We start from the raw sequence: 257,549 nt of genomic DNA, 5'->3' as shown, positions 1-257,549 counted from the left end.
ACTTTCACATTTCTATCCTCCAAGGGCACAGAAGGTTCCTATGGTTTGTGGTAGCTGGTGGCCACTACCAGTTTTCAGCCCTGCCCTTTGGCCTTTCATCCACCCCCAGGGTATTTACAAAATGTATGGCGGTAGTAGCAACCCACCTGCGCCGCAGGGGAGTTCAGATATTCCCATACCTGGACGACTGGCTGATCCGGGGCAGGTCCAGGGCCCACGTCAGGAACAGCCTGGAGCTCACGTGCGCAGCATGCACCAATCTGGGGCTGCTCATCAACGAGCAGAAGTTCATTCTCACCCCGGTGCAGCGCATAGAGTTCATTGCGGCCACACTAGATGCCACCCAGGCCAGAGCCTTCCTCCCAAGGCCTCACTTCGAGCCGATGGCTGCCATAATAGACGACCTCTACAGGTCCCCCACGATGACAGCCAGGCGGTGCCTCCAGCTGTTGGGACACATGGCAGCCTGCACGTACATGGTAAGGTTAGCTCGCCTCAAACTCAGGCCTCTCCAGATGTGGCTAGCCTCAGTGTACACCCCAGTCAGACACCCTCTGAACAGGATGGTCACATTGCCCACCCAGATGTTGGCTTCCCTACTATGGTGGAAGGACCTGAGGGAGGTGTTGAAGGGAGTTCCCTTCAGGGAGGTAATACCATCGGTGACTTTGATCACGGACGCCTCAGATGTGGGGTGCTGGGCACATCACCGGCAACCTGAGCACCCAAGGGCACTGGTCACCAGGCAAGATGTCCCTCCACATCAATGTCAGTCTGATTGCGTCAAGTTTGCATATGAGTTCCAACTCTGCAGTTTCTCGCTGAAGTCTGTTTCTGAAGTTTTTTTGTAGAAGTATGGCAACTTTCAAGTCAGCTACAGAGTGTCCTGGGAGATTGAAGTGCTCTCCGACTGGTTTATGGATGTTACCATTTTTTATGTCTGATTTGTGTCCATTTATTCTTTTGTGTAGTGACAGTCCGGTTTGGCCAATGTACATGGCAGAGGGGCATTGTTCACAACTCCCTGAATCTTGGGGTTATTTTTAGGGGGAGTTTATTCCCTTCTTTATGTAAACATTATGTCTTTATGTTGAGAGGACATTGTTCTGAGTCAGGATGCATGTGGGGTACTCAGCAAGAAGGCTGAGCTCGGCCTGCTTGCCCCTCCTGCAGCATGAGTTATAAGTTGCTAGTTTTCCTGACAAGTGTTCACCCTTCCCCCAAGTTTGTATGATGCTTAATTAACACATGGTTCCTTTTCCTTTGCTTTTCCCTGACCAGTTGTCTTTTTCTTCCTGTCTTCCCCCTTTCATTCCTGATCCAAATCCTCTTCTTCCATTGGAGAGTGACATTTCAGTTTTCATCTGTCACAGCCCTGGAATCATGGAAGCTGTGTTTGGTAATTTCCTTATGGATGATGCCCTGATGGAGCCCGCCAATAACATCTACCAAGTGCCGGCTGCTATTCCTCCCACCTGTAAAAGGGCTGACAAAAATATTATGTCCCCACCAAGGACACAGAATACCTTTTCATTCACCCACTACCGAACTCCCTAGTTGTAGAAGCTGCCAAACAGAGGAATAAACAGCAATACCTCAAGTCCACATCTCAAGACAAGGACGATAAGAGACTTGACTTACTCAGAAGGAAGGTATATACTTCTGCAACCCTGCAATTGAGAGTTGCAAATTATGCAGTGTTGTTAGTGAATTACAACCACAATAACTATGGAAAATTATCTGAATTTATTGAACACATCCCAGACAACAAGAGGGAACAATTCCAGTCCACCATAAAGGCGGGGCAGTTGGTCACCAGGACAGCACTACAAGCCTCCTCGATGTAGCCAATACAGAGACAAGGACAGTTGCAACAGTGGTGGTCATGCATAGAGCTGCATGGTTACATTCAGCAACTCTGCCCAAACAACTCCAGACCACCATTGAGGACCTCCCTTTCGATAAGAAAATGTTGTTTGCAGAAAAGACTGATTATGTGATGCATACCGTAAAGGATTCTCATGCCACACGCCACATCCTCAGCATTTACACACCTGCCACGAGAAGAAAACCTTTTACATACCAACCGTACAATTCCAGGTACCAGTATCACCACAACACAGGAGAGATGACACGCCACATAACAGACAATGAACCCAATGATGCAGACAATCTAACCAGCAGCCATCAACATCCCAGGCTGCCCTCTAAATCTCAGTTTTGAGGTTTTGGTTGAGGGTCTGTCCGGTCTCCCCCAGCTTCCGGAACAACAGACAAACATCATTCTCTTCAACCATCAACTATGCCCTTTCTATCCATCTTGGGTGAACATCACAATGGATAAATGGGTCTTGGACATTGTCCAATCTGGATACATTATCCCTTTCATCTACGTGAACTCAGAGTGGCCTGAAAGGCCTTAGCTTTAGGATCACGGGTTTCCGGGAGCAGAGGAGTTGCCTCCACTGAGGCACGGGGGTGATCGAACAAGAATACAAAGAGGGCTTTAGCTGAAGCAATATGGCTCATTTATTTAGTCATTAATATTCAATAAAGTGCATAAACGTAACTAATACAAACATAAAACCAGAGAAAAATACAAAGGCCTAATATCTTCTATGCATGCAATCATTTCTCATAGTATACAATTCTACTATTGCTCGTTTCACGTTTACAGACAGCTGGTTGCTTGCAAACTCTCTCTTATAGTACACAATTCTATTACTTATTACCTCGTGCTTACAGACAGATGATCGCTTGTAAACTATGTTTACAGACAGATGGTCGTTTGTAAACTCCTTGTTACCTTATACAGACAGATAAACAGACAGATGGTCGTTTGTTATCTTAAAGCAAGTGTACTCTCATACATTACCCAGAACGCATTTTCTTCCATGCCCCTTGGGCTGAGTCGACTCTGATAAGTGTTAGCTGTCCCTCAGATGCTGCTGGTTCATAGAAGGGCTCGGTCAAGCTACCGAGGATCCCAGCGGGCTGCAGTCCAAAGTGCGACTGACTTCAGGGGGTTTAAATACCCTCAAACTGATCATCAAACTGATCAACTTGATCAGTGTGTAACCAACCAGTGAACAGTGTCACTTTTGCGGTCAGTGTGTAACCAACCAGTGAATAGTGTCACTTTTGTGGTCAGTGTGGTTATGTCATGTGACATGCTCACAGTGATCAGGTTGGCACTTCCTGTTTTTACCCAACCAGCTGTGGTCAGCTCAGTTGCTGGTCAGTTCAGTTGCGGTTAGCTCATCCTTTCTAATTTTTGCCCTCTATTTGTGCTGACCTAGAGTCCGGACTGCCCTTATCAGGTCCTTCCAACCCTTTTCCCAAGCTATATACTTTACTATTCTACCTTAAAGCACAAAACCCATTAACTATTCTTTTTATATTCTACGATCTCCACACCTACTACCCAAACCCCTTTCCTGTCCCTCTTCAGGGACCTATCTCATGAGTACCTATTGAGACAAGAAGTCAAACATCTACTACAAATAGGTGCTACAGAACACGTCCCCTCCCAACACAGGGACAGAGAGTTCTACTCCCTGTATTTCCTGACCAAAAGAATTTATTGGAGGTTGGAGGCCAATCCTGGACCTCAGAAAGCTGAACAAATGTATAAAGGTACAAAGATTCAGGATGGTCACTTTATCCACCATAATCCCGGCACTGGAACAGGGGGACTGGTTTGCAGCCTTTGACCTCCAAGATGCGTATTTCCATATTGCTATTCATCCTGCTCACAAGAGATTTCTCAGATTTACTCTAGGAAACAATCATTATCAATACACAGTGCTACCCTTCGACCTTTCCACCACCCCGAGTTTTTTCCAAGATATTCGTCGTCGTCGCGGCAGACAGCCTGGAGATGGAGAGCTTCAGGGAGTAGAATGGATCTTGCATTAGAGATGTGTTCAAGGCAAAGACCCAGAAGAGCTGAGGAAAAGTCTCTGGTAACTCTAACCCACGTTGGGCAGAGGAGCTAATCTTCGTTTGTAATGGAAGCATCGCCATCTGCAAGATAGTGTCTCCTGAAGACTTTCCAACTCTGCTGTGCTATGTGCAACAATATTGTTATGAGTTGATAACAGAGATATCAGTTGTGTGGCTAATAAACCTTCACCATCAGAGAGATTTTATTCTGTATGCTTTCAACTCCCCATTGTGTGTTCTTTGCATGTAACAGAAATCCAGTTAAAGCATTTCAAACTAAAGAAATTAACAGAGGCTTTTTCTCTCAGAATTAGCCTTATTCCCTTCCATTTACTTACTTAAAACATTTCATAGGTAACAATTTTGGCCTGAAAACCCATCTATTGAATTTTTTTAAGTTCACATTTAATTCTTCTGGTTCCTTTCCTCTGCGCTGCGCTAGTTGTCTTTCACGATTGACAATGAAGGCCCAACAGTGTCATAAATATTGCTTTGCCAGCAAAGGGTGATTGCAGCCATGACGGAGAAGGTCACACTTTCCAGTTCACCCAGCCTATCTATGCATTGTCCCTAAAATACTTTACAAACATCAGGGTTTTGCCTTGTCTGGAAAATGTTTCAGTTTTGTTAGTGCAGCTGTAGCCCACATGTTATCACTGTAGCATTCCATTTGTTTGCTTGCTTTTGGGAGCCCAAAGAAAGGGGGAAGAAGCAGTAGGGAGAAGACATGGGTTTGAGTTTGTCTTTCACCTTGGAGCATCTTTGCAGGAAACGAGGAGCAGTACAGCATCATCGAACTGATCTCACATCCTATTCTCCTAATTTTTTTTCATTCACCTTAAAATGATTTCACTTTAAACCTGCCATCTTTTGAAGAATTCTCATCTCTACTGCCTTCAGCTGTCTGTTTAATTTAATGCAGATGCTTCCAGAGCACACAGTAATACTGTTAGTACACTGGTTTGATAAATTTTCACTTTTGTGCCAATTATTGTCAATACTGGGAAAAATCACAATTAAAGTCATTATCAAAAAATTAAGGCCAGTTTTGAGGAAGAAGTGGGTGAGGAATAGTGTGGCTTTAGGCCAGACTGATGCTGAGTTATTAGATGTTCATGCTCCAACAGTTGAAAGAAAAAAGCAAATGTGAGCGATTGGGGAATTAAAGATGGTTGCTGTTTTCATTGACTTCATAAAGACATTTGATTTACTTTGGAGGGAAGCATTATGGAAAGTAGCAAAATACTATGGCGTTCCAGATAAAATCATGCCAGTTATAAAATCTATATACAAAAGACTCCTGCAATGCCATAAGAATTGGTGAAAAATTAAGCAACTGGTTTGAGTCAAAATATGGTGTAAAACAAGGGGCATTGGAATTACTGTCGTTTTTTTAAACTGGACATGAAGAATGTTAGATGATTTGGAGGGCGTGACATTGGACAATCTAAAGTTAAATCCCTTAGTTTATATAGATGACATTGTACAAACTGGCAAACATGTTTGAATTAATGATGATGCTCTTCACTACTTTGGGAAATTGGTATGGTTGAGCTGATTTATGATAAGTGCCAAGAAAACCAAGTGGTCTCATCTTGGGAAAGGGACAATGTGTCCCAGTGTTGAAATGTAGCAGTGGTGAAGTCACAAAACAAGTAGAATCTTATGGGTACTTAGGAAGCATGATCAACGCTGACGGTTCCATCAAGGGCAAGGTTGAACACTGTGTGCCTGCAGACATGGAGAGTGTAGAGTGCGAAACCTGTGGTGGAAGGACCCAGAATCCTCCCAGAAGTAGGGTATGGCAACTAATAGGCATCCTCAGTAGCTATATCTGAAGCTATGCAGAGGGGTTTTGTTGTGGGTAAGCTGCATGGCAAGTCACACACGTTTTGAATCTGAGAATTGAGCTGATGTGGTTATAAATACAGGAGTTTAAGACCAAGCCTATGGACTTGGTGGCTGGTTGGCACAGGATCAAGGTGTGTATTGGCTGTGAGGGTAGTGCAGGTATTGGGACACAACTGTGGTTAGTGGTGGGTGCTATTCCAGCTTTATTTACTAGGGAAGTTCTCCATTAGGATGAAGTTGGTCCACTGTATTGATTTATGGACCTAGAGGGAAAGCTGGGAGAGGAACATTTATCACCATTAGAGGCTACACAGTCTGTGGGACTTAGTTAGCTATTAAGTAACTGCTTTAAACTGAGATTCTGTTTCAGCTGAAGTTGGAACAGGGGCAGACCTCAGTAAAGAGAAGGAGTGCAAATTCTCACCTGACTTAGCTGGGCTTATGCGGGAAAGACAGACTGTTACTCTACTGGGGATTTGTGCAAATCCAGGCAATGGATATTTTGCATGCTGATTCCAAATGCCTGCATCATTTTTGGATACAGGCTACAGAATTTTTTCTATCAGCAACCGAGGAAGCCAGTTGACCATTAACCTAAAGTCTGTAATGCTCTGTCTGCAGAGATCTCAAACTTCTTTACAACTGACTCTGAAATGTTGGAAGGAGCTGAGAAGTTGCAATTTTTCTGAAGCTTTGAAGAAATCCAGGTGACACGCACTATTGAGACAGAGACATCATCTCTGAAAGGGGAATGTGTTTGTGTGATTTTACTGATTTACATCATACTCTGTGTTTTCAACAAGTGTTTTTGTTTTTTAAACGTTTTTTCACTGTCTTTATGCTGTTACATTTCATGCTCCCAGTAATGATTTGTACACTGGTAATTTCATATGTGAGATCTTTAATGCAAATAACACTTTAGCTTTTTTTAAAAACATAGCTCTAATTTCCCTGTGTTTGCAATGTCATGGCCTGTGAATACAGTATTGTGCCTTATTATGATCATGTCTGAAATGTATATATGATAAAGTGTGCTTACTAAGTGTAGAGGTATTCTATCTTTGCAGTTATCAAAATATGTCATTAATATGTGAACTATTATCTTTCGTGATAAAGAAAGAATTGTGCAGGCTTTGCAATACAAAAAGAATAACACACATCTTGAAATAATGAATAAAAAACAGAACCTTAGTTTACAGTGATATTCCACTAACTTTCATTGGAAGGCATGATATAATTTTTATTATTTCAGTTTCAAAATATAATGAAATCTTCAGCGTTTAGATGATGGGCCTGTTCATTAAGTTATTAGGAGTTGTAACTTCAATGGAATTAGGAACACAACCCACAGTAAGGTTTTTAGCCTTAATAATCAAGCCCTTAAGGCTTATATGGATATATAACATATTATATACATAATCTTTTAAAACTAAGTAATAATTTTTGTTGCAATAATGTATGTCCTCATTATGTCTTAATCTTTTGCATTAGCAGAAAGGGAACTTCTCTATTTTACATATGTTAGAAGGTTGAAAGTTATGTACACCAAAAAAGCAGACTTTAGAACTGATCCAAATGTACCATGACAGTTCAACAGGTATACATAGTAAAATATTCAAAACAAGACTGGCAAAACTTTTAAGTTATTGCTGGTTTGGAATGACAAATTACATCAAAGAGTGGGTATGATAACTAAAATAAAATTCTCAAATATTTAATTTTAATTAAAATTCTACCTTAAAATTAACTTAGAAAATAAATATGTGTATAAATTAGGTGTGAAAATGTAAGCTGTCCTTCCTTACCAAACATGTATGTTGATGTTGTTGCACATGCTTTTCAAAACCAGGCCAAAAGTTGTCTGCATGGTCAGAATGAAGGAAAATAATTTCATCTACATACCATCTTGTACTGCATTAAGGTGCATTTTAGACTCAGACATGTCTCCTACCTATGTTAATTAACATATGTGGTTATGATCTCGTTCTCAGAGCATAATGAATGTTTTGACTACAGACTACTTCTACATGATAAGAAGTATGAATTATTTCCTTAAAAACAACCCAAGGTAATTGCATATTGCCTATATTTATTATTGCAACACAATAATGCATCTAATTGGCAGTAACAAGTGAACATGCATGCTACTGAGACAACTCAGTGCCACGATGATTTCTATCACTCACTACACTTGCACAACACCTTTATTTAGAAAACAACAGAATCCATTATGGCATTGAGTTTTGTCAGTAACATGCATGTGCTCTTGTCAGTCCTGGATCCTGTACTATTCAATATTTTCATTAATGAGGTGGATAGTGGAGTGGAGAATATGCTTATAATATTTGCAGATGACACTAAACTGGAAAGGGGTGCAAACACTTTGGAGGACAGGATTAGAATTCAAAATGACCTTGACGAATTGGAGAATTGGTCAGAATGCAATGTGATATTCAATAATGATAAATGCAAAGTACTTCACTTAGGAAGGAAAAATCAAATGCACAACTACAAAATGGGGAATAACTGGCTATGTGGTAGTATTGCTGAAAGGATTTGGAGGCTATAGTGGATCACAAGTTGAATACAAGTCAACAATGTAATCCAGTTGCAAAAGTAAAAATTCTGGAACATATTAATGGGAGTGTTGTAAAAAAGATATGAGAGGTATCCATCCTGTTCTACTCTGCATTTATGAGGCATCAGCTGGAATTCTGTGTCCAATTCTGGGCACCACACTTCAGGAACAAATTGTGGACAAATTATCGAGAATCCAGAGAAAAGCAACAAAAATGATAAAAGGTTTAGAAAACCTGATCTATGAAGAAAGGTTAAAACACTGGGCATGTTTAGTTTTAGGAAAAGAAGATTGAGGGGGATCTGATAAGTCTTCAAATATGTTGAGGGCTGTTATGAAGAGCATGGTGATCAGTTGTTTGCCATGTCCATTGATGGTAGGACAAGAAATAACAGGCTTAACCTGCAACAAAGGAGATTTGGGTTAGATATTAGCAACAACTTTTTAACTATAAGGGTACTTAAGCTCTGGAATAGGCTTTGAAGGGAGGTTGTGGAATCCCCATCATTGGAGGTTTTAAAAATAGGTTGGACAAACCCCTGTCAGGTTTACTTGGTCCTGCCTCAGAGCAGGGGGCTGGATTTGATGATTTTTCAAGGTTCCTATGTTCAGGCCTATGTTTCTGTGAATCTATGGAAGTTGTAAATGGCATGGTTGTTGATTTGCCCTATACCTATGTTATGTACTTTTGAAAAAGGGCTAACTATTACAAAAATCACTTTGTTCTTGTTGCTTACTACATGTTACATTATGAAAAAGATCCTTGGAAGAATTCCAATTGTAATACTACTATATATTAATGCACATATGTCATTCAACCATGGGAATTGGTTGGAATGAGCTTAATCAGACCATTCAAAGCAAAAAAAAAAAAAAAAAAAAAGGGGTACTGGTATATATTGACAGCTACTGATTTTACAAGATGAGTGAAAGCATTTTCAATTAGAAATGAGACAGCCCATGAGGTGGCAAGGAAGGTCTGTGAAGTTATATATTGTACTACATGTCCAGACCGGATTTACATAGATCATGGTTATGATTTCAATAATTAGGTAATGATTCGCATTTCACAAATCATAGTAATGAAGCAGAACATAAATATATATATATTTGAAGGAAAGTTTATTGAAAATATTTTTCGTTTTCCATCTTTCCGTGTGTGAAGTGCTGAGGATACAACATAGCTTCATAACACCACACCAAAGGTAATTTTAGGGAGAAGACTTTAAAAGTACTCATGGTAAGTGTAGCTGAGTCCTGGTCTGACCTGAGCAATTAACACATGTGGAAAGGCCTTATATTTTGGAGGATAGGATTAGGGAGGTAATTGAATTACTAGGCTGAAAACAGGACATTTGTGCTAAATAAGTTAAGTAAATAGATCAGTAGGTTAAAAAGACAGTGTGTCTGAGCCAGCTAAGTTAAGAGGGAGAACACCCAGGGAATTATTTACTATGAACTAGAAAGAAGAGACAAAATAAATTATGAATATAAAGATGAGGTAAAGAGGAAGTCAAAACATGGACAGAAAAATATTTGCATGCTGCAAATTAACCAAACCAGTCCAAGAATGTATGATGCAATGCATAGTAAATGCAATGAGATGTGTAAATGTATATAAAGAGAGAATTTCTGTGTAACTTTACAGCTGTGAGGTACGCTGCATCCACCTTCCTGCGTTTGAGTCTGATCAACTCAGCGTAGCAGTGGTGTATGCTAAATAAATATATGAGTGACAAAGTCTGGAGTCGAACTGAGTTCTTGGGAAACCGAGTGGAAAGAGGTCTTGGAGGGAATCCCAACAGTAAGTAGAGGGGACTTGGTCATAAACTGAATATTGTGAGCAAATCTTCCAAACTGAATTATCACACTGAAAATGTTACTACCTTACAAAATCCAAAACAGAAATTAGCCATAGCAATATGCAATGTGCTAAGCTTCCTCTTTATATATTGCAGATACTCTATCAAGTAGGTAGCTCAGAACATTTGCTAACTTACTTGTTTTAACAAACCAAGTTATCCTTAAAAGTTTACAGAGCATTAAGGAAGATGATGAATGCTAACTAAGAGAACTAGGATGAATTTTTTGGATCAACTTTATTTTCTTTGTGACTGAAATGTCAGATATCAACAAATATAGCACCCATTGGTCTTATGTATGGCTGAGAAGCCACGTTTCCAGAGGAATTTTCATCCTATTGCTTGGTATGTGTCTTAAATTACTAGTAGCTTGAATATAAATGAATTTGTTATTATTCAATTACAGAACACAAACCATTTTCCATTTCTTCATGCAGCCAGAAATTTGATGGTGTCCAGATAACCAAACACACTATGAGTATTGTACTACACTGGAATAAAAAATTGACACTGTCCGTACAATGGCTGTACACTGCAACTCCAGAGCACAAGACAGCAAAAACAGCAAAAAGCTTATTGTCAAAGAAACATTTCTAGATATGGAAAAGTAAAATTCAACTCTGGGGATCATATTATGGTATTTGATTCAAGAACAAAAACAAGAAAGGGAAGACAGCTGCAACCCATTTATATAAGATAGACAGAATAACTAATATGGATTAAAAAAATTAAATGAGAAACCCTATTAGGGAAGTGATTGTGATCAATATACAGTATCTCCAAATTAAAACCCTTTAAAAAGCTACCAATAATATATACTGGAAATGACGCATCAGATGAAGACATTGAAACAGAAAGTGGTATGGGTGGTACTGAGACAACAATACTCCCAGAAGTTATAATAAAAAATATGCTCATGCACCTCTGAATGCTGATGAGAGCACTGGGTTAAATTTAGAGGTTGAAGAGATGGAATGTATGGTTGAGAAGTTAAAAGCAACAGCTCTGACAAAGGTGAAGATATGAAAGAGACGGTCTGGTATCAGAAAGGTAAGTTCTTGATATGTTGATGTAATGTCTTTATAAAAAATGTTACTTTCATCAGAATTATGTGGCATGCTATTTTTTCATTTACAAACAGCTAAACAGAAATATATTTTATTTCTTTTCTAGTGAAATTTGTACAGTCTCACCAAGTTAAAGGCAGACTGGAGGCAAAAGTGATTCAACTTGTATGAATCTTCATTTTGTGGGTCAACAGACTGGCTGGGTGATGAGATATATTATAATAACAGTAAACATGGATGGTGACTGAAATGATTAATTTCATAAATTTAAAATGTTTAATTTTAATAACTGGGGGTAACGGTGGATAAAAAGCTGGATATGAGTCAGCAGTGTGCCCTGGTTGTCATGAAGGCTAATAGCATATTGGGCTGCATTAGGAGGGGCATTGCCAGCAGGTCACGGGAAGTGATTATTCCCCTCTATTCGGCATTGGTGAGGCCGCATTTAGAATATTGTGTCCAGTTTTGGGCCCCCCACTACAAAAAGGATGTGGACAAGTTGGAGAGAGTCCAGCGGAGGGCAACAAAAATGATTAGGGGGCTGGAGCACAGGACTTATGAGGAGAGGCTGAGGGAACTGGGCTTGTTTAGTCTGCAAAAGAGAAGAATGAGGGGGGATTTGATTGCGGCCTTTAACTACCTGAAAGGGGGTTCCAGGGAGGATGGGGCTAGGCTGTTCTCGGTGGTGGCAGATGACAGAACAAGGAGCAACGGTCTCAAGTTGCAGGGCGGGAGGTCTAGGTTGGACATTAGGAAAAAGTTTTTCACTAGGAGGGTGGTGAAGCACTGGAATGGGTTACCTAGAGAGGTAGTGGAATCTCCATCTTTAGAGGTTTTTAAGGTGAGGCTTGACAAAGCCCTGGCTGGGATGATATAGCTGAAGTTAGTCCTGCTTTGATCAGGGGGTTGGACTAGATGACCTCCTGAGGTCCCTTCCAACTCTAATATTCTATGAATATTCTATGAATTGCTTTGGTTTTCATAATCTGATATAGGTAATTGATGCATACTTGAGTTGTATTGTCAGTACAGCAAAAAAGGAAGTTAAGCTGCTGCTAGGAATGCTACTTCACTACTGTTATCTGTATTTCTGAGGGCAGGTCTACACTACCGCTGATGTGGATCTAACTTGCATCACTCAGTGATGTGAAAAAAGATACCTCCCTGAGGGATGCAAGCTACAGCAACCTAAGTGCTATCCACACTGGTGCTATGTTGGCGGGAGACGCTCTTCCTCTTACATAGCTTCCACCTCTCACAGAGGTAGAGTAATTATGTCAATGGGAGAGCATTCTCCCATCGGCCTACGTCATCGTCACCAGTGCAGCTGCATCAGTGTATCATCAGCATCAGCTGCACCGCTGTAGCACTTCTAGTGTAGACTTGTCCATATTTAGAACAAGTATGAGAGAGCATTTGGTTTATTACATACAAAGAAATGTCTATAATTGGGGTTTATTAACTTTTCCTTACCAATCAATATTCCTTCTGTATTAATGCTTTAAAACTACATTATTTAACTTACATTTTAATATTGATTAATTTACCACATCTTTGTGTGTTAACAGGTACATGTGGTGGTCTCAATAATTACCAGACACATTCTGTCAGGCAGAGCAAGGAAAGTGAATTATGAGAAGGTAAGTGGTCCTGAAATTTGATTTGAATGCCTTGGGAGGGCATCAGGCTTCTGGTTTCTACCAGTGCAAGTGGTGCTCATTAGATAAGGGAGAAGAAAGGGACTTAACTGTGTAGAAGTTCTTTCCCAGTCGCAATGGCTACAAGGATAAAACCAGAACAAGAGAGATGATTTTAAAGTAAAACTCAGGCAGTGATTGACATTAGTAAGTGATATGCAACATATGGGGTCATCCCTCCACCAGGATCAATATCAAGTGCCTTCTCTGTCTTGCTACAGAGCAGGAATGGGCGAAGGATCCTTGACAGCTTCCATTGTTCTACACTGGAGCACAGGATACCTGTATGCCTGCCCACATATTCAGTTAATTCCACGTTGGGAAGGGAAAAGAAGATGGGGTCTCTGTTTCTTATCAGAACTGATCAATAGAAATGGCTGCAAAAGCCTGAGATTAAAAGTGCCTTTCTAGCAGAAGTTTAAATCTTAGAATGTTAAGGGTTAACAAGATAGTTATGGAACCTAGACACCAGCAGGGATGGAATGCAGAGAAAGACCTTGTAACTTGGATAAGGAAAGTTGAAAATACTGAGCTAAGAAAATTCCTAGATAAGTAGTTTTTTTAGTATGTGGAAACTGTGACATATAAAGACTTGTTTGTGTGAAGCTATAAAAGCTGTTAACATTTTATGTTAAGTTGTCACCCCTAACGTTGAAGGGACCAGCTTCTTTACGTAAAGAATAAATTTTGACTTTGCTAATCTGTTGTTTGGCTTATTCTGGACTATCCGCTAGGCAACGGACTTGTAAGTAAGGACCCCTGAGTTTGGGTTCTTCCACAACGTGCTCAACAAAATCACACAGCATGGCCAGAGTGATAGCATCAACAAAGGCCAGGCAATTCTGTTTCACAGAATTACTGGAACTGGCCAGCCAACCTCTTCTAACTTCATGTCAAGATCTGTTACAGAGGAATGGCTAGATCCCATATTCTTTGAATCTGGCTGCCTATGACGTGGATCTTACAAATGGCTTCTCCTGTTTTGCTGGACAAGAGCAAATCCCCTAAAAAGGAAATAGGACTTCATGAGGGGGCGGAATGGTCTGAGGAGCCTGGAGATGAAGGCTGTGAGATTCTAGCTTTAACTTAACTGTTGTCTTATGTTACTAAACCAGAACTCCAAGGGGAAAGTAATTCAAAAGAGCCATTTGTGGAGGTTTGTTTGATAGCAGAAAACCCTCTCAATTCACTTGATAAGACCCAGTTAGAGTCCACTTCATCTGAAACTTAATCGGTGTGTATTGTTGTGAATTGCTTTCAAAATGCATCATTTTAAAAAAATGTAATGTACAAAGGTCCTGAGGTGCTGGTTTCACAAAGAGAATGTCATCATGTAGTTTGAGATAAGAAAGTATATGGTTTTGTTTTTTTAAAAATCCATCAGTTGCAGGCTATGTGCAACTCAATCAAAAGTGCCAGACACCAATAGCAAAGTCACAAACAGTTAGAGAAATAAAGCTAAGGGAATGTGTAGATATAGGAGAGATTGGGAGGAAAAATATCCCTGGATTACTCTAACCCAAAATAAAAGCCTGATGACTTTCTGCACAGTATGTTCTACAGAATTCTCCAGTATTCACAGTGGCAAAATGTCAAACCTGTGATTCTGGTGTCACATATAAGAAAAACAAATAGGTAGGTTATTTTTTTAAAGAAAAAAACTAATTTTATTCTGAAGCCTGAAAGGAAGAGACAAATATTACAGTGGCAGAAATGACCACTGTGTACCATGCAGCAAGACATCATTTGAGCAATAATTTCTTTGATTGTGGTAATGAGCTCTCATCCCAACTATGTAATAATTTTCCAGTCACTCAGAACATGTAAAGTGCAGAAACAAAAGCAAAGTCACTGGAGAAGCATGTTCTGGCACCAAAATCTGTTCAGAGAATTATTCAATACCTGTATGGAGATTATATTATTTTTGTTTGATTTTAACAGATGTACTACACAAGGGCAATAAATTGTTTTTTCTGAACTACCTCCTTTAACCCTTGAACGTCACCATATTGATATGCACTCAGTTTTGTAGAGGAGTGCTATGAAACATATCAGCGCATTCCAGATACTGTCAACAATTCTTTAGTATTTCATCAAAAATGAAGCAGTATTTCTGCATATTCAGCAGTCAAAGTGAATAGTTCTTTCCACAATTGACAGTCTTCTTATCAGTGCTTCAAAGCAGAAAATGAACATATAGTTCAAGTAAATAGCCTTGTGTATATTATCCACAGTACACTTAGTTTGTACAGGGCATAGCTAATTGTGTACACTGAAAACCTGGTTATGAAAATCTGTAATCCTTTAGCATGTCATGTAAAATGCAAAGTGGCGTGAATTATTAAAGCGTGTGCCAACTCTGTTAGTTCTCTCTAAATGCTGTAGTAGTTAGACATCTACAAAATTTCCCAGCTATTATATTATACTTCAAACCACTTGCTGAAGGTTGTCCAAGGGTGATTTGAAATGCCATTGGTCTCAGAAAAAGAAGAAAATTGGTGCAACTGAAACTGTAAACATTTGAATGTCATAATTTTATATGTTTTTGGAAACTGAAGCTGAAGAGGCTAGAAAAATGTAACATCTGTGCTAAAAAACTAAATGATAGCACGGGTATTTCATAACAACCAGAATATACTAAGAAAGATTTCATTGTCTTCACAGTGACTAACAAATGCCTGCCCCCATTTCAAAGCAGGGTTAGGGGATGTTGATTGAATGGGCAGTAGGATGGACAGTCCGGAAGGAAAAAGGGGAGGGCATGCCTGAGAATGTGGGAGCTGGGTTCCTCCTTGAGCTCTCTGCCTCCCAATTGGCTCAGTCCTGGTGAGCCCTGGCACAAATTAAGCACTGACGCACCATAAGTGTGAGATCATGCCGCATAGAGGATGCCATTTAGTGCTACAAAATGCGTCCTCCACAGAGTGTGGCCTCATACATGCAAAGTCACACTGTGTGGTGGATGCCATTTTGTAGAGCAAAATGCATGCACCCAACATGCAAGGTCACACTGTGCACAGCAAAATGGCATGCTCTACACGCTAGGAATTGCTGCAACCCCATCTGCTCATGGTGCTACCCCAAACACTTTGGGAACCGCTGCTCTAAATGGTGCCTGAGTGGAGACTTGTTTAAGCCACTTTTCTTTGCTAGAGGACTCATAGAAAGGGTGAGTGGCTCCATGGACTGCGGAGTGCCATTTAAAGTGGATGGGACCATAGAATTGCCGCCTTTCCACCTGACCTTCCTTTTCCCCTCTTAGTTGTCCCTCACACCAGCAGTCAACCCCCACCCCCAGCCCACGAGCCCCACAGGCATCTATTCCCAGGAGTCTCAGCCCTTGAGGTAGCAATGTATCACCCCCTCCCAGAAGTCCCTGCCTCTCCGACCCTGCTCCATACTTTACCCCTCCCTGAGAGCAAGCCTTGCCCTCGGGTGATGTGGCTGCACTTGCATGAAGCAAAAAACTCGGCAAATTACATCTCTTGACAGGCAGCTGACGAAAGTAGAAAAACTGACTAGGCCAGTCAGATGACAACTCTGTTTTCCATGTATCTGCTGAAAAGTGGTCAGGTCATGGGCCCGGATGTGCTGCCATCCACCTTTCAGCCCTCCTGGCTCCACAGCCTATGGGTGGGTCAAGGAAGGACATGAGGCTATTCCTTTGTTTCCATTTTAAACAACTCTCTGGATTGGAAGATGTGGAGGGAAGCTGCTGAAAGGAAATCTGGGTAGAGAAGGTGCATTGGGCCCACACTCACACAACCGGGCCTTGCTGAGGCCCAGTATTGCATTGCATCTCAGTAATGCAGGGAGCTGGGCATAACAGCCAGAGTGGTTGTTCTAGTTTGTCTGTCATTTCATTGGTTCCATTTACTGTCTGTAACATATTCATCCTACTTATTTTATTCTCCCCACCCTTTTCTTAAATAAAGTGCCATCTTATTTAAAAAGAAAACTGCATATTGAGTTTTATCATGGTTTTGCTCCTGTTGTGGGTATCATTTGTTTCTTGGAATTTACAAGTGAAGGACACCACAAACCCAGGAACCAGCTACACAAAGGGTCCCCAACATCCTACTTCGTGTCTAGGGGATCACTACCATAGCAAATCTGCAAAAACGAACTATGGGCTAAGAACTTTAGCCAGTTAGAGGCCTTTATTTGACATTTGAATTTTGCCTGTTGTGCGGTGGCCCCTAGTCAGGGCCTTTGGTTTCCAGCTTGACACAGAGTAAGGCACCTGAACTGCTTCACTGGAGTCACTAAGAAAATGAGGAAGTACTTAGGAGCACAAAAACAGTTTATATAGGCTTAATAAGATATCTTCAGGAAGAAAAATTTAATGGACTTGTATGTTGAATTTCACAGTGAACAGTGCATGTAGTGATGGCACTTGGAGTGGGCTTTGCAAGGGTGGATAAAGGATATTGCATTCCTTAATTTTTCCCTATCCTTGTTGCAATCATAATCGCTGCCTGTGTCTTCCAGATTAGGTTCTTTTTTAGTGTAACAGTTGTTTTTGTCCACAATGGCAGCAGCCCAACAGTGATGTCCTATATAGTGATTCAGGTCATGGGCAGATTTCAAAGTTTAAAGCTTACTATTTATTTCTCTTTGAATGCTGTGTGCCAGGCCAGATGCTTGCCAGCACATGAAGACAATACAGACAACATTTTCAGATAAGTTATCGCTCCTGTATTTAATGGATTTGCCAGCTCACAAAGTTCCAGCGTTGCTGTCTCCCGAAGATGATCACTATTTTTGCTGGCTGATACAGAGATTGGAGAGAAGAGAAAAAGAAGGCTTGTGACTACAAAACTCCTTTTAAGACTAGACACCCTCAGGTTGCCTGTCTTCTCATTGGCTGGGCTGCCTGTTGAAAGACAGCATGTCTGACTCTCACAGAGGGAGCCACCCCCATTTGCCAGTGCAGGTGATACACTCCATCACATAGTTGTTGGGATTCCCTGTTGAGTCAAACAATCACAATCGGGGAACTCAGGACCCCTGATTGGGCAGAGCAACCACGCAGTCCATAGTCTCAGGGGTGGGGCAAAGCAAGGCAAACACTCAGTCTATGGCTCCTGAGCCTCCTGGCTGGGGCAGACAATAGCAGTTCGAGGGCTCTGCTCTTCTTGGCAGGATGGAGCAAATAATCAGTCTGTAGCCCCTGGGGCGGGACAAAGCAAATCAGTTTGGAGCCCCTGGTAGCCATTCCTAATGGCAAGTGTAGAGTGGGAAGGGGAACCCAGGCCCACCCTACTCCAAGTTCTGACCCAGGGCCCTATGGAGCCGATAAACTCCCTTGTTAAGGGTTCAAGCACTGGCTCCTAACACATCGCCTGGGTCATTTCCTACCAAAAAGTCCATCTCAGGCATCTCCTCGGCTGGCAGTCTCTGCGGTCAGCTGGTTGTTCACAGTGTAGTCAGGGTCCATGGTCCTTACAGCCTGGAGAGGTGACAGTTCCTCTGCAGAAGCCTGCAGCACACTTCCTCCTCCTCTGCCAGCCTGGACTGAGTGAGCTGCCTCCTTTTATCTGTCTCCTCCACTTGGACCATGCGCAGTGGGGGGTTGGGGGGTCTCCTGGGCCCACAATTTGCCCAATGCAAGATTGATCCACCCCCTCACAGCACTATCTGCCCAAATCTCCTTAACAACCTAAGAGTTTGGGCAGGAAGCAAGACAGGGCAGTATCCCCGCTGCCAGCACTCTGCTGAGCTAACTAGAGAGTGTGGGGAAAGCCTAGGTCCAATGAACCATCAGTAGGGATTCTCACCTCTCCTTGTGAACCAGGATGCTTTCCCTCAGAGGCTGAAGTGCCCATCCCCTTCCTCTGCAGCTCAGGAAGCCTCCAAGTGTCATTACTCTATGACAGTGGTTCTCAACCTTAATTACCATTGTGGGCCACATATGTAGCTCTCTCTGTGTAATGTGGGCTGCATCCACACAATATATATACACTCTACCTGTACATCTACCGCACAAATAAGGTTTAGTATTTGTTATCTGATAGTAAATCAAATAGATATTAGTATTTTAACATGTAGCTGTGACTGCCCCCACCCCCGCCTTCTCCAGATGCCTCTGGTATGGATGCCCAGAAGCAAGGAGGCATTGCTCTCCCTAGTGGCAGCACTCTGTCATCTCCTTCTCTTTCCCATCCCTTCCCACCCCATCCCTTTCCTCTCCACACTGTCCCCTGCCCCATCCCACTCCTCATCCCCCTCTCTCTGTCCCATCCCCTTCTTTTCCCCTGCCCCCTATCCCATTCCTCTTCCTTCCCCACTGCCTTTTCCCCCATCCCCCTGTCCCGCTCACCTTTGTACAGGAACAGGACCCAGCACACCTAGAAGAGGACAACGATGGGCACTAGTACCCAGGAGGCAGTGTCCTGGAATTGCCAGTCTCAGACAGGCAAAGGGGCCGAGTGACCCTTTCCCCCACCCCCACAGACTGAGCAGAGCAAGCCCTGCTTGGCACTCGAGTCTCAGGCCACTGGACTGTGGTAACTAGTTCCCTTTTCAACCGGACTCTTGGCAACCCTAAAACACAGTATGTCCCTGCTGCAGAGTGGGAAGGGAGGAAGCAGCAAGCTGCTGGCTCAGCTCCTCTCCTACCACAGGGGGTTGCTTTGCCTTCCCTGCTGTCAGGAACCGCTCTGGCAGGCCAGGCAGGGCAACATAGTGCCTTCTCCCACTCAGATGACCCCACCTCCTGCTGGGTGGCACACTTTGAATTTATTTTTAGCACACAGTTGGGATGCAGCTGTGTGCTAATTGGGCCATGGATTGGGAACCACTGCTCTATGATGTTCCCCCAATCTCCATCGGGCAAAGAGGCTTTCTTTAGCTCTTCTCCAGCTAGCTATTGCCACTACCACCACTCCAGTCCCCTGCCCCTACCAGTGTTCAGGGGTGGGGCACGACATTAACTTCGGGGCAATTTCAATTAGGGTTGGATGGGCAAAGTTAGAAGCAACAAATATCTACACACCACGCCTCGGCTGGGGGTACTCTTGTTCCCACCTACAGGTTTCTTTCTGGCTCTGACAGCTCCTCCCCACTACCTCTTGCCCTCCCCAGGATAGGTCACACCCTAGCTGGGAAATTCCTTCCCAACTCCTTTCCCTAGAAAGCTGGCAGATTAAAGGGGATACAGACCAACAAGCTCCATACTAATAGTTGCAAGAAGCCTAGCCAAGACTTGGGATTTTTTTTGGAGGTAAATGCTCCCTTCAAAGCCTTCAGACTAGAGGTGAACATGTTATGTGAACCATGCATGGGTAATAACTTTCTTGCATGAGTGCTAGTGAATGTAAAACATAGTCAAGGTGAATCATTCTATGTCACACTTTAATGTTGAAATCTAGTCTTGCAGTTTACCACTTACTTCCTCGGGCAATTGCATTTTCTATAATCTTCTCAGTGAAATATTTAATTTTGGCACAGGAAGCGTTTAATAATTCTCCCTTTTTGAAATTCCATCTGAAGTTGTTTCAGGTTTTTCTAGTTAAAGATCCATAGTAAGACTATAGTGCTTAGCACAGCTTTGGGGGAAGGCATGGTTGGTTGTGGGACAACTATGCAGGGGGCAAGACAAGGAAGCAAAGCAGGTTGTTAAGTCAAAGTAATTCGCAAGTCCCTCTGCCAAAGGAACATGTTTTGTAAGCAAGTCAGTTTGATTCATAAGTTAGTTAATACACAGAGAGAAAATATCTTAGTGTTAAACCTACCTAGTAAAACCTTGGGTTTGGCCGAGTGACAAGATGTTTTTTATGTAACAAAATAAAGGTTGGAATAATCAATTAAAAACAAGACATACAACAAGCATGTGCTTTTAAATGCTTAATGCATAGATAAGTCTAGGAGAAATACATAACCTAAAGTATAAACAGCACAACATAAACACTTTGGGCCAAAGTAATTCATTTCAGGGAGATTACAGTAGTCAAATAGAGCCAATTTTGTCTTTTCAATACTTTTACCATCAGTCAATTACATTAAATAGAGTGACTGACTTGGTATATTTTAATAAGCTATTTCTAAAGCACCTCTGTGTGCATTTGGTAATGACAGTGAAGCAAATGGGTATTTACAGATACACACAAAGCGTACATTGTGCAGTGAGAAACAGGTGATTTCTCTGCAGTAGGATGACTGCAGCATGTGACAGTGGGTGTTTGAGTTGTGTGGCTGTAGTAAGCAAAAGCTTAAGTATTTACTCTTTAAATCTATTTTACTAATGAGAATCGTCCACAACAATGACAAAACCCAACATGATATCAAAGCTAACTCAGTGTCTGCCACTGTAATTAAGTCCTGCCTCAGTCGATGAAAAAGTGAAAGTGAAAGTGACTACATTGAAACTATTAGGAATTTAAGCCCCACAGACAAGACAAAGCCTGAAGAAATACACATCCCTGTTTATAACTGGTGATTTAGGCTGGAAAATGGAGGTAATTGCACAGCAATGAAGGCAGATGGGAAACCAAATAAGGTACAAAACAGCCTCTGTTTTTATACTCTGTAAGGCGAGATATCAAAATTTGCAATCAGTTTTTTGTCTGATAATTCAGATTTGAATCTGGAAGACATAAAAAGGAAATGTGAAGCAGATACAGTACTATATTACTCAGGATGGGAGCAGAGCTAAAAATAAACCAGCCTCTGCAGCAGTTTAAGTATAAAGGACAGTTTTATATCTTTAAAAAGGAAACCATTTTAGTCTCAAATAATAAGAAACAAACTGGATAGCCTAAAGATGGAGTTTGGTGTTTGAAACTGCAGTCATTTGTCTGAACAAACTAAGATATTTTAGGAGGGATTAAACATACATAAATGTATTTATTTTGATGCTAAGACTTTTTTAATTCAAAACTTATTACAGGCTCAAAATAAGGAGCCAATAATGTGTACAAAATATTTTACTAAACATGCTTATCTGCCAGAATTTTGGATTTAAAGAGAGAGAAAGGGAAGTAGATGAGAAGTAATTAGGGAAGAGAATTTTGTAACTTTTTTTTTTTTTTTTGTATTTCCTTCTGAGATCTCTTCTTCCCTTTCAGTATGAATAAATGCTAAACATGGCTTTTAATTAGACTAGTTATAGTTTCTCTATCTCCTGCAAGTGATTGTGAGTCTGTTTGGGAGGGAGGCTGGAGATGAGTGATGCTGCTGTTGCTGTTTTCTCTGTTTTTCTTTGTTGGTATAAGGGTTGGGGTTTTTTATTTTTTTGGTTTGGTGTTGGTTGTGGGTATAGTTTTGGCCTTGCTGGCATTCCTTTGACTCCCCATCTGTGGGGAGCAGACACCACCCATTCTCATGGATTGTGAGGTTCTTGAGCTACAGTGATGATTTGCAGAACTCAGCTCCAAAACACTGCTTCTATGAAGGAATGTGTCCTGGCTAGGGGAAAGCAGCTCACATATAAGAATATAATGTATCCCTCTTGCATGAGCAAAGCTGTTTGTTAGAACACTCAATCTTGTTAATCTGATTGCTGTGAGATGGACATCTCTATGTGTTCTGCCTGCCTCTGCCTCAGCATCACCATTTCTCTTGTGCTCCCTTCTTAGGAAATTGAGCTGCTGTCCAGAAATTTTGCAAAATATGGTTCTTCTTTGAGTGCTTGCTCAGGTCCATTCTGTTACAGGTGTGTGCACGCCTCCATGCACAGTTACTGGAACTTTTTTCCTCTTAGTAGATCCCGTAGGGCTGGCTCCAGCACCCCCTGGAGCCCTGCGCACATGCTGCGGTATATGAGGTGCTGCCGGCCCTACGCCCCCTCAGTTCCTTCTTTCCACCTGTGACAGTTGCTGGAACTGCCTGTGCTTACTTCGCAAGTGCTTAATTCCCCTTGTTTTGAACTTTAAAGCATGATTGTTTGCATTAATTAGTTAGTTAGCTTAATAACTGTTATTAATGGTAGTTAGATACTTAGGGATAGTCCCGACTGGCACTTTACCGGGAGTGTGCCTTCTACTGGAGGGCTTTCCCGCTGTGACCCCCAAAGTGCTTGGGGGATGCCCATCATAAGGGGAAGTGCTGCAAGGCTTTCAGACCCCTGGAAAAATCCACCTTAAAGCTTTACTCATGGAGGAGACATTTTGAGTGGCTCCGAGCCAAACCGCTCTGCCTCGGTATCCAGAGTGGCATCGGTGCAGAGGGCACACTTGGCACCGACCCAGACTCGGCACCACGAAGAGACGGAAGCAACACTTGGACTACGGACACTTCCCTGCACTAAGCAGACAGGGTCGAGCACTGATCCGCACCAACGTCGTATCATGGAGACCCACTCGCAGGAACCAGCGTCTCCAGCCAGGGAGCCACCCCTGACTCTTGGGAGCGGGGGAGCTCCTTGGCATCTATCAGCGCCGTCCACACTCGGGGCCTTTCGGGCGGCATGAGCCTTGTTGGCCTTGCCCCGCTGCCTCCCCCACTACCTCCACGAGAGAGAAGGGGGTCATGTCACAGGGGGATGCCCCCGAATGGCTCAGGAGACCCCTGGTATGGGGAGGAAGATCTCCTGCGGGACGGTTACCTAGGGTGGAGCAGAGCCACTCCCCTAGAAATCGTTCCAGGTCGCGGTCACTGGACTGACCAGCATCGAGGCGGGGAGCGAAGTCACCCTCCCAACACTGGCCTCGATCCCTGGCACTGGGAGAGGTCCACCCCAGCAGGCGAACTGATTGCGGTTGCCTGCGCGGCATCGTTTCCCAAATGGAGCTCGCTGTTCCCACTCTCAGGCACTGAAGAGTTCGCCCGCACTGATGCGGTGCCAAACCTGGTCATTGGAGACAAACTCAGCACCCAGGAGTTTGCCCCACACCAAGATAGCGCCAAACCTGGTCACTGAAATTTGACTCTGTGCCGAGAAGCATGTGGCGCTGCAAAGTCCTCGGTACTGAGATGATGCTCTGGATGGCCCACGTTTCTGCGCGCCCACACCGGCTATGGCACCAACATCGAACCTTGTAGTCAAGGTTGTTGATGTTGAGAGGACGCTCTCCGGAGCGGCAGAGCACCCGTGGATCGGGGCATTGCTTCCCCCGGCTCAGTAATGCACAGTGGGAGCCTCCGAGACAGCTCCACCATGGCCTTTTGATAGTGCCTCAGTGTCCCTTTGGGGGGGGTAGTCGCCAGCTGAGTCACCATCAACAGAAGGTGCCAGAGCCCCCAGTGCAGGTAGCCCCCGGATGGCCTCAAGGGCAGTGGTCACCCCAATGGCTGTATTGGGGCCCCTGGGGTTTTCCTGGGGGGCGCCAGGTCCAGAGTCCATCAAGTCCTCAGATGTACACTCAGTGCCACCAGTACCAGTGAAGGCATGACGACTCGGTCCCACAGGAAGGGACTTCTGTGGGATCCACTTTTCGACGGGAAGAGATGCCCCCTCCTGCTGTGCCCCTCCAACCCCCTCCTCCTCACAGGATGAAGCACTTTCCCAGGGCCACTCAGCACCCTGAATGATTTCAGAGTACACCCAGGAGCTGCTCAAGAGGGTGGCCTCCAACTTGGGGCTGGAGGTGAAGGAACTAAAGGGGCATTGGACTCTTTAATGTACTAGCGGCGGGTCCCACAGAGTGGGTAGCCCTCCCCGTCTACAAAGGGGTGCTCAAGATAGTGAGGGTCTTATGGCAAACCCCCTCCTCTGTAGCCCTGATATCTAAAGGGGCCAAGAAAAAGTATTACGTCCCAGCCAAGGGGTTTGAATACTTGTCCACCCACCCCTCTTCCGGTCCCTGGTGGTGGATGCTGCCAACCACAGGGATAGGTAGGCTTTTTGGGAGAAAAATGTATTCAACAGCAAGCCTACAGTTTAGGATTGCCAACCAGCAGGTATAATTTGAGCCCTTGGGGACTTGCTGAAGTGCTTCACTGAGGCTCTGCCCCAGCATCAGACGCTGGACCTTTATACCATTGTGGGGCTAACGCAGTGCTCCAGGCATCCTCGGATGCTGCTGAGTCGGCAGGCAGAGCCATAGCCCCTGCCATCGGCATGCTCAGATGTTCGTGGCTTCAATCCTCCAGGCTGTTCCAAGAGGTCCAACTGTCAATCCTGGGTCTTCCCTTTGACAGGTCAGCCTTATCCTTGGATCAGACAAAGCCTTGTCCTTGGACCATGCTCCGCTCTCTACATGCCGCAGACCTCTAGGCGTCAGGCATGTCTCCAGGGACAGCAGCAGCAGAAGTATCAGCCACGGCTGTTCATGACCTATGGGACAGAAATAAGGGGTCTAGGAGACGCCACCCCCTCCTCGAGTTTCTCCGCAGCCCATCAGCAAGGGTCATCTCGGCGGTCAGGCAATCAAAGAGGCCCCTTTTGTTGGTGCACCTGAGGGCAGCGCTCCAGCCTGTATCCTGGATTCCTCCCACCCTTTTTAAACTGCTTAGTTTCCTTCCAGTCCGTGTGGGCCAAAATGACTTCAGACCGCTGGGTCCTTGGCATACTTTCGGTGGGCTATGCCCTCCAATTAGTTTCTTCCCCTCCCAACAACCGTCCCCCTCCGTCCCTCTTCAGGGACCCTTCTCAATGGCAACTCCAAATTCAAGAGGTAGAGGCCCGCCTCAGACTGGGAGCAGGGCATGGCGGGAAGAGGGTTCTACTCGACGTATTTCCTCATTCCCAAAGAAAAAGGGGGGTCTAAGGCCTATATTAGACCTGCGTTGTCTCAACAAATACCTCAAGAGTCTCAAGTTTTGCATGGTCTCCACAGCTTCCAAAATCCCATCCCTGGATGCAGGGGACTGGTTTGCCGCCCTTGATCTCAAGGATGCATATTTTCGTATCTCTATGCTACCCCAGCCACAGACATTTCCTTCGCTTCATAGTGGCTGGCTCCCACTAACAGTTTACGGCTTTACCCTTTGGCCTGTCCTCTGCCCCGAAGGTGTTTATCAAATGCGTGGAGGTAGTGGCTGTGAACCTGAGGTGAAAGGGGGTGCAAATTTTCCCCTACCTGGATGATTGAATAATCAGGGGCAGGTCCAGGTCCCAAGTCCAGAGCTGTGTGAACCAGACATGCGCCGCTTGCTGCTGGCTTGGCCTGCTGGTAAACAAACAAAAGTTCATGTTAACTCCAGTGCAGCGAATGGAATTCATCGGCGCGATCCTGGTTGCTTCTCAGTCCAGGCCTTCCTGCCCTAGCCGCACTGTGAGGCAATGTCCCCCATGATGGCCCGCCTGCACCAATGCCCTATGACAGCAGCCAAACATTACCTACAGCTGTTAGGTCACAAGGCAGCCTGCGAAGCTCAGGACACTTCAATCACGGCTGGCCTTGGTGTACAGTCCAAGCAGGCAACTTCTGGACTGGGTGGTCACGGTCCCCACCCTGCTCCCCCAAGCCCTAGCCTCCCTAGATTGGTGGAGGACTCCTCAGGCAGTGTTAGGGGGCATTCCTTTCGAGGAGCTGGCTCCCTTGGTTACCCTGATATCGGACACCTTGACATAAGGTGAAGTGCCATATCAGTGCCGACCTCGGCTCACAAGGGGTCTGGTCAAGGGAAGAGAGGTGCCAGCACACTAATGTGAAAGAACTGCGAGCCGTTCACAGGGCTTGCAGAGTGTTCCTCCGCTTTATTGCAGGCAAGGCGGTACAGTTACTGACAAACAATACAGAGGCCATATACTACATCGACAGGCACAGGGGAGCCCATTCGTCAGCTTTATGAAGCTATCTGTCCATGGGACCTTGCGGCGAGGCACGAATTTCACTTGATGGCCACTCACCTGCTGGGGGTGAGGAACAACGAGGTGGACTGTCTCAACAGGTCGTTCTTTCCCCAGGTGGACCTGTTCGCATCGGTGTGGAACAAGAAGTGTCCACAGTTCTGCCCTCTCTGTGATTGAGAGGCTGGCTCAGTCGCTGACGCCTTCCTCCTGCTGCAGTCAGGGAGCTTCATGTTCGCATTCCTGCCCATTCCCCTCCTACATAGAGTCCTGTAAAGATGAAGAGGGACAAGGCAGATGCTTTGTTCTGGCCTGGCCGTGCCAACGCAGGTTCAGCATGTTGCTGGACCTCTCAATCACCCCACCTCTGGAGCCTCTGAGATGGCGTGATCTCAGATCTCAGGATCACGATCGCCTGCAGAGCCCGGACCTGGGCTCTCTATACCTCACGGCATGGAGACTGGGTGGCTGAGCGACATTGAGCGAGCCTGTTCGGCGCAAGTCCAACGAGTCCTGTTGGATAGCAGGAAACCCTCCACGTAGGTCGCGTACAGGGCTAAGTGGAAGCAGTTTTGCCTGTTGAGCGGAGTCCCAGAGTATTCTGCCCAGTCTCTTGCCAATGCAGGCGATCCTGGAGTACTTGCTACAGCTAAAGCTCCAGGGACTGGCTGTAGCCTCCCTGAAGGCCCACCTAGCAGTCATATCGGTCTTCCATCAGCCGCTGGAAGGCAGATCGCTTTCTCCCATCTGATGATGATTAGGCTCCTGAAAGGGGTGGAGAGGCTCTATCCATAGGTCCGCGACCCTGTACCTCCCTTGGATCTTAACCTGGTCCTTTCACTGCTCACAGGGCCCCTTTGAACCCATGGCTTCGTGCCTTCTGCTTCCCTGGAAGGTGGCCTTCCTAGTGCCTATTACCTCGGCAAGGAGGGTCTCCGAGATTAGGGCGCTGACCTTGGAGCCCCCTATACTGTATTCTATAAAGATACGGTTCAGTTGAGGCTGCACCCGGCCTTCCTGCCTAAGGTGGTTTTCCAATTTCATTGTAATCAAGATATTTTTCTCCCCGTGTTTTTCCCAAACCTCACGGTTTGGAGGAGGAGAGAAGGTGGCACTTGCTAGACATTAGATGGGCCCTGGCCTTCTACATCGAGCACATGAGGCCGTTCCGGAGGTCGGAGCAGCTCTTTGTCGCACTGGCTGACCAGACAAAAGGCTCACCTGTCTCCGCCCAGTGCATCTCCTTGTGGATAACTTCCTACATCAAGTTCTGCTACAAGCAGATGAAGGTGCTGGTTCCAGGGACCATCACTGCACACTCAACCAGAGCTCAAGCTTCGTCTACGGCCTTCCTAGCGACAGTACAAATGCAGGACATCCGCAGAACAGCTGCCTGGTTGGCGGTACATACCTTCACATCTCACTATGCCATTGTCCAACAGGCGAGGGAAGACACAAGCTTCAGCAGAGCAATGCTGCAGGCAGCTCATCGCTAACACCTGCCACCTCCAAGATACTGCTTATTAGTCACCTATAATGGAATGGACATGAGCAAGCACTTGAAGAAGAAAACAAGGTTACTTACCTTGTAATTGCTGTTTATCGAGATGTGTTGCTCATGTCCATTTCATGACCCACCCCCTGTCCCCGCTGCCGAAGCTGGTGGAAAGAAGGGACTGTGGGGTCGTAGGGCCAGCAGTGCCTCATATACCCTGGCATGGGCGTGGGGCTCCAGCGGGCACTGGAGCCGGCCCTATGGGATCTGCTAAGGGGAAAAAGTTCCAGTAACTGTGCACAGAGGCATGCACACGCCGATAATGGCATGGACATGAGCAATACATCTCGAAGAACAGCAGTTACTGGTAAGTAACCTTGTTTTAGGTCACTAGTCCCATTAGAAGAATCTCTATGAAGCCCCAGCAGTTCAGCATGTGCTGTCCTTTCATAAGGAGATTATTGAATACTGCCTCTAAATCTTTGAAGGCTTTCCTGAATAAAAGAATTGCTGACTGATGATATTGTGTTTGTCGTTGAGGCTATGGCTTGCTTCTAAGTGGGAGCCTCACACATTTCATTAAGTCTGAAAAGAACCAAGCAGTCACTAGGAAGAGTGCATCTGGGACTTGAGCGGGTGATTATGAGCAAGACTCAGGGCACATCTGTGAGTCATCTGAATGAAGTCCCACAGTGACTAAAAATACTAAAGTCGTAGGGAATCCTGTGATCTGAGGGTGCTGCAAAGTGCTCAGTTTAGTCTCTGGAGTTGGGGAGCATATTGTTTTATGATCTAACCTATCACATTCAGAGGGCATTGCTGAGGGCAGCGTTTTGTCTGGAGGTGTGGGGATTTCCCAGCTGCCAGTATCATCCTCCCATTCTTTATGTAAGCGGGGGAATGGTCCTGCTATTGTGGGAAGCTCTCCTGACTTATACACTACCCCGGTGGAGTTGGCTGGCAAAAGGATCTGAGTTCTCGCTCCCACTCCGTTTACTCAGAGGCCTCACTGACCTCGAGGACTCCCCTTCCACTCTCCCATGTGGCAGAGTCCTTGTAATCCCGACAAGGCTGGGCCCAGGATTCCTGGGGGGGCTCGACCCCCCGATCTTGTCACTTAGGACAGGGGCTAGAATGTCCCCACTCTGGGGTACTCTCTCCTAACTGGATGTCTGACCCACTAATCATTGCATACAGTTCAAAGCAAATACAATTTATTAAACAGCAACCAATTAAAAAAAATAAGGGAAAAATGGGAAAGCTTAAAGGAAAACACCTAATGCCGCCTTGTGGGCATGGGGACACCACACACAGCGTCTCTGGGATGCAATCTGTTTCTCACGTGTCCCAGGCCACCTTCCCAGGCCATGGCTGTGCTGCAGGGATGCTGCAGGTCAGACACTGGCGGTGACCACACACCCTCAGGCTCTAGATGTTGGGGGTCAACGCTGTGAAGAAGGGTCCTCTGTCAGGGTCATGATCCCCCTCCAAGTCCGGCCTGCAAGACCTCTTGGCTGGTGGCATCTCCCTGCTCTGGATCCTCTGCTGGGTCCTCTGCCTCACTCTTCCTGCACTCGGCTCCGGATTGCTCCAGCTCCAGCCCCACTCTGCCTCAGTTCTGCTGCTGCTGTGCTCCCTGGCTGCTCCTCTGGTCCCTCTAGTTCTGGCTGGTGTGGCTCTGTTCGCAGCACATCTCTGCTCCCTGGACTGCTTCTCTGGTTCTCTCTGGCTACTGTGGCTCTGAGTGCGGCTCTCTCCTTCGCTTGGCCCTGCTCTGGCCTAGGCAGCTCCAGTTCACACGGAGGATGGGACTCTAACTGCCATTAACCTGCCAGCCCTGTCATTCAGGCTGACCTAGAGCGTTGGCCTCCCCCCTTCAACCCTGGGGACTGTCAGTCTCTGGGTCCTGATTTATCATCGGCACTTCCTCTTTCATTTGGTACTGGGAGATGGCCAACCAAAAAACCCTACTAAATTTCAGTAAGGGGCCAACAGAACCTTTACATTCCCCTCTGCTAAAATTCTGCCACAGCCAGAATGTTTACACCAGCACATCCAGGTCCCATATTAACAACATTTACCAGCATCATGTTTATATGTATTTATATATATGAAAATTAACAATTAATAAAAGAACATTAACATATTTAACATGCCATGTCCACTTCTTTATACTACACATGATATTATTCATTAAAACACTACATAAAACCAATAACATAATCATCTCTAAGTTTAACAGGTGGTACAACCTTAATAGTTCTCTGGGACCTTCTTAAGACTTATGGTTCATTATCCATATTTTCTATTCCCCTATCTCCAGGCCAATTTGAAGGATCTGGCCATTTTTATCAAGGTTTGGGTTTGCCCCATTGGTTTCAGTCTCCTCAGTCTATGCCTCTTATGGGCCCTGGTTGGACTAAAAGTCCAACGTTTTAGCTGGTTCCTATGTACTACTCTCTCAGAACCGCCTTGTTCAGACTGGATAGTTCAAACCAGCAGTTCAGGCTTGTTGTGAGTGACCACAACGTGAGGATTTGATTCCCACTTGGTACTGTATTTTATTATGTCCTCTGTGTTTATGGTTACAAACTAGTAACTGGTCACCAGGCCTCATAAGAGCCCATGGGATTTGCGATCATAAGTCCTTTTCCTACTTTGGGTTGTGTTTTTAGTTGTGCTGAGAACAACTTCACAGGCTGTCATGGACACCTTTGACTCCATCATCAACATTGGTCACCTCATCCTTGGAAAGGACTTCTTGATGCTTCTCCGGCAACACCCTTCAGTTAGCCACCTGGGTGCTGATCCACTGGACAATCTAACATGTGGGTCACTGAATGTTACTGGGTGTAGGGATGTTTAAATCCCATGGATTTTTTAAAAATATTTGTCCCAGAAGAGAGTTGACATTTCTTTTTTGCAGTAGATGCAAACAGATGGTGGCAACTGAATTAACTTGCCAACTGGAAGAGTATTCACTGTGAGTGCAGGCATTGTATTTCTTTTTAGTGCTCAATATTGGCTTGGAAACACAGTATTATCTTGTGAATTTTATCTTGAACGAAGCACAGATATTCATCCTGAAGCACAGAAAATGACAACTGGCTTGCTTCTTTATTAGTGATGCTCTTTGTTGTTTACTTTTTTAAATGTTTTTAAGACTTCCTGCATGATCTTGATGGACTAAGCTTTGGTCCATTGAAAATGAACCTTAACATGTTGTAGATGAGAGACTCATTTTGAATTTGGCATTACATCGTGTCTGTATTTTATGTTCTGACTTTATAAAGCAGTTTTTAAAAAGTCTCTATATATTAATCGAGTCATTTATATAAGTTGATTCAACATCTTGATAGTTATTTCTGTTTTGAACTGACACTTGAAATGTAATTATGGTTATAATCTTTTGTACAGGGAATTAACATTTTTTTTAAAATCAGTCATCCTTTTTCTTAACACCCCTCTTCACACTGTTACCTGAGAACCAACCCTTGTTACTGTTTGAAATGGGGCTGTCTGTCGCTATTTTTATATCTTAAACGTCATAATTTTTTTAAGTTAAAGAAAATAAAAATTTTAATTAATTTTAAAAATGGATTAAAGAAAGTTTGAGTGTTCCCAGCATCACGCAGTGTTTTAAATAATCAGTTATGTACTGGTAGTATTTATTTATCATTTAATGTCATTAGGTAATATCCCATACACTATGCAAGGAAGCAACAAAGAAAATGTCTCATCTATCACTAAATGGACACTTGACTTGTGTTTGAACTCTGATGCTTTTGTAAGTTTTATAAGAGAGAGGGATGGATGATAATGAGCTTTGTTAGTTCTAGATTGCTGCAGATTCAGTCGGATTGCCAGCTGTTTGATGACCCTGGTGTAAAATAAGTTTGGCGTTGTTACAGTTCTAGAAGACCAGCACCCCCATCACCAAAAACTACCACCACAGTTAGCAGTCTCAGCAGAGGCCAATGATTTAGTGGTAAAGAAGACTGAATTACCCCGTTCGCTTAGGGTGTCCCTCCATGTTACAGTTGAAACACAATGGTGCAGAAGTGTTCTGCCACTGCCTGTGTACATGTTCTATGGTTAGAAGACTTTTTACCAGGGCTGGAACTAAACGTACTAAGTGGTACAGACGTAGCTGACCCACTTTTCTCCTGGGCAAAATGTGAGCTCCTCAGGCTGACCTCAGGAAAACGATCAGGCATCTCATTTCTTTTCTTTGTGGTAGTGCAGTGAGTGCACATGTACCTACTGTGGACTGCTACTTAAGACAGACATTTTCTCATGGATTAATTCTTTTCTTAACCTCAATTCTAAACTCTCCCTATAGGCTACATGAAAAAACAACATTAAATCAGGTTAAAAACCAACCCTACTTCAGTGCCATGAATGGGGGCACCTGCTTGGTTATGTTCTCCCAGTTTCTATCTATTTTTATTTCCTCTCCCTCATTGTAGGAATTTCACATTTAATAGCAACAAATCTTCTATTTATTATTTCTTCTGACCTATTCTTGCTTCTCCTCCTGATTTTATGTTGCATGGCAATTTGTTGCGGTCCTCTGGGGGAGGCTTTTATTGTATTATGTTTAATACAGGGATAGGGAGGACTTGAACTAAAAGCTCCTGAAGAGAGAGGGAGGTGATAGTGTCTGGGGATCACTGGATAGCATGTTGTATTTCTGAGAATACGTCCCATGAGCAGAAGTGATCAGTTTTTCAGCTTTTCATTTTGTTTAGATTATAAACAGTAGTCTGTTTACTTGTCCAGTTTTTACCCTCTGCCTTCAGAGTACGAGGATCCTGGCTAGGTATGGTCTTCTCTGGGAATAAGATGTAAAGAGGCAGTTGGGAGAAAAAGACATTTCCTTCACCCTATTCTCTAACACAGTCCATAACTCATCTCAGAATGCAGCATGGATACTAGCTGCCGATAAGCCTGAAGGATGCCAGGGCCCTAAAAACATATGGCTATTAAACTGGGTGAAATATGCAATCCAGCTGCAATATAACACACAGCTACAGCAAGATAGCTCATTATGGTTGCACCAGCCATGGTTTGGGGATCATAGATATCACAAGCAGGACTAACCAGGGATTTTGAAGCCAAAATGAGGTGTTTTTTTTAGGAGGTTTGGTTTATGTAGGGAGATAGAAGACTAATTTTGTGTAGTCAGAGAAGGAATTATGTAAGATCTACCATATATAAAATAAATAATTACACATTTATAAGTGGTACAGCATCTTCCATACAAACTTTACCACAAAGCACTTTACAGAATTACCATAAATAATACCACTGTAGAATAATAAATAATAGCAGGGGAGAGAATTTACAGAATACGAAGGGAAAACAGGTAATTGTAGATAAGGTTTGAAATGACTGCAACTTGATGAAGGAGAGAGACACGGGAAGACCTTTTTGACAGCAGGAGCAGCAGTAGTGAAGTCACTTGCATTAAGAGAGGCAAAAATGGAGGGTGAGAGAAGTCTGGTAAACTACTGATGGGCATGATTTGAAAGGAACCATGCTAAGTGAAATCCTGAAAATGTACAGCCTGCCAGGGTAGATGCTAGCATCTGGCATGCAAAGAGAACTAAGGGTTTGTCAGATTACTCAGAGTTCCTAAAACTGCATTATCAAATTCCTACTACAAGCTTTTTGTTCCAACAATGGTTCTAGACATCTGTGAAAGTTTGATACAAAGTGTTCCTTATGTTGCAATCCCTGTTTTCATTAAATATGTGAACTGTACAACTCAGTAATTCTTGACCCTACTGGATTGATGACTCTCCTAGAAGAGCTATTATTCTCCTTTCTGAAGATTTTGACAGCCAGCACATAGGTAAGGTTATTTCTAAAACTACTCTAAGGATATTCAACAAATGGCAGATTCTAAATGCAGCTGCCATTTTATTTTCTGGAGCAGTATTTTCACTAACTGTTCAAAAGATTAAGATTATTTTTCTAAAAAAATGGATAATTTTGAAGAATATATGAAATAAATTAGACTTGCATTTAGATTGGAGAAATGTGAAGCGGCTTAATAAAGTGTTAAATGATGGAAAATTTGAAACATAATTGGAGGCTGCTGATGCACTTGCCTCGGATAATGTTAATTTAAAAGGAAAAGCCTAGCATGTGGACAAGGGTGATCCAGTAGATATATATAGTGTACTTAGATTTTCAGAAAGCTTTTGACAAGGTCCCTCACCAAAGGCTCATAGGCAAAGATAGCTGTCATGGGATAAGAAGGAAGGTCCTCTCCTGGATCAGTAACTGGTTAAAAGATAGGAAACAAAGGGTAGAAATAAATGGTCAGTTTTCAGAATGGAGAGAGGTAAACAGTGGTGTCCCTTAGGGGTCTATACTGGGACCAGTACTGTTCAACATATTCATCAATGATCTGGAAAATGGGTAAACAGTGAAGTGGTAAAATTAGCAGATGATACAAAACTACTCAAGATAGTTAAGTCAAAGGAGACTGCAAAGACTTACAAAGGGATCTCACAAAACTGGGTGACTGGGCAACAAAATGGTAGATGAAATTCAGTGCTGATAAATGCAAAGTAATGTACATTGGAAAACATAATCCCAACTATACATATAAAATGATGGGGTCTACACCAGCCATTACCATTCAAGAAAGAGATCTTGGAGTCATTGTGGATAATTCCCTAAAAACATCCACTCAATGTGCAGAGGCAGTCAAAAGAGCTAACAGAATGTTGGAAATCATTAGGAAAGGGATAGATTATCAGACAGGAAATATATTGCCTCTTTATAAATCCGTGGTATGTCCACATCTTGAATACTATGTGCAGATCTGGTTGCCCCATCTAAAAAAAGATATATTGGCATTGAAAAAGTTACAGAAAAGGACAACAAAAATGATTAGGGGTATGGAACAGCTTCCATATGAGAAAAAATTAATAAGACTGGGACTTTTCATCTTGGAAAAGAGACAACTAAGAGGGGATCTGATAGTGGTCTATAAAATCATGACTGGTGTGGAGAAAGTAAATAAGGAAGTGATATTCTCTCCCCCTCATAACACAAGAACTGGGGGTCACTATATGAAATTAGCAGGCAGCAGGTTTAAAACAAACAAAAGGAAGTATTTCATCACAATGCACAGTCAACCTGTGGAACTCTTTGCCAGAGGATGTTGTGAAAGTCAAGACTATATCAAGGTTCAAAAAAGAAGTACATAAGTTCAGATAAGTTCATGGAGAATAGGTCCATCAATAGCTATTAGCCAGGAAGGGTAGGGATGCAAAACCATGCTCTGAAGTGTCCCTAGTCTCTGTTTGTTTGCCAGAAGCTTGACATGGGTGACAGGGGATCGATCACTTGATGATTACCTGTTCTATTCATTCCCTCTGAAACACCTGGCATTGGTCACTGTCAGAAGACAGGATATTGGGCTAGATGAACCATTGGTCTGACCCAATATGGCCATGTTATGTTCTTATAAAAAGCAAAAATGTTGAGAACACTTTGAAACTTAATGTAAAGGATATTGTGTTTTCTTCAAACTGTGGGTCATGAGCCACAATCTTTGTTTAAAAATATCTTCAGGATATGCTAAAGATTTAAGATTTTTAGAAACAGGACACTTTTTACTAAATACACCCAAATTTGTTCCTTTTCTTTCTAATAAATTTCCTGTTCTCCAGGATTTTTTTCAGACAAACCTGGGGAATAGGTTTCTAGAGTGTTTTATTTTTTTCTTTCTGATAAAGATTGGTTATTGCAATTGTTTAAACTACTGCATGGTGAGAAATTTTACATGAGAAATGTCCACTATTTCACATTCCATTCTCCATCACTATTTTCCACCAAGGAAGTGCAGATTATATTGTTGTAGGGCTCTCTTTCTGCTTCTAGCCCTACATCTCTAGTGTGCACATTCTTCTTTAGGGATTACAGAATGTCTATATGGCAGACATGCTGAGATAGAACTATAGAAATTTAGTTACTATAAAATACACAATTTAAATATCATAACCTGCATCGATAAGAATACATTGTTTAAAAATTTCTTTTTGCATTGCACATCTTTTCACCTGTCCTTTTATACAGCATCTAGAACAGGTTTTGCCTGACTGTGAACAATTAAGTACTTTAAAAATCAGTGAATACATTAAATAGCAAATTGTGTAGAAAATACCATATATCTTTAGCACAAAAAGTGGAAGGCAAATCTTTCCGAAAACAGATCTGAAAAATCTGTCAAATTGAAAAATAAAAAGGAAAAAAAGTGTTGTATAAAGCACAAGAACATATAATGTATTTTGAATTGCACACTTCATAATGAGTTGATGGGTTTTCCCCATCTATTTTCTCTTAACGGCATTCCCCAGAAGTCATAAGCAGAATTACTCACTCCTAGCGCTTCAAACTGTGCTCCACAAGACTTTAGAGCAACTTTTAAGTAGTGTACAGGAGCCAATTTAATGAAGAAGAAAACACCTGGCAAGCCGTGAGATGGAATAAGGTAAAACTAAATAATCAGAACTACCAGTTTCTTTGCTGGATGTTATTTTAAGTGAAAGCTCAGGTGTGTCTCTCCTTTGAGCAGACACTGACAAGTACAGGATGCTGACTCACTAAAGCTACTGGGGTTTTATTTTGCTTATGAGATGCATCAGAGCTACAAAATTAGCCACAGTATTCTGCTGAATTTTGCCTTGTGTAGCATTGCATGTGTAAATTTCTTAAACTTTAAAATGCTGCTAAAGCCATTGGATGAGCATGTGAGGCAATCCCTCTCCCTTTATTAAGCTACTTGTAATATAAATTCTTTAACTCTTACTAAAATCAACTGAGACATTGCAACTAACACCCAATTTGTCCTCTCTGTTCTGCATAGATATTAAACCTTTCATGGAATTTTTTACAATTGAAATGGCTTGTCCAAAATTGAGTTCTCCCCACAAAAATGTCTAGTTCAGGTTGCTGCCTTTCACTCATCAGCTCTCTGTATGTCAGTGGCACTATATGTATATAATATTTTTAAAAATATGAGCTTTTCTCAGGTGGAAAGATTCTATTTTGCAAAAATATCAAATATGATATTGAAATATTATTTCAATGGCACCCATCACCATGGTTATCTCCAAAGCTTGAGTTGAGACTGTCAGAATCTCAGAGATGAAACATCATGCTTCCCTACAGCTTTACCAGTTAGCTAGGAAGATTTAAAAGCAGTTGTGAGCACTTGGGCAAAAACGTGTTATCACAATATTTATTTCAGTTCTTCTTCTTTCTCTCTTCCTCTTCCTAATTGTGTGTGGATTTTTTTTAAGTATGCTGTGGTGTGTATTTGTATTAGTGAAGGCAAGATCAAACAAGCATGCCTTGGTCTTGGAATGGAAGATAGTGAAGCTTAAAATAGTTCTTAGATCCTGCTAGAATTCATTCCAGTCTTGGATGGACCTCCAAGAAATCTGTTTCCTGCATAAATTAATTATTCTTCCAGTATACAATTCCACTGCACCAAAGGAGCAAAGTTATAATGGTCCTCTTCCTGGTGTTTCAGATGATCTTCTAGGTATTGTAGACCCAAATCCTTAAGCATTTTGAAGATAAAGGCTGAGATCTTAAACTAGATATGATATTCTTTGGGTAGTGTAGTGTAGTGAATTGAAGACATTTCTAAAGTTTGCACACAATATTAGTTGTAGTTTCCTGTGGGCTACTTTTTTATGCCAAAGTAGACCACATTGCTGTAGTCCAGTTGGGAGGTAACAAAGGCATATATTACTACCAAGGCCAAATCACCCATCAGTATGGGACACAGACTCCCAGTCAGCTGTAAATGGTGGAATCATAGAAACATAGGGCTGGAAGGGACTTCAAGAAGTCATCAAGCCAGTCCTCAAGGCTGAGGCAGGACCAAATAAACCTAGATCATCCCTGACAGGTGTTGTCTAACCTGTTCTTAAAAACCTCCAAAAATGGGGATTCTACAACCTCTCTTGGAAGCCTATCACAGAGCTTAATTACCCTTATCATTAGACAGTTTTCCTAATATGTGACCTACATCTCCCCAGCTGCAGATAAAGCCCATTGCTCCTTGTCCGACCTCCAATGGCATGGAAAACAATTGATCTTCATCCTCTTTACAGCAGCCCTTAACATATATGAAGACTGTTATCAAGTCCGCCTGTCAGTCTTCTTTTCTCAAGAATAAAAATACCCAGTTTTTTTAATTTTTCCTCCTTTGTCAGGTTTTCTAAACCATTTATCATTTTTGTTGCTCTCCTCTGAACTCTCTCCAGTTTGTCCTTCCTGTCCTAAATTATTATTTAATGTTGCTGGGTGCTCTTCAACAACTGCTCCATTCAAACCTTAAGGTACTGTTTCAGTGGCAGGCTAAACTGATCCCTTATATATTCCCTGTCCTACAGGAATGTGACTTATATTTTCAGTGAAAGGGTAGGAAAGGTGGGACGTACTGTAGACTATTGCAAACTACATGGTGATCGGCCACCCTTATTCTTGTGAAATGCCATGGGATTTCCAGTTACTTCCAGTAGTCATGACTTAGGGTTTATATCTCTTCTAAAAAGTGGCACCTCCAGCAATCCAGGGCAACATGTCATCACAATGGCATTGGACCAATAGTGATTTACCGCCAGAGAGAACAGTATCACCTACTGAATGACCATTACCATTTTCTCCCAATATCTAGTGTTTCCTAGACCCACCTTTGTTTAGTTTAAGATCTGATGAGATCATACCCATGGTGGAAAGATTATAACAATGACATACAGCACAATAGTCAGAAAACATTTGTAACTGAATTCTTTTCAAGGGGCCAGTCTTATAATAAAATCACACTAATATTATAACTGAAACTGCTGTAATTTTTGTAAAGCTCTATTGTGCGGCTCTTGCCTGTGAGAGTGATTTAAGGGGTGCTAGTTAGTTTTTTACTGAAGAATAAATTGAGTTCTCCTTAGCGGATACTTTGACAATTATGTTTAAAATTATTATTTTCACAGCTGTGTATATATCCTTAGAGAATGTGAGTTACCATTTTATAAATTCAAAATAAGTACAGAAAATATTATATAATATTTCTTGTAAATGGATTCAGTGATATTATACATTGCTTTTGAAGGTGCTTAAGCTTCAGAAACACAATTCATTTTTTATTATTCAGGTTGGAAATCCAAAGTGTACTGAAAACAGATAATTACAAGTACTTTGTTCTAGTGTGAAATAGATATAGTCTAAACATGTTTGAAATGTACTGTATGCAAACAGCATAATGCAATCTACTTTTTGGCAATTATTTATTTTACACAAACATTAGGTTGGCAAATAATGTGCTTAATTATTTATAGAGATGACATCTCCAACTGTGGAATTACATTTCCATACAGTTAGTTTTAACAGATTTTATTATTTCCTTTTTTATTTGTTCTGCATGGTTTGTTTAGGACTGTGTTTTGCATTTATTCATTCCATTTCAAAGGTCAATGGAATAGTATATTTGGCTTATTATTCAGTTATTGCAGATATGTTGAATTTGTACAAGAACAGTGCTATCTTAAGTATCTGTTCTAATAGTGATCTGTGAACAAACGCCAAATTGTCACACAGTGATTGTTCTGATCTTTGATATACTAGTTAATGAGAGAACTAGTAAATGAAAAAGATTACAGCATACATTGTGTATGTGGCACGTTCACGACAGCAGCACATGGCAGTCTAATGCAACCACTAACACGGCATTAGATTAATTTACATTTCAGAATTTTAGAGGAAGAACTGATTTGATTAAACACAATCAGTGCTTTGTGTAGCTTTTGTGTCATGTAGGGATAGTTCCACAAAGAACGAGAACAAACTTTGCAGATGCAATCTGTCATAGTAACCAGGTCTCAATATAGTAGATTCTAATAGCAACAATATAGCAGCATATCACTGGCAAGAAAAAATATATGTGTATAAAAATATTTAATTTTTTTATTTAAATAAAAAAATGTAAAAATAAGAATTATCTAGCTTGCACTCCTGCACATTATAAAGCCCTACTTAATGAGATACTTACTACTACTTTTGGACAACTATCAACAACTCATCCTAAACTCCTACATGTGTGTCACTGTTAAAATGCTGGATAGAATGGCAATAAAGACCACATTTTAAGAAAACAATTAAAATCTTAGAAGAAGTTGACTTTGATAATTCTAATGGCACTGAAATATACATGTTATTTATAGAAACATGGGAAACACATGGACACATTGGAATGGCTGCCGGAGGAATAACCCAGAAGTAGCTAATGTTGAACAGACAGCCATGTTAAAACAGAGGACTAGGTCAAACAGTTTGCCGAGCCAAGAAGTTCTACAGGAGAGAAATCTGCAATTATGTGAAGTGGAAGCCAACAGAGATTTAATCCAGGAAAAGCAAGATGGTAACACTTCTAAAGACTCTGGTGAATTAAGGTAATGTTTTGGGGTGTTTTTATATGTTTCTAATGGCATTGCCGTTTATTTGAATGTCTCAATATATTCAAAGAATTTTAAAAAATGATATTAAAAAATAACCCAGCACACTTTATTTGTCTAAACAGTACATTTACATAATGCCATTCCTGATCATTTTGACTTCAGATACCCTTACACAAGTGTCCTCTTCAAAAACTGTGCTCTATATATGTGCCAAATGCTACCGTGTGCTAGATGTTCAAAATATTTACTTGATGGATACCCATTCTCTAGTTATTTAAGTTCTTTTATCTTTTCCTATAGGAGAACATTTTCAAACCATTTTATAAGTATTTACTCCTGTTTTTATTGTCACCTATATTATCTGGAAATATCGTATCCCTGTGAGGGAAAACAATACTGCATGAAGGCAAAAGTCTTCATTCTTTCCTACTAATTTTCAACTTTGTGGGTGCTTGTGAATTTGATGCTTGTGAAAGATGCAGGATTTAAAATAGATCTATACACAGAACTCAAGAGCATGAATAATGGCTGTGCAAACCAGTGTTGCTCCCATTACACACTTCAATCCTAGTGAATTGTCCAGCTCTAGTACTGAGAAAGAATGACCCTTTGATCCTACGCCTCTCAGTTTAAGCGGCCAACAAGGATCCTAATTGTGATAGTTTTTTGTGATGCGAGCACCAGTTCATTACGAAATAGACTGAGTCCATTAACTCGCTTTATATAATGGTGCATTTAACATCTCTGAGTCAGCATTATAGTCAGTCTCACTGCTAAGAGCTTGTTCACACTTACCCGGAAATTCAGCAGCAGTCGACGGGAGTTACCTAAACTATGCAGAGTAGTTTACATAATTCCCGTTGACTGCTTCTGCGCGCTGTTCACATTGCGCTGAGATGACGGGAAAAACGTTATAACCGCTTAATCGATCACAAAAGATCGATTTTGCCGCTGCCAGTATAAACATAGCCTAAGAAAATGTGTTTTTATTGTGGGGTAACTAAAATGCATTAGCTTTCCCACTGTAAAAACATAGTGGAGATTAGGCACTTTAGTTTCACCAAAAGGCAAACTAGATAAGGTCAGCACTGTGCCCCTGCCAAACCAATGTAAAGGAGTAATAGAATAATTTTTTTTTTTTTTTTTTTTTAATTTCTGGCTTTGGCAATATAAAACAAACTTGTCAGAATAAAGACTGTCACTGAAATGTATCATAACAAAATATGCAGCATATATAAAAGTATAATACAGAATTAGAAATATAAACAATGAGTAAAAAAAAATCAACATCTATGTATGCAACAAATAAAGTGTTGTGTATTTCAGTGTTTGCAGGAGAGGGCATTACTTACAGACATAAGGATTTTTCATAAATGTTCAATTAAAAAAAGAGGGGGGCAGAGAAAATTACACGTTATTGGAAATCCAAAATGGCAATGAATGGAACGCGCAACCATTTTAGGTATATGTTTATCTGGGAGAAGGTAACAGCAAAAGTATGAAGCCAGCACACCCTAAAGGTTGAGAAACAGGCCCCCAAAAAAGTCAAAATGTATCTTTTTTTTTAAAATGATTTTTGGATGCATAACTCATTTCATGATTTTTAAATTTGTGGTTGGCAGTCTATCGTGGGGTTGTAGACTTAGGTTTAATAAAAACTACAGTAGAAAATTGCCTTTGAGAAAGATTTCATACACAATATGGCAACATTTGTAAAGTTAGTGAGGTGAATAATGTAATTTTCAAAAGCATTTAGGTGCTTTCACCCTTTAAAATGTTGGCCTTTAGTGAATCTTTAGGACTCAACTTCTAAACACAAGTGGTCACCTGAAAAAGCAGTAGGGTGCTGAATAGAGAGAAAAATAACAGTTGACGAAGGCAATCCCTAGAGGCAGATCAAAGGACACTGACGTTTTTGACACTAACTCAGAAAGTCAGTCAGCCTGGAATTCATGTGATCCCAACTAACTATCTTGTTATTAAACAAACAGAATTATAATGTGTAAAGTACAGAATCGCAACAGCCTCCGAAGAGGTATACCGAGTAGAACCAGGGAGAGGTGATTGCTAAAGCGCCTGGCACTATTTTCAGTGATTATTTGCTATTTAAAAACCAAAATCAAATAGCACTGGGCCCTCCATCCGTTTAACGGGCTCAACAAAGGGCAGTGACAAAGCGGGAAGAATAAAGAGTAATCACGTTTTTAAAAGTAAATAATTTAAAGGAGTTAAACACACATTTACAACGGCTTACCAAAAAATAAAGTCCAGCCCCGGCGCTCAGAACAGCAGCTCAGCTCTGAGGCGGGATGCAGACACGCAAACTGCTGATAAGGATCTTTTTAAATGCTACAACCCTCTGCGACCATTATGTGTGTGTGTGTGTGTGTGTGTGTGTGTGTGTGTGGGGGGGGGGCGCTGTATAAAATAGTTCACCCCAGCGCTCCAGCCGCCTGTTCAGCCCCAGGCGTTATTTCGGCTGCAGCAGCGCAGCACGGTCTAGGCTTGGCGCTGGGTCGCGCCTTTAACGAAGGAAGGTGCTGAGCTGTAGCCTCATGCGCGGGAGAGGGACCCCCCCCACTTTCCCCCCGTTTCGGTTGCCCCTGCAGAGCTACGCCCCACCCCAGCTGCTTGCCCCGCCTGTGCAGTCACTACGGCCCGCCCCGCCTGGCCAGGGCTGTGCAGAGCGAGCGACCGCGCGCGCGGCCTCACCCCGCCCTGTGCCCACGCGAGGGCAGGCACCGGGCAACTTCAGCGGCAGTTACCGAGCACGCGCCAACCGCAGAGCCGCGGGTTGTGACGTCACAGGGGCGGTTGGGGCCCTGGTGTTGGGGCCGCCTGTTGTTGCCGAAGAGCTTTCGGTTTGGAAGCCGCGTAAGACCAAAAAAGGACGCGCGCGGGGGAGGAGGAGGAGGAGAGGCGGCGCAATGCGTTTGCGCGTGGAGGGGGAGAGAGGCCTGCGGCTTAACCCGTTGGCCGCCGGCGGGCGGCTCGGCAAGTCTGTTCTTTGGCCGCTGGCCGGGCGGCGCGGGGCGGGGCGGCCGGTCTGAGCTGGGACGGCGGCGGCTCCCTGGCTCGAGAGGTCAGAGTGTGTCGGGGGGTTGCCATGGCGATTGGTGGAAGGGTTTGTAGCGCGAGGACCGCGGGCCTGGGCGACGAATCTCCCTCTTCCCCCACCCTCGATCTGCTGACGTGGGGGTGGGAGGCCGCCCGCCGCGCTCTGACTCCAGCCGGGGGCGGGGCCCGGGCCAGTCCCACGTGCGGGGTAGCGGGGGGGACGAGGGGAGGTTCAGCTGAGCTGAGCTGAGCTGGTCTGATCCGATCCTCTGCCGGGTCAGAGCCCGAGGTGGGCGAATGTGGCGGAGCCGGTTCCACGTCCCGGCTGGAGGCAAAGCCCCGAGACTGGGCTAGGCCCCAGCCCTGCCCCCTCCTCAGGGCGCCCGGGGCCGTTCGCCTGCCCTGGGTCTGGGCCCCCCCCCAGTGTCGCTCGCTGCCTCGGCCTCCTGGGCTGCGAGCCTGGCGGGGGTAGGAGGCGCCCCGGCTCTGTGGTTTCTAAGCGCCGTGGTCACTGCACCTTTGCACACGTGCAGGGCGTTGCGGTGGCGGGGGGAGGCAGGCAGGCAGGGCCAGGCAATGGTTATCTGGTGACCCTCTCTAGCAGGGTCTCGGGCCGTGTTTTTCAGACGTTGCTTGGCCCCATCTTTTCATTGTTATCCCCAGAAATGTTTTGCTGCGGGTGGGCATGGACGGCTGGAATGGGTGTTGACCGATAAAAATCAAATCCAAGCCTGACTTAACTGCCACTAATGTTCCTGTTTCGGTCGCCCTTGACGTGTTGCAGAACTTTCTCTGAGTCTGAGGATGCGAGCCCAAGCCACTCGCCTGTGGAAATGAGCAGCCGCTGGGGACAAGCTGAGGTGCAGCAGGCTCTGACTGATGTTGAGGAGGGTGAGCAAGAGCGAACAGCTGCTGCTGGCGACCACTTGCCGCATGAGGATAAGAAAGGTGTAATGGAGAAGAGGTCTGAAGCTGAGAGGTCATCTGGCAGCGAACCTAGCATAACTGCTCTAGTCAACACCAAGAGGTCCAGACTGAGTAACAAAGAGCAGGGGATCTTGGAAGGGTGAGTCCTTCGCTCACTGCACAGTTCAGTGGGGCAGCTTGATCACCTTGTGGAGCTGTTATTGCTGATACTGTGTCTTGAACTGGCTTCTGAATATTATTTCCTACATGTCACAGTGCTTTATAGATCCAAAAAAGGGAGGAATAAACTAGATTTTCTTAAAACAATTCTTGGGTTTTGTGCTCATATTTCCAGTTATACTGGAAGAATATTAGCTGAGACTATTTCACTTATTTAGTGTTCTTTTACATATGCTTATTCCTTTTCTATGTCCGGATTGAATATTATATAAATAAAGACTAGGTTTGCATGGATAACCAGATACACCTTTTTAAATCACCCAATTCTGTATAGTATTTTTCATTAACCTAGTTGGAAAGTTTTATAAATTATATAAAGATTTGTCTTTTATACTAAAAGTAGATTTATGACGGGGGTTCTCAAACATTTTTTGCTGGGGACCCCTTTGAAAATATTTTAGGCTGTGACAACCCTTCTCCCCCCATGCCATGCCATCCTTCTCGGCATGCGCGAGGGCTGACAGCTCGTGACCCACCCATAAAAACTTTGTGAGGGGTCATGGCTCCCAGTTTCAGAGCCCTTGATTTATAGTTTAAATCAACTAGAATATTGCATTCAGGGGTTTTAGTACCATTATAATTCTTGGCATTGAACGTTTACAGCTAGTTTACAAACATCAATTAATCAATTACAAACCCATTTTAATTACTTAACCTCAGTTTAATATTTGAAGCACAGAGCTGTCATGTGGCTTAGTCAAAGTATACAGTTAATAGGAACAGAGCATCTTACCCATGGATAGGTGTCTGAGGGGTAAAAATGAAATCATCCTTCTCTTGTTTTACCATTATCAAAGGAGTAAAAACACTTTTTTTTTAAATAGAGAGAAACTTAAACTTAGGTCTGTACATATTTTACCTACTGTTATTACAAGGTGCAAGTGATGCTGAAGATTACCGTAATTAAAATAATAAAATGGATACAATCTTTTTCCATCTAGATTAGTTGTTTTTAGTCAATTTCACTGTTACCCTATATTCAGTGTCCCTATTTGGGGTCTTCAAATAAAATTTGAGAGAGAAACATTTTTTAAAGATTGGGAGAACAAAAAATTGGCAGTGGAGTCCAGGGAAAATCTGGTATCTTAATTACATTTTTTAAAGCTGATCAGATTTCACAGTGTCCTTTTATGTAGAGCCAAAAAAGTAAATAGCACTTTAACAGGTATTGTAATCCATTCCCTCAAAGAGTTCACAATCTAAAGGTATGGAGAGGTAAAATACTTATCAGACTTAGCAGAATATGCAGATTTTCAGAAATATCTTGCAGGAGTTGGACTCAGGATTCATTAACTGAGAGACTGCCAAATGGTATGGGTGGTAAAGGGAACAATAGCAGAAGTGCAAAGGTGTATAAAGCAGGGAGAGATGCAGCAGGAAATAAGGACAGAAGTGTCAGGAAAGAGGTGCAGTTCAGAAAATACACTTTATGATAGTATACCTGATTTCTGGGTTTGTTTTCGATTTCAGATGCATATACATTTTTCTGTGACATCTATAAAGCACTAGAAGTCCCTTCTCCAGAGTAACTTAAAACTGTAATGGATAAAGCAATAGTATAATGGTTCTTAGATTTGTGCATCTCAGTGGCCTGTTAGAGGATACTTGGTATTTGAAAGGGCAGGTGTCTGAGAGGAATTTTAGCTTGAGGAGTAGTCTATAGAAATAAAAATAGATACTGTAGGTAAGAATCTTGCACTGACTAGATGATCTTCATATCCAAATTTTCTGATATATTGTTTTTGCTTTGTATGCCGAAAAATGGCCAATTAACCTTACATCGAGGACAGCTAGGAGATATTTTGTGTCAAATTATTGTAACTTTGGCAAAAATATCCTCATTCATCCACACAAATATACCTTATATATTTATGTATTTCAAAGCCAGAGTATTTTTCAGTGGAGGACAAGCAAGCCCACTGGCCCTTCTGCTAGTGCAGAAGAAACACAGAAGAAAGATACTGCGATGATAAATTTGACTAGACATGAAAAGGAAAAGTATATTCCTAGTGATGAACTTTCTTCAGCAAGTGCAGCTGGTGACCAGAAAGAGAAACCTGCATTAGAAACCAGAAAAGAATGTGCACGTACAAGTCATGGAAAAGCTAGTCAGGCACATGACCTGAAGGCATTCCTGATCAACCAAGATGCCCATAAAAACTGCCAAGTAAAGCTGTCCGTGTCAAGTAGCTCTTCAGCAATGGAGTTGTCTGCAGACAAGTGAGTTGTTATAATAAGTTTGCTGTAAAGTCAGACACTTTGATTTCTCTGTTTTTAATATTAATGTAAGTAAAGTAGGCATAAATGCCAAAGGAATTGCTAGTTGCATGTGAATAATTAGTGTTCATTACTGTTCATGAGACCTAGCTTGAATCTTTCACATCCTTAACTGGAGGGATGTGGTTGCATCTCAGTAACTTGTGGCTAGATGGACCTCATGGTACTTCATAGCAGTACCCTTTGGTCAGTCTAGAGGAAGTGCTGATGAGCTTTGAAGATCTTTTAGGCTGGATGTAGGGCCTTGAGAATTGTAGGAATACATAGGGGTATTGTAAACCAAGGGACCAATCTTATAAACACTTAATCATAGGGACAGGGCTAACTACTGGGAATAGGAATATATTTTATTATCTTAAAATGTTTAACTTCTGCTGTGAAAGAATGCTCTGTGCTCTGATATTTTGAACTCAGTGGAAGTTCTGCCTGCAAGAACCACAAGAGTAGGTGTGTTTAAACATAATCTGCAACCTTGTAAAGGAGAAATTAAGGAAAAAATGGGGAGGTGGGCAAATGGGGGGAGATGAACTAACCAATAATTTTGTGGACCTTCAGGATTAGTTTAATTAACTCATTTTAGCCTCAGAACTTTTCCAGTCCTTTGTATTTCTAGAGTTTTGATCTGTTGACCCTGACTTTTTAAAGGTTTGATTTAAATATAGCAGAATGCTGGTAGGTGAAGGTGGCACATTTTGCTTCCCTAAAGAACAAAGGCAAAACTCTAAGGCCTGGTGTACACTAGAAAATTAGATTGGCATAACTACATCGCTCAGGGGTGTGAAAAATCCATGCAATCCATGAAAAAATTGGTGTTAAGCCAAACTACGTCCCGGTGTAGAAAAAGCTAGGTTGATGGAAGAATACTTCCATTGACCTTGCTACCACCTCTCAGGGAGGTAGATTACCAATACGGATAAGAGGCTCCCTCTCGTTGATGTAGATAGTGTCTACAATGAAGTGAAACGGTGGCACAGCTGCTGTAGCATTTTGAGTGTACACAAGCCCTTACTATAGTGAGAGTGGGATCAGAAATAAACTCTCTCTGTGTTGTAGCTCTGTCTAAAATTTCAGGCCTAAATCTGTGATCTCTTACTTGCCTGAGAAGTAAGATTAAGATTAAGTTGGGGACTACTTGTGTGAGTGAGGATTTGCTGCAAAAACGCCATAAAGAGAAACACGTCTTCAAAGGGGGAGGGCCATGGGAAAATGAACAAGTTTTAAAAGTGTATTATAAACAGTGGAAAGTGAAAAGAAAATTAAATAAATATGAAAGTGATTGCTCTTTTTACTGTAGCATAGACGGATAAAATCTGGTAAAGCAATGTAGTGCTTTATCCTCATTATGCTATTAGTGACCTGCTGCCTTATTTAATAAACACCATCCAATGTGTACAACGAGTATAAAATTATTCATTTCCTCGTGGTGTTTTCTAAGGCGCACATCAAAGTGTTATTTTTTCTTAGTTGGAAAAAGTGACTAAGTATGAATATTGGCTTGAAAATGCTATTTATTTCATGTTTTCGCAAACTTGCTATTTAAGTAATTGATCCCCTTACATAAAATTGCAATATTTTCATGATTATTTGAAACTTCTGGCACATCAATAGTTTTTCTGGTATCTTGTAGTTAGATCTCATAGACTTCAGGAAGTCAGCCACCTCTTTTTTCATTTTATTTTAATTTTTGATGTTAGCTGCTCCTGTGTAATAAAGGCTTTTGTATTCCATTTAATTTATGCAGTTGAGTATCTGGATTTATCAATTTTATGAATAATACATCTGATCATTGCCAGCATTAAAAAGAATTAACATAATCCTCCCTTAATATGAGTTCATTTTAAAAAAAGTTGAAAAAAATTATAATTTACTGACTTGAAAAGCAATAAAACAGGAGATTAAAAAAAAAAAAATTCCTTTGATGCTTCATACATAAAGAGTATTTTGAATTCTGTGGTCTCAGTCCTGATGATCCTTGTTGAAGTCCTGTTGAAGTAAATGGAGACCAGTCAAATTAGTGAGTGTTTGCAGGACTGGGCCATTTGTAGTTTTTTGTTTGTTTTGTTTTTTGTTTGTTTTGTTTTTTTTGGGGGGGTGGGGTTTAATCATCATTTTTCTTTGCTAAATCATTTCTCTTTCTCTGATCACTTGGTCTGCTCTAGTTCGTGGTATTCTCATCCTTACAATTTTTCCTCTTTGCATTTTTTATATCATCCATTAAGATTCCCACAAATATCTGGTTTTTTTTAATCCTTGTGTGTACAACATGCAGCTCTCTCTCCCTTTTAAAATTCTTGAATATCATCTTTCTCACTTTTTAAAAAATTAAACTACATCTGGCTTAACTGTTAAGTGTTGTTGTTTAAGAACATATTAATGTTTCTTTGAACCCTTGTAGCCAGTTAGGGTTCTTGTTCTGTTCAGGTCATCTTCCTTTATGCCCTTTGTATTCTCAAGTTTCCTATTGGCACCTGTTTTGAGAAAAAATTTCAGACTCTTCCTTTGACCCAGAGTGTACACAGAAATTGAAGCAATTTAATTAATTTGGGTTCTAAATGGGTGCAACCTTTTTTGTGTACACTCAACTTCAGAGCATTTTCCACTAAAAATTGTCAAGCAAGTGCTTTTCACATCAATTTTGCTGACACCCAGCGAACAGAAAGTGGGGCAATATCCTAAAAGAATCTAACATTATCTTGCACTGAAGTAAATTAACTATTACATACAAAATACTTTCCCTGGTAAAAAATGTTATATAGACTGCTACATTCGAGCACTGGATATTTAGAAAGGTCAGAAGTTAGGTTGCCTATTTAACTTTAATTCACCTTCCTTGTGCTTTTATATGTGAGCAATTAATTAAAGCCTGTATTACAATGCCATTTTTTCCATAGGCCCCTCTGCTCATTCAGTGCACAGACTGGATAGTGTTAAGAGAATGAGGCAGCTGTTCAATATTTTTATTCTTATCTCTTAGTGATGCCCTATGTATCAACTGAACACCATCCAAAGGCTGCTGTGAATACAGAATTCTTTATTTCCTCCTGGTTTCTAGGGTACCCATTCCTATAATATTGAAGTACCTCACAAACATTAATGAATTTATCTCCACTGAGAGATAAGAGCGCATTATCCCCATTTTGCAGATGGAGAAACTGAGACAAAGATTTTGTCTGAGGCCACACAATGAATAAGTGGCAGAACCAAGATAAGTACTTGGGACTTCAAGACTCAGTGGTAGGAGTTGTGAGGAAAAACATCTTAAGAGAGAGCAGAACAAATTTACGAGGGTGATTGTATGACAGAATTGTTTGTGATGGTAGGGGCACGTTCAGCAGGCCTGGGGCTCACTTCCCATTTATGTGTTATGTTCCTAAAAGCTCAAGCTTCAGAGTTTCAGCTGGCCACTTGTAGGGATCCTCACTCCCAGCTCCCCAGTGTATTTATTTATTTATTTGTCTTTTGAAAGCATCAAAGATGGCCACGACTGGAGAGATGGAACACTGGGTAGGGTGGACCAGTACTCTGAGATGGCACAGAGCATTCTCTCTTATGCTTGGTTCTTGGTGGCTGGTTCTTGCTCACATTCTCAGGACCTAACTGATTGCCATATGTGAAGCTGGGAAGGAATTTTCCCCTATGTCAGATTGGGGGTGTCGTTAGTGTGTTTTCACTTTCTCCCCTGCAGCATGTGGGTGGGGTCACTCATCAGATTCATCTAAATATTTCAATTTAATTATTTCCCTGCCATTGCAAGGTGCCCTCATCTGTGGTGCACCTCGGCCCTTCCTATTCTCTGCCTGTGGCACGCAATAGTCTAGTCTCATGAGGGTGTAATACTTTGGGCTAATTTCAGTTGTTGGGTTTAGTGTGTGGACGCAGGGTGGCGTTGGTGGCCTGTGATATATAGGAGGCAGATGATTACAGCCCTGTGTGGATACACAAATGTGCATCTGCATCCGTCCCAATCAACTTACCTCTGACCACCATCTGCAGTCCAGGTCATCTGCACCAGCATGCACCCGCAGCTCTGGGGCCCCCAGTCAGCTATTTGGAGACTGGCCATGCTGCAGCCTCTGTCACTGATCAGCTGTTTGGGGGCCAGCACCTCCAGGCAGCTGTCAAACAGCTGATCTGCTGCAGGCAGGGGAGCCCCACAGAACAGCTGATCAGTGACCAGCTCCTACCCCAGTCTCAAAGGCGGGGAAACAGCCTCAAAGGCTATAAGCTGCAGGCAGTTGCATCCAATTCACCATCTGCAAAAAAAATGATCCACATATACCGTGGATTTGCAGGATTCTACAGATGATCCATTGGTTTCTTCTGGCCTTAAACTTTGTGTTCACTTTGCCAGACCACACTGCTTTACTGACAGTTGCTGAGCATCTGCAGCTCCCATTTACTTCATCTGCAGTTGTTTGTGAGTGCTTAGCACTTTTGCAAATCAGGCCCTGGATGATGCAAGTAGGGCACCAAGGACATTTTGGAACATAAAATTAACCTGGGAACACTTTGGTTTAAGTCACTTGTTCAGCATCACATAGGAACTCTGACAGAATCAAGGATACAAATAAGTTCTCCTGTGTGGTGTTCACCTGTTTTAATCATAAGACTATCTTTTCTCTTCCTTCAGTCCACTCTCTCATTTGCTGCACATCTCCCAACTTCTGCAGCAGATGAGTCACAAAAAATAGCATGTGATCATGTAATTGAGTAGTATCCTATAATGTGTATGAATAGGGAAGCAGAATTAAGGTTGTATAGCAATTGAAATTCTGACATTTCCAAACTTTCAAGTCAACTTTGTAATCTAAATAACATTCTTTTAACATACTTTCTTACAAGTAACTTATAAGGTTGTTTAAACAAAAAAGGTAAAACAAAGTTTATGATGTTCAGTGGTACCATGCCTTCCTCCCAAAAAAAAAAATGGTGACTCAAAGTTTATATGTCAGCCATACTGAACAGAACTTCCAAGGATTAAAAAAAAAAGGCACTTATCTGGCCTCAGAGCTTTCTCCCTGCTTCAGACTCTGGGAAAAAATCTTGCAAGTATCTCTTACAATGAAATGAGTTAGGTAACCTACATATATAGGTCAGTATCAGCCTCTCCTATAATAGAATAGATTTCCAAAGAGAACTTTCAGAAAATATATGTTTGAGCTTTACTATCATCACCTAAGATCAAAAGGTGGTGTGAAACTTTTTAATGTGTCTTGTTGCAAATATTTGATGAAATACTATTTAGAGCCATTGCACCTGTTAAATGTGGATTACTTTAGTGGAATTCATAGAGCTCTCTGAACACCTCTCAGCAAGTATACTGAAAAAGAGAGTCTGTCTGTGATATTTCTGTGAAAAATGTGTCCTCATGTCTTGGCATCCAGGCTCATATACAGGAATCTATTTTCAGGTTCCTAAGTGGCAGCTAGTGAAGAGTATAGTCCAAAATACGCAACATCTTTAATGAGAATCTGTTTTGTGTGATTGACTGACTGCTCTTTCCTTAAGACAACTTAGTCTTATCAAGTTTTGTCACTGAAGAACAAGTCTGTCTATTTATAATCTGTTAATGCTGTTGCTTGAGTCTCCAGGAGGGGTGATTTATGGCTTTCAATGTAAATAGTTAAGTAGGAGTATTTAAAAGCAATTAACATTCAGATAGTGTTGTGATGCTTACAGTTTGGCTTCCAAGATTAGTTCAGCCTCCTTGAAGACTCTTGGTTGAGTCCTTCTCTGTACGTAGTACAGATAATCAGTTCTATCACAGATGTGAGATTAAAATTCATAAGCATAGATGTGTCAACTTGGAAACCAAGTTGTATTTGACTATGCAATTCTAGTCATTCAAACACTTGGTGACAGTTTCTCCCTCAACAGATAAACTGCTTTTCTGAACAGATAAGCAGCTATTTTCAACAATCCCAAGGCTAGAGACATTCTCTTCCTTGTCACAGTATTCGTGGCTAAACACAGAAAAGTCTTTAAAGTCATGCCTTCCCCTTTCACTAATTTCCCTGTTGATTACAGGTAACACAGAAGCCTCACATTTATACTCTCTCGGGGATTGGGTTATGACATTAACCTGGTTACATGTATTTACCATATCATTATTAAACATACCAAAATTGTTATAAATTTGTTATACTGGACAGATTCTCTCCCAATTTTTGCTGTTGAGAGGAGCTGGACTCCCAGGATTATTCAGTTTCTGCTGTTCTTTTATTCCTTTGATTTGAAGTTTAAGTCTGGAAACTTGCCTCAGCTTCCAGTTCCAGTCTTCTGCATTCCTGGGCTCTCTTCAGCTCATTGGACTCTATTCTCAGCTTCTTTTTCCATCTCAGCTATCTTTTGCTTTTCTTACATTAAAAGTTCTGCCATTCTTCCCTCATTCTGAAGATGTAGGCTGTCTCTCAGGGCTTGCAGTTTGATTGCTTCATATGATTGTGGATCACTCATTGTGACTAACTTTAACCTTTAACACTCCCAGTGTCAAATTTTAAAATTTGGAGTAGTGTGGGATTCTGATCAAAACCCAAATGATCTGGTTCTGTGGATTCTGCTATGACTACCCCACCCTGACCTGTCCGTAGCTAAGGTAGCCCACCTGAAAATGCCAAGGTCAGGGCACGTTGCAAAAGGAGAGCAGATTCTCTCCCAAACTGGTGGCTAACATCAACCAGGTACAAACAGTGCCTCCGATTCCTTATGCTGGTTATCAAGAAGCTAAAACAAGAAGTTACATAGCTCTCTTTACTGCATTTCAGTCTCGGGCCCCCAATTAGCACTAGGTCCGGTAAAGAGAAGTTATTAAAACTCTATTCCCTTTACCAAAAATTTTCTCCTGATCCCCAAAGGGTCAGACACATTACCAAAGCATTATAAGTTTGGATCTTATCCAAAATACCATACTGCCAACCAATACTTTAGTAAGTAAAACTTGAGGTTTATTATAAAGGATAGAAACAAATGAGATGTTAAATGGTCAAAGCAATCAGATACAGACACATGACTTTAAAGTCCATATATATTAGATCTCAGTAGAACTGTGGCATTTGCAGGCTTGTACAGTTCCTCTGGAGTACATCCTATATCTGGATGGGTCTCAGTCCTTTGTTTCACAGCTTCAGTTGTAGATAAGTTGATCCAGAAAAAGAGGAAGCAGGAATGAAGATGATGGGGATGGTGCAGCTGCCTTTTATGTCCTTTTGTCATGTGGCTTGTTCCAAACACAGCCACACAGCACATGGCGTGGAAAAGCCTCAAAGTCAGAGTCCCCTGTCTCTAGGCATGTTCTTACAAGTCCTGGTGACTCATAAGGTATAGCCCCCAGATTCTTTCACTGGATTCATAGTACCTTTGAATTTCCTTGATGGGCCATTAAGCAGGCTAAGTGCTGCTGCCATCCTGTCTGGAGTGTCACCCAGAAACACAGCACAAGTTGAAATACAAATATGCCATACACATTTAGAATTTATAATACAAAATTGACACATACATATAAACATGCTTATCAATCTTAGTGAATTATAACCTTTCCCATGGTACCTGACATGGTATATCTCATACAAGTTATTGTAATTTTGCAATATTGATATCAATAATATTATAAATGGTCACCACTAATCCAGTGTCACAATTGTAGTTCAGTTTTGTAAGATAAGTAGGCATAGAGTTGAATAAAAATGAAATAAAAAATATAAATAACAATTTTATTAAGGCTATAAATGACAAAAACATGTTTTTCAAACTTTAACATATCCAATTACCACCTGACCAAATCAATCCATTTATTGTACCTTTGTCCCTCTACCATTCAGCTGTCTATCTTGTCTTCAAGGTGTAAGCTCTTTGGGGCAGAACACTACCTTTGTTTCTGCTTGAACAACACCGAGCATATTGTGGGCACTCTACTGGATGCTAATAAATAGAAGCATAGACTAGAATCATTGCTGGTAGTGACTAATATATAGCAGCCTTGTAATTTTTTTTCTTGTTCATGGAAAGCATGGGGTGGCAAGCTTTTGAAGTGTGAGTAAAAGCATTTTTTTTCCATTATAGTAAAAAGCAAATGAGTAGATAATATGCTTGATGGTAAATATTCATGAAGTTTTGTAAGGCTGAGATTGTTATAGTCAGATTACTATGTAATTATACGATGAATGCCTGGCAGAATCTGGGTTAGAGGAATACGCAGTATATCAATCATTTAAGACATGCTTTTGTCTTTCAAGTTCATGGCATCCAAACCAAACCTGTATTACTGGCTCCTACTGAGTATGCCACCTTAGCATGCTTTTTACTAGTTATGTTATGCCTGCCATTCAACCTCAGTGGAGCCTGTGCATAGGATTAAGGTAAGTATTTTTAATTTATTATATATTTTACAGTATTTGCTTTATCACACATGATGTATGATACAGTACTTAAGGCCTTTTAAACATAGCTAGAGTTGGCCAGTATTGTAAAAATAAAGAATTGAAAAATAATTACAAGATAAAAATGGGATTTATTTTACCATTCTATGCAGTCTCCAGCAGGGTTCACATCACCAGCAGAACACGTGGTAGGGCAGGAGGCAGTAATCTATTACTGGCATGGATGTCATGGAACTTGATCTATCCTAACTGTTTTCTTGGGGAGCGTTCGTTCACTACATAATTAAGATTTTATTTCCGTTAAAAATGCATAATATATGTAGATAATCTTAAAACATTAAATTTTCTGGTAATATTTTTTGTGCATGATTTAAGTAACTACATACAGTGGTAAATGAAGTAAATGTCAATGCTGACAAGACCTATGGTGTTATATGAAGTGTGTATCAATGTTATTTCAGTGAGGAGGACATGTACCGTGATGCAGAAGAAATAGAGAGAGAAAAAGTATTACCTGTTTGTGAGACAGGCTCCTCAGGTACATTTGAACTTTAGTATATGGCATTACACACACACACAGTAGAATAGCTTATTATAATATTAACACGTCTAGCTTTGTTGCCTTCATCTGCAAAGATCTTGTGCTCAACTATATCAGTGTGTAAATGTGATGGAGGCTACTGCTCACAGTTTGAACACAATGCACATTTTTATCCAGTGAAAACTATTTAGTATAAAATCATATGGGCCTCAATCAGATTATTACACACTACCTGTTCTTTATCTCTTTTTTTCAAAATTTCCACACACTCAATTGAAAGAGTTGGTGATGGATGATTTGTGTTGTGCTTGTATATGTGTAACAGGGCTTGAAAAATTTACCAAACACTTCTAGCTAATAGGCAATATGAAAGTTTCCACCACTAGGATCTGTGGTCGGTGTTCTTCACTGTTAGAGCACTACTACCAACTACTTGGAATGGAAGTTTGAGAGATTCCCAGGAAAAGTTGTGTTCCCAGAAAAAGTTGGGGAAACAAACCTCTCCTACCACACTTAGCTAGTAAATGTCTGATAAATGTGGGGTTCTTGCACCTCTGACTCTTTACTTTTGGAGTGAATGAAGGGACGCTCTCCTCTCATTCTATCTGGCTGTTGAGGGATGGAAAGTTTACCAGTCTCCTCTTTCTTTCATCTGATTTTTTGTGTTCGCGCGCGTGGTGTGGGGGAGTTGCTAGGATCTCTTCCTTGCTGGATCACACCATAATTTTTGTTTGCTCATAGCTTTCCTGAGCATTTCTTTCTTCTGATACTAACAAAAGATTTACTTTTTATCATTAGCTATGGGCTCTGCAACATGAAATTCTCTTTGATTAGCACTGGTTTTATTTTTTACTAAAATAGAGTATACTGATGAATAAAGTACAACTACTAAACAGTGTAGCTCTATTTTATATTTGTCCTTATTTTAACATTGTGTATTATATATGATCCATCTTGGCAGAAAATAAACTCAGTGTTGCACCTGAAATGGATATCATAGAGTACTGCCAAAAAGAATGGAGAGGAAGTACACCAATGGCAAAACTTATGAAAAAGGTATGAATACTTTTTTGTGCTTGAAAGTTTTTTTTTGTAACTTTTCGCCAGAATAATAAGTGTTTCCTGGATATGGGCCTAAATGCATGATTCTTTTATATGGAGGTGGTTGATAGGTATGAACTATGTGGTGTTCACAATAGTTCAATCATTATGTTTCTTTAACTGTTAAGGGCAGTGACTGATAGCAGAGAGTGTTGATAAAGACTTAATTTATTAAGGTTTTATATATACAAAGGCACTTTAATTGATACCATTTGTTATGAAAATGTTATTGGTACCAGGTCATTGAGATGGCTCTTGCCCATCAATTTAAAACCCTCTATCTGCGTATAATAAATGGCTGTCAACACTTTCTTTGCAGTTTGAAAGCAACTGATGCTGGGTGGATAACCAGAAATTATAACTTCAAAAAAGAAAAGATTTTTCTTTGAATTCGTTCAGGTGTTGAGACTTTAACCTGAGCCATTAATTCCTTTGAAAAACAGCTGGGTTTTTTGCATGTTCTCTTGCTTATATTACTCTCTTTTAAAGTGTACAGCATTACTTTCTGGTAGACCTAGAATAGTAGAATTTAAAAATAATAAATTTGTCTGAATTTTTTTAACTAACTAGCTCTTGGAATATCCATTTTTAATGGCTAAATTGTTTGAAAAATCATTAACAGAATATATAAGTAGATTTATAAAATACAATTTATTTTCTTTAAATGGGAAGAACTTTTTACTTAGGATCAAAATCTCACCTCCTTGTGCTGATGAGAGAAATAAAGGCCAAACTTTGCTTTAGCTATAAATGCCATTGACTGTAGTAGGGAGAACACAGAATCTAGAACTTTGGGTCCTATTAGATGAGCAAAGGAGGAACTGATCTTCAGCTTAATCTCATTTCTTCAGCCTTGGTTTCTCAATATGAACACATAGCATATACGTATTTTGGATGAGGAAAAATTTAGCAGAACACTTGAAATGCACACACTTCTTCGCCCAATGGAGAATAAGAGAGAATGAACCACATGTGAGAAATGTTGCTTAATGCACTGCTGGATGATGCTCATACTATGGTGATGAGGGTAGAATAAGAATTTAGAGAATAGAGCTCTTTTGTTTTAAACTCACTTTATTTTTTAATTCTTAAATCTAAACTTTTTGTTTATTTGGGGTCCTGAACAGTTTTTACTATTTTTAAAATAATTTTTAAAAAGCCTTTTTGTTTACTTTGAGTAGTAATTATTACTTTGCAATGGGCTTTAAGTGTCATTAGACTAAATTCTGTGAGAGCAGAATTTGACCCACTGAATGAAATTTACAGTGTTGCTGGACTTCAGTTCAGGCCTGACCAAGAAAACACAAAATGAGGCCAGAATTGATTGTAAGGTTTCACGTCTCAGGGTAACTTCCCTTAGTCTGCTGATGAATGCATGGGTGGTGTGCATTGCAACAGTGTGGATTGGCAATACTGGAATAGAAAAAACAACAACAACAACATAGTTTTTATCATTAAAATGGTCTTTCTCTTCAGCACATCCCAAAGCAAACACTTTGATACTGGAGCAGAAATACAAGCAGTCATGAGGCATTAAATAAAACAGGTGTGGTAAAGTGTGGTAGTCTTATGTGTAAACAAGACACAGCTCTATGGTAATATTGCTTAATAACAGCTGAATTAAAGCAAGTTTTTTGTCATACTTGTGCAATTGGGTGTCAGAACAACAGTCTACTGCTCTTACCAGAGGTTTGTATGATTTGTATGTATTGCCAGTTTCAACAGAAATAAAAAGCCTGCTTAGTGCCATTCAAGCTTTTCTCTTTTCACTCAGTCTATGTATAGTTCTAAAGCACCATTGCCATAGTCTCAGCACTATCGTGCACAGTGTCTTGTGCCAGTGGGACAACCATCCTGCATCCTATTTTTGGCTTGTGTTGTTTTCTGTCTTGGCAAGAACATTACTAGATTCTGTTCATAATCTGTCTTGCAATTCTCCCCTGATATAAAAGGTTATACTTTGAGGGGCAGGGAGGAGGTGGAGGAATCTAACAAAGTGGTTTTTGGGTGGAGTGAGAATAGCGGAGCAAATGGTATGATTAAAAAATGAGGAGGAAAATGAAGATACTTTATTTGCTTGATATCATTCATTACCTCTCTTTTTGGTATGAGTGTTGAAGAAAAATCTAATTTTTCAACACATAATATTAACAATTTTGTTAATTTAATGCTGTTGTAAAACTGGAGTCCTCTGTATTTTCACAGACATGTGCTTCAGGCAGTGTCAATGCACGCTTCTCTATGCTGACCTGCCAATAAGCCTCAACTCTGCAATGGTGAGAACACCTGCAGGATGTAAGAGGCTGGTTCAGGATCATTCTACATGTTTTAATTAATGTGCCAGTTCTGAGGCTAATATTTCACATGGTCCATCCAACATCTTTAGTAATTTCTTTTGGTCACTACCAATCTACAGAAGGCTGTGTTCAGACCAAGTAGTATTATAGGTTGAATTTTCAAAAGTGCCTAAGGGATTCAGGAGCACAGACCCCAGTGAAAGTCTGTGACTTGTGCTCCTTAACTCACTTAAGCACTGTAACCAATCCCCTGAACCTTCTAATAAGCCTTTACTTTTAGTGATGATTGGTTTGATTTCTCATTTCAGCTACTGTGGAGTGTTTTTTTTTTTTTTTTTCATAGCTTCTTCTCCTATTATACTTCTCAAACAAAAGCATTTTAATTTTCTTTGTGGAATATTGGGCCAAATGCTGTGACTGTTAAATAGATCTGTAATTTGGGCATTTAATTTGGGCATTTATGTCAGGACTAATGAAATGACGGTTGGATGGATTTTTTGCATAGTCATTGCAATTTATTTTGTATTCTTATACAGGGATATGAAGCAGTTTCTCAGAAATTTACCTCTATAAGGAGAGTGCGTGGTGATAACTATTGTGCTCTCAGAGCAACATTGTTCCAGGCCCTGAGCCAAGCTTCTGAGCTTCCTGACTGGCTTCAGAGTGAGGACTTAACATTGGTATGCTTCGAACGTATAATATATCTTATGATAGGGAGAAAATGTTGGTTACTTATTGGAGGCAGTTTTATGGCCTCATTGCTGTACTGCATGAGCACCGCAAAACACTGATGAATCTATTATCTCAACACTCCAGTGAAATTAGGATGTACTATTGTTACAGTTTCAGAGGTAACTGCATCTCTATTCCCCTGCTGTGGTCGATTCCAGGAGTGCTCAGGCAGGGCTCAGGTCTCCAGCCATCACATAGCTCTATGTGGGGAGTCGGGTCCTTGTCCTGCTTCCTTCTGATGGTGGTTTCTTAAGGTTGCACAACCCCCTGCCATACATGTGATAATCCCAGCCAGCCAGGGCTTTGCTTTCTCTCCAAGGACTACAAACAGTGAATTACCAGCATTTACAAATTACTGCACAGCTCTTTCTCAGCAGGCACATTTATTCTTGGGGTAAAAGCTTTAAACAGAATACATACATAAGTTCCTACATGCTTATCAATAAACATACCAAAAATAGCCCATCTATCCTATAGGCTTAGTAGGCCAGTGTCCTTCCATCCCTTCATAAGGATAACAGCCCACTGGGACAAAAGCACAAGTCTATTTGCTTGGTCAGAAGGAAGGCCCTGTGTCCATTCAAAACTCATCTTTTTTTATACCAAAGTCGCTTTCTTTGTTTGGTCTCTGGAAATCCAGTTTGAATCACCATATGCAAACCTCCCCAAGGAATGGTACATCTCTAGAGTTGTTCAGTGTCAGTATTGTGCCTTAATCACATCCACACACATTGGTTTTAGTTCCTAGAGGAGCTGTGGTAAGCCTCCCCCATGGATTAGAGCATAATCACATATAAATCATTCATACATTTGATACAGTGGTCCCCAAAGATACTGCATGGCACTGTAATATCTGTCACAGCTACTAATCCAGTTTTAAAGATGATGGAAAATTGAGGCAGAGAGAGATACGAAGTGATTCTTAGAGCTGGGAACTTAACCTAGGTCTCCTTAGTCACAGCCCAGTGATTTGACCACAAGACCATCCATCCTCTACTACTATTCTTAGTTCCTTTATTTTATGTAGTATGGAAGTCAGTATAAAGAATTTATTGAATTTGTGACACTATTCAAAAGAATTAATATGCCTTAATTTAAATTAAATATTTAAGATTTCTGTTGAATTAATTAATCTTCAGTGGAACTTCAACGTTTGTGAATAACTATCTTGAGATTAAATTTATTGCTCCTTTTGGAAACTGTAATTTTTTGCTATTAAGGGAAAGATATATTGAGTTCAGCAACTCCCTTGTCCATCTATAGTTCTATGTTTTCTTCCCTACCTCAAAACTGAAGGTGCATTGGTAGTAGTGGTCAAAAATGTTTCTGTTCTACTTCTGTGGATAACAAGAATGTTTTAGCTTTTGATACTTGCACTCTATTGCTTCACAAGCAATAAATTCACTTTTTAAAAAAGAAGAGTTTGCTACTGGAAGCTGTGGAGATTCTGTGGTCTAATACACAATGTTCAGAACCCATAACAGATACATTTTTCATTGTCTGCAGAGTTTGGTCAGAATGATCCTATGCTCTAATGTAAGCCTAGCCAAATTATTTGGCAGTTGAACAGTGCTCTTGTTACAATGTTATTGTAAAAATCCTGATTGCTTCAGATACTTCATTAATGAGTCAAATTGAAAATACACTTAAAGTGGCAATTGTTTTGAATTTCACTTATATTGTACCTTGAGTTTTTATTACAATGCATTTGGCATTACAAATAGGAAATGAATATTCCTTGTTTCCTTCGTTGCACAGTTCTAGATCTATATTTTAATTGCAGAACTGTTTTGGCATAAAAAGGCTTAGTGCCCCAATTCAGCACTATTTTTGAGATAATAAAGCTTAAGTCCCTTACTTAAATCCAGTTTTAAAACTTCCCAAATGTGATAGATATATCAGTGAACTTCTGCTGAAATGCTGTTTTTTAACTTCTGACAGCAGCACTGCTATGGATTACATCTGCACCAACAGTATAATACAAGGGACTTCTTCTTAAAAATAGTCTTTAGGGGTGACCCACTGCCAGCCTCCTGAAAATGAAACCTCCCAAAATACATTTGTGAGGGGTTGTGTCAAAGAGCATTAGCGCATGAGAGTTTTCTAGAGGTGTGTGATCCCTACTTTGTGGTTTTTTTAAATATATTCACTTCCTATTTTCTTAACTTTTTCTACCAATCAGACTGTAAAATACTGATATTGAAATTGTTGAAAATATTGTGAGTTTTTATTTTGTGCAATATTTAAAAGGTGGGTGAATTACCATAATATAGTAAGGTTTGTGTTGTGCTGAAATTCATTCAGCAGTGGATGTAAAGGGAGCAGCAGGGTGCACGCAGAGAAGTATATTAGTGGCAATTAGCAATACTTCAATCTTGAATTTAAAAAAAAAATGTTTTAAATTACAAATATACTGATTTTAGGATTCGGGTATTGCATGTTTTTGTCTTTAAATGGCTATTGAAGTAACTATGGCCCCAGAAAAGGAAAATAAAATTTTGGTTGTTCTTCGAGTGCTTGTCCCTTTATATAGTGGATTATAGTTACTTCAGGTTGCCCATTGCATCCAGGACAGAGATTTTTCCATAGCAGTGTCTGTGTGATTCGCATGTGTGCCCCTGCTCACCTGGTGCTCTATACCAAGGGAATAAAAGGGGTTGATAGTGGCAGTTCATCTTCATCCTAGATCCCAAGAGGAATGGAACTTAAGTGTTTGTGCTGTTTTTTTCAGCTTTTTCTGTGAATAGTTTTACAATTTTCATAGTTAGCTAGTTTACTATAATTGGTTACAATATAGCTTTAGAGGTCGTTCTCTATTTTGGAATACTCCTCCATGACAGGGAGCTGTTTCAATACTCCCCCACACTCTGAACTTCCAGCAATTGCAGGGGGGTATGCCCAGGATCCCCAGCTTCAAAAATTGCTATATTTGCCACAAGCCCTTCCCGGTCACACCCACTATCACAACACTTGTCTGTACCCTTTGGGGGAAGTACTCGTCCTGTCAAGGTACAGCATCTACATGTTGTTCCTAAATAGAAATAAGGAGTCCAGGGTATTTCTCCTCCAAAAAGTGCTCATGGAGGAGGCCATGAAGACAGGAACAGCATCTGACCAGGGACACCGCCCTGAAGAAGGTAGGAATGGCCCCTCTTCTACAGTCCTAGGCAATTCCAAGACCTCTGCTCCTGTTGGGCCCCTAGAGACTCTGGAGAGCAGAGCCAGGGCAGGGAAGGGAGACATAACTACTCCCACAAAAGCAAAAGATTGGGGGTGGATGGGGTGGAGTGTTATCTGTCCAAACCTTTTAAAAAGAGGCAGAAATTATCTGTATCAGGACGACCTAGTATCAGGAAGGACTGGACTGGGACTTCTTCGAAGGACAAAACTGCAGCACCCTCTGGTACTGGGATTATTTCTTCAGTGCAGAAACCCTCAGTGCCTTTGGATCCGGCACCCTCTCCTTCCATGACCTAAGCTGTGGAGACATCTCCACTGACTCCAGCTCACTTCCTGGCTCCAGAAGACAGTCTGCTTCTTCCGGAATCAGAATCACCTCTCCTTAATGCCTGGCACCAGGACTTCAGCCAGTATAAATATCGTTATGGTACCTCTCTCTGTCCCTGAGTAGGGATCAAGCCAGACTCTCTGGTACTATAAACAAGAAGAGGTCATCACTGCCTCCTCCAGTACTGAGGATTCCCCCTCTGGATCTCGGATCAGAGTCTTTTGAGTTGGCAGAGAACTATGAGAGACACTTGGTTCTGAATTATACCTGGGAAGGCCTCTTGAGAGGATTGAGCCCAGACAGAACACCAGGGGTCTTCACTGCATCTCACTCCTCTTGTACAAAAGAATAGCCCTCATAGTCAGTGGAATTTATCAGGGCAAGGTTGGACACTATTACAGGCAGTGCATATTTATCAGACAACTGCTTCCTGTCCATCACTGGGCTCATAGAGTGAATTTGTTTGAGTCCCAGAACATCTATGCAATCCTGCCTGGTGCTGTTTTATCACATGGTTGCAAGTATTTATTTGACTCCATTTGCAAAGCTTCACCACAGGTATATACAAGCCTGGTTGTGGTCTCTCACACTCCATGCAAGTACAGTCTTAACTTGCTCACTGTGGTTCCCCAGAGGGTCTTTAGCCTTCCTTAGCAGTTGGGTGGACAGAAGGAATGTATATGTTCGGGTACCATTCAGCTCCCCACTTCTGACAAAGACTAAGCACAGACACAGCTCTCTTAGGTTGGGGAGCACACAGGGAGAAACAGGTTGCTATGGGGACATAGTCCCCTCAGGATTCCATAGGTCTCTCCTCGCATTGACATATTGGAACTAACAGCAGTCAGATTAGCCTGTGAACAGTTCTTCCCTTGCAGCTGTGGACAGTCAGTCCAGGTGTTAGCAGACAATATGACAGTGGTCCAGCATCAAGTAGGGAGGAGCATGCTCTTAACAGCTTTCCATCACCCTCTGCAAACCATACAGTTTACCCTAACTGCTACCTCCTGCTAGGGATCCACAATGCGCTGTTGGATCCTCTGAGCAAACATTTTTTCACCAGGAAATGTTACAAGCAAATTGGACAAGATTTGCCTTTGGTATAACCAATAAGGAATTCCTCCTTTACATGCTAAGATTCCAGGCATACTGGATTACCTTTGTCTTTAAAATTTGCGGGCTATCTCAGAGTACACCTAGCAGCCATCAACATGTTTTGCCAACTGGTAGACACCTACTCTGTATTCTCCCACTCATGCGCTGCCCACTTTCTGAAGGCATGATTTAAGTATTTCCTCTGGTATCAACCTGAGACTTGAAACTTTGTTTTATCAACCCCGAAAGGGTGCCCGTATGAACCTGCGGCATCCAGCTGTCTGCTGCATCTTTCTAGTAAGATAGTGTTTGTGGTTGCTATCATGTCAGTTAGAAGAGGCTGGGAGCTAGGGGAACTAGTGGCTGAACCCCATATACGGTTTTCCACAAAGACGGGATATCTGAGATGTTATCCTAAGTTCGTCCCTAAGGTGGTGTTGGACTTTCACATTAACCAAAGTATCCACCTACTTGTGTTTTTACCCTAAACCTCATTCCAGCAGGAAAGAGGTGGCGTGGCAGTCGCATGTGCATAGAGCTCTTGTCTTCTAGCTGCTAAAAACAAAATAATTTTGAAAGTCCTCTAGACATTGTGTCATTTGCAGAACATATGAAAGAGAGGCCATCTCTTCCTAGAGGCTATCGAAATAGAACTCAGGGTACAGTCTATTCTGCTATGAAATGAACAGTGTCTCCCTTGAGGACAGTGTGTGAGAACTCACTCAGCTAGAGCTCATGCAGTATCAGTAGCTTCCCTTAGCGACATCTCTAGTGCTTATGTCTGCAAAGCAGCAACTTGTAGTTCTGTACACATTGCTTGAGACTATGCACTGGTGCAAGCAGCTGCTTCTGAAGCTTCTCTAGGCAGGCAGTTCTGCAATCTGTGGTGTCATAGGACTCTGGGCACCCATCTCCTTATAGAAACACTGCTTGTGAATCACTTGAAATGCACTTCACATAGGGACAATCACTTGAAGGAGGATGGGTTACTCACCTTGTAGTAACTTGAGTTCTTTGAGGTGTATTTATCCGTATGTGTAGTGTGCTAACCACCCTCCTTCCCCACTGCCTGGTTTCCCCCTATTGAAAGCTAGTGGTAGAGAAGAACTAAGAGGCGGCAGCCTGGCAGCCCCCTTTACTCCATTGGTGTGGAGCACAAGGAGAGCATGGGTGCATGCATGGACCACATGGACACTGTTAGAAGAAAATCATTGGTCCTGGGTGCATGGGCAACCTGAAGTAACTGAAGTGCACTATGCTTAGGGATAACACATCTTAAAGAACTCAAGTAACTACAAGGTAACTCATCCTTTCATGCTGTTGTGGTAAAATGTACATATTTAAGAAATAACAAGGATCTATGTGGATGCTAGCATCTTCTAAATTTCCTTTTCTTTCAAGGAAAATCTTAAACTAAACTTATGATCAAAGAAAGGCAGACTAACTGCTTCTAGAGTTCAGTTATGCCAGATGCTTTGGGTTGAATGTGTATTTCTTTGGACTATTAGTTTTCTCAGGCCACTTGAAACTGGTTTAGGATCAAGTTTTGAAAACAATATTTCAGCTCATTAGTATTTGACAATTTAATACACAAAACTGCAGATCTTGACTCTCATCTTACACTGAATAAGCTGTGCTGATATGGTTTAAAGAAACACCTTAAGTGCTGCTACGGCATGTAGACCAAAATAAAAAGGAGACAGGCAAGAGTTAATTACAATATTTTGCAATTTTCTAAAACTTTGTGCATTCTTTCAAGAATATTGAAGACTACAAAATATCCATAGTATGGGCAAAACCCTTGGCCTTACCTTAGCTTTTTTTTTTAGGTGGTCTAAGTGGTCTATTGTAAAGTGGTGGGTTTTATGCCACTAGCAGAGTCTTCATCCTCATTCAGTCCTTGGCCTGTCTATTAAGAATACCCTTTTTATGTGGAACTGAACCAATATTAATTTCACACAGTTCCTCAAACCACCAGCAGTTAGTGACTGTTATAACTGATGTGAACTTAAATTAAAATTGTGCTCTTGGAATGGATCTGTGGCTGGCTCTTGGCCAAGTAATGGTAATCTTTCAGGTGCTGATTTAATTCCAGCTATTATCCAACAAGCAATGCAACAAGCCCGTTCTTTTCTTTAAAAAGAAAAAAAATGGTGGTATGCTCTTCTGCACATGACAGCTTTTCTGAAGAATATATATGAGGGTACCATTTTAAACAGCAACATGTAGCAATATTTTCAGTCAAATATCACAGGTTAGGTTGAAAGTTTTACTTCAAGTTTTGTCTTAATAATTAATAAGTTGCTCGTTTTTCTTTCTCAACTTTGTAGCTTCCAGAAAAGCTGCTGAGCAAATACGACTGGATCAAACAGTGGCAGCTAAGACAGAAACTGGGCAGGAAGATGGGAGAATTAAGTAACGAAATTAAAGACTACTTAATACTTCTAAGGAAGAAGGTTGGATAAATTATATGTTTACTTTTCTTAGTGAGTTGCAAATAAGTATGTTTAGCTCTTCACCAATTCAACCTAAATTCTGGTAGAGTAAAATTATTATTCTAGGAAGGGTAACTGAAATTAGTTAACATATATCGAATTTATTACACTAATTAAAGCCAATAGAAAACTTCTAAGAATAGAAAATGGAATTTAGAATTCTTTAGTATTAGATTAATATTTAAATCTTAGATTTCACCCCGTCCACCTTAAGGCACTTACTTTGCCTAAGAGCACAAGAAAAGTGGGAAGACTTAACTTATTCCTGGAACAGTTTTGCGAAGAGATTCCTGCCATACAGTTAGGGAACTGATAAAACACATAACACAGACAACAAAATGATGAACATGATATACACAAATAATGAAGGAGGCAGCTTGAGACAGTGTGGAGTGTATTACTGCAACTCAGTAAATGTTGCACTAACTCGATGCCGCGACTCGTTATATGTCATTACCTGGTAGTGTAATACTCCTGCTAGGGTGACTTGGCCTTTCACCCTACTTCGGTAGATAATTGTGTTCCAAGTAAGAGTTCCAAGTAATTGTGTTCCAAGCTCATTTGGGGAAAGAGCTGTGTGCTTCCTGGATTAGACCTTACAAATTTAAGACATTTCTAGTCTTCATGGGCATTAAAAATCCCATGTTTCTAAAGAGTTGGAGATTTATCCTACTACAATATTTTTCATTCACCCCCACACTACTGCTGTTGGGCAGTCTACTGGCACTCCTCTAGCACTCCACCTTCCTGTTTTACTCGAGATTTCCTGCATTTATGTAGTACCACAAAGTGTTTTGGAAATCTTAGGGATGAAAGATGCTATATAAATGTAAGATACCAAAAGGGTGTGAGGAACTATATTTCACCATTACAGTGTAAAACTTTTAATGAATCTTCTTGCATTTCCTAATTTGTGGAAACTTTATCTTTCTTTCTTGAATTAACTGATACATAGACTAATCTGTTTAGTCTGCTGTCAATATAAAATTTTATTACTGTAAATACACAGCTATATGTTCACTCTCACTATTTCATTTCATGTGTACCATGCATCCTTAGTTGGAGCAGAGGCGTGTTCTATCTTGGACAAATGCTGTTAATACCTGAGAGGCAGTTGGGTGATGGATGGCTGGAAGCAGTGATAGAAGGACTGAATCTTTACTCCCCTTATCATTCGTGTGTGTGTGTGTGTGTGTGTGTGTACATATAGCCATTATAGCATTTATAATTTATCTAACTTTTCCCAAGTGCTATACTCTTTATAGATTAGCATTTGATTTGTTTTCTTATTGTAGTATAGAATCTGCTTAATAAAATGTTCTAACTGGTTCTATTATTCATGTGTTCTATGTGCATATGTTTATATTTTTATTTTAAATAAGCACAGATTTACTACTTCAAATGCTCATGTTTGTTATATGTATATTTTATGCAATTTCTGTGAGTACTAGGAGCAAAATAACTAAAGCACTGTGGGTATTTGAGATGCAGTGAGAATATGAAAATACAGTTTTTATGTAACAGCCAATGAAAAACTGCCTCTCTCTTATCAGACTCTCTCTCTCTAACCCATTCTGCCTTATTTTTCTCCCTTTTTCTTTTCTAATCTTGGCCTCCTTTCCTATCCCTTTCTGATACTTGTTGCTACAGGAAAAAGACAACAGCAGCAGCTACAGCTATGGGAGTGTTTAAAATAAAGGAAGTTTTAAAAAAGGGCACGAGAGAGCCTTTTGTAAGGCCAATTCAAAGAAGCTATGCTGAAAACGTGGCAATCTACTTTTGAAAAAGGTCCTTCTTTCCTTTGCAATTATGAATATCACTTATGTTGATAATCCTGTGTTTGCTTTTATAGTGGGAGATTATGAGTGAAATGAAAACTCCTGTAGAGAGACAAGCAGCTTGTGATGAATTGTTTACAAATGAAGAGGAGGAGTACAGCCTCTATGAAGCTGTGAAATTTTTGATGCTGAACACAGCCATTGAATTATATGATGATGATAAAAAAGGAAAGAAAGTACCCGTGTTCTCATGGCTACTCTTTGCCCGGGATACATCCAGCAACCCCAGTCAACTAATGAATAATCACTTGAATCAAATTGGTCACACTGGAGGCCTTGAGCAAGTAAGGAGAGCGATATATGCATTATAGTATAGATGGTAGTTTTCTAGCCTCTGAGGCTGTGTTGCTGTGGTAGGAGCAAAACTAACCAGAGCATGAAAACATTTTCTGAAATACTTTGAGAAATGAGCAAAGCTCTAGCAGCTTAAGTTTGTTGCGGTTTGATGCTTTTAAAAAGGTTACTGCTCAGTAAATGGCGTAAAGCAATACTTGTTAGTGATATAGTTAAGGGTCTGTGCTCATAACTGCAAATCCCTGTTTTCTGGAGCTTATAATTACTGGATAACAAATTTTGCTCATTTATATGTAAGGGATTTTTTAGTAAAGTAAACGAAGAATTAGATTAATGCCTTGCATGATTCTTATTGTACTAGAACAGGCCACTGCTCTTTAATTATTTAAAATTTTGATTGAAATGTTAAAATAAAGATAAAAGTATATATGAAAAGATAGCAGCACTGAATGCATTACATAAGACACATACATGTTTGAAACAAGAACTGCATAATAAATCCATTATCTGACTGATGGACATTTTTACTGCTCTTGATTACCTGTAAAATGACGTAATTCATCTTTGAGGAAATGTAGCTACCTAAATGAACCATGACTTAATGTGTATGTCACAAAAACTGGTTAATGAAGATGTTGGAGTGAAAGATAGTGCAAACATTTAAAAAAAAAAAAAAAAAAAAATCAGGAATCCTGATCTCAAAAGAGGACAGGATTCCTCAGATCAGTGGCACTGCCCTCGTAAGTGTAGCTGCAGGGTAAAAGCTCTAAGTGCAGTGCTCAACTGTGCATGTGTTAATCAATAATAGCTAAGGGCCAGATCCTGTTCCCATTTAGGTTTTGTATTAAACTCTAATTGACTTTTATGGAAAGAAGACTAGATGCTGCTACTTAGTTCCACCTTTTCAAGTTGGCTAATCATCAACTGCTTTTAAGATGTTGACTTTTCTTGGGGTCCAGCTTTGTCACCCTGGCTCGCATTGAGTTGTACTTTACTCTGTGACTAATCCTCTTGAAATCAATAAGACTATTCTCATAATAAGTTATGACTAGAACACTGTGCCTGGCTCTCTCTGCGTGCACAAGGCAGGGAGGAGGGAATGGGAAAACTCTTCCTCTGCTATCTCGCATCCATGCAGGCAACAGGCCTAATAAGGTTCTTGTATTTGCTGAACACAAGGACTACAGATGCTGATGCTACTGACAGCGCTAGTCTCTACAAAATGGAGTGGGGGTAATGGCCCTAACCTGCATGCATACATAAATTACCATCATCCTTGTTTCAACTGGCAGAATTGGCTGGGTGCAGACTTGAGTGGCTGCCCGCAATATCTTCAAGTGTGGTGGTGGCGCAACACTCATGTTCTTCCTGGCATTTCCTGGAGAAGCACCATGCCTTCCAGAACTTGTACTGAGCAACATATCTCTGTACTACTGCTGTTGGGGCTGAAGAGCTGTTCCTTAATGGCACAATAGAACTCTGTCACAGCAATTCGTGCAGTAGTGTTCTTGTTTAACTTTGTTGAGGGACATGAAACTATCTAAAGACAAGTTGGGACATATATTCTGAGTGCATAGATATTCTTATTCTTATTTTCAAATTTATATTTCCTTTATATAGAGAATTTCACTGCTTTTGACATGTGTAGCACCAGAAATTAAAGTCCTGAAATAATCTAATTTATACAGTGTGGATTGCGTCCAAGGTTCCCCTTCACTGTCTTACAATTCTCTTGTGTAAGTTTAATAAATAATACTAAGTGCTAAATGCTGATTTAGTTAAACAAAAGCAAATGTATATCAAAGTGCTTTAACAGTTTTTGGTTTTTAAATGTAAGAATTCAGGCTTTGTCTAGGGGGAGACACATCTATTGAAACGTGTCTTAGACTGAATTCTTAACATCTAGTGCACTTAGACTGATTCCTATCTCTCTCAGTGGAGTAAAGGAGCATTCAATGGCTGGTAGCCTCTATTTAGGAAATGATACAGGTATAAGTCCAAAATTTTAAATCATGAATGTTTAAAGATAGGTACCTTAAACACTTGTTTAAGTGGCCTTATTTCTTTCAAAAGCCTTGAACACTGTAGCTGTCATTTTGAAAGCAAGTGGCTTGATTTTTTAAAAAAAATATGGACAAACTATTTCAGTGCCTTAAGCATTTGAGTTTGAAAATTTTGACTATACTGTGTAACAAGCACATTATGTGGAATCATTGTGTACTTGAACCCTGAGAATGGCCTTCCCGAAGGATGGAATTTCAATGTATTTCCCTGTATAAGGGAATCTCAGTATCTCTTTGAGCATCATTCTCTGGTTTAAGGGTCCTTTGATACAGAATAACACTCCTCCAAAATACACATTAGTATTATGCATTACATTCTAATTGATTTTTTTTTTTTAACCTAGGTGGAAATGTTTCTTCTTGCATATGCTCTGCAGTATACCATCAGAGTTTATCGATTGTATAAATACAGCACTGATGAATTCATCACCCTTTATCCCAATGACCCAGAGGAGGACTGGCCTATGGTGACTCTTCTAACTGAAGACGACAGACATTATAATATTCCAGTCAGAATGTGTGAAGAGACTAGTTTGTAAACAAGAGATTTTGGCAGATTTATAAATTTTGATATGCAGTTCTGACCTGGATGTTAAATTTCCAACACTATTTTGAAATAAAGTCATGATGAGATTTACATGATAGAACCTACAATACTTTGGATCTCGAGTTACAGAAGTTTGAACTGAAATACCAAATAGGAACTTGGTAGCGGGCTGACTTGGGGACAGCAGGCCTCATGGACTGGGGACTATTGAGTCCTAGCATAAGTCCTGGGATGGCCTTGCTGGGTGGTCTGTGGGCCTGAGTGGCCGAGTTACAGTTCATCGTTCCCTAGTGCTCTCTGGGTTCTCCTGGCTGGACTGGGGATGAGGAGAAGGTAGGGAGACCTGGGCCCTCCCTCTTCACCTGTTCCCAGCCCCAGGGGAAAGTGGAGAGGAGTGTCTCCTGCTGATACACCAGACCAACTTCCCCTGGGCTACTTCTTACCTCTCTGTTCTCTCCTTTTTGGAGCATGATTGCAGCACTGTGCCCCCTCCCAGTGGAGCATTCCCAATCAGTCTCAGCAGTTCAGATAGTCAAATACTATCTCAGCTCACTTTTGTGTACAGTTATTCTCCTTTGTCAGGGAGCAGGGGAGGGAAAAGAATTAGGCCCCTAGCCTCGCAGTGAGGTCTTGCGTACAGTCCAGAATCTTGTGAATGAGGGATCAGGGCTGATGGAAATTAAGATTTTTTTTTTTTTTTTTGCTAAAAGGGCATGGCAGAGAGACTTTGTGTGTATGTCACCAGTTTGGATCCTACTCAGTTCTGTATTGTCTGAAAGTCAATAATGTGGTGGCATTTTGGCAGTGTATGTGAAATAAACTAGTGTCAGTCCAGTTCGTAGTAGGCTGACCAGACGTCCTGATTTTATAGGTACGGTCCCGATATTCAGGACTCTTTCTTATGTGGGTGTCTATTACCCCCCATGCTCTGTCCTGATTTTTTCACACTTGCTATCTGGTCACCTTAGTTCCTAGTGAACACAAGCCAATATGAAAAAAAGCTGTTACCTGGCATATTTGTTGGAAGACTCAGTGGAGAGGCTAAGGATTTGACTGGATCTGGAGATTGCACTAGAAACCCGGCTACGGTTGAGCCAAATGAGAACGCAGTGTGAATCTTGCCCTACTGCTGCCTATGTTTTTTCTGTGGGCCAGCCATTCTTCAGGGCTTTCAATCTCCTTTCACAAGTGTTTACTTAAAAAAAATAAATAAATAAAATAAAAACAGTGGAAGAATAATGCACCAGTGCCCTGCAATGTTGTCATAGTTACAGGGTTTTCTATCATAGCCATATGGATTTAGTTAAAGCTGAAATGTGGCATACAAATTATTGGAATAGGAGTAAAAGTTACTTTAAATGGAAAGCAAACCAGACTGTGGTAGCTGAGTATCTGTCCCCTTCCAGGAAACGCTTTTTACCCAATCAGATTGGACCCTTTAGGCTGATTTTTATTTAAAGGTATACTAAAAAAACAGCATTATAGAAAATTCTGTTGTGCTGTTCTATTGAATTATCTTAACTTTTAAATTTATCTTGCATGTTCAGTCCATAAAAAGAACTGCTTTTTGAGAATAGCCTGATATGAAGTCATCGTTTACGTGGGATTTAAGTTTTTCATTTTAAATGGTGAGGGCTAGCTTCTGCTGTCAGTTACTCCTGATTGTCACCAGCATAACGGGAGGCAGAATCTGGCCCCCAGTTCTTAACTAGAAAAGGGGATCGTATGTCTGTAGTATGTAAGGGCTTCTGGATATTCTGAGTGTAATGTGCTTATTATAATATACAGTATGTATTGACCACACTTTGATATCCCACAATGGCAATAAATAATGGCTCTATCTTTTGTTATATGTACCCTATTAAAAATCATTAGCATGGTGTTTTGTGTCAGAAGGTTCCTGGAAACTGCAAGGGAAGATTATATAACAATCATTGTGATAAAGAATATGTTGAAATCAAACGGGGTATAAGGGATGTTGCAGTTTCTATCAACTTACTGGTGGCATGTGAATAACCAAGAAATTGCCTCAGGACTTAGTGATAGCAAAGGAAAAGGGGAAGACACTTCTAATTTTAAGTTTACATTGGCTGTTACACTTCACCTGGACTTTGTAATGGGAAAATAGTATAGAAGTAATTTTTTCTGATCAATATTCTATCTTGAACATTGCTGTCTTTTTGTTTTTAAGAAGGGTTATTGTACTTGAGACTAAAATGAATGAGCCTAAACAAAACACTTCAAAAAACATCTTGCTTTAAATCATGGGTTTTTGAGTTGTGCAATGTGCAGGCATATATAGGGTGCAGACTTGCGGCCCTTACTTATGTGAGCAGTCCCAGTGCCTATAGGGCAACCTCTGAAAGGGAGGCTTGAAGCATCAAGCCTTCATAATTGATATCCATAGAATGTGGTGGAAGCCTGAATACTGCTAAACACTTGGGACTTGCTTCTCTATAGGTGAGTGGCAAAACTACCACTGACATCAGTGGGAACAGGGATACTTCAAGATATTCAGAGAATAGAATGCATGTTACACTTGTGAAAATATTTTAATGCAAAAAACTCAATTTTCAATTATGTTGTATACATACGTTAAACTAAACATCTATTTCACATACATTAAATTTAATATTGACTGCAGATGTTTTCCTTTATTGAGTGTTCCTGAGTGGACAGATATTTGCTTTCAGACTTATATTTTCTTCTATACTTAGCTGAACAAGCCTTCACTGTGGGGGATGCCACCTCAGTTGAAAAAATAAATGAAGAAACTAAAATGGTGGGTGAGGAAAGAGAGTGGTGGTGTGATCCAGCTACTCGTATTCCCCTGAGTATTACTCAGTGAGGGCTTACCCATGTCAGCAACAGCTGCTCTGAGTGAAGATTGCTGGGTTGGGCCCCTAACTTGTAACAGTTAAAACACTGAAATTGAAACATGTTGGATAAGTAGCTCAGGTATCTGCTGTTTTCCATCTACCTACCTATGTACTTACATGACCATCATTATTGTAGTATCTGAGCACCTAGGTAGTAGAGTTGAGAACTTCGCAGTGTGGTGTCTTTTTTTTTTTTTTTTAAACAGTTCCCACATAATCATTGTGCATTTCTCCCCTCTAGTCTTACTATTTATGTTCTGTCTTATGTCTAATTTATTAGTTGCAAGCTTTTCAGTGGTGGGACCATGTCTCTCTTATTTGAAGCAGCTAGCACACTTCTGGGTGTTGAATAAAAATACATATTGGCCTGATTCTGCTCCCATTTTAGTCAATGCCAGAGTACCCACTAACTTGTGTATTTATTCCTATTTGTTTTTTAAAACTCTTAAAATATATTTTTCAGTGGAGCACAAAGGGAATAGAGCAGCACTTTCCTGCACAGAAGTGCTTAATGAAAGAAAGAAAATGCAGGTGGATGATCTTTAAATTTTAGAATGCTATTAATTGTCTGACCTTCCCAGCATTCTAAAGTAGGTACTAGCTGTGTAGGCTTCATGAGATGGTATTTCTAGAGCTTAATTGAAATGTGTGTGGTGAATGAATTATTTCAGTTTTCGTCCTTGGTTGTATTAAGGAGGCTAAAACCCCCTCTAAATATATTGCATGAATGTGCCGGTTTCTTGTGATACCATACATAGGCTTAGATTGAGCATAATCTAGGAGTTTGTCATTAAATGAAGAAATATTCACTGACTTTGATTGTCCTCTAAATCTAATCAGTTTCAAGCAAGTTTCCATTAAGCATGGCTTCTCAGAGAGAGAGAGGAACCATAACTTGGGAAATTAAATAAGGGAATTTTTCTGACCCCCGCAGACCCCAGGCTAAGATGGAAAAGCTTTAGCTTTTCAGAGGCCTACTAGCAAGAGAGCGAGCTCAGGGCTTCCCTCCCCACATGATAGATGCCAAAGGGGCTCATTCCTACCTGTTTGCTCCTGTGTTATTTGTTGTCAGGGTATCTGGTGCCTGTGGATAGACTGAGCCCAGCCCCCCTGGACTGGAGCAGATGAGCCCAATCCAGTTAATTGAAGAGAGCTGGGCTACAGCTGGGCCTATGAAGGGTTGCTAGTAGGCAGCTGCAGGGAGGGAGGACTGAGACAGGCTGAGCCCTAAGGAGGGAAAGCTACAGTGGAGTGGAGCTAGTTCCAGGGGTGGGTCCCTAGAGCAAGGGGCTAGGGAAGCAACCCTGCAGCTGCTACTTCAGGAAGGGAACAAACAGAACTGGCTGAGGCTGCAGAGGCCCTTAAACCTGGGCCCAAGGATTGAGGTAAGACTGTTCTGTTTGTTAAGCTCTGTTCTGAAAATAAACTTTCTTGCTGAGACTGGGTGTGGTAGTGCATGTTTTGGAACCAAACACAAACGAAGGCCCTGGTGACATTTGTTGCTCCTGATCCAGTAAGGTAAAGTAAGGTGGTGGCATGGCAAGAAAGCCCAGGTACATTATGAGCTATTGAAGCTGTGAGGGGTACAGTTTGATGGGAACCTGGTCATGTTATTTTCAACACCTCCCACTCCTGAGTATTTGCTTCTTTTTGTGTCCTCCTTGTTTTTCTTTAAGTTTTATCGCTGTGGGCCAAATTCTAAAATGGAAGAAATCTTGAGGAAAAGGAAGAATGTAATGGAGCTATGTGCTCCAGAGCTTAGCCTTGTGGATTATCAGGGAGGGGAACAGGGGTTATGGTATGGAGCTCCCCCAAAAAGCTGGTTTGGTGTGTGTGTGTGAGAGAAACTCTATTGGCTGAGCCCCTGCTATGCCCACTTCCCTCTGCTTCTCTCAGAGGACCCCATTGTGTGCAGAGGGTGTTTAGTCTTTCTGTGCATGCTCTCTACTGCTTGGCCCACTAGTATGAGACAACTGCCTAGTTCCCAATCTGAGCCTAATCCTGGGCAGGTTTACCTGTCTGTCAGAGGCCCAATCACATACGTGGCTTGGGACATCTTGTCCTGTGCAAGTATGGTGCAAATTATACTATATTGGACAGATGAAGGGCATAAAAAATGACAATTTATAGATTGGGTTTTTTTTCTGTGGCACTCATAGAATATGAGCAGCTTGCAAATGTTAATGAAGTTATCTACACACACTTGTGAGGCATGTGAGTGTGTTTCCCCTTAGAGAGAGGGTGGCTTGCTAATTAATGAAGTATGTGGCAGTTGAGACCAGGACCTACATTTCTCAAGTCCCTATCCAGCCTTAAGATTCAGAGCATGAAGATGGGAGATACGATTTTTCTTTTAATATCATACCTGAGTCACCAATCTTCTTCATGTGAAATGTGTGATTACCCTATTGTAGGTGGCTATGTTCCATAAGCTGGGTACTAAGTGGCTGTTCTACCTAATTCTGAATGCCTATAAATATACTTGCTAGTATTATGGGCAGTTTCTTGTTGCTGAGCTTTTTAATGATGTTCTTGCATGAGATGGATGTACCTGCAAGATTGCAAGTACCTTTGGTGGTATATTGGTGCCTTTTCTTCATCTCTCTCCTAGATGAGATGGAAAATCTTAATCTTCTGAAAAATTGTTCCTGGCCCAGACAAAGACCTACTTGTTCAGTGTGAGTTCTAATCTATCATTGGCTTAGTTAATTCATTAAACCAATCTGTTACACTGAGCAAAATGTAGTAGTGTGTCATGGATCTTCCTTAACAATTTAACTGTTTTAGTAATACACATATTGAGTTACAGCACGTGTTGTAAGGGTTGCCTAAATGCCTGAGCTTCAATGTTCAAAACAGCTTCTTTTTTTGTACTTCATGTCCACTGAAAATGTTCACTTACGAATGACCTTTACTACTACTACTGAAACATTCAAATGTTGTAACTCCAGGATTTCTGGTTTTGTTTGCTTTGATTCTAATTGCTTTAAGGAGAAGAAAAGGGACTAAAACTGGCCAATTTAGGTTCCTTGTGGACTAGATCATTTTCACTCCTGTTTACATCAATGAGTGGTTTACGTCAAGATTTGAGTTACCAATGGCTAAGACAGTCCTGCTCCCTACACCTAAATACAGAGCAACTTTGTAGTTGTGCTACACATTGAAGCTCAAGGTGATACTGTACATGTATGCAGATCCTCTGTCCAAAATGAAGTGCTCTGAAAAAATGGTGGGAACTGGCATAATCTGGGAGCAGCACTTTGATAAAACAGTGTTTAAAGTGTCCTTCAGTGACCTGGTTCAATTTTTAAATGTTTTTTGGTGGGGGTGACGGGAGGGAGAGTGGGTTGCTGCATCATGAGACTTGCCCCCTCTCCTACAGACACTAAACTACCAAAAAAAACCCTCTGTTGCATTGAACAATAGTATAGACTGCAGTCAGCTACTGCACCTGTATTCTGCCCTGTAACTGGGGTGTTGGAGGATGACAAAAGATTGTTTCCCTCTACCTCCCATCCTCACTCTATGGAGATCTGTATAAACTCCTTCACTGTGGCTTTGCAAAGGAGACAAGGAATTATTATTAGGGACTGGAACATCAAGCTTGTCAGAAAGTTAGCTTTTTCTGGTTGCCAGCAGATGTCACTGAAGGCAAGAGAGAGAGTATGGAAAGTTTTAGAGCTTTATTTTGCCCAGTTCATTCATAGATTCCAATGTGATGCTGTGGCCAGAGGAGCTAATGTAAATGGGACTCTTGAGTCGGAGTAGTGAGGATATTTTACGTCTATCTTTGGCACTGGTGTAACTGCTGCTGGATGTTGGTAAAATGGAGAAGGTTCAGAGACGAGCCCTGAAAAGAATTAGAAAAATATGCCTTAGAGCCATAGTCCCCAAACTTTTTTGGTCATGCCCCCCTTACACAGTCTGCAGACGCTCAGGAGCCATGGCTGGGAGCCAGGAGCTGTGGTCGGGGAGGGGTAGGAGGTGGTCTGAGCAGGAGCTGTGGCTGAGGCTGGGGTGGGGTGCTGAGGCTGGACCTGCAGCTGTGGTTTGGGGCAAAGGTGTAGTTTGACTGCTGTATTGGGAGAGTGCAGTAAAGCATGCGTGTGCACACATTCATGCTGAAGGCAGTTACCTTGGCTCGTTGGCTCTCTTCCCCCCGCCTGGAGTGGTACCTGGGCTGCTGGTCTGGGGGGATGTTCCAGCTTAACGGGGGAGCCCCAGATGCTGCTGGTGGCCAATTCCACACCAGCTATTGCGGCGCTGCTGCTGCTCTGGTGGTGCTGGGGCCAAGGGGATGCCACATGCTGGGCTCCTGCTCCTCCCCCCCCCATTCCTGTCTCCCCTTCTCTTCCCCGTCCCCTGTCTCTTCCTCTCCCTGCTGTCCTTTGCCCCATTCCATCTCTTTCCCTTAGCCCACCTTCCACTCCCCTCTTGCCCTGCCCCCCACGGGCACTCACCATTGTACAGGAAGAGACTGGCACTAGACCCAGGTGGCGCAGTCCAGCTGCCCAGGAAGGAAGGGAGCCAGAGCGTAGGAAAACGGCTGCTCCGTCCCACACCATCACCACCACCACTCCCTGGGAGCTGAAATGTGCCGGTGGAGGCTGGGGGGTCCTTGGGGAGGTGCCAGACACATCCCCACAGGCCAAGCTGAGCAAGCTTTGCACGGCAGCTTGGCGCTTGCAGAAATTGAGGGAGGGGAATGGCACGTGACCCCCCACGTGACACTCCCACATGCCTCACTTTTGCTTGGGAGGCGATGCCCCCCTGCACCCTTCCAAACTATAGCCATGGCTTGGGGCAGGGCTGGAGCTGGGCTGGGTGGCGCTCCCTCCCCATAGGGGCTGGCCAGGCCCTACCGTGCTCCTCCAAATGTTCCTCTGTACCCCCTAGAAGGGCATGCCTCACAGTTTGTGGCCCACTGCGTTAGAGTGATAGACTCCAGGAGCACAATACATTGAGCTTAACAAAGAGAAGGTTAAGGGGTGACTTGATTACTGTCTTTACATAGCTACATGGGGAACAAATATTTAATTAATGGCCCCTTCAATCTGGCAGAGAAAAGTGTAACATGCTTCAATGGTTGGAAACCGAAGCTGAAGCTAAGTAAATTCAGATGAAATAAAGTATAAATTTTTAACAGTGAGGGTAATTAACCATCGGAACAATTTACCAAGGGTTGTGCTGGGTTCTTCATTAATCACTGACATTTTTTAAATTCAGATTGGCTGTTTTTTCTAAAAGATCTGTTCTAGGAATTATTTTGGGGAAGTTTATGGTCTGTGTTATACATAAGATCTCCCTGGATGATCACAATGATCCCTCCTTGTATGTTGTGTATGCTGCTGTTTCCAATGATGACAATATAAATCAATTGTAATTTAAAAGAACACTTTAAAATTAAATGTAAATAATACTTTTAGGTCCAATGCCGTAGCCTTTATTTGGTAAAATCCCCCTACTGACTACAGTGGGCAGGCTTGCCTGAGTAAGAACTGCCAGCCTTGGCCTTTCCTCTGTTTCTGAACATTCAACTATGCTTTATAGTAAAAAGGATAGTGAAGAAGGCTAAGAGAAATAGTTAAAACTCTGCAGCCAGTGTCTGCAATTTTAATAATATATTCAGTGTTGAGGGCCGTGTGGGAGCCTGAATTGTTTCCTCCTTTATTAAACTCTTTGTGGGATTTCCCTTCTGCAGTGGGTTCCACTTCCCAGCATTTGCATAACATTTAGGCCCTGATTCTGCAGTGCTAAATTTATGAGTGTTTACTCCAGTGAATGCTATTGAGCTGAAGGGGACTACTTGGATGAGAAATTACTCCTTGCTGGCTTTGTGGCGTGTTCACTCTGGAAGCTCTTCTGCTTCATGTCTCTGAGGCTAGGAGCTTGGGTCAGAAGTGGGTATGACTGGACCAAAGGAGCCTACTGTCTTTCTTTTTTTGTGGTGAATAGCCGAGCAGTAATGAATATAATAACTACTTCTGTCCAACTCTCACCTGAGCCAGTGCTTACAGTGGACACATTTTACGTAGTTGCGGGCAGCAGAGCTGGCAGTGAAATAGCTCGTAAGAGAACAATACTGCCCTGGTTAGCTGGTGGTGGTGAAAAGACGAATGGTAAGTTAAAGGGTTAATCCTTAATTTTTCTTTGTCTTATGCATGTTCCTACTTCTGGGATGGGCCAGCCGGTATTGTGCTGGCCATAGCGCCCAAGGAGTGGGCATATGTAGAGCCCAGCTTGAAGAATTCTAGTCACAGGTCATTTTCCCCTGCCCTCTCCTGTGTCTGCAGGGTTACAGGGCCTGCTGCCTGTAATGGTGCCCTCTTACATTCCACTCCCCTTCCCAGAAAACAGTGAGGTGGAGTTTCCTTGCTCTTCTCTTCCCTCCTGTGGTAAAACCTGCAGGATATGTAGGATATTATGCTTATGCATTTTGTAAGAAATACTTTTGACTAAAAAGGTTTTAAAATAAAAGAATATTGGATATGGGTAAAGAGTAAAATAAGAAAAGTATTTTTTATTTTTTTAACAGGTTTGCAAAGCTGGGCACAACTTTAGAAAAAAAATATTTGAAAGGAGCGCGCCCTCCTTTATTATTCAGCAGTATATATTTTTTATTTTGGCTGAAAGAATTTTTTTTTTTGTTTTTTATTGGCTGGGTACTAAAAGGTTTACACTTTTTTTGACTGCCTATTACATACATGGGTTTTTTTATATAAACATTTTTACATGTTTATGCTAATAAATTAATTTTTTATGCAGGGTGTGTGATAATATTTTAATACTTTATTACGCATGCATTTTTTAGGGTGCTTTTTTGATTTTTTTTTAATAGGATTGTTTAATTAGGAGTTTTTATTTTAGAAAGGCAATTTTTAATTACTGGGCCTGTTAATTAGCTAAGTTGGCACATAACTTTAGCAAAAGCAGGAAGGGGGTAGACCTTAGTTTTTTTATTTTATGGTTTGTTTTTTATTTGTATTTAGGCACTTGATGTTTGTTTGGCCTTTAACTTTTTTTTTTATTTATTAGTTTTTTTTGTTTTGTTTTTTTTAAGCATTTTTTAGGCTTGAAGCTGATTAAATAACTTTTTAAGTTAATATATGCATATAGCAAAAGTATTACTTTTTTATACCTACAACTATTTTATTTTTTTTAACACTTAACTTTTTTAGTTCTTTTTTTTTTTTTTATTCTAAAATAAAATATGTTGTTTTTTAATTTTTGAATTTATTGATTATTTGCTTTAGTTTTTTATTAATTTTATTTGAAAATACTACTGGGGTGGTGGGTTTTACTGACATTATTAATAAATTAGTGGTATTATATTTTTTAATGGTGGGAGTAGTTACTAAAGTTATTTTTTTATGCTTTATACTACTAATTTTTGTATGAGAGGTATTAAGCAAGGAATAAATAACAATTCCCCCCAAAGCCAAAAGTATTACAAAGAGTATTTTTTTTTAGTTTTTAAAAATGGATTTAAATTATTATTTTTTTTTTTTAAATGCTTTAGTTTATTTTTGCACTGGGACATGAGCAAGCTTAACCATTTTATTTGTAATTTTTTTAATTGTTTTTTTTTTATTATTAATTTGAATGCAGCAGTTGGTCAGATTAAACTTTTTACATATTTTTTTTTTTTGAGCTAATAAATAGTTTAATGCTAGGCGATTTTGATAAATTGTTGTTTGCATCTGAGTGTTTTGTTTGGCCATTAAGTTTAAAGCAATAGCTGTGTCATTTGTTAATAATTTTATTACAGCTTGTAATTGAATGAGCCTGTTTAACAAATATATTGGGGTTTTGTATTTATATATATTATTTTTGGCCCAAGTGGCAGGTTTATAATATTGGATTATTTGACTTGGAGGCCACTTATTATTTTTTTAATTTTTTATTTTAATGTTTGTAGTATTTATGAGAGCCCTTTTTTTTTGTGAATTGAGATTTTTATATACTAGAATATTTAGACGGTTACCCGTTTCTATGGGTAACAAGAAAAAACTTGGTTTTATATATTTTAATGCACAGGACCCTTTCCATTTTGGGGGTAACTTTGCATAAGCAAAAGTTCCACATAGCCAATACATATTTTTTGGGGCCTCCTAAGGAGAAGTGGTTTGAGTATTTAATTGAGAGATCCATTTCTCAAACTTAGTCTTAGTGAGATTAATTTGCTGCCTTAGCTTATTTGACCACTATTTAGTGCTATGGATAGTTTTATTATACTGATAGGCAGATTTATATTTTAGGTGTTTTACGTTTTTTGGAAAAGTTTTTCCTTCTTTAGACTAACAGAGTTTTGCCACTAAATTAGTGGACAATACTCATTTTCTTTCTATTCTGGTAGTCTAAGTTACATTGGCTACAGAATAATTTATTTTTTTAGTTTTTTAAGGCCATTGTTTTTTTATAGTGGTTTTTTTACATATATAACAATTTTGAACTTTTAAGGTTTGTGCCACTTTTTCAGCAAGATGTACAAACATATTTTTAACTACTATTGGGATTGGGATTTTTTTTTTTTTTTTTTTTTATAGTAGGAATGAAAAACATATTTGACTTCTGTTTTAGGCAGGGTTTGAGCAGTTATATGTATACGAAATGTATTTTTTATAGTTATTATTTTTGAGGTCTGCAACTCAGGGTTTAAAATCTGCATTCTAATAGAATAAGAGTGGGGAAATGTTTTTGTGTTAATTTTAATTTGTAGTTTTATGGGGTTACAGCTGCCACTTTGGCAGGTTGGCAATCCTCTTTTTTATGTATGGTTATTTTTGTACTGGGAGACTGGTTCTTCAAGTAGCAGAGGTAATAGACTGTTTATTTTAACAACGGGTTTTATTTAAGCATAGAATTTTGTGATATGATTTATATTGTTGCTTTTTTTTGAGTGAGCCACAATTTTGAAGTGCTTTACACATGTTAAATTTTAAAAGAACTACTTTTATTATGTCTAGGGTTGTTGTATTTTGAACTATTTGTTTGTTATTAGGTGACTTTTATAATGTTATTGTATATTTTATTTTAGGTGTGGTCTTTGGGTTAAAACATTTTTTTTTTTTTTTTTTTTTTTTTTACAATAGGAATATGTGGCACTGTTATTTGTGCAGCTAGTTATTATTTTTATACATGAATAAAATGTGTGATAGATAAGTGTGTGACTGATTTGTGCTCCTTGCCTGGTGATGACAATGCATGATTCACAATTCTGATTTTTTTGGGTTTGGTTTTTTTTACTCACCCCATTCAGCAGGGTTAAAAGGAGGATCCACTTTAACACTGGCCAGGTCCACCTCCCGTGTACCCTGACAATTGCCATAGACATAGTGGCAGGGGCTATGTATGGCCCCACAATCACAACAATGAGAACAACAACAGCATTCACACAGGCAGTTACAGAATTTACACGAGGCTTTTTTTTTTGCAAAATTAGTTTTAGATCTCCCTTTGATTTGGCAGTCCACTTTTCTTCAGGCTCCTCAGGTGCTGGAACACTTTTAATTCTGGTGTGGTGAGTCCACCCCTTCTCAGCTGTCCGGATGGAGCTTTCGGTGGTTAGTAATACTAGATAAGGCCCCTTTCAAGCTGGTTTTAGGGACTTTTTTTTTTATACTTTTATTAATACTTACTGTTTGGGTGCGAGTTTATGGACTGGAAATTCTAAGGGAGGAGTTTGTGGTATCAAGGCTTCCTGTCGGAGAGAAAACAACTGCGACAGTATTTGTATAACAAAACTTTTTGCAGCCTGGTCATTGATTAATTGAGTTTTTTTATTTTTTAAAAATTTATACATAGGCATTCTATATAACAACTCAAAAGGAGACAGCCCAATGTCCTGCCTGGGTGCTGTCCTGAGTCTCAGTAAGGCCAAGGGAAGGACCTTGGTCCATGGTAAATGGGTTTCCAAAATTAGTTTTTTTTTTTGTTTTTTTTTTAAGAGCAATTTTAAGTTTTTTGTTTGCTTTTTTTAACTTTTTTGAACTTTGGGGATGCTATGGAGTATGTAATTTCCATTCTATTTCCAGAGCTTGACTCACTCTCTGGAGTACTTGGCCAGTGAAATGTGTTTCACAGTCACTGTCTACTGCTTGGACCATTTTAAAACGGGGTACTATTTGTTCCAACAAGATTTTAGACACCGTTTTTGTTTTTGCAGACACGGTAGGGTGGGCCTCGATCCACCCCGTTAGGTGATTTACTAATACTAAGCAATACTTTATTTTTTTTGACTAGGGAAATTTTGTAAAATCTACTTGAACAAATTGAAACAGTCTTACTGCTAATTTTTTTTTACCCACAGTGTTTGTTATTTTTTGAGACTGATTTACTTTCTGGCAGGGTATACATCTCATTACTATATGCTTAGCAATGGCATAAATTCTAATAGTGCAATATTTATTTAAATGGGCTTGCACTATTTTTTTTATATTTCAATAACTTTTTTTATGTAAATAGGACAACACTTTTTTAGCTAGTCCTTTAGTTAGCCATACTGATTTACTTTTTTTTTTGATTAATTGTATTAGTTTTATTTTTACTTATTTTTGGACTTTTTTAATGGTTAAGCTCAGGGATCCAATTAAATCCCTGCCTAACAAATTTATATATTTTTTTATATATACAAAGTCACACTAAACTTTAGGGCCTCCTTCCTCTTTTATTTGCACTAAAATAGGTTTACAAATTGGGGATTGTATTACATGTTTTTTAATTTTTTGTGCTTGTATAGTTTTTTTTTTTAATTTTTACTTCTTGAGGTAAATAATTTAAAGTAGACTGCGTAGCCCCAGAATCAACTAAAAAATCCACCTTTTTTCCGTACGGACCAACCTTTAGGATTATTAAGGAAAGCTGGTCCAAAAAAAAACAAAAAACCCTGACTTTATAGAATCATAGAATATTAGAGTTGGAAGGGACCTCAGGAGGTCACCTAGTTTAACCCCTGCTTAAAGCAGGACTAACCTTAGCTATATTATTCTAAACAGGGCTTTGTCAAGCCTTAGCTTAAAAACCTCTAAGGATGGAGATTTTACTACTTTTTTAGGTAACTTATTTTAATGCTTTATTATTTTTTTAGTAAAAAAACTTTTTTTTAATGTTTAATTTAGACTTTACGCCCTGCAACTTGAGACTGTTGCTTCTTGTTCTGTTATTTGCTACCACCGAGAACAGTCTAGCCCCATCTTCTTTGGAACCCCCTTCCAGGTAGTTAAAAACCGCTATTAAATCTTCTCTCACTCTTCTCTTTTGCAGACTAAACAAGCCTAGTTCTTTCAGCCTCTCCTCATAAGTCTTGTGCTTTAGCCCCCTAATCATTTTGATAGCCCTTCGCTGCACTCTCTCCAAATTGTTTACATTTTTTTTGTAGTGGAGGGCCCAAAACTGGACACAATACTTTAAATGCAGCCTCACCAATGCCAAATAGAGGGGAATAATCACTTTCCGTGACCTGCTGGCAATGCCCCTCCTAATGCAGCCCAATATGCCATTAGCCTTCTTGACAACTAGGGCACACTGCTGACTTATAGCCACCGTTACCCGCAGGTCTTTTTTTGCAGAGCTGCTGCCCAGCTCGTTGGTCTTCAGTCTATAGCTGTGTTTTTTTATTTTTTAAACAGCATCAGGTTTTTTATTTTTTTTTCCCCCTTTTGTTTTGGACATTCCCTTTTTTAGTGTCCTTCCTCCTTGCACCAGGCACATTGATTTGGTCCAAGCCTGAACCTGTCCCGGTTAACTACTTGACTTTTTTTTTTTTTTCGGCTTTTATACTTTTTTTTACTTTTTTTTTTTATCCCTCTTCCTTTCATTGGCTGCTTAACTTTTTGAATGATTTGAACTATTAACTTAGCCTTTTGCTTTTGCTTATATTTTTTTATTTTTTTTGATATATTTTTTTTGAGCCTTTTTTACTTTGTTTAATTATTGTTTTAATTTTTTATTTATTTATTTATAATTTTATTTTATTTTTAATATTTATTATTTTTTTATACTTTGATTTAAACTAAATAATTTATATTTAAGTTACTTTAGTTAGGTTTATTTATAGACCATTCTTTTAGGAGAAGGGCCCTTTCTCCCTTAGAATGGCTGCAATGAAACCAAGAATTTACTTTTTTTTTTTTTTTTTTTTAATTAATTTTACAACTTTTAACTTTTATTTTTTTTAGCTTTTATAGGGTTAATTTTTTTTTTTTTTGTTTTTGTTTATAATTTTTTTTTTTTTGCAGCAGGCTTATTTTGTTTTATACACACATTTATTTTTAAAACATTAAGTTTGGGTTTTTGTTTTATATTTGAGAGATTTTTAATAAACCCCTTATTTCCTTTGTACTAAGAGGAGTATATTTATGAACATGCTGAGCTGTTTTTTATTTAAAATTAGTGTATTCCTCCCGTTGCATGATAGCAGTACTGTGATGTGCAGAGGAGTTACACTTTTTTAGTTTAACCCTTAAAGCACTATTTTTAATTTGGAGTTTTTTTTTAATTTAAATTTATAGTTCAAAATTGCCTTTTTTTTAAGCTTTTTTTTATTTTATTAGACTACTACAACAAACTGTCTTTTACACATACCCGTCCATTTATCTTTTACTATAGGTTCCTGAACCTTTACTTTGTCACTTGGCTTCTCAAACTTATTTAAATGTGACAACTATAGTGGTGCAGCCTATTTTTAAGGCTGCAAGAATACTTTGTTAATTGCACAGTGGATTTTTAATGTGCTTTTGGCTGAGACAGCCACCAAGCCTGATTTTAAGTTTTACACTAGGGAGGGGCAGGCTCCTGCATTGTTGAAATTTACAAGCAGGGGATTTAACAGGCAAGCACTTTTGCTTGCGCTGCTGAAACTGACAAACAGGGATTTCAACAGCCCCCCCCACAGACTTCTTGCATGTTGAAACTGACAAAGTTTCCTTGGGTGTGCACCCCCGATATTCACAACAACAATAGCATGCTTACTGTTATTCCCACACAATTTTACAAAGCAATAAATATTTTTCCAGGTTTCCTAACAGGAAAAATTGGGGTGTCACAGAGAATTCGAGTAGGCACAATAATTTCTTGTTCAAGGAGAGATATAATCACAGGACGTATTTTTTTTGTATGATGGATATTTTAGGATCCTGTCCTTGTTTAAGAAATACAGCCAAAACAGAATTTTCATTTTCACAAGGTAAACAACAAATTAATCCCAACTGGTAAACAATAAATAATACAATCAAATTTTATAGAATAAATCTTTTTTAAAGAAACAGATAGTGATTTAGACACCAGATGCGGCATTAATTGGTTTACATTCTTCCTTGATAAGGGAATAGAGAAAACTCCTAAACTTTTAAGGTGGATTTGCTGACTCCAGTGTCTGAGAAGTGTCTATAAAACATTTTACTGGTTTCCCATCAATAAGACAAGACACATAAAGACCTAATTAATCTATTAACAAAGAGGGTGCATTAATGAAGTTACTATTCCCCAGGCTGTCTTAATAATTTTCAATTTTTTTTTTTTGGATTTTTTTTTTTTTTACTTGGGATTCATGCAATCTTTCTTTAAAGTTTTCACCCTGTCTGCATTTTATTTTTAGCCCCCCTTTCTCCTTTTGGCCATAAACCATGTTGTTCGAACCAAAATGCTTAAGGGCCCGATCCTTATTTTTTACAATTTCCCATTATGTTTACCCACTCCCTCCCCCTTTCTCAAAGGTTTTTAAGAGAAACGGAGAGAGAGAGAGAAGGAGAGAGAAACAGAGAAAAAAAATCTCCTCTCTCTCTCCTGAAATACTTAAGGAAGCACCTAATTACAAACAGTCTTCAAGATCCTTTTTAACACACTTACTATACCACATAAGAGAAGTCTGACTGCCACTCAGAACTTCTTTAGAGAAACCTGCCACTCAGTATTTCTCTCCCTTCCCATGGTAGAGGTCTCTTTAGGAGTCTTATTTTCGTATGTGTAAGTATCTATCACACGCTTCGACCGTCACCGACCAATCTCCTCGCGGAGGTATGGAACTGCGGTTCAGGTCTCCACACTCACTTCGTCCCGCTGTGGACGTCTTACACAACACCTTTTTAGACCATCTACCTACTCGACTAACAAGGTAATACTCAAACGACAAACCCCTTTTTGTCTTTCTTACCTTGATCCGTGCACAGAGTTGCCTGGTCTTAGCGCGCTCCTTTTTCTTATGGCCCTCTACGGCCTTGTATCCTCTAGGCCCTCTACGGCCTTTTATCCTTTACAATTAGTCTTTACCCGACCCGGTTCTCATCGGATTCCTTCAGCCGTGGCAGAGGCGCCGTCCCCGAGATAAGCCTAGGACTGTTGAACTCAACAGGACGCGTCTTCCAAGACTATAGTCGGGTAACCGTCTCTGGAGGCTGGTTCGAATCCCCGGACGAGATCCCCAAAAACTGTAAGAAATACCTTTGACTAAAAAGGTTTTAAAATAAAAGAACATCGGATACGGGTAAAGAGTAAAACAAGAAAAGTACTTTTTATTTCTTTAACAGGTTTGCAAAGCTGGGCACAACTCCAGAAAAAAAATATCTGAAAGGAGTGCGCCCCTCCTTTATTATTCAGCAGTATATATTTTTTATCCTGGCTGAAAGAATCCCTCCCTTCGTTCCCCATTGGCTGGGTACTAAAAGGTTTACACTTTTTTTGACTGCCTACTACATACATGGGTTTTTTTATACAAACATCTTCACATGTTCATGCTAATAAACTAATTTTTTATGCAGGGTGTGTGATAATATTCTAATACTTTATTACGCATGCATCTTTTAGGGTGCCTTTTTGACCTCCTTTTAACAGGATTGTTTAATCAGGAGTTTTTATTTCAGAAAGGCAATTTTTAACTACTGGGCCCGTTAATTAGCTAAGTTGGCACATAACTTTAGCAAAAGCAGGAAGGGGGTAGACCTTAGTTTTTTTATTTTATGGTTTGCCCTTTATTTGTATTCAGGCACTTGATGTTTGCTTGGCCTTTAACTTTTTTTTTATTTATTAGTTCCCCCCTTCTCCCTTCTTTCTCAAGCATTTTTTAGGCTTGAAGCTGATTAAATAACTTTCTAAGTTAATATATGCATATAGCAAAAGTATTACTTTTCTATACTTACAACTATTTTATTTCTTTTAACACTTAACTCTTTCAATTTGGATTGGTATTTAATACAGCTGTTGGTTTTACTGCAAAGTGCCTGCATGGTGTTCACTTGATTTACTGATTAGTGCAGCTCTTTAGAGTTTCTCCTCACTTACACATACTGGGTTTTTATTTAACTAAATAAACTCCGTTGGGAAGCAAGAAGTTTTTCTGTGCTTATGCTTTTAAGACAACTAAAATCTCCTTTAGAAAGTGTAGGTAATCAGAAAAAGCCTAGGAGAAGTGGTAACCTTACTGGTGCCGCAGAGAAGGAAAAGGAAGTGCATGGTGAGCTTGTACAAATGTCCCCCCAGTGGTGGTTCAAGGAAAACTGCGGGCACCTACAAAGCCGTTTGATTGGAATCCACCTACATGAAAGGTCCAAATATCAGTGTGAGTTTCTTCCTCTCTGTTCCAACCATGTATCCTGTACTATGGCAGGTGATAGATCGAATAAGGTAATGGGTAAAATGTCCATTGCCAGAATTGAAGGGGGTATTCATGGAGAGTATTAGGGGAATGGTGAAGTAAGATCCCCTATTAGGAAAAAGGGGGAAAGGATAAACTTGTGGTATGCTCCAGGTGGAATTACAACCACAGCAAAGACAACCCAGTTTCCTAAAAGGCTCACGTTATTACTAATGGGCTCTGCCAACACAAAACATCATGTAAAACCAGACCAGAAGTGGTGAACATCTTGCTGGTTGCCCCTGTTGCTGAAGGTGCCTTTGTGGCTTTAGCTTAGCAACAATGGCAGTACCTATTCTGAAAATGCCCCACTCTTTATGAGATCCAGATTGGTCCCAAATGGCATCATTGGTTTATTACTACTATTGTTAAATATATGTATTTTTTTTTCACATCAGTAATGCTGACGATAGGCGGGCTACTTACTTCTAATAGTTTATTTTGTGTTAACATCTTCAACAGTCATTGTGGGGTTTGTTTTCTCAGTCTGGGTAGCTCAATCACTTTAGAGAGATGAGGTGGAAGATGCACCATTCACCTGGCAAAACCACCCAGAAATTCTCTCTCTGGCAGGCAAAGCAATCAGGTAGTTGGAGTTCTCCTATGATTTAATTTTTGTACTTTTTTATCTTCCAGGGATATTTAGCCTGGCAGTAGAGGTCCGTTTCCTCTGTCCCTCAAGGGACAATGCCCTGAAGCTTTCCCTCAGATGACATACTTGGAGACTTCTCTCAAAACAGGATTCTCCTTTGATCCACCCTTGTTAAGAGATCAGAATAGCTCCCTAAAGTCAATACAAATGCCAGAAGATACAGTCAGTGAAGCTGTGTTCTAGCCTGGCCTCAGAAGGTGAGCTCTGCTTTAACTGCACCAAGCCCACAAACCCTTGCTTGACCAGGGAAAGGGTCACAGATATAAATGTGCACAATCATTGTCGTCTTCCTCACCTCAGCCTGATTTATTTTATTTTTTTGTCATGGAAGACATGGGGAAGAAAGAAGGACCTAAGTCTAACTGAAGTTAAACATTCAAAATTCCCTCTTCTGTTTCTCAAGCATGTCACCTCCTGTTAGCCAGAGCACCTCTCTCCAAACAAAAGAGGGATGACAGCTTCCCATGCCTATGTGAAAATGGAACCATGACTCCCTGAGGAGAAGACTAGTAACTAACTCTTTGCTCCCACAGTGAGAGCATATGGAGGAGGATGAAAATGATTTTTGAAAAGGATCAGTTGTCTAATTTAGTTTGTTTCCGCTAAGGCAGAGAACGAAACCATTTCCCACCTATACTATACCTATTAAGGCGCAAAGGGCAGTGCTGATGTAAATGGAAGCTGCCTCAGCCAAAAGAGAAGAGGACCCATATGAGGGGAGAGGAAAAAAGAGCAGGAAAACACAATGTTTCTTCCCCTTCCTTTTCTAATGAGTGGGGGTGGACTGAAGGGAGGGTAGTTCTCAGACTATGAGAAATAGATTGAGCAAGACATACAGACTCTTTTTCCATGTGATAAGAGGTTGTCCATACCATTGGTAATCAATCTATTAAAACACCTTTCTTAAGTGAAACATGCTTCCCATATAGCTTCCATACTTACTTTTAAAGAATTAATTAGATAAAAGAGGCTGAGCAGGCAATCTGTAAAGTGCTGCACATTTCAGGATCCTAAAGATCAATTGGTGTTGGTTCCTAAAATTGTTGCTGAGGTGCTTCACTTGCCCAAAGCCTATAGTCCTTCCTTCCTTCAGAAGGGCCTCTTTGTCCCTGAAGATATGGTGGATGGAAAAGCTAAAGAGGCATTGAGAAGGACCTTAGCGCAATCTGCAGCAGCAATGTAGGCACTGTTCTTCCACTGTGTTTTTATCAGAGCTACTATTTCTTTGTCAATGACCTTAAAACACAAGATCCCAATAGGATGTTTTAAAAGTTGCGCGCACAAGAAAATATTACAAGTTTCCAGGCAGTGGTCTTGTGGTGGTTTTTTTTGTTTCTATGGTATCTAACTAAGACCTTTTCTACACTATGGGGGCTATCATGGCTTAGCTTCACTGCTGTAGCTATGCTTCTGCAAACCTATAGTGTAGACTCAGCTGATGGTGATGGAAGGTGTTTTTCTGTCACTGTACTGAGTGGGCGGTAGGTACATCAATGGAAGCAGTCTTCTGTTGACATAACTGGGTCTACACTGGGGGTTAGGTTAGCATAGCTACATCACTCAGATGTGACTTCTTCACAACCTTGAGTGACATAAATTTTAAGTGTAGACACAGCCCTTAGCTATCTAGCTGTGTCTGTGGTCTGCACATCATGCTCAGACAGCTACAGCATGCACCAAGATGACTAGTTCCAAATTATTTTGGGAAATGAGCAAATATGATTGCAAACAATCCCTTCTGCCAGACTTTGATGGAACTGGGAGGATCCGAGATAAAATATTAATCCTGAACAGCTCTTTCACTGACAAGTTCACCACAGGGGCAACCAACAAGAGTATGGAAAAAATTAATTCTCAAATAAAAACTAGTATGTTTCTCTAGAGATCAGGACCCAAAAGCTAGCAGAATAGATGAACTATCACACAGAGTGTGAGACAGCCCCTTTAAGGGAGCTGTTGCCACTCAGGTGTTACTGGGGCTCAGCTGTTTAACAAGAGCATGTTGAGAAATGTTGTCCTCAGGAAGGGTGGGTGAGCAAAAGGAGTCATGTTGCTAGCAGGATTATATAAGGGAAGCCAATAGCTCAGTTAAGAGATAAGGAAGTGACTCTAGAGAGAGGGAAGGTTTGGGGAGTTGCTCAGCACCAGTGTGCTAGGGAAATGAGGACTGGGAATGAGCTGTCTTTTTAGAGAACAGCTGAGAAAGGGCCAATGAGGAGGCTTGGCCTGGGATAGAGGTGAGGAGGTGCTTATGGACTGAGGAAGCTAGATAAAGTGGCATAGGAAATGGCCCCGGGAAACAAGGATGGGGCGAAGTGGGAAGTTAAGGATGTGCAATCCACCTATAACACAGGGTAGGTATTAGTCCCCCTATGCTATCGCCCTGGGAGATGGTGTGGTTACCTTGTTGGTGAGGGTGAGTGTTTAGCCCAGGAGGTCTGGAAGTTGAGTCCAACAGAAGGGCTAAAGACTCTACGGAAGAGAATAGACCCTTAGAGGCAGGGCTGTGCCCTGAAAAGAGTATGAGGTGAAAGAATGTTTGTTTAAATTGCTATTATTTTACTTTCTGGACAGGGTGAATTTCCACCTCAGTGCTGTGACTCACTGAAGACACCTACCTAAGAGCACCACAATGGCCTATCAGCGTGGGACAAAGGCCTAGACTGATGCAAAGCCGTAGGGAAACTGAAGCAGCAGAGTCCTGGAAGGCAAGAACTTGTGAATTCAAGGTACTGAAAAATGTTAAGGTAACAAATTATAAAGAACAAGAACACGCGAAAGCAGCATTATTCTTCATAGCATTTAATTTTCCCCATGGTTTCTCTGTCAAAGCAGAGATTGCAGTGCCCAAACCCATTTTTGAAACTCAGAGACTGAACTTATTTTTGTCATGTTACACCCCAGTCTTGACTTCTCAAATCTATCAGTGTAGAAACTCAGAGGCAAATCCTAACAGAATCTGGTCATTTAAAGTAAGTCACTAGATGATCAGTGTCTTCCAGAAATGATTCTACAGCACAATAATATGCAAGAGAAAATGATATATCATGGGACATAGGGATAAGAATAAGATAAGAAACAGGAATAAACCAGCCATGCTATAATTCCTCCAGGAGATCTTCCATTTAATTCAGGATTCAGTTCCTAGAAGATCATAGAGATGCAAGGTTGCGAAGGGACCTCAAGCTGAGAAGTCCTGCCCCTTGCAGTGAGGCAGGACCAAGTAAATCTAGACCATAGAATCATAGAGTTGGAAGGGATCTCAGGAGGTCATCTAGTCCAACCCCCTGCTCAAAGCAGGACTAACCTCAGCTAAATAATCCCAGCGAGGGTTTTGTCAAGCCACATCTTAAAAACCTCTAAAGATGGAGATTCCACCACCTCCCTAGGTAACCCATTCCAGTGCTTCACCACCCTCCTAGTGAAAATTTTTTTCCTAATGTCCAACCTAGACCTTCCACCCTGCAACTTGAGACCTTTGCTCCTTGGTCTGTCATCTGCCACCACTGAGAACAGCCTAGCTCCATCCTCCTTTCAGGTAGTTAAAGGCTGCTATCAAATCCCCTCTCATTCTTCTCTTCTGTAGACTGAACAAGCCTAGTTCCTTCAGCCTCTCCTCATAAGTCTTGTGCTCCAGCCCCCTAATAATTTTTGTTGCCCTCTGCTGGACTCTCCAACTTCTCCACATCCTTGTTGTAGTGGGGGGCCCAAAACTGGACACAATACTCCAAATGCAGCCTCATCAATGCCGAATAGAGGGGAATGATCACTTCCTGTGATTTGCTGTCAATGCTCCTACTAATGCAGCTCAATATGCTATTAGCCTTCTTGGCAACCAGGGCACACTGCTGACTCATATCCAGCTTTTTATCCACTGTTACCCCCAGGTCCTTTCCTGCAGAACTGCTGCCTAGCTCATCGGTCCCCAGTCTGTAGCTGTGCATGGGATTCTTCCTTCCTAAGTGGAGGACTCTGCACTTTTCTTTGTTGAACCTCATGAGATTTCTTTTGGCCCAATCCTCCAGTTTGTTTAGGTCCTTCTGTATCCTATCCCTATCTTCCAGGGTATCTGCCACTCCCCCCAGCTTAGTGTCATCTGTAAACTTGCTGAGCGTGCAATCTACCCCATCCTCCAGATCATTGATGAAGATATTGAACAAAACCAGCCCCAGGACCGACCCCTGGGGCACTCCGCTTGTGACCGGCTGCCAGCTAGACATGGAGCCATTGATCACTACTCGTTGAGCCCTATGCTCTAGCCAGTTCTCTATCCATTTTATAGTCCATTCATCCAAGCCATACTTCTTTTAACTTGCTGATAAGAATATTGTGAGAGACAGTATCAAAAGCTTTGCTAAAGTCAAGGTATATCACGTCCACCACTTTCCCCACATCCACAGAGCCAGTCACCTCTTCACAGAAAGCAATCAGGTTGGTCAGGCATGAATTTCCCTTAGTGAATCCGTGTTGACTGTTCCTGATCACCTTCCTTTCTTCCAAGTGCCTTAAAATGGATTCCTTGAGGACTTGCTCCATGATTTTTCCAGGGATTGAGGTGAGACTGACCGGTCTGTAGTTCCCCGGATCCTCTTTCCTTCCTTCCTTGAAGATGGGCACTATATTTGCCTTTTTTCCAGTCATCAGGGACCTCCCTCAATTGCCACGAGCTTTCAAAGATAATAGCCAATGGTTCTGAAATCACATCAGCCAACTCCTTCAGCACCCTTGGGTGCATTGCATCTGGCCCCATGGACTTGTGTATGTCCAATCTTTCTAAATAGTCTTGGACCTGTTCCTTTAGCACTGCGGGATGTTCACCTCCTTCCCATTCTGTGCCACCCAGTACAGCAGTCTGGGAGCGGACCTTGTCTGTGAAGACAGAGGCAAAAAAGGCATTGAGTACCTCAGCTTTCTCCACATCCTCTGTCACTAGGTTGCCTCCCCCATTCTGTAAGGGGCCCACACTTTCTCTAATCTTCCTCTTGTTGGTAACATACCTGTAGAAACCCTTCTTGTTCCCCTTTACGTCCCTTGCTAGCTGCAACTCTAATTGTGCTTTGGCCTTCCTGATTTCATTCCTGTATGTTTGAGCAGTATTTTTATAATCCTCCCGGGTCATCTGACCAAGCTTCCACTTCTTGTAAGCTGCTTTTTTGTGTTTAAGCTCACCAAAGACTTGTTAAGCCAACCTGGACTCCTACCATATTTGCTATTCTTTCTGCACATCGGGATGGTTTCTTTAAAATACAGCCAGCTCTCTTGGATTCCTTTCCCCCTCATATCAGCTCCCTGAGGGAGTCAGTCTGCTTTTTTAAAGTCCAGGGTCCATATCCTGCTGTTCTCCTTTCTTCCTTTTGTCAGGATCCTGAACTCGACCATCTCATGGTCACTGCTGCCTAGGTTGCCACCCACTTCTACTTCCCCTACCAAATCTTCCCTGTTTGTAAGCAGCAGGTCAAGAGAAGCATTGCCCCTAGTTGGTTGCTCCAGCACTTGCACCAGGAAATTGTCTGCAACACTTTCCAAAAACTTCCTGGATTGTTTGTGCTCTGCTGTATTGCTCTTCCAGCAGATGTCAGGGTGATTGAAGTCCCCCATGAGAATCAGGTCCTGTGAACTGGAAACTTTCCCTAGGTGACCGAAAAAAGCCTCATCTACCTTGTCCTCCTGGTCTGGTGGTCTATAACAGACACCCACCACGACATCACCCTTATTGTTCTTGCTTCTAAGCTTAACCCAGAGACTCCCAACTGGCTTATCTCCAGTTTCATACTGGAGCTCAGAGCAATCGTAGTGCTCTCTTACATACAGTGCAACTTGTCCACCTTTCGCCTCTGCCTGTCCTTCCTGAACAGTTTATATCCATCCATGACAGTGCTCCAGTTGTGTGAGTTACTCCACCAAGTCTGTTATTCCAATCATGTCATAGTCTCTTGACTGTGCCAGGACTTCCAATTCCTCCTGCTTGTTTCCCAGGCTTCTTGCATTTGTGTATAGGCACTTGAGATAACTAGCCGATTGCCCTACTTTCTCAGTGCAATTCAGGAGGCCTCCCTGTTGCTTCCTCCTCCTTTTGCTTCCTTGTGGTGTCCCACTTCCCCACTTACCTTCCTGAAGGCATTCTTAAAGACCTCCAGTTATGGGGATTCCACAATCTGTCTTGGTAGCCTGTTCCAGAACTTAATTACTCTTATAGTTAGAAAGTTTTTACTAATATCTTATTGAAATCTCCCTTACCGCAGATTGTCCAACCTTCATGGACATGGAAAACAATTGCCCACCACCCTCTTTATAACAGCCCTCAACATATTTGGAAACTGCTATCTGATCTCCCCCTCCTGCACCTACCCTCTCCATATCTTCTTTTCTCAAAACTAAACATGCCCAGTCTTTTTAACCTTTCTCCATAGATCAGGTTTTCTAAACCTTTTATTATTTTTGGTGCTCTCCTCTGGATTCTCCCCTATTTTTCCACACCTTTCCTAGTCTGGCAAGCAGAATTGGACACACTACTCCAGCTGAGGTCAGATCAGAGCTGACTAGAGGGGAGCAGTTACTTCCTATGTCTTGCTTGCAACCCCTCCGAGTTTTGTGTCATCTACAAATTTTATAAGCATATTCTCCACTCCTTTTTCCAAGTCATTAATGAAAATATTTAATAGCACCAGACCCAGGACTGACTCCTGTGGGACTCCACTAGATATGTCCTCCCTGTTTGATAATGAACCATTGATAACTAGTCTTTTTGAGTATGGTCTTTCAACCAGTTGTGCTCCCACCTTCTAGTAATTTCATTTAGACCACATTTTCCTAGTTTGCTTATGAGAATGTCATGGGGGACTTTTGACCAAAGCTATACTAAAATCAATGTATATCACGTCTACTGCTTTCCCTCTATCCACTAGGCCAGTAATCCTGTGAAAGACAGAAATTAAGTTGGTGTGGCATGATTTTTTCTTGATAAATCCATGCTGGCTATTTCTTATAATCCCATTACCCTCTAGGTGCTGACCAATTGTTTAATAATTAGTTCCGTTATATTTCCAGGTATAGAAGTTAGGCTGACTGGAATTCCCCAGGTTCTCTTTGTTCCCCTTTTTAAAGATCGGTACTATGTTTGCCCTTCTACAGTATTCTGGGACCTCTTCCATCCTCCACAAAGATAATTGATAATGGTTCTGAGATTGCTTCAGATTGTTCCTTAAGTACTCAGAGGTGAATTCCATCAGGCCCTGCTGATTTGAATACAGCTAACATATCTAAATATACTTTCATGTGTTCTTTTCCATTTTGGCTTGCATTCCCCCCCGTTGTTAATATTAATTGTGTTGAGTATCTGGTCATCCATTAACCTTTTTAGTGAAGAGTGAAGCAGAACAAGCATTAAACACCTCCGCTACCTTGATGTAAATGTCAGCCCTTCCTTACTCTGAGCAACACACAATGTGATTCCAGAGGTCAGTCGAACTCCATGATATCCTATTTTCACATATGGGATTTTAACTTGATTCTCCCAGTCTTCACCTTGGCACTGTTTGAACCTCTAATCTAGAAGGACTCATACCTCCTAACAGTTGAAACTGGCTTCTGTGATACTCACAGTACCAAAAGTCAACATACCTTTTCATAAGTCTCATAATAGTACAGTTCTGATTTTGTCCTCACCTGGAACTTACACAGAAAATATTTTGTGTGCTATAGAAATTCAAAAGCCCTGGAAGTAACCCAAGCTAGACTCTCTAACTTAGAGCACTTCAGCATTGTTTCTTGTCATAAAATTGTAAGAAAATAGAAGAATTGTCCATGGCAGCATGATGTTGCCAAGTGGAGACCCATAGGACTTCAGGCAAAAGTATTCTAAAAAGCAACAAAACCCATGCTCCAAGGGTGATTCTTGCATTCTGGGCATTGAAAGTGTTCATGTCAGAACTGCAAAAAAGATCTGCGAAGTGTGGCCTGGAATCTGCAGGCACCCAGACATGCCTTGAGAGGAGAGTGTTCTAGTGAACAGTCTCCAAATGAGGATCTTCTAAGGCCCTTTCCCAAGGCCTAGTCCTTTAACCCTCTAAATTGTGTCCTACTACTCCATATTGAGGCTCAATACAAGCAGTGTGCAGAAAAATGGTAACTTATTTCCTTATAATATCTCCAGTGATGTGTCCCACCCACCGTGGCATTTAACTTGGAGGAAAATGAACCTCCACTCAGCCTCCCTGTTGGCTCAGTGAATGGTTCAGACTTTGTATTTATTATGCCTACGTTCAGTTATTTTGGAGTTTGAAGTGAGATGTTGTTGCAAATTATTAGCTAAACATTGCTGGTTAAATGTTTTCACAGCTTTGAAAGAATTCTTCTAGTAGTTTGTCAGATACGTGGGTTCAAAGCCATTGAGCTGGCCCTGATATGAAAGGAAGGATGGTTTTTTGGGTTTTTTTTGTTTTGTTCCCCCACCCCCAAGATGATCTTTTAAGAGGAGGGGGAAAAGGGTTGTATTTTTTCGGAGAACAAAATCATTAAGTTGTCCGGTATGGTTTCATGTTAGTAACTTCTGGGAGCTTTGTGAGGATATATAGCTTGGAAGGCTTTCTGAGGTCTGTGCAGGGCCTTAGGCTCTCATTGACTTCAAATTAGGTATTTGCATCGGGCAGGATCACACCCCCTTAGCTGGAAAGCAACTGTAAGTGTTGGCATTAATGTCTCCAACAGAGTGTATTTTACTTGCTTGACCCAAAGAGGGAGATACTTCCTCTGATGTCAGAGTAACAGAATGAAGAAATTAAAAGGAATCAGAATCATAAGCAAATTGTTTGAACTTTACTTGAAGTAACATTAGAATATGAAAGCTTTTTGACAATCTTGGAGCACAAATCCAAAAAAGAGAAAAGCAGAGATCCTTTCTTTAACAATTCAAAAACATACATTTCTATGTTAAACAACACTCAATTTTAACGCAATATATACTTTATATTGACTTTAGCAGTCATTTAATAATCAAAGGCTGTACAAACTTATTTTTACCTTGATGGGTTTCTTTAGAGTTTAAAGTAAACCCGCATATTTGAAGCAAAACAAATTATTTATTAAAAAACCAAACTGACAGCTACGGCATATGTACAGATTATAGAATCTAACGTTTTTTGTTTTAAAAGAAATCACCTGGATTTCTACAAATGTGACACAAAATGATGCATGAGGTAACTTTTTTCAAATTCTAGGATCCCTGTACCATGCTTCCAAATGGTTCTCTGACCTGACACCTCAAGTCTTTGTAGAAAATGGACTTTGTACCTGGAATGATTACCTCACCCTAAAAGACTTCTAGTGATGCCTTAGTATGTGAAATATCCATCTGCCTAATTTTGTCAGCTTTAGGTTTTAGCCACCTTTATAGCATGCGGAAGAATTGTAAAATGTGAGCTTGTTGCCTAGAGATCTGTTAAGTGAATTGACCGGGGTCATATTCACAAGTAGGGCCTACTGCCAGCCTTGCCTCTTCCACTTCTGTCACTAAGTTGCTAAAAACCCTGCTTTGCAATGATGCACCGATGTCAAAAGCATCATGCTATATAAGTGCCCCTCCCCCTGCATGCCTCTTTCTTGAGCAGGAGTGTTCAGAATTAGCAACACCCATTTTAAAACTATTTACTGTGATGAACCTGGTACTGAGCTAAACTCAAGTCAGTTTTAGAGGACCCAAAGGCACAATTAGAACACAAGAATGCTGATTTATTTATAGGCATTTCTGTGGTGCTGCTCCCTGTCACACCCAAGTACTTCACCACCACTAGTAAATCTCTCTTCTCACAACACCCCATATGAGGCAGGGGAATTTGACTGTTTCTCTTACTATTTTACAGACAATGGCAGCCCTTGACATCACAAAATTTGGCCAAACCCAACATAAGCTCTTTCACTGAAACTGATATTTGTGCTGAGTCATTTCCTCCAGGGCGCTTTCATGAAACCTATGCTGACAGACCATGTCAATACTGATTCCCTGCTCTTGTGAAATTAGAGTGGCTCTCTCCTTCCACATCCATCATCTTTAGGTCTCGGCACTCCCCCACTCTTTTCCCCCCCATTCTTGTTTTAAATCTCAATTTTCAGGCTAGGTTATGGATGAGTGCAGAAGGAGTGGAGAGAGGAGGATGCAGGCACCTTCCTCCTTTCCCCATTGTCCAGATGCCAAGGGCTGCTGCAACTTCTGCCCTAGTGTTCCCCACCATAAAGCTTGGAGTTGGCTAGTGCCAGCAATGATGTTAGGTGCCCTGAAAGGCAATAATAGAGGAGAGGGTGTCATGGTCCAGTCTGCCCTTCTGCACCGGCCCCTGGAGTAAGGCCATGCACATTCTGCACACTTTCAATCACAGTGCCTTCACTTGGCATTCACTCCCTAGGCACTCCCAGAAACATCCTGATTGAGATTGCAAAAATGTCCCTAGAGCTGCTGGGCTACAAAGTTCCTCAAACAAAGTTCCAGCTGTTTTTTTTTTTTTTTTTTTTAAAGGGGGGGCAGAATAGAGCCCTTAGTGTTGAATTTTAGCTCTAGGTTGGGATTCTGTAATCTGGGGCTATGGGTGCTCTTCTGAGTTCTAGGACAGAAATAAGAGTAGCATGAGGGGATGGACAGGCAGAATCCCAACTGCTAGGCTGAGACCAGATATTGAGAGAGTCAAGGTTTTTCCCTACATCTTCCTTTGAAGAGTTGGCTCTAGGGAGGACTTCTAATCAGATTGCAGGTGGTGATGGAATGGCAAGGCCTGAAGGAGGCAAGGGAGGAAAGAGCATAAAATAGTCACTGTTTTAAAGTGACTATGAGTTTCCTGCCCACCATCCTGCTAGGGGGAGTTGCCAACCTTTTTCAGCAGACAGATTCTGAGAGGGGAGGGGTCCTCCAGGCCAAGTCACATCTGTGTTTGTCATCAGAGGAGCATCCACAGGCCCTCATCTTCAAGCAGGAGATGAAATCTCCGGTAGCCAGCCCCCTAAATTTGATCTAAAATTTAAACACCAACACGGAAATTGACAGACAAAATCCACAGGCTAGGTAGGGGTTTACTAGATCAAAACTTTAGTGAAGTGGCAGAGTGGTGGGGTTCGAAACAGCAACACCCTCCTTTTATGATTTCTTTACCCTTCCCAGTTTAAAAATAGAAGCTGGGTTCCTAGTCATCTTGTGCGTTTGCTATACAGTAATATACAATATATTGCAGCAAGCTTAGGTCAAGTCTGAGTTAAGCAAAGTGCACTTTCAACTATATTACTTAAAAACAGTGATAGACTGAAACATGTAATCAGAAGCCAACTATAAAAAGGCATATGTACTATCACGCTTTTGGAGACCATGCTTCTATAAATATGATCTACCTGCCAATGAGGTGACCCAATCAATAATGTCTAAGAAAACATTAAAAATACTGATGGTAGCCTCTCCATCATTTCACTATGGCTCAGAAAAGAAACTCATTTTTAGCCTTACTAGGAGGCTCCACCATAGTTAGATTACCACTGACCTTGAAGAAAAAACACTGAATTGAGGGTAGTGAAATGGTATCCATCTCTCTCTCATACACCCACCCCCACAGGACTATTCTAACTTAATGTTATTTCAAAAGAATTGCCAACCTTTTTCTTTCTTGTGCTTGCTGAATTGTGGGCAAAGGGGTTATTATTCCAACTATAAAATAAGATTCCTCCTAATATTTTTAGTTGTCTTTCATACCTGATTTATTTCCCCTCCATCCCAGGTAGTGGAGCCTTGGTTGTGGGGGAAAATTGAAAGGGGAAAAGAAAATGACAAGACTGCTTGTGGGAGCAAGGTTTCCCTCAGATTTTCTATGTATGTGTTACAAGGGAACATTTTCAGAAATGTTCTTTTAAAAATAACATTTGCCCCACAGAACCCAAATGACATATGAAATGGAGGAATAATTGGCATGTAAGATTACCTATAGGGTGCAGGCATTTTTAACTTCTGTAGTAGAGAGGTAGCTGAAAAATTGCAGTGTGGTTTTTCAGTATTTACTTGCATCTCAGGATGAAGATAGTTTATATTATCCCTTTCATAAATGATCTGATTTAGGGGCAGAAGGGATGAGCTATAGGGCTGGTTTTCACAATGTGGAAGTCTAGGTAGTCAGTGGAAAAGGATGTGGGCCTGGCTTATGCATGGATTTCTTTACTATGGAACATGGATAATTTTTTTAGGATGCCTTCCTCCACCTCTTGAATTGGAGCCCATCAAAAGCCAACGATCAGCTAGAGGCAGGAAACCTTGGTAGGGCCATCATAAACTTAAGACTGTCTGTTAACCCAACAACCCACTAAGTCATGTTGTAGGTTAGAAGTACAACAAACCAAGGTTCAGATTCTCCTATACCTTTCACTGTCTTGTGCTACTCTGGTGATGGAAAGTTTAACTTGGTGGGTAAACCACCTTTATTGCTGCTTTGCATCACTAGAGCAGCTCAAAGGACTGAAGGGTAGAAATTAATACTTGCTTTTCAAATAGCTCCCTCCAGGCACTTCTTATTTTTATCCTCCTTCCCAACTCAGCAAATTAAATTAAAAATGGATCCAGAAAAGAACTTATTTTAATCACTGCATTACTTGATATTTAATCAACACAAGGACTATTTTCTTGAGGGTTGTATCTTCATGCCATGACACTGCATCAGTGTGGAATTGAATCATGTCACAACTCCCAAAAGAAGTGTGTAACTCTTCTCCGATCTACTGAATACTGGGATTCTCTCCTATCCAGTGCTGGGTGATAGAAACTCTTGTCAATGGGGTTTTGACATTATTCATTTATTTGTATGTGTGGTGATAGCATGATTTCAAAACCATAATGAAATTTGTGACAAAGGGCAAGGAAAGATGACACTAGCACTGTGTCTGAGGCAATGCTAGGCTAATCTTGGACATGGGAAATGTCCATGTGCCATTTCAGTAGAATAATCGGATACAGAAGGACCTAAACAAACTGGAGGATTGGGCCAAAAGAAATCTAATGAGGTTCAACAAAGAAAAGTGCAGAGTCCTCCACTTAGGAAGGAAGAATCCCATGCACAGCTATAGACTGGGGACCGATGAGCTAGGCAGCAGTTCTGCAGAAAAGGACCTGGGGGTAACAGTGGATAAAAAGCTGGATATGAGTCAGTAGTGTGCCCTGGTTGTCAAGAAGGCTAATAGCATATTGGGCTGCATTAGGAGGGGCATTGCCAGCAGGTCACGGGAAGTGATTATTCCCCTCTATTCAGCATTGGTGAGGCCGCATTTAGAATATTGTGTCCAGTTTTGGGCCCCCCACTACAAAAAGGATGTGGACAAGTTGGAGAGAGTCCAGCGGAGGGCAACAAAAATGATTAGGGGGCTGGAGCACAGACTTATGAGGAGAGGCTGAGGGAACTGGGCTTGTTTAGTCTGCAAAAGAGAAGAATGAGGGGGGATTTGATAGCAGCCTTTAACTACCTGAAAGGGGGTTCCAGGGAGGATGGGGCTAGGCTGTTCTCGGTGGTGGCAGATGACAGAACAAGGAGCAACGGTCTCAAGTTGCAGTGGGGGAGGTCTAGGTTGGACATTAGGAAAAAGTTTTTCACTAGGAGGGTGGTGAAGCACTGGAATGGGTTACCTAGGGAGGTGGTGGAATCTCCATCCTTAGAGGTTTTTAAGCTGAGGCTTGACAAAGCTCTGGCTGGGATGATATAGCTGAGGTGAGTCCTGCTTTGAGCAGGGGGTTGGACTAGATGACCTCCTGAGGTCCCTTCCAACTCTAATATTCTATGATTAAAATCATTAATTTTTTTGCCTTTTGCTTAACTAATATTACCATGGTACTCTCTAAACTATGTAATGCTAAGAACTTGCAAATGAGTAATTATGTAACACGCTTTATTTGCAAACTGTAAAGGTTTTAGTGGCATCCACTAAACTGCATGTGCCTGCCTGAGTAGCATTTTGCTGTGCTTCAGTCCTGTTCTTCCCAAACGCCATGACTAAATCCCCCTTTTACAGAATATTTTCTACCTGATATTAAAACAAAATTCCACTAAAACTCGCCAGTAGTTCTGCAGTCATTCTGAATACTAAAGAAGTAGTTGTCTTAGCCAAGGTTTTCTTTCCTTGAGGCTTGCTTTACATTGCCTCCTAGAGCACTTCTGCTGTGTACAGAGCAAAATCAGAGAATATCTTGGGCCCTCTTCTCACCTCCTGGAGTTCAGTCATCCTCTGACTGAATGTCCATAAAACTGTATTTCATTCCCCTTCAATCTAGCAACTTGAAACACTATTTGTCTACTGGACTGGTCTCTCTCTCTCTCTCTCTCAGAAGGTTATGCATTTTTTAGAACACTTCTAAAAAATTGCCTGGAAGTCCATCTAATATTAATACTATGGGATTCATGTAGTTTGTATCCATGCATCAATAATCCCTACTAGCTATAACTTGGTAGTAATTAAAAAAAATATAAAGGGGTTTGCAAGGTTCTGCCCATAACTGATGAAACTCAATTAAGCACTGATAACCCACAATTGTGGTTAATCTGTCACATTCTTAACATTAAACCCTTAACTGGACAGAACTGACCCTTTCATTTTCTAATTCCCAAATTTCTGCAACATGCCTCTAAATGAACAGAGAAGTTTGCAACCTATTGATGGCAGAGAGAATAGGTGGCCTATTGTTGAACTGTAGCAGAGCAATGCCAAGGCTAGCCAATGATCCAATAGTACATTCTGGCCTAAACAGTGCTAGGCAGTCTCCCATCCCCACTGATGGGCCGTTTCTAAATACTGGATCACAAGTGTCTAACAAAGCAGAAATCAAAGGAATCTCACCACACTGTTTAAATAACAGAAGCCACCCTTCAAAATGTTGTATTTTAATGACTAACCTTAAACAATTTTTTTTCATGCACCAGGGTGTGCCATGCACTCCTGGCATTCATCAACCAACTGCTGCCATGATTATTTTTCATGCCAGCAGAAAATAATACTGAGGCAGACAGCAATATTTGTTCCACAAAGGAAATATAAGATGACAAAATAAATTAACTCAAGATGAAAAGAAAACTAATGAATCCTCTGTTATCTCTCCAATCCTATGACCCTTTGGGTGGACCTCGAGTTAGCAAGCAGAGGACTTACTGTTCTTCCCTTGTTTATCTGTGCAGGGGAAGGTGAGCTGTTTACTTGCCAAGAAACCTAGAGCCTTCTGCATCAAGCCAATTCTTTGATAAGTGTGAGAAAACTACTTCGAGCAGTAACAAATGTTTCCTCAGCATCAGAGAATCTGCAAAGGAAGAGCTCAAACAAAGTAGCGTAAGCCAGTATATGTATTAAATATCCAATAATCAGCACTCATCTCGTTTTCAGTCATGTAATGCAGGTTCACACATGGTCTTACACTTATGCTGCAGAATACAAATCTGCTTTTTTTTCCCTCTTGTAATATAGTTTAATTTTAATAATTTAGCAATTTCCAACAAATCTATGAAAAGACTAGCATCCCTGTAGATTCACTTACGAAAATAGCATACTGCCTGGTTCTTTATAGTGAAACCTTCAAGGGGATAATGTTAAAATACATATTTGCCACAATGATAGCCTACTAATAATGGGACAACAATGCATAAGGGAGGCTAGTGGAATTCAATAAGGTCATTTTAGGAAGGAAAAAAATATTGGGAAACTTTCAAAGGTGCCTAAATGATTTAAAACTCTAAGCACTATTGACTTTCAATGAGACTTCCATGCCGAACAGGCTTTTGTAAATTTTACCCATTACCAATGTCAAAAATTGTGGCAGAAGAGCGTGTTCTTCATAAACCTCACATGGGTGTGTGTATAACTAATACATGTTCATTGCAGTACAGATTAGGAATCCCATTTTTTTACAAAGTTTTAAATTAAACCATGTAGTGTAGAAACATTAGTTAGGCTGTAACTGCAACAATACAATTCAGGGAAATGTACAATACATTGGAATGGGAATTAAACAGAATCTGTTACACAAGCCAGAGCTGGTGCTATAAAAGAACACCTGAAATCTTGGTCAAACCCTGGGATTCCTTGCTCACTGATTTTTATAAATTCAACATACAAGGAGTATTAAACATTTTTCTCCATAACTGAAATTTCAGCTTAGTTGCTACAATAACACTTGCTTAATGCGTTCAGTTGTATCACCAAGAATTTGGTGTTTGCAATTTGCAAAAACGTCTAGCTAAATGAAAAGCTGTAGCATTGAAATATTAGTTTTTTTTAACGTTCTTGATTTTTAGCTCAACCCCTACATAAATATTTAATGTGCACAAATATTCAGAAATACTGCTGCTTTAATTTTTAGTCATGTACCAGAAGAATTATTACAATAAAATATTTTCTCAAGTTAGCTCTGCTTTTGCCAGAAAAACTGCATGTTGAGAATTTGGACACAGATAGGGAAAGCCAAACTAGGGCAAGAGAGAAGACCTTGAACTGGTCGCTATAATCTACATCAATCTATATACAGGGTATATACACATGATGAGTGAGTCTGTACTCATGAATGTGTGCACACAGTATTCATACTGCACAAAGTTGATTTGTCTGAATTTATTTCCTCTACTGTAAGGAAGCGTGAGAAAAACCTTCTGGTAGCATTGAAAGAACACGGATTTCATTTCACCTGTCCACTGGCACCATTTTCAATAGCAATAGACTGATTTTTGCAACTCTCATTCACAATTCCATTTTTTTACCTTATTGCATTTGTACATATAACAAACCTTGTACAAATGTTGCAAATAAGATGCAATGTTCACTGATACAATACGTTTCACTACAGGAATAACCAGTACAGGAGCAAACATCGTATTGTATTAGAGACATTTTTACTGAACTTGGAAAAATAGGAAGTGTACTGTAGCCTAAAACAAATTACACAATATACATATTTATACACATATGTATATATACACATATTGATATAACATTTAAAATAATAGTTTTTAGAGTGGATCAGTTCTTTGAAGTGTAAGGACTACCTGGTAAGTAATCTAGGAACTGAATTTGTCCATAATTAAATAATAATTCACTTCTAAAACTTACAAAAATATACTTTACTAAATAAAATTTAAAGTTCATAATTTAAGGATGTATCATATAGGATGAAATTCATCCTAATACAGCTCACTCATGCGAAGGCCCTCTAGGCTATTTAAGCCCTATTTAAACCGATCAGTGCCCAGCTTGTTCATGCTTACTCATGTGGTGAGCAGTCCTCCTCATTCCCATGGAACTATTCTCACAAGGGAACTGTAGTGGGGTCTCTACTGTGGGACTTCAGAATCAGAAGGCACTTAAACTTCTCCCATACTGATTTTGATGTACTTTTATAGGGAAACAGGTTAAAGCAATATCCCTATCTATGTAACAGAGGTGTTTGTATTAAAGGGCTAGCCCATGATGTAATGTGCAAGTTATGTGTATGGTTTTGGACAGAGAGTAGAAATAATTGTATAGCAAACTGAACTTTAATAACTATACACCGAACTTATGTCAGATCAGTGGAGCAGAACTTTGGTAAAGCTTTTTTTCCCTTCTTCTTAGAAAAGAAAATTGGGTAGGTCTACACTGCAATAAAACATGTGCAGCTGGCTGTGTCAGGTGACTGGGGCTTGCATGGATTGGGGTTGCGTGACTATAAAATGGCAGTGTAGATGTTCAGGCTTGGGTTCCAGATCCTGGGCTCCAGCCCCAACATCTACACTGAAATTTTATGGCCCCACACACTGAGCCATGTGATTGAGCTAATGCAGACCAGCTGTGGGTATTTTATTGCAATGTAGACATATCCTTAGATGCAACTGCACCCCTCTACCACCTGCTGCATCCTCTTCAGGAAAGAATAGAAACTGGTCATCAGGAGAAACTATATGTAAGATTTGGCACCAATGTTCTATAAAAGGCTAAATTGAATTCTTGTCCTTTATTTCTCACATCCCTTTTATTATTTTTATGTACCATTTGCTCCTAGGGGCTCATGCCTGCCTAACACCGCATGATGCATGAAAACAAACAAAATGGCCCACCCTGGTACATGTGTTTGTTTAGATAGCAAAATCATTTTCAAGCAAATAGAATAAAACTGTTTTCAGATTTTTTTTAAATGGGGAAAAAAAAATAAAAACAAAAGGAAAGAGGGAAGAAAAGGACGGCAGCAGCATCAATGGCACAGAGACATACAGCAGGGCTTTGGTTGACAAATGCAGATTGTCCAAAGAAGATGGATGCACAAGTGAGGAAAATGTCCTCTAGTGTGATGCAGCCATATCGTTTGTTTGTATGGAGTGAGAAAACAAATTCAATTGAAAAAGCAAAGACCTTTCTTTAGGTCCCTCATTAGTGTGAGCATACTCAGTATGCTAAGAGAATTTATCTGAAGCCTTTTAAATCAAGGCCTCTTTATTACAAAAATAAAAACAAAAAAAGAGTATGAGAGAAGAAAAGATGCTGAAATGTCATTCTATTTGTCCCTGCAGAGAACAATCACGTCCCATTTATTATTCATTCTCTTCTCTCATTTCTACGATGTCTGTCATTTCTTCTATCTGTGGCATGTCAGTCATGGCTGAGTCTTCGCCTTCCGTAGCTGTCTCATTCTCGTTCCGCTTCTTTTTCTAGGTTGAAAAGAGGTTGTATTCATAAGCACATGACCATCTATACTGTTCATTGTGCATAAGCTCACTCCTACAAATATCAGGCCTTATCAGAAGGAATGTTGTTTGTTTAGAATGTAGCACTACAGTCAACATTCCTGGCTTCCACTCTTGGTATGCCACTGATTTGTCAACTTCCTTTTAACTCCCTTTTGTCCTCTGCAATATAGGTGGTATGTTTGCATCTATCTTATAGAGGTGTTCAAGTGTTTCAGGATAATGGAGAGAAAACACTATGTGCAGAAAGTGAAAGGTAGTATTCTAAATTCCAAAATATCACAAGTCAGGAGCACCAGAAGTAAAATAGCAACTTCCACCAGTACACTCATATCCTCTCAAAAAGGCAGGAAGTGATATTCAAGTTTAATCTTCTGGGGCGGGGGGAATTTAAACAAGGCTCCACCTCATATACATTTACATATAGGAAAACTAAGGCACAAGCAAGTTAAGTCACTTGCCCAAGTTCACAAAATCAATGGCACAGCTGGGAAACAGACCCTAGAATTCCTGTGTCCTAGTTCATAATATTTAGTTAATATTGTCTCTGTGAAAGAGTGGTGAAGGTCAGTTCCCTTGTAGAGTATTTTACCTGTTGAGCCAAGCTCTCCGCTCACTACAGATCGGAGGGGCCACTGTCACTATGAGGCAGGCCACTGTGTTCCCAACTTTCTGATGTTGAGCACTTGTGGCTTCAGGACTGTCTTTTCAAGACAGTCATAATTTGTGCAGGGTGTTTTGGATGCGTAAACCTAAGATGCCCTCAGCCCCAATAAAAAACAAGTTGAAGCAGGTCACAGGAAGTGATTATTCCCCTCTATTCAGCATTGGTGAGGCCACATTTAGAATAGTGTCCAGTTTTGGGCTCCCCACTACAAAAAGGATGTAGACAAGTTGGAGAGAGTCCAGCAGAGGGCAACCAAAATGATTAGGGGGCTGGAGCACAGGACTTATGAGGAGAGGCTAAGGGAACTGGGCTTGTTTAGTCTGCAAAAGAGAAGAATGAGGGGGGATTTGATAGTAGCCTTTAACTACCTGAAAGGGGGTTCCAGGGAGGATGGGGCTAGGCTGTTCTTGGTGGTGGCAGATGACAGACCAAGGAGCAACGGTCTCAAGTTACAGGGGGAGGTCAAGGTTGGACATTAGGAAAAAGTTTTTCACTAGGAGGGTGGTGAAGCACTGGACTGGGTTACCTAGGGAGGTGGTGGAATCTCCATCCTTAGAGGTTTTAAGCTGAGGCTTGACAAAGCCCTGGCTGGGATGATATAGCTGAGGTTAGTCCTGCTTTGAGCAAGGGGGTTGGACTAGATGACCTCCTGAGGTCCCTTCCAACTCTAATATTCTATGATTTGTTCTTCTTTGTTTCTCAGTAGACTGTTCCATCCTTCTAGAAAACAGTTGTAAAACTCCCCCAAAAACCCACAGATATTGCTTCAGCTGTGTCAGGCATACTAATGGTGTGAGATTACCAGAGCAGCATAGAGAGAACTGGTTTGTGGTGCTTAAATATTTTACCTATATTTAATCTTTTAGCTGAAAATAAACTGATATGTAAAGCTACCACATTGGTTGGTGAAGAGATTATTTCAGATTCACGGGACTTGTTTGTAATAGTTACATCTGTCAGACAAAGGTGATCATCCAGCTGCCACTGTTACTACTTCATTAAGCTACAAAAATAAAGTAAAGCACTTAGTCTGAAAATTGTGGTAAAAAATACTGTAGGAGATGTGACAATTCTACTGTGCAAATAAGAAAAGATTAGTCTAAACAGAAATGTGTTGTGAAACTACAACCCAAGAATGGCAGTTTCATGGGATATAAGATTTTTCTTATGATTTTTCATGAGCAAGAGAAAGTTAAACTAACAACCACAGAGAAACAAAGTTCTCTATTTACCCATGTTCTGAGTACAGCATGGGCTCAGGCAATGTGAATTTTTCTGCTGTGGTGCTGTACCCTCAAGCCTGTTCTTAACATCTATCAATGAGCGTGTAGTTCAAAATCTTTTAGGTAGGTTCTTATTTCATAATGCAGGGCTTTTTGATTTTTTGCATCTAATGGAAATTCTAAATTAAAAAAAAAAAGTTCTTTCCTCTACACTCCTTCCCCCTCCCTCCCTCCCAATTACATCTAGCTAATTAGATGATTAATGCTGTGCTACTTCTAACTGGAGTTGTGGGTGGAATACCTTCTGCAGTATCCTGAAAACATATCTGTGAGGGCTCAAGCCTGTAGGCACACTTATGCATGTGCGAAACTGCACTCACATGGGGATTCCCATTGGCCCTGATCCTGCCTACGCCTAACTATTTTTCATGTGATCCTCCTTGCACTCAATGGACGTAGCCATGTGGATAAAGTTAAGCAGAAGGGTATGGAGGACAGGCCCATTGAGAGACGCATGAATACTTCACGAGTAAAGTTTCTCACTTGCTTAAAACTTTTGCAAATCAAGCCCATACTTTGAATCTAAGTGTGGTTGTGTCAATGGGAGAGAAAACCATTTCCATCCAGTTCAGTGAATATTTTACTCAGGATAAAAATAAAGGCAGCAGCTTTGTGTCCACCTTCCAAATGATCTTTATACAAAAATTGGGTTTTCCACAGAATTCATCACCTTGCAGAAGTAGTTATCCATGTTTATCACATCCACTGATTCTACACAATCAGTTTCCCACCTGTTTCCGGCAGACATAGCAAGCTGCTATTGCAACCATGGTAGATTCTCCTACAAAACCAGCTAGAAGTGATCCTACTCCTAGGGTGGCTCCATGGACCCTAAGAATAGGCAAAAAGAAAAGGTTAGGGTTATTTAACTAAAAAGAGAAAAATACACATTGGGTAAAATATTTTAATGAACAATTTATACATAAGACAATGTGGCATGTATTTAATATTCTCTGGGGCAAAAATCTAGGCACCAGCAGAGAGAATAACATGTTTTATATAACATTTGCTTCCTAAATACTCATTATTTACTATCATCTTTTATTCCCCCAAAAGAAGAGGAGACCCAGTGTGAATCAAATTCTGCCCTAAGATAAGCTAAAAATAGAATTTAATTGAGAACCATAGCTCTGTTGTAGACAGTAACCAGCTTTTTTAAAAGCCTATAGAAAAGATACCATTCCCTATATACCTATTCCATAGGTTTTTCAGAAAAGTAATTTCTGTATAATTCGAATATTAGTTTAATCTCTAATAACATCTGTAGAATTTTCAACAAGGGCCCAATAGTTACATGCCTAGCTAGAGACGGCATGTGGCTGGAACTTTGGAAGTGATGGTTCACAGGAGTTTGAAACTATCTTGGTTTTAGTTTAGTCTCAGTCTTTGGTGGAAATAAGTGCAGCTGTTAAATAAAATGGTGTGGGGAGGGTGGGGGGAAGGAGAGTGATTCCATTAGCTGTGTGGTAAGTGGAGTGATTTACCCTAAGTAAGGCAGCACAATAAGACTGGTGATGAGGACGACGATGCGTAGCACTGAGCTGGGTGCCAATACAAATGTCTTCTTTAGTGTCATGAGCCAGCCAGTCAAATGTGCTCTAACTGTCACTGTCAGAGAAAGGAACAAAGAACAATCAAAATAGGCAGTATGAAATGACAGGAGAGGGAGAAGAGAGGGAGGGAGGAGTTTTTCATGTTAATGCTACTGACCTTTGTAAAGTGCTTTGAGATCTACTGGTAAAAAGTGCTACACACGAGCTAGGTATTAATACTATTTATTTAGATTTTTAGGATCAAAAATACAAACACCCTGGCCCTTGTTTACAGTTGCTTTGTCTACAGTGTAACTGCCTTGGCTGTGAACTAGACTGGAAGTCCAGAATTGTTTTGGTGCTTTTAAATATGCAAAAAAGCTGTTGGAGGTACAGCAAACTTGCCTCAGTATGGAACTGTCCTTTCAAAAACGTTTCACAATCAGATGGTTTGATTCAGTTAAAATAAAGAACAAAATAAAAAAATGTATATGACAGTAATACAAATAAATTTTCAACTCCTCTTCTGTATGGTAGGTGCATTTGCCTCATTAAAAAGGCAAAACCCCTTTTAATTGTCAGTAAAAAAGGATACCTGTATGTGTTAAGTGGGGAACAGACCTAAACCAGAACTTTGTATTTGGAGATTATAATCCTTATGGAGCTATGTTCTTAGATATATATTGACCTATCAGAAGACTCTTTACCATGTAGCAGTAACACACAGCGGTTATAATATTTACGTCAGTATTTTAATATTTGAGGGAAACATTTTGGCTAGTAGTATAACAAACATCCATATAATATGAAGGAGACAATTTAATTGTATTGTTTGCCTTGCAATAGGCCCTGTTCAGTAGCCAGGTGTGCTAAGATGCTGTACAAACACCCTGTTAATTACAACGGGGCAAAAACACACAATACCCAGCAGCCGGTCTTATATTTGCATTCTCGGGCAGCTAGAACAGATACACGGCAGCTTTTAGTTTTCCCAATGAGTCCATTTAAGAAATATATGTATGCTAAATTTGTCTGTCTAGTGACAGACTCTTGCTACAACAATTTAAAGCTGCACACCTGGCCGTTTGAGATTGTGGCACGACTAAATTTATTACCTTTTTTTTTTTTTTTTTTTACCTGGAACTGGGAAGAAGGAGAAGATGCGCAAAGGAACGACACACAGCTCTGCAAAGGCAAAATCGACTCCAATTATGTCAACTAAAATCTTCTCTGATGTATTTGGAGTCCAAAACATCAAAAAACAGAGCTGGGGAAGAGAACCATGTGAACAAAATTAGGAAGCATTTGCACAGCAAAGAAAGGAAGGAGAAGGAGAGAGACAGGAGTTCAGCTGCTAATCTATGGCCTTAAGTGATCATGCAAGTACTTCCTGTATTAAATGGAGGAAGGAGATAGGTGTGGTACAATAATATTTGGCATTTCTACAGCATTCAAAGATCAGTAGCAATCCAAGAATCTCACAGCAGATTATAAACATTAATGAAGTAAGAGCCCTACCATCCTCCTCTTAAACTTGTGTTTAGAGGTCTGTGTTCATATAACCCTCCTGAAGGATGATAGCTATGATTTCAAGTGGCTCTTAAGTATCTAAATGCAGTAAATTCCTAGCTATTTCTTCCATTAACTACAGGAGTAGTGGGCGGAGGGCTTAATTCATTGTTTATAACCTGCTGTGAGATTCTTGGATGCTACTTATCCTTGAATGCCGTAGAAATGCCAAATATTATTGTACCACACCTATTTCCTTCCCATTTCTTCTGAGTTTGCACACATACTTGTACATGCACTCACAACAGTCACGTAAGAGGAGCAGAACAGTTGTAATGTATGCACAGAGACACTGCCATCAGTATAAGGGTAGCAACCCACAGGACACCTCAGGAACTAAGAGCCCCCAGCACAGAGCATTCTTATGGTATCTGTCTGCAGCTTGTTACACTAGGATGATCAAGCCACTTTAAGGCTGGTTTAAGAACTTGCGTCTACAGTAGATTGTGCTTCTGAACATTGGCGCTCTAACAAATTTTAATAGCTTAGATCTGAAACTGTCTCCAAGAAAGATTTTAACTTTACTGCTGATACTGTCCCTTTAAAAGACATGAAATGGTCTGTTTTCATCCTGTACAAAGTGTCAAGGCAAGTTGTTTAGCCAGGAAGCCGTAACGCCTTGCGCTGTGAATGTGTCAGATACGATCATTTAAGAACTGTGCTGGTTAGTCAGGGTCTGAACAGAAATATCAGTGCGTTTTCTTCAACAACAAATGGTGCCGTGGCTCAGTACATACTATTCTACCCTCTCACCTCCTACTGAACTAATGCCCCAGCACAGTGTTGGGAACTCTGTTGCAGTTGGCTGTTCCATCGCTGGGATGAGATAGAAAACAAAAGTCCTTACTGGTAATATTTTAAAGATCTCAGAGCACTTTTTTCCCCACAAATAGGGACAGCAGCCCTGATGTTCACACCATTGTTTAACTCCAGTGTGTTCCTCACACCTTGTAATTTACATTTGTTTTTGTTAAGAATAGTTATTTTTCATCTTGCTCCTACAGGAAAATGGATGCTGAGAAAGAAAGCGATCATAAATAAAACAAACTATAACTAGAAGTCTTAAATGTACTAGTCTGTCAGATTAGAAGATACCAGAGCACTGACATATTTTTCAATAAATCATGAGTGGGATGCGAGCTGATGAGGAGCTCAGTATCTAATTGATTCATTTTTTTAATCCATGGTGAGATTTCATGGCACTTAGTAGTTCTTCAGTTATATGACCCACATGTTACATATATTTGCAGTGAAACCCTGGCTCTATTGGAGTTAGTGGCCAAACTCCCACTGACTTTAATAGGACCAGGGTTTCACCTTTGTTCTCTAGCTATGTACCAATGACTGTCTTTTCTAATTAACATGCAAGCAGCCAGTCTAACTGGCAGTACTAAATCAGTCACTTTACCCTATGCTGCACGGGTAGGCATCTTCCTGCCAGTTTAAGATGTGAACAAAATCACTTCAGTCTGCTGATTTTTTTCTTCTTCTCCTCCTTGATAGGAATTAAGGGTGGGATTAGCAGCCTCAACCTCAGATTTAGGTGCCCATACTTAGGATTTAGGCATCTAAATTCAAATTTTAGGCTCTACTATGATTCACTAAAGTCCAGTCAAACACTGTTAGCACTTAAACTGAGCCTAAATTTTCAGGGCAAAAGTTCCTTAGGTGCCTAAATTTCTGCCTCTGAGCATGTGCACTGCCACCTCACTCTACTAGTCCGGATGCCTGTCTCCCAACTAAGTCCCACTGCAATCCACTAACCGGAGGAAGATAGGCAGGCGAACACTTATCACACATGTGGGACCTGATCAGTAGGCATGTTCAGCACCTGCCTACTGAATTGGGTCCCATTCAAAAACTTTAAGCCTGGGGTAGTAGCCGTATAACTTTTAGCCCAGTAGTTAGAGCACTCACCTGGGATGAAGGTTCAATTACCCCCTTCTGCCTGAGGGGAAGAAAGGATATGAACGGGGCCTCCACTCGCTCAGGAGAGAGTGCTCTAACCACTGACCTATGAGGTACTCGAATGTGCAGCTGCCTCAATCTCTCCTGAGAAAGCCGTTGCACTGTGGATAAGAGTCGCTGGGTCAGAGAGCGAATGAGTCTGTAGCCTGGGTGGTTAGGACACCCACCTGGGAGGTGGGAAACCCTGGGTCCAGTCCCCCTGCTCCCGTCACTCTTCAATTATTTATCCGAAGTGGAACAGCTTCATCAGAAGAGACTGAGGTGGAAGATCCCTGTTCAAATCTCCTTTTCCCCTCAGGCAGAGGGGGAAACGGAACCTGGGTCTCTCACATGCCAGGTGCGTGCTCTCACCACTGGGCGAAGTGTTATAAGGTGGCCGCCGCCGCCACCATCACCACCACCACCACCCTCTCATTAAGCTGTTGTGTGTGGCATCAGGCAGGTGTTTAACTTGTTCTCACAAGAAACAACCTAGGTGCCTAAGTCACCTGACCCCAGGAGAGGGGCTTCCCAGCTGTGCCTCCTTGCAGCCTGGACTTGGGCACTAAACTGTGAAGGGGGAGTGGTGGTTAGGACACAGTCCTCTTATCAGAATCTCCCAGTAGCTGACTTAAGTAGCTCCCCACCTAGCATTCTAGCTTTTGTGGATGGCATTCTAATGCACCTATCTCTGCCCATTCATTGTACAGGGAGCCTAAGAGTGCCTAACTCACGCTTTGGAGATCACGCTGTTCCTGTGATTTTCTAGGTGCCTAAAAGTTGGGCATTGTTGAATGCCTAAGCTGCTTTGTGGATGTGGATCTAATTTTCTTCTAAATAAAATATTTTGCTGCAGTGATCTGAGCCCAATTTGCAGCCTATCTTGAATTATTTGTAGAAAAACAAGTGCAAAGAGTAAGATGGAAGAAAGACATGAGCTGCAGGTTGCTAATGTGAATTTTTGAGATTTTCTGCTTCAGCTGGCAGCTCCCTCGCCGGCAAGCAGCTTGAAAATTCAGTATACAGAGGCCAATGAGAGCAGAAGGGATATAACTGCCAATGAAAATGGAGAGGTTTACATGTGCATAGTACAGATACTAATAACTGCATAGTGACTGTATGAATTCCTGCACTGTGGCAGTCATTAGCAAGAGTGTTGTGATTTGCATACTGTACAATTATTGAGAAACAGCATAAAGTGACTATGCAGGGAGAACTTTCTGACAGACTTATCTATAAAGTCTAATGTAGAAAATAACTTAGGGCAAACACAGGCAAAATCAAACCTTTTATTTTATTGCCAGTGCTCAGACACCCACACTGAAGTGAAATAGGCATAAAGTGAATTGTTCTTTATCTCTAAAAGTCAAAGTCTGACCAGTGACGTTTTAATTGCACTAACTTCAATGCACTTTTCTTCTTATGCACAGATGGCTAGTCACCTTGAATGACCTTGCTATTAGAAAAGCATGGACTAAACTACAGAGAACATACACAGATAATGGACGTCAAACTAACTTTTTCCTAAAATGTTCCTTTAAAAATTACAGTAATTTTATTATGTGTAAAAAACAAATAAAGTATGAAGTGATAAAAGATTAAAATAAGTTCAATCTATTTTTTCCCAGTAAAAGGTCTCTTTTAATCAGAAACGCTCTACTCATGGCAAGCAATTTATCTACTTTCATAGTTAAAGGGAGCACATTTTAAAACAGGCTGAATTTTGCAGATGACAAAAGCTGTAATTTTAATAGCAGTGTAACCTCTAGCTAGAACTGCAGTATTCTGTGAAAAATTAAGCAAACCCTTTTCATCCTGGCATCTTGAAAGATTTATAACAGCATAATTCCCCAAAGATATAAAGAGCAATTTCCACTTTCTAAATGAAACAGGGCTTTTTCTGTCATGCATTTTTCAATCGTTTGGGAAATCTGTCATCCTTGTATTCAAAAGTGACAACCTAACTGTAATTTCAATGCTGTATCTTGGTTCAAGAGCTCAGGAACACATCTAAGACATCAAACAAAAATTCCTTCCACAGATTTAGCCAATTAGAATTGAAGAACTTTATTATCCTTGTATTGCACATCAGTGTCAGCTACTGTCCTGAACAGCAGAATGCTGTCCCTGCAAGATTGGTACATCATTCCCTTCCTTACACCATACTGAATGGCAGCACTGGCCCATTACCAGGACAAAATATATGCTGCAATACATGAAAGAACAGCTCATTCTTTCTCTGAAAGGGTCTCAAACTGTATCCTAATATGGCTAAGAGGAAAAAATCATTTCTTTTTTCTTTAGTTCTAGAATTACTATAGATTAGTTCAAAAATACTACACTCAGGATCCAGTTTTGCTTCCACTTGAAGTTAATGGAAGTTTTGCTAATGAGAGCAGGATCACGACTAAAACCCCTATGCTGTATACACTTAGGCACATGCTTAATATACCAGGAGTAGTTCAAATGAAATCAATTCATGGTAGTGAAGTTAAATTGACTATACTATTCACAGTAATCAGGGCCAGATTAACCTTTTGTGGGCCCCCATGGGACACTACAGCAGGAGCATGGGAACCCCCCGGCCCTGTTCTCCCCCATCCCTCGTCCTCTCCACTCCTCCCTGCCCCCCAAGGGTCTAAGCAAAGTGAATGAAGTCACCGTATGCTTTGCCTTTATACGTCCATATACTTCCTTTCTGACAAGCAAGAAAACAATCACATGGACCAACTATCCACTTCCTAGAAATGCAGGCATAAAAACGCATGAAACTTTTCCCCATAAATGAGCCTTGTTTGATCCTTCATAACCCTATCCAATTTTTGACCACTCAGTGCATGGCACTTTCTAAAGCCAGACTTTAATTACATTTATTACTAAATGATGTCTTAATCAGATAGGTAAGAGTAAAGTTTAACTTCTTGGCATCCAAAAATCAGACTTCTGGACATGATAAACTGTACATAACAGTAAACAAAGCTATTTATTGTATATATACCAGAGAAGGATCAGAATAAAAATCCTAAGATTTAACTATCTGCACAGAGGAGAAAATGCACAACTGTTCCATGCACAAAATGTTCCAGCAATGACAATAGAATAGTCATGGTTATTCCTGTAACCACACTTTTAGTGTCTGGTCAGCAGACCAGATATGGGAGCTTAGGGACCACCTGCTGCCATCACCCTTGTGGTTTCCCCTGAACCTCAATTTGTACAGAGATGGTTGGATAGTAATTGACAGCCCCATGTACACAGGCTATTCCTGTGCATTTGGCCCAAGACAGCTGGTTTCACACCACTAGTTCCCCTGACACCAGCATGATGGCAATTCCGGAGTCCACTAATGCAATGGTTTCTATGCCATTCATCCTAACTGGCCACATGTATCTATGTGGACTCATCTCAACTCCCATGATGCTGATCAAGCCATAAGGGTCTCATGATCTCCCAGGCTGCACTGCTTGGGCTCCTTAATGTTATGACACTGGGCTACTATATCCCGCTCAGGGCATCCCCCCCTATTCTTTGGACTATTGAGCCTTACCTCACAACCCTCTCTCTCCCCCCAGTTCCCCAAATCCCTTCACAGCCTCAGGTCAGTCTTCAGCATCCTTCCTCCCCAACATAGTTCTGCCTGAACAGTTGAAAGTCCGGGACTTCCGGGAGCAGGCGGGGGGGCGATGCAGGCGCGCACTGGCTGCTTAATCCAACGCATCTGTTCCCCAGTAGTACACGAAAGTTCAGTGGCTATTAACTGCCTCTCTACCAGTCAACTAAATCATCTGAGAATGGTTTAGCCACAATGACCCATCCTCTTAAAAGGTCTGGTGGTAGTCCTTTCATGAACCTGTCCAATACTGCGACCTCTATGATCTCCTTCACGCTCTAGATCTCGGTGCAGAGCCACCTCTGTGTTAGATGGATCAGGTCGAACAATTGTGTCCTCAGCGCTTTGCCATCCTGATGCCTCCACTCATGGAACCTCTGGGCTCTTACAGCTGTCGTCACCCTGGACCTTGCCAGGATCTCAGACTGCAACTGGGGGTAATATGTATCAGCTTCTGCTGCCACGTCATAGTAGGCCTTCTGGGCATCCCCACACAGGAAAGGGGCAAGGATGCTGGTCCACAGGTCTTGGGTCCAGGCCTCACAGAGGGCCACTCTTTCAAAGGTGAGAAGGAACGCCTCCACATCTTCCATCGTCAACTTTTGAAGGTAATTGCTGTCCCTTAGGGATCGCATCCTGTTGTGGGCACATGTCAGAGCAGTCAGGGCCTTGGCTTGATCCTGGGCTGTCTGGCTCATCAGCTGTTGATTCATTTACTGCTGTAGCTGTACCAACTCCTGTTGAGCAACAATCTGGACCCGCTTAGCCTCTTGTTGTGCCTCTGTGACCTGCACCAGTGCACTCACTACATCGTCCACTTTGCGAGATGATTTACCTTGCCAGGGATGGTTCACTATGCCAACAATCCCACTACTGACATTAAGTGTGGCAAAGCACCTCCTCCGTCTTGCTGGATTTAGCACTTCCCCCTCTGTTGGTGGTGGAGCCTGGGATAAATCAGCCCCATGCTGGACAGTGTTTGTCTTTCCACTCAGTGTTTGCTTATCAGTATTTTCAAGGTAGGCCTTGGGGCAAGCCCAAGGAGTGCTCCTCCACCATATGAAAAAACAAATTTACAAACAAAACAAAAGGGGGTATCTTTCCCTGCCCCTTCGCAGGGGGATGGGGAGTGATATCCTGTTGTTGGCCCCAGGGTGTCAGTCCTCCCTCTAAACAGGCAGTCAGTTTTAGTTGTTTTCCCTGTAGGGAAGAGAGCAGCAGGCTCTCACCCTGGAGAAGCCAATCTCCCTGCTGCCACTAGTCAAGCAGCAGCTTCTCTCGCTCTTCTCTCTCTCTCACTCACCAGAGGAGAGGGTTTTACAGGTCTCAGTCAGCCCTTAATTGGACTCAGGTATCCCTAATTGACTTGAGAAAACCTCTTTTCAGTTTATAGGAAAAAAGGCTTTGTGTTTGGAGCTCTGGGCCCTCAAAGACCATCAGGACCAGGGTGCCTTTGTTCAATCCTGCATCTGTCTCCTTAGGGAGATGGATCATGGCTCCCACTTCTTCTATGTCCTGGAGAAAAAAGAGGGGGGGCTCAGAAGCACGTCACCTGCCTACTGGCAGGAGATGGCACCCACCTCACAGATCTGGAGGGGATGCATGGGAGGGCCATGGCTTTCTACGCTAGCCTCTTCTTCCCAGATCTGACTGATGCCAATGCCTGTGGAGTGCTCTGGGATGGACAAGCTGACCGTAGAGTTCTACCATGCGTTCTGGGACACCCTCAGCCTGGATCTTTCCATTGTCTGGCTGAGTCTGTAGGGAGCAGGGTGCTTCCCCTGTTGTACAGGTGAACTGTCTTACCCTGCTGCCTAAGAAAGGGGACCTCCAGAACTGGTGTCCTGTCTCGCTCCTCAGCATGGACTACTACAAGGTCATAACAAAGACTATCTTGCTGAGACTGGGGTCCGTGCTGGCGGACGTAGTCAACCCTGACCAGGCCTATACCATCCCTGACAATCTTTATCTGGTCTGGGACCTCCTCGTACTTGGGTGTAGGGATGGTCTGTCATTCGCTCTCCTGTCCCTGGATCAGGAGAAGGCATTTGAGAGGGTGGACCACAAGTCTCTCCTGGGCACTCTGAAGATATTCAGTTTTAGGGCCCAGTTTGTGGGCTTTCTCCAGGTGCTGTACACCTCCTTGGAGTGTTTGGTCAAGCTCAAATGGACCCTCCCAGGAAGTCCCCAGAAGAACTTCTCATCCATACAGTGCTACTCTCTGGGCAGACTCCATTCTGCCTTGCTTTAGTTGTCTCTTACAGCTATCTTAAATGGAGAGTGAGTTCACATCCATCAGTATCAATGAGGTTTGAACTCAGCCCGTAACCAAGTTAACTCCATGTGATGAACTGGATTATTCATGCTGTTGTATTCTTCCTTCCATGTGGTATCCTACTATTCCAGGAGAACAAATTCAAAATATGTAGAAGCTGAAAGACTGCAGCAGAGAATTCTGAAAGAATGCTCTGTTTCAAACAAGCCTTCAGTTACGGCAGAGAAAGTCTCAAGCTGTAAGTGCTCACTCAAACTACTCAATCCCTTCTCTCAAATATAGTAAAGGCATTTGACCTGGAATTTAACCACTGACGTAATTAATCAAACAACTCCAGTACAAAAATGTTTCTGAGGTTTCATTTCAGAGCTTGCATGTGTGAGGTCACTGGTTTCCAAGAATTTCTAGCATACAGCTTTTATAGATACCACACCTCCTAGAAACTATTCTTATTTATTAGTGTGCACCAGCAGTGACTACCTGACCTAAGAGACTCACTAAATAATAAATTATACTGAAAAGCTACCCAAGATAACTGTCATGTATATGTGGCCTGCTTTTGTACGTCTATCAAGAAACACGAGCTACTAAAGAGAATTTTCCAGGAAACGGCAGGGGACGAGTACAGTAGTTGTAGATTGAACTATAATGTAATCACTAATCAGAAAATCCCCCAACCAACTGCCAAATGTACAGTATGACCCTGCATTTCCTCAAACATTTGCATGACCCAATGTCATTCATGTTTTCTAACTCAGAGCACAAGCCAAAACAACAACAGACAGTACATGCACTCTATCGCTTACTGCATCACTGCTTTTATCTTTCCATTGAACAGATATCTTATTATTTAACTAGGAAAGAGCCATCAAAAGGTGACTTGGACATGAAACTCTAGAAATCTGTCAAATTTAGATTATTGGTGTGTTCATATTCTGATACTCATTCTAAAGATTAGGGCTCGACAAAGAGGATAACATCTGACCCACAAAATAGTTGTTTAATGGGTGTAGCCTTCTAATAATGGTGGGGGCAAATTGTACTTGAGACATCTGGGGAAAATGTGGAATGATCTCAAGAAGAGGCTGTCTAGTATAGGTATTCTCTTGTAACAGGTCTTATGCTACACTTGTGTAGGCTGACTCAAATCACATAACTAAAAATAGGTTAAGGACCCAAAGTCCTCCAAGAAGCGTAACAAATCCACAAGATGTCCTTGAGTTTTATATTTTGTTTGGATTACTGATTTAGCCAAAAGTGATGTAAAACAATATACAGCCAGTTTCCTATTGGCTAGATAATTAAGTGGTCCTTCTTTCACATAAATAAATTCCAGGTCACTCCACCCCCTTTCAAGAAGTTGACATCACACATGAAAGCGAGGCTTAAGTGGAAAACGGGTGTCTTTTTTTTGAAAGCATGCTCTAATTGCAGAATCCGTCAGCCACTCAACTGTGTGTCTTGCTCTAACTTGCATAAGTACGAAGGTCTGAATATGATGCTTAGTCTGATATCCATTTACGCAAGATGTCTGGATAGCACTGTAATTTTAGAGAATTTCTATATATTTTGTCAGCTTTATAGCCAGTGTGCAGCAGTCAGCTTCAATGACCTTTGAAACTTTAAGCCTCCTTTAGATGCCAATGTGGCAGTAAAATGATTTATGGTTTCTATCTTAACTCATATCTTAAAGTGGAAAGAAATAACTAGTTTTCACTGCTTGCAGTGTCAATCTGCTAAATAAAACAATGCACCTTTAATAGTGTAACAATTCATATTTGTTGTCATTAAGCTAAATATTCTGATTCCATTTTCATCCTGTAATTAGGGACACAGATATAAACTTAAGCATAACTATATTATTACATCAATATTAAAAATATTCCCTACCACCTGTGAAAGTATTCATGGTACTATACAATCACTCATAATAAATAGGTTAATGACCATCATTATAAGGGAACTATCATGCATGGCTTCTTTGATGAGAAAGGGCTCTAAATATGAAGATAACAGTGGTACTAATTCAGCAAAGCTGATAACATTATTTTGTATAAAGCCATGGCCAATACATTCTAAACTCTAGGGGCTATCACATCAAAGGCTGCTGACATGAAATGTGGTGGTGGTATCACAGAATAAATACCCATCAGGAAGAGGTTCAAGAAGATCTCAACTCAAAGCCCTACATTAAGGGCTTTTAAATATTAAGATTTATTTTTAATTCAAGCCACTGCTTTATGGGTCAGTCATTTTTATGACCAACAGAAGGTCAAAGGGTTCCCCCACAATTTCATGTTATGTTTTGAAATATGCCTTAATGGCATGCTTATGTATATTACCACATTTGAGATGGGGCAGAATATTGGAACCTTAGGCCATATAAAATATATATGGAATAAAAGCTAAGAAATATGAATGTTTGCAACAGAAAGACCAGAATAAGATCCTAGTGTGTTTATGTCCATCTACAATAAGGACAGTCATGAAGACAAAATTCTATGTTAATGGATAATTTCCCTGCCCCACAGAAAGTTTGTCTATATATCTGAGTAGTCTCAGAATCTCTCTTCATTAAGTGTAGGGTTAAGTGGAAAAAACCCCAAACCTGTCAAATGCAAATGTTTTCATACAGCAGGGGGAACCAAAGGCAGAGGCTGCCAATGCAGAAATGCTCTATGGCATCACTTTTTCCTTCCAAAGTAGTGGTTTCCGTGTGCATAGATTTTTATCCTTCTCTGACTTTGCTCATATAGTATTGCTACATAAGAAGAAGATCACTGGCAAAACTAAAGCTGCTGTACAGTAACTTTATTTCTGTTAGCATTAGTATGGTAAAAAAATGATGCTACTGCATGTTCTTCCCCTGCAATTACTACTGAATATACTTAAATGGTCCGATTACTGCTGGGCTGGTTCGCTAATGTGCTGGAGACCTGCATGAATGCGGTGTTTGTTTTTTTAAACAAGGTGACGCTTATCTAGGCTCTTCTTATAAAAAGCTTGCATAAGTTGAAGCTGGTGGACATCTGACGTCTTTTTGAAAGCTCTTGCATTTAATCACTCACACTAGCTCATGGTGCTCCTGAGTTTTGGTGTTTTCTAACTACAGCTTTCAAATCTGCCCAGCAGTAAGGTATGGGCTTTACTCCGATTTCCCCCCTAACAATTCTAGTGCTTGAGCAGATAAATGCTACAATGAAAATGTTGGATACTTCCTTTTCCTCTTGTTCTACTCACCCATACATAATGGATCCTTTTTATGCAAAAAATCAGACAATGAGATATCAATCTTTACCTCACTGGACAACACAGAACCTCCTTGTTCACAGACAAAGGGTCAGTAGAGTAAAACCATCAGCCCTCTGACAAAGATTTTGGCATGTCCACCATTGGGGGTCAAACCTCTTATTGACCAGGCAGAAACACTTCATCTGTGTCTGAGATGGCATTTGGAAACCTGATAACAGTTAAAGTTTACTGCAGTAAGAACTAAAATTAAAACTAAAAGAAGCAGTGAAGGGAAAAGCCTCGTTTGAAAGAATATGTTTGGCAACACGTCATTTTCAAATCTGCTATTCTCTGCAGCACAGTGGGGAAAAAAAACATGGTGAAAGCAAGTTGATTCTCTGCATAGGTATCACATTGTTCTAGAATGAACCTTTTCTGGAGTTGATAGAATGTTTCAGATAGCAGGTAAGTCAGAGTGCAGAGGTTCGCACTGGCAGTCCAAGCCTGGTTGTGAAACAAACTAATTATGCCAAGAAGATGCAAGATAAAGTTACAATGTATAACTTAGCATCTCCTTGGCGTAATGAGATTATGACTAAGGGCCTGCCTAAAGTAAGATGCAAAAGAAACAAAGTTTACCTATTTTACACACACACACACACACACACACACACACACACACACACACACACACACTTTTTTAAGTACATTTGTCTGACTTTGTAATGTTTGTTGGAGAGAGTGGTTGGGTTTGTCAATGAGGTAGGGTCGGGGCAGATTATAGGCAAGTTCAGCAGACTGGTTTGGGTGTTCTGTGAAGCTGAGAAGAAAATATTTCATATCCGTGCCTTCCCTATTAATTCTGACCTCTTGCCCATAACCAATTGTACTCTATCTGTAAAGTTTGAGTTATAGAGCCATGATTTGCATAAATCCCTAGTTATTGCCAATGTTGGACTAAATAATTGAGAATGATTCATTAAAGGAAAAGATGAAAGGTAAAGGGAGTATGTGAAATGTGTCAATTCACCATGTATGCAATTGACATTTGAACTTTTGACTGCTCTATGTTTCTCACTGGGTGTCACTAGGTAGTGGCAACACAACCTGTATACCATGCACACCTCCCTTCATTCTGCTTCTTTAAACATGTGGGGAAAACTTTCTGCAATCAGCTCAATTGGATAGCAGTGGTATAGAGATTAAATAGAATCTTTGGATCCTTAGGAGGCAACAGTATTGTACAGTTCTTGTCACCCAGTCGCTATCTCAGCCAGACTTCCTGCTACACCTATTTGGTATTAAGGGCAGACAATAAAGTAGACACAGGAAGCAAGTATTGCCTACTCTGGACTTAGAAGCATGGGCTACCCTGATTTTGAAGATCTTCAGCACTTCTTGGGTAGAGGAAAACCGTTTATTTAAGGTGACAGAAGGAGACATTCTTTTCGAGTACAAAAAAGGTAAACAAATTGAATATCATGGCTAACTTAGTAATTGTGAGATCTACAGGAGTGTCCCATGGTTAGCTGATGAAGAAACATTGCTTGAAACTAATAAAACTAGACTGGATGAAGCACTGGAGAATAGATAATAGAGAGGAATCATGCTGTGGTAGAAAGGTGGTGTGGAGGGTGACGATGGTGCTAAATAGTGATATTTAAAGAACCCTTGTTATGTTCAGTGACCCTCTGAAGAAGGGCATTTAAATTATTCCTCTACACTTGCATTTCTGAAAATACACCAGAAATCACACTCCCTTTGGGCAATCTCCAGGCCTTTTTTTCCCCCCCTTAAATAATAAAAAAAATTAAAATAATATGAAAGCTTGCTCTAATTGCATGACTGTAGTCCATTTAAAGGACTTTACTTTCAAATAATCCCTCATCAGTGCACTAGCTCGCACAAAGCCGATCGACGTATAACTAAATTCCACCATGAGTACTATTTCAGGCACACTAAAATCTACTCCTTTATCACGGTTACCAGTTCTCTGTAATATTGCTCCGCCCAGTGTTCACAGAGAGGAAAGCGTAGCAAAGCTCATGATGAAACTGCGTGATATGCCACATCTGCCACTAATTAAAGACTTGTGTAATCCACCACATGGTCTTCTGCCCTCACAGCACCCGTTGTGGATAAGTTTACTGGGTGAGGGATTTACGACAGAGGATGTCTGGCGAGCTTCATGGTCCACAGAGAAAGTGACAATTATCTTGTCTCAGACCTCACTCACTGTTATCCTGGGTTTGAATTACTGTGAAGGCAATGGAGCCTTCTGAACTGGTATCATATTGAACATGGAATTGGTGCTGTAGCAGAATTTTGGTGGCGTTTTACAGACCGTCCATTATGTCGATGTGGGCAACCACAAACCAGGACATATATTGTTGAGGACTGCAAAATAACTCAACTTTCTGGAGGTCTTTGTGCTTTGAACATTGTTGATAAGAATGATGTGGCTTGGCTTGACCAGATTGCATATACCAAATAAATAATACACTAGCAGAGTTGTTGAAAATAACGGCTGGAACTATGATGTTATAAATCTGACTCATCTCCTAGATCACTTTTGTTAAACAAACATCTCAGAATGTCAACGGTACTGTTACCAATTGAAAGTCTCTTTACCTTCCTGCTTCTGTATTTAGAATTTGATTTTTCAAGCTTTATCCATTCTGTATGTCATCCAAGAGTATTAAGGATGAGCAGAAACAGAGATGGCTAATCTAACTATTATGAAGTAATATTCCTGCACAAAGTATGCTGTGATGTTGCCTGTTAGTTTTAATGGTGTTACCCTATTTCTCCTACTTAAAATCTCCACTTACAGAACTATAGTAGTAAAATACTCAAGACAGAGGGTTAAATGAACCTTAAATCAAGCTGCACAATGCATTCCGTATTCTTTGGTCAAGAAGTACTGAAGTACCTGGAATGCCAACAGGTCACATTAAAGTACCGAACCATGTGTCCTTAATGCTCTGTACCCAATGAATCATATCATCTGATATATGAATTACAGAAACTAAATGCTGCTTACATAGAATCAGGCTACAGAAATGGCAAAGATCTATTAGAAGCCACTTGTCTCCTAGATGTATGTGGTTAGTGATTACAAAGAAACTTAAAAGTGGAAGAGGCCAACCAACATGCTACAGCATTCAAGAAACTCCATGCAAGAAATCATCATTCCACACCATTCCCATTAAATCACAGGCCACCAAAATGTTGATGAATTAAAAAAGTTAGGCCCCTCATGACTTGTAGGGAGCCTGTCTCCATTAAGCTAACACAATCACTGCTCTTCACACAGTGTTCCATAATGTCACCATCCTCTCTGTAAAAACTTCTGTCTTTATACTCGTTCATCTTTGTCTTCAGTTGCTTTGCTCAGGAATTTGTAATTGTGGCTCAAAGAACTTTTGTCCCTGCTCCTCGCTATCCCTTCAGCATCTGCTACATTTCATTTCAACTCTGCTGCCTTCATGAGTCCGAATCTTTATCTGAAAGTGACTAGTGATTTTTGGGTGCCCAGCTTGAGTCACCTTTAAAAAGGTATGTAATTTTTGAGAGTGGGTGTTCAGCAGTCAATGTAAATCAAGCACTCTGAAGACCTTTATTTACCTTCATAGCACCTAGTAAGCCAGGCAAGTATTGTCTGTGTTGTGCACATGTGCCTCAGTTTACCTGAGAGTTTAAATGACTGGCTCTGGGTCACACAAGTTACTGGTAGATACGAGCCTCTCTCACTCCTGTGACTGAAAATAGAACACATTTATTACAGAAATAAATAAATGTTTTTTACTTCACTGGTGCCTTTGAACTAGGAAATGCATAGTGCATTACAGACATTAACTGATCAGGTCTTACAACACATCCCACACACCTGCTGTGGCCAGGCATCCTCAGCCATGTCCCTGGCCCACCCAGTGCAAGCTCCTCCTGCCATTCCAGCCAGCTTCCCAACATTTCGGCCACTAACACTACCCAGCACCCACATGAGACACAACAAATTTAAAGATAATCCAAGTAAGCCTGCAGATTTTAAAGCACTTGGAAGAGTTATCCTTTAAACAGAAAGCACTTCTAAACCTTAAATCTAGTAGAGCTGGTGCTCCACTATCACAACTGGCTGAAACTTTTTAAGAAAGCACCTTAGGAGTGAGTGGATGGTTACTGTGCTTTTATTTCTACGAGCAATTCACTTTCTTATGTCACAATGAGTATTTGTTGATTAATTGCAGAAAATAGTGATTAGTGGTGATTACACTGAAGTGGGGGGGAAAGTAATCATGGGGCTTTACTTTAAATTTTGCAACTGTGACTGTATTGGGGTAATCCTATTAATTTAAAGTTGCAGACTCATTATCACTATTTCACAGTGACTGGACAGAATAAACATTAAAACTAGAGAGCCCAATCCTGTTCCCATATTAGTCAACAGAAGTTTTGCCCAATTCCCATGAGAACACGTTCAGACTCAGGTAATCTGAAACATCACAAACATTGTATTAGTAAGAAATATGCAGTTGTTAAAACATTTTTCTTCCAGAGCCATTTTAAAACTATCGTTATAATCTTTTGTGCTAGATAATAATATCTTCAGCAGATACGATGAACAAGCTAGACTGTAAAATGTTGGCTGTTTCATAACCTATAATATCTGTCACACATGCTAATCTTTTAGGTAATCTTAAAGTTAGGGGCAGTTTGCCACAAAGGAAAACCGATTTAAGATTTTTACGGATATGCCTATGGCATGTAAGAGCAAACCTGAAATAGCCCCAAGTGAAACATGCTCACAAAAAATAGTACAGAGCTTGAATTGCCATCTTCCCGGACCAGCCCTTAAATCTTGTCAAGATACAGAAAGGAATGAAAATCAAGGGGCAATCCTGAACATACGAGTTTTGTTTCTGATACAACATCTGCCAATTAATTACAATATAGAGACTGTTTGCAGCTAAGTTATCCTCTTTCACACCCAGCACACTTATCAACAGAACTAATACTTTTCCTGTAGTCCACAGCCATGGAATGTTCCCACTGGAGAGTAGGAAAATACAAAGCAAGATTGAATTAATGTCTATGACAATGCTAGTCTTTTCTGCAGTTTAAGCGTTTCTAACCAAACAGAGTTTAAACACATGAGGACTGCACACTGCCCTGGCATCCATTCTCTCACTGAGAGCCAGATTAATCCAGCAACCCTAAAGTGTCGTAAAATAAGCTTCTAACACTGTAAATGAAAGTGAACTGTGGTGATGCAGGGTGTGACTGAGCACCTGAAGTCATAAGAGTTAGTGTTCAGGCTGTGTGACTTGCTCAAATTTGTTTTAATAGGAGCCATGCAACTAATAGACCATTTTACAGTTTGAAAACATATTCCTAAGTGTACCCAGACCACCTGAGCTGACATTACTAAGTTTGAGGGAGTATCTGAACTGAATCAAACTATTCAGTAACTGCTGTAGTTCACAGTGTTTGCCGCTCACATAGTATGAAAACAGGGATACTTTTAATGAAAGACAGTTTGTGGTCCTCTGAGATTCCTGTTATTACTCCCTCATCACCATCCTCTGTGCTCTGGGAGCAGCAACTGCTCTCCAGCCAAGTAAGGTTGGACTTGGCTCCAGGCCTGAGGCAGTCTCTTAAATGACCTCAGGCCTTTGAGGAAGGAGAAAAGCTCACCTTTCAACCTGGATCTTGTATGTAGGAGCATGTTGTACTGCCACAAGACCAGTGGGCTGCCCCAATTATAGACTTTTCCCCTTAAGACTCCCTCCTTCTAACATAAGCACAGAAGGTCCAATTCTGCTGTCAGTTACAGCATGCAAACTCACTGACTTGCATAGTATTGGAACATGTATACCTGGGGGGGCAGAGCTGGGGCCCTAAAGATGTTACATGAAGGGCAGCAGCAGATGCAGTCAATTAGCTTCTGCCTGCTAAAACAAACCCTCTGCCTATTTAATTCAAAAAGTGATGCACCAAAACAAAACTGTATCAAACTGGAAAGCCTGAGGGCTAAGACGCAGATGAGTAAATACTGTTAGTCACAGACCTCAGGTGCTACCAGATCATACTGTGCAGGGCTAGAGTAACTTAATAGACTGCAGATTCTGTTCCTGTCTTTGTATCAGCGACACAATAAAAGCCTATGTTGGTTAGGAAAGAGCTCCCTTAGGAAATGGGGGTAGGAGATGATGCAAATAAAGCAGAACAAGGGATTTGGCACTGTTACTGCATCTCAGGCTACCTCGGAGCAATCTGAATCCTTAGTGAGCACATCAGACCCTAGAGAAGCTGTTGCTGTTCTGAGAAAAGCTTGTTTAATATCAGCCTACTTGATATTCCTACTTCTGTGTAGACCTGCATGCCATTTTAATAGCTGGCTCATCACAAGGGCAGTGCCCCAAGCTCCCTAAACACAGAATAAGGATGAGGGATAGAGTTCTCGTGTGCTACCCTGAAAGGGAGGTGGCGGAAGCTTAATAAAGAAGAAATACAATCTTTTAGTACTTTGAAAAATGCTTGGTTATGATGCCTGCATTACAAATACCTGATGCCGAAACAGATCTTTCATAAAATAAGGGCTGCGTGTGTGGAATGCACCAAACTATGCTGAGGAGTCCAAACTATGCTGAGGTTACCACTGGAAAAAGAGCTTGGAAGTCTAGCCCCAAAATCCCCTCACAATTGGCAATCTCTGCTCAAGAGGTCTAGGACTGAAAACTTAGGGGAAGTACCCAATTCCATCAACAGGAGTTGCGTGCGGAACAATGGTCGTACTCCGTGCCAGAATGGCTTAAAACATTTGTGTCCAAGGTGCCTTATGAATAGAAAAAAGAAAGACGTGGCATAAGCACATTTCCAAAATGGAGCTTGAATTATTTAAAACTCCTTGTTATCTAAGACCAGAATGCCCCTCAATGTCTTAGCTGCACTAAAAAAATCCTTCAACTAATTGTTTCCCTCCCAGCTCCCCCCATTCACGTGATATTTAAATAGCGGAGGTTCAGTGGTGTATGGGACATGCAAATTCTAAAAATAGGACAGTTGGAAGGGAGTTGCAGCTGGCTTGTAATCAGAAGTCTCATTAATCTGATTAATCAGACAAGCTCTTATTTATTGTAAACCCAACAGCTGTTTCATATCTATTTCTGTTCTCTACAGCCTTTAAATGAAACTGCTTGTCAAAGGAAACCTTCTAGTGAAACTTGTGTAAATACCCAGACAGCTTCCATCAAACAATATTACTAATTGCAGTTTTACTACACAAGTAGCTTTAACAAATCCCAACACCAAATCTGCTTCAAGGTGTCAGACAGTGTTCACATTCACGACTAAAGGACTGGCTTACTATATTGATCTCGTGAGGGAAAGGCTCCAGGCACATTTCCTCCCCCTCCCAACTGGACATGAGGTCCCCTTCATTGGAGCGGGAGATCCCCCAAGGAGCTCTGTGTGGAATCTCCGTTTTTCCTGGGTTACTGCTTTTGTAAAAGGTCGGTCTTCATCTCCCTGACTGCTGGGTTCCTTTCCAAATCAACCAGGGAAAGACTCCTTCAGGTGGCATAGTTAAATACCCTTCTTGGCTGATCTGTGTTCAGCTAACCTGGGAAGAACTATATCCCCTCTTCCTCCATGTCTGGACACTAAGGAGATGTGCTAACATGATAAGCCCCTACCAAGAATGATCCCATTAGACTACATATATTGTAGCGGGACAGATCCAGGAGAACAGAGCAGTTACTAATGGTTATGGAAACAGTTTTCCCTCCGATAAAAGAGCAATTACTGTAGCTGTTTGAACTGGCTGCAGCAGATGCAAATCTGGAGCTCAACCCTACAAATACTTAACATGAAGAAAATTATTTGCATGCTTATGTCCCACTAAAGTCTTATGTGCAAGTGTTTGCAGGATCAGGCCCCTGAACAGAATCAGGCCTGTAAGCTGGCTTTCTACAGATTCGCCCGTGATAGATAGACTTTCCCAGAGAATAGTATGGCAGACAACAGGGACTAACTAGGAAATGCGCTCTACTAACGGTTCTACTTTTTGATGGGGTTATTGGTGAATGATCATAGGTAATGATGCACAAATAAGAACAACTCAAAAAAGTCATGGAAATGGACTGTTGCTGGTACTTCTAGACAGATGGGTTTCCCAACATGAGCTTATGAAAAAACTGTATCAGTTGAGTACAGGGAGGTAGGATCAAGCATGTAAAAATAGTTTGGAAAGTTATAAAGGAAAAGCCTAATCAGAAGATTAAAAATAGCTCTGCGCAGAGTGGTGCTGGTAATGTGAGCAGCTCAGGATTTACCAGAACCTTTGTAAGCTGAAAAATGCCTAAGTGGGTTAAGACAATAATCAGTTTATATGAAGCTTTGAGTGGTGAAACACAAGTGCTGCAGTCTGGAAAGAGGAAAGGTTTCCTGAAAAGTGACTCCAGTGAGTCTCAGAGAGCTCTGGCAGGCTCTAGCTCTTTGCTGCAGGAGAGGGAGTCACTTGGGATATGGGGGGAGTTAGGGCAAGAAGATCTAGAGAAAGCCGTGAGCAATAAAGGGGACACAACGTGAAAGATCCAGGAAGCAGCCAATCTGTGGCCAATCAAGCAATGGCACTGGACCTAAACTGTGAGAGACAGAAGTGTGGTTTGGATGGCAAACTGTTCAGTGAGTCATTTCATTTTTCTGTCTCAGTTTTCCCAACTGTGAAATGAGGCATAGAATACTTTACCTACTTCACAGAAATGCTGTGACAACAACTAGTAGAGGTTAGTGTGCTGGAAGGCTTGGCTCTACATAGAACTATTTCTCATGTAGTCAGTCCACATCTTCTTCAGTCCTCGAGGATGCAGACTAGAAACTAGTGATGGCAAAAGACAACAAGGAATGTAACTAGCAACTGGCCTAAGACCTCTTAGAACAAATCACAGCATCCACTGTTAACTCCAAACTGGAATCCCCAGACATTTTGAAAGGGGAGTCCAAAAGGAGCTGACTCCTCCAAAGAACAGGAAGGATACCTAAGATACCAGTAAAACCTGTGTATAGTGTGCGTATATAGTTTTAGGCACTGTCTGCATCAAAGCTGAAGCCAAAACAGCATCAGCCACATCTAAAAAACAAACCGTTGCAGCCAATCCCTTTCTATGCAGGGAGAGATTTTATCTGAGAAATCCTATAGGTTTTCCGTAGCACTGTTGAGTTAGCATGGGTATCATACAACATGGCTTTCTGTGCTCATCAGGGAGAGTGTGCTTGCATCTCAAACCTGCTAGCAACAACTTTGTCCATGCATGGTTGTTGCTAACACAAATCCAACAGGAGTGGGAAGACGATTGAGTACTGAGGACTAATGCCAAGTATTGGTGTAAATGCTTTCTGCATCGTATGCCAGAACAGTAGTTGTATTCACCATGATCCTCTGCTCCACCACTTGCTTTGATACTGAAGTCTATGTCAAAGGCTGTGTTACTCTCTTGGCCGGGGGGCCATTTTCCTTTTCAAAATGAGGAAGGAGAATTGCCCTCAAAATATGATGAAGGAAAAAGTCATGGAAATGTAAAACTTCTCCACAATTGCTTGTAAGAATTGCTTCTAAACAGACCCTGGGTGCAGAAATAATTGTCTTACCAGGAGGCATGTTGTGCACACTGGTATGCTGGCCATTTCTGGGATGTTGTGGAGTCACAAAAATCTCTAGATAGTCCGTCTTCTGTAGAATGGAAACTAAGAAAATAATCAGCTGGCCTCAAGCAAAGCTCAGCTGCTAAAGCCCAACTCCAAGACAAGATTTGGAGAAATTTCTAGTTGAGTTAACTTGGGTTTGTGTGCGTGTGTGTGGTGAGAGGGGGTGGGAGGAAGGGCACAGGGCAAGTTGCAGGCCTGTGATGTTCCTATCAGTACTTACTCCATGGAAAGGCATGTTGTAACAAAAACCAAAACCCTGAAACTCAAATCCACTCTCTCATGTGATTATCTTTCCACTTTAAATCCAACAGTGAGCAGTAATAAGCAGGGGTCATCTAGGGGAACAGGTGCTGATTCCAAAGAACACTATCAGCACATCTTCAGTGATTCAGCATTCTGCTACATTCACAAACCTCACACTCATGCTAGCAGAGAAAAACATGCAGACAGACAGACAGATAGCTGACTGGTACCATTTTTATTACTATTTTATCACTGTCCGGCCATATACCTTAGTGCTATATTTTGAAAAACAGTCTCTATTTGTAGTTTTGCAACTGTAGTTGTGCCATACTTAATGTGCACAAGCAGCAGTCTTCAACCGTAGGATTCTGACAATTGAACAACTTGATTTTGGGGGGCACAAATCATTTACATTCACAAGTCAGAAAAAAAAATCCTGTGGTATTATAAAAATGGAAAGCTGTTGAATTTTTAAGAAGTGCCTGCTAATAAGTAACCTAACAAGTAATACCAAGCTTAAAGCAGAATTTGAATGGGAAGACAGATCAACAAGTGAAAAGTGAAACAATGAAAAACACTGAGCCTTCATACTTCACAAAAATCCTTCCCACCACGCAGGGTTTGAGTAATAAGTGTTGAACAACGGGAGCTCACCTTTCTTTTATGCCTTTTTTGTACATCAAAACTAGAGTAACTATGTATATTAATTAGGGTAACAGTTACTTTGCTAAGGTGAGCACACATCTCACAGACATGACTACCAGATATTCCAGAATTTGGCCTTCAGTCTTATTCAAGCTAAACTCTGAGTGCAGGGGATAAGCTGTTGTTCCACACTCCAGCATGGGAGAATCAGCACCTAATTATTTTCCTGATAAGGTGTCTTGTCAAAGATTGTTCTCTGAAAGAAATGCAAAACTCCTTTTCCTTCCCCTATCTCTGCAGACTTATTTAAAACAAAAAATTGGTGAGTGCTATACTGGTGCCATAAAACATCAAGAAATAAAACAAAACTTTTTGTTGCAATATATAAGGCATGTAAGGTACCCATTTTGTGCTACTTTTGTCTTATTTGTTTTAAGTAACTCAAGAAGCAAAACCCCTTTGCCCCACTGCTTTCTCCACACATGCTATTTTAGAAGATGAAACTAACCTAAGCTTCATAGGCAAAGAGAATAATGCTAGAAATATGTTGATGACATTCTGATAATCTGAATTCAGTGTTTGCAGTGTCACACGTATGCAATAATTTTCTTCAGAATGAAAACAAAAAAGAGTTGACGAGTGACTCCTTACCGTTAATGATAGAGCCATGCAGACAAAAGTGAACTTCTTGATATGCGTTGCTGTAACTGTGCTGCTGGTGTTCACCAGTTTATTGCTGGGGTTATTCTAGGGTGAGAGATACAGAGAAAGAAAGAGATAACAAGCATTAACTTGGCTCCAGACTGCTGTGTAGCTGACAGCACCAGGGTCATAAGTGGGATCTCACTGTCTGTGTGTATCTTTCTTTTCCCCCCCCCGTATTTAGCTTCCAAACAGGATACTTGCACAACCACAGAATATTTTTCCATGTGAACTGACAATCACTGTTCAAATGGCCTCTCAGAGTTTACTGATTGCCTCAGCCCTCCCACACAGGAGTAATGCCTGTTTAAAATTCTTAATGATTCTTTCTAAAGGATACCGGTGTGGTGTTGGCTCTCTTTGCTTAAAGCTTGTGGGATCCTATCAGAGCCAGGAAAAAAATGTTACCCTCCCTCCCCATATCAACACAAAGGGTACAGCATGTACACAGCAATGCAGTCTCCCTGACTCAATACAGATCCAATTAGCCAATGAGTGACTAATGTAAACAAAGATCTTGGAACACCTGGCTCTGCTAATTAAGTCTAATGAACTGTATGTAATTAGAACAGCCAGATCTTCCACCCTGAACATGGATTCTGTACTCACATTGCAGTGGCATCTGTGCTTAAAAATAACAATCCCCACTCATTCCCCAAAGGACCTAAAAACAACAAATGAAGCTAAAGGTTTCATCCTACTGCCTGGGAACACATCCTTATGATAAATTAATGAGCTATGATAGGGGAGCACAGAAACCCAGAAGAAGGGCATCCCTAGAACAGTGGCTGCAGAGTTAGCTGCTGCTTTAGACATATGGGTAGTTGCCAGAACTGATAAGAACTCTGATGTAGTATGATATTTACTCAGCCTTGATGTAGATCAAGCAGAAGAATATCAAACTGGCAGCCATATGGTACGGATGACTTGCTAAACCTAACATGAAAAGTAGGAACTTGTCAAACCGGTCCAGGAGAGTGTAAGACATGAATGGGGGACAGATTAGAAGTATTCTATTTCATAAGCTTTTGTGCAAAACTCAGTCTCCAACTTTCAAATGTGATTATTTAACATATGGAAACCAATTCTGCACTGGGATGCTCAAATTGCACTTTGGTGCTCAAATACAAATTGGAAATTTGGACAAAACCACTTCTAACCATCAGAGGGGTGAGGTTCTGGAGCAGCCTCCCAATAGAAGCTGTTTGTACCCACAACACCTAATTAGTTTTGAGGAAGAGCAGGACAAATTAATAAGTGCAACTGTATAATGGGTTTGCTTTTGATGATCAGGGGCAGAGCGCGCAGCAGCCGTGAGGCTCATTTCCAGTTTATGCCTCATGTTTCTAAAAGTTCATGCTTCAAGGTTTCAGCTGGCCACCTGGAAGGATCAGGAAGGGATTCCTTCTCCCCCACTCCCAGTATATGTTTCCTCTGAAACATCAGAGATGGCCACAGCGGGAGATGGGACATTGGACAGGGAGGGGCAGGACTCTTAGGTGGCATTGAGTATTCTCTCTCTCAGGTGGCTGGTTCTTGCTCACATGCTCAGGGTCTAAATGACTGACGCATGTGGGGTCTGGAAGGCATTTTCCCCAGGTCAGATTGACAGTGGCCTTGGGGTTTTTTTGCCTTCCTCTGTAGCATGTGGGTGTGGGTCACTTGCCAGGATTATCTGGCTATATCTTACTTAATCATTTCCCAGCCATTGCAAGAGCCTCAGGCATTGGTGCACATCGGTCCCTCTTATTCTCTGCTTTTGACACAATAGTCTAGTCTCCTAAAAGCTGTAATACTTTGGTCTAATTTCAGTTGTTGGGTTTAATGTGCAGGTGCTGATGGCCTGTGCTATACAGGATGTCAGGCTGGATGATCTAGCCGGGGGTGTGTGGGGGGGCTGGAACTATTTTTATAGTGGGGGTGCTGAGAGCCATTGAACCAAACTGTAAACCCTGTATATGATGGAATCCACTTCAAGCCTGGGGGTGCAGCAGCACCCCAAGTTCCAGCATCTATGTAATCTGGTGGTTCCTTCTGGAATTAAATTCTATGACTCTGACATTTGTGCGTATGGAAGATGCCAGTAAAAAAAAATCTTAAGTGGCTATGTACAATATGAGCTGTGCTCTTTGATTACTGACAGATCTCTGAACATGGTTTTCTTAAGTCTATACTTCTACAAGTAAGGCAGAACTACATTAAAGTACACTAGAGAACTTCAATGTGCACCAGCAGGCTCTACACTGACCATTCACTGTGCAGGTTAATTTAGTGGACTTTAGAAATCTTACCTCATAGTACATGTTGCTGCTTGGTATAGACAAGACCCCAGACTCCCCCATTTTAGCTAACAACACATTCTATAGATCAGAATCTGAACTCCAATTTCAGTGGTCTCCCTCTTATAGATGGGGATCCAGGGCGAAGAGCTGAACCAGAGATGCTCCATGAAATCTTGTAAAGGGATACCCTAGTAGGGATAGTGTCCTTTTCCTCGCAAGACTGGAGTCAATCACTTTCCTTGTGACATAGTCCGCTTCACCAGCAAAAAGTTCTCTGGTGGCAAATGCTGCAATTCATTGTAATGTTACTGGGTTTCAGAACCAGTCTCTTACTTACGTTTCCACCGTAAAATACAGCAGCTGACATGATAAAACAAGGTTCTTTCAAACATCGTAACTATGGCAAAAGATTGGTTGCATGCACACAAACTAGCTGCAACCGATTTGAAAGGTCTGAAAATTACAGGTGAGGTTTCAAAAGGACTTTGAATAATAAGAGGTTCTGGATGAATTCATTTGAGAAAGCTTTAGCTTAAGAAACAATAGCTTGTAACTACCATGTTTACAGGTGAATGAATGTGATCAGGGATAAAACAATTATTTTTCTTGGCACTCTGAAGACTCAGTGTGCCCGCATGTGTCTGTGTTCTATAGCAGCCAAAAAACAAAACAAAAAAAAAACAGCTGAGGCATTCATAGTCAGAGCATGGACACACACACACCACACACTCCTCTGTACCCAGCATGCATCATGCCACCTTGCTCTTCAAAGGTATAATCTCAAATCTAGATTTACTTTGCAATTAGATCATACCTGTGTGATTCCTATCCTAACTCCTTCCTCACATGAACTTGTTCTTCTGGACACCACCTGCTGGCCATGACAAATCATAGAAGCTTCTACCTGACTGTTGACTCAGTGTTATCAAATACAGTAGTGTTATAGAATCATAAAAATGTAGGGCTGAAAGGAAGCTCGAGAGGTCATCTAGTCCAGCCCCCCCTGCTGAGACAGGACCAAGTAAGTTTAGAACATCTCTGACAGGTGTCTGTCTAACCTCTTCTTAAAAACTCCAGTGATGGGGATTTCACAACCTCCTTTGGTAACCTATTTCAGAATTTAACTACCTTTACAGTTAGAAAGTTTTTTCCTAATATGTAACCTAAATATCCCTTGATGCAGATTAAGCCCATTACTTCTTGTCCTACCCTTGGTGGACATGGAGAACAATTGATCGCCCTTTTTGCTATAGCAGCCCTTGACATATTTGAAGACTTATCAGGTCCCCTCGGTCTTCTTTTCTCAAGGCTAAACATGCCCAGTTTTTTTTTTAACCTCTCTTCATGAGCTTTTTATCATTTTTGTTGCTCTCCTCTGGTCTCTCACCAATTTGAACACACCTTTCTTAAAGTGTGGTGCTCACAACTGGATACACTACTCCAGTTGAGGCCTCACCAGTCCTGAGTACAGTGGAAGAATTACCTCCCTTATTTTACATGCAACACTCATGTTAGTTCATCCATTACCTTTTATGCAGCTGTGTCACATTGACTCATTTAATTTGTGATCTACTCTAATCCCCAGATCCTTTTCTGCAATACTACTGCCTAGCCACTTATTCCCCTATGCTGTAGTTGTGTATTTGATTTTTCCTTCCAAAGTGTAATGCTTTTTTCTTTATTGAATTTCATCTTGTTGATTTCAGAGCAATTCTCCAATTTGTCTAATTCTGTCCTCCAAAGTGCTTACAATCCTTCCCATCTTGGTATCATCAGTAGATTTTATAAGCATCCTTTCCACTCCACCTATAACTATCCAAGTCATTAATGAAACTATTGAATGGTGAAGTTTTCTTTAAAAAAAAAACCAACCAACCAACCAACCAAACAAAAAGCTCACTATTGCCCAAATCCTGGTCCCACTGCGGTCAATAGCCAACCTCCTATCAAGTTTAGTGGCATGAGGATTTGGCCTTGTACGTGAAGACTATTTTCTCACTATTGCAACTTGCACATGCAGTACACAAACAATTCTGGACTTCAGTTCTAGTTCACCATAGATGGAGTTTCACTATACAGCGCTCATCGTTAGCAGGATCAACATTACTTGCTCCAATCCACTGTGGTCTGCAGTTGATTTATTTTTTATTGCAGATCCAGAGTACAGTTAGGTGCCTTTAACAAGGACACTACCTAATTTTCATATTCTAGTCTATATTCAGCAGGATGTCCCTGAACAAGTCTATAATTGAGCTTTAGTTAGCATGAGATTTTTGTCCTCATATAAACAAAGTTAACAATTGTAACTGACGGCTTATTTTAAAAACTGGATGGAAGTGTGGTGGATTAAACCAAATTACTTACATCTGGGTAAGTGCATACATGCCCACACACAAGTATTTAGTCACCCATGACTGGGACCAAAGGAATTCAGGAGTGTATAACCAGCTGGGGAATGGAAGGATTGGGTCTCTGATTTTGAATGTCATAGAACACAGTTACCCATCATCATGTAAATTTAGTGTTGGTGTAAGTATGTAGGCAGTTACCAGCGCTAAGTCAGACCAAAATGTAGTTCAGACTAAGATACTAGGGCTTTTTTTGTTTGTTTTGTTTCCTCAAGTCAATTCCAGGAGCAGTTATGGAATCCTTATGTAACTTGCTGAACTCCAATGAAAATTCTCATTCAGCTTGATCAGTTAAGTCAGTAGTATGGAAATAATATATGGGATGTCTGCTTGTCTTAGCTTATCAAGTAACCTTTGTTTACTATTTAATATAAGCAAATCAAACTAATCCAATCTGCAGAAACAGTGTAGTGTCAAAAGAACAGCCTAACTTTGAAGATGAGACTTGGGTTCCCCAGCTGCTGGATATTTCATGAAGATGTTCTTCACCAGGGAAATAGCTACATTAAACTGGAGCTAAAGTTGAAGTTTTTAAAAGATTTACAAATATGGCAGTTATCTATATTCAAAACAAAACAAAACACCCAGAACTTTAAACCCAGGAAGCTGAGAGTTAAGGTTAAAATTAGAGATAAGACAAATACTTGAAATTATAGAAAGGCACAATGAATGTTAATTCAGAGCTTAGGAGCGTCTATGACATGAAAACAATGCACTATAGATACAAAAATGTATCAAACAACTAATTTGACATGGCCTGAGTGCACCCTCTTTCATTATATATATATGATATGGTACGAATTCAGAGCTGGCAAAATCTGCAGATGATACAAAATTACTCAAAATAGTTAAATCCAAATCTGATTGTGAAGCGTTGCAAAGAGATCTCACTAAACTAGACAACTGGATAAAAAAAGGTAGATGAAATTCAGTGTTAAGTACAAAGAAATGCACATTGGAAAAAATAATCCCAACTATATGTACAAAATGGAAGGGTCTAAATTAGCTGTTACCACTCAAGAAAGATCTGTGGTCATCATGGATAGTTCTCTGAAAACATTTGAACAAGTGCAGCGGCAGTCAAAAAAGCTAACAATGTTAGGAACCAGTAGGAAAGGGAGAGATTATAAAACAGAAAATAGCATAATGCCACTATATAAATCCATGGTACCGCTCAAACCTTGAATACTGTGTGCAGTTCTGGTTGCCCCATCTCAAAAAAGATATTTTAGAATTTGAAAAGGGGCAGAGAAGGGCAACAAAAATGATTGGGGTAAGGAAAAGCTTCCATATGAGGAGAGATTAAAAAGAGACTGTTTATCTTAGAAAACAGACGACTGGGGGTGGGACGGGGAGGGGGAGATAACGTTACAGCTCTACAAAACCATGAATGGTGTAGAGAAAGTGAATAAGGAAGTGTTATTTACCCCTTCACATAACAAGAAGGGGGGGGGACACATCCAATGAAATTAATAGGCAGTAGATTTAAAACCAACAAAAGGAAATACTTCTTCACACAATGCACAGCCAAGCTGAGGGAACTTGTTGCCATGGGATGTTGTAAAGGCCAAAAGTATTACTGGGTTAAAAAAATTATTAGTTAAGTTCACAGATGATAGGTCCATCAAAGGTGATTAGCCAAGATGGTCAGGATGCAACCCCATGATTTGGGTGTCCCAGACCTCCAACTGCCAGAAGCATCTGGCTCTGCTGTCAAGATACTGGGGTAGAATGACCATTGGTCTAACTCAGTATGGCCATTCTTATGTTTTACTTACACACACACACAAGGGAGGCATGGAGATTAGTGTATGAGTCTTCTTCACTTACGCATCTTTTACACTGGTGTAACTCTTCTGCCTTCCCTGGAACTATCCTTAATTTACAGTGGTGTGAATTAAAGGAAAATCGGATCTAGAATCACCATGAATGTGAAACCAGGCTACAAAGTATTTACTATCATCATCCAATACAAGCACTCACCTTGTCAAAAGCAGGATACACAGCTCTAATTTCTGTCAACCAGCCATACGGCATGTGTCCCACAGGGTATGTAGCTGTCAGAATTGCCACAGCCTATAGCAAGAGAAAAAGAGAACATACTTACAGTTCAAATCTTCAGATAGCATAGGTAAACTAACCTTTTACCCAATTTTCAGTTACTGTTGACTTCAGTACAACAAGACACAGGCAACCAAGTGGGCAATCATTACATCAAGAAAATAATCATAGCATGCTATACTATACATACTATGCTATGATACATACTATGATGCATTTCAGACTTAGGAAAAATTCAACTGGGGTGAAGCTATATGATGAAGCTGTATGGTTTTACTGTCACAATGGTACTCTGATTATTTTTTAGCTTTTCAATCTGTTTATTTGCTCATCAATCAGTTGATTTTTTTCCTCTTTATTCTTCCTATCTTGTTGATTGATTATTCTATCTAGTGAGGATTAAATACACTGTACATTGCTTTTTCTCTTAATTGTATTCCATGATCTTCATTTCTGCATGCAATTATGTTTTAATAAATTCATAAGTAAAACAGTGGAAACATAAAATTATTATAAAAGAATTACAGCAATATAATTTGAAAGCCTGCAGACTAACTCACTTTAGGTGTCAGACTGACTTGTCTGGGTAAGAGGGCCCCTAGAGACAAAGAAAACTCTGCCTACTTCTGTACTAATCAACTGAGAGCAGACAAAAATAATCCTAGATCATTGCTTTTAGCAGTAGAACCAGCTCATTACCTAAAATCTAAGAACACTAGGTCCTCAAATCCTAAAGATATATATCATAAAGATATAAAAACATCTAACATCTCAACAGATTTTAAGATTGCTTTGTGCTGTTGCTAATGCTTATGTTTGTTTGTTTGTTTTTTCCTCTCTGAGGAAAAAAAGTCAAATTATTTATTAAGGAAACATTCTCAAACATTGAAACTGCTTTTTTTCCCTCTGAAAGCTGATGAGATTTTTCCAACACTGATCTGGCCACTGCTGGTCCAGATAAGATGGGACAGTAAAGATGTCCACCATTTCAGTCTGACCCTTCTCAACTGACGTATTCTTGGTTCACCTGGGAAGGTAGTGTAGAGAGATTCTCTTTAGGTTCCTTGAAACTAGCAAACTGTCACCCTAACCTTCCTCTTCCTCAGAGCCAAAGTATCTGTCAGTTCTGTGAATCTCCTGAGAATGTGATAACTTTAATATGTCCACTCTGGAATTGAGAGTTTGACTATATGGGATCTGCAGGATGAGCCCTTCCTTGTCTTGTTATGATTCAACTAAATTTAGACTCAGTTGTACATGGAACACTAGTGGAAGAAAAACAATTCTTTGGTCTCTACTACTGCTATCTCAGGATATGTCTACACAGCAATTAGAAACCTGTGGCTGGCCCATACCAGCCAAGTCAGGCTCACAAGGTTGTTTGTGAGGCTATTTTACTGCTGTGTAGACATCTGGGCTCTGGCTGGAGCCCAGGCTCTAGGACCTCGTGAAGTGGGCATGTCCCAGAGCTCAGGTTTCAGCCCAAGCCTGACAGTCTACACAGCAGTGAAACAGCCCTGTAACCCAAACCCTGTGAGCGCAAGTTGGCTGGCAAGGCCAGCTGCTGGTTTTCTTTGCCATGTAGACGTATCCTCAGTGTTTTGTCTCCTAATAAAGAGATCACAAGAGGCTCATGGGGCTGATCCTACATGACTTGAATTCACAAAACACCCACTGGGTACACAAGAAACAATCTGTTCCTCGTTGCTATTACACAAACTACTTTTAAAAACATTGGCAGCACACCCTTCGTTTGACATCTAGTCAACTTTTTAAAGATGAGTTAAACCACCACTTCTGCACCACTTCTCATTTTGCTCTTAGAAATGTTCCATTGTGAGAAAGACCTATACAAATGGTGGAAAGTGAATAGACAGCTTTGTCCCTTCTCCTCCATAAAGTGCTGTCAAACACACAACGTAAATTGGAAAGGAGGGGAAATTTTTTATAAACCTGTTAGTTATTATAATACTGTTCAGTGTTACTTGTAACAATAGCAGGTAAGGTATACCAGTAGTATTTAAATTGGTATTCTTTTAGTTGCAAATAATCTAGCTTTTTTTACTCTATAATCTATTTTCAGTAGAATCTTTCATACATCTGAAAGTTGATTTGATTGCATAATAGTTATAGAAATGATTCAGTCTTTACTTATTTTGATACTAGGGCCCAGTAATAATTCAGTGCTAAAATAACCTTTTATTCCCCCATTGTGTGTACTAGACTAGACTAACCCTTCGCATTAATTTAGAGATTGCTTTAGTATTTAAATATCCTCCAGGATTTTTTCCTTGCGTGATGGTGTCTCAGTGCACAGGCAATGTCTCTCATACTTTGATAAATATATACGAGACTTTAACATGAGTGCAAAGCATGTCCATCAAAACCTCCAAGTTGACAACCCTGATAAGAAAACTCAGGAATCATCTGAAGCATGTGGGCTAGTTACCCTCACAAATGTGTTCATGCTCTCTCTCCTTCTAGGCCACCCACCTTTTCTATCCAAACACTGAGAGATACTGACAGGGAAATTTGAAAACCGTTGCCTATACTCAACCCTAGATGTATGGCAGTTGTGTGTGCTGCCAGCACTTCGCCTTTCAGAAACCAGAGCTGAAAAGCACTAGTGCAACAACTGTTGTGAATGAGGAAGGCCCAGTCAGCCACCAGCTACAGCTGCAACATGCATTTGCAGTTATCCAATTATTAATGAAAATATTGAATATACTGGACTCGGGACAGACTCTTTCAGGATCCACTAGATACGTCCTACCAATCTGATAGCAAACCATTGATAACTACTCTCAGTATGATCTTCCAATTAGTTTTGCACCCACTTTATATTATTTTCAGCTAGACCACATTTGCAAAGTTTGCTTATGAGAATGTCACATAAGGCTGTGTCAAAAGCTTTAGTAAAATCTAGATACACCAAGTCTACTGCTTCTCCTCATCCAGTAGGTCTCTCAAAGAAGGAAATTAGGTTGGTTTGGCATGATTTGTTCTTGATAAATCCAGGCTAGCTATTCCTTTTAATTCTATTACCCTCTAGGTGTTTACAAATACATTGTTTAATAATTTGTTCCAGTATTTTTCCACATATCAAAGTTAGGATGATTGGTCTATAATTCTCCAGGTCCTTGATTCCCTTTTTAAAAGGCAGGTACTTATGTTTGCCCTTCTCCAGTCTTCTGTGTCCTCACCCATCCTCCGTGAGTTCTCGAAAATATTTGATAACTGTTCTGAGATTGCTCTGGCTAGTTCCTTAAGTATCCTAAGGTGAATCTCATCTGGCCCTACTGACTTGAATACATCTAACGCATCTAAATATACTTTCATGTGTTCTTTTCTTATTTTTCGCTTGCATTCCTTCCCCCCATTGTTGATATTAAGTGTGTTGAGTATCTGGCCACCATTAACCTTTTTATAGTGAAGACTGAAGCAAAATAGACATTAAATACCTCAGCCTTCTTGATGTCACCAGTTATTAGCTCTCCTTCCTTGCTAAGTAGATGACCTACACTTTTCTTCATTTCTGTCTTGCTCCTAATGTTTTCAGAGAACCTCTTCTTAATACCATTTATGTCCATTGACAGGTGAGACTCGTTTTGTGACTTAGCCTTTCTGATTTTTGTCCTTACAGGCTTGTATTACAGGCTTTTGTATTCTTTGCAATTTGTCCATTTTTCCACTTTTTAAAGAATTCCTTTTTTTTGATTTTTTTCAGGTCATCAAAGAGCTCCTGATGGAAGCATATTGGTCTCTTACTATTCTTCCTATCTTTCCTTCACATCAGGAAAGTTTGCTGTTGTGCCTTTAATACGGTCTCTTTGAGAAATTGCCAGCTCTACTGAACTCCTTGTCCCCTTAGATTTTCTTCCTATGGGACCTTACCTATTAGCTCTCTGAGTTTGTTAAAGACTGCTTTCTGAAGTCCACTGCCCTTATTCTGCTGCTCTCACTCCTGTCTTGCCTTGGAATCATGATCACTTTCACCCAAGCTGACTTCCACCTTCAGATTTCCAATCAATTCTATTGGTCAGAATCTAAAATGACTGATCCTGGTGACTTCTTACAGTTTCTGAAACAAAAATTTGTCCCCAATACATTCCAAGAACGTACTAGACATTTTGTGTTTGCTGTATTACTTTTCCAACAGATGCCTAGGCAGTTAAACTTCCCCTTGTGTTCTGGATATTTCTGTTATTTCTTTTAGAAATTACTCGCCTCCCCTTCCTGATTTTTGTAATCTATAGTAGAGGCCTGCCATGACATCATTCCTGGCTTTTTCCCCCTCTTTCATCTTCCCCCTGAAAGTTTCACTTAGTTGTCCTCTCACCTCCTTCTAGATCTCAGAACAAGTGTATATGTTCTTGATCTATAAAGCAGCCCTTCCTCCCTTCCTATTCCCTGGCCTGTCCTGAACAAGCTACACCTTTCTATACCAATATTCCAGTCACGGGATTTATCCCACCAACATAATGTCCAACAGGGCCATGTTAACACCTCTGTGAAAACCTTAGCATTAGGACTTTCTGTACATCCTTCACATTTCAGCATGGCAGGAGCTGCATTTAGTTTCCTACTTTATTTTCCCCTAGAGAAAAAAAAAGGAAAGAAGGAAACAATCACAAAAAACCTAATCCTCCTCCCATTGAAATCAATGGCGAAAGGGGGGGGGGGGGGGAAGGACCACATGATGGTGCAGTTTCTGTAGCACAGGATTTTGTGTCATAGTTACAATAAACCTGTGCCTCTATGAACTGCACACTGCTTGAACTACATCACCGATGAGCATTTCAAAAAGTGAGCACTTAAAAGAGAGACACGAGGACTGCACTGGTACCTTCAAGGTGTTAAGCGGGGCACATCTTTGGGACAACCGAGCCAAGGACTGGTCTCGGGACCCTACTTCAACCTGTTTAGAAAGTGCCCAAGAAGTAGATAGTTATGTATGTGCATGTGTATATGTGAAACAACCCAAGCACTCATATGCCAGCCAGAGGCCCGATTCTTCCATGCCTTACCTCTGTTACAGTCACTTACAACTGTGCAAAAAGTTAACAAATCAAAATGGTAATGTGTCACATCACTTTGCATAACTGCAAATAAATATGTAAGAGGCAACACAATGAGGAATGGGACCCCAGATCTATCCCAAATTCACCAGGCTCTGGAACTTCCATCACCTGCCACCTGTGCAAAGCCTGAAACTTGGTCACCTTGGGTTTTTTTTTTAAATAAAGGGTCCAGTATTTCCTGTTGTACCCAAAATCAATCCATCTTTGACACTGCCACGCTGATGCAGACTACACTGTGGTAATGCCTAGAGGCTCTAGCTCCCCATTGTGCTAGGCACTTGACTGGAATCTGTGGTTCCACGATACAGTTGATAAGACACAGTTTAGAGTGGGATGTAAGTGGGACTGGAGGGCTGGCCAAAGGACAGGAGGCTTCATGTTAAGAGGCAGAAATCAGGCCAATGTCTTCTGCTTGATTTTAACATCCTGGGAAAAATGAGCACTTAGCTGAACAGGAATGCATTTGAGACCACTTTTGCCTGTTCCTATGGATGAGAGGACAAACACATAAGGAGGTGCTGTACATGGATATGGGACCGAACACCTTGCTTCTTAGCAACTGTAAAGAAGGATGACTTCTTCTGTGTGTGGAATGCAGCGTAACCATAAAAGACTTCAGTACAAAATGGCACCCAGCTTCCCAGGGATTCGCATACCTCTGTAGCTGCAGAGCTGCCGCCCAGGTCCCGGGAGACGAAAAGGTTGACAATGGGTCTACTGATTCGTTGAGTTGCCAAAATTAATGCCAAAGGCCACCAAAAACTCAGCATCTTCCTTATTGTAGCATCTCCCTGGAGCATAAGTGAAACAAAGTCCCTTTTGAAACAAACAGGCAGGACAGACCCAAAAGCACAACTAAAGGATTTTTCTCGCTTTTCCCACCCATCAGTCAACTTGGCCAATTCAAAAGCACTCAAGAAAAAGAGCCTAAGAGAGGAATGCCACATAAAAATGCAATCTCCCACATCAGTGATACAGAACTGAAGGTAGCTGTGCAGTCTTAATAGCCCTACTACAGCTGAATAATTGATGTACAAGGTATTTGCATAATTTGTCCTGGCAACCAATTCTAAGGTATTGATCTGCAGTGAGGGATTTGTGAATTACTGCAAGACATTCAAGGAAAAAAGAGGTTCTGACAAGCAGCTTCCTTGCACAGGGAAGAATTTCTCAAAGTGTCAGTTCCTAGTGTCATCCTTGTAGCATATAATACCTGTGCTGTGCTGATGAGTCTACGTACTAATACAATATTAATGGGGATGTGCTTAGAACAGAGGTACTGACATAAGGATACACTACCACTCTCACACAGAAGGCTGTCGGATAGCTGCCACGTACACTGCTATTGAATTGGTATGCACAAGGGTATATGTTTGAAACTAAAGTGTTATGTGCTTTTTTTCTGAGGGACAAAAATTATCACTCACATAAATACTATCTAACCTGATTGCACAGTAAGTCCTACCAGACATTAAGACATACCCCCATCTCAGGCCCACTGCTGTCAGGAATAATGTCGTGTATATTCCTGTAGTAACCCAGGCATAAGGTGGTGCATCGGACCAGTGCCCCCATGTACAAGGACAAGATTGGGATAAGGAGAGGCTCTCTGCATTCCAAGTGACTGTGGAGCAGAATGGCTACAAAAACAACCTAAAAGAGAAAAGAGGAAAAACCAAGTAGACAGATTAGGGGAGATTTTATTTTAAATAAAGGGCCTAATATTTCCTGTTGTACCCAAAAGCAATCCATCTTTGACACTGCCACGCTGATGCAGACTACACTGTCCCCATTGTGCTAGGTACTGTACAAACAAATAGAACATAGACAGTCCCTTTCTCAGAAAATCCACATTCTAGATTTGACCTCGTGCTATAGGTGGACGAAGTCCTGGTAAGGGGGGTTAGGCGTGGGACAGGTAACCATAAGGATGAGTATGTTTGCATGCATTTAGTCTCGATGTTGGCAGTAAGTCACAGGTGGCCAGCAGCCTAACCAACTGCACATAGTGTTGACCCTTTTAGACAGTGGGTATACTAACAATGTCAATTTCTACATGTCTCTTTTTTCAAAGGCATATTAAAAAGAACAACACTGATTTCAACCCTTTAAGCAAGTCAAAAATGATTTTGCAGTATTTAAAACCTCAGTGGTTAGAAGGAAGCCACACTTAAATTCTAACTTTGCATTTAGAAGATAGCTAGGTTTTCTCTTTAAGTACACCAAGGCTCAGCCTTGGCATAATTCTAAAACGGGTAAACTTCAGTACTAAATACCAAATCCCAGGAATACATCAGGTTACTGTGGGAATTATCCCCATTATACGTCCTGGATTTTATCATTTAAGCTCATAACCGTAACTCTTTCACATTTATGACAGAGCCTGATAGCATCGGAGTTAAATTCCAGAGGTCTCTAATGGTGAAAACTGGGAAGCTTGCTTAATTTGGTTCTGTGAATGAAAGAACTGAAAATGATTCTATTGGCAGGGGCTGGGACTACAGAGTTCTGAATGAACACATGGTGTTGGTTTGCTTACTAAATACATTGTTCTGCGGTACTAAATACATCTTTCTCTTATTGGTTTTATGTTCTGTGCAGACAGCGATAACACTTAATGCATGTCTTGCTTTAAAAAGAAATTACATCAGTAAGTATTTGCTAGGCTGGTAATGTTGTTTATACAAGGATCGCAAAACAGCTGATTTAGGACACTACTAAGGAAATTATTTTTTCAATGAAATTAAGTAATCAGTCATGAAAATTGCTCATCCAAAAAGTACTCAAAAGAGGAAAGAATTAAAGGGATCAGGACAAAAAGCATCAACCACATCTGCAGGACTCCAAGTAACAAAGTTCTTATGAAACAGGTGTTACTACTGCTTATGTTCACTTTGCTAGTGTCAAGTGATGCAGGGAAGTCCCAATGGTCACAGATTTTGCCCTTCTGGTGATGCTCTTGTCCCATAAGCATTCTACTATGGAAAGGAGATAAGATATTGTGGACTTCATTTTCCATGGCCTTACATCTTGTGTAGTCAACTTGCACTTGTGCAAAGTGTGTGCATCTAAAACACTGCCTAATCAAAATGGTAGCATTATAGTTTCTTCAAGTCTGAATGATTAGACAAGATGCAAAATCATGGAGAATGAGGCCTATCAGGCCACATTCTGTTTTCATACCATGGTTTTATACCACGGACTGCCAGCATCACTCTAGAATGAGATCAGACTCAGACCCATTAAGTGGATTTCTTTGGTATTAAGTTGGTTTGTTATAATTACTTCTGACTGATATTAATTGTAGAGATTTTGCTCTACATAGTGAAGAGTTCAAAAAGGAGTATCTATCATAGCGTAACAGATCACAATTCAGAATATGACTCGTTTGAATGAAGGATTTGGAGCCCAGAGCTCTTGAATTCTGATTGCCTCTGACATTGTATGAGTCACATACTCTCGCTCTGCCTTCACTTCCCCACCACAAAATGCAGATGACAACACCGGCCCATGTACCAGGTGCTGCGAAGCTAACTGTAAAAGTTTATGTGCTTTCAAAATGAGAACTGCAATATTGTTACTGGATATCAAACATGAATTTAAAATGCCTTTCCATGAGGGATAACTAGTACAATCCAGAAGTAAGGGGACGCCTGTTTAACACATTACTCGTGTAATGGGAAGTTGAAACAATGCAGAACCCTTCCTAATAATGCACTGCAGTACCAAGAGGGTATGACCTAAGCTATGTTGTGACAGCAATATTGAACATGAAACTTTCAAGGCCTGTAACAAGAATATTGTCTGCTGAGCTACCCTCATGCTTGGGAGACAGAGCATGTTCTGCAGTATGGCTGGAATTTCCCCAGGTTAGTCAACAAGTGCAAAATTGAGCAATAAAGGGAAAACTGAGGAATCAAGTGTTTATTTCTATTGCTGTAGAGTATAGAGGCTCTATTCAGGATTTCAGCCCTATTATGCTAGGTGCTGTACAAAATATGGCAAAAGACAGTCCCTCCCCCAAACAGCTTAAAAATCTTCAGTAGATTTTGTATACTGTATCCTGCATCATGTGGTAGCCATTGTTTTACTAAACTCCTGTCCTTTCAGGAAAGGCATTGCTGCTGTGGGACATTGCATTAAGCCAAGCCATCTTGATTCCCCATTCCTGGGGTTATCTGAAGTTAACTCACTTATATGGAAGTGAAAACAGCCTCAGCTACGTCTGCCACCAAGGGACCTCTATTCAGTGTGGAACTGCCGAAGCACAGCATGCTCCGGGCACAGCCCTGCTTCCTCCAGCATGCTGGAGGAAAGGCATAAGGCAGGTTCTAAGCCAGTGAGGAGTTCTGCCATACTGGGGGAAACCTCAAATGTTTGTTTAGAGAGGCCATAGGGCTCCATTGGATGATTGGAGCAGCATAAAGGAGCCATAGCGTGGGCAAGGATCTGAGGAATAGTGCAGCAGGAACATGAGATGAGTCATTACCTGAGCTATGACATCTGAGATGGAGGCACATCCCACAAGGAAACTGTGTTTGTGTTTCAACAGAATGCCAGCATGGGTCCAAGCCTGCAAAGGACAGAACATTGTTTAGAAAGTGACTAACATGGATATATCTATTAACGTCAGGTTCCAGGCTCAGACTATTTTCCTACTGCTAAACTTTACACAAACCATTTACAAAGCTCTCTCCTACCATCTGAGTCAGCACCACATGTGAATTTGAACAGATCTAGGCCAATAACCCAGAGAAGACTCTGCAGCTTTTAACTCTTTGCCAGGACTGAGAGAGAGGAACAGTTTAAATAACGGCACAGTAGCTCCTGAGAAGGAAATAAAATAATGAGACAAAGCCTTTATTCCTGGTGGGGAGGGGTGGGGTAGGGGGGGGTGTGTTGTTAGAGTTTCAACAAATCCAAGTAAATCGGTTTTCTTTCTATTCATCAGCTTTTATTTGTAACGCTGATCTCACTGGCCAGTGGGTATATTGAATATTGCTACAAAATCCTGCCTTGAAAAAGTAACTCACTGATGCTACTTCTTTTCATACTTAGTTATTTGGAAAGAGGGGCTCGGGTGTAGGTATATGTCAGTAGCATAGTCTGCAAAATATTTAATAGAGGAATTATTTGCAGGAGTAAGCTCTCCTTCAATGCACCTGTCAAATAGTTGGGTTCCATAAGCTGGGGACATCACAGACAGAAGTGATAAATTAGTTAAAATTCAGTTCTGAGCCATACACTCACCATGGCATCCATAAAAGGGAAGGCAGCAAGATAAAGGAAGGCCCTTCTAGTTTTACTTCCCACTGATTCATCCACATGGTGCAGCTTGTTAATAATGTAATACCCCAAATCGCTATATGCTGCAGAAATAAAAGAATGGCAAAAAATGAATTTGGTTAAATTGACAAATTCTGGCTGTGATTTTCAAAAGCACCGGCATAAATTAAGCATCTAACACCTTTAGGCACTTCTGAAAATCCCACTCTCTTCCTAATCAGGAGTTCTTATGTATTTTTCAGGTACATATTAGAGAATAATCTAATAAGTATTCTGAAAAATTTATAAAACACGTCATAGAACACAGACAACATTATCTATAGAACATGTACAAAACAGTGAAATCACATGATAAATTGCAAAGGCATTCAACAAATTGCATTTATGGCCATTTGATGGCCTCCCTTTCACCTTTTCCATTAATTATTTCTACCGAGATGTGTTCTTACTTTGCAAAACCTCTGAGGCAGCTTCAGGCAGCTGCCACTTTCTTTCCATGGTTTAAGGGCTAATATATCACAAGGCTAGAAATGGGTACTCCTTCTACTGGAAACTGTACAATTCTTGTTCTTCAGTAGACAATGCACATGGTTCTAGTCCGGGTCCATGCTTAGGTAAGAGCCATTTTTAAGAAGCTAGTCAAAGTAGCTTTGAATTTCATAATTTTAGCAGTTTCTGAAGTGTGACAACTTCCTTTTTATATAAGTCCAGTGTAGTTGGACTCCCAGTACCAGAGCCTGACATTACAAGTGGGGAAAGAAAAGTAACCCCAATTACTATTAAAAACCCTATAAAATGTATAATTTTACGTTTTTAAAAAACTGATAAAAGAACGTTAAGGTTGACAAATCTAGTGCTCGGAAGTTATTTTGCATGAAGACCATTAATTCTGGCATTTCCATAATTTGGCTCCCTGGTGCATATGCATTATGATAGAGTCTTCAGTTACATGAACACATGCTATTTGACTTTTTTGTACACGCTCCCCTATATTTGAAAAGATATACAAAGCAGATACTTAACTCCATTTCACATGCTTTATACATCTGCTCATGTTATCCGATCCATAGGCGTTAACACCAGCGGTCCCATCTACCTATTTTCTCACCTAAAACCAATCATCCTAATGGAACTGGCAGGTTACTCAATAAGGTACAAGGAATTTGCTTACACTGCCAAAAAATCCCAGTTTGCTGAAGGGCTTAAGGCACCAATGTTGTATTTAATATAGAACAATGTTTGAGGGCAGTTAAAGATGTATGGAGTCTAGCATTGTTTTGCAATTACTTAGTGATAACAAAGTCACAAGGTTAGGAGCTTGATTGCCTTTGGACTAGACAGGGAGCAGTTCCAGAACCTTCCTTCCTGAGTCCTGGCAGGTCACCTCAATTCTTTTTCTTAAAATATTCATTTTTTGGTAATTTGTGCATATCAGCAAATTGATACTGTGGCTATTTTTTCAAACAAATATCTATGTGTCCACTTAACTTTTCACTCAATACTTTGTAAATACTGTGCTACCTACAGATTTGTACAATAATTCCTTTGAATGCTATTGCTTTCATTGCAGAGCAGTACTTCATGGCTGCTCCCTAAAATAAAAACTAATTTGAATGGAAGAGATTTGAAGAAAATATTCCATTACAATCAGGTTCTGTGCGGTCTGTGTTAGGTTCCATCCACACCCGTGCCTCAACTGTGTGGACTCTAACCATGCAGTAAGACAGTCAAAATTCTTGCAGGAGCTACAGGGTGTTAAGTTCCTTAAAGGGACAAATATCCTCTTGACCCTGTCCCTTCCTGCCCTTTGCATGCTTTCTGTCTTGTGGACCCACTTCTTGCAGAGGGCCTTCCATGAGCAACAGAGTAGAGAGAGCATGCAGCAGAGAGGCTCTCTGCTTTCTCAGTCCTTTTTCCCCCCCTCCTCTCTACCTCCATAAAAGTAGGCATTAGATCAACCTTCTTGGCTCTAAAAGATATGGAGATTAAAAAAGTGCACTGTGTCAAGAAAAAAAACTTGATTAGTGGCGGAATGAGCATGGAGACAGAACTAGCTTCACTGCTGGAAAATGTTCCCTCCATCACAGGGTTGGAACATCTGTAGTTAGTAGGAGCACTGCCAGCAGATCGCGGGAAGTGATTATTCCCCTCTGTTCAGCACTGGTGAGGCCACATTTGGAGTACTGTGTCCAGTTCTGGGCCCCCCACTACAGAAAGGATGTGGAGAAATTGGAGAGAGTCCAGCGGAGAGCCATGAAAATGATTAGGGGGCTGGAGCACATGACTTATGAGGAGAGGCTGAGGAAACTAGGCTTGTTTAGTCTGCAGAAGAGAAGAATGAGGGGGGGATTTGACAGCGGCCTTCAACTACCTGAAGTGGGGTTCCAAAGAGGATGGAACTAGGCTGTTCTCACTGGTGGCAGGTGACAGAACAAGGAGTAATGGTCTCAAGTTGTGTGTGTGTGTGGGGGGGGGGGGGGGGGGAAGGTCTAGGTTGGACATTAGGAAAACCTTTTTCACTAGGAGTGTGGTGAAGCACTAGAATGGGTTACCTACGGTGGTGGTGGAATCTCCATCCTTAGAGGTTTTTAAGGTGCAGCTTAACAAAGCTCTGGCTGGGATGATTTAGTTGGGGTTGGTACAGCTTTGAGCAGGGGGTTGGACTAGATAACCTCCTGAGATCCCTTCTAACCCTAATCTTCTATGATTCTATGACCACCTTGGCAGGGCACTATGGAGAGGTGCTGTCCAAAGGTACCTATTCAATGGACAGAGCACATCACTCTCCAGGGCTCTCAGTCTGGCATATTTTACAAGCACTAAAATTCCTTGATGTTAGACAAAAACCTATTGAATTTTTTGACATTGTTGAAATCATAACAGCTAACCTTAAGCTTAGCTGTTAAACAGTTAACCTAATTTCCACATGTAAATGAAAGGTGACAAACACTTTTGGTGATGACACTAAAAGGCTATTTCCGTCCTCAGAGGGTATCAGCAGGCTGTTCTCAGCTGACATTTACTAATAAATATTCAGGCATGTGTCTCTCAAATGTGAATACAGCAATCTCTGATTAATTAGAATGTAACCTTGACAAGCCATCTGAACTTATTATGAAGCACAGTACAAAATTAATAATACAGCAGCTGTTTTGTTCTCTTGTGATAAGTCATACAATTTCTAACGCATTCACTTTTACATATCTACAGTTTGGTCTTGCTACATGTATAACATTTAACCAGAAACTCTAGCTTGGCTCTTTGTTATAGAAGTCTCTTCAGAGCCATAAGGATAGGCATTTTCAGATATTAGATTTATCTGACTAGTGGAATATCATGCCTATATCTAGAACATCTTCTCTATGCCTGTTTTTATAAAACACCAACCGATAGCGCACACATTCGAAATCTCTGAACAAATGGAAAGCTGAAAATGCTCTTGGGGTTTGGCTGCTGCATGCATAAACTGTATTAATGAAGACAGCAGAGTCTTAAATAAATGGCACCACTGTTGTCATTTGAGGTCATTCAATATCCTGTATGTTGTTCTTATGTCACAAAGGAAATAAAAAAGAACCCTCCCAGGAGGTCTACCATTAATGTTCAGACATAAAGCCACACATGTAAATATTAGCTCTACTGGAAAAATACCATAGGTGGCTTTGGATTAACTGATGAATTCTCTGGACATATTCCATCTTCCTACTTTGATGCCAATTTTTAAAATGAACCGTTCTTGTAGACTTGTGAAATGAAAAACTGTGCTTCCTGTCATCAGGTAGATGTGCCACAAAGTTGGAACATTGCATTACTTGAGCTCTTCAAAATCTGGAAATACCTGAGGATTTCTCAGACAGTTTGATGCTTCATAACACTCAAGATACAGTTGTTCCAATTTCAAAGCAAGCTTCTTTTTTTTAAAACTGGTCAAAAATACACCAAATTTGAGTCTGGGCTCACTCCATTCCTTCTCTGCTCTGTGACTATGTTGTTGAGGAGAAAATGACTAAATTAATTAGCAGAAATATAAATTATTAATGTTGGCTATTGCTGCAGCAACATCCACCTCAGGATGTCAAATGCATAACACCCTTTGTAATGAGTTCTGTTTTATCACCCCTACAAAGTAGGTAAGGATTATTCTTACTTTAGTGATAGGCTAGGTGATTAGAACAAGAGTCACATTAGAAGTCTATGAAAACTAAGATCAGAAGAACCTGGATAACTTGACTCAGCGTCAGTTCAGTGTTCCAGTCTCTTCCACACTACAAGTGGCAGAACACTCGGTATGAAATAGTCAGGTGGGCATGTTAAGAACTTGACTGATCATAAAAATGGTTCACAATCTTCATTCACACACTATATTTTTTGGCACAAACAACTATTGATAGTGTTAGCTGGAAACAATGCCCTTAATCCTTCATGCACGAGTCACTATGCATGCGATTAGTCCCATGCAGTCCTGGGGCACTATTAACAACTATAAAGCCATTCACCTGTGCAGGTGGTTGCAGGAAAGGGGCCCGTGTCTGCAACCACCACAGAAAATGAATGGTATTGCTATGAGCTTCTGGGGCATTCAGCCTGCCATCTGTTAGCCTGACTGCTAAAGTTTTAACTGCTTTGTGCTGAAGCTTTCAAGTGACACTTCATCTACTACCTAACCAGGAGCAAAATGGTGGTCATGTGCATTTGCATTGGGAAGGGGAGGTAGAGGTGTCTACTTAGTCACGGAGACTACGACTTGAGCTGCATCTCCAAAGCTACTGCTGCTTTCTGTAATGGAGAATGTAACATTCATATTCAAATGAAAAGAAATGGCCAGAGTGTTGTTCCAGCATCTTGAAACTCCTGCTGTGAAAGGGTGAATTAAATGGCAGCCAGCGGGAAAACAGTAAACCTGATAAGGGACGAATTGTGGTAGTGTGTCAATAGGGAAGGAAGATGCAGAATGACCTATCATGGGGCTAGAATTAACTAGGTCCCAGTTAGTATGGAACAGCTGCAAACGCATCCCATAAAATGGAGAATTTGTAATATAAATGAATCCCCTTCTCTGACAAGTTTAATATTAGTAAGATGTAGCAAATTTTTGTATGCATGCAATACATGAGAGCTCTGCTACATTATATTCCTTCTCTTGTAGCACACTATTCCTTTCCATAAAATGCTCAGAAGCAAATCACAGCTTGTTTATAACCTGAGTATATAATCGACTTCCCACAAAGTTACACTTCAATTAACTGACGGTGGCAGCTGACCCCAAACATCACAAGACAAGGAACAGAGCACACACTTCAATGTCCAGCTCTCAACTAAAACGGCCAATGGAAGGATGGTTTTGTGGCCAAGGCACTAGACTGGGCTTCAAGTTGGAGGGAAATGTGGTTTCAATTTCCATCTCTGGCATCGTTTTCCTGGGCAACCCTGGCCAAGTCACTGACTTTCTCAGTTCCTCGTGTTACTTGCACAGGAGTGTTGTGAAAATTGTTGGTGAGGCTCCCATAATATGATGATTGGGGGCAGGAGGTGTAAGTACTAGATACATGCAGCTTGCAGATGTGAGGCTGGATTGTTTGGCTCCTCTGTGGGGACATCCAGCTGATTCCTGTAGCTCATGTAAGGGGGTAGAAGGGAGATCCTGGTGTAGAGGGAAGGAAGTGTGACTCACGGGACTGAAGCAGTCCATTCTGGTATTGTGAAGGGGACGGGGGGGCAGGCTGCTCTTTGTCAGGAGCTGTCTGAGTGTCATAGCGGCAAATGTACATTTCCTCCTCCACTGCCACTTGTTGTCTTCTTCCCTCTGACCCTTCTCAGACTCCCTTTTCTTGTTCTGTTGGGTTTTTTGGTTCTTCCATAATTGAGTCTCACACTTCATGAAGGATAGTCCTGTCATCCTCCCTTGTCCTTCGCATACAGACTACATGAGAGAATCTCTTTGCAGTCTGGAGATTTTCCCCCCCCATTTGTTGAGCAATCTCACAGCTGCCAGACTGTCACTTGGTTCTTCCTCCTCCTCTTCCTCCCGCTCTGAAAGTTGTACATCTATGGGTCAGAAAGGGATAAGCAGGTTTTAAAGCATGTTCAAAGTGAACTTGAAACAACAACTTGGCAGAATCACCCAGTCAATTAGTGCTGGGAATCTGACTAATGCCATCATCTTGGGTCCTCCTCCACTCTCAGATGTGGTCTTCATATATTTTCAGGTATACACATGTTAAAATACTATAAAATATTTTACACTCTGCCACCAGGAACTGCTGGAAGATTGAGTGAAGCCCCTTCATTCAGGATTTTAAGGTTTGGCAAGTGTGTGTGCACGTGCGTGTGTGTGTGTGCACGTGCGCGCGTGCCTTGATTTTTTTCTTCTCTTCATAAATGGAAACATGGGATGTAAGAGGTTCTGACCACAGCAATGCTCTGTATTTCAGCAAACCTAGGGTAACTCAACCAGCACGTTTTGGAATGGCTACTCACAGACATCTCTGATCAAAAGCTCACACACTTAAGAATCCATCTACAGCCTTCAACGTGGAAACCCGGTTGATGTACTTTGAGTCAGCAGGAACCCATAGTGGCTTAAAATCAAAATGAGATGGATCAGAAAAATGAACTCTTCTCCCAGCAAGTAAAGTTGCTCTCTGTTCAACTCAGTACACAAACTGGAGGAGGTGGACAACTGAAAGACCATTTCAAGGCTGGGGAAAGATCCAACCTGAGAAATTTTATGACAGATCTTGCAAATGACCAGGGATTTAAAACACTGACTGCTTTTAATCTCCAGTACATAATCAGGAGTCACCACTACATATTGATGTGGACTGTGAATGTCAGGCAGATAAATTAATTAACTTCATTGATGTTTTTTTAACTTGTTAAATTAGTGACAGGTTGACCCTGGTATAGGGCTATTGTAGTCAATGAGCACATTGCCCGTGTACTGTCATAAAAACAAAGGGTATAAGTAACCTTTTAGTTACCATCTGTGATACAGCAGGGGCCATGGTTTTAACACTAGGTGTCTTAACACTGAGTACTTGTGTCTGTGTGCTTAAAAGGGTTATAGGGCTGCTAAACATGATTAAAAGATGGCACCAAGCCAGGAGATAACATCAGTGGACATCTGTTCTTCCATAAGGCTCTTATGCAAATTCAGTAACTACAAGGGCAGGGCCTGTGTGCTGACTTGCAGAGTCTGTGGTGGTTGGGATAGTGACAGCCTGACATACAGGTCCCATGTGCGGGTCACCTCTATAGCGCAACATACAGTGATTGATATTGCCATCCAAAACCTGCCTAGTTCCAACAGAATAGCAGTCCCTCAGGTAGCTGCTCCAGTTCCGAACAACCACCATACCCTTCACACTCCCTGCATTCCTTCCCCATGCCTCCCCTCAGACAGCCATAGATATAAGGAATGCCAAACACGATACCTGTTACAGGGGCTTCACTCTCTTCCTCCTGCTCAGTCTCCTCTTCTTCATTTTCTTTGTTGCCAGGGCTACATCAGTCTCCATCCTGTGAGGTGGGCTGGAGGTTGTTTGGGGGCACCAGACCTGGTACAGCCTCTAAAGGTACACGATGTCCAATTTCTGCCATGTTCTTGGTTGTAGTCTAATGTTCTGTGATACTAAACCTTTATGGTCTTGAAATTCCAACATTCTGGTTGACACACAGTTCAATATCACATTTGGTGGGTCTTGCAGAAATCTGTAAATATTGTTGTTAATTTCTTCCTACCCAACTCCAGAGATCTTTGTGCATTCTCGCTGCTCCAGAGTGCAGTCAGGGTTCTGGTCTCACTCGCCAGTGGCAGGTTGGTTTTGCATGATATGGTGTTTGTAGTAGCTGGTGCAAGAGCTTAGCTATCCAGCAGAAATGGCAATGAAGTGTTGACTACGGCTAACAGAAGCTAATGCTGGTTATTTTTAATCAGCCCACCTGATCCTCTTTACTACACAGTTTAGCACTGGGAAATGGCTGGCATGGGGGAACAGGTGCTCCCTGGGAATGTAAGTGTCTATCAAAGATGCTAGGAAGTCTTGACTGAAGAGAAAAGCACTTCCTGTAACACACTGGGATGGCCTCCTGCACAAAAGAACTGGAAAACCTATTTGCACAGATGAATCCCATCTGCACAGCAGTATGACAGTGCTACGACCTGGTTCCAGCCTGACAACTGTGCTACAGCCAAACACTGCTGAAACAGGCCAGCAGTAAGTTGAGCAACACATGCTGGTGGTAGTGGTGTGTATTTGTGCATGAGCAAGAACTACAGCTGGAATCTACTATTCTAAAACAGTGAAATTTTATAGTCCGGACAGAATTCCAGCCACAAGACAATCCACCCTCTCACAGTTCCCCAACTAGAAATGAAAACTTAGGAGAGCTGAAGCTTAAGCAGTTCTAGGGGATGGGATAGGGAAGCAAAATCAACCAGTCACCCAGGTTGAAGATACCTTAAGTAAATAGTGAGGAAGTCTTACCTATCAAGGTATGAAATACAGCAGCCACTGCGCCAGCTACAACCATGCACAAAACTGCTTTGGTCCTGTCTCGTTTACTGTTCACAAACACCAGACCCACATTCTTGAAGTCACTCATTGGACCTGTGAAAAACTTCATAAGGGAATAAGCCAGCCCATAGCTGGCCAGCATTTCCACAGCATCTTCCTTAACAGCTGCGATACCCCTGTTCAAGGCCTGTTGAAATATATAAAAACAAAGAATACATCAAAATGTAGACGTCTGGAAAACAATATGACGCAGTCTATTTCTATAGAAACCAACAGTTTACCCCAAGTTAAATCATAATCACTTTTGATCTGTATTGACTTGAATTTCTTTGGCTCCTGCATGCCCAGAGATAAAGTGACTTCTAAACGTCAAGATAAATATTGGCAAAGTGCATATGAAAACGTTCCCCATCCTGTATTAGTTCAATTTACTATGCTGCACAGATCTATTGTATATGCACAGTGAAACAGATACCAATTGTCCCAATTTATAATAGCCAGTAAGAAACTACAGAAGATTTAAATACATGAAATAAGTAAAATATTAGTAACTTGTTTCTAAAGTTATCAAATGGAATCCCCTTATACTGAAGTGCAGTCTTTGAACAACTTTACTAAGTGAAATTCACTACTGTGCACAAGGCCAAAAAGTCCCATGTGAGGGCTTAGGTGTGACTTTAGTAGCATGTAGTCTGGATTAGCCTTTTGCAAAGGGAGAGTGAAATTTTACCCATATGCAAAGATACAAAACTGGAACTGCAGCTGGCTTACTATGATGCATTGAAATTATTTCGGGCTTAAAATCTATTTCACTGTAAAAGGACTTTCACTATATTCATGTTGACCATGAGTTGGTACCTGATTCTGGACCATAATGTTATTTTTCATTAAACTAAATCAAATGTAGAGGCTGGTCTTCCTCCTATGTAATTTCATATGTTTCAAAATAAGGTTGAGATCCCGCACTCCTTTAATGAACAAAATTCTCAACTTATTAAAAACAACAATGAAACAACTGTATTTCAAGTTTTTTGTTTTGTTTTTTTTGGATAGTTTAGCAAATACCTTGCAGATATTGAGGAAAAGTGTCCCCTGGCCTGAAACGCCAATAATTTAACTGATTATCTTCATATCTAAACTGAACCAAGAGAAAGACCATAATATTTTCTTCAGGAGTCAGGGAAAACTCACAGCAAGCACATTTCAACTGTGTTGAATAAATATGACAGAGTGATAAATTTTGTCTTCACTCCCATAGCATCGATCACCCGAGGTATTCAGTAAATTGTTAAAAGAAGATTAGACTAAAAAAAGCATATAGGATGGAATAGGACTTGTTTTCATAAGAATTTAGTTCTTATGGATCACAGGTGACATGTACTGACAGGTCCACAAAAAACTGGCCAGTCAGGAATATCTGTTCCCTCCGCTCCCCCCCTCCAAAAATGCAGTGTCTTCCATTACATACCACACCAGCACTAAGCTTTGTCTAATAAAATATCTAAATCTGAATATCATAAGGTAATCAAGTTGAAATCTTAGCATTTCAATATCACAGTTCAGTGTGAAGCACATACAAGCCAGCAACTCCCACGGGCTTCAACAGAAGTTGCTTCTCTATGTGGAAGGGCAGCATTTAGCCTGTAATATTTTTTTCCTTTTCAATCTCCTTGTAAGATGCTTCATTACCACTTGCTGATGTTAATACTAAATCTGTGTCTTCAGCATGACATAAAACTGCAGCAAGTTCTCCATAACTGATGCCCATCAAAACGGTCTGTTGCACTACACTGTGCACTGAACACAACAAACAAAATTCTATTTTTTTCAGCCTTCTTGCTCTAGTTTGTCCTTCTCCCAGACAATGACCTTATCCCATCATGTGCAAGATGCGTAAGACCTTACCGCTACACACAACAGCTTCTGGGTCCTGCATAGCACATGTGCTGCATTTGACAAGAGTGCAAATTTATTTAAACTAAAAAAAGATGGTATTCGGGCACAGAGAGGTCCAAAACATTGCACATAGTTTGCTTACTCCTTAGGAGTGCTGTAAAAAAGCTAGCAGTAACCATCCACTATGTCAAGGTTCAAGCCCTTATCCAGGATAATTCCCTCTAATAACCATGTTAAAAGGAAGGACAAAGCTGTTTTAGAGCTTTAAACTTGCACCTTGGCCACTTAGACATGGGACTGTGGTACTGGGGGGCTTTGCCTTTAAGGGCTGAGCTTCCCAGATACAGAGTCTAAGTAGGGTGCTGTGAGGCTCTTGGTGTTAGGCGCAAGCAGTTGGACCAGTCACAGATTGAAGTGGATTTATTGCAAAAACCTTAAATTGCTGAGTGATCACTGAACACCACTGGGGAACAGTAGACATTGGTGCTCGTAGGGGCTCCTAGTGGACTGGGGATACCTATGGGATGTGATTGATGCAGTTCAGGACATATAGGTTGTATGGCTAGCCTATTAACAACACAGCTATACCAATCTGTCTGACTTGGGGCAGGACCTGAAAAAATCCCACTTACCAGGGACAAGCCTTCCCTCGTGAGCATGGAGTGTAAACGTCTGCAGAATCTGAAGCTTTCACTTATAAAGTCCTTTCCTCTGACTCGTGTGACTCCAAAGTACTCAATCTCACTGCACCTTGGCTTACACCCTGTGAAATGGGTGCTTTCATATATACCTATCTATGTTGGGATATACAGAACTCACACTGACAAAGAAGGGGTTATGGGAGCTTGTGGGCTCCATCATCCCCATCCTACTTCACCTCTGCAAGATGTCAGGACTGGAAGAAGGAATTAAAAGAGGAAAAGGCCAATTCAGGAATGGCTGACAGAGAGGTAGTGGATCTCTTCAGCTAGTCCTGTGAAGGCGGGGCCAGCATCTAACTAGAGATTCCTAGGCATCAGAGCCTCCTTGGGCAGGCAGGCCTCATGTGGGATCTTGTGTTTCTTTTGTTCCCCATAACTAGTTTGATTCTCCTTTTTTTTGGGAGCAGCAGGTGAGTCGGCCCTGCAAGAGGCTGAGAGAGGCCTAGCTGTGGGCTACAGGAGGAAGCATCCCAGGGATGCAGCAGAGAGTCTGAACAAACAGACCTTTTCTGCTTCATTCAAATTCCCTGGGCTGGCACAGAATAGAGGGTGGGCTTGGGTTCTCCTACTAGTTCACCTAGGGTAGTAGCATGAAGACCGCAGAGCCAAGGGCTGGAAGGTCTACAAAGCGCAAAGCTGGGCCAAAGCTCCAGTATGACGCTGCTAAACTACTGGTGTTGGACTTAGTTTACCCTGGAAACCCGAGTGGCTGGCAGCAGGAGAAGAGGTCACTATGCAAGGCCCAGCCAGAAGGCAGCACAATTGTGGCGAGCAGATTCTTCCACCTTCTTCCTCAGAGATGGTGGGATGCTCAAATGAGGTTTGTGAAGTGCATTGCACTGGTTATCCACATAGCCATTTCTTTCACTTCAACAGCAATCAGATCCTTCCACCAAAACTGCCAGATAAATGTCCATCTTATAGATGGAAATCAACACAGGATGCCTACTGTGTTCTTTGAAGGACATTATTTGACTTTTATTCCTCCCTTCCCTCCCGTTGTCTTTTCTTGCAGTAAAATATTTCCAGTGGTTCTAATTTTCAGAGTAATAGATAAAGCATTCTGGGTATTCTGCAACTTCAATTAATCCCATCACTTGCAAACAAAGCTGAATATATTTTTAGGCATAATTCACCACAGCAGGCACTTCCATCCTGTTAGGACTACTACTCGTTGTCAAGACCCTCCTATGCAGGAGGGTGGATGAATCTATCACCAATAGGAGGGCAGTTTAACAGTCTGTGCATTCAGTTGAGACCCATGCCAGTCAGTGGTTACCCAGACGGAAAGAGCCCTCCAATCTGAGCCAAATGGGTCCATAAAATACCAGTGAGAACATAATCTCTGGGAAAGCAATGGCCTCAAGAAATGAACAGACCATCAAAATCCTCATTACACAAAGGGGGAAAAATTCACCCTGGATGAAGCTCTGAAGTCAACGGAATTACAGCTGGGGTGAATTTATCACATAGCTAGGAATGGACAAGAGTGAGTGACTAGAGCAGGATCTGCTCCCCCACCATTTAGGGCTGCACTCAGACATTTTCTGTGGAAACAAACTACAACAAAGTAAACACACCTGAACTGCCACAGGATTCCCCCAATACACACACTGTGTGCCAGGTAACGTATAGGATCACCACTTTGTTAGAGGAATGTTGCCATTAAGTTGTCCTACTGAGGACCAGCTGGCTAACATGATGAATGGCTAAGGTTAATCATGAAATAATGTCAATAAACTGGCCATTGGAAAAATAGTCTTTCCTGTGGAAGACCGCTTTAGAAAACTTACAGTAAATGTAACTGTCTACTAGCGGCTTAGTTTCAGTAACTTCCTTCAGTCAAACCACTCGTTTTGATTGATGTGCCTCAGCAATTTCTTTTTCCATTTTCACTTTAAAGAAATGGACAGAGAAGCGATTCATTCACAACTTCCAAACCCTGCACAAGAACTCTGTTGTACTCTTCCACACCTCGTCATATTATTGCCTGCTTAAGCTGTTGATCTCATGTCATACCTGATATCCTTAAAACAGTGAGAAAACCCAGAAACTTGGAGAACTTTTTCTGTGCATTATATGAAAGATAAGGTTTGCTGTGTTCTATGACATGCCAAACTCTGGCAGCACTTGTTAATCATCCAATTTAATTTCCTGTTAGAGCTCCAATTATATTTCTTTTTAAAAAGTGATAAACCAAGGAACATGTTCCACTTCTTGTTACATCACTGACGGACGTTTGTGTACGTGCTGTGTGTTCATAAAATCATTGACAAAACTGAACAAACAGCATCTGCATTCCATTTTGTTCCACACAGGTCACAGAAGATCAGCATGACTTGTCAGATGAATCATACATTTTCAAAAAGGTTTTAGGCCTTGTTCTGCTCAGCACTGTAATGCTTAGCTGACTTGGGAGTGTGCATCTCATTTTCAAAAGTGATTTAGGTACTTCTCATTTTTGAAAATTGGAATTTGGCTCCTAAGTCAGTCAGGAGTTAGGAGAATTTGGCTCCTAAATAAGTTAGGACTGAACTAAGTTAGACTCCAACATTTAGAACCTTAACAGAAGTTAAATCCCATGGAGTGTTTATGGATGTTGGTCTGTATATGCAATCGGGAGTTCTGTGGACATTGTTGAGATTAAGGCCATAAATCAATTCATGTCAAGTCTGAAGTTACACTGGATAGACACTGGTGTGAAGGAGAACTGAGATACTGATTTAAAACAATTCATTCACTTTTGTCAGCCAGATATGGTAAATAACATTAAACCACAATAATGGTTTAGTGACAGAAATATGAAGAGCAAAATTATAAGGAAAACTTCCTCTATTTTCTGGTTCCTAGTAGGACACCTGATAATATAATGTAGAGAAAACATGTAGGCAACTATTAGTGCAATTCTGAGTTCACATAATGTGCTTATTAAGCTGCATTTTCCCCTGTCCTTTCTGCTTCTCCTTGGACTTGCATATCACTCACGGTACACTGCTTGGATTTCATGTTGTACAGATAGAGAGCCACATGGTTGAATATCTATTTCCCTTACATAAAAAGTCTCCTAATATTTAATCATCTCTTAAATTATTCAGATTACATGTACTGTGCAGGTGACAGGAGCAATTTGTTTTCTTTTACAAATGGCTATTTAGGGCCAGACCCTCAGCTGGCATAAATCTGGGTCCTTTGACATCAGTGGTGCTATGTATGCTGCCTTAAACTAGCTAAAGGTCTGGCCCTTAGAATCCAGAGGATATTATTTTCCAGACAGTGCACACTGTAGAGGCATATGATATATTTGGTTGAAATAAGTAAGTGTTCCTCTTTTGGCAAGTGTTTTAAAAGCCAGGCATGAAAGTTATAACTACTCCTCATACGCCATTTCATTTTCAGCAATTGGGAGGTAACTAACGATAGTCACGCTCCATCTCTAAAAGCAGCAATGAACTCTTTTTGTTTCCAGTTTATTTCTTAAACATTTTTATTATGAGTAGTTGGAGAATCCCCTCCCCAGTAATCCTCCTCTTCACCCTATGCTCTTTATACAAAATATCATGTCACAGATACAGTACAAGGCTGTAATCCAACCCGCTATGTGTGTTGTCTTGTTGTGGACCTATATTACCCCTAGCTTACATTTACATAGCATCCTTCATACCTAAACACTTAAACTCTGCTGTCAGCCAGAGCACAACTCAAACACTGTTACTTCCATTGTGGAGGGAATCAGCAAGCCACTGCACAGTATGACATTAGCTGGGGAGGTGAAACTTTGGCCAAGGACATGAAAACAACCCTCCATCTTCTCTTATGAAAAGTGCCATGCTGGCTTTGATGTCCAGGGTCTTGGTTTTCATAGCATCATGCAAAAGTCTCCAGCGTTGAAGAGCAACTAGTAGAGCTAAGTGTTCTTTCAAACAATAACTTTTTTTTTTTTTTTAAATTGGGTATTGTAACTGACTTCCTCAGCTTGACAAGAAACTTGGTGTAACCTTCATCAAATCTCCAGGGCAGTGTAGTGTCACTTGCAACAACGTGTACGAACACAGGAGTCTTTCATGTGAAAAGACAGTGCCCTAGAAATCAACAGGGAGATTTGGGGAGAAAAAAAGTGTCTTGTTTTTCCCTACTTTAAATATGCTTTCAGAGCTATTCTGTAATATAGGAAGAGACGCATGCTTCCGGCCTAAAGACTAGCTCTAGTATCTTCTGAGAATCACAGCATCTCTCCTAGGCCAAATGCTGGAAGATCCTCTACTTTCACTAATTTCAGTGTGAGCTGAGAAGACCAGCAGCTACCAGAACTAGGCCATGTATTTTATACCAGAGTCTACATACAATAATATGATCAAGATGTATATGTTTTGCATGCGGTCATTTAAGTATTTTTAGAAAAATTGCTGAACACCTGAGCATTAAAGTAGAATATTTCAATAACTTGGGTATAACTTACTGTATTCTTTCAGATGTATTTACTGTATGGATGACCTAAAAAACTTATGATTGTGTCTGGGTGGAATTTATGGCAGTCAAACAAAAGGAAATAAAATCCAGTATTTGGTAACTTGTCACTGTTCTCATCACTCCTTGATCTTCACCTGAAGGAAACCTCAAAAGCTGAATCTGAAACTGGCAGTGGGTTGACTAAGCACGTGTGTCTCACAGACAATAGCCCTCCCTCACCCCCTCCTCCACTCTCAATCATGAGAGGGAGGCAGGATTCTCAGTTGAAGAACTGGGGAAAGAAGGAGTGGACGGTTTCTCCCTATTCTCCATTACCTTCTGCAATAACTGTTCTGAGTTTTCATTCTGTAAATCTTGTCACCACGTACGTTCTGTACCAGATTCACTAGTGCGCTCTCGTGGCTTTCCTTTGTGCTTCTGCCATGACACGCTCTACATTGCCAGAACACACAGCAGGTAGAGTTTATCAGTAAAACTGGTCCCCTGGCTTTTATTAGACTATAGTATCTTGCACAACATTTGTTTTGAGCACACTTTCATAAAGTTGTAAGGGGATGGGGAGACGAATATTCAAATAAAACATTAGCAGAGCTCACCACCACACAGTGGTGTGGTAGTAAGTCTAGACTAAACTTGCCTCAACATTCCATATAAACTCTTGGTCTGCATCAGTGTCTCTAACTGCCACATTACTGATCTGCTTCACTCTTAATCTCGGATACTAATCCAACTACATCTCCACAGGTATGGTGTCCTAACCATGAACCTGTTGGATAAATGCTTACCATATGATCTAGTTATATAAGTAGAGTGATCACTAGCCCAGCAGAGCTGGCTTCCCTCCTGTTATGTCATCACCTGTTCTGTTGCTGGAAAAGATACTGAAAATTATGTGCATTTCAAAAGCACTTGTTTGCAGCAAGAACACCAGACTTAATTTAAAACCAACTCTGCAACATCTAGTGGATGTCTGTATTATGCACCAGTGGGAATTTCCAGAGGTCATCTCCTGATTGTTTACTAATAAGAACCATAATGAAACATTAAATGTTTTATTTATATTACTTATATTATAGTAGCAGTCAGACCCCAATCTGGATCAGAATTCCATTGCGTCAGGTGCAATATGAACACACGACAATCTGCCCCAAAGAGCAGATCTTTGAAAAGATATTGAATTAATTGTTGGCATTCAGATTTCTTACTGAAAACTACAGAACGTACTCTTTACTCTCAGTGTTATATAAAACATACACAGCCAAAAAACACAAAAAGCATAGGGGATTGGTTTAAAAAGCAAGTAACACTCACTTTGATTACATGAATACAATCGGCTACATTTTGACTATGTTTCAGTCATGTGGTTCTCCTTGTGGCATTACATTATATATTTCTTGGAGTAAATGCATTGCTAATGATCTGTACCAAAGGAACAGAATTTGGATCACGTCCGTTGTGTATAAGTGTTAGATTTCAGTCAAGGCTGTCCAAGTCAAAAGAAACCTTCTTGTCGACTTACCAGAAGTAGGACCACTTTTCTCTTGCTTCCTTCAAAGTACTAAAGTTGTAGCCCCAGGTCAGGTTTTGAGAAACCATTAGTAAAAACTTGGAAATGCTAACTTGTCTGACAAGTCTACACAGACTGCTTACATGAAGGTCACCTAAGGAGGTTGTAGAATCCCTGTTAGAGAGTGTTAAAAACAGGTTAGACAAATACCTGTCAGGGATGGTCTACTATATTTTGATCCTGCTTCAGCACAGGGGGATGGACTAGATGACCGTTTGAAATCCCTTCCAGACCTACTATTCTATGATTCTATAAAAAAAATATAACTGGGAGGAAAAAGTTAGTGTGCCCAGTGGGATAAGTGTCCAAAAGAACAGAATGCAATCAATTATTTATAATTTATCCTCTTCACCATAACTAGTGCAAATAAAAAGCAAGAACGAACCTTCTTGCACAATTCCTCTCATCTTCTTACTTGGAATGCATGCTAATCTGTGACCAGGAGCAGAGCCTCTCTTTACCTGTCAGTGTAGTCCATTCATTTCCCCCCTCTTATCTTTTGACAGATTTGTGCTGTAGGAGGTTTAAGAAAAAGGCTAAATCCAACACAGCAGACGATTCCATAGAGTTTACAGCTCTCCCCAGACCTTGGGGAACCTAAGAGAAGAGCACAAGAACTGGCTTCAAAAGCAAATGTGCTGATCCTAATGAGTAGCAGCCAGGAGGCTTATGAATAATTAGGACAACGGTGCTGACATTGAGTTCAGTGAAGATGGAGCATCTTTACCACTGCAACAAAGAATGAAGAGGAGGCAGTTGTGCTGATGAGTCAAGAGAGGCCATCACACTCTAACCTCAGATATTCAGCATGCCTCACACAAACCTACATTTGTATTCATGTGCAGTAGCAAGCATTTCAAGATAGAAAGAGACAGAGCTGTACAACTGAGCTGGGAATCTGGCATCCAAAGCAATCAGCACTTTGCATCCTGGGAGGTTGAAAGAAACCAGGTACAGACCCAATAAGGTCAAACCTTGTTTCATTTGAAGGCTGTAAAGCTATATTGGATGAAGTGTTAGAATATTTTATGTGGGGGACAATAGGGAGGTGGCAGGATGATGAAGCATAAGACTTCATTCTTTTCCCAAGATTCTCAAGATGACAGAGCTGTCGCACGCTCATTAACATGGAAATAAGGACAAAGTTCTGCAGTGGGAGGAGCTTTTAGAAGGTATCAGTGGAATGGTAGCACTGCCACTCACCCTGTGCTGCTGGAATGGTGTCAAGGAGCTGTAGTGGGGGACCAGAATCTGGCTCTAATGTGACCGATCAGTTCTTAACCAAGGGGTTCCCAACTGTGGTACATGAGTTCCATCCATTCGCTTCACCACAAATTTTTAAGAAGATGGCACATGAACCAGTGAAGTGTAGAAACCACTGTGACTTAACCACTTACATTCTGAAAGGCAATGTAGCAATGTGCTGAATCTATGCTATCTAACCACAGCACAAACTCCCTTTCTGAGCCAGGAATAGAATTCCTGACTGTCCACATACCTCTGCTATCTAGCAAATACCTATATAAGCTACATATGTCACATGGCTATTTAATGAATGCTCAATGGAGGGTAGCAGCCTGCTACTGGTTACTCCTTTGGCTCAAATAGTTGAAAACTGTGCTGTTGATATGACCTGTTTTTTAAGGTCTTCGGTCCCAATTCCTCTGATATGTGTGTGAGAGAGAGAGGGGGCAGTTTGCTTTAAAAATTTTAAAGATTTACATTCCTAAAACTACCTTAAAAGAATGTTAAGGTTCAGAATAAAATCACTCAAAAGTTGGGAAACGCCAGAATTACAGTTTTTCTATTTGAACAAACTTGTAGGCTGAAATGCACGCTAAAGCTGTCATCTGTAAACTGCAATGTATTCATTATAAATGGAGTTTCATTAGTCACTTGACTGTGAGTGGCTTTTGTGGGGGGAATGTTGAGACACAAAATATGTAGAGAGAATGAGTCTATTCATGTGTAATGTGCATTACTTTTACATGATGAAGGCCAAAGAACATTAAAAAAAGTTCTTAAATTTAATTTATTCTACTATCAGTCAATAGCAAGCTTTTTCACTGCATAAATAAGCTATAATGAGCCCCGAGTGAATATACAAAATTGCTGACTTGTCATATAGCTGGATCGTGCCAAGAAAGAAAAGATCAAAGCAATCTAGTCTTCTATTCTTCTCAATACTACTCTCTGCCAAAAGGCAAACAAGCTACCATACTCAGTCCATAAATGTATGCCAAAATAACCATGAACTGAACAAGAATAACTCCATGCAGTAAGTCTTCTATGTTCATTCTCTCTGGACTCTAGAGTAACTGTAGCATGACTGTGTCCCGAACATACAGTATAACAGTTATGCAATTCCTTTTAAGCTTGTGCAATAGTATTACTCAGTTTTATGCTATCATTAACCTGCTCTTTAAGGATTTCTTTCTTTCTCTGGCTCAGCTGTGACTCACTGCTGATGTTCCACTGTTTTGCTCAATTTGAGTTGAGCGAAATGTTTTTGAGATCTTTGATTTTTATCTGCTGTTTTGTGGGATGATGGGGGTGGTGGTGAAGGTCTGTCATTTAAGCAACTGTTCCATCCATCGTGCCACCAGACACACAAAGCAGTTTGTTAGGTGTGAGTGACTGTGACTGAAACTGTAGAGCTGCCAGATTAGCTCATGTCTTAACTGCTCTGAAGCAAGAAAGAGAGGTCACCCATGTTCCCAGTACAAACACAGAATTGGTGTTTCCAGCTCTGGAAACTTTAACGAAACCAAAATGCACATTAAGAAAATCCTTTCATTTGTACTTTTTTCTCTTTTAATCCTTAATCATCTTATATGACTGAATCAAATGATTGCCCTTTTTCCTAGGACTGTTAATAGCACTTCCATCTGTGATGCAAAGATTGCAATACAGTAGACATTGTCGTAACAGAAGATAGGTCATAAAGAAGATAGCTAACCTATTATCATCCCTCTGACTGACCTAATCTAGATATTTAAACTGAAGGAGCAAAAACAAGCAAAAGGAACCTATACAGTTTATCAGAGAGAATTTCTTCCTGACACAAAACTCTGATCTCTCTATACCCTGAAGCATAAGGATTGAGACTCTTTCTGACTTTTATCCCCATCTATGCAGGTGCTATTCTTATTCCTATAATTGCCTAATCTCTATTTAGAACCTTGTTAAGCTTTGCCCTGAGTATCCAATTACACAAAGTCCAATAAATTAGCTTCTCTTAAGGATGGACAAGGACATTTTTTTTCACATGGTATATAGTTAAGCTACTGAAAAGTTTCTCAAAGTCAGAGCACCCCCTATACAAATTATTGCCTATGGAAGGCTTACTCACTAGAGAAGCCATGCTAGGATTTGACACATCCACTCCCCCATTCTAGAACCCCAGGCAAAACCCAGTCATCCGTAACTTTTGTCTTTTGCCATAAATCCACTCCCTACAACCCTAAAACCAAACCACCCCAATCCCCCGCTTCCATGGTATCAACAGCAATAACTTGCATTTCTCATGAATACAGTTTTTTGTTTTGTTTAGTTTTTTCAGCAAGTCATCTTCTGTTGCCGGAATGATCCATTCTAGCACTGTTCCCACCCCAATGAAAACAGGCAGTGCTGGCTTCCTCCCCTGGGTTCTGCTACACTTGCTGTGTAGTGATAATGGATAGATCAAGATTTTATAATTTCAACGTACAGACATAAATAAACCTCTCTCAGGCTGCAGGCACCTTACTAGATGACTAAAAATACAAACAAGCTAAGTATGAAACCACCAGCCTCGGGCTGCATGAAAGTAGACTGCCAAATAAAACTGACCTTCCTCCTCAAATACTGCAAATCTCTAATCCCGACAATAGGACCAAAAAAAAAAAAAATCCCACCCCTCTCTATACACTCAAACCTCTGCCCTCTTTAAATGAGTGCTCAAGCATATGATCTTTAGAACATGCTACAGAGTCTGAAAAATTTGGGCTATTTTGGACCAAACGGGTTGTGGGGCAGGAGGAGAAGAAACGGCAGATTCCAATGTTAGAGGCCTTCACAGAGAACACTCTGCCAGTAGTTCCCTCTCCTTTAGCAAGGGACCACCAACTCAAACATTCCCTTGCAATACTGCCAGATGAGATCAGCAGAGGTAAGAGGTGGTTTCTGAGGGACAAGTCCCAAGCCATATATGGCTCTGTGGGTCAAAAATAACATTTGAGCCTCCACCCAGAATGATCACATGCTCACAGGGCGATACGCCGCTTAACAAGCAGGCTGTCATTGTCCACACTAACCTCAGTTTCTGGGCTGATTTTTAAAGCTTCTTAACACTATGTAGGGACAACTGCAGAAGTCTAATCTTCAAGTGACAAAAAAGTGGACGATGGTAGCCACATGAAGATCCAAGAGAGAGTGGCAACTTCCTTGTATGATGCTGGGCTGGGAGAGTAGCTGATTTTGTTACTGTTGTGCTGTGATCATCTAAGAGCAGCTGAGAATTGAACGATGCCACTGTAATACATAATTTTCAATGGGGTTGGCAAGGCAGGTAAAATACTAAGTGATTTTGGAATGCAAAGAGACTGAGAATGTCTACACTGCTAGTGAAGGTGTGACTGCAGTGTGGGTAGACATACCTGTGCTAGTTTTAATCAAATGGATCTGGGTAACAGTGGTAGTGAGGAATTGATGGTATGGATTTCAGCACAGGCTAGATGCTCCAGTACAAGCCCGCTCAGGACTTTGGGTAAGTTTTTAGTTTGCTGGCCTGCACTGGGGTCTGTGCCACTGCGTTTTCACTGCTTTTTTTATTAGGCTAACTAAATTAAAGCTACCACAGGTATGCTCCTCACACTGCAATCACAGCTTGATCTGTGGTGTAGATGTACACTGTGTGATATATCTTATTCACTATTCATACACTAGAGATGAGAGAAAACGGTGTTAACAACTCAGGGTAGACAAAGTTCTTCATTATATCTCTGAATGTATATGTTACACAGACACAGGAATAAAGTAGTTCTTGCTAAAGATAACAGGCCAGATGCGCTCTAGAGCCCAGGGAGATAGAGAGGCCTCAAAATGCCTTGCACTAACTGATACATTGCATACTCACTACAGTCTTTGCTATCAGGAGAGAAATGGAGCCTCCCCAAACCTAAAGCTGTTTTCCTATGGCAGAGCTAGAGCTGAGGAGAGGATATTCCCATTTCACAGCAACTTTTGAGGGATCAAAAAGTGTTTCCATTCCTTACTAGAACAAAACCAAAACCTTTCACATTTTTTTTTTTTGCAAAGCCAGAATTTTATGCATCTCAGTCACATGTTCTCTAACATAGTGGTTAGTGTGCTGGCCTCGGATGTGTGACACTGAGGTTCAAGTTCCTGCTGGGTATAATTCAGAATAGAGCTTTTATCATTCACATCACTCCAAATCAGAGTGTCTCACATTCCAGGCCAGCACCCTATCCACCAGGCTAGAGAACCAATGTGCGCGTGTGCGAGCCCTGGATCCAAAAACGTTTTGGACAAAGCTTTTTCCAGGAAATAGACACCTCTGTGAAACAGTGCCGCTCCTACCAGCTCCAGGCAGAATCTTCAAGTGACAGCAGTGGTCAAAACACCAGGGCTAGAAATATAGCAGCCACTGTAACATGCATTTCCCTGTGGTAGGAGGGGAAATCTGACCCTGGGTGCTAGTTATTGGTGACTTCATACCCTTTCTTGATTATGACGACGCACATAGCATAATTGACAGTGAAACTACTGATGATCTTATTTGAGATGTATCCCTCTCCATGGACACAAAACTTGCACTGAAAAGCTATTATTTTTAAGCCATTCCAATCCCAGAGAGAAAAAGACCTTTGCAGCTGACTGGTTGCTCCACTAACCCAGCTACTGTAAGCACTTACCTAATAATTCCTAAACAGGATATATTCTCCAATACTATTTGCACAAGTAGCTTCAGCAGCAAAGCATCAACTGTTATCAGGGATTTTTGATCTGTTAAGCCCAGTGCTCCTGCAGCCTTGCGCATACATAGAGTTTAAATCAATGTGTATAATTAGTATATAAACTACATCCTTTCTTAACTGTGCTCTCTCTGAGCTGTCCTGCAAAGATAACTGTATCAGCCAAAAGTGATCCCTCCTTTGAAAAGTGGTGATGGACACTTACTTAACTTAATGTTCGTGAAATTTATATGGTTCTTCTATTAAAATCCTCCAGCTGCTTAAATAGAATAGTTAAATCTTATTCACTCATTTAGTTTGTTACATTGAAGCACAAGAGCCTGAATTGCTAAAATCAGTAGAAAACATTGCCTGAATTCAGAGCAGCTGCAATAAAGCTATTAGTTAAGCATTCTAGCAAATCAGATAATTTTATCTAGTATAATTCAGTGTCTGAGTCACTGGCTTTAAATACAGCATATTAAATCTCCTTATCTCCTACCTTGGGTTGTTCCCTTTTAAAAACATCTGGTCTCAGTGAATCTTGGATTTCAGTGTAACAACGAAATCCATGAAGAGCACATACCTACCATTCCTTCACATGTAGGTATTCTTATTAAATAGAAAGCCATACTGTGCAGAGAATCGGCCTACAATCACTTGTTTCCATGGTCCCAAACCATTTTTACACTCTGCCCACTGAATCTATTTCCATAAAGTGAGCAGGAAATTAAATTTGTCTCTTCCATCATTTCCATAAATCTCTCCCCACCTCCATCCCCCATATGCAGGGGAGTGCACTGGACTCTAGTGACACTGAATTAATATTCAAAGTATATCTCATGGCTGCTTTAATACACAAATGCGTAAATAGTCCTCCTGGGCTTTGGTCCAAGAGCCTTACTAAGGTGGAGAGATTCAAGATGAGTTTCACGCTATCAGAGTTGTAGGGATTTAAAAACTGGGCTGTTCTACTTTGTGCAGTTTTGCCCAGCAAAGACTTCATTAAATTGCTCTGTCTACAAGATCAATAGTTTAAAATGTATCTTTTGTTGGATAAAGTAGAGAAATCTCCAAAGCAAAAGGAAAAAAAATCAAACATAAGGTACAAAGGCTGAAAATCTAAAAAACCCTGAAAGAATCAGTTGTGAAGCCTGTTAGGAATTGATAGCAATTGTATTTCTGGGCACAGAGATAATGAGAGGGGGATGAGATTTTAATATGGGTAAACAGATGTATTTGAATCTGGCTGTATATCACATTAACAGAACCCAGAACAAATACTGAATACTTCTCTGAAGCAGTGTGAACCTAAAAATCAATCGCAAAGTGCTCATTACCACCTGACTTCAGAGACAGCCCATGATGGCTCTTAACAAGGCAACCTGCAAGGAACAAGCTGCAGTTTACATAAAGCCGTGATTTCTGAAATCTGGGATACAAACAGCAAAAGCAGTATTTGTCGCCCCCAAAGAAGTTAGAAGCAGAGGCACTCCAAAGCCCTCATCCTCAATTGCAGGTTAAAGAATGTTGGCTTGGTAAGGACTCAGCTGCAAGACTAGAAATATGTATGTACACAGTGCACTCAGTGGTTCTTATATCTGTATTTGTCTATTATAGTTGGAAATCTTGTCTACTGGCTAGTGCAGGGGTCTGAGCTCATGGCTTCTGGATTCTATTCCCAGCTGGGTGACTGTGGGCAATTCATTTCACCACCCTCTGCCTCAGTTTCCCCAGCTACAACCTTATCAATTATTGTTATTCCATAATTCATTTGAAGTTTCACCAACACACACAAAAAAGCTTGAGGATGGAAATACCAACACACCCTTAACAAGGGTGCACTGTGCACATGACAAAGACCCCATTAAATTATTTTCAAATTATTATTTTCCAAAAGAAATTCTTCTTTCTAGTCAATTACAAAGCTGCTGCTATTGATCAAAGGGCTTTAAGAAAAATAAGGCATCCCTTTTGTTACCTACCCAGTGTTAATTATACTTTTCCCACATGACAATATTTCTTTCTTTCTGTAAAGATATCTTTGAGAAAGCAGATGCTTGTCACAGTTGCATGCAGAGGTTAAGCCTCTTCTCCTGAAACTCGAGGATTCACAGCTGAAGAGCTCTGAACTGAAACCTGACATCTTCTGAAATTAAAAGCAAACTCTATTCTGAAGCACTGTTGCATGATTATTTAGTAACATAAATAACACAGGACATGTCAATATTTCCCCCCCCTTTCAAATGTGATATTTATCTGATCTCACATCACATCTGGGCTAACACAGCACAGCTACCTTCCCCTCCTTGTCTGAGCTTTTACATGTGAACAAAGATCTACACCATTATTGAAAGTGCTGGAAGAGCCATTAAAATCCTGAGCTTACTTCTAAATGACTGGCTGTGCTGTCTGACTCACTCTTTTCATACAACACACTATACAAAAGCCTGGTCCTACACAACTGAAGTCAATGGGGGTTTTGCAATCAAACTTCAATGGAGCAGGACTGGGCTCTAACACACTGGTGGTGGTGAAGTGATCGCATCTGATCCAGACAATCTGGAATTCAGGGGATACTAACACCAGCCTGTCGACTCTACATGAATGGGGATACATTTTCCCCTCATGGATTACAGGAAGATCACTAGCTCTCAGCTGTCTTGTACAAGCATGGGCACCACTGTCATTTGCACTGGAAAACCACTCATCTGCCCTTCCAACCTAAAGACAGATGCTGCACTAGTAGAAAATGATATGAAGGGATACTGAAGCAACATTAAGTACCCAATCATGCTGACATAAGCACCTCTGGAAAAGAATTGGTCATTGTAAAATGAAACAAAAAGGAACTATTAAAAAAAAATTTAAAACTCTATAAATGGCAAATGCTTTTTGCTAGCTAATTGACATGAGATGAGATTACAAGGGACAGCAAAATAGTAAGAGCTTGAAAAACAAAGTGATCCTTTCATTGGTAAGGAACTCTAAAGTTTAATTTCATTATCTTATGCTGAAAGCCAAAAGCTTCTGAAAAATCCTGTAATTTGAGTTCCTTGATATAACTTGAGTTAGTTAAACTCCCATGTAATCGGATCCAAATGGAGCAAACCTCCTCTATATACCAAAGAACAAAAGTTTAGTCTCCAGTAGCCTTTTGCAATTAGTATAGCATTAAAGATGAGTTTGTTTGAACTACGTAATTCATCACACAACTAGAACAATGTTTGTAGTTAAACTGGAAACCTACTGTATTGTGTGGATGACGGCAAATGTACGAAGTAGCACGTGAAACTTCTTAAATCCCCAGGTATTTTTTAGTACTCTTTTCAGGAATCAAAAGTGTTTTTAATTGCTGTTTTGTGCAACCTTCAAGCTTGATCCAACGGCCTTAGAAGTCAATGGGAAGACTCCATGGACCTGGATTCAAAGGCCATTAGTATGCCCAGAGCTATAAGACTTTGACATGTGATCTTTTCTCACCTCACAAGAACAGGTGAATCAGTACTAGAACACAGGGAACCTCAAGATGCTACATGAATTAGTGCCAGTGTACTTGGCTTTGAATCTGTGCTGTCATTTAAAAGGCAACGTTACTACTGAAATTATCTTTCAAATGAGACATCAAATGGCGCTCCTAACCATTTGTGGCCCTGACAAAATCTTTTAATGCTTTTGGTGAGTCCCAGAATCCTGAACATATTTCCATTTGGGTTGCCTAACTTAATTTTTCCTGAAGTTTTAATTAAATAAGCGTCTTTGATGATGTTTTGGGCTGTTCAACAACTGCCATGTTCCATCCCAGAAATGGTTGTATTTCAAAGCAATCCTTGTGTATAACGTATTTCACATTTCTATTGAACTGTGACAAAAAACGGTAGTAATTTATATTCCTTGTAATACTAGTTCAAGTTCAGAATTACATTTTTCTATCTCAGATTTGGAACACTCACGGGTGATTAATCAGTTAAACCACCTTAATCTATTGCTGCAGTACTGTATTACAGCATGCTGTGTAAAATGATACAGGGTTCAAACAGCTTTGCAAGACTGAGACACACAGTGGAAGGAGAGTGTGCCATTTTTAACTTTAATTTTGAATTTCTTTGACAAGTTGTATTGGCTCCTCTTGCTCCTAGGCTGAGAGCTTCTATGCCAGTTGTCAGCCAAAAGCAAATGTATTATTCTGAGGATATATCTACACTACGGAGACTCTAGTGGCATAGCTCTGGTGCCGTAGATATGCCGGCATAATCTAGTAGTGTAGACGCAGCCTACACTGATGGAAGGATTTTGTTCCGTCAGGGTAGAAGCACCACCTCCAGGAACAGTGGTAGCTATGTTGACAGAAGTATTCTTCCATGGACATAGAGTCTACACTGGGTGTTAAATTGGCATAGCTATGTCATTCAACAGAGTGTTTTTTCTTTCAACCCTGACTGACGTAGCTATGTCGATTTAACTTTTAAGTCTTGACCAAGCCTGAGTCAAACCTCAAAGCGAGGTCTGCAATGGAAGTGCAAACACTATGGTGCTAGTGGGCATCTCAATAGTGTGTCTAACAAGGAACCTTTTCTTTCTCCTACTCCTGGAGTACATGATCTTAAAAAGAATTAAGAAATTCCAGGTTTATTACCATCATTTCCATGGCAACATAATGTATCACAGACACAGGATTATGGTTTCACTTGGGAACAACTGGGTGCAAATAAATGGTCTGTGAAAAGGGAAAGACAAATCCAGTTAGTGCAAGTACAGCTGATGATCCAGCCGATGCTATCCACACAGCCTCGTAAGTACTTTTGCCTCATCAACCTGAACAAAATTTTGCTGCCTTAACATTTTATTGGATTTGATAACAAATGAGTCAGTCCTTCAGGCTGGTCAACACTACCAATTAAGCATGTTCAGTTCCTCTGTTTTCTCACCTGTAACTAAAAAAAGCTCAAGTAGTTGGTGGACAACTTGTTACAGGAGAGGATAATAAAATGTATATATGCTACAAGGTTGCGGAGTCCTGTGGGTAGCAAAAAAAAAAAAAAAAAAAAAAAAAAAAACACCGGAGAAAGGACAGGTTTGAAAGATTAGATACTTTAGAGATTCTCAGACTGAAAAAGGCTGGCTTGTTATGGTTTTGGGCAGCTCATAACTTACCCTTTCCCACTATCCTAACAGAATGCCTTCCTATATAATAGTGACGGCGGTGGTGGTAGTGGTGTTTAGAAGTCAATCAAAGAAAAAGTAAATCCTGTGTTGAGAGTATTCTATTTATCCACCATGCAATTTTCATTTTCTAGTCTACTTTACATTGCATCATGGAATGCCACCAAGTCAGTAGGACGCAGGATTGCCAGTTTCAGCTAATGAAAATCCCATTATACTGCAGATCTCTTTGAACAATATTGTAGGTATTTTTATGGAATTAATATTTTAATGCAATCTGATGTTACATACTTTATCCACATGCAAATACACACAAACTTGTGCATTATAACAGCAGCAGCAAAAATAAGATCAGGGAGAAATGTTGAAGTTATAATTTCAGACAAACATTAAAACATAAAATTGTACCAAACTTCCATTTCAGTAGAATATCTCCTCCTTCTATTATCAAGAAAGCGCCATACCCTGTTTATTACCCAGTGCCTCCACTAACATCATTTTCACAGACACTAAAGCCAATTATTTTTCTTGTCCCCTTCAGCCCTGTTCCAGTCTGACAGACAAAGCCCTCAATATATTGTTGTCTTCCATAGTCACTGACTGCCACTGAAACCAAGACATTGTTTATCTTTCTCTTGGGCATTGAGCTGCTGCCACAAAACAGCTGGGTCAGTCAATGCAATGTTTCAGCATTGTTGGGAACTAGACATTTTTACAACTCTGTTTTGCAGGTTCTCTTTTTATAGATGTTGTTGATCTGCCTGACTTTCTCCACACTGTGGTTAGATCTTCCTTTTTTTGGTTTTTGAGGTCTTGACGCCTACAGAGCAAGTGGCTGGGCAACATTACAGCCTTTCAGAAGCAGCCCATTAAGAGAGGGGTGGGTCTCAATCACACAATTTCTTCCTCCACTACTAGATTAGTGACAAGTCTACCATGTAGTTAGTTACCATACTCTCCCCTACTTCTCTCTGCATATTATACCCTCCTGGCAAAAATGCAGTCTTCTATATAATTAAAGGTATTTCTGTTCTTCCATTTGCCTTTTTTGCTTTTTATGGCTTATAATGCTGCTGCAAACCATCTCCCTTAGCATCAGTTAAACTAACGTGTTTTCACAGCTACCATTCTTACATTCTTTATTTGTATGAATATATAGAGAAAGGATACAGCACAGATAGCCAAGAGCTGTAAGAACTACACACACACACACATAAAGGAATACTGAAACCCAAGTAATTACACAACAAATTCAAGTAATCTGCGACATCATTGGAACTCCTGGATGTTTGGTTAGCTGTCTGTATTCGGTCTCTGATGTATACTAGATATTTATGACTCTCTTTAAAAAGTGAGTTCTCCTAAGGATCTGCATTTAAAATGGCAGTTCTGGCTTACAGAATACTAGCATTCCAGAGGGGTAGCCATGTTAGTCTGTAGACAGCAAAAACAATGAGAATTCTGTAGCACTTTAAAGACTAACAAATTTAATTTCAGCTAGCAACAAAGCTTTCTGTTTTTGTAAAAAAGCACTTTGGGATATAGATCTTTTTGTGCATGTTCTGTATTCTTTATGCTGGCTTTCCAAGTACCTAACGTAGCCATATGAAAATGGATAAAAAATATGGGGCTGTTTTCACACCTTATCTACGAGAAACATTTCTCCAGAATTGTAAAGTGGCAGATGGGCTCCTCAATCTTTAAACTAACACTTACTGCAATTTGTGGTTGGTAAACTTCTGATTAGGTATGCAATATTTTTATCATTATAACAGCCTTAAGGGCCATCATCAAGTTGATTTAAGTCCAAATTGTCTGTATGACTTTAGAAAAAAAGAAAAGTTTACAGAACATATGTCAGAGCCCGTGGAGCCAAATCAGGTGAGCTCTATGGAGAAGGGATAGGAGAGGTAAACAGAAGAGATTTTATACAGATACCAACGTTCTGGAATTTAAGGTCCTAATTCTCCACTTACTTGCACCTTGTATAGTCACTTGCAGCTTGTAAAATGGATGTAAAATGCTAACATACCAGAATGCCAGTGTTTTACACCTATGTTGCACAGCTGTAGGTGCAAGACACTGGGGATTGAGGCCATGAATGCTTCTGATAAGACTAGTCAGCTACACTTCCTAGAATGTGTGTCCATATTTCTCAAAACGCAGCTGTTAGAAAATGGTTACATTTCCTGTGTCAAAAATACACTGAAAATGTGTAGGACTGGCCACTACTGGAGACAGGATTCTGAACTAAGTGTCCCACTGAACTGAGGCAGCATGGTAAGCCCCTTATTACTCATATTAAAAAAAAAAAAAAAAAAAAAAAAAAAAAAAAAAAAAAGCATCCAGAGACATCTGAGTCTTCTATGAAAGGACTTTTCTCACTATCAGCTACTCACATCATGGAGTTGGCATAGAAAAAAACACCCACTATTATTATATATTTGTGGCAGTGCCCAGAAAGCCCCAATCAGAGGTAGAGCTCCATTGTGCTATGCAAGGTATATGCATACACAAACTTGATGTAAAATATTGTACATAAAGTAGAAGGTAAAAACACACCCTTTAGCCCAGGGCTGGTGCAAGAAAAGTTTCTGTGTCAAAGCAGCACTGACTTACTCTGATCCTGCTGCCCTAGATCTCTGAAAATGTTACCTCCAAAATAACTTTTATGAGTACACAGGAGCTCCTGGTAATAATAATGATAAATAATGCTAAACTATTTTTTATTTTTTCCCCACCTCTCTCTCCTTCAGCAAATCATCATCTATGCCTAAACATTTCCTAAACACACCCTGCTTGGAAGAAGTGAGTTGCAAGTGTATTTCCCAGTGTTCTATCAATGGACAGCTACAAGTGCTAGGATGGGGCCACCATGGAAGTGAATTTAGGAAAAGAAATCTTTCCTCTTAGGGTTAGAAGGGAGAGGAAAATTGAAATGGAAAACAAAATCAAATCATTTGTTTGGACTTGTGAGTAATCCTTGCTGAAGCCAACTTTTCCACACAGAATGCTCTCTTGGTTTGTGTGGCCAGGATGTTTTGCCACCAAGATTTAAGTGGAGCAAATCAAAATCTGTTTTGAGGGTTTTGTGGTATGTTAATACATTTTCTAAATTTAAAAATTTACAGAGCAAAATGCTTGTGCATCTGCAGATGGGAGTTCGTTTTTTTTCTTTTTTTTGCCAAGCAGACCCAGATGGAAAGGATACATCGTTTTAATAGTCTGTAATTGGTCTTTGCTGGGAAGAAAATATGAATCAGAGTCTACCGATTTTTGTTTTGCCTCTTGTGGTGCTTTCTGGCAGCATTGTGTGTGCGCGCGCGTGCATGTGTGTGTCAGACTGTCTCACTGCTGAGACTCTGGTTGAAATTCTGTACATGTCTGCAGGATGGAGCAGGAGTCTGTGATATTTTGAGAGCAATTAAAAAACTGAATATGGCCTTTCTAGCTTTTAAATCCCTTGCAGAAATGTGATGAACTGCTGAATAGTGATTTGCGGAATCATGAACTTAATTCAACAGCTTTCATCACTGAAGCATTCATCAGCACATGAATAGTTCAAAGATTGTTGCTACAGTGCAAAAACAAAAAAGGCATACAATGACATTATTTGACAATGTATTTCCTGATTGCTAAATAGTCTCAGTGCCTGAATAGAAAATCTGATATTACACTTGTAGCAAAAAACCCAAAACCCTTAAGGAAAATGTCACCAAGACCAAATTTTCCTTTGACCTATGAAACTCTATACAGCATTGCACACACAAATATGAATTTTTATGTATAAAAAAACCAGGAATAATTTCCAAGGCTAGTCTTGAAATTATGGCCCAATAAGTTTGGCTCTGAATGAATGAAGAATTCGCAATTCAGCTTGACAGTAATCTCAGACTGAATATCCCTTGTAGAGCTATGTGATAGAGAAAAGGGTATAAACACTGTTTCCAAGTGAACGGAATACAGTCATCCTCACAAACTACAGTAGTTATCAGCTTGGTTCTGAAGATCAAAACTACTTTTTCCTTTGTGTGGAGAACTGAATAGAATATTTCAGCAAAATAAATAGAGACAAAAGAGTAACGTACCAGTAGAAGTGTCAAAGATGTGCTGTTGTCATAGACACAATCTTAATTACCTATTTAAAATTACGTCGAGTGATTATTTCACAGGACACTAAAGTATATTTCATACTCTAACAAGCCCATGGTCAGCACTATTAAAACTTTAAGGACATATGTTTGTTAAAGAATGATAACCCTTCATGTCTTTTTTTTCCCCCTTCAGTTGGCTGAGAAAGCTGAGCATACAAAAACTTCCCTAAAAAGCCCCAGTAGTCCTTTCACTTCAATAGCAATTTACAGGACTAACAAACTACAAGTAAGTTTAAATCCTTATTCACAAACAAGGTCACCTTGCAATGACGCATTAAGAACTCCTCATGCTTAAGGTCTAGACTTCTTGGGGGCAAGGACTGCCTTTCTGTGTGTTTAGACACCTTCCAGCACAATTTAATTCCAGTTGCTGTCTGGGACCACAATACAAACTATTGGGGACCACAATACAAACTACTGTTTAATAAAAGTTGAGTGTTCATTTTTAAAATGTTCACAGTCTATTTCCTGATGGTGCCAAGGAGTAATAAAACAAGCTGGAGATTCCATTAGCTGTGCACTGATTGCACATCTGATTTTTATTTACATTATGGTCATGCGTTGAATGAGAGTTCGGGCCCTGAACATGCAAACACAACTACATTTTAGAAGCTTTATGTACATAAATAGCTTGTTCAACTGATTTAAGTATCTGCAGGTTCAGGACATATCATGGCTTTCTCAAAATGTATTATTTCACTCATCTTGAAAAGGGAACAAGCAGCACATTAGTAAACAAGTTTGAGAAGCTGTCTATTGTCAGTAGTAGCTTCTGCAAGTACTTCTGAATGCTCTTTGGAAATTTCAATTTGTAATTTCTTTGACAGCAGCATCCTTCCGTGAATCACAGTAAATAATCCTATGCTTCCTAATGGCAATGGTAAAATGAAGTCAATTTTCTCCTTTTGCCAGCACTAGTTGAATTCCACTGACAAGAGGCTGTGCTAAAATGGAGCACAAGCACTTGCTACATTGAAAGCTTAAGATACAATTCTGAAAACAATTTGAAACTGCCCTTGCATGTCAGTTAATTATTATTGTATTCTTTTAACCTTTAATTATAAACTATTCTGTACCTGAAGTAAGAAGGACATGCTGCTGAAACCATAGTCTTTACTGCTGCTTAACTAAGCTCTTTGTGCAGCTGTAACAACAGGACATTGGGAGCAGGGGAGAGAGAGGAACAGAATCTCAGCAGTGCATGCAGGAAATGGTTTTGCAAATACTTTTCTTTCACTTTCTCTTTCTAAGAAATCGAAAATCAGTCAAGCAGGATTACACAAGAACTCATCACACTTGTGGTTTTAGAACCATGAAATCTGGAAAGCATATTACTACAAGAGAAATGCAGTGAGAATAGGAGTACAGTATTGTCTACTTCAAGCATTTGAAAATCATGAGTTGGCTCCAAAAGATCAGGAGATTTGGCTTAAAAATCATGAATATTTTTATATTGGGATGGCTCTTATTTGCCTTCTGGTTTTTAAGCCTTTAAGGCAATGGTTCCCAAACTAGGGGTTGTGACCACAAAGGGGGTCATGTCATCAGCAGATGAAGCTGCAGTGATCGTGACTGTACAAAGGATGTCATTTTGCGCCACACAGCTTGACCTCACATGTACAATCTGGCTGCATGCAGGATGCCATTTCTCTCTACAAAATGGCACCCTCCATACAGCCTGACCTTGCATGAACCCTATGTATGAGGTCATACTGTGTCATGCTGTCTGAGGCGGCCGGAAGCAATAAGGCTGAAAATGCAGTCATAAAGATAAAAAGTTGGGGAACCACTGCTTTAGGGTTCACCTTTTTATGCTTTCTCCACAAGCTTGAGGGCAGGAAACTTGTGTTTTGTTTATTTACTGAAAGCTGAGGTTCTGATGTATTTCACAGGACTTCAGGAGCCTGGGTTCTAAGAAACAACAAATACTGCACAACTGGGCAACACTGAGCAGGTCATCAGTTTGAATATTAATTTTCCACATGAGTTGCCATTTCTACTAGCCAAATCTTGTTCCCAGTGAAGACAATGGCAAACCTCCCATCTTAAAAGAGAGCACGACTGTATACCTTGTTTGGAAATGGTTATGAAAATCAATGTTTAATCAATTAGGCTATTATGACCCCACACAAACGTACCTCTTTTTTTTTTCTTACTGTACTAAAATGCACATGTTTGATTATATCCAATTGGTAATGTAATGTAATCAAATTAATTCACCATATTACTCACTTTACTTCAGTAAAATAATCTTTGATGATGGCTTTCACTCAATGCTAATAATATTCATCCAAAGATGACTAATATTATGTATGCACTATATTTTCCTATATAATTAGGATAATTAATTTGCCCTAACCCAATCCATTCATTTAATGTGTACATCAAAGAGAAAAACAAGGTTCTGATTATAAACTTACACTGTCTTTACACAGCTGTAACTTCATCATTGACTGCATTCTTGTGTACAAGAAGAAGTGGACCCCACAGGTTTCCAATGCTGACATGTCAATTGGGATATAGCAACTCAGTTTAAAGCCACCTATTAGTTTTTTGAAAGACTACACTTAATGTGTTTAGTTAAACACTGAACCTTCTGATAAGCTTCTAAACAGTGTGTTCAATTAGTGTTTCTTGGTAGGAAATTACTCATTTTATTAGTTATTTATATCCTATATGTTTATTGAAGATAAATCATTAATACCCCATTTGACAACATCTTTATTTAGTGCCATTAGATACATTACTAAATAGTTTTACCTTAGCAAAAGCATACAAATTAAGATACAGACTTGTTTGACATTGCTAATTCCCTTCCCTGAAAAGGTAAAAGTAGAAAATACTGAGATCATAGGCAGGCCATTTTGGAAAATAGCAGATATCCAAGCGGCTAACGTTATTTTCTTTTTCAGTTTTCTAAAAACTATTGCCATGCCAAATGTGATGCTTGCTCACTACCTGAGAAAAATCTTTCAAAGTTACTTTCTCTCTCCCATTAAGCATTCTAAATAGTATATAAGTATCCTGACGTCAGCTCTCACTTCCCGGAGTAAATGTTGCTTCTGAAAAAACTGTGTTTCATGAATGAGGATAGGATATGGTCTCTAAGATGAATGATTCATTATGGGAGGAGGACACAAGTTTGAGTTGCTATGGTATTACAGTAGCAATGCCAACATATCACAGTGCTTCCTTTGAGGCTTAACCAGCTGAATGGACGTTGTTGAAAATGCGTTCTTTTTGAAATCAGGAGTTGATCTCCACTGTGGAACTACTTTCATGCTCTCATCCTTCAACATAGGATGCATATAAAGATGGCTGCAACTAATTTCTCGTTTTATGGTATTCAATTATCATAAATAGGCGACAGACACTAACCTACTAAACAAGTATGTGGTATGTAAATATATCCCACATTGTCAGTTTGCATAATGATTATGCTACATCTGCTATACCTTTAAAAAAAAAGTAAAGAATGTCAATTACTTTCTATGGCACTGAAGACCTATACAGCCAGGAACTGCTAGGGTCACCCAGAAAGCAAATGAGAGTGAGAGAAAGAGAGCGCACATTGCATATATTCTTTGTAAGGAGGGCACAGCAGAGCAAAGTGAAAGAGACTGGGACTCTTTAAAACAAATTCAATTCAGTAAGATTTCAACCGTTAACAGAACTAATCAAACAACACTGACTTTGTGTTGTCAGCACAAACATGTCTCCTGAACTTGCACAGCATGGCCCCCTGAAAAAACTCATATGCTAGGTTATTAAACCAAACAGTCCTAATAAATTTGCCTGAACAGCTTATCAGCTATAATAACAATGGCTAGCTGATTACCTAAAGAGAGCTCCAATAAAAGCAGGGAAAGTTATGTGCCAATGAAAGAACTTGTGATGCCGTAAATGCTCAGGGAAATGTAAAATACACTGTTATTGCTGGAAGAAAAAAAAACTTTGTTTATATTCTAGTTTCTTTTCTAAAAGATGTCTGGCTAGCCTGGGGGATTATACTCCTGGGGAGCATTGAGAGTTCTGCAAGGTTTGTCTACCAAGAGGCAAGGACTGAGCACAGAAACCCACTTCATAAAGCTAGCTAATGTTAAGAACTGCCATGAAATAAACACCATGTATCTATACACTTCTCCCCTCATTCCTGTGTCACAAAAGGGAGTTTGATTTTCTGTAAAGAACTGCCCTCCTAACATCCTATATTTAACTGGTCTTTTCATATGTAATGTGTCGCAGCACTTATCCTATTTTGTGAGGAATTTTGATGAAAGATGTAGGACAATCTCCCCATACTCTATAGGTCTCAGTTTTATCGTAGGAGCAAAGCCAACAGCTGCTTCAATACTTCTTATTATCATGGAAGAGGCATACCGATGCCCTGTGGGTGAGGCTCCTAACACAGATTGAGGGCTGACATTATGGTGAGGAAAAATAATCCATTAATGGAGAGGAACAGCAAAAGAGTTTAGTTTGGTAATTCAAATGGTTGATCCGTTAATGCCAGGAGGACAATATTAAAATTCCTTGCAGGAAATCTGTCAATCCTCACAGGTTAGATTTTACCTAAAATTACTGGTTGATATCTGTCACCATAAGCAGCTAGGTATAAAACTGAAGTTCAAGCCAACCTGAAGGCTGTGACCACTGGGCATCTAACCTTGATGGTGCGGACTGTAAAATGCTCAGGTAGAATAGAGAGGCTACAAAACACAATAATAATGGGGGGTTTCAATTATCTTCAGATTGACTAGGTGTATGAAGGGATGCAGAAATAAAATTTCTAGACACCAGAAATAACTACTTCTTGGAACAACCTGTCCTGGAACCTATGAGGCGAGAAGCAATTTTTTATTTTAGTCGTAAATGGAGCAAAGGATATGGTCCAAGAGGTGAATATAGCTGACCCGATCAGAAATAGCTACCATAATGTAATTACATTTAACATCCTTGGAGAAGGAAAATGCACCACTGTAGCTTTTAACTTCAAAAAGGAGAATGCCAAAAAAATGAGATGGCTAGTTAAATGGAAATTAAATGAACAGTCACAAGGGTGATATGCTTGCAAACTGCATGGAGACTATTTTAAAAATATCATAATTAGAGGCTCAAACTAAATGTATACCCCAAATAATAATTAAAAAGTAAGAGAACCAAAAACATGCCAACGTGGCTAGACAGCAGAGTAAAAGAGGCGCTTAGTAATGAGTCATCAGAACCAGATGGTATTCACCCAAGAGTGGTGAAGGAACCCAAATGTGAAATTGCAGAAATACTAACTTTATCTAACCTATCACTTAAATCAATCTCTGTACCAGATGACTGGAGGGTAGCTAAAATAATGCTCATTTTAAAAAAAAAGTTTCAGTGGCAATCCTGGCAATCACAGATTAGTAAACCCAATTTCTGTATCAGGCAAACTGATTGAAATAATAAAAAAAGAATCATCAGGCATAGATAAACATGATATGTTGGGGAAGAGTCAACCTGGCTTTTGTAAAAGGAAATCATGCTTCACCGCTCTATTAGAATTCTTTGAGGTGGTCAACAAGCATTTGGATAAGGGTGATCCATTCAATACAGTGTAACTAGACTTTCAGACAAACTCACTCATCAAATGCTCTTAACCAAACTAAGCAGTCATGGAAACAAGCAGAGGGAAGTTCCTCTCATGGATCAGTAAAAAAGGAAACAAAGTGCAGAAATAAATGGTCAGTTTTCACAATGGAGGCAGTTAAATATTGGGATCTCCCAAGAATCTGTATTGTGCTGTTCAATATACACAAATAATCTGGAAAGGGAGTGAACAGGGAGGTGGCAAAATCTGCAGGCAATATAAAATTATTCAAGATTCTTTAGAGTCAGTTTTGGATTTAAATGTTACAAAGCAATCTAATTTAACTGGATTACTGGGCGACAAAATGGAAGAAGAAATTCAGTGTTGATGAGTGCAAAGTAATGCACGTTGGAAAAAATAATACCATACAAAATGATGGGCTCTAAATTATCCTGTTACCACTCAAGAAAGATCTTGAAGTTATCGTAGATAGTTCTCTGAAAACATTTGCTCAATGTGCAGTGGCAGTCAAAAAATCTAACACAATGTAAGGAACCATTAGAAAAAGATAGATAATAAAACAGAAGCTATTATAATGCCACTATATAAATCCATGGTATGCCCATACCTTGAATACTGTGTGCAATTCTAGTCACCTCAACTCGAAAAAGATATTAGAATTGGAAAAAGGATAGAGAAGGACAACAAAAATGTTTGTGGGGAAGAAACAGCTTCCATATGAAAAGAGATCACAAAAAAGACAGACTGTTTATCTTAGAAAAGAGGTGACGAAGAGGGGATATGACAGAAGTCTGTAAGATCATGAATGATGTCAGGAAAGTGAATAAGGAAGTGTTATTTACCCTTCACATAACGCCAGAGCCAGAGGTCACCCAATGAAATGAATAGGCATCAGGTTTAAAACAAAAGGAAGTACTTCTTCACACAATGCAGTCAACCTGTGGATCTTGTTGCCATGGGATGTTGTGAAGGCCAAAAGTATAATTGGGTTCAAATGAGCACTAGGTAAGTTCATGGATGGCTAGTAGTCATTGATGGATCTATCAAGATAGCCAGGAACGTAACCCCATGCTCTGGGTGTCTCTAAACCTCCAACTGCCAGAAGCTGGCACTGGATGACAGGTGATGGATCACTCAAAATGGCCCTTTTCTGTTCATTCCCTCTGAAGTATCTGGCACTAGCCACTGTTGGAAGACAGGATACTGGGCTAGATGGACCATTTGTCTGACCCAGTGTGGCAATTCCTTAAGATCATAAGAACGCAGTATATCCTCTATTCTGTTTTTGATCAAATCCACATAGGCACTCAGAACAAAGTGTCTGAATTGTGTCCAAATGTCTGGTAGATTAGGCTTGTGAAATCTTTTCTGGAGGCCAAAAGTGTGGACACTATCTTGCCTGAGTAACCGCTCTGTGAGAGAACATCGGTCTAGAAGCCACACTGCCAATCAGAGACCGCCAGTGACGTGAAATAATGAGTTCTTGGAGTGGTAGATCTGGCGAAGGGGTGGATAAGGGTCTTACTACCACTTCACATTACAGTTGGGTACCAAAAAAGCAAAGCTGGACTGATCTTGTTGGCTTTTTGTATAACCCTCAACTAGGTTTTATCAAGGAGTCTCTCATCCTAGGACAAACCGTTATTGGCAGCTTAAGCTGCTGCACTGGTTGCTAGTGACTTGGACCAAAGCTTCACTGTTTTCAGAGAGGTGTTGATTCCAAAGAAGGCTTTGGGACAATACATTCTTCTGTCCTTGGGCAACACAGACTGCTTGCTCTGAAGCTCTAGATTGTTGATTAACTTCCTCAGTATAAGTTCAAAGAATTTTGTATGTAAAAGCCTACCCTGAGTGTTCTTGTCAGATTGAATAGACTAACATGGATCCAATGTCTTCCTCAGGAGTGGACGGAGAAGAGGGAAGGATGTATGTGTGTTGTTTACAGGGAATGCAGGTACTTAATGTGTAGCTTTGGCTTTTTAAGGGATTGGTTTGCTGAATGGTTCTTACAGGAGAAAAGCAAGATAGAAGGAGCTAGTGGTACAGATCTTACTTTTCTAATGCAGTTAGCCCTTTCTAATTGAGGATATATTCAATGAGGACACAGCAGACTGCTCCTACAAAGTCCCCAGCCCTAAATCCCTGTAACATCTTCCTCTCCAGATGTAGAAATAAAGCCCTGGAGTGATATGCAACACTAGAGATATAGAAGACTGAGGTAGGAAAGTTGCTTAGGAAAGGATGCTTGGTGGGGGTGGATTCTGACTCCCCAAGTTAAGTGGTACTGTCAGGGTTGGTGCTTTAAGGAGGAACTGAAGTAGTTTTCTGGCAAACAGGATAGTAGTCTCTCTCAACTCAGAGCTGACCCTTGCATGACTCTCTCTGTTTTGATAGTTCTATTCTTCAGCTCATGGGACCTCTACTTGCCTACTTTCTGGGAAAGAGCATGCTCCATTGTAGCAGGACAATAAGTAGCTCAAGCAGTTAAAGACACCCAGAAGTTTGAAGAAAAGGAAGGTGTGCACAAACATTCAGTGAAATTGGACAATAAAGTGCAAGAGACCCAAAGTAGCAGAAGCTCGGAAATTGCCTGCCTGCTCAGAGGCATGGAGGCAGAACTCTGGGGAAGTGCAGCAGGAGGATGTGATTTGAGAATGGAGTACAGGAGGACTAAAATATTACCCAAATAATATGGAAAACAAAGTTACTATTTTAAAAAGCACACTCTTCATACACAAATTATTGACTAATATGATTAGTAAGCTATTTTGCAATGGGCCCAGAGGCAGTAACATGAGCCAAATGTATCTTATTATGACTGATTGTCCATATACACAATAGCTGCCTCTTATTTCAACCAAGTCCATTCCTCCCATTTTGAAATATGTGGTTGAGTTCTTTATCCATATGAACATCTGCACTACTTGTTCACATAATACTCAAATCAAAGCTTATGTGGTACATGCCTGTGCTTAATAACACTGGCTGAATAGCACAAATTTTAGTGACCTTTTTAATTTGGCATTTCCATTCCAGCTCTGATGAAGTGGTGCTGACATATGCTTCGAGTCCCTGTGCTACTTTATAGTAGTAGCCAAAGAGCGGGGAGGCCTGCAGGTGTTATTACCCAATTGCACTTCCAACTTGATACGAATAGGATAAAAAAAAAGAGCAGCTATTCTTTGATTCTTTCCATTCCTGCCTTAGATCCCACTTAAATTTCAAAGTAGGCCTGACCCAGGGGAGCTGGGAGGAATTTCAGTGCAGGGGGGGGGAGGGAGAGGGGGAGGGGAGGGGGGGTGTTGGTGTAATCAGGGCATGAGTGGGTATATGACACAAAGATGAAGCCTTACTGGCTAGTCCTTACATTTATGGCTCCCCTCTACTCAAAAAATGGAGGAAACAGTGTCTAGCAAAATGGGGTCCTGGCCCATTACTAGGGCTTCTAGGCGCTATGGTAATACAAATAATTGATGATAATAATAGTTGTATATATGTTATCCTTGAGTCTTCTCTTTGTTGGACTCCTATTGCAGTTGCAGATACTAAGTGGGGAAGGATGGCCACAAAGCTTAAAAGGAGGGTAGTTCTAAAAGGTCAGTAACTGAAATATGCTACTGATGTGAGAGGTCAATGGGGAAACAGGTGGAGAGTGATCTGCTGCTAAACTTCGCTTTCTAATGCAGCTTGTGGGAAAATACAAGGAGAAGGTGATGAGGGATTTTGAGGGGGGAAAATAGGCCCATATTGCATTCTTCATTGCTAGCGTTCACAGGATTGTGTTGTGTGTTAACCTCCCCTGTTGTAGTTTTCACAACTTTCCTCAGAGAAGAATAAAACATGAATTTGGCATTGTGCCTGAAAATAACTAACCGATGGCCGTGACACAGCAAAAATAAAATAAAAAAGCCCCACACACATGAAGGAAGACAACAGCTTAGCTTACACAGCAAGTGAAATACAATTTATCATGGAAAAACAACTGCTCCTCCTACATAAATTGATCTGACTGTATAGAGTTTAGAATCCAAGGCGGCTCAATTAGGAAATAACTAGTTCTGGTATTTTGTAAAGGCCACATGACTAAAAATGAACATCATCTGAGGGTAGTTTGGCATATAATTAATTTTTCTTAAGTTCAGCATTTCTGTACGGCCAAATTTTAGCTACCCCAGCAAACGGGGGGAATCACAGGGAACCCACTCCTGTTTCCCATGTTGGTTGCGCCCTGGCTGTCAGTGCACAGGGCTTAACACAGGATATGCTGGCAGCATTCACCACTGCGTGAGATAAACGTGTGGCCACAGTCCTGCCTTCACTGCACACATGCTTGACACTGTAGGGCTCTGATGTGAGGAGATGCAAACTACAACTTTTCCTGTCACTGTGGGCTGCGGGCTGTGCTGCCAGCAACATTCCTACGGGCATTGTACCTGCTCCTGCACTAGACATAATGCCCCCCAGCCATCCAGTGCACTGCTGGCTTGCTAACCCCATTCAGTGTAGCTCTGGCACTTGGATCCTTAATTGTGCTTGAGCCCTTAGCATGTCTTGTCAGTACACTGAAAATGCCTTCTAATAATACTTGCACTTACAGCCAAGCATCTTAAAGCACTTTGCACCCAACAGTGACCTAAAGAAGCATTTTAATTGTGAATAGCAGACCCTAGCTAATGAGAACTGAGGTCGTGTTTGCCTACATTACTGATCGAATACTGAATGCTGTCTGATAAAGCAAGATGCACGTTAATGGATTAAAGGATGCACCTTGTCTCTACTAGAAAGTAGCGCCAGTTTAATTCAAATTAGATGATTAAACCAGTGCAAACCCTGTGTGCACATTGTTATTTTGGATTAAGAGCGAGTTATGCTGGTTTATTTTAAACTGATTCTTAATCCACTTAAGCAAAACTGAAATAAATCCTGGCTAAAAATTGCAATGTGTGTTCACATAGGTTTTTGTGGTAGTGTAACTAAAGTGATTTAAAATTGCAGATTTAGTTTAAATCCATGCAATTTTCTTATGTAGACAAGGGTTCAGGGTAGAAAGTCAATAGGACAGTCCCCCTAAAGGACATTGGCTGTACACAAAACAATGTAGCACTTATTGTTCATTCTCCCATGTCACAAACAGAACAATTTCTTTTTCCTTAAATATATGCTTTTTTCCCCCTTGTACTGTCACTTTCACTTGAGTAAGTCCCTTAATATTTTGTTCACTTTGTGGACTGATAGTTTGTGGATGAATAAACCATATAATGGAAAACTAATACTGAAAAAATACTATTATATAAATAGACAAACTCCTCAAATAAAACACTGCCTAAATTTGGTCACCCAACTTAAAGAAACAGGCCCTGAGAATGATTAGAAGCTTGACATTTCATCAGCATGAGGAGGAATTAAAAAGTAGTGGGATTCATTAGTTTAGAAAAAAAATTGAAAGTAATTAAAGGATGCTGGGAAAGTTGGGTGCTCCTATCTGCCCTATTTCGTAACATAGGAATAGGGAGAAAGTAAATGAAATTGAAACGCAACAAATTAAAAATTGATCAACAATCTTTTCTCTCAATCAGATACATAACTCGTAGAACTCACTGCCACAAAATATTACTGAGGCCAAGTGCTTAGTGGGTTTCAGAAAAGGATTAGACATTTACACAAATAAGATCACCTGCAGTTGAGAGATATGATAAAAGCCATATGGGGACATAAACCTTCAATTTCAGTGTAGAGGCTAACCTCTAAGATAAGGATTAGGAAGAACCGTTCCCTCTGGGCAAGATATTCCATAACTGTTCACTGAGATTCCAGGAAACACCACGGAAGTATCTGATACTGGCTCCTGTCATAAAGGGCTACTAGACTAGATAGACCACCAGTGTTTTCCAGCATGGCAGTTTCAATGTTATCATATTCTGTTTTAGTACTCTATCCACCTGTAAAGTGAAGATGTTTGCAAAATGCTTTGAGGGAGTCATAAGCACAAACTATCATACTAAGTTTTTGAAAAGTAGCCTAACCATCTTCAGTACAACTAAAATATTAAGCAAGTAAACCTACTGTTCAACCGTTAGTTAAAAAAATAGTTTTACAATAGTTTGCAAACCTAGATATTTTGTGAAGCTAACCGTATAAAATAAGGGCTTGTCTACATGGTGGGGTAAAATACTCTACAGAGGGTGTGATTTCTAAAGCACACTAATGTGCTGCATATTAATTGGTCCATGTGGACCCTGCTGGTGTGCACTAAAGGTTAACACAGTGCTATTTAAAGCTCACTAGGTATCTGTAGCTCTCCAAATGTTTTCTGACAGGAACATCAATTGTTATTCCTATTGTACAGATAGGGAAACTGAAGTTCCTTGATAAAATAAATGAAATAAATTGTACTACTAAGGCAAATATAAGATTTTGCAAACCAGACAGTGTTTCCCTCAATTAAACTGAGGATGAGATTTTCAAAAATGCCTTAGAAAATTAGTCATCTAATTATCATTGACTTTCAATAGCAGCTGACAAACTAAATCCCATTGACATTTTCAGGCATCCTCCCCTAGATGGTGCTGGGTGAGGAGAGCTACCTAGGCAGCATCAATTCCATTCCACTAAAACAAGCTGCCTCACGTTGTTTATTCTAAGTAGACAGCAGAATGGGTTCGCGGGGGGTTTCCGATCTCTCCTAGCCAGGTGGCACATTGCTTCAACTGCATTATGTAATTTAACTGAAAGGGAACAGCACCAAACCTGTCAGTTCTGGAATCCATAATGATGTGACATGTATGACCGATCCGTAACTCCTCATTGTTTGCTGCAATAGATAGGTTAAACCCACTTAATGCATGCCCTGTGATCTAATGCTTTCTGTTAATGTTTGAAGGTGCATGCTGGTAATAAGAATACTTTAACTTTTACAGCTCCTGACAGACCGCCTTTGGCCAGATACTGCCTGAGTTTCTCTTTGTCCCTCCTGCTCCAACTCCATTGCAGGATTCTCCAATGTGTAGCTGGGCCATTTCAATTTATTTTATATTTGAAGAGCTAAATAGGGAACCTGCTGTGAGCCACTGCTGAAGCTGGTACACCTTGTGGGCAGAGGCAGGCTTGAGACATGTGAACTGTCTGTCCCCTGCTGCCTTTGAGTGAAGGGGAAAAGAACTGGCTAAGAGCCACTTTCAGAAAGATGGAAGGAGGTCACTCAAGCTGAGCAATGATTGTGGAGAAGTTTGATTACTGGGAGATGGGTGGTTATGGAAAGGGGAGAACTGACAGCATATTCTGTACTTCTGGCAAGTTGCTCTTGTGGTTTTGTGGTAAGGTCTTTAGAACTGGCACTGTGTTCTATTCTGCATATGTATCGGTAAGCCTCTTGACTGGAAAGGCCCAGAAGGATGGAGACCCTCTGTTCACGAAAAGGGGAAAAGCCAGCTTGGGGCAGTCATTTGCACAGTTTCTCAGAATTCCATAACTTCAGTGTTTTAGTTAGAATTTAAGTGCACATGTATTGAAAAATATTTACCTTTATTGTCTAATGAAAGGACAAAGGAGCTGTATGAAGTATCCCCTGAGTAAGGGGTCACTAGGATTATACAAGTTGTGAACTAAAGCTTGGTATGAAGCTTGGCCCAGCAAAGAGGGCAAAAGATGTCCTAGACTCAGAAGCTCTATCCCAAAGAGGATGGTTTCTGTGTAAGAGCCCTCTTCTGCTGTGGGTTCCTCATCTGGGGATCCTATGCCCTATGGGGAGGAGTCTGCAGGACAAGCCTTGACTAGACCACACCAGTGAAAAGAGCACTCTCCACAGAGAAAAACAAAACAAAAACAAAGAGGCCCACCTGGGCCCACAAAGCAGAGCTGACTCCTAGTGAGAATTGCCTGAACCTGCAGCACCAGTGGCAGAGAGCTGACACACAGCAAGGAGCGTCAGGATGAGTAGCAGTAGTAGCAGTGTGGCATGGATGTCTGGACTGGTACGGAGGTGAGCTAGACTCAACAACCAGGCTGGGAGAGACAAGCTGAGATGATGTTCCATGGCCTTGATCTGCTCAGTTCTTGGGTGATCTGACTCATGGAGGGGGGAGGGCGGGTCAGGTGGCTGTGCCTCAGGGTGAGCCAGGCTGAGCGGTTCTGACTAAACGAGACCCAGACTGGCAGCGGAGAGCCTAACCCCTGCACGCCTTGGTCTATTGCTTGTAACTGACTCAAATTGTGAACAGGCTTTCAAGGTGAGTTGAGTTGTGGTGAGGAGAGGAGAGTATTAAACTTCCAGTCACTGGACATTTACTGAGATTTGGGGTGACAGAGAGGTGATCCAACTCCTGGTATGTTACCTTGGATTCTCCTCTTCATTTGAATATATACATTCTGAGTTGTCCATGTTCTTTTTTGCCTGTGTTCCCTTTCTCCAATAAAACAGTCTTTTGTTTTCTACTTCCAAACTAGTCTCTAAAGTGCTTGTGAGTGGGGAAGGATGCCAAAGGTGACCAGGGAGAGTTAATTTTATTTTTCCCCAGAGTTGAAATATGAATAAGACTGGGGGTGGGATCCTGAGCCATTTGTTTTAGTTATTTGAAAGAAGGACCCCTAAACATTTTGAATCCAGCCCTTCCTGGTTCCAGTCTTAGCCAGAGTGGAGTGGAGGAAAGGAAGAAACTGGCAGGAGTGGAGTTTATTCAGCTTCCTTCTCTTAGAACCCCTGGGTCTGATTTTCTTATCCCAAGGTGTCTGGATTCTGCCATGGATAAGTGGAAAAGTATGAGATATGTATGTGATGAGTAGGAAAGATAGCTTGGTAGAGACAGGTTAGCTTTATGTTAAGCAGATCCACAGCCATATATATGATCAATCTATCGGGCTTTACATAGAACATGCAACTGCATTCAAAAAACTTTGGGGAGAAAGATACCAAAAGCAATCACACACTGTAATGAATTAAATGTCTTGCCAAATACCATATTTATGCTTTTAGCTGAATGGAGCATCTGAACATAAAACAATGTTTCTAAAACCTACCAAAAATAATTCACTATTAGACTGATACTCTTGGTAACCTAAACTTAAGCCTGCATTGTTGACTTACAAACCCCTTCAAAATTAAAGGTAACTTCTGGACGCAACTTTAATTATAGTGTCCTCAAGGGCACTGCTATAACACTGTCTGAGAGTTACCTACAGCCTATAAAGTCAGTGGAAAGATTCTGGTGGCTTAAATAGGCTCTGTTAGCAAGTGCAATCATTAATGTTTGTCAATATAGGTTACGCACTAGTGCTAGGCAAAATTTTTCAAACTTTTTTTTTTAAAAAAACTAAAGAATGCAGATGACAAACATTTTCTGAATTTGCGTTGAATTTGCTGAACTACCTTGGTGAAAAAAATCTGAAGAAATAAAAACCTTTTGACATTTACTAAACAAAACCTTTTAATTTTTCAAGTTTTTAATTTCAAATGTTAGTTCAATAAAAAAAACCTATAAACTAAACAAAAAGAAAAAATCATTCTTTTTGGTGGTTCAGCCATTGAAACAATAAATTGGTTACTCATACAGCTCTATTCTGCATTCAGTGATGTTGCCTGCATTTGTTAAAGCCAAATTCAGGCACAAAATTATAATAAACATTCCAACTTCCATATCCTGAAAGCTCATGTAGAGCCACAGAAACCTGTTTTCCTTGAGAGTGTCATTGTAGCGATAAACATGAGCCTGGAGAGAGAAGCTAATTTTGAGAAACCTCTCTTTCCAGTGGAAACAAAGGCCAAATAAAACAAACTAAATGTATATCAAGGAGGAAAGGAAGTGGCTTGAGAAGAAACGTCACTAAGGTTGTGGGCAGCATCTCTCATTTCAATCCAAGACATTTCACATGTTGGGAAATAAAGCAAAGTTAGAAAAAATTTTTGGACCAGTGACAAAGAAGTTAAGCCAAATCCAGCTTTTCTGTGTGGGTACAACTCCACTGAGGCAATAGCTACACAAGGGCTGAATCTGGCCTATGCTGTCTATATAAATAGAGTAGAACCTCAGAGTTACGAACACCAGATTTACAAACTAACCAGTCAACCACACATCTCATTTGGAACTGGAAGTATGAAATCAGGCAGCAGCAGAGTCAAAAACAAAAAAAGCAAATACAATACAGTACTGTGTTAAAAGTAAACTACTAAAAAAAAATAAAGGGAAAGCAGCGTTTTTCTTCTGCATAGTAAAATTTCAAAGCTGTATTAAGTCAATGTTCAGTTGTAAACTTTTGAAAGAACAACCATAACATTTTGTTCAGATTATGAACAACCTCCATTCCCAAAGTGTTCGTAACTCTGAGGTTCTACTGTACATCAATGACAGAAAAGGGCTAATCCATTTAAATGATCAAAATAAAAAACCGCCACAGTTAGGACCCAGTTAGACCTTTTTATCATACTTAGTTGGTCTAATTTGCTAACTCTTTTTTTGCTATTTTATAGGTATCTCATCTTTACCTGGATAAGCTGTTCCCAATACTAACTTGCTTACTTCTTTTTTATTTGTGAAATATTTTGGCTTGGATATATCCACATTTCTAAACCAAAATGTAAGACTGATTTTGTAACTGCACAGGCATGGGGGAGAAGTAGGCGGCTGGAATTAAATGTTAATGAACATGCTATTTTTACCAAATTTTGACCTAACTACAGTTTAAGCATAGGTTAAACTCCGTGGCCTGGAATGGAAATTGAGTGGTCTAGAGACATGGCAATAAAGGTATCAAAACAGTTTGGATCTACTTGTAAATGCTGTTTTAAACAAATTAATACAGATTACTAACAGGATATAACTTTCTTTTTGTTGAAATGAAGAATCGCAAGAGTCAGTAGTAGTATTATCTACATAGGATTACATTTACCCATTACCCTGCACCTTGCATGGCTACTTGCACCACTGTAAAGAGGGTGTAAAATGCTACAACAAAATTGGTAACTGTTTGCACCCACTTTGCATTGGTATAATTAACTACAAAATTTAGGGCAATGGGTAAGTAGACCTGTGTGTTACTAAAGCTGGGTATGGTGCCATACAGGTAAATGAGAGATCCCTCTTTACTGGATGCTTAAATTCCAAGTTCAACAGACCACTACAAACGTAAGAGAACATAATAGAAAAGAGGAAGAGAAGGAGAATGGCAGGGGAAGACAGTGGGACAGGAGTACACTTCATGTGGCAGCATGGTTTCCCCAGAGCTGTGCAATTGCGTATAGTGATTGTTTAACCTATTTCTTGTTGAGTATGTTAGAGCAATTTCCAACTTCATAAAACAGCTCTAGTAGATACAGAATTAAAAATAAACAAAATAAGTGAAGGGGCAGATTCTGCCACTCTTACCTCACATTAAGCTGAATCTTTGGGGCTGATCCTGAAACTACGAATGGGTGAATCTCTATGCCTGCATGAAGCCTCACTAAAGTCACTGGGGTGCCACAAGGATCTGCTGCATAGAGTCATGTGCAGGGTTGGGGCTTTACACAGTATTTCCATAGAAACCAAAAGGCTGTTTGCAGAATAATGTACTTCACAGCATGAATAAAGATGGTAAAATCTGGCCCTAAATATTTAATCTAGTTTATGTCTAATTTAAACTATTTGGAATATTTATGGTTATTAAATTATTTGGAAAAGTTACTAATAATGGTCTTCAGTCTCCTGACACCACTTTGACACCAGCGTCACACTTCAGGTGACAACCCTTTCAAAAGGCAAAAGCAGGACACATTCAGGAGCCCTGCCCTCTGTGGCCCCGCCCACTACTCCTCATCCCCCCCCACCAAGATCCTGTCCCCTGGTCAGGCCAGAAGCCAGAACTGGACAGTAGTAAGAGATGCCCAGGGAACCCGGGCCACTGTGAGGAGCCCCAGGGTGCTGGGGTGCCCGAGAGCAGCCTCCAGCCAATGTTCATGTCCTCCAGGACATACCGCCCAGGGCAGGTGGAGGATCTGGGGTTCCCCCCAGGAGCTGAGGCTCTCTGCGCAGCTCTTACTTCTGCCCCACTCTGGCTTCTGGCCTGACCAGGAGGCAGGGCCTCGGGAGGAGGAGGAGCAGAGGGCAGGGCCTTGTAATGGGAGGGGACTAAGACCTGCCTCAGCGTCCCAACACCCCACGAGGAAGAGGCTGGCTCCACTCCTGAGACTCAGGCTGTCACGGACCAGCGCTGCAGGAAATCTGGGACAAATGCTGTCCCAGAGTCATTCAGCCTGGGATTGGGACTTGAACTCTGCATTTCGGGCCTGTCCCACCCAGTGCGGGATGGGTGGTCTCCCTAGTCACACTGTTGATTTAATTGGAATTACCCAGTGAAAAGTGAGAGAAGAATCAGTCCCCATGGTCTTTAATTACAATTAAAAAAGCAAAAATGATTACAACATTGCATCCAATATCTATTTTCTTATTCCAAGGCTCTGTACCTTATAAATTTCCTTTTCTCCTCCACTCCCGCCCCTCCCCCCCCTTAGAATTCAGCAGTACTATAAAGAAAAACTATTTAATAAGGCCCTTCTGAACTCGTTGATGAGAAAGGAGAGGTTACTTATAGAATAGCTGTACTTTGAAACAACAAAGTCTGTATCTCTAGTTCAGCTCACTATCAGGCTGGCAATCTTACAGGCAATGGATTGATCTCTCTCTTTCTCTGTTATAATACTCAGCATGTTTGTTTAGTCCAGTGTTTACTTAAGTCACTGAAGACACATGGAATGTGTGTCAGGGCTTGGAACTCACTATTTTACAATGCCCACCTCCCATGAGCCAAACTTGCTAAATGCTCATGTTTTCTTTTGACGTGTCTGTAAGGGAAATTTAATGCCCATGAAAGAGACTAACAGTGACAGGCTACAGCCAGGCATGGAGCGAGCAAGCACCACACAAGCATCTGTTACTCTTCCAGTCCTCACCTGTCACCTGAGAGCTGTGAGCTTTATAGGAGCAGCCTCTCTTTCCAGTTAGTGTGAATGAGAAAAATTCAGCAGCCAACATCATATCAGAGGAAAGACAAAGAGGTTAACAAGTTGGGGGAAAACTATCAAATGCATGAAGGCTCTTTAAGGAGAGGGACAGAACCACAAGGCATTTCAGAGTAGGGAAATGTGAGGAGAGAGGCAAGGTCACTTGGGACTGACCAAGAGTGGGGCAGAGCCAACAGGGTCTACACTAGGAAGGCGGTGTGTTTCAGGATGGACTTTCCAAGTGGGTGGCAAAAGGAGAGGAACCATTCAGTTCTTAGGTTTTCATCTGAATACTGTAACACTTCCACTGCTATTTCAAGTGCTGAAGAAAGATGACCAATATTATCAAATCTAGTGGTGACTGAGATGGGGGCTAGGAAAGATCACAAATGAAATGAGACCGGATCCATGTTATTACCCAATCTTGGGGCCTAAATCATACATTTATCCCGGATAACTAGGTTTGCAAAGCACCAAGATAATATGGTAAAATTGTATAACCCTGCTCTGGTAACTTGTATTGAGACAGTCCAAAGAGACAAAAAACAAACCAGGGTTTTCTAACTAATATCAGCCACGTGTTACATGAGGGGAGAGGAAGCAAGACACAACAGAAGAATTACTGTGCTTCTTACTCCTGATACAAACTCCTTTACACCTGCTCATGAAATTTGAAGTGATGATGTGATAACAACCCACACAAAATACACCACTAAATCACTGGTTTAGTTCTTGAGGATTACTGCTTTAACTCAAAATGTAATTAGATCATACCTCCAGTGTGTATTGGCCCAAAGAAAGCAGACTTATGTTCAAAACAGTTGCTCAAATTTTGATCTTCTGCATGGTACCACATTCAATGTTGCACGTAATAAAATAAGCTTAGTGGTGTAGTTATTTCTTGGCTTAGTGTTCAGAAGGAAAAAATTATTCTTCTCCACAAATTATTTTGTATGTTTTTTCCTTAGTTTCAATAAATTAGTTTATAATAAGTTTATAATAGCAATAACTGTGTGGCCTCCTGTTCCTTTAAGCTACTCCGAATTTGAAGGGAAGCACTGTCCGACTCTCTTTGTATAGAACAAATGAGAACTCCAATTCTGACTAGGCCCCTGTAGAATATTGTAATACTACTACTAATTATAGTACCAGGTGTGCATTACTTATTTGTGTATCCAGTGAAGGTTACTTAGACTGTAAAAGCTCTTAGGACTATCTTTTTATTCTGTGTTTGTATAGCACCTAACAGCATGGGATCCTAGTTCATGACTAGGGCTCTGAAGCACTATGGTAATACTATTACAAAATTTTAACAACCACCTTTAAAGGGTGGCTTTTTTTTTAAAATAAGAAAAAAGACATTTGACCTGAATTTGGCACCCATACTCTCCCAATAGGCAATACCCATCTCACTAACTCCTTGAAAACAAATCCCCTGAGCTGAATGAACCACAAAGTGAAAAAAAAGAAGTTTCTAGACACTATTTATATGTCCCAATGCAACTAACATTTAATTATAAATCTCTTATTTACAATATGCCTTTTAGAGTTCATTTATTGTCATCTTGCAAGACTTCATTATGCTATCTGCAGTTTAAGTGACCCAAAGGTCAAGGCAGGGAAAAAAGTCAATGCACTGAATTCATTTTATCGCTGAATCTGCTCCCTAGATAACAATCTGTAGTCTGAGTTCCTGTATTTACATATTGGCCCCAATGTGTTTTAAGGCCAAGTGAAGGGTGAGGGAGCGGTTTATTTCCCAGTGAAAAGAAAACAACATAAAGAATGGCAAATGACTTGCATCTTAAAATACAAACCTGCAAATTATATGGAAGGGATAAAATGGACACAAATAGAAATAAGGTAAAAATGAAGAAAACTAAAAATGCCATACTCATCTTAATTGCAGAAAAAATTCTGTAGTGAATTGAATTTGTTCATTCTTGTTTGTTTGCAGTATTATGATTTTTTAGATATATCTATCTATATCTGGGTATATTTATATCTACCTATGTCTGCCACAGGACCCAATCCTGCAGCTCTTTAGGTAGTTATTCTTGTTGATCCCAAAGGACCTATTTCCATAAGGAAGGGGTTGCAGAATTATGCCCTTGTTCTCTCAGTAACTCCTTAGGGTGGCACCTGTCCCCAGTGAAGTTTGGCAGGGCTTTCAGGAATGATGCAAGTGAACTTTTCAGATATGTCATCGGGATTGATGTGATAGCATTATGTTACAAAACAAATATCATTCCAATAGTCTTTACTAAGTCATTGTGTATCAAGTCACTACCTCAAAAAGAAAAAGAAAAAAAACCCCACCAACTCAAAACAACAGTTTCCTTCCCAAATATGCTGGGTCTTCTCTATCTGTTTTTTATATTGTAATCTCCTCAGGGCAGAAACTTTATTCATTGTGTATCTTTAATGACACTGAACACATGGCCATTAGTTACTGAAGTGTTGACAAGTGAGACTGCAGTAGCAGATCTGCTCAGTAGAATCAGCGGTATTCCAACAGAGGAAGGAACAGCTGAGCGCCAGTGCAATAAACATCAGGCCATGTCAACATGCTGTGATATAGAAAGAAGCCATTGCGTGTGTTTTCAATAGCAGCATGAATCAGATGCCATGTGATCAAGAACATCTGCACAGAAATTGGAGGCAGATGGCTGCTAGCAGGCAAAACAAGAACTTTTAAAAGAGCCTGACCTAAAAAAGGTGCATCTTAAGGTTTTCATAGATACGCAGATTCCAAAGCCACAAGGGATCATTGTGGTCATCTAATCTGATCTCCTATATAACACAGGCCAGACAACTTTCCCAAAATAATTCCTAGAGCAGATCTTTTAGAAAAGCACCCGATCTTGATTTTAAAAACTTGTCAGTGATGAAGAATCCACCATGAACCTTGGTAAATTGTTCCAAAGGTTGATTACTCTCACTGTTAAAAATGTATGCCTTATTTCCCATCTGAATTTGTCTAGTTTCAGCTTCCAGCTGTTTGGTTCTATTATACTTTTCTCTGCTAGATTAAAGAGCCCATTATTAAACATTTGTTCCCCAGGCAGGTATTTATAGATAGGGTGACCAAATAGCAAATGTGAAAAAAATCGGGATGAGGGGGTGGGGATAATAGGCACCTATATAAGAAAAAGTCCTGAATATCAGGCCTGTCCCTATAAAATCGGGACATTTGGTAGTCCTATTTAAAGACTAGATTAAATCACCCCTTAAATTTCTCTGTTAAAATAAACAGATTGATCTCCGAGTCTATCGCTACATGGCATGTTGTCTAATCCCTTCATCATTTTCATAGTGCTTCTCTAAACCCTCTCCAATTTATCAACATCCTTCATGAGCAGTGGGCACCAGAACTGGACACAGTATTCCAGCAACAGCACATCAGCACATATACAGAAGTAAAATAACCTTTCTACTTTGCACTGGGAGCTCATGATCACCTGATTATCCATTGTGACCACCAAATCTTTTTCAGAGCCACTGCGTCCCAGGTTAGAGTTCCCCATTCTGTACGTATGGCCTACATTCTTTGTTGCTAGATGTATATGTTGAGCCAAATTAAAACAATGTTTCTCTGTGCCCAGTTTACCAAATAATCCAGATTGCTCTGTATCAGAGACGCGCCATCTTCATTGTTTGCCACTCCCCCAATTGTTGTGTCATCTTCAAATTTTCCCTTTGTTTTCCTCCAGTTCATTAATAAAATTATTAAATAGCATAGGGCCAAGAACCTATCCTTGCAAGACCCCCACTAAAAACACATCTGATCGATTATGATTATCACACTGACTAATTGATAGGTCTCAAAATGTAATTGTAAATGGGTAGAGGCGCATTGGTGCCAACTGGCAAAGGGTTCACCGGTCTATACAAGCAACCTATCTCAGACCTGACAAACTCACTACAACTGCTTTCATCATATTCGTCCATAAAGGGTAGCATGTGAGGTCTCGATCACAAACTTGTAACTTTATTGATAATCATCGTGAGATGTATTTAGAGGTAGTATTTAAGGAATAATGAAATTATACCGAAAATTATATCCTTATGATCTTGTAGTGTAAGTGAGTCACCAAGAAAAATATGTCTCGGTGATGGCTCATTCAAGCAGGAGGAATTTGTCCCTGGCTAGTTGATTATGTAATGTATTGCTCAGTCATGCATTACGGCACCAACTCAGAAAAAAGTCAATGGAAAACCATCAAAGATAAACTATAACATTTAAACCATAGTTTCTCAAACTGTGGTACGCATACCCCTGGGGGTATATGAGACAGAGGATACACAGCAAAAAACCCAGTGAAGGGAGCCGGGCGGCAGCCGTCCGCGTCACGCCCAGTCCCAGCTCCCAGGTGGGAGCCCGGCGGCAACCTCCTGCGCCCTGTGAGCTGGGCTTGCAGCTGGGTGGCTGAGAGAGAGAGGCTCTGAGCTGAGAGAGAGCCTCCCGTGTCCTGGCTTAAAGATGGGCAGCGGCTGCCTACCACCTGCCCACATTCCCGGGTCCCAACCTGCACGGAAACCTCCTCCGCCCAAGCTCGGAGCAAGTGGCAGTCGCCCACCTCCCGGGTTAGCAGCCAGACGGCAGCCGCCTGCAACTTGCCCAGGTGGCAGCTCCCCTCCCCGGCTCAAAGCCGGGTGCCCAGAAAGCCAGGCAGAGAGCCCAGCAGCTTGCCTAGTCCTGGAGCCAGGCTCTATCCACAGGCTTACTTGTCAATTTCACTTCTCTAGCTGAGCAGTGAAATTGACAACTATGACAGCCCCAGATTTTACCAGTATAAAAATGTTAAGCGGGACCCACGCAGTGTGATTTGCCCCAGGCCCGCACCCCCCCTAGGGACGGCAATGGGGAGCGCTGCTATCCACTCTGGTGGGCCTCTAGTGCCTGCTCATACCTCACAAGTTCCCACCTGTGTGAGGAGAACACCATGTGACCCCCCCCTCCTCCCCCCCAATCAAGCCATAGTGATTGGCTGGCGTTAACCTTTGCTCCTATATGGAGGAAGGGGAGGAGGAAGGAGGGGAGAAACAGCAGGGAGTTTTGTGATCTGCCACAGCCACACAGCATTGCAGAACTCAGAACTCTCCTGCTTTATGAGAAATACAGTTGTCCAGCAGTAAAAGGGAAAAAGATTGTATTTCTCAGAGTGGAAAATTGAGTGTTGGGGTACTTATTAAAATATTCAGAAGTTAGGAGGTACTTGCTACTTAAAAGGTTGAGAAACAGTGATCTAAACTACTTGGAAGTGAAAAGGAACTATACGACAGACAGATGATTGCCCTATCTGTGAATAAAGGCAAAAGATGATTCAGTATATTACAGAATGGAGAAAGACACTCTGCATCCATTCACTGATGAGCTACCTTGAAACAAGAAAGATGAAAGATAGCTAGCCTAAAGGAGCCATGGCCTAAACGCTGCAATAGACTGAACTTTTAATTTATTAGATAGGAAAGGTACACCTTGTAATAAGTGTAAGCCCTAGTTCACGTCTGATTATTTTGTTTCGTATGTAATCATTTGTTTCCATCACTCATGCTTGTTTCTATCTGAACCTCTCTTCTCTCTTAAAATAAATTTCCTTTTGTTTTACTATAATAGAACTCACGTGCCATGTGTGATACAAGAGCTCTGGGCTAAGGTAAAACTGGTAATCTGAGGTACACTGTTCCTTTGGGAATGGAGGATCTGGGATTTCTGTGGGTAACCAGTGATGAGGGTCTGGATACCCCAAGGGGACACTTAGAAGGGATTTGGAGCTGACTGCATCTATTGTTAACTAGCAGGGCTGGTATAGATTAGGGGAGAGTGCTTGAGAGGCTGACAGGCTGGTTGTGTTAGGGAGTTTAACACCCATCTGGCACAGGCAATAATCACACATGCTGGAGGAAGGTGGCAACAAGGTGACTCACAGCCCTGGGTGTCCTAAATAGCATCACAGCCAGCTTTTAATCCATTTAATGTGTACCATGTCAATTTTATAACTTCCTAGATTTTTAATCAAAATGTCATGAGGTACCAAGTCAAATGCCTTCCTGAAGTCTAAGTTTATTATATCAACACTATTACCTTTATCAGCCAAACTTTTAGTCTCCTAAAAAAAAAAATCAAGTTAGTTTGACAATCTGTTTTCCATAAACCCATGCTGACTGGCATTAAATATATTACCCTCCTTTAATTCTTTATTAAGAGAGTCCCATATCAGGCACTCCACTATCTTGCACAGGATAAATGTCAAACTGACAGGCCTATAATTACCCCGGTCATCCTGTTTACCCTATTTAAATATTAGCTTTCTTGCAGTCTTCTGGAACTTCCCCTGCGTTCCAAGACTGAATGAAAAATCAACACTGATAATTCAGCCAACTCTTTTAAAACTCTTGTATGCAAGTTATCTGAAGCTGCTGATTTAAAAACCTCTAAGGTGTAGTAGCTGCCATCTAGCATCCTCTGAATGGAGACTTTGTTTTCAACTAATGCTGCAACTGTAAAATGAAGAGCTCCTATTTCAATATAAAATATACCTTCTTTTACAAACACAAACTGTTTTTTCCCCCCAACAAAAAAATCCAAGTTTTGAGCTACTAAAAGAACAATTTCAAAGTCATGTTCTAGAATTCTATGCAACATTCCAATAAGGATCACATTTAAATCATTTGAAAGTGACTATAGTGTCATGATTAAAGCTGGGCAAACTATGTATAATGCATTTATTGGGCAAATTTAGTTTTCTGTTTATGAACTATTCACAAATAGCCTTAATTTTGCTGAATAATTTCGAAATACAAATCAATACAAGTGTTTTATGCAGACATATTTCAGCCCATGGATGACAAACTATTCACTCCTACCACTGTTCTAAATACTCATGGTAAATACCTTGTGAGTTAGGTAACCAGTCACACAGCATGTTACTTTTTCTGTTCCCTAGGAGAATATTCATACAATACAGAGACCGCGTTAGTCAGTTTCAAAATGGTCATACCAACAGTTCCCAAGGGAATTTTCACACAAGCACGTTTGCTCAAGATTCATTTTCCTTGAACATTCTCACTTTCCTTGAACATTCTTGAAATTTCTTGTACAAATATTCAAAGGCAATGATTAAAAAGATCGTCAAAGCAAACGTGTGTAGGTCTGGGTTTTTTTTGGTCACATAGCAATGCCCACTGTTAAATCCGACTTTACAAGACTAGATTACTTCATAATATATCAATTAAAATCTTAGGGTAGATATTTGCTACTGATGCTTACTTCATTATGGAAAGTAAAATAGTGTTGTTCATGTCCAGAGACTGTATGTGAAAAAGGGAAACAAGGTAGCAAGGGTTTGACTGTATCCTTCCACCTGCAATTTTGGTAGTCCCACCTTCCATACCCCTTCAGGGAGTATCTAGAATGCTGGTTCTTCTTGGTCTCTGAGTGCAAAGGGGATCAAGTAATAGTAAAAATGGAGTGGCTCAGCACTTCAAACTGGATGTGGTTAAATAGAGTGATTGTGGAGCCATGGCCCCACATCATGCACACTTGCTAGTTGGAGGCTGGTAATGGGGGAAACACACACTGCATTATATAGTTTTGATGATCATTTCTAATCTCATTCTCACCAGCACTCCTATCTCTGTAGAAGACAGAATGCACATCTTCACCGCTGTTTGCCCAGTACAGCTTTACATCCCACTTCGCCCTCTTCAAACATAGGCTCATAGACTTTAAGGCCAGAAGGGACCATAACAATCACCTAGTTTGACCTACTGCACATTGTAGGTCACAAAGAACCTTATTCACCCATTCTTGTAAAAGACGCATAACCTCTGGCTGAGTTACTGAAGCCCTCAAATCAGGGTTTAAAGACCTCAAGTTACAGAGAATCCACTGTTTACTCTAGTTTAAACCTGCAAGTAACCCGTACCCTAGGCTGCAGAGGAAGTCGAAAAAACTCCAGTGTTTCTGCCAATCTAACCCCAGAGGAAAATTCCTTCCCGACCCCAAATACGGCAGTCAGCTGGACCCTGAGCATGTGGGCAAGACTCAACAGCCAGACACCTGGGAAAGAATTCTCTGTAATAACTCAGAGCCCTCTCCATCTAATGTCCCATCACAGGCTGCTGGGGATATTTGTTACTAGCAGTTGCAGATGGGCTACATGCCACTGTAGGCAGTCTCATCATACCATAAATTTATCAAGCTCAGTCTTGAAGCCAGTTAGATTTTTTGCCCCCAGTGCTCCCCTCAGAAGGCTGTTCCAGAACTTTGCTCCTCTGATGGTTAGAAATCTTCATCTAATTGGTGCTTAGCTTAAATAACTCTTCACCCTCCCGGGGTATCTGATGTATTTACAGAGCCCAATCATATCTCCCCTCAGCCTCTTTTGGTTATGCTAAACAAGTCAAGGTCTCTGACTCTCCTCTCATAAGGTAGGTTTTCCATTCCTCTGATCATCCTAGCAGCCCTTCTCCACACCTGTTCCAGTTTGAATTCATCTGTCTTAAATATGAAAGACCAGAACAGCACACAGTATAACAGATGAGGTCTGACCAACGCCTTGTATAGCGGTACTGACACTTCCCTATCTCTAGTGGAAATGCCTTGCCTGATGCATCCTAGGATTGCATTAGCCTTTTTCATGGCCACATCACATTGGTGGTTCATAGTCATCCTGTGATCAACCAATACATGCAGGTCTTTCTCCTCCTCTGTCACTTCCAACTGATAAATTCCCAGGTTACAGCAAAAATTCTTGTTAATCAATAAGTGCACTTTGCACAATTCAGTTTCATCCCATTTCTATTATGCTGGTTTTCAAGGTCATCCAGTTCTTCTTGTATGATATTCTGGTCCTCCTCCATATTGGCAATACCTCCCACCTTTGTGTCACCCGCAAATTTTATTAGCACACTCCCACTTTTTCTGTCAAGGTCATTAATAAAAATGTTAAATAAGATTGGTCCCAAGACCGATCCCTGAGGAACTCCACTAAAATCTCCCTACAGCCTGACAGTTCATCATGCACTATGACCTGCTGCAGTCTTCTCTTTAACCAGTTCCTTGCCCACCCTTCAATTCTTGTATTAATCCCCGTCTTCTCTAACTAATAATTTCTCATGTGGAACTGCATCAAACGCCTTACCGAAATCCAGGTAGATTAGATCGACTGCATTTCCTTTGTCTAAAAAAGTCAGTAATCTTCCCAAAGAAATAGATCAGGTTGGTCTTGTACGATCTACATTTTGTAAAACCATGTTGTATTTTATCCCAATTACCTCATTCCTTAACTAGTTTTTCTTTCAAAATTTGTTCCAAGACCTTGCGTACAACTGAGGTCAAACTAACAGGCCTGTAAATTCCTAAATCATGTTTTTTCCCTTTCTTAAAAATAGGTACTATATTAGCAATTCTCCAGTCATATGATACAACACCAAGTTCATCGATTCATTAAAAATCCTTGCTATTGGGCGTGCAATTTCATGTGCCAGTTCCTTTGATATTCTTGGATGGAGATTATCCAGGCCCCCCAATTTAGTCCCATTAAACTGTTTGACTACAACTGCCACCTTGGATGTGGTAATTTCTACTTTCGTATCCTGATTTCCATTAGCCGCCCTGCCACTGTACCTAGCCTCCTCATTGCCCTTATTAAAAACTGAAGCAAAGTATTTATTTAGGTGTTGGGCATAGTTAAAGTATCTTTTATCACCACTCCATCCTCAGTGCTTACCGGACCCACTTCTTTCCTTCTTTCTTCTTGTTTTTATGGCTATCAAAGCTTTTACTATTGGTTTTAACTTCCTTTGCATGGCTTATGATTAAAATCCCCAATACAGGCTACAGAACTTGTCTACAGCATTAGAAAATTCCTCCATTACAAACCTCTCCCATTGTTGTATGTAATGTAGTTGTAGCTGTGTCAGTCCTAGGATAAGCTTAAGAGCTCTGTGTGGCTCAAAAGCTTGTTTCTCTCACCAACACAAGTTGGTCCAATAAAAAGATATTACTTCACCCACCTTGTCTCTCTAAATCTCTCATGTGACATTAAGTTCTTTGCCTCTGTATTCCAGAAACTTCTATTATTTGACCATCACATTTTAACCAGCTATTAGTGACAAAGGAACAACATATAGTCTTACAATGGAATATTAAAGCAAAGCATAAAGAAAGTTAGTAAAAGTGCGCTTAGGCTCAGAGAAGGGTTTAATTTTGTTGATCTCTTCGCTGAACTATTGAATCTGTTCCAGAATACTTGTGCTTCTTGGGGACCATGTAAGAAAACAGCTTCTCTGCGAGTATTAGTCCTGATCAACTGTATATAGTCATGGATGAGTCAAGTAAACGTATTGGAATTGAACTGTATTGCTTTGAGTGGTACTGAACATGTGTATATACACCAAAGGATGTTTTTTGTCAAACTTTTTTTCTTAAGTTTTCTGAATCTTTTTTTCTAAAGATAATATAGTGCCTGATCCAATTTGCTCTCTACAGCCATTATATAACCCTTTTTTTTTTATAACCATTCTTGAAATTATGCAATTTGTTTTTGCACTACATTATAACTGTTCACTAGCAGTTAATAATCCTAGCTAGAGTAATCTTGGTTATTTTCTGTTCCTGGTATTCATTTTATAAGTGCTATTTAAATAATAAATTCGGAAACATTTCTTCTCAAAGTAGCATGTTCAGTTCTGGGTGCCACATTTCAGGAAGGATGTGGACAAACTGGAGAAAGTCCAGGGAAGAGCAACAAAAATGACTGAAGGTCTAGAAAACATGACCTATGAGGGAAGATTGAAAAAACTGGGTTTGTTTAGTGTGCAGAAGAGAAGACTGAGGGGGGATATGATAACAGTTTTCAAGTACATAAAAAGTTGTTATAAGGAGGAGGGAGAAAATTGTTCTCCTTAACCTCTGAGTATAGGACAAGAAGCAATGGGCTTAAATTGCAGCAAGGGAGGTTTAGGTTGGACATTAGGAAAAATTTCCTGTCAGGATAATTAAGCAGTAGAATAAATTGCCCTTCACTTGTTTGGTGGGGTTGAAGATGATGTACATTTGTTGGTCTTTATTACAAAATATATGTGTACATATGTAGATTTTAGAGGACATCATGTATATTGAAAAATGGGGAAGAAGCAAAGAATTCCTCAAAGATAAAATTTAGTTAACCCTTAGGCTTAAATTCTCAAACTATTACTATTATTGCAGGCACAATTTTGTTGCCCCATAACTGTATTTATAAGCCTAACCACCTGACTGGACCTAGTTACATAGGTTACAAATTACTTGCATGACAGCATCTTTGCCCCAACCCATGACAGGCTCCACAGAAATGAGCCCATCTGTTCTCCCTGCATGTCTGTGTTCCTCTCTCAGGAAGGAAGTGATTATTTTATATAGTGGAGAAAAGCTCTTGGTCCTTCCTGTGTGGCAGTCCTTTTCTAAACTTATTGTTTTGCAGTACTTTTGTAGCCATGTTGGTCCCAGGATAAGAGGGAGACACGGTGGGTGAAGTAAAAGACATTACCTCACCTGCATATTTTTAAATTTGTTCTTCCTCACTCTTAATTGGGGCCTGCTTTTACAGGAGTGTCTTCTTCTTACGCTGTCACTATAGACAACTTCTTCTGGACAAGAATTCTCAATGGGGCCTTGCATGATGGTTCCCTGACCATTATTAGAATCTTTAGAAGCTGCTGCTTCTCTATGAGCACAAACGTTGGTTTTGTGTCAGTCCCACATATGCAAAAGCTATTTAAAAATAAACATACAGGTAATAGTGATATTTTAAAAAGTGTATTCAGAACACGAATTCCCCACCACGGTACAGCAGCTTTTCAAACTGTGTACCTAAGCCATTTGATAGTGTTTCTTAAGATTAAACTAAGCCAGCAAATACCAGCTTTCCTTATATCTGCGCACAAATGTTCTAGTTCCAACTGTCATACAGCTAAGGAGTTTCATCCCACTAACAACTTTCCATAACAAACCTTGATTGCACTCATGCTCTCTCTCTTCCCCCCTCCCCTTTCCCATGGCATACTCCAGGATTCCCATTTTCCGTCTATTCCCTCAAAAGTTGCATATTTGGAACCTCCGCCCTAGAAAAGTGGACTGGATGTGGTTCCCTTAGCTAATTCATCGTTCAGCTTGAGATGCTCATGCGGAGAGGGCTGCAGGGTAGGTTATAGCATACAAGGTATTTCCTCCCTCAAAAGTACAACCTTACTGGCATTGCTCTGGAGATGCACCAGCCTTGGTTGTCCCAGGAACTTTGGACCTGAACTCTGAGACCACTGCACAGGCCAAAACTTTCCCAATTCACAAGCTGTTATCTCATTTAACGCAACTAATTTAATTTTAACACTTCCTCATAGTTGAATGTTCCGAACATCTTTTCATTATACTAGTTGTTTTCTTTCGGACAGCCTCATTATTTGCTAATGTGGGCATGGTTAGTGCAGGAGATTGTATTTTGGGAGCTGTGTGGTTTGTTTCTCACACTGACTGGCTGTGTGACACCTGACAACTCACTCAAGATCTATTTTTACGTACTTGTAATGGTAAAACTTGTAAAAGTTGAATGGTTCAGTGTTATTGTGAAGCTTGTTAGTAAAGTGCTTCAGGTGCCTTGAGAGAATGGCGCTATACTCTTATTATTAAATTATTATTAAGAAAGCTGTATTTCATTTTAAAGAAGCCCTTTGTCATCTTAGTTGTACAGCATGCTGAGTGTTTCACCCTGTACAGATAGGCATCTTTCCCTTAGCATATTTAACATTTTGTCCAGCCACCAGCAACATTTTCAGATGGATGGCTACAAATGACAAGGAATTTCATGATTTTCTGTGTTCAGTGATTCATTAGCACATGCTACTCTGAAATCATAAATACCCTAGGTTTGATTTAGTTTTATATTAATAATTCATAACTTTTATTCACAAGTAATTATTCTAATTCACTACTGGTGGGGCTAGTTTTGGGCCTAATCATAGCTTGGATGAGCTATGGTGTTAAATGCAGGCCAAAATCTTAAACTAACCCTAACCTTTGACCATTCTTTCATTGTTAGTACACTGTCCCCTGGATGCTATTAAGTGACAGACAAACACTGGCTAGATCCATGTTTAATTTGGGTAGGCATCGTGTGTATAACTACTAATGCAGTTCACCCTTGCCCTGAAACATGTCTGTTAGTGCAGTTATAGCTCTGAGTACATAATTTCAATTGAGCTAGATTATGTGGTATTTTTGAGATTGACAAAGATGAGACCAGCAAACTCATCTGGAAATGTAAACATTTCCAAGATGTGAACAAAGCTATGAGAGGTGAAAGTCTGACATACTAACTCACTGTGCTTACTATACCTCCAGGAATAAACTTCTGAAATGAATCCTACATTTAACATCTACTTCACTGATTCTGAAAAACATTTCACTTTCTGTTTATGGACAACTATAGATGACAAGGTTTGACTTGCCTTCCCCAGCTCTCTTAACTGTAGAAGAATACATTGCAACAGAACAGCTTTATTTACAATCAGGAAGAGATTTAATTTAGATTAGATACTTAACACCTCACTTCAACATTTTTATCTCATCTCTTACAGGTAGAAAAACAGTCTTGGTCAGCTATGGGGATGGGACAAAGAAATAATATGATGATCAGGCATTGTGAAGAATGCAGGGTATGTTGTTCTCATCTCTGATCCAGAAACTGGCTTTCAGATTTAGTGAGAGGAATTACTCTAACCTTCATTTTCAATATCTTAGAAAAACAAATCAAGACGGCAGGCACATACCATGTGCCATGAGGCAGCAGTGCTGTCAAAGAAACCCTTGATTGTATCTGTTACCCAGGATCTGGGTGAATAAGAATTCCAGACAAGCAACTAGGGTGGAGGTCTGAGAGAGCCATACGTTACTGGCAGGGACACAGTACTTTGTGTCCATGCTTTGCGAACTCTCCATCAATGTCTGCTAGCAACGTACAAAATGTATCTGAACTGAATGGTCCATAACCATCAGCTATGACAGGAGAATAAAAGTGTTTGCACTGCTAATTTCCTGGAAGTATGAATGCAGCCTCAGCTGGAAGAGGAAGAAGGTCTATTATGTCCTTGATTTCAATACTTAACTCAAGCACGTTCTTAAAACCCATTTGCGGCAAACAGAATTTAAAATTAAATATCTGAGAAAGCAGTAAATGCAATATATTTTGATTTTAATAAGGCTTTGAAACAGTCCACATTAAATTCTCATAATAAAACTAGGGAAATGTGGTCTAGATGAAATAACTATAATGTGAGTGCACAACTTTCTGGAAGACTGTATTTATAGTAGTTATCAATGGCTTGTTGTCAAACTGGGAGGATGTATATAGTGGGGTCCTGCAGGGATCTGTCTTGTGTCTGGTACTATTCAATATTTTCATTAATGACATGGATAAGGAGTGGAGAGTATGCTTATAAAATCTATAGCTGACACCAGCCGGGGAGGGATTGCAAGCACTTTGGAGGGCAGGATTAGAATTCAAAAGGACCTTGACAAATTGGAGAATTGGTCTGAAATCAACAAGATGAAATACAATAAAGATAAGTGCGAAGTATTTCACTCAGGAAGGAAAAAAATCAAATGCACAAATACAAAATGGGGAATAACCGGCTAAGCGGCTCTACTGAAGAAAAGGATCTAGGGTTACAGTGTATCACAAATTGAATAGATGTCAACAATGTGATTTTGCGGCAAAAAAGGCTATCATCATTCTGGGGTGTATTAACAGGAGTGTGATGTGTAAGACACAAGAGGTAATTGTCCTGCTCTATTCAGCACTGGTGAGGCCTTAGCTGGAATACCATGTCCAATTCTGGGCACCACACTTCAGGAAAAATGTACTTGGTCAGCTAGCCCACACTGCCATCCATGCTACCCACAGCTACACTGCTATTTGTTCGCGTGCTAACTTGATCAGAGCTAACGTATGTCTGTCTGCTCATGCCAGGGAACACGCTCCCAACTGCAGCATAGACATAACTAAGTGCATCCTTAATGTTGGAGCCATGAATTAGTTATGGATTAATTGATTCATGGGTGTTTGTGGGCAAATAGCATCAAACATGTGATAGATGTCTTGGGGAGAGAGGGGGAACTAAGGTTAAAGAATACTGAGGAGAAAAGAGCAGACAGTTGTATCATTAGGAAAAGGTACAGAAAGTGAAGGAAAGTCTGTGCTTAAATGTCTGGGAGCTGTCCAGTGCCAGAAAAAGCTACAGCAGTACAAAAAAAAAAAAAAAAGACTTCACATTAGATAGCGGAGCGTAATCAAAGCTCCTTAGCCACAAAACCAAGTGATGCCACACTATCCATTTTAAATATTAAACAAACAAAAACATACAAGCAAAAAGAGTAAAAGATTAGCTGTGTTACGATTCAACCATATGGGTTCAACTTGGCAGCCTGCAATGGAAGCTAGGCTGCTAGTAATTGTTGTGCTGCATCATCTACTCTCAGCCAGGGATTTTACAAAAGAAAAAGTTTGAATTGTGTGGTGTTTCCTATTTTTATATCTGGTTCATCTCTTCCGCCGTGATGATTTATCTCATTCACAAAACAAAGAAACTAACAGAAAATTTAAGGATTACATAATCTTATCTAGAAAAAAAGAACATTCAGTCAAGAGGAGGAGGAGTTACAGGAGACACGCGGTTCTTTATTGAGAACAAGCGAGTTACTGATGATGGGGGGTAGGGATTCTTGAAACAAACTCCCAAAGGCCTGCAATATAGAAGCTCATCGCAAAACAGTTACTAATCTCTTCCTGAAATCATACCAAACAAACAATTTGCCCATGCCTCTCCCCTTAATTGTGTCAGCCAGCGTCATGGTACCTAATTCTACAGGCTTATTGCAGCAGACATCTAAACTCCCCACTCTCTCTGCAATCACTATTGCTCCCTTAAATAATTTCTCTTCAGTTTTTAAAATTCTTGCTGCAGCATACCCTACTCCGAATTACTGAATGCAGATTTCTTCTGGATATGCTTATATTATATGTAATACATTAAAATCTCCTTTGAACTGCAGCTGTTAACATCTGAACTTGAAAAAGGTCAAGGAGATTAGTGAGTCATGACTTCCACCATCCCCTCCCACTTCTACAGTTCAATGCAAATTGTTTCTCACTGCCTGTTGGATTAGTATTGCTTTACTGTTCCTTTTGGTACTACTCATGTTGAGCCCAATTCCCTGCTGACTTAAACTGATTTTACACTGGCATTACTCCATTGTCCACTTTTGATTTACAAAATCAAAAGTGAGAGGAAGCTATGGTCTATTATTTGGAAATATATTGATAATAAATAGATGGGTATGCCGCTCTAACACCCACAACGTATTAGATGCTTTGCAGACAGACAAGAAGCCAGGGTCACATTCTGGGTATCCCTACACAACAATTAAACACTCGCGGCTGGCACGTGTCAGCTGACTCAGGCTTGCAGGGCTATAAAACGGTGGTGTAGACATTGGGGTTGGGCTGGAGCCTGGGCTCTGGGACACCCTCCCCACCTCGCAGCGTCCCAAAGCTGGGATGTTTACACTGCAGTTTTACCGCCCTGCAGCCCGAGCCCTGAAAGCCCAAATCAGCTGACCTAGGCCAGCTGCAGGTGTTTAATTGTTGTACCTAAGGAGCTAGCTTGTTTAGTGTAGCTCCTCTGCCCTAGTGACTCAAAAGTCACCCAGAATTCAAGAATATATTGAAAAAATATTAGGCGGGTTGCTTGTAGCAATCTCTCTCATAAATCCTATTAACGAGGGAACCCTTGATCTCTATAGTGTTTGTAGAAAAGCTATGCTACTTATTTTTTAGGTCCAGAGAGCATTTCCTAAGTAGTCTTTTTCTGAGCCTATTACAGTGCTGGAACATGTTCTAATCCGTATACCATTGACTGTACCTCAGAAAGTTCAGACTGTGAATGATGAAAGGTCGTCATGCTTTCATGCCTTAAAATAAAAGGTTTAAAGTTAGATTTAGCTAGCAGTCATTTAACTAAGTATGTAAAGAACTGTGCAGTCATAATCCATCCAGAATTTTTGTGCATGGACCTCAGGCGATATTTTCAAAGGAGGCTTGAGGTCGATACACAAAAAAACGTTTATGTATCAGGATGCCTACATCTGTGCATGGAACTGCCATGTCTGCACACTGATAAGGGTGTCTCTACGCGCAAAGGGCATGTTGGGTCTCTAACTAGCCATTTGTGTACACATGTGCTGTAACTGCACCTGCAATTGTTTAAGAAGTTTCCCACACAGCTCTTGGGCCTCTTTCCTTAACAATTTTGCCCTTAATAGCTATCTCTATGTAAACTGACATGTGAATGCTAACAGCAACACCTAGTACTGTTGAATTTGGAACTATGCTACAAGGGCATTCTCTTCCTCCAACTCTCAAATAACATTGTACATATCTACATTTTATATTATTTGTAGCAACCTGTATTTAAAAAATGTACTCATCTGTGGCAACTAGGTGGCTTTGCTGGAGGAGTAACTTCATTTTCAAGCACTGTCAATAACCCCTCCCTCACCTCATATCTACACATATTTGAGGCAATAATGTGAGTCCTTTTTAATCTACTTTCCTTCAAGCTGCACATGCTAAATTTCCTTAACCCTTCAACTTGGTTCATGTTCACTAATCTTTTTATCAGTCCTTTATCCTCCCTCTCTGGATTGTCTCAAAGTTATCTACAGTGTATCCTTTTCTGCAAGGTTCCCAAGAGAATAGATTGGATGGCTCACTGGCTGCAGAGCCTTTACTTCAAGGTCACTGGTTTAAATCTAGAGCAAGTGAATGCTGACCAAAAGCCAGTACCATCTGAAGACTGTTCAATGGCCTCTGTGAAAAGTTTTGGTGATCATTAGGTGCTCAAATACTATAGCAGTGAGAATTATATAAGAAACTTGATGGATGGACAGACAGGAATTAGATTGAAATTTCCGGTAGACTAGTTGCCACAAATAAAATGCCACAATTGCCAGTCACAGCAGAGAAACCAAGGCCCAAGCAGTAACCAAAAGAACAGAGACTTGAACCACCCTTTTACCCCAGGAAGTGTCCCATCCAGAACAGAGCTGCATCACGTTGCCAAGGGTGCGTGGCGAATCTTGTACTACTGCTCACTATGTTGAGCCCATTCTGTGAAGTAATAATCCACGTTTTCACCCAGGCACCTTTCACAAACCTTAATTTTTGTGGGTTCTACATTTTCAAATACACAATCCTACGAGGTATTGAACAGCTGCTGGGGGCGTGCAGAGTTAACTGGAATTGTCTGTTAAATAATACTTGACCTGCTGTGTCCTCAGTGGACTTGCACTCAACCTTATGTGGCATTAAGACTTATAAGGGCACATCCCATAATTCTTTGCACTGCAGTAACTTGAAATGCTCTATGAATTTACACTGAATTGTGAGAGAACCTGTTTGGCCACATGTTCAGAAGGTTTTAGAACAAATAGAAAACCAGAGTTAAGTCACCAGGACCAGATTATATCCACCCAAGAGTTCTGAAGGAACTCAAATGTGAAATTGCAGAACCACTAACTATGATATATAACCTATCATTTTAAATCAGCTTCTGTATCAGATGACTGGAGGATAGCTAATGTGACGCCAATATTAAGGTTGCAAAGTCAAGCGTTCAAGGAATGTGTATACATTAAGTCTTTAATGACATGGTCACATACTATTTTTTTTCACATCTGCTAAACAGTCCTGATCTGACCAAGAGAATGGGGATCATGCAGTTAGTGGCCAGACACCTGCAAAAAGTTTGGTTTAAGTGGCCTGTGTAAAGGAACTGTAGCAGAGACAGAAATGGTATCTAGTTCTTCAGGGCAGCAACTGACGGCCTTAACCATGAAACCATCCTCTCTTCCTGCCGTCCTTCCCTGCCTCATTCACTATGCACCTTCCATATCTACAGGAAATGAGGCAGGGTCCCACCAGTAATAGCCTCCTTCACCACACAATCCCGAAGCATCCCCAGAGGTCCATCCTGTGCACTGAGTAAGGCAGCGGTCCAGCAGAAAAAACAGTATGTGATCACATAATTAAAGACTGTACCGCAATGCATATGATCATGAGCACAATTAAGGTTTTAATCTAGCCTGTTTAAATCAGGGCAGATCAAAGTGCACTAACGATAGTTCATTAGTATGCATCAGCAGGGTCCACACAGACATTTAGTGTGCTAGTGTGGGGTAGATTCACACCCCAGCTTGGGACAAACTAAATATTCGTGTATACAAGACCTTAGTCCTTCTGTGATCTGCCTTGTTGATTTCCTTTGCAGTAAGTACAGTATTGTACATAGGTAAATTATACTTCCGTTAACTGAATCATAGAAATTAGAGCTAAGTAAAATGTAACCATTTTAGATCATAATCTAATGCCTGATAATATAGGATTCTTAATCAAGTGTACTTTAGAATTAAGTAATGCAAGAGAGAACTACTCACATTTTCCTTTAGGAGGCTTAATTATAGTTCACAACATCTCAGTACTCGGGCATTTATTCTGTTTTTTTTTTTAGCCTAAGTTGTCTATCTTTTTTAATTCCACCCCTATACTCCTAGTATATCCTCCTGCACAGTATCAACCTAACTTGCTCCTCTTCCTCTTTCTGTCCTTCATGACCTTTCAACATTTTTGTCCAAGCTATTTATGCGCTTTTATAATCTTTCCTCTTATGTAATTGGAAATACTCTGTTTTAGCAGAATTGAAAATGTGCAGTGTCCTCAAGCCCTGAAATCTTGCTCACTATTCATTTTCCTTTCAAACATACTAAACATTTTTAATTGGTAGACACTTAGAGGAAATAGCAGAGGCAAGCTGCAATAAAACCTGTAGCTCTGCAGCTGAAAGAATATAGATCAAAGTCTCCAAAACTGTTGAAATGTACCAGTATGTTACAGAGATGAAAATCTTCAGGATAAAAATGGAAGTGCATTAGTACTATCCCTGCAAGAACAAGTTCAGTTTGCTAGGATTACAGAAACAAGTGGCTGCTTCTCACTGATGCTTTGATTATAAAAATAAGATGCTACCCAGCAGCTGGAGGTAAGGAAGTGGAAGGAAAGCAGGGTAAACTGGATGGAGTCAGGAGAAAAACTGGCAAGGAAGTTTGAGAAATCCAAAATATAAATTCCACATTTTCAGGGAAGTGAGTAATTGACATATGTTGTACTAAGAATGAGACAGAACTCACATGTACAGATGAATTTTGCCCTCAGTTCTACATATGCAACATATCTGACTGCATCATTGCAGGGGTGTAACCAAGAATAAAATCAGGCCCCTGTGGCCTGCATCTCCTCATTTAGGCCTGAGTAAGTCAGGAGTAACGCAACTACAGGCAATGCTTTATGCCAGAGTAGGGCGGGTATAAGTGAGATCAAACACATGCCTATGGTATTTGCTGCTTCTAACTTCACTCATGAAACTAACCCACATCTAAAGAACCAAAAGTTAATCTGAAGACAACATTTGCAAAGTACGCTCGTGAAAAGCCCCAAGAAATGCTGAACCATTTATTGTGCTCAGAAATGAATCCTTAGGTGCTATCACAATCAAAATAAATCGTAGTTCTTGGCTAGCGTGATCACAACAGAACATACACTAAATAGTTGCATTGCCACCAAATCTGAAACACTGAACTATTTCTCTAAACAAAGAAACAGAAAAAGTGTTTTACTTTAAGTTTTGCAGTGCAATAATGGGGGTAGATTTGTTTTTTATTTTTTTAAAAACCACTCTACATCTCCAGTACATTTTCTTTGTCCCCTTCATTTGTTCAGTTGAAAATGTGCTGGATATCAACAATGAAACACTTTGCTGTCTTTGTAACTGAGGGCTATATACAGAGTTGTTCCTGACTCATTCTAGACTAAGTGTGTCCCCACATGAAGTTAATCAACAATATGTCCATGAGCAGACAAGCACTGGGCTAGGTTGATAGAAAATTGCATTGAAATATTCTAACTGAATTAATTCCATGGATTAGACAACAGGATTGAGGAACTCTGCTCTGTTAGACACTGGGGTTTAGGGGAGATTTTTTTTTTTTGCTCTAGATAGCCCCCAGGAAATCCTTTTTACCCTCAGTCTCGATTGACTTTCTTATTATCTGAAAACATGGCAGGAGAATGTGAACATGGCAACAAAATGCAACACCACACCTGCGGGAATCTCACCTCAGTGGAGGACCAAACAAACAGAAGAAACCTAATCTGGTGACCTAGTTGTACATTAACAAAAAAAAAATTTCAAAGTGTAACATAACAAGGTACTAACAACACCTGAGATGACAGTACAGTACAGTACAGAGAAACAGCAAAGTTCAGTGCACTGTTGCAAGTGGTTATAGAGAACTAACCTTTTCCTGATGTTAAAGGAGTCACAGGCAATAATGCTAAAATGCAAAGAAGTGTTTTTCTTCCAGTGACCCTAACGGACGCTGATTCTGCAAGAATCACAATTGCTAGCAACTACTCTGATTAATGACTTAGAATTATCTGAGCTGAATACAGATTGAGAGAAACTGATGCAGAAGTGATATGTTGGGTAAATGCACATTTCAAAATGACACTGCACTTCAGCCTTATTGCTGGGTGAAACTTTCTCCTACAGTAAATCAGATTTTCCTAAGGTTCCTACCCACCAAAAAAATTCTGTTTGAGACCCATTCAGGAAGACACAGAAAGAAGGAACGGGTTTATTGTACTGGTGAAATATTTCTTGTACAATATATGCCTTCTAGGTTCATGTATAATAACAACTTTCCATCTGTATAACACCGTCCATCCAAAACCACGTTTTACAAATGCTAATGAATAAGCTGTGGAGACATCACTATTTTATAGATGAGAAGGTTGACACAAACAGAGGTTAAGGCCCAGATCCTCAAATGTAGCTAATTCCTGCTGATTTCAATGGGAGTTCGGTGTCTAAACACCTCTGGGGATCGGGACATAAATGAAGGAAGTCAGTGGGCAGAGGCAGTTGGAGTCAGATGTGGATTCTATGTCCTGTTTCTTAAAACAAGACCGTCCTTGCGCCATGCGGCACGATATTTGCTGTGTTGAACACACTGCGGTCCATCTCACAATGTAATTCACAGGTGGGATGGATTATAAAGTCTGGCTGATCAGATTTCAGGGTATGGGAATGAGAGAAGGCCCTATTGATGTCAGATCAAGAAGAGAGAAGAAATAATGGAAGTGGAGGCAGCAGTAGTGTGGGGAAAAGCAGAATGGTTGGAGAAAAGACAGAGGAGAGTGGAACAAAGGGAGGGTGCTAACAGAGAGAGGGAACAAAGCATAGCTCTGAAGCTTAGATCTATATATTTTATAACACAAAACCTGAAACATTTTGAGTGATGTGGGTACAATTCCATCAAGAGTTTCTAGTGACTACTAAACCATTCAAGCTTCACTTTTGTGGTTTATATTGTTAGCAGAACCTTTCTGTGCAATTACAGCCCCATAACTCATAGTTACCTACTATTTGTTCTATACTGTATGTACAATAAAAGTACATACATACTGGCATAGCTGCTGCAAGTCACTGAATTACTTGATACATGGCTGAGATTTGTATCTCTGCTAACTGGAGAGCATATACAATTGGATTTTACCAAATCTCTGTTTAGGACATGTGAGGTAAAATTCCAGTAAATGCTCTGTCAGTGTGGTGAATTGAGAATCTGATTCCTAACTCCTGTCACAGTTAATGCAGACATGCGTTCCTAATTACTCCTGTGCCCTATTGATCTCTGAAGTACTGATTGGAGAACAGATACCAAAATCCCTAACGTAGAAGTAAAAAAATACCAGGATACGAATGTCCCTCATATTTAAGATTTAAAAAAAATTTTATATAGATAATGATCAGACAGGTGTCTAAAAGCAGAGAAACTGCATGTATGTCTAACTAACTAACTCATCATTTTATCTCACTTTTCCTCAAGATATATTGTCGGAGGCCCCAGCACACTACATAATACCACATTTCATACATGTTGCATTACATAAGATTTTTAAAATCTTGTATGATGATTGGTCAACTCAACCACACAATAGTGTGACCAGTCAGCGTTCTGAAGCATGTTTCCAAGCAAATGGCCTTATTGCAATCATAAGCCCCAAACAGATGAGTATAACAAATATTTTTGAAAAAAAATCGCCAACTTAAAATTTGCAAAGAATAAGGATTCGTATAGCTCATTTTATAATATTGTGTTTTAGCTCCTGGCCTTTTCTGCATCTTTATTCCCCCACCTCGTGCCTGCTAATAGAACTGTAGAAATGGTAGAAATGGACAGCTGGAAGGGAACTTGAGAGGTCATCTAGTCCAATCCCTTATGCTGAAGCAGGACCAAATAAACCTAGACCATCCCTGACAGGTATTTAGCTAATCTGCTCTTAAAAACCACCACTGACTGCGATTCCACAGCCTCCTTTGAAAGCCTATTCTAGAATGTAACTATCCTTATAGTTAGGAGTTTTTCCTAATATCTAATCTAAACCTCCCATGCTGCAGATTAAGCTCATTACTTCTTATCCTACCTTCAGTGAACATGGAGAACCAATGATCACAGTACTCATTATAACAACATTTTACATTTATAACGACAATTTATCAGGTCCCCTCTCAGTCTTCTTTTTTAAGACTAAACATGCCCAGTTTTTTTAGCCTTTCCGTATAGGTCAGGTTTTTAAATCTTATCATTTTTGTTGTTCTTCTCTAGACTCTCTCCAATTTGTCCATGTCTTTTGTAAACTGTGACAAGGTGGGTGAGCTAATTTTTTTTAAATGGACCAACTTCTGTTGGTGAGAGAGAAGCTTTCAAGATACACAGAGCTCTTCCTCAGAACTGGGAAAGGTACTTAGAGTGTCACAGCTAAAGGTCGAACAGATAGAGTATGTGCTAATTACACGTGCTAAACTAAGGGACCATTCAAGGTGAAGTGTCCCCTTCACACCCCCGTAGGATAGGATAAAAGGGGAATTAGTGGGTTTACAGATAAATCCATTTATGTAATAAGCCATTTCATCCTCATCCATAACAATTTTACACTGAACAACAAACACTTTATCTAAACCCTGGGAACAGCCATAGATACTAGGATGGCTCCCCAATATGCCAACCTCCTCATGAGACACCCTGAAGAAGTATTTCTAAATAAATGCATCATGTAACCAATGTATCTCAGGTATATCATTGATGATATTTTCATCCTCTGGACAAACAACTTGAACTCTCTCATAGATTTCCACCACAACTTCAACAGCCACCACCTGTTCATTAAACACTCTCTGGAACACTCCCTCACTAGCATTAACTTCCTAGACACTACAATGAGCTTCAACAACAGAACCCTACCAACAGCTATATACAAGAAACCCACGGATCATCACACCTACTTTTGCAGATCCAGTAACCACCCCAAACACGCCAAGAAATATCTTATCTACAACCATGCACTCAAATACCACAAAATACGCTCGGAGGAGAAAAAGTCTAGTATACACACCTTAACACACTCAAAACTACCTTCACCAAAGAATGCAATCTACCTCTCTGATGGAGTGTCATCATGGAACTGGCCACCCAAATACCCTGAGAGAACCTGCTTCAGTACAGAAATAAAACCCCCTCCAACCGCACAACTGTTGTTACCCTGTATGGGTTCTAGTGTGAGGTGGTAGGTATCATTAAAGAACTACAACCCATACTCGATGGAGACCCCATCCTGAAAGAAATCTTTCCTGAACCCCCTTTTCTGGGCTTCAAACAACCTCAAACCTCTCCAAACTCATTATCAGAAGCAAGCTCCTGACGGACCAGGAAACAGCAACTCAAAGCGATTTACTCTTTCCACTACGATACAATACTAATAATGGAATCATGGTTATTGTATATAATTATAGCCTACACTGATTACAATGGGATCTTATATTGTCACATTTCTGTTAATGTGATATTAAAGGCCTACCTAATCTAGATTAGTCTTTGACCTCTGACGTCAATCATAATACTTCGTTTTTATGATGCCTTTCACATCAGAGTATTTTTTAAACATTTATTAGCTCTCCTGGCTGTCCTATGACATAGGTAAGTATTATGCCCACTTTAAAGATGAGTGAACTATGGCTTAGAAAGATTACTGGCCAATATCACAGTGGCAGTTGGGAATATAAACTTTCCACTCACTCATTCTCTTTAATATGTTATGCACAACTTGTTCAGTTTTTCTGGTCACCGTTTAAGAAAAGAAAATGATTTTAAATACAAAGAGAAACCTGTTAAAATAAAATTAGAGTTCTTAAAACAATAGCAAAGAAATTTAGAACAAGGGCTGCTGATGCTTCACTGCTCTTATGGTTACTCACTTATTTGTACCCCAAGTACTGCACCACATGTAATGTATGAAATTACCAGGTTATCACAAGAATCCTGAAGTACTCAGGCACAACAGAATTAATGAGGGAGTAGCAGTTTTGACTCCTTCATTGTCTTGTTTCAGTTTGCCTAAAACTAAAAGCCAATGTACATAACCATCCGTATACGTGTACTGCTAATGAATTGTTGGGAATGGATCTCACAGTAACAGCCTCAGGCCTTGTCTATACTATACTTGTCTATACTATCCCACAGTTGATAACATTCCTTCAGCTGATTATTGGGTGTTACTGTAACACTGACTGCTAACGCCATTTTCAAAACAATGTAATATATCCTTATTTACAGCCAATGAGGCCCACTGCAGGAGCCTGTGGCACATCATAGTCTGGTCTCTGGTGGGTCTCATTTACTTCGATTTCATTTTGGTTGTTGGGTTTAGTGTGCACAGGCTGATTGGTGTTGGAGGCCTGTGTTATACCGTAAGTCAGACTAGATGGTCTAATGGTCCCTTCTGGCCTTGAACTCTATGACTCTAAGTTAGCTAACACCAGTGCAAACATGGCAACTATAGCGGGCCCCAGCACTCTTCCAAAATGTTGCTATTGCTGCTGATGCCTCAAGGCAGTGCAGTTTAGTGCGTAGGGCACTGACTTGCAAGTCAGACCACATGCTACTCCCAGCTATGCCATCTGTACCTCATTTTCCCCAGTATTAACAACCCCCAAATGTTAAAAGAAATCAGACGGTCCCCAAAAAAGTGGCTTAAAAGTCATGAGATTTTTATTTTAAAAAATACTTTGGGGAGAGTGGTCATTGCCTTCTGGTTTTGGTATCTTAAGATTGCACTCTAGTCACATTTTTGAAGGTTTTTTCCTCCCCCTGCAACCACAAGAAATACAAACTTTTTTAAAACACCAAAAAACAGATGCTGGTATTTGCAGGTAATCACTGGTCTCCAGTAGCTGGGCCCTTTAATAAAACACCAAAATATCGTGACACTTGTGACAAAATCATGAGTTAAGCAACACTTCCATTTGTAAAATGAGGAGAAAAAAAGCACATCACATAGATGAGCATCAAAGCTCCCTGGATGAAAAATGACAATGGTGGTATTATTACATGAAAATGTAGTGGTATAATACATGATGCAGAAAATAAGGGAGTTCAAACTTTTTGGGATCCGTTCTTAAAGCCCCCCCACCCCCCAAAAAAATGTATGTTAAATGTACTTAGATACGCATCATTTAGTATAAAAACAGAGGAAAAAGAAAATGTGTTAGAGCTACTACTGTGATTTTCCCTCTCCCCATTTCTCAGGCATTCTATATTCATACATTAATACTACAGTTTTTTAGTATAAACAAAGTTCAGATGCCTAAGCCTACAAGACTGAGATGAGATAGCCAATTAGATTTCAATCAGTTTTGTCCCAAAAAGCAAAGAATGATGGATCAGATCCTTAAGGTCAATGCGAGTATCTTCATAGACATTAATGGGCTCTAAAAGACTATAATGGGTGACCTTATTAGTCCTCATTGGCATTACTGTAGCAATTTTACCTCCTAAACACAATACAAAAATTATAATTAAAATATACTGTTCATACAGGGCACACAATCAGAGTCTTCTGAAAATACTTAGTACCCCTTATTGTAAATTTCCCACAAAATATAATGCCCACAAAGTTCCTTAGTCCTCTCCTAAACCTACCAAAGAATCATCTAGTGACAACGGAGGACAAACCAAGAATGTGGCAATTTCTTAGCTGTATTATCCTCCCTGTATTTAGACATGTGATAAAAAGATCTCAAATCCCAGAAAATTCTGTTAGGCATAAAGGAGTTTAGACACTAGTCACTTGCCTCACATTTCACAAAACTGGCATTACATTTTATTGAAAGGGCTCTGCTTTGAAAGTTGAACTCCCAAATAATATTCCCACTCATGGATACAACAGCTGGGCAAAATGTACCAAAGGTCTTATGATTTATAGTATTCTTTCAGTGACTGCTCAGTCTGCTCAGGCAATGTATATTACTAGGCTAATTTTTATCCAGGAATCTTATATCTGACCTACAAATTATTCTGCATCTCTTTTAGATAATATTAGCCACAGGGAATAATTTCCCTTATGCTAATTTGAGTGACTTATATTAGCAGTCTTATCTTAAGTATAAATGCACACAGGGAAGTACTGTAGCTTTTTCTGAGCTGTCCCTTGGCACACCCTTTATTGTTTTATACAATGATTCTGATTTTGCTCTATTAAAATTAATACCACAGCAGGGAGTGATCAGATGACTGGCTCATCAAGTCTTTATCTTCTGGAAAGCCAATATATGCTCAATAACACAAGCTTGATAATCATGTAGCATCAATGGGGGGGGAGGGAAGGAAGGCAGACATAACATCTCAAAATTTGGACGAGCTCAGTCATAAGAATTACCAACAAAAGAATAAAATGATCATTTCTGTGTCTGTAACAGGTTCTCCTCAAACCCAGCATCATACCCTGCCTCACCTCAGTTTCTCCACTCTCATGTGATGGGATAGACCAACTCACTAGCCAGTATATGAATGAAGCTCCCACTAGTGTCAGTATTTCATTTATTGTGCAATCACAGTTCATCATCACCAAAGACAAGTAAATCAGATCCTGCTACCTAACCCCTCCTATGATCTCTGTCTCAGCCAGCTTATGCTGCTGCCTACACAGCAGGTATCCCCAGACAAGTCTTTCACTTAACTGGTGTAGGAAGAGCCCTTTTCTCATGCTTTCCCTGAGCTAGGATCTCCTGCAGGAGCCTCTCTGCTCCCTGTAGCAATCCCCCTTTAAGTGAGCAGCTTGTTGGCCTTCTGTCTCACCAGCTGGGAGGCAGCTGATTAGCCCAACTCCTTTGAAGGGCCATCCCACCCCCTGACAGCATCCAAAAGCACTTCACTATATCTCATTCTACCAGGCATCTAGCATGCATTGCTGCAAAGAGCATTGAACTTGCTTGACCACGTCCACAGCAGTGAGACCACCATTTTCAACACCATTTAAAAAAAGTGGGATAGATCATTTTTAACATGCACGTTCCAAAAGCTCATTTTCCCAGTGTAGTGGGATGTTGGTGGCAAGCGTGCACAGAACACTCCACATTCCAGGAGTCTTCTGTAAACTACTTGTTACAAATTCAGATTCAAAGTGCACTCACGTCAATGGAAGTCTTGCTTCCGACTAGCACGGACTCTGAATCAGGTTCTTCTTATGTAAAGCAAATAGTATGTTTGTATCTCAGAGTCTCCTTTTCCTTCTATCCTGTTTTCTTTCTTTTGTCAGGAGGCAGAGAGTGGGATTTACAGAAAAACTGATTAGTAGAGTAAGTTGCCCTTGTGTGAGACAAGGACAAACTATATGTATCAAAATATTTTGAACATCTTGTATTGCTTAAATTTAGAAAGAATATTTTTTGTTAAAAAAGTAGAAAAGAGAAACAAGAATAAAAATGAAATATCTTGCCAAACAGTTGATTCTTCTATCAGTTTTTCATTGTAATACAATTGTGCCCAATCTCACACTTTTTAAACACACAAATGCAGCAATTAAGTTAATAGTACCTTTTGCCTGATAAGAAATGCCTGAGTAGGAGCATATTCTGATTGTATGTACAAGAATTGCCTAGAAGGCACCAGTTTGTTTGGTGACATAAGAGTACCTTATGACAAGGATGAAAGTTGTTAGGAGCATTCGGCTAGTGCACTTGTTGCACAGGGCTTACACCCACCTGTGGCTATATTTCTTACACGTCTTGTCAAGAGGTATTTTTTAGGCCCTGATTCCATACTGTGTTCCACATGAAGGTCCGCTGAAAGGAGTGCAGTGCAAGACTGGACCCGAAGTGGCACAGATTTCCAACAGAAAGACCAAAGAGTTCAATGTTGTGTATCACCACATCATTAAGGTGCTTAGATGAAAAACAGAGGGAAAGATGGTCTATCAAGTCAAAAATGTAGGGCTTAGTGCAAATGCAGGGGAGAACAGGGAGAGAGGGACTGTGCTAAGTAAATAGGTCTGTGATAAAAAGTGAGGAAACACAGTGAGACTTATTTTAGATGGCGTCCAAGGCAAAGGACAGTCTTAAATCAGCAAGAATATTGAGGTACTTAAACTAGGATGCAGTGTGCACACTTATCCACAATTGACTTCATCCATTTCAAAACTAACCAATGCTCTAAATGCTACTCTTCTCAGGTTCTTACACCATGGCTATCGCCATGGTATCTGAATTTGTGAATTAAAAAGGATGACATAAAAAGCAATACAAATAGCGTATCCAAGGTAAATAGCGGTGTTAGAAAGTCAGCTCAGTAAACTGTTATAAAGAAAATGCTTAGCACTTCACATTTCAGAGATTCTCTCTTGCTGTCTATACTCATGCAGAGACTTCTACCCTGCTTTTTTGTTTTCATTGTTTTAATCCAGCCTTTGCCAACCTCATTACACAGCATCTTGTAAGGGTTTCCTAAGCACAATGCTCCACTGGTAAGGTGGCAGGGACTGTTGCCTATCAAATGGTTCACTGGCTGCTGAAGAGATTGCAGCAGCACCGGCCTCTCAATGACGCCACATGGAGAGAGGCAAATGGGTGAAGAACAAGATGAAGCAGGTTGTATGGGGGGGCAGGAGGGGGCCCAATTAGGCTCCAACACAAAATCAATAGCTACAACTGTGCCCAGCAAGCCCCAAACAAGCAGCAATTAGCAGTATATTTCTAGCATATTTCTATAACCATAATCAATGTATGTTTAAACATTCGTAATCAGCTCATCCTGCTACATGCCGTGCAGTAGTTTTTGTAAAAATCCCCTTCTCCCACAAATTAAACAAAAATACCGTACAGTGGGGTTTTTTGAAAAGTAGTTTTAAATTAAACTGTAGACAAATGCTTTATTAATCCCAAATTACATAATACTTGAGTGCACTGAAAAGATGTCCTTCCATATGCATCAAAATAGAGTTCAAAACAGATCATGTTTGAACATTCATGGTGGAAAGCAGAAAAAAGTCTGCTGAATAATAAACAAGTAGTAAACAGATCTTTCCAAAACAACACACACAGGGAGGCTTCAAACCCAAAAGCAACCATGAGATGAAAAAGAAACAGAAAACAGAGAGCCAACTCCCTCAAATAAATGAGACAATTGATATTCTGCATTCAGACAAAATTTTGTGATGCACTGAGCAAGGCAGCTGCAAGCCTTGATTTGCATTTATTTACACTGTTGTTTGTTTTTTTGCAAACTGCTATCTGCAAATTCCTCTCTGGATACCTATACATCACCGTGCACCCTATTTGACAGTCTCCTCCCATAGATGTTCTGGCAGAGTAAAGTCCACATATGACAATCAAATACGGCCTGTTTGCATTGCCATCAGTGACTCAGGACTTCCAGAGAAGAGAGATTCACAAATACATAGTGTGTGTTGTCAACAGTCAGCAACAGGGATCCTAAGGCACATTTGCAAAGCAGCAGCTTGCACAGCAATTCATCCCTTGCCCCAGCGACGGCTGCATTTGGCTATGTCTAGAAAAGGTAAAAGGCGTCCAGCGAGTTACCTGCTCCCCGAAGTCGATGGCTATGTTGGTGATGCCCAAAGGGACCAAGAACCGGATCAAGGGCCAGTAGTTAGTGAGCGCTGGAAATTTCACCATAGTCCCAGCTATGCGAGGACTCCAAACACATCTGCCGTGGCAGGGAAACTGCAAGGGGGGGAAGGAAGGAAGGGAAAGAGAGAGAGAAGAAAAAGCCCCCTAAAAATCAAGCCTCTAGCTTTGTGGGGGAGGCTCTCTGCACCTAGCAGCAGCAGCAAAGCGGTCTCTTCTCTGCTCTCCTCCTCCGCTCGCTCTGCTCTGCGCGGTGTGTGCTGCTGTCTTAGCAAGAAATCCGAAAGATCAAGTCCATCCCTGCTGCCCTCCTCCTCCCACACAACAATGATCGGCTACGGCTGCCGGGAAAAAAAAGAGGAGGGACACCTCCACCTCCTCCACCAGCACCAGACACTTCTGCGGCCAGGTTTTCCATTGGCCATACCACCACCACCACCACACACCGACAAACGTGCAGGTCCCCACCCGAGCTCGGCTCGGCTCGGCTCAGCTCAGCCCAGCCCAGCCCAGCCCAGCCGGCAGCAGCGGGGGATGGGAGGGGAGCAGGGGCGGGAACAAAAACAAACCCACCACCGGCATGGGGATGATGATGATGATGAGGCAGGAATCGGATCTCTCGCCGCCGTCTCCTTCCCGGGGCTGTGGGAGGAGAAGGACGCAGGAGGGCAGCTGGGCTCGGTGCTTGGCTGCTAATGCAGAAAGCGGGCTGAGGGAGGAGACCGGGCCGGAGAAGCTGCACCCCGGCCCCGCTAGGTCATGTCTCGTCTCTCGGCGTCCGCCGCCGCCGCGCTAGACACGTGGGTTTTGACACTCACGCGGCCTCATTTCGGGAGAGGAGGAGAGAGATTAAGAGCGGCGCCTCGCCGCTGCTCCCCCTAATGCCGCGGCCCAGCGCGGCCCGGCTCGGCCCCAGCAGCAGCTGCCCCTCGCGCCGCGGCCCACTCGGGAGAGCGTCGGGAGCGGGCGGGGTGCTGGCCTGCCGCCGCCGGGCGGGACGCACGGGGTAAACAAGGATGGTGCGCGCTGCACGTGAGGCGCGGGCCTGGGCGTGCAGCGAGTGTGGGCATCCGTCAGCGGCTGCCTGCTGGGGGGGGGGGTGTCTGGAGGCTGTCCTTGTGCACACGTACAGCACTGTGCGCACACACACACACAAATACTTTCTACACACACGACTCACACAGTCTCACAACAGAGCGCCTGACCAGGTGTCCCCGTTTTATAGGAACAGACCGGCTATTTGGTGCTTTGTCTTATGTAGGTGCCCACCCCCCATTCCAATTTTTCACACTTGCTGGCTGGTCACCCTGCAGTGTAGATCCAGTGCTGCCGTAGCTGTGTGTACAGTCGCTGTGGTTTTGGGGGTGTACACGTTGCCACCTCCTGTATGTAAGAGTAAGCATGTAAGAGTGCTGTGTGTGTGTACATTCATCTGTAACTGGTGATTCTGCATGCACAATATCTGCAGCTGTATGTGATTGTGTACATACATGTCTGCATGTAGCATGCATCTGTTAAAGTGCTCTGCTGTGCTTGAGATCTCTGCCACATAATGGAGTTACAGTCAGGAAAAGTGTACAGAATTCTGCTCTTCTGTGCATCATACAAAGGTTGCCAGCCCTCCAGGATTGCCTTGGAGTCTCCAGGAATTAAAGATTAATCTTTAGTTAAAGATTATGTCCTGTGATGAGACCTCCAGGAATATGTCCATCCAAAATTGGCAACCCTAACTAACACTAGTCTGTAAACTTCTTTCCTCCCACCCCCCACAGGCCTGGCTTTAGGATTAATGAGGTCCCAAGCAAAAGCTTTTCAGTGCTTGGAGCAGGACTTCATCTCTGAGTTACCCCCTTGCTTCCTTGTCTTGTTCCACCATAAAAGAAGAGTGAGCTGGCCTGCGAGTTGCAAGTCTGGACAGGCCCCTCTCCAGGGTGGCACCCCAAGGTTGCATTTGCATGTTAATAAGGCCTTCACAGTGTGTCTTTGACTATTACTGTAGAACAGTGGCTCTCCATCTTTCCAGGCTACCATACTCTTTTCAGGAGTCTGATTTGTCTTGTGTATCCCCAAGTTTCACCTGATTTAAAAATTACTTGTTTACAAAATCAGACATAAAAATACAAAAATGTCACAGCACACTTTTACTGAAAAATTGCTTATTTTCTCATTTTGACCATATAATTACAAAATAAACCAATTGGAATATAAATATTGTACTTACATTTCAGTGTATACTATATACAGTGTATACTATAGAGCAGGGGTGTCAAACATATGGCCCGTGGGCCGCATGTGGCCCGCGAACTTTTTTGATCTGGCCCGCATTCGACCAGCTTAAGTGAGTCGTGCTGCCACTGAAAGTGCCACTTTAAGAGATTTTTCGGCGGCGGGTATTGCTCCTAGAAATCCCTTAAAGCGGCAATGCAGCCAGGGCCTCCCCGCGAAATCCCGTAATTTTTCGGCAGAAGGCATTGCATGGCCCCTATGAAGTGCAGTGTATGCGAATTTGGCCCGTCACCATCAGCGAGTTTGACACCCCTGCTATAGAGTGTAAGCAAGGTCTGAGTGTCTGAGTAAAGGGGGGCACATTATTTGCATGGGCTTTGTATCTGCATGAGTACAATTAAGTACTTAGCATAATTTACCTAGAGGCGGAGCATAATGGGAAATGGTTAGCAGGTCTGGGTTTGGGTTACAAACCACTTTTGTGTTAACTGCTGGGGTAATTAAATGTTGTCCTTCAATGGTATGAACAGATGACAGCAAAACTGTGCTTAGTCTGTTATGATAGAACACTTCACCCCAAACTAGACAGAGCTCCTTAAGGGTGGCAGGCCGATGTTTCAGCCTAGAAAAGGTGGAGGAGTCTTCTATTGGGATTGCAGAAGCCAAGTGAAAGGGCTGCCCCCAGGCAGGGAGTGTCTCTTGCCTCCCATTGTTAAAAGATAGGCTTAATGACTCACCTTGGAGTCTTTTGTTTCTTGAAAGCAGGGACATTTCCGTTATGACAGCAGAAGGTTTACCTATGAGCTGAAATCACTAAGAGCTGAAATCATTAGGAGCTGAAATCACTAAGAGCTGAACCAGTAGAGGATCTGGAAAACTTTGCCTGACCACTAACAGAGCTGAGTGGGCAACAGGCAACTCTGGTGAGAGGCTAGCACAGTCAGTGCCAGCCCAGTCAACAGGGGGGCCGGCACAGTCGGTGTCAGCCCAGGGCAGCCAGCAGTCGGCGGAGGGGTCGGCACAGTCGGTGCCAGCCCAGGGTGGCCAGCGGTCGGCAGAGGGGCTGGCACAGTCGGTGCCAGCCCGGCCAGCGGTCGGCGGGAGCGAGGCGCGGTTGGTGCCAGCAGTCGCTGGGAGATCAGCGTGGTTGTTGCCAGCAGTGGGGGACTCAGTGAGGCCCACAGGCGATAGGAGACAGCAGCAGAGGGGGCCTGGACAAGCCTGTGTTGGACCGGTGCGGCATACGGGGCAGAGCCACACCTGAGAGGTGGATATTGCAACTACGATGGTCAGTACAGGGGCAAGAAGGAAGGGAGAGGCGAAGGACACGCCCTGTACTCTGGGATGGGTTTGGGCTCATTGAGTTCATGAACTCTGTTTGCACTGTTTCCCAAACCAGTGCGGTGTTATCTCTGTTTTGCTATTAAAAGGTTTCTTTCTACACTCAGACTCTGTGCTTGCGAGAGGGGAAGTATTGCCCTTTGGAGGGCGCCCAGGGGATAGTGTGTAATTTCCCAGGTGACTGGGTGAGGGCTCGAGCCAGTTTGGTGTTGTATCATTTACAGGGACCCCTAGATACAGAACCCAGCCCTTGCTGCTGCCGACTTGGTCTGGCAGAAGTGTTACAGGAGTATATAGAGCAGTATAAACAGTCATTGTCTGTATGAACTGACTTAGCTAATGCTTTTTATGTAGCCTGTTGTAAAACTAGGCAAATATCTAGATGAGTTGACGTATCCCACGGGGGTATGCATACCCCTGGTCGAAACCCACTGCTGTAGAATACTGTAGTATGTAAGCAGGACCTGATGGGAATGACTGGCTGAAGGACTCATGGAACTGAAGCAAAGTAGGGGGTAGATAGAGGTGCCTTTAACCTCGCTAGTCATTACCAGTCAGGAAATGCCTGACCCAGTTTTTGCTCTGATAAACCACATAAAATAATAAATAAATGGAGAACATTTGTCAACACGATGTGGTAATATTTCAAAGTCAGTTTAAATTCAGAACAACAAAATGTGCTATTTGCTTGTAGTTTGGAAGTCCAAGCCTGCTTGCTTGGAAAGCAATGGAGTGTCTGTTCCCTGGGAACACCTGCTTTTCTAGAAGATAAAGACTAATGCATTTAACCACTGAGAAAAACAAGATTTAATTCTCACTTTTTAATTGAAGTATGTAAGACTCTTGAACTTTTCAATTTCTATTGAGGATGTTATCTTAGAGATGGGAGAATGCAGGATGTCTACACTGCACAATAAAAGTCATGGCACCACATCTCAGAGCTCAGGTTAGTTGCATCGGGCTAGTGGTGCCCAGGCTGCAGAGCTAAAAATAGCAGTGTAGCTATTTGGTCTTGGGAAAAATAGCAGTGTAGATATTTGGTCTTGGGCTAGGGCCTAGCAGGGAGGGGGGGGAAGGGGAGGATCTCAGAGTCGGCTGCAGCCCGAGCGGGAACATCTACACTGCTATTTCGTATTTGAGTAGATGCAGCTATGTATTCCACGTAAGTGTGTGTATACCCAGCATGCCGGACATGGAGAATTTTGCCTAGCAATATCCATAGAGGGGCAGCGCTCATGCCTTGTGGCCATAGCCCCTCCCCCAGCTTATGAGGCAGCGCCACCCTGACCCCTCTCAGTCCCTTTTTACTGCACCTGGCTGGAGTCGCAGCTCTGTGTGGTTTTCAACGTCACAATCCTTTATTCAGTGACTTTTTTCTAGCTGTATGTAGTTCATTAGTACCCCTAAGACAGTGTTAGTTAGACAGTGTGAGTTAGCTGCAGCTTGTGTTCTCTGGTGATGCCCTTGCCAGGGTTTACACATGGTCCATTGTGTGGGTGGCAGGGGAGGGGGGGAGCCCCAGTAACAGTCCCCACACATGGTGCTTGCCGTGTCTAGGCGAAGCCCCTGTCGACGAGTGGTGTTCGATTGGCAGATTGTTCACGAAATGGACTCAAGTGGTGAGGGGTCTTCATCTGAAGCAGCACTTGCTCGAACAGGCCATGTGGCTTGCTTCAGCATCGAGGCCCCCATCAGAGCACAGGTCGTCCTCCGCTTCAGAGAGAGCTGCCACTTCACAAGCTGGATGAAGCACCTCTCCAAAGAGATGGAGGAGTCATTTCCTGTTGAGTGCGCCTAGGGGAAGGTTGCATGAAATTGACCAATGCTGCTCCGGGTCCCATAGGGACTTGTCTCCCTCCTCTAAAAAGAGCCTGGATCGGCACAGGGTGAATGCCGGTGCACGGGACAGAGCAGGTCCTGTCAACCTCTCCCCGGCACTTTGCAAAAGGGTCAGAGACACTGTGCAGTTGACTCTGGTTACAGCCACAAATGTCTGTTGAGTCCAGTACCAACAAGGGCAATGCTGGCACAGTCTGCTTCTGTGCCAGTGGCTTCTCCCTTTCTGTCCCATACTATTCCTTGGTCCAAGCCTTTGCTGGGGCTGTATCCTTTATAGGCCTGTTGGCTGGGTGGGCCACTGAACCTATGGGTTTGTTGGCGCCGCATTCTGATATGTCTCTTCCACAGTCAGTGGAAATGGGGCCAGTACCAGAGTTGGCACAAGGGGCCTCCTTGCTGCCAATGTTGCTACTCTCCACTCTGGCACCAGTAGTAACTTCTGTGCCAACGCTGACTTTGGGGTCAACACCACTCCTGGCAACAGAAACGATGGAGGCATACTCACTGCAATTTGTACTGTTTCCACCATTGGTGCCAGTCCCCGAATGGCTATGGATGAGTTGGCCAGCTGCAGACACCCGCAGAGTTGGCCCCACCATTATCCCCCAAAGCCCAGGAATCTTCAGCCTCTGAGCTGATATCTTACTCCTCCCGCTCTCCATTGCCTGAGTCAGGACTGTTCATGGAGCACTATGGATACCAAGATTGGTGCTCATGTCATGGTTGGGATGGGGGCTCCTGGCTTGGCCCTTGAGGAGAAGGCCGGGTTTACCTGAGAGAGATCACCCATTACTTAATTCTCTCATATCAAATTGCTTTTGGAGTTGCATTTCTGTGCACTATTAATTGGCAGCCATGTTTCACCCTAGAAGTGGCTGCATTTCCCCAGTAGGTGAAGTATTTCCACAGGCTTATGGTCCTAAAAGCAAAACCTACAGTATAACTAGGGTTACATAAGGATTTTGATTACAACTTCCTATTTTTACATATATTTCTGGAGAAAAAAAATCTCCTTTCCAGGTAAAACTGTCTTTGTTTAGTTTCAGTCTAGAGGGAATTTTTTAAGTTTTAGAAAAAATCTTTGTGCTCTTTTGGAGTTGCAGAAAGGTAAGAAAAGATGTATTCTTTTAACATTTGTCTTCATATATAATACATGGTTGAAATTTACAATTTGAAATTTTTTGATATTGACTAATTTGAGGACTATGCCCTTTCCTTGTGTATGAAAAACAAATACTCTATCCCCCGCACAAAAATAACACCCCTCCCCCCCCAGAATTATAGCATTTAAAAACTCAGTATCATAGCTTGCAGTGTTAGTTCTATGAAGGTGTAGTAATTCTACCAGCACCTTCAGTTAGGCCCAATCCTGCAAAAATTTACATATGAGTAATTTTATTAAGCATAATAGAACTGCTCACATGCAGAAGCATTTGCAATACCAGGGCTTTACAAATCATTCAGTAGATCATAGTTATTGACGTGAGTGGACTTTGGATCCCTAGAGCTGTAATTAATTCCCTAATATTTAATTAATGCCCCATGTTGTAAAGTGCAGGGCAACATTAACAACAGGCAATGATATCTGTGCCTCCTATAATAAAACAATGTAAGAAACAATTACATTCTTCTCTCCACATTTGTGTCTCTTTTTCTTCACCTCATTAATTTCTTCTGCTTGTTAGATGTACGTAGTTCTTTTTGCTCCTCTTTCAGCTTGTCTACACTACTCAAAGCATGGAAGCTCATGCAGAACTTGTTTGTGGTGGGGTGTACTACCCCTTTATGTGACAATCTGGAGCATACAGCCAAAAGGGCCTGAGTGCAATCAAGAGGCATCCTGTACCTGCCCTTCGGTGATCTAAATAGGAAACGAAACATGTGTAAGCAAGGTCTGAGTGTCTGAGTAAAGGGGGGCACATTATTTGCATGGGCTTTGTATCTGCATGAGTACAATTGAGTACTTAGCATAATTTCCCCAGGGGCAGAGCATAATGGGAAATGGTTAGCAGTGCTGGGTTTGGGTTACAAACCACTTTTGTGTTAACTGCTGGGGTAATGAAATGTTGTCCTTCAATTGTATGACCTGATGTCAGCAAAACTGTGTTTAGTCTGTTATGATAGAACACTTCACCCCAAACTAGACAGAGCTCCCCAAGGGTGGCAGGCCAATGTTTCAGCCTGGAAAAGGTGGAGGAGTCTCCTATTGGGATTGCAGGGGCCAAGTGAAAGGGCTGCCCCCAGGCAGGGAGTGACTCTCACCTCCCATTGTTAAAAGATAGGCTTAATGACTCACCTTGGAATCTTTTGTCTCTTGAAAGCAGGGACATTTCCGTTATGACAGCAGAAGGTTTACCTATGAGCTGAAATCACAAAGAGCTGAAATCATTAGGAGCTGAAATCACTAAAAGTTGAACTTTGCCTGATCACTAACAGAGCTGAGTGGGCAACAGGCAACTCTGGTGGGAAGCTAGCACAGTCGGTGCCAGCCCAGGGCGGTCGGCGGAGGGGCCGGCATAGTCGGTGCCAGCCCGGCCAGTGGTCGGCGGGAGCCAGGTGCGGTTGGTGCCAGCAGTCGGTGGGAGATCGGCGTGGTCGTTGCCAGCGGTGGGGAACTCAGTGAGGCCTACAGGCGATAGGAGACAGCAGCAGAGGGGGCCTGGACAAGCCCGTGTTGGACCGGTGCGGCCTACGGGACGGAGTCACACCTGAGAGGTGGATATTGCAACTATGACGGTCAGTACAGGGGCAAGAAGGAAGGGAGAGGCGAAGGACATGCCCTGTACTCTGGGATGGGTTTGGGCTCACTGAGTTCATGAACTCTGTTTGCACTGTTTCCCAAACCAGTGCGGTGTTATCTCTGTTTTGCTATTAAAAGGTTTCTTTCTACACTCAGACTCTGTGCTTGCGAGAGGGGAAGTATTGCCCTTTGGAGGTCGCCCAGGGGATAGTGTGTAATTTCCCAGGTGACTGGGTGAGGGCTCAAGCCAGTTTGGTGTTGCATCATTTACAGGGACCCCTAGATATAGAACCCGGCCCTTGCTGCTGCCGACTTGGTCTTGCAGAAGGGTTACAATGAGCAAAGGGGAGGAGATGAAAAGCAGAAAGACCATAGAGCATAGAGACTTTGCCTTTCTGACCACCTGTTTCGTTGCTCTGCCTCTAGGGTCTTCGGTAAGAATCTAGTGAACTTGGTTAAGCCAGCACACTAGGCATGGAGCCAATGGGAGATGCTTCTGTGTGTGCTAAGCCCCGCCCCTCTCCCAGGGATAGGCACCTAAATCCAGGCTTCAGAAAGGCATCTATCACTGCTTGTGATCCACAGTTAGGAACCCCTCACCTGGAGTCAGGTGGCTTAGGTGCCTAAGCCACTTCTTGGGGGAATGGATTAAGTGCCTGCTTCACTCCATACACTGTGGCTGGGGGAGGTAGTGCCACCATCACCTATGGTGGTTAGAGTATTTGCCTGGGAGGTGGGAGATTCAAGTTGAATTCCCCCTCTCTGCCTGAGAGGGAGAAAAGATTTGAACAGGAGTCCCGCCTCTCAGGCAAGTACTCTAACCAGTGAGCTATAGGACATTTTAATGTGGTGCTCCCTCACTCTCTCCTGCTGAAGTTGTTCCGTGGTGGATAAAGAGCGACTGGAGCAGGGGGATGGACTGCAAGTGTGTGCCCTAAGCCATGGGCTACAGAATCTCTCTCTTGCCCAATGACTGTGGAGAAATACTTAAATAGTCATGGAGTGAGAGAGTGGGAATGATTCTGTAGTTTAGGTGCCTAAGTTGCTTCATGGATCACACCTTATGTACACACACTAATAAGTCCTGTGATTACTAGGATATTATAATTTATAACAGGGAGTCAGGAACAAACAGAGAAGGATAAACAACATGCACTAATAAGCCCTGTGACTACTAGAACATTACAGTTTATAACAGGGAGTCGGGAACAAACAGAGAAGGATAAACAACAGTTTATTCCTGGAAAGGATAGGGGCAAATTTGAAAATGGTGAAGAGAACAGGCAAAAGAATCAGGGGCATCAAATAAATGAGGACCTAACCAATTCCCCAGCAATGAACACTAAATACTCACAAACTAAATAAAAATAACAAAAATGTGCCCCAGACCCCTCAGCTGTTTGGCAAAGCTGGGGGTAGATGAGAGAAATGGTGTTTCTTTTTAGAATGATAACAGTAGTCCCATTTGATTGGAGCGAGCTGCTAGTGGCTTCAGTCCCTGGCCTGGTGCAGGGGTTGCTTACTGAGTGTAGTTCCCCCCTTTTTTTGTTTGTGGAGTGGGGTATTCCTGCTAGTCCGTAAATCCCTGGCTTCCAGTGCAGGGAAGGCCTAATGGACACATTTGGCAAGCCATTCTCTCAACTCAAGAAACAAAATGGAGCCATTGCTCCTCTGTAACAGAGAGCCACCCAGGTGCTGTTACTTCTCCTGCTGCTGCTGCAGCCCAACACCCAGCGGTTATCTCTGTCTCCCCACCCCATCCCCTGGCTGCCTGCCCCATCCTCCAGCTAAACCAACATGTTGGGGCGATGCCAGCTCTCCACAGCCTGTCAATTGGCCTCACAGGCTGTTGGTGTCCCTCAAGCACAAGTGAGGCAGGCAGTCTTAAAATGCAGTTCCAGTCTGAGTGAGCAGCTGGGAATTGCTTGTCTCAAGCCCCCTCCAGTAAGAATGCCCACTTCAAGCAATGTTAGGGCCAAATCGTACAATCCTTACATGAGTAATCCCAATGGCTTCCTCTCCAATGCCAGATCCAATTTAAGTGACAATATAATGTGCAAGAAGATAACTGAGCCATGTCAGAGATTTCATCATGTTCATGCCATAACAATTGCACTCCTTAGAGACTGTACTGTTGACAGTGTCAATGGAGAAACCTGTATGTGCAGGGGACTGGTGCATTTCAGCAGCCAGCTTGCAGCTATGGTACTCAGTTCCATTCAGAGAATGGAAAGGGGAATGACTGGTGCTCTAAAGTGGGAAGGTAATGGTTAACCAACAAGGCCAGGAAAATGGAGACTGCTAGCCTTCCTGGAGTACTGCAGAGGAGGTAACAGCCTGAAGCGGGGAATACTGGGAGTGGTTGAGCCAATACAGTGTGACTGGATCAGTAAAGGCTTGCCCATTGCCCTAGGACTGTCTAAAACTTCATTATATGTCCACTCTGTTGCATAACTGGTTTCTTTGGTTAAAGCTTTTCAACCTAGAGAAAAGGGTATAGAAACTATACATATGTGTATATACATTCTATTGTATCTTGATTTAAGCTTGAGCTTCCCTCCAGATAGAAGAGGGAATACATTTCAGATACTATATTTTGTTTATTACCTCATTCTCTTTCTTGGATCCCAGTCTTAAAAGTGGAGGAAGTGATCCTGGAGAGGCAGTAGAGGGTTCTGTGAAGCACACATTGATTGCTGCTTCCTATTTTCAGGGCCCGTACTGACCGCTCCCCTTAATAGTGAGAGGTGACTGGTGGGCAATCTGCTTACTGTATGACACAGTCTGCATCTTTTGTGGTGTAGAGGTCTTTGCCTATCTTAATTTTTGTTACTCTATAATATATAATATAGAGTATACATAAACAAATACAGAAGTATCCATTTATGGGTGTCATGGTCAATTTATGCCATCCAGCTCTGTCCTGAACCCTGTGGAATGTCATCACTGCTGGGACTGAAAACCCATGTGGGGAATGAACTTCCCAGACCACTCTCTGGCTCAATAGGGCCTTTAAGTTAAATACCACTGCAATGTGGTAAGGTGGACTGCAAGACCCCTTCCAGTGGGGCTACAGAAAATGTTAATTGTACTAAAGGAATGAATTCCACATCATTCTAAGGGTTGGTCTACAGTTGAAAGACTTTAGCTATGTCTACAGTGCCAGCGGCACAGCCGGCAATGCAGGATCAATTTTGCAGGTTCGACTGAGTGGCAGTGAAGCATCTTGTTCAGATCAGGCTGAGGGAAATATATGATCTTTCCTGTCCTTTCTGTGCTTGAACACTTAGAGGTTTGTGCTTTATTCAAGTTATGCAGCAGGACCTAAATGAAAAGAGAATTTGGCCCTCACTTTTCACAATAAAAGGATCTAGTCTATCTAATTTGTTTGTATGGGTTTAGAGGACGACAACCGCAAAATCAAAAATAGATAGATATTTGCATTACCCAAGGTCCCAGACATTGTTTAGATTAGGTTATGTCATTATAATCTTGGGTTTTTTTAAAGTCTGAGTTGAAAGCTGGAAAACATTCTCCTAGGAATGAATATTTTGGATACACTTTACAAACAATTCTATTTATAACGCCTCTAGAAGTTTACTAATTTTGTCCACTTTTCATCATGTCTTTAACTCAAAAATGGCTTAACACCCACTTCTCGCCTGAACTGACTAACTTTTAATCCATACAATGCATTGATTCCCTTTTTAAATAAGATATATTTGCAAATGAGGATTGGATGGGTGACCAGTCTGGTTAATAGACTACATGTCCTTTTGCTTCTATGTCACCAGTTCAAATACAGACAAAGTTAATACTGACCTGTGTGAACACTGTTTGTAGACTACATAAAATACATTTAAGTGCCAACCTAAAAGGAATTCAGAGCAAACAAATACAAAAGTTCACTTCATTCTTCATAGTAGCCTAGTTACTGAACCCTAGTTACAGGGTTGTCAGATCTCCTAGAAAAGGAGATGGGAAGGGGAAGTAAAAAATTTAAGTTCCGTAGCCCTTCAATATCTGAACTGTACAGTCACTGGCAAATGAATCTTGGCAGACAGACTGCAATCAGAACAGCCACTCTGTTGTCTTTCACAAAATGGATTCCAACTTGTACATATAAATTAGTGCTTGAAATAATATCCAAAGGTTTTGCTTAGCAGTTCCTTTCAAATCCACTATGGTAGTTTCTTTGGCCTCTAAGACAAGTGTGCAGAAATCCGCCTTGCCACTCAGCATGTCTTGTGAGATGAGAGCCATTCACTCTTTTTCTTTGTTCAAGCACTTCCTTCAGACTTAAAAAATGGGGTGATCTGGGAACGATGCTAGATCTTCAAGTACTTAAGTATACAAAATACCTCAGGTTTTGGTTGGAGAGCCTCTCAGAAATCCTCACACCTCTGTCTTCAGGAGATTTCATGACATGACTCCCATCCCAGTCAGACTGAGACATGGAAAATACCTTGAGTTCAGTTACTGGGAGATCCCTTCCATTTCTCTTTTTTCAGCCACTCCAAGAATAGTTACCACAATACTGATTACTCTGGTAACTCCCTTCAGAATCCAGGTTTTACAACTGTATCGAGTTTGGGGTGACACTTTCTTCAAGGTACAATCAGAAAAATAGCTCTTGCATACCACTGAGATTCCAGTGTATTAACTGAAATACAGTCTTATGATAAACTTTAAGGCCAATATGCAACTGTGTCAGTCCTTTCTCCTTCTGGGAATTCAGATTGACGTGTCAATTTGTCAGAGAGGGTTTCTGTATCGAGAAAGAATCATCAATTCAAATGAAAAAGAAAACCAAAAAAAAAAACAACCCCACAATCCGTCCAGTTCCTACTACTGCTGCTAGGGAAGCTGGCCTTGTACACAGAATGGTTTCCTTGGGAAAAATTTTTCTTGTGGGTACTGCCATAGTTCATGCTGAACTATTGGAAGTTGGCCTAGGCATTGGCATTGCACAGATGAATACATGCCTACCAATGTGAATAATGTCCACAACTCCCCTGTATTGAGAATTAGTCTTCCCAAAGAAAAACAGGTCCTCAAATAGAGAGATAAACACTGCATCTTAAATCAAGTAATTTAAACTGGACAATCTCTGACACAGACTGCACTGAAACAGATATTTCCAGAATAGATTACTTTAGTGGTAACAATTAAGGATGTCAGGACCCCAAAAATGACCTAATTTAACATCATAATCTGGTTGTTTAATTTATCAAAATATGATTAGCTCTAATTTATCCCTGTCTACTTAAATCAAAGCTCCCGTACAAGTGTTCATGAACCCTAGTAACAAGGGCCTGCTATGCCTAATAGTTTTGTTCAACTTCTCCTATATATAGTATACGACAGTAATTCCCTGCTTTTAAATTAGAGCATATTAATCCAATGGGCAATCAATGTATGAAGTATCACCTGTGTAAAATCAAAGCATACTATCTTCTTTATCAATTGTAATCAAGTTGCATCTTAGTACTTGGAAACTGAGCCTAATAATACTCTTACTTAAGAAAGGCAATCATGTAGTGATTCTGTAATCCTGGGATTTTGGGATCAGTTCCACTTTGATCTTTGGATCCCAAATGTCTTATTTTAATAGGTATTTATAAGTAATTTAGTGATTTTTTAGTAATTTTAGTGATTTAAGTAATTTAGTGATTTTAGTGTCATAGCTTCAGCTTGGTTAACTTAGACACTGTTATCAGTTATGTAACAATGTTGAAACAGAAGATAAGAATTGAGATAAAAATGGGGAATTGGGCCTTGAATTAGTTAACCAGCAAGTTTTATTTAACCATAAAAACAACTCTTCCCAAACCCTGTAAAATATCTCTTTTTTCTCTTTAAACTTTAGCTCTCATGTTATCAGCTTAAACTTTTCAGCGGCTTTTCCCTACCTGGCACATTAGGAGGAGTCACTGATCATGCTTATGGATGCTCGAGCCTAATGACCGGGGATAAGAGGCCCATAGGAAACAGAGCCCAGTGATTCATCACTCAGATCCAAATTAATCCCTGAGGTAACACCATTCAGTGGAGCTAATCCAATGTTGAATTTACTACCCAATGTGCCAGTTGCAGGAGCAGCTTCTTAACTTGGGGCTCCACGATGCCAGAGGATGTCACAACATAATGGGGTCAGATACCAGCTGCAGTTAAGGCCGTGTGACCTTTCTTTTTTCCATAGGGCTCTTAGTAGTTCACATTTAATCAGTGCAGAGTTGCAAGGTTTCTGTATTAATAAGTATTGCAAGTTCCTGTATAACTGAACAATTTAAAAAAAATACTGAATGTATCGCAACACAACTTCTACTTTAATATTTTTGACAATGAAGTTGAGTCTTAATTATTTATTTTTATAAAAATATACCCCATACATGATATATTACCATAAAGACTTTGTAGTATGCAATTTCACTTCAGCAATCTGTTACTACATCTCTCCCGCCAATTAAGGAGACAGTAGTTGTCCTCAAAGCTAGCAATTGCTGACCATTACCATATGGTGGTATCACAACTCCCACAGTCATCGCCTATATTTAGTACAGAAAAATCACTGTTTTAAGTGTGTGTGGCATCTATCAGAGAATATTCACTTCTTACTAGCAGCCACCCTACAGTCATTTTCATGTGTGTCTGAATTAACACGTCCAGATGGGAAAAAAAGCAGATTAGTGAGGTTCTAGTGTAATTGCCATTAATGTATCGCTGCTGTTCAATTTTGTGTTTGTGGAGAAGCATATCTTGAGGTGCGCATGGTGGGTGTTTGACTTTTCTTTTATTGCTCTCCCACATTGGTTTTCCATGCTTAAAGCATTGTCTGTAGGCATGGAAGTAGAGTATAATTTAGGTAGTGGGGCATTTTGCAGTAATAGACATTGATGCCTAACTGGATTTGATGATTTCCTATGGAAGAGAAACCACTTCATTAGAGCTTTGTGCAAAAGCTTGTCTCTGAGAAACTGTTATTTCTGACAGTGTAGAGCTGAAGGTATCTCTTACGCCTAGTAGTTTAGTATCCATTATCTATCTTTGGCTACTGGTTCTTAAACTGTTTCAGGTGAGAGTAGTCTTTCTATTGTAGAGAACATAATTCTACTATGATGCTTTGATTTTGTGTGTGTTTGTGTAGTCCTTGGACTGACCTGCCACCTGACATCATGTACTCTGCCGAGACGGAGGGTTCGTGGTTTGAGATTTCGGTAGCGAGAAAAGAGCAGCCGGACGAGGAAGTGCCCACACAGTTAGTTTATTCAAGCTATTATTACAACACTCAAGCTGTTAGAGTTACAAATCAGGCGCTTACCACAATAAGGGAAGGGAAGCCCATTTACCTCCCTATAAGCGAGTTGCACCAGGGAGCGAACCTGCCATGCAGCACCTGCTGGATACTCCACAGGTCTGTGGAGAGCCTCCTGGCAGGGCGTCACCCCTGGTGCTAATATAACCCTCTCCCTTATCCTAGCAATATGCTTATTGGTTACTTCTCAATCCATTTGGGGATTGGGTATTGACACTTGTTATTCTCCTTACTATTGGTAATTTCCTAAAGACCAATACATTATAAGCTGCGGTTACTTGTTTACTGCCTTAGCTAATTTTTAGTGGTTCAAACTGATTCTGCAGTTAGCATACTTCTGCTTTCTCTTGGGTTCATGGGTGAGTCATTTTGGGCCTAGCCATTATTACTTATGCTAACTCAGGCCTACCCATTGCCACTTATGCGGCCCCCACCTCACAATATTCTTCCGCGTCCTACACGTAGGAATGTCAGCCCGATTTGCTTTCTGCAGACTGGTCATACATTTACATGACTGATCTTGAATTCCTTATGCACCCAAAGCTCCCACTGATGTCATTGGGAGTTGTGGGTGTGCAAGAAATACCGAAGAGTCAGACTCGAGTTTTTCTCTGAGCACCTTCTAGCAAAATCAGAACTACGTTCTTCAGAAGCTGATATGTACTTATCTGTTCTACCCAGAAATATGATTGTAATAAGAGTAAAAACTTAAGATTCCCTTTTCAAGAACAAATCCTTTGAAACTGAAAACCAAACCTCCTTTAACAGAATGTAAGATCTCTTATTTATCTTCTGGTTGGCAGACTTAGTTGATTATGTATCCAAATCCAGTCTTTGCAGTGGGTTTTCAGCTTCCACTAGACTTGGGTGCAGAACCAGGACTGTCATTCACTGACTCCATGCCTTGATGTATCTCTAGATCTGTCAGGAGAAGGAGAGCCAATAAAAATTAGAAGGCTTGATTTCATTATTATATACTCATTGAGTTGAATTCTTTCTTGGTGGTTAAATACCAATGGTAAACGATAGCTCCTGTACACTTATCAAAAGGCAAAATTTAGGTAAGGATGTGCTTGATGTATTCCTAAGAGGCAAATTCTCTCTCTAATACACTGGTGTAAATTAGAGTTCACTTTGTTATGATAGTCAATAGAGTTACATTGATCTTGCAAGCTGTTTTACATCAGAAATCAGGCCCAGAAGTTTGTTAATGTGGCAGCTGGGGAATTCCATGGCAGCTGCTTTCCCATTTCACTTGGTAGTAATCTTCCAGCAACCCCTGATATGGGCTGAAGAGTAGAACTTTTGTGGCTGTCTGGATCAGAGAAGACAATCTTTTTAGGAAATGAGCAAAGACTGAAGGTGTGGTCCCCCTGGCTCCTGCTGTCAGGCTGACATTGTTCATTTTTCCAGAAAAAGTCATAATTTACTAAAACTACCCTTATTTAAGTCTAAATAATTCCAAGTTTTCATGCATCCTCAGTGGCTCTCATTGGCAATGATCGCAAGAGTTGCCGTCTTTTAGCCAGGCTTGTCAAAAAGGAGGCTATATGTCATTCATATGCAGTGTGGTCCCGTGGATAGGGCACTGGGAGTTAGAAGAGAGGATGCTCATCAGTTTCTGAAAATCAGGGCCCTTTTAAGGGGTCACAAGGTGTGCACCCAGAAACTGGGTCAACCAAAATCACTGGTCACTGCTGAAAATCTTGGTGCAGCTGGGGTCTATGTTCATCTGTGCTGCTGATACCCAGTGCTTTACTATGCATTAGGTTTTCGATTGGTTAAAGAGGGGTAATAGTTACCTTGCTTGTTAAAGTGTAAAGTCCAGATCCCTGGCTGAAAAGTGCTAATTATCGTTAAATAAAATGCTATCATTAGGATCACATTTTTTTATAATGTGGCTCCTGAATTTGACATAACGGAGGAAAAAGTGAGAAATGCAGTCAAAAAAGAGAAGAACAGTAAGGCAGTGGTACCTAATGAAATGACAGGGGATCTGGTGAAAGTCTTGGGCAAGAGAGGCATACAATGGATGAGCAAAGCAAGTTAAAATATGGCAAGAGAAGAGAATCCCCAAAGATTGGTGCAAGTCTATCTTGGTCCCAATACATATGATGGGAAGAAGCCATGACTGTGGAAACTACTGAGGGAAAAAGTTATTGTTGCATAGGATGAGGATACTGGAACACATCTTGGATGCTGGGATTAGGAGAATGGTGGGTCCCCTCCTCAAAGAAGAACAGTTCAGCTTTAGGGAAGGATGAGAAATCACAGATGCCATGTTTGTACTTCAGCAAGTGACAGAGAAGCAGCTAGAGCACCAACAGGATAGCTTCTGGGACTTTCTACACCAAAAAAGGCATACAATAAAGTGGACAGGTGGATGCTCACGTAAGTGCTGAGGAAACATGGAGTGTCTGAGGATTTAATAACTATGGTGAATGCTCTGTACAGATCACCTAAAACAGTAATTTGAACATGTTTTGAAATAAGTCCCTTTGAAGTGAAAGTTGGACTGTATTGGAGTCTGCTCTCAATCCACTGCTGTTTAACATATTGATGGACTAGATCAGCAGGAAGATCCCAATGGGAAAAGGTGAGAAGCTGCTATATATAGAGGACACAGCATAAAATTGTCCTCAAAGGAAGACCTATGGGAAGGAGTAAACCAGAGGTATGAACAGCTTAAGCAGACATAGGATGACAATGATCATGATTAAGACTGAGGTCGTGCAAATGGGTAGAGGTGCCACAGGGAAAGGGGATATAGAAATTAATGGTGTACGACTAAACCACATTGACTAGTGCAAGTACCTTGGAGGCTGGGTTATGGAAGACAATGATCCTGAACATGAGATACAGGCCAGACTGGGGAGTGCTTGAAGAGTGTGCAATAACATCTCAGGTATGGTGTACACCACTGACACTAAAAGCTAACTGTATAGAACAATGGTCTGCCCTGCAACGCTGTATGGTGTAGGAGCATGGAGATAAAGAGATGGAAGGTTCAGTGCTTACATGTGTTCAAGAGGAGATGTCTTCATGCTATTAAAAGAGTTACACTAAGGGCTTGTCTACACTTATCTCAGAGATTCGGCAGCAGTCGACCGGAGTTACGCAAACTACGCAAAAAACTTGCGTAACTCCCATCAACTTCTCTGCTTCTGTTCTGCGCTCCATTTTCAATGCACTGTGCCGACGGGAACAGCATTCCTGTTGACGCAGCGCTACGCCACTTGAGGAGGTGGTCTTAATACATCGATTTCTGGATCGACTGAGCGGGTCCTCACTGACCGCTCAGTCGATCCAGATAAGTTGATCTGGCAAATTTGCCGCTGTCAGTGAAGACATAGCCTAAGAGACAGATTTCAAAATGAAAGCATTGGGATAGAAGCCAAAATCCATGATGTGGCTGACTAAATTAAGGAAGCCCAGTTTAGTGGGTTTGTCCATATACAGAGGATGAATGAAGAGGACCTGGTGAGGACAGCATGGCAGTAGACAGGAGAGGGTGTCAGGAAAGAGTCTGAGGAAAGTGATAGATGAATTGCATCAAAGTTTGAGGAAAGTGATAGATGAATTGCATCAAATAAGATGGTAAGTAGGTGGACCTTAATGCCGCCTTGGACAGACAAAGATGGTGGTTACTTGCATGATGACCTGACCCCAGATAAGGATAAGGGGAAGAAGATGATTATAAAAAAGCAATATATTTTTGGCTGTTTCTAAAAGAAACAGACGGCACCCTTAACAATACTGAGCACTGTGTCTGATGTGGTTGCCAGATAATCTGGAACTACGGAAAAACTCTTGATAATAGGGACCCCATCCCAACTACTACGGCAAGATAAACATTTGTATAAGAATTTTAAATTTTCATGGCTCTTGGTGCTGCTTTATAACACAATAAGATTCCATCCTAAAGTCTCTAGATGACGGGAATCAATTTGGGTATTAGTCATTTTTTATAGCAAGGCTTTTAGGACATCTCTAGGGTTCTTTAATGCATTTATGATATATTCAATTTAAATGTCTTTGGAAGAACCTCTCCCAATTCCTGTATAAGACTTCAGAGGGGAAAAAAAACAAATAAGACTGATCCTAGAATACCCATCTCAAGTTTAATGCAGGGCCTAAAATACACAAGGAAAGGACTTAGGCAGTCAAATTCAGACTTGATGGAATGGGTGGGAGAAACACCAGTGATTTGATTGGGGGATATTATTGTTCAGGACAGAGAGCCAGTTTGCTTAAGAATTAAATGTGATCTTCATTTTTACAAAATTAATTGGAATGCCACTACTCCTTCTTGATTACACATCCACCTCCTAAAAAACAGCCTTATTAGTCACTGCACTAGTTTTCTATTGTATCACTTTTTCTAGAGGTCTGCAGCCTGTTTGCTTCATTCATGTGGGTAGTGCTATTTAAGTCCCATCAGACTGCTTCAGGAGTCATGGCAGTTAGATCAGGCCCCAGATCCATTGGACTAATATTAATTTTATCCATAATTTTAAGAGTGTTTTGTGCAAGCTGACATCACATCACATAAATGCAATGTGTAATGAAAAACAAACTAATACAATTCACCTCAGTAATGAAAACCGGATTTGAAGGGTGAATGATTAAGGTAAGAAGTACTAAAGGAAAAGATGTCTGTGTTCTATTAACACATGAACACACAAAAGTAAAAATATTTGGAAGAGGAAAAGGCCTACTTAAATCTTGAATTTAAACAATATATGATAATAATATTAAACGATATATAAAGCCATTTAGAGATTCAGGTCACATTTGCAGGTTACCAGGATATACATACTGTCTTTGCTTGATGGTGTATCCTCCTCTTGTAATGAAGCTATGAGACTACTGAAACCTATGAACTATGATTGGGCACCTCTTGAGTGGAAAGTGACAATGACTGCATGTATTTTTTAATGATTTGGGGGGAGGAAGGGATAGTTCTTCATTCCACTCAGTGCTCAAACACTTATTTTATATCTTATGAATTTATAATTAAGTTTGTGCTGAAACGGCATCACTGAATGAAGTTATCCCACTCATCTATCTGGCTCAAAAGAAACCAGGTGGAAATGTATAGCTTAGCAAAGCCCACGCTAACAGTAAAGAATATGTTTACCTTTTTAGGCATAAGTGACAAACTGCTGGGAATGAAAGGAGGAATGAGAAATCTACATTGTTGCTATACTTGCAGCCTTTTTTCTTAAGATAGGCATCACTTCACATAAACACAGAGGCAATAGGGAGACAGGCAATTTCTCATGGATGATGAGGCAAAGGCAGAGCAGCTCTCCACTTTGTTTCTGCTCCTAATATGATTGCCAGAGTTGGCAAAAGAGATAATTCATCAAAATCATCAGCAACAGTGCCAGAGGATTTGTCAATATGTGATGACTGAGGATAGCTTTGGGTGTGAGCTGCCTGGCAGCAAAATCCAAAAAGGGGCAAGTGCCTCCTTTGCAGCTACCAATACTACTACAAACCCACTCTGAGAGGGAAAAGGAATGATTTTCTGTGTGAAAAGCGTTTGGCCAACTCATAGATTAATGATCATTAACACTT

At 41.0% G+C, this 257,549-nt stretch overlaps 2 protein-coding genes and 2 long non-coding RNA genes across 12 annotated transcripts; 2 read left to right on the top strand and 2 right to left on the bottom strand.

Moving 5' to 3' along the window:
• Positions 1-24,420: 24,420 nt before the first annotated feature.
• On the bottom strand, positions 24,421-42,953 carry LOC137167707 (uncharacterized). The gene is made up of 3 exons (XR_010924174.1): positions 42,910-42,953; positions 25,963-26,052; positions 24,421-25,217 (listed from the first exon to the last, which is right to left on the bottom strand). It is a non-coding gene; the product is annotated as an uncharacterized lncRNA (long non-coding RNA).
• A 473-nt stretch (positions 42,954-43,426) lies between these two features.
• On the top strand, positions 43,427-74,664 carry OTULIN (OTU deubiquitinase with linear linkage specificity). Of its 6 annotated transcripts, none has more exons than XM_067569946.1 (9): positions 43,427-43,529; positions 44,497-44,778; positions 46,743-47,078; positions 55,972-56,048; positions 57,013-57,107; positions 59,986-60,129; positions 67,115-67,240; positions 69,132-69,401; positions 71,819-74,664. In XM_067569946.1, the coding sequence occupies exons 2-9, from the start codon at positions 44,546-44,548 to the stop codon at positions 72,011-72,013; spliced, it is 1,476 nt and encodes a 491-aa protein (XP_067426047.1). In that variant the 5' UTR covers positions 43,427-43,529; positions 44,497-44,545; the 3' UTR covers positions 72,014-74,664. The 6 variants fall into 6 exon arrangements, with proteins under 6 accessions (XP_067426047.1, XP_067426036.1, XP_067426042.1 ...); XM_067569935.1 differs by lacking the exon at positions 43,427-43,529 and adding an exon at positions 43,601-43,737; XM_067569941.1 differs by lacking the exon at positions 43,427-43,529 and adding an exon at positions 43,930-44,001.
• A 1,441-nt stretch (positions 74,665-76,105) lies between these two features.
• Positions 76,106-107,371, top strand: LOC137167669 (uncharacterized). Of its 2 annotated transcripts, XR_010924163.1 has the most exons (4): positions 76,106-76,285; positions 91,162-91,374; positions 93,752-93,906; positions 106,351-107,371. It is a non-coding gene; the product is annotated as an uncharacterized lncRNA (long non-coding RNA). The 2 variants fall into 2 exon arrangements; XR_010924165.1 differs by lacking the exon at positions 91,162-91,374 and having other exon boundaries at positions 106,351-106,584.
• Positions 107,372-108,182: 811 nt separating this feature from the next.
• Positions 108,183-237,372, bottom strand: ANKH (ANKH inorganic pyrophosphate transport regulator). 3 transcript variants are annotated; one of them, XM_067569908.1, is made up of 13 exons: positions 237,079-237,358; positions 236,458-236,601; positions 162,889-163,105; positions 154,367-154,485; positions 153,606-153,689; positions 150,599-150,769; positions 149,773-149,907; positions 143,958-144,050; positions 137,234-137,329; positions 114,495-114,624; positions 113,310-113,433; positions 112,557-112,656; positions 108,183-109,839 (listed from the first exon to the last, which is right to left on the bottom strand). In XM_067569908.1, the coding sequence occupies exons 1-13, from the start codon at positions 237,085-237,087 to the stop codon at positions 109,723-109,725; spliced, it is 1,539 nt and encodes a 512-aa protein (XP_067426009.1). In that variant the 5' UTR covers positions 237,088-237,358; the 3' UTR covers positions 108,183-109,722. The 3 variants fall into 3 exon arrangements, with proteins under 3 accessions (XP_067426009.1, XP_067425990.1, XP_067425999.1); XM_067569889.1 differs by lacking the exon at positions 108,183-109,839 and having other exon boundaries at positions 112,120-112,656; positions 237,079-237,216; XM_067569898.1 differs by lacking the exons at positions 108,183-109,839; positions 112,557-112,656; positions 113,310-113,433; positions 114,495-114,624 and adding an exon at positions 117,502-117,926 and having other exon boundaries at positions 237,079-237,372.
• Between the last annotated feature and the right edge of the window lie 20,177 nt (positions 237,373-257,549).

Source organism: Emydura macquarii, unplaced genomic scaffold (genome assembly GCF_026122565.2).
Source record: "Emydura macquarii macquarii isolate MOO-44397 ecotype Brisbane River unplaced genomic scaffold, CSIRO-AGI_Emac_v2 contig_320, whole genome shotgun sequence".
Lineage (NCBI taxonomy): Eukaryota > Metazoa > Chordata > Testudines > Chelidae > Emydura > Emydura macquarii.
This window is presented reverse-complemented; position numbering and strand designations above follow the sequence as displayed.

Bases quoted from the DNA above. Each gene is read 5' to 3' on its own strand.
- ANKH (XM_067569908.1), bottom strand. The intron at 112,657-113,309 runs GTAAATCACTCC...GCCTATTCTTAG, and splicing joins ATTGTGCTGCCTTACTTAGG to GGTCCATGGAGCCACCCTAG. The intron at 109,840-112,556 runs GTGGGAAACTGA...TTTTCAACCTAG, and splicing joins GCTATGTCTGCCGGAAACAG to AAAAAGAAGCGGAACGAGAA.
- OTULIN (XM_067569928.1), top strand. From the start codon at position 44,462: ATGTTCCTGTTTCGGTCGCCCTTGACGTGTTGCAGAACTTTCTCTGAG. The intron at 57,108-59,985 runs GTATGAATACTT...ATTCTTATACAG, and splicing joins TGGCAAAACTTATGAAAAAG to GGATATGAAGCAGTTTCTCA. The intron at 69,402-71,818 runs GTAAGGAGAGCG...TTTTTAACCTAG, and splicing joins ACACTGGAGGCCTTGAGCAA to GTGGAAATGTTTCTTCTTGC.